The 217,367-nt window shown below is 41.1% G+C and overlaps 1 protein-coding gene across 5 annotated transcripts; it reads right to left on the reverse strand.

Annotated features, from left to right (window-relative positions):
• Positions 1–32,280: 32,280 nt before the first annotated feature.
• Positions 32,281–211,312, reverse strand: MAP3K20 (mitogen-activated protein kinase kinase kinase 20). Of its 5 annotated transcripts, none has more exons than XM_059167018.1 (20): positions 211,204–211,312; positions 198,013–198,205; positions 127,566–127,653; positions 112,580–112,681; positions 108,244–108,309; positions 103,512–103,540; positions 103,255–103,392; positions 96,614–96,700; positions 90,850–90,924; positions 85,879–85,985; positions 78,714–78,849; positions 66,733–66,777; positions 64,799–64,829; positions 64,565–64,704; positions 60,014–60,076; positions 58,925–59,017; positions 43,686–43,802; positions 40,912–40,986; positions 37,892–38,042; positions 32,281–33,812 (listed from the first exon to the last, which is right to left on the reverse strand). In XM_059167018.1, the coding sequence occupies exons 2-20, from the start codon at positions 198,169–198,171 to the stop codon at positions 33,112–33,114; spliced, it is 2,403 nt and encodes an 800-aa protein (XP_059023001.1). In that variant the 5' UTR covers positions 198,172–198,205; positions 211,204–211,312; the 3' UTR covers positions 32,281–33,111. The 5 variants fall into 5 exon arrangements, with proteins under 5 accessions (XP_059023001.1, XP_059022998.1, XP_059022999.1 ...); XM_059167015.1 differs by lacking the exon at positions 211,204–211,312 and adding an exon at positions 211,007–211,158; XM_059167016.1 differs by lacking the exon at positions 211,204–211,312 and adding an exon at positions 198,377–198,714.
• Positions 211,313–217,367: the final 6,055 nt, after the last annotated feature.

Here is a 217,367-nt window from a genome sequence, read left to right on the forward strand (position 1 = left end):
AGTCTTAGCTCCTTCCATGCTTGTGCTGCTGCCCTAATAACTCTGTAAGCCTTCTCTGGCAGCTGAGCATTGTTGTAAAACCTCATATGATGAAAAAAACAGACCTCATTTGATGGTGAGGACTGGTAGCATTCTGAAGTTATGATGTCTAGTTTAAGATGGCTTCTCAGTTCTACAGGTTAATACTTTATAGGGTGCCAGCTCAGTTCCTTCATTAAATGCCACTGAGGCTAACCCAGATCATTTATCCCTTTCATCACACTATTCATGCTACACTTACCTCCTTTTTTGGCTCAGGATTCTACCTCCTATTTCAGTCGGAAATAAAAGTGCTCTTTCTTGACTGGTTTCCACCTAACAAACACTGCTGCAATCTCATTTATTCTTAATTACTCTCCTTCTCTTGTTCAGGACTATTTTTCTCTGTTTACTTTTTAAAAGATTGATTGATTGATTTTAGTGGGAAAGAGGCAGAGAGACAGGAAGAGAAGCAGATTCCCTTCTGAGCATAGAACCCCATGCCGGGCTTGATGTGGGGCTCCATAACCCTGATATCATGACCTGAGCTGAAACTAAGAGTCATGTACCTATCTCACTGTGCCATCCAGGTGCCCTACTCTGTGGTTTAGATCAGTATTGTCCAGGTATGATTATAGCTTTAGCAAAGGTCTTGGAACTTAAGAATGAAAGTTTTCGGCCAACCCAGGCCTACTGAATCATTCCCTTTAGGGATGGCAGGGTATTTAACAAGCCCTGCAGGCTACTCTGAGGCAACCAAAGTTTGAGGATCATGGGTGCAGACTTCTGAGTATTTGCTTGTTCTTTCATCTATCTGCATTCTCTCTTTTTTCACATAATATCTCCCTTAATGGGAATTTATTCTAAGGAAGTAATCTGAAACAAGAACATGTCTGGGGCAGCTGGGTGGCTCAGTCAGTTAAGTAAGCTCTGTTCCTGATCCTGGGTCTTGGGATCTGAGCCCTAGAGTAGGCTCTCTGCTCAGGAGAGGGCCTGCTTCTTCCTTTCCCCCTCCTACTGCTGGTGCTTCTCGCTTTCTCTCAAATAAATAAATAAAATCTTTAAAAAAATGAGAACATGGTTTTATATACAAAGATGTTCATTATAGTATTATTTATAATTGGGAAATATTATAAATAAGCTGAATGTCCATGGTGGGGAAACTATTAAGAAAGGACAAAGGCATATTAGAATGCTGTTGACTAAGTTTTTAATCACAAGGAAATAATTGTTATAATTTTTTTTAATTTTTAAGAAAATATGATATAATAAACCCTGGCTTAAAATATTGGTTTTAATACCAATAATCAGCTATGCTTCTTTCCCAAACCCCACTAAACCCAGAGTAACAGGGGTGTCCTTTGTTGGTTGGTTGTTTTTAAAACAGAAAATCATAAGATCAAAGAGGTTAGGAGAGGAGACAAAAGCATCAACATTTTAGAAGCTGGAAAAGATAGAGTAGAATGGTAAGCAACTTAAGAAAATGGATTCCTTAGACAGCAATAAGGAATGCCAAGAAATAGACTGCCATTTATAGTATAGAATTCTTAAGACTCAGGAATTGGCAAGATTGTATACATTTCTAAATAGGGATACAGGTGAACTACAAAGGAGAGGAATGGCTAAAATTTATGGCCCAGGCATCTCCCCCAAGACCGGAGGTTTGTCATCTGCAGTGGGTAACACAAGGGGGCTCTGAAGTGAGGGAATCCACACCTGAAAACAGGTGTTTAATGACATTTCACATCTCAAAAATGGAGGCCCCCAGCTTCTATACCTATTCCCAAACTTCTGGCCACCTCTGAATTTCCCATGAAAGTTCCTTTTACATAGGAAAAAAGAAAAGTATTTTTTTAGGTACTTGCCTGGTAGGTCTAAGACAGAAGGTCTGACCAAGCGTTCCTCAAAAAAAAAAGCCCAGCGACATCACCTCTACCAGAGCTTTTAAATTATGGGGACATATCATGAAATCAATTTAGCTGGCTATGTCCATAAAATAGAAAAGAAAATATGAGACTATATCACATGCAATTAAAGAAAGTATCAATAAAGTATTCTGAAAATTTTAAGACACATTCACATATACAAGGTTATTATGTACAATGCATTTCTGTTTACTTGGTCAAAACTTTTTTTTAAATTTTAATTTTAATTTCTTTTAATTTCAATATGTAACTATATTGGAAATAACTATATTGGAATTAACATATAGTATATTAGTTTCAGGTATACAATATAGTGATTCAATAATACCATATATTACTTAGTGTTCATGAAGATAAATGTACTCTTAATCCCCTTCTCCTATTTTACCCATCATTCCACCCACCTCCCCTCTGGTTACCATCTCTTTGCTCTGGTCTCTTCTTCTTCTTTTTTTTTTTTTCCTTTTATTCGTTTGTTTTCTTTCTTAAATTGCACATATGGATGAAATCATATGGCATTTGTCTTTATCTTGACTCATTTCAGTTACCATCATACTCTCTAGATCCATCCATGTTGTTGCAAATGGCAAGGCTTCATTCTTTTTTATGGCTGAATAATGTTCCATTTTATATATACACCACATCTTCTTTATTCATTTATCATTGGACACTTGGACTGCTTCCATAATTTGGCTATTTTAAATAATGCTGCAATAAACACAGGGGTGCATATATCCTTCAAATTACTATTTTTGGGGTAAATATCCAGTAGTGCAATTATGGATTTATATGGTACTTATGTTTTTCATTTTTTAAGAAATCTCCATAATGTTTTCCACAGTAGTTGCACCAGTTGCATTTCTACCAACAGTGCACAAACCGTTCCTTTTTCTCCACATTCCCATCAACACTTGTTGTTTCTTGTGTTTTTGATGTTAGCCATTCTGACAAGTGTGAGGTGGTATCTTATTGTGGGTTTTTTTTTTTTAAGATTTTATTGATTTGAGAGAGAGAGGAAGAGAGAATAAAGGAGAGAGAGAAACAGCGAACAAGTGAGGAGGAAGGGCAGAGGGAAGAGGAAGAAATCCTGCATTGGGATCCTCAGTAAGGAGCCTGATGCAGGGCTTGATCCCAGAACACTGGAATCATGACCTGAGCCATCCAGGCACCCTTATTATGGTTTTGATTTGTATTTTCCTGATGATGAGTAATGCTGAGCATCTTTTCATGTTACATAGCCAGTTTCATTCTTTTGCATGTAGCTGTCTACTTTTCCCAGCACCCTTTGTTGAAGAGATTATCTTTTTCCCATTGCACATTCTTGCCTCCTTTGTTGAAGATTAATTGTGACCATACAATTGTGGGTCTATTTCTAGGCTTTCTATTCTGTCCCATTGATCTCTTGAACTCTGTGTCTGTTTTTGTGCCAGTACCATACTGTTTTGTTTGCAACAGCTTTGTAGTATATCTTGAAGTCTGGAATTATGATAACCTCCAGCTTTGTTTTTCTTTTCCAAGATTGCTTTGGCTATTTGGGGTTTTTTGTGGTTCCATACACATTTTAGGATTGTTTGATCTGGTTCTGTGAAAAATGATGTTGATATTTGGATAACAAGTACATTGGATCTGTAGATTGCTTTGGGTAGTATGGACAATTTAACAATATTTATTCTTTCAGTCCATGAACATGGGATGTCTTCCCATTTGTGTCATCTCCAGCTTCTTTCCTCAGTGTTTTAAAGTTTTCAGCAGACATGTGTTTCATCTCCTTGGCTGAGTTGATTCCTGGGTGTTTTATTATTTTTGGTTGCAATCATAAACGGGATTAGTAATTTCTCCTTCTGCTGCTTCATTAATAGGGTATAGATTTCTGTATGTTGATTTCATATCCTGAGACCTTAACTGAATTCATTTATCAGTTCTAGTAATTTTCCGGTGGAGTCTTCTGGTTTTTGATATATAGTATCATGTCATCTGCACATAATGAAAGTTTCACTTCTTCTTTGCCAATTTGGATGTCTTTGATTCCTTTTTCTTGCCTGATTGCTGTGGTGAGGATTTTGAGGACAATGTTGTATAAAGGTGATGAGAGTATAAAGGTCATTCCTGACCTTAGGGAAAAAGCTCTCGATTTTTCTGCATTGAGTATGGTGTTAGTTGTGGGTGTTTCATACATGACCTTTATTATGTTGAGGTATGTTTCCTCTAAATCTATTTTGTTGAGAGTTTTTATCATGAATGGATATTGTACTTTATCAAATGCTTTTTCTGCATCTACTGAAATGATTACATGGTTTTTATCCTTCCTCTTACTGATGCAATGTATCACATTGATTGGTTTGCAAATATTAAACCACCCTTGCATCCGGAAAATAAATCCCACTTGATGATGGTGGATGATTTTTTGAAGTGTTAGTATATTCACTTTGCTAGTATTTTGTTGAGGATTTTTGCATGTATGTTCATTAGAGCTAGTGGCATTAGTTTTCATTCTCCCTTTTTAAGATTTTATTTATTTATTTGACAGAGATCACAAGTAGGCAGAGAGGCAGGCAGAGAGAGGGAAGCAGGCTCCCTGAGGAGCAGAGAGCCCGATGTGGGGCTCAATCCCAGGACCCTGGGATCATGACCTGAGCCGAAAGCAGAGGCTTTAACCCACTGAGCCACCCAGGTGCCCCTCATTCTCCCTTTTTAAAGATTTATTTATTTATATGAGGGAGAGAAAGAGTGAGGAAAGGGGCAGAGGGAGAGAATCTTCAAGCAGACTCCCTACTTCTAAGTAGGGAACCTGACATGGGGATAGATCCTACAAACCATGAGATCATGACTTGAGCTGAAACCAAGAGTCAGATGCTTAACTGACTAAGCCATGCAGGCTCCTCTGTAGTTCTCTTTTTTTTTTTTTTTTTGTAGTGTTTTTATCTAGTTTTGGTATCAGGGTAATTCTGACCTTATATAATGAATTTGGAAGCTTTCCTTCCCCTTCTATTTTTTGGAATAGTTTGAGAATAGGTATTAACTCTTCTTTAGTGTTTAGTAGAAGGCATCTGTGAAGCCATCTGGTTCTGGACTTCTGTTTGTTGAGAATTTTTTGACTACTGATTCAGTTTCATTGCTAGTAAGCAATCTGTTTAAATTTGCTATTTCTTCCTGCTTCAGTTTTGGGAAGACAGATATTTCTAGAAATTTATCCATTTCTTCTAGGTTGCCCAATTTATTGGCATATAATTTCTCATAATATTATCTTAATATTATTTGTATTTCTGTGGTGGCAGTTATTTCTCCTTTTTCACTGATTATTTTTAATTGAGCCCTTACTCCTTCTCTCTGTATCTCTCTCTCTCTCTCTCTCTTTTTAATGAATTTTGGCTGTCTTTTCAAAGAACCAGCTCCTGGTTTCATTGGTCAGTTCTATTGTTTTTTAGTCTTTATATTGTTTATTTTGACTCTAATCTTCTTTTCTTTTCTTCTGCTGGCTTGGGGTTTTGTTTTTTCTTCTTTTTCTAGCTTCTTTAGGTGTAAGATTAAGTTGTTTATTTGAGATTTGTCTTAGTTCTTGAGGTAGGTCTCTGTTATTGCTATAAACTGTTAAAGATAAGATTTTTAAAGATTTTTAAAAATACTACTGTTCTGTTAAAGCTATAAACTGCTTTTTTAGAACCACTTTTGCTGCGTGCCAAAGATTCTGGACTGGTATGTTTTCGATTTCATCTGTCCCCATATATTATTTGATTTCTTCTTTGATTTCTTGGTTGACCCATTTATTATGCAGTAGCATATTATTTAACCTCCAGGTATTTGTGCTCTTTCCAGATTTTTTCTTGTTGGTCATTTCTAGTTTCTTAGCATTGTGGTCAGAAAAAAAGCATGGTATAACTTCAGTCTTTCCAAATTTTTTGAAACTTGTTTTCTGGCCTCATATATGACCTGTTCTGGAAAATGTTCCATGTGTACTTGCAAAAAAATATGTATTCTATTGTTTTAGAATGGAATTTTCTGAATATTTCTGGTAAGTCCATCTCACCCAATGAATCATTCAAAGTCAGTGTTTCTTACTGGATTTTATGTTTGGATGATATGTCCATTGATGTAAGTGGGGTGTTAAGATCCCCTATGTTATTGTATTACCATTGATTACTTTATTTTTATTATTTACTACTTTACGCTTTTGAGTTCTCCTATGTTGTGCACATAAATATTTATAATCTTTTTGTTGGATTATCCCTTTTCTGATTATTTTCTGTCTTTCTTTTTCTCTTGTTTTAAATTCTTTTACAGTCTTATTTTAAAGTCTATTTTGTCCAGTAAAAGGATGGCTACTCTACCTTTCTTTTCATACCCACTTACATGAGAAATGTTTTTCCATCACCTTGCTTTCAGTCTGCATGTGTCTTTAGGTCTGAAATGAGTCTTTTTTTGGTAACATATAAATGGGTTTTGTTTTTTTATTCATTCTATCACCCTATGTCTTGATTGGAGAATTTAGTCCATTTGCACTCAAAGTAATTATTGATAGGTATGTCCTTATTGTCATTTTGTTACTTGTTTTATGGTTGTATTTGTAGTACTTCTGTTTCTTTCTTCCCTTGCTCTCTTTTCTCATGATAACTTGACTTTCTTCAGTGAAATAATTGCATTCTTTTCTCTTTAGTTTTTGCATCTTAGTGGCTTTTGGTTTGGACTTCTCATTATATAACATCTTCTGCATGTCTATATTAAGGTGATGGTTACTTAAGCTTGACCCTACTCTTTGCAACCTCCCCGCTCCACCCCACTATGAGGATTTGGTTGCATATTTTACATCCTTTTATTTTGTGAGTCCCTTGATTGATTTTTAAAGATACACTTATGTTTACTTTTTTTGTGTTTACTTTTATTACTCTTACTTATGGTACCTCCTTTCCACTCAAGGAGTCCCCTTTAACATTTCTGGTAGGACTGGTTTAGCAGTCATGAATTCCTTTAACTTTCCTTTGGGAAACTTTTGATTTCTCCTTCTATTCTGAATGATAGCCTTGCTGGATAGAGTGTTCTTGGTTGTGGGTTTTTTCCTTTCAGCATTTTGAATATATCCTGCCACTCTTATGGCCTACAAAGTTTCTGCTGCAAAATCAGCTCTTATGCTTATGAGGATTCTTTTGTATGTAACTGTTTTCTATTACTACTTTTAAAATTGTCTTTTCACTACTTTTTGCCATTTTAATTTCTATGTGTCTTGGTACAGACTCCTTTTGGTTGATATTGTTGGGGGATCTCTGTCCTCCTGGATATGCATTTCTCTTTACTTCTCCAGATTTGGCAAGTTTCAGTTATTATTTCTTCAAATATATTTTCTGTCTCCCTTTCTTTTTTTTTTTTTTCCCCCATCTGGGATCCCTGTAATGTGAATGTAATTACACTTGATAGTGTCACTGAGTTCCCTAAGTCTGTTCTCATTTTGCATAATTTTTTTTTCTGTCACTGCTCAACTTGATTACTTTCCATTATTCCATCATCCTGGTTGCTGACTTGCTCTTCTGTTTCCTCTAGTCTGCCGTTTATTCCATCTAGTGTATTTTAAATTTCATTTCTTGTGTTTTTAATCTCTGATTTATTCTTTTTTCAGCTCTTCTTTAATGTTCTCACTAATGTCCTCTACTCTTTTCTCAAGTCCTGAGAATATCTTTACAATCATTACTTTAAGTTCTCTATCAGTCATATTGCTTATTTCTGTTTCTTGGGGATCTTTTGCTGTAGTTTTTCCCTATTCTTTCATCTGAACATATTCTTCTGTCTCATTTTATTGAAATGTCTCTGTCTGTTTCGGTGTGTTAGGAAAGTTAGCTATATTGCCTGCATGAAGAAAAGGTCCTATAGTGCCCTGCAGTACAGTGTCCTCTGTTTACCAGCACCTGGTGCTTCAGGGGTATCTCCTGTGTGTGTTGCATAGAACTTCCTGTTGTGGCCGAACTGTTTTTTCCTTCCATCCAGTTGTCTACAGAGTCTCGTGCCTATTATGGGCAAGGTTGGGACTGTGTGGTGTTACTGGACCACCCTGAGGGTGCCTTGGTCTTGAGTTGAGTCAGACCAGAGACCAGGTGTTTGCCAGAGATGTAGTAGCACCAAATTCCAGGGCATTTTCCCTGTGTTGTCCCCTGAGAAGCTTTCATTGGTGGTCAGGAGCTGCAATCGGACTAGATGTCTGCCCCCAGTGCAGTGCTGGAGCTGCATTCTGAGTGGTGTGTGTGTGGTTATTTTCCTCTCTTCCCAGGTCATGAGTCACTTTGGAGTGCTGCTGGCCCCTGTCTGGGCTGTTTGCACACTGCTGTTTTATGACCCTGTTTTGAATGGGCTCTGTCCAAGGGAATATTGGAGGGGGTGGATATGAAAAGTGTGTGGGGGTAGAACAGGCAGTTTTAGTATGGTTTGCACACTGATCCTTTGCAGGAGGGGACCTGCCATTTCCAGGACCAAGGCCCCATAAAGTACATGGGCCAGGAGACAATGTGTTAGCAAGATTTACAGTGGTCTTCTCGGAGAGAGGGACCCACAGCAGCTGAGGCAAGCCTGACTGGAAAGGACAGATCTATGAAGCCTGGGGCAGGGCTTGGTGTAAAGAAGTTAGGTGGTGCATATAGGTATAGGGCTAGTTCCCACAGGTGGCCACATTTTGTTTTGTTTTTCTTTTAAGATTTTATTTATTTATCAGTCAGAGATAGCACAAGCAGGGGGAAGCAGGTATAGGGAGAAGCAGGCTGCCCACTGAGCAAGGAGCCCAGTAAGGGACTTGATTCCTAGACCCTGAGATCATGACCTGAGCCAAAGGCAGCCGTTTAACCGACTGAGCTACTCAGGCATCCAGTGGCCTTGTTTTTATGCTGGGGTGTAGAGGAGGGAATTGGCACCTCCCTGCTCCTATGTTGCTGGAGGAGTCCCCCAGAGATCTCTGTAACTCCAGGACATATCTGAGATGGTAAATAACTCTCTCTACAATATATCCCAGACATTTTTCAAACTGCTGCTTCTATGGTGTAATTCTGCAGACAATTTGTTGTGCTCTCTTTAAGTTTAAGGACCTGTTTCCTCCTGCCCTTCCGACTGTCCCAGAACTAAGCCCACTGATTTCTAACATTCCAGGTTTTTAGTCCTGGTGGTTGTAAGAACTCAATAAATTTGGCCCCTCTGGTTTTTTAAGGCCAAATGTTATGGGAATTTATCCTCTCCTGTACAATAGTCTTTTTCTCTCCCTGAACCACATCAGCAGTTCCTCCCCCCCATGGACAGCCCCCTGGGTCTGCTTAGTTCTCCAGTAGGTCTCTACTCTCCCTACCCTATTCATGTGGCCTCTTCTCTACATCTACTTGTGGAGTTTTTCTGTCAGTCTTCGGGTCATCTTCTGGATCATTTATACTGATATGAGTGTTATCTAGTGGCGTCTGTGGGACCAGGTGAGGTAAGATTCCTTCTACTGTGTTTCTTCCCAGCAATCTCTGGTCAAAACATTTTGAAAGCTACTGCTCTATAGTGAGAACACAGTTGACAAGCTACACTCAGGTTTTCAGAGCTTTCTATCAGCTTTTCTTCCTCACTCTAAAAGATGGCTTTGGAGGAAAGCATGTAGAATGATAGAGACAAAAAAATAATAGAGGAAACTTGGCACAAACAGAGACTCTACATGGAAAAATAAACATTAACAGGAAAATATTACATTAATATTCTCAAAGGGATGAAAAGATATTAAACAAGGACAGAGTGCTATAAAGAGGGAACCCTCAGAACAAGAAAAGGAGAGCTTTCAGAATAAAAAACAAAATTGCAGATATGGAAACCTTAGTATAAGTGTTGGAAGATAGACTTGAGGAAGCCTTATTTACTTTTGTATCCCTTTCTAGCACCACATTCTGCATAAATCAAATGATAAAATTTTTTTGCATTATACAGTAATCTGAATTTGAAAAGGCAGTGAATACCTAAATATTTAAATGTATTTTGTTTTAGGGCAGCTGGCTGGCTCAGTCATTAGAGAGAGTGTGTGACTCCTCTTCTTGGGGCCACCAGTTCAAGCCACATGTTGGCTGTAGAGATTATAGAAAGAATTTAAAAAAAATTTTTTTAATATATTTTGTCTTATGAGACACAATGTTTGGTTTGCCTGTTGACCTATGGAAAGAAGGAGGAAACTGAGCTGGTGTGACATTTGAAACCTGGTGTTTTTAATATAGTCGAGATGAGAGTATCAGCTGCTGCGTGCCTATTACTTTTGTGGAGTTACTGGATGTTCAAAGGATATTATCAATGACCCTAATAAGGAGAAAGTTGAATAATGAGAAAAGACCAATCTACGGAAACAATTAGACCATTTTAACACTTTATTACATAGTCTCATTAAAGTCAAGTAATAGAATGTAAACATCAGGGGCGCCTGGGTGGCTCAGTGGGTTATGCCTCTGCCTTCGGTCATGGTCTCCTAGGATCGAGCCCTTCCATCAGCTCTCTGCTCAGTGGGGAGCCTGCTTCCCCCGTCTCTCTGCCCGCTGCTCTGGCTACTTGTGATCTCTCTCTCTGTGTCAAATAAATAAAATCTTAAAAAAAAAAAAAAAAAGAATGTAAACATCAGACTGTAAGTAGTATAGGATATTGAGAAAGGAAAACCAAACCCTTTGTGAGCATAGCTCCTCAGGGGAGGCCAGAAAATCACTTGGGAGGTATTTCCTGACTGCTAATCTCCTCTAGCAGAGAGCTGGTGGATACTGCGCTACCCCTGCTGTCTTTAGTTTAACCACTCTTGGGTCCCAACAGTAGACCCATTCTGTTTTTCCACACCCGAAGTTTACCCATTGTTAAATATAATCACCACAGACTGTCACTAACTTTAGACACCTTAAACTCCTCCATGACCTCTGACCCATCACAACCAACAGTGTGATTCTTAGAGCTCTGGACAATCATTAGAATAAAAAAAATTAGACAAAACTGCTTCCACGTCCCCTGTATGTGTTTTTCAGGGGAGTATGGTTAGTTTCTTCTAACTTATCGATATGAAATGTCAGGAGTTCTTTCTGGCTCAGGTTTTTTCCGTCTCAATTGCCAAGTAATGAAAATTGTCTTTTCTGACTCAGAGTAATAATAGTAATTCCGACAGAGGGCATTGCACCGTGGAAGTAAAAATTCAAATGAGTGTCTTTGAAGCACAACTTCAGTATCTTTGGGAGTTGGGTTTGTGGAAAACACAGGCTTAAAAGACAGAGGTTTTGATCCTCCACAGTATCACTTACATCGGTAACAGAATCATCGCTGGCGCTGGCGCACATGGAGAGCCTTGTTTTGAGTGATTGCGCCCAGTGGGGAGGGAAGAACAAAGAATGTCAGAGAAACTTTGTGCCCTTCAATCAGCTCAGCCAGTTTCTAGATAATGGTCAGGGAATAGTTTTGATGTGTCCCCTTGTGGGGTATGCTTCCGCTGGTCTTCCTCCAGTCCTTCCACCTGCATGGGGACATCTGCTGGGGGACACCGGGATAAAGGAGAGGAAACCGGGGATTAAACAAATAATAAGGAACTCAGCATTCAGACACATCTGAGATGACTGAACTTGACTGGTGGCAGAGCCAACTAGTTATTACTGTAGTTTATTGGAAACCCCCAAACCAGGTTTCTCCACAGGAGTGAATAATGTTCTGCCACTCAACTTCCAGTAACATCTGTCATGCAGAAATTGCTTTAGAGACTGTCTATGTATGTCATGCTCTCTTTGCTATGACAATTGTATGCACATTTAATGGTTTTCCAACAATGGTTATCATTTAAAAGAGAATCCTGCAGGTAGGCAGTTTGCCTTTCTGATGGAGTTGCAAATGTTCCTGGAGTATATTTCACTTTTATTTTATTTTATTTTATTTTATTTTAAGATTTTATTTATTTGAGAGAGAGTGAAAGAGTATGAGTAGGACAGGGAGGAGCAGAGGGAGAAGAATCAGGCTCCCTGCTGAGCAGGAAGCCCAATGCGGGGCTCCATCCCAAGACCCTGGGATCATGACCTGAGCCCCAAGATAGACAGTTAGCTGACTGAGCCACCCAGGTGCCCCTCTATTTCACTTTTTAAATATTGATCACATATAATAATAGCTACTTAACATAGCCTAGGCTTTCACTGTTCTAAGCACTTTACCTTATGAGATAGGATAGCTACTACGATTATCTTATTATACTGTGGAGGAATCTGAAACACAGTGGGGTTAAGTCACTTATCACATGGTTTGAAAATTGTGAGACGATTTGAGAGGCCTCTGGCTATAGCCTTGACAATTTTAGAGATACAGACTTAAAAGATAAATGTCAAAAAGCTAGGGGGAGAAAAGATTTAGAGATATTGAGTCTGAAAAATGAATCTTCTCTGTAAGTATTTTATCAGCGTAATGATTTAGAGAGCAAGAAGGTCTTTATGAATACAGGTGGTTCCTAAATTAGAAGGGTAAGCAGGACAAAAGCTTTGTTACTCTGGGATTAGCAGTAACACTTATGATTTGGTAGTCATTTGATCAGCTGCTAGATGAGCATAAATAAATCAGCTGATCTAGGTAGAGATTTTACATGTTTCACACAGAGATATAGAAAAAGTACTCTCTTGGGGCGCCTGGGTGGCTCAGTGGGTTAAAACCTCTGCTTTCAGCTCAGGTCATGATCCCAGGGTCCTGGGATCAAGCCCTACATTGGGCTCTCTGCTCAGCATGGAGCCTTCTTCCTCCTTTCTCTGCCTACTTGTGATCTCTGTCTGTCAAATAAATAAAATCTTAAAAAAAAAAAATATCTCTTAAGAGATCTATGCATCTTCATCATTTCAGCAGCAAAGAGAGCAGACTGGTTCCCTTTCACTGGCAAAGCCATATATGTCAGGAGCCCTGCCTTTTGGAGATGTTTTTACTTAGGGGGTGGTTGAAAGAATAAAGACCGTTTGCTGTTGTAGCTACAGAGACGAGTCATAAATACAGCTACTGCATGTTGAATGCTGGCTCAGGCCAGGTACAATGTTTGGAACTGTACGTGCATCCCTCATAGTCACAACTCTCCTGTGAAGTCAGGATTCTTGTACCCATTTTTGTAGGAGGGGAACGTGTGTCCGACACGATACAGCTCCTGAGGGACAAATTGAAATTTAGGGCTGTCTCAGTCTCAAAGACGAAATTCTCAGCTCCCATCTGATAGAGCAAGAACTTGGAGATCTTTCCAGTAGCAGTGATTTGTACTAGGGTGTGTTGGTCACCTTTCAAAAAGGTGTGGCTGGAATAGGGGTGTAGACAGCAAAGTGGGCACATTGTGGATAACTGGTATAATTTTTTCAGAGCCTGGTGAACAACAAAAAGGAGCCACCGGACAGAGGAGAGAAAATCTCTCCCTACTAAGTTTATCTAAAGACAGTGAGTTGTAATGTTTGCATAAGTACATTTTTAACTAAAAAAAAAACCCAAGTAATTCACCCTCATTTTTGAGGTATGAAATGAGCAGAACAAGGATAAAAGACAAAGTGCATATTATCCTACCACCCAGAGATAAATATTTTATTATATATCTTTCCAGATTTTCACACACACACACACACACACACACACTTCTTCTTCTTCTTCTTCTTTAAGATTTATTTATTTTAGAGAGAGGGAGAAGGGAGAATGCACACACTAGCAGGAGGGGCAAAGAGAGCGGGGGAGAGAAAATCTCAAGATGACTCCGCACTGAGTGTGGAGCCCAGTCTCACAACCCTGAGATCATGGACCTGAACCAAAACCAGGAGTCAGATGCTTAACCAAATGCGCCATCCAGGCACCTCATCGCATACACACCTTTAAACTTAGGTTTTTTGTGCAGTAATACCAGATTAGAATCTTGGAATCCATTAAAAATGTACAGAATTTTGCCATTTACCCAGCTACTGTAGTATTCAGTGTTTAGAAACATCAAAGTTGTACATCCGAGTCCATTAATATAGTCAAGAACAGGTGTTGTTTCTTCTGGGGAGAAAGCCCACTGGATTGTAAAATTTTAGGGAAATCAAAATTTGATCCACCACTACCACAGCACCCTTAGAGCAATATAAAAACAAATCATAACAAAGAAAAGGGCTGGGGACAACGGTGCAAGCAAAGATGAACAGACTAAAACAAATGTGTAAGTGCTCACCTGGGCGTTAGCTGGAGTAGGGCTTTGCTGTTTTAATCTCAGGCCTGGCCAGTTTGAGTTTTTAGATAGAATAGAATACTAATAACAACCATGATGGTAGCTATAATTTATTGAGCCGATAGTGGGAGCCAGGTGGGAACTGAACACTTTACATAGATACCCTCTATTTATTTATTTATTTATTTAGAAAGATTTTATTTGAGAGAGAGAGCATGGGCAGTGGGGAGGGCAGAGGCGGAGGGAGAAGCAGGCTCCCTGCTGATCTGGACTCTGGGATCATGACCTGAGTGGAAGGCAGAAGTTTAACTGTCTTTCTGTCTTTTATTTTTATTTATTTTTTTTTTTTAAAGATTTTATTTATTTATTTGACAGACAGAGATCACAAGTAGGCAGAGAGGCAGGCAGAGAGAGAGGAGGAAGCAGGCTCCCTGCTGAGCAGAGAGCCCGATGCGGGACTAAAGATAGTTATTAAAGGGGCAGCTGGGTGGCTCAGTCACTTAAGGGTCAGACTATTTATTCTGGCTCATGATTTCAGAGTCCTGGAGCTTCTCGCGTGCACACGCTCGCTCTCTCTCCCTCTCTCCCCCTCTGTCCCTACACTCGCCTTTCTCCCTCTCTCAAAAGAAAAAAATGCCTATCTTATTCTTATTTTGTAGTAATCCTAATAAAATAAGGGCTAAGGGCTTTGCTTTCAAGGTGATATAGGAGAAGAAAAATAATTTTCTCTTTAGCCTTATGAGTTCTTGGCTGAGACCTCCCCACCCTCATAATAGAAGACAGTTTAACAGGAGAAAAATAAAACCAGCTTAATTACATATATTCATACCGGAGTCTCACAAAAATTTGAGTTTCAAAAGGTGACTAGACAATTGAGATGTATATCGTCCTGAGCTAAGCATTGGGATAGAGGCTGGAGCTTCAAAGGGAGAAGCAATTCGGGGGCAGGTGAGAAGAGTATGTTTGGTAAAGAAAGATTGTCCTAGTGGGAAGTCCCTCAGGTGGAAAAGTTAAGGTAATAGCTCTCTTCCGGCTAATGTAAATTTCCTTTATAAATGTAGATTATGCTTACAAAAGGGTAATGTCTACTCTTTTAGAGCATCTTCTGCATCTGCAATTTCTTAAAAAATGATTTGCTCAAAATAGTCCTTATACAAAAGAGGCTTGTTTTGGGAGTGGCACATTTGGCTACCCTTCAAGGAAGGAGAAAAACATTATCTCTGGAGGAACCTTAAAACAAAAAAAGTCAGAGTTCTTTGTTTGGTTTTGGTCTTTTTTGACTTCCATAAAGGAGCCAGCACTCTCAGTGGCCGACAACCCAGTGAGCTCATGTGGGCTTCCTACCCTCAACCCAGCCTGACCGGCAAATGTATCAATTTTCCCAGGGTTAAAGGTCACACCCTATAAGTACAGAAGTGATGGGGATTTCTTTTCCTTCCTTGCCTGTTGATGGCATTGTGTTGTTTTCAAAAGGCTGCAATCAGCAAACTCCAGAGTGTGTACTGATAACCACTTCCTTATCTTTTAGGTTTTCATGTTCTTAATAATTTGTTTTTAAACTAGAATCAACATTAAAACATTCTTTGCAGTTTTGATTTAACTTCAACGCTGGGAAGTGACAGGGAGCAGAATATGTGACTCCAAAATGTGCCACTTTGGCATGTGGATATGTTGAGCTGAAGGCAATCAAGACCTAACAAATTCAGTTTTCTTTACCTCTCCCTTTACTGCCAACGAGAATTTAGATAGCAGAACAGAGTAGCAATAGTGCTATTACCAGAGATAACTTTTTACATTAGAAAGACTGATCCACTCCCCGAACATTTGTTTACCAAATGCCTGCTTTTCCCACCTTCCTGTGAATTGTCTTCCTTACCTTTGAAGTCGACCTCTGCCTGCTTCTGTTTCTCCTTAGCTGACAATCCGATATAGACCTCAGTTGCCGGACTGTCTGGGAGACTCATATCTTTGGGATTCCTGTGCATATGGAATTAAATTTGTTTTTCTCCTGTCAACCTGTCCAATGTGCATTTAATTATTAGATCCGTCAAAGAAACTAGAAGGGGCAAAAGGAAAAGTGTTCTCCCCTATGGGAACTGCAGAAAAAATATACCTTATAGATATGCCTAGACTTTATTTAGTACAATTTGTTAACAAAAATAACTTGCTAACAAAGTTTGAGATCGCCATCCTATGTGACCCCCATCCTATGTAACAGATTTGCAGTAGGGATGGGGGAATAGTGATCTTCTGGGAAATTCTCTTTTAAGATATATATAAAGTTAGGGAAATTTTTCTGTTATTATAAATTGTATGCTTTTCTCCTGTTAATCGGTTTTTGTCCGTTTAATTTTCAGACCCAGCCAGAGACTGTAAGAGGGATGAGAAAAACTTTTTCCTCGCCTACAGCACTCATTCTATTTTTTCTGTAGTTAGCATTGGAATCAGTCTTGTAATGACATGGCTGTGAACGGAACAATAGTGATTTATTTGAATTAAAGATTAAACGTAAATTCTCCCATATTCCAATTTAGACAACTCTAGATATTTCTAATACCACAGGGACATCTTTTCTCCTCTGTAGAACAGAGATAAGGGTTTTCTACACAGTGGTGGTCCTGGATATGGGGCCCAGCATTTGTGGCATGGCCATAAAGCACTGCAGAAAGGAAGAACATTGTTACATTTAGTACTTTGCCTGTCTGTGCTTGAAAAACTTGTCCATGAAAAATGATGGATTGAGAGAAGAGGAGGGATGTTTTCTTTCAGGGAACTGGACTGCGGAAAGCAGCTCACAGCAAAACACTCTACAGTTCAGAGGTTTCCACTAGCATGCAAGCTGGCTTGTATTAAGCACCAAATCATCACAGCTCTATCCCAAGCAAAATGAACTATCTCTGTTTAAAGACAACGAAAAGCTCTTCAGGGGGCGCCTGGATGGTTCAGTGGGTTAAAGCCTCTGTCTTTGGCTCAGGTCAGGATCCCAGGGTCCTGGGATCCTGGGCTCTCTGCTCAGCAGGGAGCCTGCTTCCTCCTCTCTCTCTGCCTGCCTCTCTGCCTACTTGTGATTGCTCTGTCAAATAAATAAATAATTTTTTTTTTTTAAAAGCTCTTCAGGTAATGACTGGACAGGTATTAATTCAGGAGACAAGTATCATTAATTCAGTAGACACAGCAGCGTGATTCAGGTTGAAAATGCCAGCCTTCAGGAACATGAAGCAGCCATTCATCTTGAAAAGCTGCTGAGCTAAAGCAAAACAAAACAAAAAACTTCTAAGAGGCAAAGACCTGGGAAAAACAAAATGGTAAACAAAACAAAATTGAAGACAGTTTAAGATTTGAGAAGTCTAGTTAAACCTTAAACAGGGTAATGTTTATAAAGCACCAGGCAGGCACACATGGTAAGCTATAGTTAAGATTTTATTTATTTCTTTGAGAGAGAAAGAGTACAAGTCGGGTGAGGGGCAGAGGGGGAAACAGACTCCTCACTGAGCAGGATCCTGAGATCATGACCTGAGCAGAATCCAAGGCCGACGGGGTAACCCGAGTAAGCAAGCTATGGTTAAATTGTAGTTACAATTATTGCTACTACTCAGAATAAGAGAGAGAGAAAAGGCAGGAAAAGGATGTTGGAAAACTAATGAACAACAGTATGCAGTTCCTCAAGAAATTAAAAATTGATATACCTTAAAATCAGCAATCCTAATTCTGGGTGGATATCCAAAGAAAATAAAAATAGGATTTTGAAGACATATCTGCAGTCCTATGTTCATTGCAGTGCTATTCACAATAACAAAAACATGGAGACAGCCTAAGTGCTGGTGAGTGGGGGGCGCAGAAAAGATGTGGTGATGTGGTGTGTGTACAATGGGGTATTATTCAGCCACAGGAAAGAAGGAAATCCTGCCATTGCAATGATACGGATGGTCCTTGAGGAAATGGCGCTATGCGAAACAAGTTAGAGAAAGACAAATGTTGTATGACATCACTTATATGTTGAATCTAAAAAATCTAAAATATATGGTGCTTTATAAACATTACCCTGTTTAAGGTTTAACTAGACTTCTCAGGGCACCTTGGTGGCTCAGTCATTTAAGCATCTGACTCTTGGTTTTGGCTCAAGTCCCAATCTCCGGGTCATGAGAACAAGCCCAGTGCTGGGGGGCACCCCGCTCAGGAGGGAATCTGCTCAAAGATTCTCTCTCTCTCTCCCTCTGCTCCTACCTTATTCCTGTGCCTGCATGCGCTCTCTCTCAAATACACAAATACGTCTTTAAAAAAAAAAAAAAAAGTCAAACTCATAAAAATAGAGAATAAAATAATGGTTATGAGGGGCTGGGTGGTGGTGAGCAATAGAGATAGGAGAGATTTTGTTTAAGGGCCCAAACTTGCAACAAGTAGTAAGTTCTATAGATCTGATGTACAGTATAGTGAACATAGAGAACAATATTGTATTCTCGTCACCAAACTTGCTAAGAGACTTGATCTTGATTTTTCCAACCATTAAAAAGAAATGATGATTTTGTGATATGACAAAGGTGTTCATTATCATTACAGTGGCACTTGTAATATATAAATCTATCAAACCAACATGTTGTATGCTTCAAATTTACAATGTCATATGTCAAATATATTTAAATTAAAAAAAAAAAAAAAGACTCAGAAAGTCACAGGTGACCCAGCAGGTAGGCAAGGACTGACAAGCCTCCCAGGGTGGGGTCTAGGAAAGAAGATAGGTATGAAAATCTAATCCTGACTCTGTTACCATCTTGCCATGGTCCTGGGCACTTGAGTTTAATCATGGTTTACTGAGGATCTGTTATGCCCCAATAATGGGTCCGTGATTAAAGGAACAAGACTGATATAAAGCGAAGGTCAAGCAAAGCTTTATTTCGCGCCAAGCATGAAGAATCTAACTGAACGTTCGGGGACGCACCTCTTACAAGAGAGGGCAACCCTTCTCTGTTTCACAGGGCAAAGGCCATGCAGTCGGGCCTGGCCACACACAGGTGTCCAATGAGATTGTAAAACACACAGGAAACTCCACAGTGATGCTAGGTGACCAATTGAATTACAATTTACCCTAGTAGATATTTGAACCAGCCTATTACACCTTGATTAGATTGGCGCCAAAAAGGTTCCCAAAGGGCGGGGGCCCATACTCCTTGGTAGCTAGGGAGACAGTATGCAATCCCCCACTGATTGATGTCTCCACCTGCCCTGACATACCCTTGTATCTGTGCTTTGTTACCTGGAGCTGGTTTCCGGGACTTGTTTTTAAGTGAATCCCCTGGGGGAAGGGAAGCAGAAACAGTTTAAGGATTATAAAATAGGTCCGTACAGATCTAAGTTCTGGGCTCTTGGAATGAAAAGGTCATAGTGCCTATCTTAGGTAGTTCACAGGTTTCTTTATTTCAGGGCCTTGTGCCTTCCATCTGAAAATCAATAGTGTTATCCTAAATCAGTGTTCCTCAGACTTTAATAATATATGTTCTTCTTTTAAAAGAAAAAGAATTGGGATGCCTGGCTGCCTAGTCAGAGGAACATGTGACTCAGTAAGCAAGCTATAGGGTCATGAGTTTAGCCACACATTGGGTACAGAGATTACTTAAATGAATAAATAAATAAAAACTAAAAAAAAAAAAAAAGGAGAAGAATTATGACATTCTAAAAACTAAATTAATTCATTAAATTAAAAAGAAAATTAAGTTATTAAGAATTATTAAATTTAATAAATTATTTTGGTTATAATGTTACTTTAAAAAAACCACCACCCAAGAAAACATATACCCCTTGCCTTATACAGAATTGTCATTCAGCTGTACAACCCAAGTTAATTTATAAGCTGAAAATCAAGCTTGAGCACCTAAACTGGGTATAAAGAATGATGTTTTTTGAAGTAAAATTGTTCCCATCATCAATGTAGTGCCTTCACTTACTCAATTCTGTTACCATTTTTCTCTGTTCCAAACACCGGGAAATCAAAACCCTGTGTGCAGTGAATGTTGGCATAAATGTAGTTCCTGCATGTTGTCAAGTTTTCCTTTTATTATTTGCCCACCAAAATGATTTTTATGCTATTTAGAATCAACAAAAATGGACTCAATTACCAAAATTATGTGGCGGTATATAGATTTGAAGTGGCCATGCAGATGGTCCAAAATGTGCTCATGTATTGTTTAGATTATTGTTAGAATACAAACACCAATCTTAAGTTTTTTTTAAAGAATGTGTGACCTTTTGAATAAATCTGACCCCAGTCTGGGGACCCTTGGGAACCGTAAGTCCTTCCTAGCTCTCAAATCCTGCAAATTCTATTCTTAGTCTTAGGAAGTTAATCTTTGATGTTACTCGTAGTCAGTGCTCAATTAAATATTGGTTTGAATTGAAGTTATAAAGTTATAAAGATATAAAGTATAAAGTTATCCAGTCTGTGAAATAATAGAAATATATATATATATATATATATATATATATATATATATATATATATATTGGTCTTTGCCCTGGGTTGCTGCCACAGAGCTCCTAAAACCCTTGTAATTTCCTGAGTGAGAAGAGCACCTAGGAGCATCTTTTGTTCTAATATTTTGTTTTGATTCTGATTCCTGACACTAAGCTTCTCAATCCCTTGCAATTTACTGGGTGGTAGGAATGTCTGTTCTGATGAGGAGACTCTCTGTGCTCCTGAGTGGGGCTTGTCACAAGAAGGACCTACTCTGGATATAGAAACTTGGAATTTTCAGCCCCATCACCCATTCTCCAGAAAGCGGAGAGGGGCTGGAAGTGGAGTTAATAATTGATCATGCCTATGTAATTAAGCCTCCATAAAAATCCCAGTAGTATGGGTTTTGGAGAACTTGGTGTTGATGAACACAAGGAGGAGCAGGGAGCCATGGAAGTTCTGCACCCCTTCCCACATGCCTGTCCTCTGCATCTCTTCTATTTGGATGTTCATCTGTATCTTTATCATATCCTTTCATGATATAATAAGTCAACTGTTTTCCCATGTTCTGTGAGCTGCTCTAGAAAATTATTGAACTCAAGGATGTGGCCTGGGAGCCTCTGATTTATAGCTGGTCAGAAGCACAGGTGATAACCTGGACTTGTGATAGGCATCTGAAGTGGGAGGGGCAGTCTTGTGCGCTGAGTCCTTAACCTGTGATGTCTCTAGGAAGATAGTGTCAGAATTGAGTCAAATTGTAGGACACCCCACTGGATTTGCAGAATTACTCAGTGTGGGCAAAAAGCCCCACACAAATGGTGTCAGAAGTGTTATGAGTGTGGTAGTCATGTGAGAGTGAAGGAGAGACACGGGAGGAGGTGTAGGTTTCCTGCTCACAATCCAGTCTTGTTTACAAAGTGGAAATTTTTATCTGCATAATTTTCTTGGTATCGTTTATGAATGCCACAAAAAAAATGGTTATTAAACTCAACAAATTCCTTGGAATATGCCCTTCTAGTAAAGGGTGTAGACTAGGATAGCGGGAGGATGAGTGTGCTGGAGAAGTATGCCTAAACCCTGTTCTAAGAGAAATGACTGCAGCTACAAGACCTTACAGCCTCGATGGCCATACCTCCTATCCTCTGCTATCCTCATGCTCCTTTTGATAGGACCAGGGAGGGCACTCAGCCAGCCTAGGATCTGCTGAGCAACCCATGACTTCTCAGGTCTGTCTCAGTAACATGAGCTGGGCCAAGTTGAATCAATCTCTTTTGGGGACCGAACAAAGAATATGGAAGGAATTATTACCAGTTAAAGGTCAGAAGTGTAGCTGAACATTTATGAGGAGGCATCAGTGATGGGAAGCCTTATTGGTACAGACTGAAATACAGGAGAGCAGCAAACATCAGATGTTGGTGCCATGGGAAAGCAGCAGCCATATGGGCGTAGATGAGTCACGTTAATTGTACAGCATGGGGACAAGGATCCAGTGACTCAACCCAGGTTTTGAGAGCCACCTTGAATTCTGAGCAGCCCTCTAGCACCGGTCTTTGTGGGGTCATATCCTGTTGCAGGGCCACTTTTTGAATTACCTTGGGCAAACAGCTAACCTCTCTATTCCTCAATTTCTTCAATTATAATAGAGTCTACCTCATAAGGTTGATTGTGAAGATTAATGAGGGAAGGCCTTAGACTGAGACTGGGCACATAGTTGTCAGTCAATAAATGTTAACTCTAATCGTGATTATTTCTTCCATGATATATTTTATATTACTTAAAATAAATTTAATTGTTTGAACTAGGTAGGATCGGACTCTGTTTCTTATCATGAAATCTCAGTAAAAAACAGATGGGGAGAGGAGGGAGGCAAGATGGCATAGGAGTTGGGGACCTCATTTCAACTGGTTCCCTGAATTTAGCTGGATATCTACCAAACTGTCCTAAACACCCACAAAGTCAGCCTGAGATGTAAGAATACATATCTGAGTCTCTCCAAGCAGAAAAACTCCACTGGGTTTGAGTGGTGGCTTCTGACCACTCCAGATTTTCCTAAGGTGCATCTTGCCTGGCTCATCGTTGATATTTTTGATTCTGTACGTTCCCTCAACCATCCCTCAACAGAATGACTAGGAGGAGAAACTCCCAACAAAGAGAAGCAGGGACCTAATAGATATGGATATAAACAAGATGTTAGAGATAGAGTTCAGGGTTGCAATTATGAAGTCAATAGTTAGACTTGAAAAAACCATTAGCGGCAATATAGAATCTCTACACACTGAACTTAAAAATGCTATGAATGAGATGCAGTCTAAACTGGATATTCTAATAGCTAGGGTAAATGAGAAAGAAGAATGAATTAGTGATCTAGAAGATAAGCTGATAGAAAGGAAGGATGTCGAGGAGGATAGGAAGAAATAACTAGAAGCCCATGAGATCAATGACGCCATGCAACATTCCAAAGTCAGAATTATTGGGATGCCCGAGGGGTTGGAGACAGAGGACGAAAAGGTATACTTGAGTAAATCATAGCTGAGACCTACTCTAATCTGGGGGAACAAAACATGCATTTGTGTCCAAGAGGCAGAGAGGACCCCTCCCAAGATTAATAAAAATAGACCAACGCCCCAGTATATAATAGTAAAACCTGCTAATCTTAGAGCCAGTGCAGCTACCTTGAGAGCAGCTAGGGGAAGAGATTTCTTACCTATGGAGGAAGAACCTCAGATTAATGTCAGACCTGTTCACAGAGACTTGGCAAACCAGAAAGGGCTGCCAAGACATACTAAAGGTACTAAAGGAGAAGAACATGAAACCAAGAATACTTTATCCAGTAAGGCTCTCATTCAGAATGGCTAGAGACAAAGAGTTTCCAGGGCAGGCAGAAACTGAAAGAATATGTGACCACCAAACCAGCCCTGCAAGAAATAATAAAGGAGGGTTCTCTAAAAGAAGAAAGACCCCAAGAAGAAAGACCCCAAGACCCCATGTTACCCCAAGAGTAACATGGACCAGAAATTTATAGAGACAGTCTATAGAAACAGTCTAGGGGCTTTACAGGCAATATGATACCACTAAATTCATATCTTTCAGTAGTTACTCTCAACATGAGTGGCCTAAATGCTCCCCTGAAAAGAAGGAACACATGCACTCCAGTGTTCACAGCAGCAATGTCCACAATAGCCAAACTGTGGAAGGAGGCAAGATGCCCTTCAACAAATGAATGGATAAAGATGTAATTCATATATACAATGGACTATTATTATTACTCAGCCATCAGAAAGGATGAATACCCACCATTTGCATTGACATGGATGGAATTGTAGGGGATTATGCTAAATGAAATAAGTCAAGCAGAGAAAGACAATTATCATATGGTTTCACTCATATGTGGAACATAAGGAATAGCACAGAGAACCATAGGGGAAGGGATGGAAATCTGAAGGGGAAGAAATCACAGAGGGAGATGAACCAGGAAAGACTGTGGACTCTGAGAAACAAAATGAAGGTGTCAAAGGGGAGAGGGGTAGGGGGATGTGGTCGCTGGGTGATGGGTATTGAGGAGGGCATGCATTGTAATGAGCACTAGGGGTTATAAGCAACTAATGAATTATTGAAGACTACATCAAAAATTTAATGATGTACAATACAGTGGCTAACTGAACACAATTTTAAAAAAATGAAAACAAATACAAAACAACAAAAAATCCCCCAAGCAGATGGTATTGTTTTCCTTTGAGTTTGCCCAGAACTTCATCTGTAAGTTGGTAAGAAGTATGAGATTTCTGAAAGTTGACCACCTAGCATTGGATCTCTTATTTCCAGTCAACTCATTTTGATTTTTTGATAAAATAAGGCAGTGATTTGCTATAATGGCTCAAATTTAAAGATGGGTCGTTATTGAGTTTTTTATATTACATGCAGGAACTAAGAATTTTTAGGCATTCTTTTAAGACACAAAGAATAATTGTGTAAGCTAAATCCTGAGAATTTGGATGTTCAGAGGTACAGGTGCCCTAGGCTGGGATGAAATGCAGGGAGAGGGAGAGGCAAGGGGCTGGTGGGCAGAAAGGGTCAAAGAAGCGGGGAAGGAGTTACTCCTGGTCCACAAAATAAGTGATTTCTCTTTCCTATTTTATCTTTATAATTTAGTCTCTAGGAAAATAAATCCCCTACCTGAGATTTGTTTCTGAATATACAATGGAAACCATGGAGAATGCAGACCAGTGTTGAAGACATAGTAGGACGTTGGCAAATGTTTGCTTGACCAAATTGAGCATTAAAATGTACTCTGTAGACAACTTTATTAGGAATACTTATTCCGTAAAACAGATGCTTTCTCTAAAGCACCAGAAATACAGAGGAAACAAAAAGTCCTGATGAAAGAAAGAGGAAATGTTTTTGCCTTTGGTTTTTAGAAGCATTTAGTCATACCTACCAATCCACAAAGACTCCCCCAGTTTCTATGGAGACTTAAGAAGGTTCAACTGTACCAAAATAAAGTAAGTGTTAACTGTACCAAAATAAAGACCTCAGCAACACCAATTTCACATACCATCAAACATTTTTGCAAAGCACAGGCTTCCATGAGAACAGTGTAGAGGAGAGCCTTAAGGGCTGGCCTTGAGCTCTGCCTTTGCCTGTGACTGGCCGAGCTGCTGGGTCCGTGCGTTGCTCTGACAGGCTTTGGTTTCTCCATCTGTAGTGAGGGCACTGAACTTCTGACAGTTTTTGTGATGCCTTCCTGCTCAGGTTCAAATTTTGGATTCTAGGAAAATGGAAAAGAAGCTGAAAAAGCAAAGCCCAGAGAGCAAGACCTCAAACTGCAGTTGAGGGGAGTGGGTAACAGAGATTTTCATGGTGTCTGTGGTAGCCAGCCTACAAGGTGACTCACTGACGCCCAGCCGTTGGTAGTCACACTGTTGGGTAGTCCCCTCCCATGCTGATAGGGCTGACCTGTGTGAACAAGAGGATATTATGGGAAGTGACTGTGTGTGACTTTGGAGGCTAACTCATAACAGACATTGTGGCTTTTACCCCACTTTCTTGGCTTACTCTGTCTGGGGGTAACCAGCCACCATGTTACAAGGATACTTAAGCCTGTGGAAATACCCACATGAAGAGGACCCGATGCCTCCTGCCAACAGCCAACACCATGTGAGAGAACTGTCTTGGTGGCTTTCAGGCGAAGTCAGCTCTGGTGAACACCTTGACTAACGCTTCCTTAGAAACCCGGGCCAGAATCAGCCGGCTCAGCCATTCCCGAATTTCTGAACCACAGAAACTCTATGAGATTGAAGCCACTGAAAGCTGAGGGGTGATTTATGACACAGCACTACACAGCTGTCACAATGCCTGTAAGAAAAACGCAATTCATGTAGATGGTGTATATAACATATGCTGGTTAGTTCACCTTCATTCCTTAACTTATGCACTCATCAGAAACTTTACTGAGAACATATTCTGTCCCAGTCACTCTGCCTGGTGGTGAAATTCAGGAAAAAATGAAGTTTCCTGTGATGGAGAAGCTCGTAATCTGGGAAGCAGGGGGGCTGGGTGGGTGGTCACAAACCGTAAATGCGTCTCACAGATGCCACTTTAATACCCCTGCTTTGATACTGCATGTTCCATTCCTGCCGGTGTTTTGAGTGTATCAACTTTGGCTGTGACTTCAGTGGTTGAAGAGAATGCTCATCAGTTACTGCCGAATGACTGTTTTTGGTTTTAATAAGAGTGATCAATACCATCAGCTCCCCCTTTAAATGCTAATGAATGCTTTAACACAGCAGATGTAGACATACAGTACACTGCAGATTAAAATTAGGCACAAAATTAAATTGCTTACACATAGCAAAGGAGCCAGTTTGGACATCTTGATAATCAGCCGCAACCAGCTGACAGATCTTGAATTGTCCCCGCACCAACGTCAAGCCTCCCCCAGTCCCAGCCGGAACAGACATCATCTGGCATCAGGAACGCGCCTGGTACCTTTGGGTACAAGAAAGGAAAACTGCCAGGTCAGACTTTCCGTAAAGCTTTATGTGCTTTTAGAAGCAGTCACAGCTGCACTGGAAAGGGTGCTAGGATTAGGAACAATTGCTAGTCATTAGAAAGACAGAACTTGGGCTGCCTGGGTGGTTCAGTGGTTGCGCGTCTGCCTTCGGCTCAGGTCATGATCCGAGCATCCTGGGATCGAGCCCCACCTTGGGCTCCCTGCTCAGCAGGAAGCCTGCTTTTCCCTCTCTCACTCTACCTGCTTGTGTTCCCTCTCTCACTGTGTCTTTCTCTGTTAAATAAATAAATAATCTTAAAAAAAAAAAAAAAAAAGAACTTTGGGCCTCTGGAAAGGATAAGCCTTGTTGTGAGACTCTAAATGTCTAAAAGGACAAGGACAATGTCTATGTTTGAATTTCTTTAACATGCATAGTATCTCTGTTTTGTTTCGTTTTGTTTTTTATACTTGTGACTAGTCTTTATTGAGAACTTGTGTATATAGTGCTATACTCTAAAAATTCAAAATGGAAAGTATGGGAAGTTCACTACGATAAAAAGAGCTGCTTCTTGAGAACTGACCTTTTCCTTGGGTGACTTGGCATATCCACAGTCTGCTGTCAGTGATAAGCCCCCAATTTAATCAGTGTCACAGAGTTATTCTTGGGGGCCAACTCACACTGGCAAAGCTCACAAAAGACTGATGTATAAAGTCAGAATGGCAATTATTTTAATACCAGAAATACAATTCCAAAGTGGACTGGAGACTCCTGTTAAGGTCACTCAATGAACGTAGGATTAGAACAAGAATTTAGATGATATAATAGTTTGTTAGCCTGATTAAGAGACTAATCAATTAATGCATTCATTCAGCAAATAGACTGAGTACCAACTACATGTTGGAGATAGACTGGTAATCAAGATAGGAACAGTCCCTACCTTCATAGAGCTGATAGTCTAGTAAGGAATACAGATAACCAAATTTGGGGACAATTATAACAGTGGGGGATCCATATAATTGAGTAACCAAAAGGTTCTCATAGGGAAGGGCCTTACCCAGACCTGCGGATCTGAGGTTTCCTCGAGGCAGTGATGTCTTAGCAGGGAGCGAAAGGATGACATTGCCACGCAGTGTGGGGGAAGCTGGATGGAGGGATTAAACATTTTGAAGACAAGAGGGAACGTGGGAGCAGTTCATTGTGGCTGTGGCATAGTATTTGATGGCTGCGGGGAGAGGAAGTTGGTGATGCAGAAGAGGTAAGCAGGAGTGGGACCATATGACCATCTCCACAGCCAAGTTCAGATTTCTCCAACTGAGTGGACTCTCAATGTCAGTTTGGAAGGGGCTCTGCTGGATGATATTGTCCTGCTTAAGGGGTCTCCACAATCTGGACACATTGTGCCCCGCATGAAGGCCTGGCATGGCTAGCTTTTTCCTTTGTGGGTCACCTTCTTCTGGCCTTCCAAGACTGACCACCCCTAGCTATCTCCACACCTATCACCTAACCTTCCCACCACTTCTGAAAGACTCCATGTTCTCATCAGATTACTGCTACTTCCAGTCTGATTTGTGGCCATGTGTTTCAGGCCTGAGGGATATTACACCATTTGTGGCCATTCCATTGGTTAAACCTGGGAGGTTAGTGTTGCTTCCTTAGCAACTCATTCTTAAGCAGTACTGCACTGTTCTCACAGAGGACCTTCAGGGGAGAGGGTTTGAAGGGTTAAGTCATGGTGCAAGGGAGTGAGTGATAAAAGGGCCGCAAGAGGGGTACAGAATGGGGAAAATGGCTGGAACTGTGGAGGGAGAAGCAAGACGTCTCCTGGATCTTGAGGCCTGTGTGAGATTCCTGGAGGTGGGAAGGAAAACATTTTGGGGGCACTGCTGAGGATATGGATCATTGGTTCTGGAGATAAATCTTGATTTTAGTTTTGAATGAATGAACTATGAGGTCATAAGTCGTCTTCATTCTGTGACCCTCTTGATTCGGCCATGCATTCTTTGGCCAGCTCAGTAGACAAAGGGAAAGGGCAATTGAGCAAACAGTCACTGGGGCCTGCTACACTAAAGTCTTGGCAAGATGGACCATGGGTCTGGCACTTCTTCCACCTCTGGAATCTTACAAACCCGTTTCAGTAGTAGCAGATAGACAGAGATGGTAGACCCCGGTCTTATGTTCAGACTTCCCCAGGGCAGCCTGGCCTATGTGTAGCTTCTCAAAGCTTCTCAAAGCCAATCTCTTGCCAGTGGTGCCAAGAGATTTTACAAGCCTCCTAACGACAGTATCTATAATTTAAAATTTCAACGAGGCTCCATCCTGAACAAGTTAGCACCACCCACTCATGGCACCCTATAACTGAGTGGTTTCTGACAGCCCAATTTCAGAAGCATGCCATATCTGTACCAACTTGTTGAGGCGAACTGATAAATTATGAAGAATGTACTTACAAGACTTATAAAATAGTTCGTACTTCTGAAATGGAAAAGTTTCCATGAAGTCAGAATGCCCGAAGCTGCGTCCAAGATGTTTTGATTCTGCCACTCGGAATGACTGGACGTTTTGATTGCTGTTTTAACCCTAGGACATTTGACTCTATATGGATAAAATATTTTTATCAGAACTATACAACTAATGAGAAATTTTTTTTCCAAGAATTTCATGAGGTGAATTGTCAATTTAATTTCCTGATTTTTCTATCTAACATAATAAAATTGTTTCTCATTTTTATATTAAATTTTTTATTGTATTGATTTTTCCCCCCCACGGGACTAGTTCTTTTCAATTTAAATTTTATACTGAAGAATTTATATATGAAAGTTTGCCTTGTTCATGCCAAATTTTACCAATTATCACTGTGCCACTGCAAGGATTCTTTTGTGGCCTTTTTTTCTTAATCTTATTTCCCCCCAGGTCAGATCTTACTGTTCTCAGTTTTACCATGAGTAATATTAAATATTGTAGTTAAATTTTTATTATATTATGAACTAAATGATTATTGGTTGAAAGCAGTTGCTAATTCATATTTATTTCTAAAGTAGTCCTCGATAATCTCCAGTTTTCCTTTACAGATTTGGGATTACTTGATTATTCTGACTTATTTCTATAGAGGAGGTGCCTGGGTAGCTCAGTTGGTTAAGTATCTGACTCTTGATCTCAGCTCAGGTCATGATCTCAGGATCCTGAATTCAAGCCCCATCCCCCACCCCCACTGGGATCCACACATAGTGGAGAGCCTACTTAAAAAATAAAGAAAGGACTCAGACTATTTCTAGAATTGCTAATTCTATAGAATTGCTAATTCAGTGACTTTGCAAAGCATCTTGCTCTGTTTGGGCTATGCCTGGAATAATGACTATCTCTATGGTAGCAACCAACATAGATTTAGTAGTTCAAGATTCTATCAGAAGTGTACTTAAGGGGGCGCCTGTGTGGCTCTGTGGGTTAAGCCTCTGCCTTGGGCTCAGGTCATGGTCTCAGGGTCCTGGGATGGAGTGTCCGTGTCCCCCCCCCCCCCCCCCCCCCCCCCCGCCATAGGGCTCTCTGCTCAGCGGGGAGCCTGCTTCCCCTCTCTCTCTGCCTGTCTCTCTGCCTACTTGTGATCTCTCTCACTCTCTGTCAAATAAATAAATAAAATCTTAAAAAAAAAAAAAGTCTAGGGACGCCTGGGTGGCTCAGTGGGTTAAGCCGCTGCCTTCGGCTCAGGTCATGATCTCAGGGTCCTGGGATCGAGTCCCGCATCGGGCTCTCTGCTCAGCCAGGAGCCTGCTTCCCTCTCTCTCTGCCTGCCTCTCCGACTACTTGTGATTTCTCTCTGTCAAATAAATAAATAAAATCTTTAAAAAAAAAAAAAAAAAAAGTCTACTTAAGGACCACTGAATCCCCACATTTAGAGATGCCGAAGTCAAGACAGACTTTCTTAATTTGTTTCTACTGTAATTTTTCTCTTAAAATATCCTTTTTAATGTTATTTTATAAAGGTTTTATTTATCTGAGAGAGAGAGAGAAAGAAAGCATGAGTGGGGGGAGGGGTAGAGGGATAGGGAAAAGCAGGCTCCCCACTGAGCAGGGAGCCTAATGCAGGATTTGATCCCAAGATCCTGGGATCATGACCAGAGCCAAGAGAAATGCCTAACCAACTGAGCCACCCAGGCACAGTTCCCACCACACCCCCCCTTTTTTTTTTAATTAACTTCAGTCTCCTCAAAGTTCCATAGTTTGTCATTGTTGGCAACTTGATTTAGTTGGATGGAAAAAAAAATCCTATTAACCCTTGCTCTGTTCTTGACTTATATTTATCTTTTTACCTGGTAAGCAACTTTTGGTGAACAAACATCATTAGAAAAAAAAAAAAAAAAGAACAACTCTTATTTTTGCTTTACAACTAAGAAACAGATTCCTGATGTTCTTATTCTGGTTTTGACTGGGAGCACTGATGCTGACAAGTATTTTTTCAATAGATATCACAAAGTGGTCAGTTTTGTGGGCTGTTGGAATAACCATTGTGGGATCAGCTACTACACTAACTAGGCAGAGGTCATTAGGTCATTTCACTACCAGCCTGGATCCTCTAGCCCATAGCCCAAGAAACCTAGAAGAGGAGAAAACAGCCTGTAACAAGCAATCATTTGCATAACACTTTTTACACTAGATTCTAAAATGCCCATTTTGTTTAATAATTAAAGCCATAACTTTGTGTTCCTTTTAAAGTGATTCAGTTAAGACTCTGTTCTGTGTTCAGGCACCTAACCAAAAATTCTAATCACTGAAAATATTTTATTGCCTATTTGGAAGGAGCATGCTATTAAGATAGCATACTTTATATTAGTCCATTTGCTTTTAAATATAAACTCAAAGGACAAGAAAATAATTGAAAACAGACTGTAGTGAGTACCTCACCCTGATTTTACCACTCCCCACCATTTTTGCTTATGAATGCAGATGGCAAACATGTACTACAACTTACAAAACCGAGTTGTCGAACCAGAGCTAAGGTCACACATCTTCCCTTGTAAATAAAGGTCATTTTCTATCACCTTGACTTTAATGCTTCCCAAAGACGGTTTTCCCCACCAGGCACCATATCACAGCTCCGCAGCTCCTCTGGGAACATGCGCTCAAGTCTGATGACTGGGTTCTATTGAAGAGAACTTAACCCCATGGAAATTACCAATGTGTCATTCGAATTTCTCCAGAGCATTGAGAATCCTGTGCAGGGCAGGGTTAGTGAATATTGAACAGAATCTCAGAATATATTAAAAGTAACATTTATTTATTTTATGTATAAGTTTCTGACCTCCTGACTTTTTGATTTGTAAAATAGGAAGAATTTCATAAGTTGGGTCTCACACTTCCTGCCCTAAGCTGCAGGCAGGTGCCCTTCGCGCCCGCCCCCACCCCCCACCCCGGCCCTCACCCCGGCCCTCACCCCCAGCTACTTGGAGCTTTTTTGCTGCGAGGATGGTATTTACTCTCTTGCTCTAACAAGGATGTTGGTAATTTTAAATTTCTTTGGCTTGTGGCTTGTGACATTCTTATCCTGCTCTGTGTCTGTTTTAAGATTTTAGATTTCTAACATTCCGGGAGGTCTTTACGGACTGTGTTTCCCTCTTTGCTTTTCCTTTGGTAAAATGTAGAAAATAATATTCAAAAGCAGTCCCTGGGAGCTTTGGGGAAGCAGTAACCACAAATTTCCTAGGCAATTTTAGATCTTTGTTTTCTGATAAGTCTTAATGAATGAGATAAGCATCATAATCAACATTAAGTTCAAAAACTTTTTTATTGCCTAAAAATGACAAGCCAAATCACTTCAGCTCTGACCATGATAAAAATCCAAATACCTTACTAAAATAAATACCAACCAGCAGTGTCAAGACTAGGGTAAGGCAAGTGAGGTAATTGCCTCAGGCACAAGATTTAAGGCGGCCTCAAGAAAAACAAGAAACCCCAACACCTCAGTAATCAAGATAAATGATATTTTAATGCAATATTTTGAAAATTAATGCAAAAATTCATGATGAACAAAATACCAAAATTTTAAATAGACAGGATCAGTAACAGCGCCTTGCCAAGCCATACTGGAGCCTGAGACAAGAGGAAAAATCAGTAATACTGATCCTGTATTTATGGAGAATTCTGATTTTTTGTTTATCACAGAATTTTTTGCATTAATTTTCATTTATTTAAATATTGCATTAGAATATTATGTATCTTGATCACTGAGCTTTCTGGTGTCCCCTATAAATTCTGCATCCAAGACAAGGACCCTCACTTAACCCCCCTAGTCCAGGCCCTGCTAATCAGAATGGCAGTGGTTTCGGAAATAAAGTGACGTATCCCCTCCTCTCAAAATGTTGATTTGGGGGTGAGGAGGGATATTCACAGTTATGTTTACATCTTGTTATCATCCCTGGGCAACATTTTGGCTCTGGTTTGGCTGTAGTCTCAATTAGAAGGCATTTTCTAAATCCCAAAATGGAAAAGTTGTCTTTTTGTTAATTCTGTCTGAAGGTATCATATTATCAAAATCCATTACGTCTTAAAGAAAAAAAGAAAAGAGCCTAGTTAGGAAAACTCATCTAGTTCAATTCATCAAAAGTTTCTCCTTCCACGGTAGTTTCCTCTGCTTCTTTCCCTATTAGTCTTGGCAGGAGAGGGCCTGTGAGGTTTCTTCCGGTATTCCACCTTTGTCCATCCTCCCTCACTGACTTTGGTTTCCTCTTCATTGGCTCTTAAGTCAGTCTCAGGGTGTAAAGGCATCCCGGGTATGGTCCTGGGTCGATGGCAGTCATTTGGGCTTCTCTTGAAGTCAGGTGACTGCTGAGCATTGAGCGCCGACTGAGAAACACTGTAGAATTTTCCAGAATATCTTTCTCGCGAAGGTGTGGAATGAGGACTCTTCCCACTGTACCTTCCCCTAGGAGAAGAATTGAGTGATACGCTCCCACGATCATATTTGTTCTTGTTTCTACCTGAGTATCGACCCCTCTCTAAAGAGCGGTCGGTTGGAAGACTGGAAAAGCCACTGTCTCTAGAGTTGAGATGTAGAGAAGAGAAGTTTTTGGTCAGTCCATACTGAGTAGGAGAGGAGCTTCTGGATTGGTTTATGGGTGTAATCTGTTGATACTTAATGGGCACCTGGGTCCGTCTTACAGCAGCAGCATAGGAATCCTGGTCATTGAAATAGGGGAAGAATTGTGACGCCAGAATGGGATTGCTCTGGGAACGCTGCAATGAAGTATTGGATGCAATCTGCCGCAGCCTCAGAGTGTCCAGCCACTGGCGATCAGCACCTGCAGAGGAAATGGAAATGAGCCTCTTTTAAGCCACAGCAAAGCTGCCTGCCTAATTCATAATCCTGTCTCAAGATAATTCAGGCCTCCTTGGGATGCTCTCAGCTTTTACCATTCATAGAAATTCTAGGCTAGGTATAAGGACATTTCCTTTATTATTATAAATACTTCTTAAAAAAATAAGGCATTTGTGCTAAATGAGTATGTGCTATATGCTTGGCCTCATTCCAGAGGCCTTTACTTACATGATCTCATTCACTCGTCCCCAAGGTCTCAGGATAAGTACAAATGATCCAACTCTGTAAACTAGGAGACTGAAGCTTGGGAAGTCTGGTAACTTGCCCAAGGTCATTCAACTAATAATTCCAGGTCCTTCTGCATCTAAATCCCACCTTCTTCGCACTTAGCCATGTCATCACTTCTAGAAATTGCTGTTTGCATGTGTTTGGATGGTAGGGGCATGTTCAGTAAACGAAAGGTTTTTTTGCCAGCAGGCACTTTCATAAATTCTCAAGAACCCTAAATGCAGATGAAAGAAATTGGGTTCCAGTTTGAGACAGCTGGGGACTGTCTGGAAGAAAGACAGCTCACATCTCCAGAGGAGAAATTCTGAGGTTCAGGAATAAGAAATGGGTTTTTTGTTTGTTTCTTTGATTTTTGTTTTTCTTTCCCCTGTGAAAAATGAAGCTCCGTGGCCAACAGGAAGAGAAGGTGAAAGAAAGTGGTCAATAAACAGGAACCATTTAGTAAGCTCTATTTCCCTGAATAAGCAAGTCACACCTGGGATCTCTTCTGCCTTCTGCAGGACCTAAGTCATCTTGCCCACATCCTGAGTTCCCTCCTGGTCTTCCCTGAGCAACGCTTGCCATGCTTGTCACACGGAGCTTCTGGAGGGGAACAGAGCGTGCCCACTTCTCGCTCCAGCAAGCAGCCCCCCTCACTGCCCTGCACAGGTGACCACACCTCAGAGGTGAGTGACTTATCCCGATACCGGTGACCTGTGTCCAGACACTCCTCACAGCCTCACTCAACCACAGGGCCTTCTTGCCTTCCCCTTGACTCCTCTGAATTTGTAGCTTCTAACAGAGCCCTGATTTTGTTCAGTGTTCAACCCCCTCATGGAGCCATGTGCACTGGCTGAACACATTCTGGCTCTAGTGGCAGACTTTGATTGACCTGAGCCAGATACAGTGATGTTGTGGGGGAGGAGTGGACACACAGCTCAGTTTCTGGCCAGAGCAACTTGAGAGATCATCTGCTGGGAGTGTGTAGGCAAGTCCTTGTCACCCGTCAGTGTGAGAGCAGGAAAGGCATTGGCCCCTTGTGTCTTCTGCCCATTGCCATATCTTATATGATGGCTATGAATGCGGAGGAGCTGGACTGCAGAAAGGCGACAGACTGTGAAGGGCTGAGTGGAAAGAAGCAAAGGTTTGTTCCTTGTCCTTAATGTGGGTGAACCAGCCGCTTTTACTGCGTCTGAGCCCAGCCTTCTTCTGCAGAAGATAGCACATTTTATTAGAGTTAAAACCCATGGTTTCAGCACATTAGAATGCCTACATGGCTGGTCCCTACCCGAGTAGGGACTCATGGGGTCTGGGGTTGGGCTTGAGAATTTGCATTTCCTTTTGTTTTTATAGTTTTTAAAAATTATTTATTTGACAGACAGAGATCACAAGTAGGCAGAGAGGCAGGCAGAGAGAGAGGAAGGGAAGCAGGCTCCCCGCCGAGCAGAGACCCTGGTGTGGGGCTTGATCTCAGAACCCTGAGATCATGCTGAGCTGAAGACAGAGGTCTTAACCCATTGAGCCACCCAGGCACCCCACGAGAATTTGCATTTCTAACAAGTTCCTATTGGTCCTGAGACGGCTGTTCCTGGGATTACACTTTGGTCCATTTGGGAGGAAGTCGGTGGAAGTTGGATTTTCTGTTAAGAAATAATACCTGAACTGATCCAGGTGGTATCCTTGGAGTTTGCATGTCAAAAGGGAAAAAGATATAGGAGGGAGAAGGAAGGGAGGCAAACTAGCTAAAACTAGGGAGCCAGATGGGGGATCCTTCCCAGAGGAAGGTCACTCTCTCCTTCTGTCCTGCAACCTCTCCTGTTAATCATAATCAGAGGGAAAGGTTGAGCCAAAGCCATTCCACTGGGAATTTGAAGGGTATTGACCATTCCTAATGCTCTTAGAGAAATAATTTGCTTTCTCCCAAAAGACTTAGATTACAGAGGGATCTAGGACACTTGTTAGACCTCTGTCCATTGTCCTCTTTGGGGAATGTCCCTAGTTTGTCTCCACCCACATGGCGACAGTTCAGTGTACCACCTACCCCCCCCCCCGCCCCGCCCCACCTCGCCACGGGATACCCCACCTACCGCCACCTCCCACCACCTCCTTCTGCTGACAGTAAATTGGTCCAGAGGAGAAGGCTTGGACAAAAACAACAAACAGGTCTTACTCTGGGGAATCTGGAATTGGGACTGATAAACTATTTGGTGATTCTCAAAGTGGTAGAATTCAAACTCTATGAACTTGGAGGCAGAGGGCACCTACTTTGTGTCATGTGGGTTGGGAAACAAAAACAGCTTTTAGTAAAAGAGAAATACAGCAGAGATGGAGACAGAAGACCCCCCCCCCCCGCCCACAGATTTCACAAAAGTGTTGTAGAGATCCAATAGGATTGTGGCTAACAAAGCCCTACAGAAGTAAAATGTGCCCTACAAATATTACTTCACTGGGAGAGGAACATTAATTATAAAAAGAAGTCCTTTTAAGGCATGATAGGAAACATACGTGACAAGATGGTTGAATTAGCAAATAAAAGAACTTAGAAATGCAGTGTTCTGTGCTGGAGAGACTCAACACCTATTACATGGGTTAGTCATGTGTAGAAACAGCATGCCTTAAAGAGTGTGTGAAAATGTGTTTTGTGGCTGAGAAGGCTTGGTAGAAACTCCTGTTCAGTCATCGCGGCCAGAATGTCTTTTCACGATTCACTGAGAAAGAAAAGAACCAAGTCAACTGGGTTGACAAAGGCAGACAGGTCCAGCGTGCTGTCAGAAATTTATTGGTGAGCTATGGATACTGTCCAGGCTTCTGGGCCCCCGGCTGGTGGTCATAGAAGGTCCGGTGCGCTCGACAAGCTAGTCCTACAGTAGAGGACACTTTAGTTAGGTTCTCAAAACTCAGTGACCCTAGCCCTAGGGGCACTTTATTTTCCATGCCGCCAAAGAACCTTCTGATGTGGCTTTTCAAGTGTGTTTTCTTATTGGGAAAAACAATGCACTAATCAGAAAACACGTACTTCTGGTTCATTGGCAGGTGTGTTTCTCGTGATAAAAAATGAATTGCATGGGGGTTTATGCATCCAACTCTCACGCGTCTGTCAGCTTGTAGTCCCGCAGAGCCTATCTCTGGGTTGTACTGAGTTTCTGGACCTGCAAAGGTGAAGGTCAGGACCTCTTCCCTGAATCTACCAAATAATGACCAATTTAACAGCAAGTCCGCTGGCCTTCCCCTATGTAATTTCTAATCTGTTTCAGTATAGCATCTGTAATTAGTGTCACCACGCTCCACCATACACATTTCGCATTTTCTCTTTATCCTTCCTTACCTTTTTTTGTCCCTCTCCTCCTCCCCTTCCTTCCTCGCTCCCTTCCCCCATCATTCTTCTGCTCTGATGTATCCGTCCCGTTCAGGTCTCAAGAAATTGCCCCAATGATACCACTGGCTTCATAGGAATGTTTGCCGGACCCACAAGATTCATATCGCTGTCTACAGTTTTGGAAACTAAATTTATGCATGTGTATAAATATACATATATATTCTTATTTACCAATATAACATAATCATTAATTTTCATCTTTTATTATAGTCATCCAAATACTGAAATTTCTTGTGATATGCTCACTTATAAGTCCATAAATACTACTGTGCCTATCGTCTGTTTATAAAACCAATATTCTAAAAATAAAAGAAGGAAGTCTTATATTAGAAATCTATGTCTATTCACAGGCTGGCACTTATCCTGGGTATGAGAATTTGATATTCAAGTTTTTGGAGTCTAGCACACATCTAACTTACTTGAGTCAGACCTGCTTCTAGAGTTGCCCTCTGAGTTGGACAGTAATGTCTGAATGGCAAGTTGGACAGCTTTCACTTCATCCTGAGGTTTCGTTCGGCTCCACTGAATTGAGTGGACATGCTTTGTGCTCTTTGGAGCTCGGACATCACTCTGATAAATAAAAAAGAGAGAGAGAAACTCACGACCCAATGTTCTATGTTTATTTTATAGGAAGAAAAGAAAATCAGGTTATCATGCCATTTGAGTTCACTCCTTATAACACTATTATCACTCCTTAGAACACTATTATGCCCTACGTGAGGTATTTGTACAGTTGGCCTAAATATGGTACTATGATGTAACCACTTTAGTCCTTAGTGGATTACAGAGTAGTTCAAAACGCGGTTGTCTTCCCTCAGAATGTATTCTATTTGGCAAATCTCAGCTTACCTTTTTGTCTACCAAGAAACGAAAAGTGATTTCTTCTGTTAAAAGTACTTGAAGATAGGTCTGAAAACATAAACATCTGACCACTATTTTGCCCACAACTGCCTCAGATCATCCGGGTAACTGGGTGACTGTGGGCAGCATGGTGGACTAATTATCCCCATGGAGGGTGCAAAGTAACAGGTGCAAAAGTGAGACAGGATAGGGAATTAAGAATAGCACCTAGAAAAAGGAGAGGACACCAGATCCAAGACGTACCACCTTCTCATTCTGAAACCCTTCATCACCAGGTGTCATGAATCAGATTCAAGAGCCTCTCAGGCTTTATTATGGTTATGAAAATATATTTAAAAAAACTCTGAAGTGACCATTACAAACACAAGTAGCACATCATCATCACAGACCATGAGGAGGAGGAGGAAGGAGAAGAAAGAGAAAAGAAGAAAAGAATTGAGTGTGGTTTGTCTCTACAACTAAGGCAGGCAGAGATGAAATCTGGCTGTTAGAACTGTCCCGTTGCTAAAGAGAAGGCTTGTCCTGCGCAACGGGCATGGGTCAACAGATTCCAGAATAGCCTAGAGTCTAATCAACAGCTTTCATTAAGTTTTGTGTCCTACAGGCAACGTTTGGACAATTAATTCTGTTTCTCAGGCACCTCCTCCCTGACAAGCTCTGCTCGTCGACTGGTGAGGATAAGTAACTGCTGTAATGCTCCTCACTTTCCAGCATCAGGTCACCCCGGACAAGAGGAGTGTCCCGGCTTTGGATTTGTAATGCCGAATCCAAGCCAAGCTGGCAACTCAGAAGACCGTCACAGCGCAGCAGTGCGTGGAGTCCCATCTGAAAACGATTTCCTTCATCTTACTGCTGGGAAGGGAACAAGTAGGACAACCGGGGAAGAGCAGGAAATGCGTTCACAGTCCGAGGACCTGGCTGTGACGCCACTGATGGTCACTGACTACCCCAACCGCAGGACTTCTTCCATCTCTCTGAGCCAGTTTTCCCTAGCTGCCGAATGAAGCTAATGCTGCCTGTCTTTCAGTACTGATGCAAGGTTAATACAAGAAAACAGGTGTAAACTTCTGTTATAATGCCTAGGTCATGGTGAACCCTTACAAAATGTTTCCTGAATGAGTAATTGAGGGAAAGAATGAAACATACGTCCTTTGGAGGGCAGATACATGCTAATATATCCATGTGTGACAAGACTCTGTGCCTTACTGCTTCCCCTCCACCGTGTTTCTGCAGGGTTTCTACCTTGTAAAGTGGGTATCCCACCGGCCATGAAGATATTGCTAAAGTTAAAAATGTAATCACGTTACTTTAAGCAGTAGAGTGCTTAAAACACCCCATTGGCTTCCTGTTGTGTTTTTAGTAAATCCAGACTCTTCACTGTGACCCCGTGAAGCTCTCTGACTCTGCCTGCCTACCCTCTTGTCATTGTCCTCTGTGCCTCAGGACCTTGAGCTTGCCTTCCCCTGCTGCCTTCTTCTCCTCAGAGGAAAGGCCTACCCTAACCACCCAGTCTTATGTCCCAAGTCTCAACTATTTTCTGGTTACCACTTACCACTCACCACTCTCTACATATTTGTTACCTACTTATTATCAGTCTCCTCCCACTGGAATATAAACCTCAAGAGAGAATACAGATTTAGTCTATACTAATCCTAAAATAGTAACTGTCAGTAGATATTTGCTAAATGTATGAATTTTAATTTAATTTTTTAAAAGATTTTATTTATTTATTTGACAGAAAGAGATCATAAGTAGGCAGAGAGGCAGGCAGAGAGAGGGGGGGAAACAGGCTTCCCACCAAGCAGAGAGCCCGATGCAGGGCTCAATCCGAGGGCCCTGAAATCATGACCTGAGCCAAAGGCAGAGGCCCAACCCATTGAGCCACCCAGGTGCCCCTAATTTAATTTTTTGAAAAAATATTTTATTTATTTGGCATAGATAGAGGAAACACAATCAGGGGGATTGTGAAAAGGAAAAGCAAGTCACCCCCTGAGTAGGGAGCTCAATGCAGAGCTCTACCCCAAAACCCTGGGATCATGACCCGAGCTGAAGGCAAACAACTAACATCTGAGCCACCCAGGTGTCCCAAATTTTAATTTTAATAGCATATTTTCTTTAACTGTCAGTTTTTCTATTTTTCTATATATAAAATCTATGGAATCTGTTTTTGATGATCGATATCCTGCCTGCCAGGTGATGGTAGAAGTTGTGCTCCATCCTTGTGACGAATCATTGATCTATCCTCAACCCTAAACTCTAAGCACCAAGAAAGCAAAACACTGTTTTGGTCACTGTTTGGTTTCCCCCAGTTCCTAAAATGTTATTTCTCACGTAGAAGATGTTCAGTCATTAATTGACAAATGGATGAATTACTCCCGGAATCTTTATTGGGTGAGAATATCCTGTTCTCTTTGCCTACCAACATTTTGTTAGAGTAATTATGTTAATCTTCCCATATTCATGTTTCTTAAATAGTTTCTCTTCTAATTTTAAGCCCCGAGAGGAAGCAAATAAATTCCCACCGAGAAACTGATGGTAAAGCCACCAGTACCCTACCCCTCCCCAATGCCAAGCTTACCTCATAGGTGACAGTGCATTCTACAGTCTGATTTTCCATTATTCCTACAGTCCACTTCTCCATTACAAATGGGGGCTGAAAAACAAAAGTTAGGATGGTGTAGAGCCTGCCCTGCTACAGTATGTATCTTTGAGGCCAGCTGCGCCATATGCAATTGACAAATAGAGCATAATGACAGATTATCGTGAAAGTCCTACTGTTGGTTCACATGTGATGACTCACAACAGGCTAATGTTTTGGATGTTGGTTTTCATAAGACCTCTTTTTCTATAATTATAAACAGTCTTGTGCCACAGTCTTCCCTTCTCTGGTATATCACTCAATTCTATCATTAGGCCATTATTCCTGCTAATGTTTTACAATATCTGTAGAAAGCTTTCTCATGTTTAAGAGAAAGCCTTAACAATTGAGACCCCAATGTGCCTTACTTGAGTGCAAGCAGTAGCTGAGCTAGGGGCTTCAACAACTCCTCGGCTTTTCCCTGTTTCTGGCTATTCAGCTGCCAGGCTGTGTGTACAGATGAAACTGTGGCAACATTTCCTCCACTGTATTAAAACAAAGGATTCATGAGAAGCCTGTGCCTTTCAGGGGAGACTATGTCACTCCAAAACATGTCGCTGTGGCATATGTATTGTATTTTTAGCTAAAGGCCATCAAAACCCAGCAGCCTCAAGGAAAACTTTTACTTCTCCTGTAACTGCCTAGAAGAATTTAGATAGGGCACCTGGCCGAGAAAGAGAGCTATTATCAGAGATAACTTTTTATCTGAAAGACCTATCTGCATGGCTCGGCAAGCTTCTAATTATCAAACATCTGCTCTTCTTATCTTCCTGTGAATTGCCTTCCTCCCCTTTGAAGCCCCAGGCCCCTGGCTCATTCCTCAGTTCAGGATGGCACATAAGCCCCAACCCTGGCCTGCTCTTGAGTCTCCTATCTTTGGGGCTCCTGTGTGTACAAAATTAAATTCTTCTCCTGCTAATCTGTCTTAGGTCACTTTAATTAGCAGACCAGCCAAAGAATTTAGAAGGGTAGAAGGAAATATTTTCACCTTGACACCTTGGATCCTATTTTAGTTTTGATGAAAATGGTCTTTATTATAAGTGAATCTCCACTCTCTTAACCACCCTCCACCCCTTCATTCTAGCTTTAAGGTTACAAATGACCAACTGGGCTTGAGATGGGTACAAAGCACATGCAGTAGAGATTTAACAGGGCCTTTTTTTCTTCTTTTCTTCTTAAAATGAGGATTGTTAGGATGCTGTTGGTGTTAAAAAAAAGTTCTACAGATTTTGAATGGTCTGCCCCAATCCTATTTTTCCTACAACCCCGGTTAATATTGGTGTATGATGTTGCAGAAGATGTGTTTCTTTGGGAGTGCATATGTGGCATTATACCAGAAACACCTGTATTTGGGTTTACAACTCTACCCTGTCATTTTTGCTGTGAGCAGATTCCTTCTGTTAGCAGGCAAGGACTAGGATCTTGCTTTCAAATGGCATAGGTTGGGGGTTACAGAGCAAGCATCTGTCCGGTCTTCAAGACATCATAAAACGTCCCAACAAAATCAGGGAAAGTTAAAACCAGAGCATAACCTTTACAGATAAATAACACCACTGAAATAACTCCTAGTTACTCAGAAGATTCCAACAATGAATATCAATCGACTTGATGAATATACTTGTAAATTAAAAGGACTTGGATGCTTAGCAATCTTATGCTTAGGAAGGAACATATTTGCAAGTCTTTTTTTTTTTTTTTTTTTTATTTATTTGTTAGAGAGAGAGAGAGATACAGAGTGCAAGCACAGGCAGACAGAGTGGCAGGCTAGAGGCAGAGGGAGAAGCAGGCTCCCTGCCGAGCAAGGAGCCCGATGTGGGACTCGATCCCAGGACGCTGGGATCATGACCTGAGCCGAAGGCAGCTGCTTAACCAACTGAGCCACCCAGGCGTCCCCATATTTGCAAGTCTAATGCTGTGGCTTTGAAGACTCTTCACTTCCCCACTTGTGTTTGCACCCAGGTTCTTCTTTGCTACAAACCCCATTTTCTTCACTGAAACCAAATACACTGTTCATAGTATACTTAAGAATGGCTTATGTGAAGTTTTGAGTGAATGTCCAATGCATATCATGGTTATTTGCCTGAGTTGTTGACCTTCTACTATTGAAGTCTCATCTGTGTTTTTTCAGTATTAGTGAGAGAGAACTGGATTTTTTCCCCCCATTTTGAGGAGAAGCTAAGCATTTCTCTGAGTCTGTCTTCTCTGTTTTAATGCATGTACTTCTACCACTGACGTATTCTCTGGCCAGAGGTGTGAACTCAAAGAAGCCAAGAAGACGTCAACACAAGCCTCATGACTAACCTCCCCTTAGTCCTTCAAGAAATTGAAGACAACCAAGAAGGCTTTCCACCTTCCAAGTTTTTCAAAGTTTAAAATGACCCCAAAGTTGAGGTAAATATTTTCATGATGCCATTTTCTTTCCTTTAGTAAGTGATGGAGTAAGTGTAAAGAAATAAAGAAGAAAATTTTTTTTTTAAAAAATTAAAGGACACTTTTTTGGTAGTACTTTTTAGTTCACACAGCATAAGTGGAATTTTAACAAAAAACTATTATGATCTCAATCTGCTAAATAAAATGTGCCTTTCAACAGCCAGCTTGAGGCCGAGCTGATGTGAACGTTGACAAGCACAAAAGCACACTGCTGGGGGATTTTAATGTCTTTGTTTGATATCTGTGAATTCAAAAAAGCTTTTAAGCCGTAAATAGAACCCTACCTTTGTCATCTTTAAAATCTCTGCATCGGGTAGGTTAGTGTTGAATGTCACATCTTTGATATAGGTTATTGCAATTTCATCCCCATCCATCTCCATATACATTTTCCACTTACAATCCTGGAATTAAAAGCAAAATTACAGAAATTTCAGAAAGTGAAACCATTTGTTTTAGTCTCAGTCTCATTTATAACACATGAAGTTTTCTGAATGAAATGTTACAGAAGTTTTTTTCCCTTTTTTTTTGAGAAAAGGACATGAAATTACATCTCTTTATATATCTAAATAATTCCCAGTTAGTGCAGTCATGAGACATAATTCATCAGTGTAAATGTTCTATCATGTGAGTTACAAACTCAAAATCCTAAAGGAGCCAGGCAGATAATAAAAATGAGTAAAGCCAGGCAATTTCATTATAGAACCCTAAATTGCAATCTTTCAAAGTAGACCCACTTAATTTACATATTAAACATTGTTGGAATATTTTTTCATTCACACAAAGAAATGGGGACTTCCCATTTTGAAATATAAGACCCTCTTAGATCTAACTTTTACTTTTTAAGTATTGATAGTAATATGGGCTCAAGAAATAGTTCACTTTCCTCCTAACAGGAAGGAAAACTGCAAATATGATAGATAGTGACTGATAACTGGCCCATGTGTTGGGGAATTATGGAAGGGTTAGGATTCTGGGGGTCTAAAGGGCATCTGCCCTAAAGGGACAGCCACCACTCAGCTTCTGTTGACTGTCCCCACATGGGAATATGAGCTCAGTCTTGCTGGATACATTGAGGTTTCATGAAAAGCTGGACATCTGGATTTTTACATGAAGCCTCTAGGTTTTTTTAAATGATGTTAATTAAACTTTCAGTAAAACCATTCTATAGTGAAAAAGTGCCCTACATCATTAGTTGGGGAATGTGAATTAAAATGTCACCACAATGAGGGGCGCCTGGGTGGCTCAGTGGGTTAGGCCTCTGCCTTTGGCTCAGGTCATGATCTCAGGGTCCTGGGATCAAGCCCCACATCAGGGTCTCTGCTCAGCAGGGAGCGCGCTTCCCCCTCTCTCTCTGCCTGCCTCTCTGCCTGCTTGTGATCTCTGTCGGTCAAATAAATAAATAAAATCTTTAAAAAGAAAATAAAAGGTCACCAAAATGAGATGACACCAAATGGCTAAGATTGATAACATCAAATGTTGGCCAGGATTTGGAGCTACTGGATTGCTGGTGGAAGTGTAAATGATAAAATCATTTTGGGGAGAGTTTGGGCAATTTATTATAAACATATATCTGTATGTATAAATGTAACATCTATTTGACGACCATAAATTCAAGTCCTAGGTATTTATCCAAGAGGAATAAAAAAGTCTTAGTGTTGTTCTGAGCAGCTTTATCATAATCGCCACCGCCACTGCCCACCACCCCCCGCCCCAGCCCAGCAAAGTGTTGAAACAGAACAAGTGTTCATCCTTAGGAGAATGGATGAACCATGATGTATCCATAAAATGAAATGTTACTCAGCAATAAAAAGGAACAAGCCACTGATGCATGCAACAACACAGATCAGTCTCAGAAATGGGACAGTGAGTGAAAGAAGTCTCATACAAAAAAAAGAACATACTAAGGATTCTATTTAGATGACATTCTAGAACAGAGGAAACCAATCCATGTAGAAAACATTCAGAAAATGGGTTGCTTCTGCATATGGGGATTGACTGAGAAGGGACATGGCGAGACTTTCTGGGGGTGCTACTACTCTGTTTATAGGGGTTTGGGTTACAGAGACATACACACATGCCAAGACTCAGTGGATGTATACTTAAGATGTGTGTACTTATTGAACTCTAGCATCCTGAATTGTTTAGGGGGAGGTATACTGATGTCTGCAGATTACTCTAAAATGCATCAAAAATAAGGATTGATATACAGCTAGAGTGATAGATTGACAGATATGCAATAAGGCAAGCAGAATAAAATGTTAATGGCTGAATATAGGAGGTGGGTACAGGAAGATCCCTTATAAATACTTTTCTTTTTTTTTCTGTATGAATAATAATAAAAACGTGGGGGGACAAACTGTGTGTGCAATTCAAAGGAAACATAAGCTATGTCTTTGCACCAAACTGGACCCCTGGACCATAAATTCACCTTCGTTCATGTTATTTGAAGAATGAAGGATTGTGAGAGGTTAAGGACAATGTACTGAGCACCCTACATGCTGAAACTGGAAAACGCTCTGGTAGGAGTAGACCTGGAATGTCTCCTGAGCAAGCTCAGACAAAATTATTGCGGAAAAACACTAACAAAGAGGCTGTTGAAAAACCTGTTGGTTTCAACAGAGGGCTGGGGGAGCTCAGTGTTTTACGAAAGCTTCTAGACAAATTGCAGAACCAACCAGAGCCCATGCCTGAGGGGAGTGACCCTCTTTGCCCAGCCACTTTCACAAGATGGAGAGCCAATTAGTGAAGGAAAAAGGCTATTCAACAATGTGAAAACCGAGCTCTTGGCCAACATAAGTCAAATGAGTCGCTCAGAATGGACAAATCTCTCAGTATTGCTTTGTTTTGGAGCCACTGCTCCCCTGGCAACATGGGCCCCGAGATAAATGGGCAGGATAATGGCTGTTTGGAGTCATGATTGCTCTTCTCTGAAATGGCAAGAGCCTCCTCACACAGTGCTAGAATAAAAAGCCTTAGAAAAGAGGAATTTTACTGGTATCTTCTTCTTTTGCCTGTCCAGTTTTGGAATGAAGCGATTCAAATCAAACGAAAGACCCCAGGTTGTGTGGAAATGGCCAATTCCCTGTGCTCCACTCTCGTAGTCAGAGCCCAAGAACTCTCCTGACCTCAGGCCCGCCATCACTCCTCCTGCGCGCATGCTCAGAGCAGCTCTCTGTGGCGAAGGGGCTAACGGGTGGGAACTCCTATTTGCCGACTGCTTCATCTGCTCCAGCATGCTGCTGGATGCTTACCTGGCATTCTTTCGTGTGATACCCACAATAATCCTGCAAGTTAGGTTTGCTCTCCCGTTAGGGGAGGAAAAAGGAGGCTCAGATAAATAAGGAACTTTACTGGGGCTTCCTGGCCAGTAAGTGGTAGAGGTGGGATTATAATACTAACAGCACAAGGTTGCCTGGCTCCAAAGTTGGAGGAGTGGGTGGTAGGATGTACTCACTGGATGGTTCTCAGCGCTCCACCATGGGACCAGCCGTCAGCAACCGGCAAGTGGGAGAAGGACCAAGGAAGACTTTGCTAATAAAACCGAAAAAGCAAGTGGCGGCAACAGGTCCTCCCCTACGGCAACTGCTTCTCTGGTCCCCAGAGTCCAACTTGGAAAAACAAGGATCCCCCTAACAGGGCGACAGACCTTTTACTTTTCAAATGTTTCTCTTTTCCAAAAGAGAGGCTTTTACCTGAACCATAAAAGATAGTGCCGAAGCAATAAAACGATACTCAAAGGCATTATAAGCCAAGGTGGACGGGGCATTATCCATTTCATTAAATTACAAGGCTGGGTGGGAAAGGAAAAGAATATGCAGTGTTCACCTAAATTATTAACTTCATCTGTCAGTGCCCTCATATAATTGCTAGTTGTTTTTGTTTTTGTTTTTCCAGGGCATCTATGATTTCATCATTGCCTAGTTAAGAAAAGTAACCCACAAATAAAGTCATGGAATTCTTTGAATTCTGCTCCATTTCTTCTCAATCTCAGGTATCCCACTGGGTCATTAAGTTGTCAATGAGCGCTGCTCACAACTACCAGGATTTGAGCAAGGTACTGAGTTCCACAAGACCCAACTGAGACAGGACACCATGTAATGAGTTCTTGATCAGCCAATCACTGGAAATGTTTTAGTAACAGTAAAGTGAATTAAATCATCGGTAACATCAGTAAAAGTAAAAATTCCGCATATTTATGAGCCTAATATGCAATCTTACATGCAAAATTACTAGCTTTTCCATTTCTTGGTAGTGGGATGGACCAGGTCGTGGGAATGTGGGGTCGGATTTAAAAACCATTCACTTTTGCCAGGGTGAACTATCGATTTTGGTTGATGTGAGTGACAGAAATGTGGGTATTGATTTTGGAATCGGAAACATTCAAGAGTCACTGTGGACGTCTGGAGAACAACTCTCAATCCTGACAGACAATTCTGTATTCTCAGAGCCCATGGGGGCCTCAACGGACTCTTTTTCCAAAACCATTTCACCCCTGGCAGTCTGAAATGGCATTTGGAATTGGCCAGCACTTTAAATAGAATTTAAAGTGCTGCTGCTGATGGTTAGATAGAAATAATATAGAGAAGGAGTCCACAGTAAGCCATTACTAGGAGCGTAGCAGGGCATGAGGTGAAAGAGGACAGCTGGACGTCCAGCTCCCTGAACTGGAATCCCAGTTTCGTCACTCCCCACCCTGCAACCTTAGCCAATATACAACCTGTTTGAATATCAGTGGTTTTTTTTTACACACAAGCGGGTTGTTGTGTTGTGTGAGAGTAAAGCGAGGTAAAGTGAATAAAGTACTCAGCACAGGGCCAGGACCAAATGCGGAAGCTTGGGAAGGAGCAATAATTACTCTTGTTACCAATAGTAGTCCCCAACACAGCTCCAATATAGTTAATCAGACTAGCCGGCCCGCTGTCCAGCAACCGTCTAAGACTGAGACTAGGCCAAAGTCGAGTGCACTTTGATAGGCAGGGTGGCGCGGTGTGTTTAGAAAAGGGTTCTGGCCAGAGCAGGCAGGCTGGATCAGAGCATCTTATACTTGGGCAGGAGTTTGGGGATCCAGAGGGTACTGAAGAAATCTGGTGCCTGGGAATTACCAGTGTTGCAAAAAAGAAGAAGGTGTGGCCAGTGGCAAATTAACAAAGACCGTCCTATGAAATAAATAGAAGAGGGAAGAAACGTGTATCTTCTGACATAGATGGGTTATATAACACCAGTTCTGCCCTTTCCTGCTTCCACAGATCCAGATGCAGCCCTACCAGGAGGAACCAGGGGATATCTGGAGGAAAATGGCTATGACATGTGGTTGACAGCCCGAGAGCCCTGTCTTGTCGAGGAACCCGAAGCATAGAGAGAGAAGGTAATTTGAGCAAGATCGCATAGACAGCAAGGCCTGGTGTTCAGACTTGATCCTAAGTGTTCTCTTGCTGCTGTAATGAGCAGGTTTCCAAACCCTCAGTCTTTTCTGAACCTTGAACTTTCCCTTGTTATGGGTTAAGGGAAGTAAGAATCACGGTACAGATGAGCTCCACCTTCCAGAGTCAGCAAACAGTCAGTCCAGATTATCTTGGCGAATTCCTTTGTTAAGTGTCCATGGCAGAGGCCAAAATACCGATTCTCTGATAAGTCCAACATAGCTGATTTTTCCTCACTTATTGACAAAGATCCTTATTCAAAGCACAGATGCTGCCATTCCACTGTCTGCTCCTTTCCTTGATTGATCTGGCCAGTGTTTGGAGTCACCAATACTTTGCTCCAGCTCTGGCTTAGGCTGTGTGGCTAGGCACGACTTCCACTCTCCAAGCCAGAAACAACCCGCTCCCACCCAGTTGCACAAGCAGATGGTGGGGACAGGTCCGACTACTGTGGATTTTTATTTCATAGCTAGATTTCCACCTAAGAGAACATTCTCGCTATTCAAATCTGTACCTTGAGGCACATCTCGAGGAAATGCTACTAATCAGGAAAAAGGTACTGGGGCAGGAGCAGTGCTGGGCCCTGGGACAGCACTGGAACAGCAGAAAATGGTCATCCAAACTTTTCCACTAACTGGACTGTCTGCCTCTCAGTGCAGATCTATGAAAATTGAATGGAATTGTGTTGGGAAGAGCAGAGTTTTTGCATTTGAAACTGATGAAAAAAATGACAGTGCTGTTGGGTGCCCAGGATATGCACTATTTATCTGGGCAGCCACTGAAATACCTGGATAATTTTAGAAGCAAGTGTGGTTAATGGAGGAGCAGAAAGCATTCCATTTGTACCACTTCTGCATTGCCAATTATGTTAAAAAATTTTCTGAATTAAGATTACTGGCCAAGTAAAACAGAAACTCTTAACACTGTGAAGATGAAATCCTAAACAACACTCAGTTAATGCTAGATTAAGTATCTCTTTGTGAGAAATCACTATTACATTCTTTGCAAGCTGTTTAAAATTCTTTGGAGTTCCAAGCCAGTACAAGTGATGCCAAACATAGACATCCCTTCTCCCTCCCACGGGAAAAAAAAAAAAAAAAAGACGGGAGGGAGTACAAAGAAATGATCCATATAGAGGTAAATTTTAGATAGCAAAAGGGATTGAAGATAGCACAGAAACTAACTTTAAATATTGTTTCAAGTTCTAGGCAGTTCAGAGACAATAGTCAATAGTTTACAAATATGAGCGCTGTAGGTATCTCTTAAAAGAATCTAGGGCCAAGATTATTCAGGATATTTCAGAGGGAAATAGACCTCCTATTAGGCTTTCAGGCTCCTACAGATCCCTTCTACCTGAAGATTACAGACAAAACAATTCTGATGTATTTTTTTATTGAGGTGGTGTATACTTCGCAAACAAAAAATGCACTCATTTTTAAGTGCACCAGTCAATGAATTTGGACAGCTTGTGCACCAGCGTACCCATCCAAACAAACTAGATATTCCCACTGGCCTAGAAAGTCTCCTTATGTCCCTTCTCAGTGCAGGTTCCCCGCACAAGTGGCGGTGTCTCCTCCATCCCATTTCTATCACCATAGACTCATTTTGCCTGCTCTAGAACCTGACCAAGTTGGAACTTGACAGTTAAGCATCTCTGTTCATTTGGCTTCTTTCACTCGGCATGGTGGTTTTGAGATTTGTCCACATTCCTTAATCCTTGCAGCCTTACCTTGTTGTAGATAGCCCTATCTCCATTTTACATTAGTAGACTGAATCTCAGAAAAGTGCAGAGATTGGCGGCAAGGTCACTTAGCTGCGCAGGGCCGGAATTTAGGTCCTGGGCACGCCTAGTCTAATGGTAAAGACACTGAGTTTTAAAATCCCATCTCGGTCTCCCCCGACCCATCCCCAGACCCTTCCCCCGCCCGCTGCCCCACCCCGAATGGATGGAGAAAAAGCCAAATCACCAGAGATGGCTCAGGATTCGAGCAGAGAGGCTCCTCCACTTTAGAAAGGCCTGTACGGAGGAGACATTTTAAAAACATAAAATAGAGTTCAGAATAAACTTTTTAAGATTCAAGAGGGGGAGAACGGGAGACAGTTTCCTAGCAGGTGACTGTTGGACAACGTGAGAAGTACTGTAAGATGAAATAAAAATGCGGCACAACTGTTGGTCATGCTGGTATTAAAAGTAGTAAGATGTTGATGATTTAGGCCTCCGAAGGCTCCTTTACACGCGTCGCTATTATGCAGCTCAGCTGTGGGGACCTGCTGTTTGAAAGGCAGGAGAGTGGAACATCCCGTGAGAGCACCTGGGCTCTTTATCATTACGGATAAGCCCGCTACTCCCTATTTTATTATGCTGCCTTTAAAAAGGAGATAATGCAAGTACGGTTAATTTGCTTCTCTTCTTTATCTGTCCGGTGTCGTGACCCCTGGCGGCTTTGTCCCACGAGATTTGTTTTGCAACCCCAAAAGAAGCCCACAAGAAGCTCTCCCTAAAAATTCCATTAATAACCTCTTTCAGCGCGTATAGGTTGCAGGGTCTGGAACTAAGAATGTTTTAATCTGTTCGGCAAAACAATGTCTCATAATGATGTACAAGACTATTGCTGCACTGATGAAGAATCATACATAATTCAGCACCTTTCACTTGGCACCACTGTGATGTCCTCATTAGCCGTGGCTCACAGTGTCTGTCAGATGGTGTCCATGCGAACGCAGGCATTATATTGTCTTTGAGATGTGCAGCTGCTTCCATGACACTGCCAGTATATAAAAACATGACGCCGGTTTGTTTTATTTAGTGCTCAACCTTCCAGTTTGTAAAAACAAGGCTGACACAGAGCCTGACATGAGGCAGGGAAAATAATTAGCTCTCATTTTCTCAGCCTTCTATTTCCTTCTCCCCGCTGTGTTCTCTTTCCACTAAACCACCACATGTCAGTCGGAATGGGAGGCAATTAGCGGGCTCATTTCAGTCCCCACAACTGTGCTGAAAAGAAAGTATTTATGATGGCACAATGAACAGCTGAAAGATTAAATAACATTTGCCTTTTGAAAAGAAAATGACTTCTAGCTAAATGGGCAATTTTTGATTATTCTCAAACAAGCTTAGAGTAGTTGGTTTTTAAAATACAAGAAAGGAAAATGAGTCATTTTTAGGTGAAAGAATCAAATAAAACTTGACACAGTAATGCAAATAACTGATGTTTTATTGCAAAATATGTAAATGCGTTATACCCTTAACAATGGCTTGTGTCTAAGGTCAGGGCGGATTGGTGCCAACTAGACACCAGTAGAGATAAGGTTGTTATATTGCCTTTTGGGGGCTTGTTATTGGAGTGATGTACGAAAAAGGGACTTTAGGGATGATGTTAAAATAAAGTGAAGGAAATCAAGTGAGACATACTTTCATATGATGCATTCCATACTTGACTACCTGAAATGGTTCAGATGTTAGCTGACATGTTTGGAAAGGGCTTTTTCATTTTAGGGTTTGTTTGTTTGTTTCTCAATACAATTGGAAGGTACTAGGTATTCATCTTGGGGGAAAAAAATAAGTCTTGCTATTGATTTTTGACTAATTAATCTATTCTCAAGACTGGATTTCTTAACCAATATAGAAGGTGTTCTAGCTTACCTAATTACTGCGTAAGGTTTTTTAAATGCTGGTAAATGGGCTGCAAATTGACTTTTATCCAGGACACTCAAAATATAAAAACAGTTCTTCTGACTGCTAACTTCTCCCCCTTTTCCATGACTTCAGAGGTGATGCCCAAAAGTATGACTTTTGTAAAAAAACAAAACAAAACAAAAAACCAAAACAACAACACTGGTCTGGTTAGTAGGTGGCGTTTACCATTTGAGCTGTTCTCAGCCCAAATCCTGATGTCCAGGATTGATATGGTTGTCGTACATCTTTGCATTTCCAATGAAGTGCTTTCAATTTCATTTCAAATTATCAGTCCCTGTTATAGTTGATTATTTTCAAGACCTAATTTTTGGTTCAGAAAACACAAGCCATTGTGAGTTATCAAGGTCACCTCTCTGCAGTGATCCTCGATGGCTTTGCTTCTAAAAGCAAAGATGTCCTCTCTTAGGAACAACTGTGCCTGTCATCATGGAATCAACAACCATAACTGTTGGAACACTTGAAAAAGACAATCACAGACTTAAATTTTGTTTCTCTATCTCCATAAGCCTACTCTCACCCATTACAGACCCAAATCCTGATTTTTAGTCAGTGTATCCATATGAACCAATGGCCACCCAAGGAAATCTGAGCCAACTATGGATTCACTAGGAAATTGGAGCTCTCTGTGAGCTCATTACACATATTATTACAGCTGGAAACCGACAATAATGTGTTTGTTACCTGGTGAAACCCATGCTTTATCCCATATACTTCCTTGCTGTTTACTTTCTCAAAAGGAATCCGGGGTCTTGATTAAGAAGGCCACAAGTGATCCAGCTGTGTGCTGGAGCTCCCCTCATGAGCTGGTCACTCACACCTTCTTTCCAACTTCAAGTTCAGGGGCATCAGATCGGTAACTTGAAATTGGCCACGGTGAAAATATTTGTACCATAGAGATCTCCAAACACTACCAAGTCAGGGCTGTTTTCTCCCATTGGTAGACATTTTCTGCTGTGCCATTTCTACATGTGACTAACAGTCCATTGGCAAGTATGGACTAAGCGGTTCCGCTCTGGATCTATAGGCAGTGGCCTGACCCGTTTCAGGAAGTGTTGCCCCATGGCGATTAGAAACATGCAGCAAGTCACACAGCCCTATTCCGAGCTGCACTTGCTCCTTCGCAGTCAACTACAAGTTCTGTTTCTTATAGAACCCTGACCCTGCAGGCTGATACACTGAGGCACACCAAAACGTATGTCTACATGTCTATGTTTTTCCCTGGAAAAACAGTTGATCATGGGAAATAAACTTCCTTACACTGCATTTGTAATAAATGCAAGATATATCAAAGTAAAGCACTGCATGTAGAGGTTCTGAAATTTACAAAGAACGTTGGCTTTTTACTTCCTTACAAAATCCTTTTCTTTGTGCCCTGTTATTTTATTCATGTTTATCTATCCATTTAAAAAATTATACAATAGAGGAAAAAACCCTATTTGACAGTTTCTTGATATTTACAGTACTCTGAGAAAGGGCCTGGAGATTCAATTAAGTTTATTAAATGCAACATTTTATACATGATCCTAAAAAGCACAATAGTAGGTGGCAAGTATTTGTAAAAAGCAGGGCTTCTAACCTCCAGGTGAAACCACCAGAGAAGGAGAATTATTGACTGAATTGCTTCTGCTGAGGTGTGGGAGAAGGGGCCCACGTGCTGCCTGTGCTGTGTGCAGAAGGAGCCAAAGAGGCAGGGTGAACGGAAAAAGGCTTCTGCTCTGATGGGGACCTCTATTCCGCTTCCACACCTTCAGAATGTTTCTCTTATTTTCTCTTCTTCATTCACTTGCTCCTTCAGAATTCCGCTCCACAGAAAATCGGAAGTCATGGTCCTCTGGTAGGAAGACCCGGGGTCCAGAAGCCTGTCTCTCTCTCGGGGTCCGTGGGAGCCTGGGTGTGGCTTACCAGGCTCCTCCCCTGATTGTGGTGGTCGTCTACTCAGACCCACAGGTTTGTTTCTGTGCCTCGCTGGGGAGATGAGGGAATTAGGACTCGAGGGGCAAAGCCGGTGACTGTCCGGCATGCACAAGGAATGCGCAACTCTCTAGATAGTTCCTTCGTAACCCAGCTTTTGAATTTTTATGACACAGTCTCAGAAAGTTTCTTGGTGAGAAAACTGCTGGGTGATTTGATAGTTTATTCCTGGGCAATTTGAGAATCAATATCCTTGACTGGCGAGTTTATATGAGATATAATAATAAACTCCATGGAGCTTACTATGTCGTAAAAAAAAAGGGTGGTTGCCACCCTGGAGGGGGCGGCTCAGGGAGCTGTCTGAGATCCTGGAAGCCTTCTTCCTTTTGTGCCAAGTCAAAGGCCTTAGATTACAAAAATGCAAGGCATTTCTCACACAAAATAAAAAGTGGTAATTTAGTATTAGGTGATCCCCCCCCCCCAAATTATCTTTTTACCCATATGCCGATTTGAGGGGACAATGATACTTTCCAGAAAGGGGAGTATGACACAGTGGTTGAGTCCTCCGACTGGCCCGGCCCCTCACTAGGAGGGTCTCTGGGTAGGGAATTTTACCTTACTCGTCCTCAGTTCCTTCTGGACATGATCTAGGGATGACATTCCCTGGGATGGTGGCTTATAATAATTACATGAGAAAAATGTTCATAAAGCACTTACCACACTGTCTGGCAGAGGTGTGAAATAATCATTATCAAACATTTCCAGCCTGAGCACAGGAAAATTTTGAGCTGAGAAAGACCCTGTTTCCGCCAATTCCACTGTCATAACTTCAGCGTTGCCACAACATATAGCATTATTTAAATTACTAATTTACTTTTTAGAAATAGGTCAAAAACAGTAGGAAAACCCATTCTAACTTATTGTCAGTTTAAATTGCCAGTGAAACCTTTGGTCCGAGATCTTACCTTCCCTCCCATTTTACCTCACAAAGCAAAGAAAAAAGCCTATTTCATTTGTGTGCAGATTCTCAAAGTCTGTATGGGGCTTTTAGCTTGCCGAGGTCCTGCCCTTCAGAGGGTGTGGCAGGAAAGACGGACCACAGCAAGGCCTCACGCAGTGGCACTGGGCCACTCTCGCCGGCATACAGCCACTCAAATGTGAATGGCTTTCCTCAGTTGAGCAAATCAACCTCACTTTTGTGCCAGAATCCATCTGGTTGTAAAATGAAGCTAAAAAAAGAAAATGCGGCTAAAAAAAGGAATTGTATCTGAATCCTTAGAACAAAAGGCTGACAGGTCTTAAAACAAAAGGCTTTCTCCTCTACATGTATTTGTCTTTTTGTGTCCAAGGTCATATTTTCTTTCTCCCCTCCTAATAGGCCAGTTCCTGAAACAACATACCAATTTTAAGTGGTTGTTGAGCTGGTGGGGCTTCTTAGAGGCAATGGGAAAATGTAGCTACTATTTTCATGATAAAGTCACTGTCCTATGATTCCCAGTGGCTGTAGTTAGAATGCATCTTTTGCTTTGTTTGTAAAAGAAAAGGTGAAATGGTCAAGCAGATCCCCTGCTGTGCAAACGCAGGTTTGGACAGAACTCGCAGAATGCTTAGTGTCCTCTTGCAACCTATCCTAGTCATGGAAAGGCTTCACCTTTTCTGGGAGGATGGGTTTATGAGAACTCAGTTGACTGGGATTTTGAGGATGTCTTTTTTTTTTTGGCTTCTACCTTTAAAAGTCAAGGTAACAAACAAACAAACAAACAAAAACCAGTCTAGGTAACGGGGTTTTCATGTGGGGAACTGGAATTTCAATTCAAAGCACATTTTTGGGAAAACGTTTCATAATGCTGGGGTATAGACCAGATAGCATAACTGGGTAGCTTAGAACTGGACAGTAACTTATTCTAGGAGTATTTTATGAAAATTTACAGATGGTTTAACTCTCTTGCATCATGTATGAGAGCTAGCACATGTTTAAGAAGAAAGTAACAATGAAGATGTCATTCCTAGTCTGAGCTCTTTCCTCCCCTCACCTGAGGCGGCCCGCACATTTCCTCTTGCTCCCTGTTTCCTGATCGCTGATGATAATACTGTTCCTTATGCGTCTCACAGAAATGCCAGGAAGATACATGAGATGACATCTATGAAATAACCTGACCACTTTAGAATGAAGTACTCTCTCTAAAGCATAAGCTTTAAATACTATAGTCAGGAAATAATTTGCAAATGACCGTGAACCTCTTCAAGCCTTGTTTCAAAACTCACCCCTTCCAAAAAAGCTTTCCCTGGTTGACCTCACCCATTCCAGTCACTTCTTAATACTTTAGCACCATGGCACTACATCCACATCGTACGTCTCACTCTTGACTGATTACATCATAACCTTCTCTGACCAGCTCCCCACACCAGAAGCCTCGGCACTGTCCTGACTCCTCCCTGTCCCCCACCCCATTTCCAGCAGATGACCCAAGCTGATCAGTTCCATCTCAGAGTCCGTAGACTCTTGGCCCTTCCATGGCATGGCCATCGCCTCCTCTCCTCATCCCCTTTCACCTGGTTGTTTGCATCTGTCTCGCTCCTAGTCTTTCTCACGGTAGCCTGGTCCTCTCCCGTTCCTCCTCCCCTGTGCTTTCCAGAGAGCTTTTAAAAACAGAAATCTGATCCCATCTACTCCCTGCTTAAAACTCTTCAAACGCCTTGGTTTAGCACCTGGGATAGTTCTCACTGGTTGCCAGCCACTCTTCTGGCCTTCTCTGGCCCTCTTGCATAGAGCAGGTCCTCAGTAAATGTCTGCTGAATGCACAGTTGAACTTATTAGTCTGTAGGCATGATCAAGTATCAGCCGCCTGACAAAAACTGCAGTGACGTTAGGCCTTGTGAAAACCTCTGGCTCAAGAAGTCTGCACTCTTGAGGCCCAAAACAGACCAGTGGTGGTCTCCAGGATCATTTATACCATCCAAGTTTTTACAAAAAGATGGATTTTTTGTTTTCCACATTAACAAGTCATTTCTTTGTTAACCGAAAATGATTTTCTTGGTTGAGACGGCTTTGACAAGTCTCTCTCAAGAAAATTCTTCCCTCTTCTTTTACTATCTACAAGCCATAAGATGGTCTAAAGAAAGTCTTGAGTGCCTTGGAGTTGAGGATATCAAAGAAGGCAGGATAAAGTATGTAATTTGTGTACCATCAGATGGACTTGGGAGTGCCCACAGTTTACAGAATCTCTGGGTGAGAAGGGCTCCTGGTTGTTGGAGAGAGGATCTGCCTCTCCCAGCCTGCTTTCTGTAGCTGCTGCTAAGGACAGGAATGAACAGTGACCCACTCGCGGAAAGAAAGGAAAGTGTTTGCATACAAGAAACCTGGAGTCAGAGCAACTTTCACTCAGCCGGCTTCTGTGGCCAAACAACGGAGAAGAAGATTTCCATTCAGCAGAAGCATGAGTAGACCTGCAGGTACAGGCGGGACGCTCTGTCCAATGTCTAGCGAGTTTATCTTTGGAAGCCCTGGGTGACACTCATGCCCTCCCAACCATTTCCAGTCACTCCCAAATGCTGGTTTCAGGAATGGCCTGGTATAAGCGAGTTATGATCAGTGGCAGGCTGTGAGCCACCTGCACGAGCCCCACGAGGGCTGGGGTTGTAAGAAGCTGTACGCATAAGGTCTCCTGTCTGCCTCAAGGGAAAGGCACAGATGGCACAGGAGGTAAGAGCTTGGTTCTAGGGTCCCAGAGGTCTGTGTTCAAATCCTAATTCGCTGCTTGCTAGCCCGGGAATCCTGGGGTAAGTCATTGACCTTACAGAGCCTCAGGTCCCTCATTGGTAACATGGGGGGAAGCAGCATCTACACCACAGCATCTTCACCCCAGTACCATATGCCTGGAACACAGTAAGTGGTCAATGAGTAGCAGTTACCGTCATGACTGCCTCTGCACAGTAATCCAAAATACCTTAGACCTATGGTGATGCCAGTTCACCTGCCACCTGGGTCAAATAACTGTGCCACATTCTAAAATTAACATACAGGGAGAGAGCCTGACTGAATCAGAGTGCTGGCCAAATGCTCTGCTGTCCTATTTCCAGCTGATAACTTGGGTTTCCATATTGCTTATAGTTCGACTCCGGGTGTCGTCTCACTCTCAGCATTCTAAAACAGACGCAGGAAGATGGGATTCTCGAAGCCCAGCAGCATGAACAACCACTCGGATATGCCCCCACCCCCACCCCACCCCACCCCACGCTTTGCTGTGAGTTTCCTTGGTGGTTTCGGTGGCCTCACACAAGACTCTTCGCTGAACAAGGGTAAGATTCCCAGACTGGAATAGGTGGCTGGCAGCTTTTCAACCAAATTCCATTTTATGAAGCCTGTGAATTTACTCAGAATTGAGGTGTTGGCTGATTGGGGGCAGGTGAGAGGTGTATGAAATCATAGAGTTCCAAGAGGGAAAAAGAGTAGATTAGACTGAAATTCATCCAAAGGATTTAAAATATGATTTACCTGTGGGCCGGTTCCTGGTTTCAAGTGAAAACCAAAAACAAGTTCAAGGTTCACAATTTTTTCCTCATTTTCTTTAGGTTCATCTACTGAGTCCTAAAACAGAAAAACCCAGCACTATTTATTCCAGACGGATGCTGTGTTTTTACTTTTCCTTCTCATATAAAAGAGATGGTTTTTCAGCACTAGTGTTTCCATTTTAACCTTCTGATTCCCATTTGGTTATTTTGGATTAAGCTCCAAATTCCAATTACTTAAAGCAAGAAAAAAGACACCGTAAGCCTTTGAGAGCATTTCCACATGATTCATCTCACACGCCACAAATTGAATGTCACCATCTCACAAGGTTTTACAATGCCTCTTGCACTGTGCAGTTTTACCCTAGAAATGCACTTAACACCTGAAGGTACGCTAGGAGATGGAGAGTTTCTTAACACTCAAGATGTCTGGAAGCTATTCCCAGAGAGGGGCTATGTGCCTGCTGGAGCAGATGACAATGAAGGGCCAAGCGGAGGAATAGAATGAACCTCCAGGAGCTCAGAGATGGAAAACCACAGTGAGTGAGTGAGTGAGTGAGCGGAGTTCTGTGTATTAACTGCAAATACCTACTAATTGTATAACAAAATGGGCCATCCGCCTTTAGACTATATTCAAAATAATGTGTCAAAGATGCTAACATATCATTCAGACAATACCCCCCCACTATAACCTGCCCCCCCCCCCCAGGGCTAGCGATAATCTAGAGCCCCAGCGTGTGAATTCCTTTAGTGACTTACGTGTGGGACAAAGGTCTCCAGAGACAGGTGGGAGGCCACTGCACTAATCTATAGTGTTAATACTTACCTCCCCTTACCACTAAGGGATCATGTGTTGTTCTTATCATGAATATGTTGTTAATATTTCAACTTACAGGAATCAAGCCTGTTCAATTTATGCACATGCTACTCTTCACTCAAAGGGCCTTTTGTTGGACAGATAATGATTAAATTTCCCTTCAAACAACAGTTCCCGACATTGGCAAATCTAGGTGTGGATGTGGCAGGTGCATATATCAATAAAATAGCACATTCTCAGTAGAAAAAAAAATCTTACCTTAATTAGTGGTGGGAAGTGAAACAAGTTTAGGTAATCGTAGGTTAATTTCTCAATGGCTGACTGTAAAAAAACAAACAAACAAACAAACAAACAGAAAACAAAAAAGAAACACATGACTTTATTAATGATCCGATAGTGCCACAAGAGGATTAAAATTATTGTGCATCTATAAAGGCAATCTTTATTTATGTAGCCCATAAAATATCTTGGGGATGTTATTGCCCACCATCGATGGAGACTAAAAGTGATGGTTCAAAGTATTATAGGTAGTTTGTCATTATTTAATGGAACAGGAAGTTATTTTAAAGATGGGAAATCTCAGACCATTCTTCAAATCCTGGTAGAGAGTCTACTTGTGACAAGTTCATGTTCTGGTGTATGGAGTGCACTTGTCGCCCTCAGTAACTACGGGAAAAACGACAAAGAACATGAATATATAACCAGAGACTCCTCAAGGCTGAAATCTCACGGAAGGATTTACTGCATCGTAAGGGCTATGCTCTGGGTGTGTGTCTAGCACTCCTTCCCCCAATGAAGCACAAAGAACTCTTAAAGGAAAGGAGGACAATTTAAATCACGATTTTTTTTTTTTTTATACTCATCAGGTATAATCCAGCTCTTCTGTGAACTGAACGTATCACATAGAGAGTAAAAAAAAAAAGTGCCAATGTGAGAAAAATTAGATGCCTTTTTCAAAGCGAAGTGAAAGCTGTTGACACTTGACAATGTAATGAGCACTTAGGGATGTTCAGCCCTGTTCCTTCCACACAGCCCCTCCACGTGAAGGCTTCCGGGCACAGGGAGAAGGATGCTGAGCCGGGCTGAGAGGGACAACTGCGGGGCAAAAGGGTAGGCAGAAGAACCGTTCGCTTTCATGACCCACAATTTAAGGGCTGAGAGTCTCTCTGAGAAAGTACGCAGACCTGACTGTGCTTTCCTTAGTGAAAGAGCAGAGAGTGGCCAGCACAGAGTGAGTGAGTGTGTGTGTGTGTTTGTGTGTGTGTGTGTGTGTATAACACGTCTGACCGGTACCAGGAGGGCTCCTTTAGTCTGGAGGTAGTCACCTGGTGTCCTAGCCTCAGAGGCCCAGCTCAAAGCACTATTTAATCCTCGTATCTCCATGAGTGGATACCAGAGCACCCAGAGCAAGCTTCCAACATCCCTTCCCTTTAACCTTTCTCTGTCATAGAAGCTTATTTGTTAGACATACCCATGACCCCGCTGAGTTTAGTGGAGCGTCACATGTTGGCCGAGCCCCCCATGCATGGCCAGTAACACATCCATGCTTTGGGCATTTAGGCGGACTTCTGCGACTCCCCTCTCTGGAGAGTCTTCATGTCCATATGCCTTCTCATCCTTGAGTTCCACGGCGGTCTGGGGTATCCCCATGGATAACTGGCCTGCTCCTTTAGGAGCTCAAGGCAGACACTCTACTTCACGAGCCAGGTACACTGCCCTGACCCCCTCCTGACTTTTTCTCTCTGTGTGTGTTTCTTGGCTTCTCTGCAGCATTAGACTATGCTTTTATAAAGCTTTCGACCTTTGGTGTCTGTGACACCATTCTCTCCTCCTCTTCCTACTTCCTGGGTGGGCATCCCTCTTGTCCTCCTGCCCAGGTTCCTGTGACCTCTCCTTGCCACAGCCTTCCTTCCTGAAGGCACATGGACCATCAGACAGAGACAGCATCCCAGCCTAAGACTATGTGGTCGGGCGTGTACGTGCAGCTGTGCTTTCCTTTTTATTTATCAAGGTGAAATTCACTATCATTAAATTAACCATTTTGAAGTGTGCTCCATCAGCAGTGTTTTGTAGCTTCCCTGTGCTGTGCAGTCCTCCCTTCTGTCTAGTTCCAAAATGTCTGGGGACCCTGTGCTCATTCATAGTCACTCCCCATTCCCTCCTCCACCCAGTCCCTGGCAACCACTAGTCGATTTTCCGTCTCGATGAATTTACCTATTTTCTGGATATTTCACATAAATGGAATCCTACAACATGTGGCCTTTGGTGACCTTCACCCCACAGGGCAGTTTTGAGGTCATTCATTCCATGTCGCAGTGTGTGTTCACTATGCTCTGCTCCTCGAGCATGCAAACCGATCTCTTCCCCATGGAATCCTTCCTTTCTCTGTTCCCATTTTCATGACACCAGCTAGGCCTTATTATTTTGTGTCATAACCTCTGAACTGGTCTTTCAAAATCCAGCCTCTCCTTTCTAATCTACTCCACAACTTCCAGAAGCAAAGTTTTAAAACATGTCAGATCTCAAAACTTCCAGTACTCCCCAGAGCGGGTCAAACGCCAGACCCCTGGCCGGAAGCCCTGAGCTGTCTAGGGTCTGGGCTTGCCTCCCCCTGGCTTCTGGGGCCTGAGGCCTCCCCAACCAAGTGAGGCTTCCATCAGACAGAGTCCCCTCTTACTCTTTGCATCAGACCTGTTTTTTTCTGTTCCCTTATACTCTCTTCTGTATCTTTCTCTCTTAACTCCTTATTCTGTCTGGATTCTTGTTCTTGCCTTTCCTGCTCCTGTCTACATTTCAAATTCTGCCCTTCTCCAAGATCCAGCTCAAAGGTCCACCCCACTCCAGGTCCAGCCCACTCTCGCCGTCCCCCACCACCAACCGCACCCCCCAAGCAGAGGGAGAGAATAGCTCCTTTGCTCCCAACTTTCAAGGCTCTTCTGAGAAGTTGTATGTACATGTTTTCTCTCTTCTCTGGGACGCACAGTCCTTGAGGGCGGATTCTTCTCTGTATGTGCACAGGCCCAGACTTGCAGTGAGTACATGTTCCCAGATTTTGCTGAATAATAATAAGTTTGGACATCGCTTGCCCTAATGATACCAGCCAGCATGGAGGGGGCACTTTGTCCTAGGCCAGCTCGGGATATTTAAATCACTATGGTTTTGTGATGTACAGCTTCCCTACCCGCTTTCCTCGTGACAGCTCCTTAAGGAAATGTTGGGTTCTTTATCAAAGACAGCAGAGGGGAAGGGGATGTGGGAGCATCTTATCTGTCTTCTGCCAAATAGGACAAGATTTACCACATTGCTCTGTTGGAACCCTAAAATTTCTCTGCACCAGAGAAAATAATTTTTTCCTACTGCAGCCCACGTAAGCCAGCTCAGCTTTTCAAGATGGACGTGCCCACAGCTAGAGGTCAAGATTAAATTACTTGCCAGCCATTGCGATGTATGTTTAGGCATGAGGTTTCCTACCCATATCCTAAGGGGGAAAAGATAGTGAGGTTAAGGCTAAGGCATCACCCAGCCAGTGCTGAGGGGCTGTGAAGATATTCCTTGCATGGGTCCATGGCCCATGAACAGAGGTAGATGGGTTCTCCTTGGACCTCAGGGGGGATTTCTTTGAAAAGGCCACATTGGTGGCTCTAACTGAAGTAAAGGGAAAAGTAGTTATTTAGGTAGAGACTTGGCGAGATGTGGATTTGGCTAAGAAGCTGCTTTTATTTTTTTTTATTTTTATTTTTAAAAACATTTTCTTCTTTGATTTCTCTTCTTTCCAACCTGTGCCCACTCCTCCATCCGCCCACACTGGGATTGAGGAAGTTCAGGGAAAAAACTGATTTTATCCTGAGATCTCTCTTGAAACAGACCTCTGACTAATAACAATGTCCACACAGATGCCAGCAATTATCTGGTTTGAGTAACTAAAGAGCAAGACAAAACAGATCTGGTTGCTAAACTACAAAAAATAATAATAAAGGCAACAGCAACAGGAACAGGTTTAGCTTTGCAACTGTTCAAGACTACGGTGTGAGGGGACATGTTAGGATTTCCTGAGAAATTTCCCACGTGGTGGTGTCAGGTGCAGGTCAGAATTACAGACGCGGCGAACCAAAGGCCTGTCCCCACGACGTGAGGTGCTATGGTGGCTTCACCTTTGCCCAGTCTGTGGACAGATCCAGTGTCTTTAGGGACTCCCAGTGGGTACCTAGCCCTCCTGGGCTTAAATGAAGTCACCTCCTTGTCTGCTGGGTGGAGGGCCGTTCTGCAGGCACCCCACCGCCATGTGTCCAGTCCTGGCACACAGCATTCTCCCATTCTGCCTTTCCACCGGCGGTGCCTTACCCCCGGAACACCCCTCCCCCCCCCCCCCGCCTCCCCTTCACCACAGATTCACGCCTGCTTGTCCTTCAGCTCTCCTCCTTAACTTCTCTGCAGCTGACTTCCCTCAGCCAACCTCACGCCTCCTTTGTGGCATTTCCTACAGCTGTCATTTGATCTTTCTTGCATGATTAACACCTACCTATCTTTTCTAGTAGACTGGAGATTTCTGGAGGCCCTGGAGTGATATGTGGGTGTATCTAGGGGACTTCTGCTGTGCCCAGTGTTAAGCCTTTTTTTGCTGTTGGACTATGAGGAGGGGGTAGGGGGTCCCATGGGGACGGCAGCTAGTTATCAGCTGGCGTGTAAGTATTTCAGTACTGCTAGAGCCCGTGCGTTCGTGGGTGTATCCTCAGCCCCTGACACAGGGTCTGCTACGGGGTGGGGGCTCAGTAAGCATCATTGACCAACTGTCCTCCCTCTCTGAGGTACCTTCAGGTGAATGATGTGCCCCTTGGAGACAATGCCCATGTCTTTCAAGTCTTCTTCCTCCAGGAGCAGCAGTCGCTTTCCTGTGATGTTGTTTTCCTTGAACAGGCTTGCATATATGCTCATCTCCGCTGAAGAGTCCCCTGAAGGGATCAGAAGGCAGAACAGCATTAGATGAAGTCCTGTCCAGAGCAAAGTTAACTGCATGAATTAAGAAGGGTAAGTTATTCCACTTGCCTTTTCTGACGAGCTGCTGAACCCAAAAATACTGTGAAAGAGAGGACATACATGGTTTTCAAGATTCACAAGTGCTCAGTGGCAAGCCGTCACAGTAAAACACACTTTCAGTCGATTAAAATAACTAATTTTGTACCGTAATTTTCTGACTCACCCACAAAGGGAGAACAAAAGACATTTGTTTTATGGTTTTAAAACTTTAAGCTTTCAAGGAGGAGAAAGCCCTCCTCGTGGAAGCCTTCGGACACTTAAGGGAATGTTGGTTTTCCTCCTTATTTGGGAAATTTTAAAAAAATTCTTTAAAAAGGCTCTTACTTATAATGATTTTTCTCTTCCCCTGCTGGTGGTCCCTGGGGTTGCCAAGGGGTACTGGTGTACCCGGGAACTGTATGAGGAACAGGGACTGCACAGCAGTGGACAGAAGGACTGGGCAGAATGTGCCCTTTGTTCTAGGCCTGGTCAGGAAGTAGCTGCGTGGCCCAAGACAAGTTACAGCTGGGAGCTTCCTGTGTAGAAAGAAGTTGGACCCAGTGACCCTCAGTCCTTAAATTTCCCTTGGCACGTGTTTACTGGTAGCCTCTCACATAGATGGAAGGGAGGCCAGACCCAGTCCCAGCAATTCTCTGGGGAGCCCTTGACCCTGGGATTTTATTTACATGGCTTGAAAACCATTCGACCTCAGAGCAAAGACTAAAAATAACTGTTAGAGCTTACTGCTTTTTTCCCCCCTCTCTCGCTGTGTCTCTCTCTGTCAAATAAGATCTATCTATCTTATCTACCTATCTATATATAAAATAAAAACTGGCCCATCTCAAATGAGATGGGCCAGCTTTGCAGCTGGAGATAAAGAGATTCTATCCAGGCCCATGAATAAAGGAGATCCTAAGTTGTTTTTCCTTGTTAAGCAGGGCCGGTGGGAACTTTACAGTCGATGAGGCCCGAGGAATGGGAAGAAGTAGAGGCAAGTGGCGCCAGGTTTTCTCACCCTGTACTATAAGCCAAAGAAGTTAGCTTGTATCAAAAGCAGTTTTACTTCACCAGAATGCCATAGGCAGGAAGGAGAACGCCCCAGTCCAGGAACCAGGTTGAGTTAAGTAAACAGACCTTCCCAAGAGTTTCTGGTAGTGAGCTTGCACGCTGTGGCCTCGGGTCTATTCCCTGGGCCGGGGACTTGCTAAGGCTGGCATTACCGCTGCTTTTCATATGCGGATACCTGAAGCATATACAGGGGACCTGGACGGACATAAGCCCCTGGGGTCTCTGATCAAGAATCCTCTGGACCTTTCACTAAAGAAACAGCGAGATGCAACAGCCTAAGAAGGATTGCCCCTCAGGGTTTCTACCCACATGTAAGGTCTAGAACTTCCTTTGGACTGAAATAATCTGTCCTTGTCCTCTGGCTCCAGCTGCAGAGAATGTCTGGGCGCTCATGGCCATTCCTCCTTGGGAAGGCCAGAGTAAAGATGGACCTGTCACTTCCAAACAGGCCTGAGGTAGGAAGGAAACCCAGTTCAGCAGAATCCCAGCTAGCACTGCCTTTACCAGATCTTTCTCAGCTGTGGTTCAAGTCCATCCCTGGTATTTTAGGAAAACTTAAGATCGATTTTTTTTTTTTTTTTCACATATGTTCACTTGGTATCCTGGATCACTCCTGTAACGTTGTCATTGGTATTCACGATCGTATTCTGGAATACCTTTCAGAGCAAATAGGGAGGTGGAATCCTCTTGTAAGATTTGAAGAGATACTTGCTTTGCTCTTGAGGCCTTATTTTAAATCATTACTGCATTAAAAATAGAAAAACAAGGAATTTGTCAACTTCTCCTAGTGCGACTTTCCTAAGGCCCAGACCCCTCTGGCTGCATTTGTGACTTGTGGACGAATGTCTGAACCACCTGCCCGGGGCCAAACTAGGCGTTAACAGAAGCCAGCTTACCACGTCGTCTTCAGTCCATGAGCCAATCTCAAAGGAGGGCAGCAGCTGCATGGGAAATATGAATGCAGTGAAAAACAAAAGCAATATTATCCTTGTCCTTTTGGTTTATCCCTTGTCTTCCCATCTTAGCTTTTGGCCGCTGCTCTGGCTGGGTTCCTCCTGCAGGTTACGTTCAATGGGAAGCCCCTTTCCTGACTTTATGGGGAATTTCGCAGTGCTTCAAGCATCGTGCCCACAGAAGCCAACCGCGGGCACCAGCTTCTTCTCTGTAACAACTCCTTGCCCTTGGTGAGCTGTGGCAGTGGGACCGTAGATCTTGAGAGTGTCCTCTCTTGGTACTTGGCACACACACCTCCCGCAACAGGCCTTGGCAGTTAAGGAGTTTCTGACGTTTGCCAGATACCAGAGCCTCCTTTGAAATTCCTAGTCAACATGGGGATCATATGATCATTAAGGAAAATTCCAAAGCAACCAACCCCTTGGTGATCAGATGACTTGCATGCTTCTTCTTACAGGAGAATTTCTAAGTGGTTAAGCAAATGACTTGCATTAACCAAATATTAGGACCCATGGATGAAAAAGGACAAGTGAGATGGGACTCTGTCCCAAGAAACCCAGGGTGCAGAGTTTGCTGTAATGAAAACTCAACTAACCTCCCTGTTAAGTGTAGACACGAAAGGCATCTCTGCAAAAGAACTTTAGCCTGCATCATTTTCAAAGCTAGAGAGCTTTTTGCTTGAATAGATGCCCATGGCCACAGCCTAAATGAGACATGCCTACATGATCTGAAAAAAACTGGTGTGTCCTGTGTCTTGCATGAAAAAATCTGCCACAGCCATTAGCCTTAACTAACTTACCTTACCAGAATGGTTGGATTTCTCATAACATGGCAGTGTCTTGCAACCTTTGTTAAAATATTTTTTTGTGAATGAGTTGAAAAAAGTTGAATTTGATTGCTTTTACTATTACTCTAAAAATCAGAGGGTGGGTGAGTTAATCCTTCTAATCTGCAAATATTTTGAACTCACATGCTCTAATCCCAGCTAGGAACAGTATGCCCCTCCCTCCCAGCAGCTTTTAATTTAATGGGGGTGAAACAAATATGGATTATAGATGGAGGAGTTCAAGGCTGCCTTCGTGCCGGTTCACTTGGTGCCCGGCAGTGCCTGCCATACGATCCTGGGTACATTTTTGTTGAACCATGTTGCTGAATGAATACGACTGCGAGGTACAGTAACTAAAATGCTCAATTCTCTGGTACAGAATTCAGTGCCTGTGGATTTACCAGGGAAAAGCGAGGGTTTCACAGACTAAAGTGGGGGGAACGGAAGGCAGGGTGGGTTGAGCTGGGTACTACAGGGCAAGGAACAGAGAAGTTACTCTGGGTGAGGAGAAGCAAGAAGTCGAAACAGTGGTGTAGGGGACAGGAAGGGAGGAAGGAAGGTGGGCACATTTGCCTTACCGGAGCACTGGATGTGATGGAGGATAAAGGAAAATACTTAACAGCTTTGCTTAAAATGCTTAAAATTCTCTCTGGCAGTGGTCAAAATCTCTAGGGAGCTAAGTAGATTATAAAAAAAAAAGAAAAAAGAAAAAGAACCCAAACCCGAAAGTTATAATATATTTGAATGCGTAGGGTTTGAATATTACGCTAAGTGGCAAGCATAGAAATCACTGCTATTCTGTATGTACCCAGGTGCCCTCGCTCCCTCAGGATTGCCCCTCTCCTCCTCTGAAATACTTGACATATGTTGGAATCGTCACAGGCACTCACCTGCTTCAAGGATGCAGAAAGGAAAATGACTTGAAGAAAATCTAAAACTGAATTTGATCACAGAAAATATATGACAGGTCTTACATCTTCACAGGGCAGCTGAATACAGCTGCAGAAACGTGTCATTCCCTTTGCCTATCACGGAAACCGATGTGAAATAAGGAACTTCTCTGAAGAGTTCGAGGACCAACAGACTGAGTTACAGAACTATTTCCCTGCATCAAGGTTAGCCGCTCTGGGGAGTGGGGGGATGTGTCGTGTTTTGTTTGTATACAGTCCCTGAATGGTGTGCTAAACAAAATAGGTAAATAAGTATTTCTTAAATAAAAGTTGTATGTCACTACTAATCAAAACTAATATATTTGGTTTTAGGGTCCAAAGGAGAAGGGAAGAGTTCTGAGAGTGGCTGAAGATGACTCCAAGAGGGAAAGGCATAGATTCGGTTTGCTAACCCCTCCGGCAGGACTCCTGCCCCAGGCTGGCAGAAATCAGTGAGGGGAAGGCAGGAGCCAGGCACTGCTTCAAGACGGTTTGAATTTGGGAAAACCAGGGGTAAGAGTTAATGATCTCCAGCCACATCGTGGTTTACCATTTCCTTTATGCTCTCTGTACCTTCTTAGCATGTGAGTGTCTGCTGTAGGGTGAGCTTTAAGATTTTCATTCTTTGGGGATTTTAAAAAAAAAAAAAACACCTCGTGACTGTCCCGTCACTCCACCGATTCGTTACTTACACCCAACTGATTTCAGGAGAGAAAATCTCATATTTGTGTGCATGTGTGTGACAGTGATGCCTTCCAAGGATGTTGGGAATCCAATCTAACAAAGATCGGATATACACAGCAACACATAACAAAGGGATTTACTGTCAAAACGTTTATTGCAAAATGGAGTCTTAAAACAAAGAAAAGCAGAGAAAAGTTCACATCAAAATGAAATGTATGACACCAACTTAGATTTCCGAATACATTGTGGACTCCGTGCTGGAATATCAAATTCCAACTACGAAATCAATATCTGAGTCGTCTTACCACACATGAGTGAAACGGAATCTTCCATACAAACATTATACACGATATTTGGCATAGGATTTGCTCAGAATAACATTGTAATTGAATAGTTGAGGAAAAAAGATTTTGTTAAAAAAAAAAAGTGATAATGCCATCCTCTATTCAAAGCGCACACTCAGTATAAATATTTTCTATTATTTAGTACAAAATTTGTTCAAAGAGTGCAAAAGCAGTTTGTGCAGTGTACTGTACCTGACGTTAAAAGATAAACTATTCTGCACATTATATAAAATAATTAAGGTAGGTGCTGAAAATGCTAGTTGTAAAGTCAGTAATCACATGCCCAAAAGCTCCCCGCCCCTCCTCAGGTCACAGAATGCAATTCGGCTGAGCCCGAGGGGAACCCTGCTAGCTCTCGGCTTCCCTGGTGCACACTCGTTTTCCATGGCAGAAATGCTACTATTTGCAGGCTATGCCACAATCTAGAGAACAGACCAGATTCTTCTCTCTGGCCAGGCTTAAAGCCAGAACAGGTAAACAGCCTGACTCCAAAGCCGCAAAAGGTGCCTGATTATAGAAAAATGATGCCCTATTACGAACGTGGTGTGGTGAGACACTGCTGGTTGTTAACAGGCCCGCAACGAGTCTAGTGTTAGCAAAAACCCAAAAAAGTATCAATGTTGAACTCCGAATAGCTTTTCTAATGAGCTTGTACGAAACGCTCCCTACTCCAGAGAGCGCGCCGAGGACTGAAGTTCTGTACATCCCAGAGAAGTCACGCCAGCTCTCTGCCGCACCTCTCCTCCCATTCCTTGACTTTAATGGGGATCCGTTTTGAATAGCTCAGCGGTTGCTTAGGTCTAACAAATCTGCTGCCTGTTAGAAATCACTGGCTGAACGCTGGCCCTCAGCCTTTCCAGAGCATCCCAAACAAGGGTACTCTATGCCTTCAACCCCTTCCCCTGGGTTAAGTATAAAATATTAAAATGTGATTTTCCTTCAACAGAAGGCCCTTTTAAATTAACCTGACTGCTCTGCAGGACTGAAGCTTCCTCAGGGATGTGTTTCTGTTTTATTTATTTTGGGTTAGTGTGATAGAGGAGAGTGAGCCCCTCCCCTAGGTACATTTTGCTGTTTTATGACGTTTCCACCAGGGGAAAGAAACCATTTTTCCACAAGTGGGGATTTAAGATAAATGTCGCCAACCTATATAATTCAGATTGTACAGTAGCTGTCATTTTGAAACTGCGTCTTTTGAGTCGAGCAAGTTTGTTTAGGGGCAGGGTGGGGGGGGGATGAGTTGGAGAACTGAAACTCAGGGTTAGCAAGTTTCTCAGTGGGGGGAGGGGCACTGCTGTTGGTACTGTGGGTGGAGTCCTTCACTGGGTGGAGCTGCCCAGGGGTGCTGGGCACTCAACCACACCCCTGGTCCCTGTGAGGACCCAAACTCTGCCCCAGCACTTGCAAACACCATTAGGGGTCCCAGATGAGAGTGGCCGGCAGGATGTTCTCAAATTCTGTATGATCGGCTTTCTGAATACAGAAAAAAAGACTAGTTATATTCTCAGTTGTAGGACTCTGACGATATTACCACAGAGTTTCAATTATTATTTTGAATCTCTCAATTTCTTAGGGTTTCTTTATTCTCTTTATAAATGTACGTTCTTGTAAGTCAGGTAATTGGAAATACATCCAGCAGCAAGAATTTGCCATTTCAAAAACTGATCTGAAAAGTGAATTAGAGGCAGCACAATTAACATCGTCTTTAGAAATTCTATGTAATAAACAGTTCTTTTAAGAAGTGATAAAACTAATAATAGAGTCTAAAGATCTTCTAAATCATCTTTACAGATAGAGTGAGACCACTTTAAAATTCTGTTTATAGGATTCAGATTTTAGGGATGTTCAAACCCACAGAAAGACACTGATTTGGAACAAGAGAGTAAAATAATGCCATGTGGTAGTTACAGTAGAATTCCAAGTGGAGAACAATTTTAAGCTTCTCACTGAAGCTTTCAATTCTGCTGTATCCTAAACCAATGAGGTTTCTTTTTGGTAGAGTACTGAGCTACAGCCATCCTGGGGGATACTGGTGAGGAAAGTGACAGCACTTGAGAGATTTTACTCTCAAGTTTTTACTTCAAGGTTTTACTGTGAGTAAGTATTGAAAATTAAGTATTGAAAATTCGTGGCATTTCGGTACTTCTGAAGAAGTATTTGTTATAGTCTTCTTTCATCTCAATTTTTTTATTGTTAAAAAAATTTTTTTATTGGGAACTATTACCTCATTAATGGTAAAACCTTAGTCTGAGTATAGCATCCTATTACCTTTCTCTTTTGCCCTAATTGGCTACTTTCATGAAGGCACCGAAATTTTATGTGTAATTATAATAGGCTTATATGTAAATGAAGAAAAATGTCAGTTTCCTTCTATTCCTATCTATTTATGTGTTCTAATTTTGTTGACGATGATTCTTAACTGAGAGGGTTTACATTCTTACGTGAAGTGCACAGATCCCAAAATTCACAGAGATCCTCTTACCAGTGCAGCCTTCTCTGCCCACACTGTCCACTCTGTGGCACTCCCCCATGTGTCATCCTCTTTCCCCGCTCCCCTTCTCAGCATGCACTTGTCAACCGTTTACGTACTAATAAGGCATTTGTTTTGTTTATGTCAGGCTCTGCGGACATGGATGTCCTGTAGTGCAAGCATGGCCCCCTTGCTGTGCCCTGGAACTTGTTCCAGGCACAGACAGGGGCCTCAGTGAGTATCCGTGGAACAGATGACTTTCTCTTTACCCCAAAAGATGGGCAAGAGGCTTTTAAACTGCTTCCTCTTTGGTTCTCTCCTTCAGGTTGCTGGACCACAGTGACTCCGATGTGCCCTGAAGTCAAGAGTTGAAAACCAGCCCTCTGCCCTGCTTCCAGAGGTTCTGCTTGAGGGCCTCAGCTTGAGGGAGGGAGCACTGCTCTGCTGAGCATAGCCAGGATGCCTTTACGTGTTCGTGCCTGGGCACCGCCAGCACCGCTCGTGGTGCTACCATGTAGGCTCCTAGGGCACCCATCTTCTAGGGGAAAGGTCTGCCTATCCGTTGTTTTTACCTAGTCTGTGGGTGGTGGAAGAGTCTGCCGATTCCTCAGCTGCGTAGTCTTCAAAGAGCAACAGATTAAATTTGTTTATATGGTTTACATTCTAGGAGTGTTCTCTTCTACCTTTCCTGCAAGCCATTCACTTTAACTTCCATTTCCTGTGACTCAACAAGCATGACTTGAGATTGATGTTTAGTTCTCCAGGTTACTGTAACTACTTATTTTTTTTTTAGCAACTTTTCGCTGGCTAACACTGACTGACCACTTGCTATGGGCCTGGTACTGTGTTCATAAAACACACACACTGTGTTACATACATTATTTCACTTAATCCTCACAACAGTCCTTTGAAGTGGGTCCTGTTATTATTCCCATGTCAAAAATGAACAGACACACAGAGGCTAAATAATTTTTAACAGATTGCACAGCCGTTTTAAATCCTAATTTGACTCCAGATTCTTCTCTTTATCACTCTGGTATATAGGCTATGCTACATTTCACACCCAGAACATTTTAATGGTTATTTTTCTCCAAACAAAGCTGGCACAGCGTACTGATCATTCTGTGATATTTTTCAGCTGTTAATAGGGATTAGAAGCATGTCATGTTTCAAATTTTGAGAAGCTTTTTATGACTGAATATACTTGGAAATAGTATTAGATAATATCTGTGATGATATACTTTCTTAAATTTCCCATAAAAAGAACCATCAGAAGTATTTTAGTGTAATAGTCAAATGAATGGCACTTTTTTCCAATACAGGCTGAAAAAAAAGTTTTTGTGCCTTGGCCTTTCTGTGTGTGTGTGTGTGTGTGTGTGTGTGTACACACACACACACAGTGTTTTGTAGTTTTTTTTTTAATCAGTGTTTTATAGTTTAAACAAACTTTGACAAATATAACATTCTGAGACTATTACTCTGGCGAACTAGGTTTTCGGAGAGACACCTACATTTACTTCTGTTTAACACTGGCATGGCTGAGTCAGGGTTAAAAGAAAAAAAAAAAAAAAGACCACTCTGGAAGGCTGGATTTGATATAAAAAGGACCCTTCATCCTATACTTCTGACTCAGTAAGTATAACTTATCCTTGCCATTGCTTTCATAATCTTTAGTTCCCTCTTTAAAACCTCTCTACATATATCTAGAACCCACGATGCTCCTTTCCCACTGGGGGTGCAGAGCGGGTCTGTGTCCCCACTTGATATCAGCTTGCAAGCAGCCCTTTAAGACCATCTCTTTCTCCTTTTAGAAACTAAGCCTCAGATGACAGTGTTGTTCAGAAGCTTCCAGGGCTAGCACTGGTATGAAAGCCTGCAACATCTGCTGTTGGCTTCAAATGAGAGTATTTCTTCTTCCAGTGTATTACTGAGAACATTTCTCAGGTTTTACTGTGAGTAGTTGTGCCATTAAGTATTGAAAATTCGTGGCATTTCGGTATTTCTGAAGAAGTATTTGTTATAGTCTTCTTTCATCTCAATTTTTTTAATTGTTAGATTTTGTAGTCATTATCAATTATTTCTGACAGTGCAGTGTATTGCCATAAGAAAAAAAAATTGTAGTGTGTTACAGGAAAATCAGTGTCAGAGAAGAATTAGGAGGTAAGAGTGCTTTTTCAAAATGTAAGTCTTCTTAAGCAATTAAATAAATGAAATCAAATCAAATACAAACATTAAAGTATTTGTTTAAAAAAAAGCTACAATGTAATTAGTTAAAACTACTATATTGTAATAAAATCACAGATTTCTATAATCAGGCACCACATTTGCTGACTCATTAAATATACCTTTCTGCTTTAATTCCCCCACTAACCCCCCATTTTTCTGTAAGCAGGGGAAAAAAAAAAAAGTAAAATCATTCAAGAAATGACTGTCATAGAAATGTGATTGGCCTAAAAATTCAGTGCTCAGTTTTCTACTTCCTTACTGGTTTTTGTACAGGCTGAGATAGCAAGTTTCTTTCATTTTCCCACACATTTTCCATTTTATTATTTTGCTTTCTGCTTTCATTCACTATTATTATCCATGTCATTATCCTCATCACCGTCATCATCATCATCATCGTCACCTTCTGACAAGTCAAAATCACTGAACCCCAGGGCCATGTTGACCTTCTTCCCCCTTCTCTTAGATGTGGTTTTGGAAGAATTCTGCTTGGCTTGCATGTTTATCTGCATCCCAGAATGCAGCACAGCTCCTGCTTTGTTCATTGAGAAGATATCCCCAAAGCCCATCAGCATCATGGCCTGCAGACTTTGGTTCATGCCATGGCCCTCCCCGTTACTTGCTGCTGTGATCTGACATGACATCTCTGCACTGTTTGACTCCTCTGTCTTAGATTCAAAGTAAGACTCCTCAGACATTCTTGCAGCAAGAGGCAAGAGAAGCTATCATGAGGGAAGAAAGGACAGAAGTAAAAAGAGAAATTAGGACCAATTTAAATAAAGCAAACAGATACCACAAAATTAGTGGGTGCTGCACAGAAGGTAAATGATTAGTGAAACAAATGAATGTAGGGAATTACTAGAGAATTTATTTAATGGCACGTTTGGCTTCAGCGTATTTGCCGTAATTTATAAATGACAGAGTAAATCACAACCAAAAGTTTGCAAAGCATCACAACAGGCCAAATTTCACATGGGAAGGAAGTTCCGAGTTTTAAGCTCTCATTTCACTTGAAAGTAGTTTTGAGGACTGCGCTTAATTTTTCCCAATTTCACTTTCACGGAGACATTTAGCTAACTATTAAATTAAAAAAGAAATTAAGTAGAGATTAAATCTCAAGTAAAAAAAAAAAAAAAATCAAGAAACCTTGTACCAAAGAATAAAGCTTAGAGGAAGCATGAGAACAGTTCGGTAGTCAATACCCTTCTACGGAAATCTAGGCCATTAATCTCCCTTTTTATCTAGATTACTATCTGAATCTAAACTAAAAACAAGTCTAGAATTCACTGGTTTCCATTATAATTTATTACAGCCAGATGTAATACTGGTTATTCAACTTATGACATAGTTCATTTGTGAACAAATTCTAGATGTCTCTAATACTTAAGTATAAATAAGTATGTAAATACAGATGACAACTGGGAGGAGAGGAAATTAGTATTAATTTAAACTGTTACCTTTTGCTTTATTCTCTAAGCGTCCTTTTAGCAGAATTTGTTTTCTAGGAATTGCCCCTCTCACATCTATTTTCTACCTTATATAATTATTTTGAACAGCTAACCTGTTCCCATAAGTGTTGATCATATTTCAGAGCTAGAACTGGCATGATCTAAAAAGGGTTACTACCTCTTCTTTTGAGGAATAAGCAATTGAGGCTTATATTTTTGGTGTTGCTTAAATATTGGTAACTTTATGATTAAAAATGTACAAGTAACATATGGGGTAAGTAACCGTAACATCCTGGATGTAAGTACACATTTTAAGGCCAATTTCCTAATTTTTAAACTGGAGTTTTCAGGGGGGGGGGTTGTTTTTGTTTTTGTTTTTTGAAGTGATCTCTACACCGACTGTGGGGCTTGAACTCATGACCCCGAGATCAAGAGTGGCATCCTCCTCCAACTGCGCCAACCAGGCGCCCCCTGGAGTTGAGCTTTTAAAAAAAGTTATCTTACTCTATTAGGAAAAGATTGCCAGAGTTGTTAGCTCATGAAGAATTTCACATGCTTCAGCTAAAAAGTACCAGTTATATGGAAGAAAAGAATTGCTTTAGCTCCTTTAACACCGGAAACAGGATATTACTTTCCTTGCAGTCAAACTTCCCAGCTTTTCAGATTTGTTTTCAATTGTTAGATTTTCTTAGGGAGCACTTTCTTCCTGATTTATTTTATTATTTCATGGGTCCTTCCTCACATTATGTTAAGTTCTCAACACAGATGTCTCTCAAATAAGTTTTTATTTTGAATAGCAATAAAATTTCTACATCAAGCTATAACAATCATTAAAAAAAAACCACTGTCCGAAATTTTGTAGGGAGAATTCATCTGCCCAGATGATTTCAACTAGTTTTTTAATTTCAGGAAGGAAAACAGCATCCTTCCTTGAAATAAATCCAATAATTCCATCTTTTATGAAGTTACATAAATGTTAAACTTTCATAATTAAGATGAGGCTACATATATACAGGAAGACTAAGCCTCCAGCTACTTCCTTTTAAAAAGGCTTATTTTATCTTTCTCTCAGAAACCTCATTTAAAGTCAACTAGAAACTGATGTAAGGATGAAAGAAAATACCTACTTAGAAAACACCTGAGCACAAACTTTCTTTCCTTCAGAAATACCAGCTCTAAGCAGAAGAGACATTAAAAGCAAATACTGTAAGAAAGAAAACTTAGCCCTCAAAGGTTAAAAAAAAAAAGTGGGGAAGAAAATCTCTGAGATCATGCTTCATGCTGTCCATTGTTAGATGGTAGCCTTCGGAGCAGTTCCTTTACAGAAAGTTTTCTGGAGTTAAAATGCAAGCATACAACCTACTGAGCACTCCTATGGTTTCATTATTTATTACACAACTATGTTACTAAGAGCAATAGTGTGTGCAAGGCAGCCCATGATTTCTTAGCAAAACTAATGCCAATAAACCAAAGAAAGATTCTAAGGCAGACTGTAATAGGTAGTTTAGAGTATTTTTCTGACAATGCTACATTTAGAAGGAGTCAAGACATGCAGTGCTTTAGAGCTTAAGATTTCAATGTACTTAAAAAAAAAAAAAAAAAAAAAAAAAAACCACCTCTGAGCCTTGAGAAGACCACCACAGTCCTGCCTCTCCTCAGCTGGGGAAGAAACTTGGGGGAGAAGCCGTGCTCCTCACAGACCCTGAGGGCGATGCTTTCTGAGTCCGCCAGTTGGGACCAATTCAACCAGAACAGGAGACTTCCCTCCACTTCCTTCTTGAGAGGCAAGTTAAATTCACTGAACTTATAAATTGTGATACCTTTTAATGTCCCATGGCAGTTTTGTGTAGCAATTCAGTCCTTACTTTGGAAATCCCTGCACAGCCAAAGTCATTTTGGGAAAAAGTTAAATCTGATAATAAACAGTTAACTTCACTGTGTTTTCGTTTTGTGGATATCAGGTTGCTTCTCCACATGAATTGGAAAAGGAGGCAAAACTATTTTATTCTTTAGACACTGGAAAATACTTTGCAACTGGGCACTGGCTGCTTAATGAAGATTAAGGCTTTTAAAAATAGGAAAGCTTTTTAAAGATCACCAAGTGAAGGGCATTTAAGTATCTTTTTTGTGTGACCGCCACAGCAACTATCAAAAATGAATTTAAAATACATAACAAGTTTACCTCTAATCTCACCATTACTTGTGATTTGAAAGTGGACAAAACTCCCCATTAAAAACCCTGAAAAAACCAATGATAAACTTAATTCCTAAAATGATAAATCATTCAAAATAGGGAAGAATCCTAAAAATTTGATTAGACTTTAATATATCATGGCAAGATGTAGGCACAAGCTCAATATATACCTAGTGAATTCCTTAAAAAGAATTTTTATTTTCCTTTCAGCAGAAGACTTGGAAGAAAACCAAGGTATTTCCTAAGTGTAGTAAATACTGGAGGCTTGTCTCAAGGGAAGTCTTTTTCCAATCTTTTGCTGCCATGATTAGAACACTAAATCAAGCAAGGAATATTAATGCTTGTCACTTATATGTCACTAAATTTGCTTTTTTTTAGGAGGAAGATTTGGTTAAGTTCTGCCACATCAAAACTCTTAGACAGCTAGCTGCCTCAGCGTTAAGTTTATTAATTACTGATGGACTCCATGGAGTTAATCAGCCTTTAGGCACACGCTCTGGGGATCTAACAGATGGTATGAAAATACACTGCATTTTATTTTTCTAATCCTATCGTACAAACACACGGACAATAACAGTTCTAACAGAAATGGGCTAAGCTTTTCTTTTACATTTCTGGCCTTTTGTTAATTGAAATTAGATCTGTGTGCTACTTGAGTGTAAATGCAGCCCCTTTCCCATGCAGGCAGGAGGCAGGAAGTGAGAAGGTGGCAGTGGGGAGGGGGCCAGGGGAGGGCGGCCATGCTGCCCCGCTAGGCTATAGCTTCTAAGTGGGGGGACTGAGCCACCCTGTTGGGAGCACTCACCGGGGTGTTGGACTGCTCTGTCAGCTTTTGCTCCCACATCCTCAGACGTCTTTCCCGTTCTTTGAGCTCCTGCTCTTTACAGCTGAGGTCCCGTTCGAGTTTCTTCAGCCTCTCGAGAGTTGCCTCAATTTCGCACCTGCATGGGGATGACTGGTTTAAGTCTCAGCTTTGCACCACGAGTTACTGAACACTTAGTGGCTCATCAGAATGCTTAATGTAAAACGTTAACATTTGCACTTTTATTTTTCACCAGTTTTGAGATGTAGTGGACCTCTGTCACTGCAGAAGTTTCAGGTGTAGAGCAGACTAGTTTGACTTACATATACTGTGAAACGATGACGCTGTAGATTCCGTGAGCGTCCATCATCTCATACAGAGAAAGCAAAAAAAGAAAAATATTCTTGTGACCAGACTCTTAAGATTGACTCTCTAAACAACTGTCACGTGTATACTATATAAGACTGCAGTCATCATGCTGTACGTTACATTCCTTGGACTTAACGGATCTCGTGACTAGAAGTCACAAGACCACCTTCCTCCTATATGCTCCCCCTTCAATGGCTGGTGACTGGAAATCTGATCCTTTTTCTCTGTGAGGTTGGGAAAACTCGAGCTTCGAAACCAAACTTCTCTTCTTCAGAGAAGAAGAGATCTGTGGCATCCTGCAAAAACAGGGGATTTCTAGTTTGGGAAAAGAAGTTCAAGAGACTTCCTTACCGAAGCACCGAAGACCCACCCACCGTAGAGCCTGAGCTGCAGGGCTGCACCTGGTTTAGCTACTCAGTGAACGCTGACATTCACATAGCCCTTTGCAGCTTGGAAAGCACTATCACACAGCATCTCATCTTATTCTTGTAACAACCCCGAGAAACAGGCACTAACAGAGATGGGGAAAATGATACTCAGGTTAGGCGACCCTCATCACTTCGCCAGTAAATGCACGTTCGCCGGTTCCCTGGCTGGGCACCTCAGTCGGCAGATTAACTGACCCAGTTTCCTCAGCCGTAGGGGGTGATGATTATCTTACATCAGGGTTCCCCACTTGCCTGATCCTACCTGGGCAGCTTGTTAATAAATATACAACAAAAAACACAGATTCCAAGGACCACTTCTTTAGAGCTCAGGATTCAATCGGGCTGGGTGGGGCCCCAGGAATTTCCATTACTTAATAAAAGACTGAGGTAACTTTTATAACCAGGCAAGTGTGGGCCAAATGAACTCTAAGAGCCTTTCGAAGTCTAATCATTTTTTTTTGGAAGTTCCCTCTTTAGTCTCTATAGGCCGACCACGCTCACCCCTTAGAGCATGTCCAGTTCTAGGAACCCTCCTTTGTAGGAAGTGAACTGTTGACCTCGCTGAGCACAAGCTGTCTTCTTCCTTCAGAGCTGTCACAGTGTGTAAGTCTCAGTTACGCTCTGAGAGCTGGAAGTTCCTTCCCTTGGCTTTCCGAAAGGCCTGGAAGCAGCTGACGGCTGGAGGGCAGCTGGTGCCATGGAGACAGACCCACTGCTCCAGGGCATGAGGCTGGGGGGACCCTGACTGGAAGGTACCGCGCCAGACCGAAGTTAGTGGGTACATGTAACCCAAATCTGCTTTTTTAGCTCCAGGGAAGATTAGAATATATGGCCATCTTATTCCAACGCCCTTGTGGATGGGAACTAAATGGAAACCAAAAAGCTGTGGGCATTAACTGGCAAGATCCAACACAGGGAACAGCTACTGAGGGGGGTCTGACCTGGGCCTGGCACTTTGCCTCCCTGATTGTCTGAAAGGCACACCTCAGAGCCAGGGAGGTAGCAGTGAGCGTAAAAGCATCGGCTGTCAACACCCAGCCCTTTCCCTGGTGCCATTTGAAAACAACAGAACTACAGAAGTAGAGTCACACTACATACCCTGAAGAAAGGCACTAAATCAGCAATCTTTCAGAACCGTGACTGTCCTAAAATCCACATTTTATACTTCTGGGTATTTCTGACAAGAATATTATGCACATTCACAGATGAGTTTCTGTTTATTTTCCAAATGGAGGACTGAGAGAGAAGAATCACTGTGGAAAACCTTAGGTAAAACTTCTGTAACAAAGGAAGGAAGGATGAGCCCCCTGGCCGAGAAAAGGAGAGGGTCAGAGGGTGACAGGAGGAGGCAGCAGAGCCTGGTGCACTCCGGGGCAGAGGGCCAGGCAGGGTCTTCTGTCTGCAGTGCTCTGCCTGGCCACCCGCACCCCTGCCAGAGAGACGGAGCGTGCTCAGGCTCTGTTTGATCAGGGTCCTCGGCCAACACATTTGAGTTCACTCGGAATTTAAGCCAAGTTTCAGCTCTGGGAGCCGACTGTGATTTTGAGCCCTTCTGGAAAACAACTGTTAAGTAAGCTGAAAGCTGGGACAGGAAAAACCAAACACTGACTAAAATGTGCTTCCTCAACCCTCTCTTCAGGCTCAGCGCCTCCAGCACCAGCTCCCCTGGGCAGCCTGCATCGGCAGGGAGTGTTGGATGCCAAGCAAACCTCAGGAGGGCAATGTGACAGCTGTCCCCTTATGGTTCCCTGGTTGCCCAGGCATTGTTTTGCGTCAAATGCATCTGTTGATGTACCTATATTGCCTTCTATAAGTAAGTAAAAGCATTTTAGTTGATAAAAAATATTTTTTCTTAACCCAGATTCAACTGAGGTTGACTTCCTCTAGTATCAGTTTTCCATATGCCAAAAGCAGGGAACGAACTGCAATTACCTTTAGAGGTCAATTTGTAAAAACAGCCATATTAGATAGGACGATAAATAGATAATATGTATAGTAGTGTTATATATAAAATGATTTGTGCAGTTATCCAAATCGTAGATTACATTTTTGGATCTGTTTTTTGTTTTTAAGGCATGCCACAGTGAGAATGTTCTGATCACCAAGGAGGAATACAACCAGCAAATACTCTGCCAAGAGCCCCAGCTCTGAATGCGCCGTCCCAGCACCACATAGCTCGCTTAGTACGGATTACCACAGGTCTGTCGACAGTCACATGAGGCCATGAAAATTGCAAACATGACCAACAGGGTGACACACTTCCTGTTCATAATACTCACCGCTGTTATTGCTAATAAGTCAGTAAAAGGAGCAAGAAGCTAAAAGGTAAGATGAAGAGATGACTTTCCTAGCATCTGTTAGGTCAAAAGAGAAAACATAGCTTAGGTGGCTTTTAATAACCTAGTTTAAAAAACAGCTTTAAGAAGAATAATTTAATTCTCTAGACAGGGTATCTCATTGGGTCTATGTGTGAGGAAACTGTACCAGAAAGCGAGCGTTTGCCAGAAACACCAGATTTCCTACACAAGCTTTTGACTCTAGTCACATGGTTTCTGACACCAGACAAAAGTCAGGGGAAAGAGAACAGTCTGGATGTGTCATTCCTAGAAGTATCCAGTTGATCTGACAAAGCATTTAATTCTTTCCGGTATGTGGCACAGAGTGGGATAGATGGTTTGCCTTAATCATGACCTAAACAGTCATGCTCTGTCGTATTTCTCTTCATTCAAAGGAGTCGAGTCAAGTGAACTCTTCGTGCTAATGAGTGGAAAGCTTGGCCCTGGCCACAGGTCCGGGAACAGCGCTGCACAGACTGTGTGCCACGGCGGGCCTATGGGACCATACCAAATGGGTACCAGCCCCGGCTCTGTCTTACATGGAGTGTTTTGAGACAGGTGACCCAACCTGTCCAGACCCTAGATTGTGCATCTGTGATAAAAGTTCGGATTGCCATGTGGATTATACAGGATGATCCAGATAACAGTACAAGTGTCTGGTAAGAGTATAATGAATGACAGCTGTGTGTGTTGTTATTCTAATTAATGTTAGTATTATTATCTCCTATGTTTTTAACCAGTTGCCAGGTTCACTTAGAACAGCCCTGTGACTTCTCAGACTGGTTTAATGGTTCAAGTAAAGAGAGGTGTTCCCTCACCAGCTCTCAGGATTAACTAGTTCCTAAGAGATGGCCAAGGAGGAAGCCAGCGAGGCAACTGTTGGCTTTTTTCTAAAATACATTAATGTTATTTTCCTCAGCTTTTCATTGTGAAGCATTTAAAAAATGTATTATTCAACTTCCAGGTTTGTAGGACAGAAAGCTATCCAAAGAGAAACCACTCTCTTGTAATTTCATTATCCAGTGGGAACACTGGCCTTTTGATACTGTCCTCTACGTGCACATACCATATACACGTAACATGTTTATTTTACCAAAAAAATGGAATCATTCCAGTCATACTGGACCCTCGTCTCTATTTTTAAATCATCTGTCAGGTCCGTATTATCACGAATGGCTCCACCTATTCTGTATATGGAGCTATCATCAGTTTTTAAAACCATAAAACCCACAAAAACCCAAAAATCTTTTATTGCACTTTATGCCATTTTCATTTGCATTTCTAGATGGCGCCGGGCTAGTAAGCGGGTGTCCATACATTCTTGTACAACCTTTCCATTTATTTTCCTAGGAATAAAATGGTAGTGCTGGTGGGGTCTGAAAGGTAGTATTTTCACCAGCAACATATTAGAAAGCGTATAATGCTGGATATTTTCATAATGTATATCTTTGCCAGTCTGAGAAATGAATTATGTTCTCTTACAGTTACTGGACTAGTGAGTGAGGTTAACTGTTTTTCCTATGTTTATTGGCCATTTGATTCCACCTTTTGTGAAATGCCTTTCATGTCCTTTAGAATGAGATTATAATTAAAATGTTATTTTAAAGACAGCAACTCTGTCTACTATAGTGGTTTTCAAAGTGTGATCTGGGGACCCATGAGAGCTTTTCAAAGGATTCAAAAGGTTAAACTGGTTTTCAGAATAACATTAAGACATGATGTGCCTTTTCTACTCTCATTCTCTCACAAGTATACAGACTTCCAGAGGCATGATAAGTGGCAAAGCCGCTGGCTGAACGTAGAGGCAGGATGTATTGTTTCTTAAATGAATCAATAACTACATATTTATGCTTTTTTCCCCATTCTCATTTTGAGTGTGGTAAATGTTGACAGATATAATTTATTGAAACAAAAGCTCTGTGTAGCTCTCACTAATTTTTCAGACTGTGATGGAGTCCTGAGACCAAAAACTTTTAGACCTGCTGAGCTACTTACTGTACAGGGGGAAATAGATTGTACAGCAGTTTATGGTGGGTATTGCTTTTGACCATATGCAGCTTCTACATTTTTATATAGAAAACTCCTCCCTATATTCTGATACACAGTATCTGAGACACTGTACCTCAAGGATATCAATAGTAAGGTTAAAATCCCACCGGTCTTTTGGAGAACAGACCAAACAGCATCTCCTCAGGAAATCCTTTTATTACCTTGTCTGACTAGATGAGATTTCATGGTTGTATAGTCTCAGATATCCAGTACTTCTCTGTCATCACACATATCAAAATAGTCATGAAATGTCACTTGTATATTTATATATCATAGTTTACATTAGACACTCAGATCCGTGCTGGGCTGTTCTGCTCATCGCCACAGCACAGCCCAAGAACCTGGTGCTCCAGCAGAGGTTCCGGGACCACCTGAGTGAATGAACGTCAGAAGCACACTTGGCATAGTCAACAGATTAGCTTACATATTTCTATTCCCTTGTGTGATACCATAATGTCTTTTAGTATTATTATCACTGTACTGTTTCCTGCCCCTAGTATTTATTGAGCCACTGCTGTGTTCAAGGCACATTCTAGATGCTGCGGGTGTAGTAACGAGCATAAGAAAGAGAAATTATCTGACCTTTTTACATTTCAGCCAGCAAGACACAGATTAAACAACCAACTACGGTTGCTCATTCACTCCAACAGTAGTTGCGGCTCTGAAGGAGATGGTCCCAGGGCACATAAAGTGGAACCTCATCCATCTCGGGGCGGAAACACTTCCTTAAAGACATGTTATTTCAGTGGCTATCTGATGAATAGGAGCCCGGTTGGATGTGGGTGTCAGGAGTGGTATGCCGCTGAAAGGGATGACTTTTATATAGAAGAAAATGCATTTGCAAGGACTCTGATCGAGGAAGAAATACACAACTGTTGAGGGACCAGAAGCCAGAGATTAAGAGGCAGAACTATATGATCTTAAGGTAAGATTGCTGAGGTCAGAATACAGAGGGTCTCCTGAGTCTCGTGAAGGGTTGGCCTTTGTATAGAGTAATCCCTGACACGGATTTAAAAGAGGAGTCATGTGTTAGACTTGCACTGGCCTCTTCCTGCAGGAAACAGTATTATTACATGCTTTGTTAATTATTTAAGTCCAGAACAAAACCCATCATACCTACACTCAAGCAGACAGTATGACTTTTGTTTCCCTAAAAAAAAAAAATTCATTTAACTCACTGGTCCTGGATAGAGATTTCAAAAGTATAAAAATAAATCAGATTATTGTGAAACGCAAACAGAAAGCCCAAGGAAATGTCTAGTAACAGGAGTAACCACCACCATCATTTCCAGAGTGCATGCAGTATTCACCGGGCAACAGCAGGTGGCGTAAGGCGTCGTGTTACCGCTGTGGCTCTCCGGAGCAGAGATAAGTTACTTAAATCTCTGCTGAGTCAGGGAGGAATAATGTCAGCTCCCAAACATGCTATTTATATTCCTGCAGCACGTGACCTGGCTCAACGGTCGCATCCCAGGCTTGCTTCTTCCACTCACACAATACAATTCTCTCATTACTGAGTTTGTTTTACACTTGACAAAATTTAATAGGATTTATAGCATCAAAAGTTTTCTTTTAAAAGTGTTTTTATAGTCTGCCTACCCCCTCCATCAACAGATACAGCCCTCTGCAAATCCCTGGGCAAACAGTATTTTTATTTCCACTGGAGAGACGCCAAGACTGCCTAACACAGAGCGTGTGGTACAGAGAAATGTCTGGTGACTGTCTTTTGTCTCAGAAGATGTGATTTCAATATTCTTTCCAAATACTGAGATGTATGATAAAGCAACAAGCTTTGAAGATTGCTGTTTTGTTTACATATGAATGGGAGGCCTTATTAGATGTCCAAAAAAATTGAGCATAAAAAGCAAACAAAACTCTGTGCTTAGAAGTCAGTACTGTCCTCAAGTTCACTGGTTCTCTTCTGCAGTGAAGCTGGTCACAGTCCTTCAAAGCCGGAGACCATGACTCAGAACGGGGCTTACTCACCTCCACTCTGCCTTGTTGTGCAGGAATGAGTTACACTGGTCGGGAAGGTTCGTGTCATTTGACATGGACTCCAGAATCGAAATGATTTGCTTAAAAGATGGCCGTTTCTGAGGAAGAGAAAAGAATCACTCGTTGGGACTTAAAGTAAGTCTTTTTTTTTTTTTTTTTTTTTTTTTTAAGATTTTATTTATTTATTTATTTGACAGAGAGAGAGATCACAAGTAGGCGGAGAGTCAGGCAGAGAGAGAGAGAGAGAGAAGCAGGCTCCCGCTGAGCAAAGAGCCCGATGCGGGGCTCGATCCCAGGACCCTGAGATCATGACCTGAGCCGAAGGCAGCGGCTTAATCCACTGAGCCACCCAGGCGCCCCTAAAGTAAGTCTTGAAGAGAAAATCCATAAACACAACAATAAGCTGGACGCACAACAAATAAAATGGCACGCAGTGTCCTGAGTCAGAGTACGGCTGTCAGACCACTCAGACTGAAGGGGACCATATTCCTAATTTTCAATAAATTATTTCTAAGAACAGAGGCAGATATCATTTTTCTATTGTGTGGCCTAATGGTGGAATAAGTACAGGTTTTCTCCAGGTGAGGAAAGTAGGAGTTCTCTCTTGGGTATGATGAAGGACTCCTAAAAGGGAAAGGCAAGTCCTTTAAAAACCCAGGGATACAGCAAGTTTAGTAAAAGTTAACGGCGGAGTCTGGGTGGGAGGTATTCATTATAAAATTCTTTCAACTTTTCTGTAGGTTTCAATTTCTTAGAATGAAATGATGGAGAAAACCCTAGTTAATGTTATGAGAACTAACAAAATTGCCTCAACCACTTGCTCAGAGAGAAATTCCCCAGTTTTCAAGCCATGTTTAACTTCACTGTTCTCAGTGTTTATTCCATGTCATGACTTGTTCTGGGGCTGGGAAACTCTAAGGCACGGTTTACCCGAAACAGAGAAAGCAGCGGTTAGGTGCATTTCTTTAGCTAGCAGTACCTCCACTTGTCTTTTCTTTAGACTCCAGCTAAGGTTGAGACAGAAGGTTAAAACAAAAATGGAAGAAAGATAATAAAAGGATGATGCACATTCTCTCTTCATCACGCCTCATAATTACACCATTTCTGAGAAAATTAAAGTTGCAGCAATTAAAACATGCATTTTAATTTAGGAGCACAAAACAAGAAGGAAGTGTTGAGGTAGCTTGCTCTCAGGACTTGAGTGCTTCCTACATTAAGAGAGACAATTTGTCCATTTTTTAGGAATATAAAACTGGGATACATATTCTGAGTTCTGCCTGCATTGCACTCTTTTAAGGGAATGTGTGCCTGTGTGTGTGTGTGTGTGTGTGTGTGTAAGTAGAGGGCATAAGTAGCTAAATGTCACCGATCCACATAAAAGCATTCTAATAAGAAAAGTAGTAAATGCCTGAAGTAGGAAATTTGAAAACTGTTTTGTCCTCTTTTAGCTTTATCCCCATTTTAATTCCTCCTACTATGTGTCAGTGTATGAAAGGAAAAGTGAGCTGTTTGCTCAGGAATTAATTATAAATACAGGATTTTCATTTTGCACGGAAAAGCAGCAGGAGGGGTTAATGAATTTTTAAAGAATATTTCCCCCCACATTTAATCATTCTTGGAATAAAGTAAAAACTCTTTTGAAATCAGATGATAAGTGTCCCTAGAAAAATCTTTTATTTTATAGGTAGAATATATTCTCAGATGGAAATTATCAAAGTGAACATTTTAAAAACACAACAATGTAGAAATTTGTGCTAATTGTATTTTATGAATACTCTGGTTGCAGAATACAATACCTGGTCCAGGCTTAGGTTCCTTTTAGTGTTATGTAGATTTTGCTCACATTAAAAAAAATATATAACTAGGACCATCTATTAAGCATCTATATACATTACTTTTTATCTTCATTATATAGATAAGGAAAATCCATCTTAGAAAAGTATGGACTGCCTAGCATCACACTGGAAGCAAGTTTCTGAATCCGGGGCAATGCTCTTAAACCCTTCAATGCTTTATCACATGAGGGTAAGATGTTACTTCCTATCAAACTCAGGGCTTTTTTTTTTTTTTTTTCCTATTTAGAAATGCCATTTTAGAACTGGAAATGATACGCACCTTTAGTTCCTCCTTCTCTTTGATAAAACACTTTGAGCACCTGGTATAAGCCATTGGCATGACCTGACATTCACCCAATACTAGCTTTCTCTTGTATTCCCTTCACCGTCCTCATTGCAAAAGAACATTTTTCTACAGGTGAGCTGAATATTTTCATCTATGTCTTTAAAGCACAAGGGCTAGGGGGAAGAAAGGAAATAAAAGTTTTTAGCCAGTGATAGCTCTCTCTGTATGCACAGGAGTGGCAAGCACTAGTGGCTGAATTACTACATACTTAAAGCCAGAGAACTAGAAGGTGCCTTGGTCTGGCTGCTTTAGTCAACACAGGGGCCTCCACTTACTGAGTGCGTGTGATGTGCTGAAGGCAGCCCTGTTCCCTCGAGGGGACTGCAGTCCGTGTAGGAAGAAGAGACATTTAAAAAATACAACAACACAGGGTAAGGCAGTAGCCCGGACTTGGTTTAGGAAAAGGAGGACGAAGGAAGGGCGGGGATAAACAGAACAGCCAGGGAAGGCTGGCCAAGAAAGTCCTCAGGGGAGGAAAGAAAAGAAGAGGGCATGCGCAGGGAAAGGAGGTGTGTAAGACAGTCTGGAGATCAGCCACGAGAGTGCTGGAAGTGGAGACTGCAGTTTGGGGCATACTTAAATACTGGGGGGATATATTAATTGTATCAGAATAAAATGCCCTGAATTTAGAAAGTAAAAATAAATCTTAAACTTTCTTTATGCTTCACGTAGTTAGAACACAAGACTCAACTGGACCCAAGAAGGGTGAGCTTGCTACATGTTAAAGACATGCCAGCTTCATAGCATTACCACCAGGTCTAAGGTCCTTCCTGTGTTATGTGTTTACACTATTAATTAATGCACCTTAAGTATATATTCTCAGAATTTTAATCAATGAAGTACAGAGTTTCCGATTAAGAAATTTAAAACCTGCTTTGCATACTGAAATATAATTGCAATTACAGAGAATCTAGTTGCATTAAACTAATTCAATGCAAATAATTCTAGGTGAAATTTTTATTTAAGTAGCAGAAAAATATTGCAGAAAGGACTACATATGCTGCAACAGACAGAGAACTTGTAGAAGAGTATAGAGAAGGTAGTATGGCAGCATTTAAAAAATACAAATGTTCTAGAGCAAGCCTGCAAACAGCGGAGTGTATTTTCCGCTGGATTAGCTGCAAAGTGCAGGCATTTCTCTTACTGCTTAAAACCCCCACATTCTGCAAACCACACACTAAAATAATAGGACCTAAACACAGGTAGGGCAGACCATGCCATACATATGCAACTTTGTCATGGAATGCTAATAAAAACAGTAGTACTAAATAAAAACACTAACGGAATTTAAAAATGTTAAAATTCTTGAATAAAAAACAGTACTAATAAGAGACTCTCCTTTAAAGAAAAAAAGGGTGAAGGTAGTTTGATGAAGAGGAGTGAAAGCAAAGATGAAGGCTGCTGTTCTTGAGGCAGAGGTGAAATGTGCAAATCTGGGAAGCACCCGCCCCACAAACTCCTCAGAAACAAAGCACAGGCAGGCCAGAGCCAACAGAGAGCGCACGGGGCTGAGAAGCTCCACAGATCTGCGCACCCGGCTGCTCTGTGGGCCCCACTACTGTACAAGCTCCTGTACTTGGTGTTGAGCTGTTCTCACGAGGTGGTGTGGACCCAGGTGCTAGGTAACGGGTGGGATCTGGCAGGTGAGAACTCAAACTCACTGGTTGTGCATCCTTCCCACTAGAGAAAGATGCTGTGTGTTACTGGCACACATTCTTCCTGGGGGCCAGATTGGAATTGGGTTTAAACTAAGGAAGAAATTCCACTCCTGAGTCTTTGTTTTTAGATCTCTATTTTAAGAAGTCAATTTGCAATATATCTACTTCCATGAAAAAGTGGACAAATTTGAACTATAAAATTACAGTTCATCTCTTGGGCCTGTCTCTTCTTCCAGTGTTTTATCTGTAAGGATCTTACTTTCTAACTTTTTATTATGAAAAATTTCGAACATACCCAAATGTGGAGAGAACAATGTAACAAGCCTCCATATACCTATGACCTGGCTTCAAAATCTATCCTGGCCAATCCTGTTTAATCTATACCGCCACCTATTTCCTTTCAGTTTTATTTTGAAGCAAATCCAAGACTCGCCTATTATTTTATCCTTAAATATTTCCGTATGTGTGTGAGAGTCTTTTAAAATGATCTTTGCAGGGAAAGGAAGTCGGCCTTCATGCTCAAATGTGATAACCACATGAAAGTCTAAATTTTGGAGTGTCTCCAACTCTATTGTGATAGCTTCAAAACATCATCAATCTGGGCAAGGAGTATGTATCAGGTTTCTCTAGAAGGGCTACTGTGGCCAGGTCTTTGGTTCAGACCGCTTGGGTTCATTCTCCAGTCTCATCATGTACTAGCTGAGGCCTTGAGCATGACTTAACTTCTGTGTGCCTTGACCCTTCATCTGTAAAATGGGTGGAAAAACACAACTTATGTCACAGAGCTATTGTGAGGAATCAATGAGCGAATGTACATGAAGTACTTGGAGCAGTGCCTGGCCCAGAATAAGCACTGTGTGCTGGCCATTTTTAGACCACGAAGGTCCAACAGTGCTTCTTAAAGATTAAAAACAAAGGAATGCAATTCTCTCTACTGAATCAAGAGTGCCAGGCGGCTGTAAGAAAGAGCCAGTCATGAAGTTCTAAGGATAAGGGAGGCAACCAGCAGCTTTGCTTTGTAATGACTCTTATTACCTCAAGTGTTAAAAACCTCAAAGTCAAATAAGTGGAATTTCAGAATCCTGAGCAATGACCAAAAAACAAACAAAAAATTGATATATACCTTGGCATCAGCTTCCCAACACTGACGTAACAGCTCAGCAAAACTCCTGGGGCAGCTGCTTGGAATGGTTAATCTCTACCACAGAGAGAGGAAAAGACAAAGCAAGGATTTACTCATGGAGGTAAGCAAATACTCACTGAAAGTTCTTAAAAGAGTTACATGAAGAGCACAAACAAGTCATTAAATATTAAGCTTCCACAGACTGATAGATGACTGGTGAGAATTTATGTTTAGATTCATCATATCTCATCACTAAAGACACGTTTAATCCTGTTCTTCCAAAAAGACCAGTTAGGCCGTGGGTGCTGCATCTCTGAAAACGTCTTCAGCACAGACCCGCACAGAGATCATTTGAGAGAAGTGGGCCTCTTCTGATTGGCCAGTAAGAGATTCTGGACACAGGACTCATTAGTGCAAGGGCTGGACACAACAAGGATTACACTGTGAGCATCGCTCCTATGCCAACATGTTACCGAAGTGCTTCTCTAGGACTTGCCATGCTCCTGGAGGCTCTTTAGGGAGCTACGGAGGCATTTTTGTTTATTTTTAAAACTGGAGACTTGCCCCTGGAGCGGGTCAAGAATGCTGGACATCTTTCACTACGTTGTAAATCCCCGACCAAGTACTCCCTTGCACTCCACCAAACTTCAAATGCCCCACGTGCAATCAAACGAGGTTTAATCATTTTCTGGCTCTAGACCCGCTCTTTGATTTACAAGAAACACAAAAGTATATTTTGAGCAGATTTCAGATGCAATGAACTAAGAATGCAACTACCAAATAAATCAAGGGCAGATTGATGTCTGCATTATTCATAACCTTCCCGAGATTTTTGGAAAATGTCACCTACAAGAGCATTGCTCATGCTGCTGGCATTGTGGAGACCACTCGACTCCAGTCTGCACTTGTAGATGTTGAATCCTATCTTTCCATAGGTACGAGCTCTAAAATGTTCCATTTTCTCCTCTACTGTGGCCAGGCCTGCGCATTTATACACAGTAATACGTATTTATTTCTTCGGTATATTACAATGAGGACATTATGTTGACTTCAAAATACAATGTGTGTGGGTAGGCTGTACTACATCCGAATTTCATTTCCGGAAAGTAGAGGGAGCATGAACAGAGTTGTTCTCCAGAGAGGACTGGGTGTGACAGTTGAGAACCACAACACTAAGAAGTACCAAGATGAGTTACTCTGCAGTTTTCTTGTTTACCAAAGAAGGTTTGCAAATAAAAAACTGAAACTGGGGCGCCTGGGTGGCTCAGTGGGTTAAGCCGCTGCCTTCGGCTCAGGTCATGATCTCGGGGTCCTGGGATCAAGTCCCGCATCGGGCTCTCTGCTCGGCATGGAGTCTGCTTCCTCCTCTCTCTCTCTCTCTGCCTGCCTCTCTGCCTACTTGTGATCTCTCTCTGTCAAATAAATAAATAAAATCTTTAAAAAAAAAAAAAAAACTGAAACTGAACTTAGTTGGATTTGGGGGAGGGCTACGTACAAAACTAGAAAAAGAGTTGCCCTGGCAAGAAAACAGGTGATCTGCATTTAGAATTACAGATAACCTTAAAATCAAAATAAATCAAAATAAATACAACCCCAAAGTTTATAAACAAATGGCCCTCGCTAAGTTAAAGGCTATGCTAAACATTTTTTTTTTTTTTAACTGATTCCATAGAGTAGAGAAGACTTGGTCAGCTGTACTCTCATTTTACTGTAATGTGAACTGGAAACCTTTTGATGAAGACCAAAAGGAAAATCAGGCGTTTACTTTTTAAAAATATTTATATACAATGGTTGGTTAGGAGTGGCAACTAAGAGAAACAAAGTGACTGCAATTATTCAGCTGAATGCACTCCATGGGAAAGTAATTTCTCATTTTCAATAGAACTTTTTCACATTTTTCTAAGAACTGAAATGGGACCTGGATGAATATGGATGGATGTTAATCTTTTCTTACTGAGAAACTTTTTAGCTACTGCATCTGAGACATTATGAAAGAAGACAAAATTATTTTAAATTATCTCATATGGGCAAATGTCAGTTAAATCTAGACTCAGACACTAATGTAAGGGTTTGTTTTGGTGCACTAAAAAAGTACTTTAAGAGAAAATCCAAAGTATTTGAGTCCTGATTACAGAACGATGGGCATTCCTAATGCATTAAAACATCCTGAAATAATCAGATTATCAGCCACAGATTAGCCACACTACTTAAAACTTAAATATTTTACAAGTTCCAAATTTAAAATGAAAATACTTTCCAACCACTAAATTAGGCAAGACATTTTTGAAAGAGCATATTCTTTTTCTGCATTGTTTTCTACATAAGATGAAAAAAATTACTTTTTGTCAATTATATTTTATTATCTTTTTTCCAAAGAGTAGTCATCAGTGGATTAAGTTTTTTGAGGATTTCTGTCAACAGTATGGGGTGCCTATTAACAATAGTTTGGTTAAGTGACCGAAAATTCTCGGGTCATGATCTCAGGGCCAAGAGATCGAGCCCAGTGTCAGTCTCTCTAGAAGAAAAAAATAGTTTTTTACTTAGAACAAAACATATTTTATAAGAATCTAAGAACTTGTAAAGATGGAAATTATGCTATCAGAATACTTTGAATGACCTCTGAGTTTTAGAGAAATTACGAAGACAAATACACATGTCTATAAGAATTATAAAATTTACTAGTAATATCCCCTAATTTCATGACTTCTGTAAAGGTTCAGTCTTTGCTTTAACAGTGCTTTATGTATCTAGTTTTAATAGGACTTAATATTAGGAAAAATTATTGTTTGAAGGCCTTATTTCATTATTAAGCAGTCAGAAGCAAAAACCTTCAAATATTTTGAGAAAGTATTGATTTTCTTATAGATCCAAAGAGCAATCTAAATGGTGAAACTGAATAAGGTCCAGAGTCTAGTTAAGATTAGTAATGTATCAGTGACAACTTTCTGGTTTTGGTATTGGCCAATACCTGTATTTCACCAGTGGGGGAAGCTGGATGAAGGACACACAGAATTCCTTTTACTATTTTTGCAACTTCTGTAAGCCTATAATTATTTCAAAATAAAAAGTTAAAAAGAAAAAGTAACTCTAATATTTGGATATAGGTGTATTCTAGGGTGGCTGGCTTACATTTAAAATGTCTCTCTAAGTTTAAACACATTATTCTTTATTTAAAGGAGGTCTGTTAAAAAAAAATACATACATATACATATATATATATATATATATATATATATATATATATATATATATATATATATATATGGCTCGCTCTTTTCAACTCAAGAACCCAAGGTATTCCAAAGTAAAAATAAATGAAATAATTAGAAGTTGAAAGGATCTGTAAATTATTTTTAAATCAAAGTCTCAATTTTATCATGAAGTGAAATAAGTCCTTGGCCTTTTTTTTCCCCAAGTTTTTATTTAAATTCCACTTAGTTAACATACAGTGTAATATTAGTTTCGGGTGCAGAATTGAGTGATTCATCACTTACGTACAACAGCCAGTGCCCTCCTTAGTTCCCATCACCCCTTTAGGCCCCCCCCCCACCTCCCCTCTATCAACCCCTTCAGTTTGTTCTGTATAGTTGAGACTTGGCAATCGTTGTAATTTTACGTCAACAGAATCTGTTTTGGCAACACGTGTCTATACTTTCGAGATGAAATGAAGACTCCTTTGTGAATGGTGACAATGGAAAGTACAATTAGACTTAATTTCAATATTTTTGACAAATACTGAACAGAGTGAGAGTAGACAGGTAAGTAGCCTTATAATACCCAGTTTTCCTTAAGTTCAGTCCAAAGTTGAGAAAACTCTCATCGCCACCTGGGGTTTCTTGAACTTGCTATTCTGTGCCCAGAAGGGGAGGTACCTGAGTACCTCCGGGGGTTTTCAGCCGACTATTAGGTCACACATGGATGAGACAGCAACATTGGACTCTCAGGAATCCCTGAGGGAAAGGACAGCTAACAGCCTCCTCCTGTACAAGCTGACGAAGTTCTCGAGGTTACAGATGGGTGATTCCTGGCCCGCGAGCCAGCTACCCAAAGGCAGTGTCTAAATCCATTTTTCTTGTCCGATTTAAACATCCTCAATAGATACTCATGTTCTGAAAGTGCTTTAGATGCACACCTCCTCTGCCACCCTTTAGAGGAAAGATTATTTTAAAATACTGTTTTTTTCTTACACATCTTTGGAGGATCCAGTCAGCTTTTAAAAAACTTTCTTCTAATTTTCTTGGAACAACACAGAGGGAAAAAAGTTACATTGAGTGTTCCGCTCCAAAGTCAACATTAGGTCAATCGCTTTCTTCACCCTCATGTGTAAACCCAGAACCAAACATCTAATCACCTCACTGGCAAAAGAAAATGGAGCAGAAGCAAGCCGGTTCTCATGTCATGAAAATATCAGTTATCCTGCGTACGAAGGTCTGATTTAATAGCACACCAGGAATAAGCAGGACATTTAATTAAAACAGAACAGCTCCTGTGAAACACTGAGCAAGACACATTCTTGAATATAACGCCTTTTGCTTTTTCTTAAATTGGCAGCTCTCTCCCATCAAGTTCAGCCATCGTGAACATTTCATCTGTTCTCAATAGCTCGGGAGGACAAATTAATAAGGGTTAGGGTTATGTGATCTAAACTATGGAAACTTGGTCTCTCTTAGTCAATTGCAGCTGTTTGGTTAACGTAGTCTGTCCCTGCGCTCACATGGGGAGCAGATCAATCTAATTCTTTCATAGCGTTAAAAAGGGCATATCTCCACGTAGTCACCTTTTTGCAAATTATTTGATCCTCGGGTTGCGCGCTTACCTTCTGTGGAGGGCACTGATCAGCTCTGGCAATGAAGCTCTGTGAAATCAGGTTGTTTTGCATTGCAAAGACAACTGCGGGCTTCCAGTACGGGATCTAAGTTCTCCTAGTACCTTTACTGGATGCTTCGTCCTTATGCTGAGGATTTCCATGCCTGTGCATTTCAGTCACAATTTTAAACCTTTCAAAATGTAGTTGCTCTCTTTGATATGAATGTACCACGTTCTCTGATGTAGGCTCATAGGTCCAACTAACTGAAAGCCTCAATTTGTGGGAAGAAGAAAAGCGAGGCTGGGGACACAGCACAAACGGTGTTTACGCCACTGAAGTTCTTTTGAAATGGAAAGGCTCTGCATGAAGAAGGGAACAGTTATGCCACTGCCTCGCCAATTCCAGTGAGGAGCTCATCTTCAATGTAGTGTTCAACGTAGGTGGCAAAACTGTAATTTTTCCCTTTTTTGAAACTATTTTTTCTTCTTTTATTTTTGAAATTCTCATCTAAGCGACAGTTTCTTGTACTATAGTGACTCCTGCTGGGAGAGGTAAGTTGAAGTAGCTGAAGGTCTCTTACAGATAGATCAACTCCCGGCCAGTAAAAAAGATGTCCTAAACGCAGGAGATGGAGTTAAACTGTTCCCCTACCTTGGACGCAATGGCTTCTTTCATCACTAAGAACAAACCCCTAGGTTTTACAATTGAGACTGAGAAACTAGTACAGTACTTGTACAATTTTTGATCTACAGCATCACGACGTGAAGCTGCAACAATTAGATGTAAAGGGTCCATTCATGAGGAATAACATCACTTTGACCCTTTGTGTTAGCTCCTACTGCTAATCTTTCCATAAGCGTGAACTTACTTTCAATTTGAAGAAGATGAAAAAGTCTTTTGCAAAACCCCAATACTGTTTTCTGATCTATGTACCTGAATGGAGAATCGTAGTCTTACCTCGTTTTTTTCCACTACAAGCCAAGCTACTTGTAATCCTTCCAAACCTTTAAAGGGGACCTCCCTTGTTAGCATCTCCCAGAGAACCTGGAACAAAAAGAAAATGAAATTTTTATTCCTGTACTTTATATTTTTGGTGTATTACTGAAACTTATCTAACACTTAACTGTATCCAATTACCAGACAAAACCAACCCCACCTGTAGAAGCCTGGACAAAACATATATATTCACGCAGAGGACTTCTTCTAAATATAATATACCTACACACACATATTTTATATATACATATACACACATGAGCACACACACACACATTCATTTTTTGTTCATTTTTATAAAGAAAAAAAACTAGTTTAGAAATCAGAACATTCAGAGCCAGACTTATGAAACCAATGGGCCTACATAATTTATCTTGTAAGTTTCTAGAATTCTCACAGATTCCCACAAATTAGGTTTTGTTTTGTTAGTCCAACACTTTTTACCTTCAATCACCAATAAACTTCTCTATAAGATAATAACTGGGAATTCAACTGTATTTTTAAAGGTTCAGTAATGGTCTGATAAAAAATACTCAGCCCTAAATCCAAACCACTGGCTAAACCATTCCCCCCGTAATGGTAGATACTTGCAGAACTGTAACATGAAATTGTGTGTTTTGGAGGAAGATCTCTCAAAATGAGTTGATCTAAGGGAGTCATTTTCTTCCACCTCTAACATAATTATATGTTTTAAAATATAATAAACATTTTATTTATATGTTATGCTCATATATATGTTATGTTCATATATATAGGCTAGGGGTCTGTGTGTGTGTGTGTGTGTGTGAAATTTATGTGTGTGTTCATATCTCTGCAATCCTTAAGATGAGCATGATTAATAAATTTGCACTGGAATGCCCAAAGAAACCAAACCGATGTTAGGAACACTGAAAACACCCAATGATTTGGGTTTCATTTAAAATACTAAGTAATGGAGATTTTTACATTTGGGTAACTTTCTCAATTTATACAAAAGGGCATCAAAAACTAAGTCTACCAATATATTCTTGAAGTGATAAAACAATTATAATTTTATCAGTAATCCTAATAACAACGACTGTCATTTACTGAGTGATTACGTTTCAGATACTTTGCTAAACTCTTTAGGGGTGTTACCATGATTCCGACCAATACAGCGAATACATATGATCCTCATTTTATAGATGAGGAAACTAAGGCTTCAGAAAGTTAGACAAACTTGCCCACAGACACTCCGTTATCAAGTGGCAGAGCTAGAATGTGAACTTGTTGCCTCACCCCAACTGTCAAGCTCTTAACGTGAGGTAACTCTAGAGAAGTGAGGCTGCAGTGCAAGAGAGAAGCCATATTTCAGGGGTGGAGCCGTGGTAGAGGTGAGAAGCAGATGAGTTCAGCAGTTTTGAGTTAGACTGCTCTTGTTCTAAAAACAAAACTAAAAAGCCCACTTCTAAATAATGTAGATTGAGAACACGTATCCATTCAAGAAGGTCCCATGGACCTTTCACTCTATAGAGCCACTGTTTCCTCAGCCAGCGTTCAGTCATATTTGAATCAGGACATGCTAAGTGAACTCTGGCTAATACGAAGATAATTAGCAGGAAAATCAGGGAAATTGGCAGATGCTGTTCAAGCAGGAGAAAAAAAAATTCACTGAAGCCTCTTTGGCTTTTAATCAAGTGTGTAAGGTACTTCTCTAGAAGAGCTACTGAATAATTCTATTTGAGTCCCAGAAGTGATTAAGAAAAAGTAAGGGGCATCCCAGAAGGGGACGATTCTAGCAAGCACTGTAAGTAAAGGACCAGAACAGGTATGCAGGCTGCACAGAGGAGGGGGACGCAGCATCGAGGGGGCTGGGCAGGAAATGAAGCCCCTTCATTCCCTGCAATTACCACTCCCCCGGTATGGAGGTTGGGAAGGGGGAGGGGAAGGCAAAGCAGGCAAATGGATGAATTTGGCCTTCCTAAGGAGAAAGGGAACAGTGAATCAAATAAATCAAATGCTCCAGACCCCAAAATATCCAAGTAGGTGGCCCCCTGCCCCCTGTTTTCTGATCCCAGCCTACAGGCACAACCCACTGTATGGGAGTACACATAAAGGCTGACTGGGTTGAGGTAAAATGCAAAACCAAGAGCTTGGGAAGAGAAACACAAAAGGACTTATGTCATTCTTCACTCCCAAATGTTCAGGTGGAAAATATCCGAAATCTACCGAGGTCTGAGTTCTGTTTCTCCACAAGTTCTAACCCCAGAAAATTAAGAGTTTCACTTCAGTCTGTGCATGTGCGCATGTGTGTGTGTGCAGAGCTCTGACGGCTGAGGGGCTATGGGACAGCTGCTCACAGGAAGGTATGGACATGGCTGTGAAGGTTTTAGTGGGAGTCCAGCCCCAGCCCCCACCGAGGTCCCTTTACTGATCCCTCAGGTGTAGGAATGTACCAAAAAGCAGGTGGTGTGAGATGGGACAAGAGCTGTTTCTGCACTAAACACAATGACACTCGGCACAAAACACTCCTTTGTGGAGGAAGTCATGCAGAGGTCTAAAAATATATTAAACTAGGCCTGAAAATATCAGTGATGGGGATGCAGGCCAAACATGATTGTGATCTTTCCTCTTAAAAATACTTTCCAACTCCTTCTATCTTGAGACGTATTTACGTTTAAACTGTGCTCACAAGGAAAAATTTCTATTTTCAGTTTGCAGAGAAACTTGGACAAGGCTGTGTACTTTTCCTGACCTTTCCTGCCAGACAATGGCAGGCCATTACCTGAGCCCAGCTTGTTCCGGAATGGGGCTCACAGACAAGTGACACAGGATGCTCACTCTGAAGCTACGCTGTCGTGGTTCTAGGCTCAGAAGCTGCTGAGAAAGGAATCCTTTCTGCACTGTCATTAGGACAGCTTTGTTTTTAAAGAGTGGCAAAGCCTTGTGTTTGCGGAAGGCTTATTCTTTCAATGATGTTTGCTTTCTTTAAGTCTTTTCTTTTCTGTGGACAACATACTAAACCCTCCTCTCACTCCATCCTTCAACAGAGAGCATCACCAGGGGGTAGCACAATCTCCTCTCTTGTAAGATGGAGAGAGAAACCGCTCCATGGCTCGCGAGGTTTATCGGCTTTGAAGCAGGGATCACCAGATCCACTTCTGGCATTTGCAGCACATTTCTTCTGAAACTGGCCAGGGCTGGTTAGTCTGGCCATGTGTTAAGAAGCAACCCACGTTTATCAAGCTGCAATGGCAAGGGACTTTGATAATACTAGGGTCTAAATTCTTACCACAAGTCTGAAAAAACAAAAAAATGAAAAGCAAAAATATTTTAGGTGTTTTGGGGTTTTTTTTAGGTTGGTTTTAGAAAAGGGCAACTCTTTTAGGGTCTTGTTCATCTGTCCGAGACTGTGTGCATGCGTGCATGTGTGCGTGTGTATAGGCACAATGAACAGAACAGACACTTCATGAACTATGGGATGCTTTATGCCAAGAGATCCTTTACTGACAAATGGTCCTGGTCACTTGCCTACTTTTGAAAGGACATCAAACATTCTAAATAATTTTTAGTTATTTATTTAGAACATATTTAGAACATTGCTTTCCTAGATAGGCAACATTTTCGGTCTATGGACTACAAAGTTCTAAAACTAACATGCCCTACCTTACTAACCAATCCCTCCTGCTTTTTTAGTTAATACCTACTTTGACCGTGCAATGCTTTCTTCATTTTTAAAAAATCTGTGATTGTGGGATGCCTGGGTGGCTCAGTGGGTTAAAGCCTCTGTCTTCAGCTCAGGTCATAATCCCAGGGTCCTGGGATCGAGCCCCACATTGGGCTCTCTGCTCAGTAAGGAGCCTGCCGCCGCCTCCTCTCTCTCTGCCTGCCTCTCTGCCTACTTGTGTGATTTGTCTGTCGAATAAATAAATAAAATCTTTAAAAAAAATTTTTTTAATCTGTGATTGTTTCAACAAAAAGCTCTGGAAAGCATGCCTCATACTATTTCTTTCACCAAATGGTGTTTATCTAGAACATAATGGGAAGGGGTCAGAAGTAAATAAGATGTTGAATTCCTGTTTATAATGAAACTGGTTTATGTGCAACTTTCTGAGCGGAATTCTGCTGGGTTGAGCGTAATCAGAATTCCAAGTAAACCTCTCTCTTTAAGATACTGTTTTCGAACAGAGTCACTGAAAAGGCATTTTCTGTTTCCACCAGTCAAAAGAAGACTCTAACATGAACACCGAGTTGATATTCAGAAACAGGTGACGGGGACTGAGATTCTACTCTGGCTCAGGAAAGCCAGCGGGTGCACTGCACACAAAAGCCGCTGGCAACTGTAAGGTCCTGGAAGGAGGCGGTGTGAGGTTTGTCTTCGTAAGTGAGATAACACTGAAACCAAAAGTTCACTCTAGCTGGAACCCACAGTTGTCTTTCAGATCTAACGTTTCTGGGATAGGGAAAGTCCAAGACTTGGGGAGAATTTTCAAAGTAAAAGCATTATACCAGAGCTAGTTCATATGCAAAATAATTGAAAAACTATAACCGCCTAAATGTGTATCTATATGACAGGCGAGTGAGAGTGTGAGAAGCGTGGTCTCCTGTTGACTCACTGTGACCCACTCTAGCCCAGAGGCCTCCCCACTCCCTCTGGCTCCACACAACCTGCTCTGGGAACTGAGGCCTGCTGAGGAACGCACAGTGGTTTTAACACTTGCAGAGGGCTGTAGGAACAAAAGAATACACAACAGGACAGAAAAAGTTTGCTGGTTCCTGTTCCACAGGACAGACAGTGGGCCCAAAGAGCAGGTAAAGGACAATTTAAAATACCCTAAGTTGGTGTCTAATACGGTAAGTGCATTATTGCTTAAAATGAAGGGACGTAACTTCTGAAGAGAAAATGATCTCACTAAAGTCTGAAATGACAACATCAGAACTCCCCATGGGTGATCTGTAGGATGGTTAGAATGCAGTAACTTTTGACATAGGGAACCAGTTTTAGAATCGAGTCTCTTCAGGAACTTGTGTTTTTTTTCCCATCTTTCAATGAGACTTACTTGATCACTATCTATAGTTCACAGCCTTCATTCTTAGAAAGACCCAGAATTAAGGGAAATGAGGTACTTCACCTGAAGCTATTGCTTTCTTTCAACCTTTAAAATTTTAGCCTTTTGCCGAAAACACATATCTCATTCCTATAATGACTTTTTCCAATAGCCAACAAAACTCATCTCTATTATATTAAATTAATTTGGTAAGGTGCCTGGGTGGCTCAGTCAGTTAAGTGTCTGCCTTCGGCTCAGGTCATGATCCCAGGGTCCCAGGATGGAGCCCTGTATGGGGCTCTTTGCTCAACGGGGAACCTGCTACTCCCTCCGCCTGCCACTCTCTCCTGCTTGTGATCCCTCTCTCTCCAATAAGTAATATCTTAAAAAAAAAAAAAAAAGATGTATTGTAATTTAGAAGCAGCTTGCTAACAAAAACAAGCCCAAGACTTCAGTAATGAAGCCAAAAGTAACTCCTGAGAGGCTGATGGCCTCTAGAGAATCAGGAACACACATGACAATGCAGGTCTCCTCTTGGGCCATCAGCAGTCACTTTTGGTAGAAACCAGAGAAGTCCAGGAAGTGGAGGTATGGTAGTTTGGGCCAAAATCTGTCTCCTCCTTTACCTGTCACTATGAAAATGTCCTTTTGAGAGTCATAATACAAATATAGAGGCAGTATGACGGGGAGATGAGACCTGAAGAGAAGGAGCATCAAATACTATTTCGCACTCTTTAAAAGATACACAGTATTTTAAGGATAAAAGAACTCCTCAGAAAGGGGCAACAAATAAATTCCTTCTACCACCAAAGAACCACCCTGCCCCTCTACCCCGCCCCCCTACCATTCCCCTATTCCACTTACTTCTTTCCTTCTGCTATTCCTCAAGAATGGTTCACCTCAAAACCCCTCCTCCAGAAGCTTCTGCTCCTTCAGGGAGTCTTTCCTGTGCTCTCCATTCCCTGAGCAACCCCCAAACCCACATTATCCTGTTCTCTGTGCTGCTCTGTTGTGACTTTTTCATGATTCCTTCGAGTCATGCCTCAGAGAGTCACACTGCTTTATAAGACCTGCAGCAGGCATGGGCAAGGCCATAAAAGCTACGTGCACTTCCTTCTGTACTCTCTGGAAACTCACCAATCATTTTCATAGTTGACGATCAAAAATCTGTAATTCACTCATGTGGCAGACCTACTGGTGTGGTTTGAGCAACTTATCACAGTGAAGTCCTGTTCCAGATGGCCCACACTTCCAACTGACTTACACGGATGTTCCACGGTCGTGTGTCCAGGAAAGCGCTCTCCACGGGACTGCTTCGGGCCCCGCATTATTTCAGGTTTCATCTAATTGTTCTTTGGAAGTAGCATTGGTTTCTTCTTGACATAGGACGAAATAACTCAGATGCATAAAAGTCATCCAAGTCAACATTATGGCAATTAGGAAAGTGTCCTCTCTGAGGCCGCTGCTCTAAGCATTCCACCAAACACAGCATTATTGTCTTAAATCTGTGTTAAATTGCTGTATCCCACTTCTGGAGGTGTTTGATTTTTTAGATTTCCTTGAGCAACAACAAAAAAAAATGAGAAATGAACTCACCACACCATAGGAATATGTGTCACAAGTTTCAGACACAGGGAGACTTTGGATAACTTCCGGGGCCATCCATGGGAAAGTTCCAACCAAGGACATGTGTGTCGTATGGTTATGGAACCGAGAGGCACCAAAATCACATATCTGAGAAAAGAGAAACAAGTATCAACCTTCTACTACCGATTAATGAAAGAATTATCCATCACAAAAACTTACACATGAAGTTAACAAATACTTCTAAAAAAAATTAAAAGGAGTCCTACCTTCAATACCCCATCAGCAGCTATAACAACTAAAAAAAAAAAAAAAGAAAAAATTATGACAATCCTATTTATATATGATTTATGATTTATGACCCTAATTTATTTGAGTCATCTTATGTTGAAAAACCCTGTAAACTTCTATCTTCCATATGGCATACGAAAGGTAAAACTGAAGTATTTACTGCACTGAAGATTTTGCAAAAAGGAGCTGACATTAAAAAAGGAATAAAAAAAGTAATTCCATGAGGTGCTGACTAAAACGTTTCTGAACATTTGTTTAAATCAAATGTAGTACTACCCAGTAAAAGCAGCATATGTTGGTAGTAGTAAAGAGAACCAAACTTTTTAATACAGATTTTATTGACTTATTGGAGAGAGAGCATGAGAGTGGGGAAGGAACAGAGGGAGAGGGAGAAGTAGACTCCTCAGCGAGCAGGATGCCAGCCTTGGGACTTGATCCCAGGACTCCATGATCATGACCTAAGCCAGACACTGATGCTTAACAGACTGAGCCACCCAGATGCCCAAGAACCAAATTTTTTTTTTTTAGATTTTATTTATTTCTTTGGCAGAGACAGATCACAAGTAGGCAGAGAGAGAAGGAAGCAGGCTCCCTGCCAAGCAGAGAGCTCGATGCGGGGCTCGATCCCAGGACCCTGAGATCATGACCTGAGCCAAAAGCAGAGGCTTTAACCCACTAAGCCACCCAGGTGCCCCAAGAACCAAAATTTTTACTTGTGTTCTGCCACTAGACTACCAGCATGATGTTGAGGAGGTCTTCAACTTCATGGTATATATTTTTTCTCCCAATTGAGTAATTTTCTTGTAGGCAAGGACAACATTCATTCATTCACTTACTCATACATTCACTCACTTAACAAATATTTGCCAAGCACCTGGTATGGGTAAGCCCATGTACTATACTCTGGAAGAGGAAGGTGAGCAAGACTGTCTCTGGCTCCTGTGTATAGTTTCCTGGGAGAGACGTGAAACCAATGTCTGTAATCATGTGGGATAACACCTGAACCTAATATAATACTGTATGTTTATACTGGAATCAACATTTAAAAATTTTAAAAATTTTCTTTAAATATGTAAGCAAGTGGGACAAATTCTATGAGAGACACAGAGATTGCCTTGGAATCAAAGAGCAGGGGTATCTAAGTCTAAGGAGGTCAGGAGTTTGCAGAAGAAATGCTCACACTAAGACCAGAAGAACAAGGTGGGACTAACTAGACAGAGGAGTGCTATGGGAGGGAAGCATTTTTTTTTTTTTTTTTTTTTTTTTTTGGTAGAGAAGAGAGCCTTGCAGAAAGTCAGGAACAGAAGGGAAAAAAGGGCAATTTTGGAAGGCAGGGGCCTGGGCTGGAAGAAATGGAAATCCAATGAACCATTTTAAGCAGACAAATGACAAGGTCAAATGTGCAGAGGGGAGAGCATAGGAGAGAAGAGAACTGGAGGCAAGGAGATCACTATGCACCCAAGCGGGTGCAGTCCAAGAGAGACTTAAGGATGTCCATACAAAGGCTGTGGCAGAGAAGAGAAGCAGATGGAGTCAGGGAACATTTAGGAGGCCAGATCAGGGGGTTCGGGTGGCTCCCTTGGTGAGTGCTGGATACTTGGTTTTGACTCAGGTCACGATCTCATGGGTTGTGGGTCATGGGATTAAGCCCTGCATCAGGCTCTGTACTCCATGGGGAGTCTGCTTCCCTTTCCCTTTGCTCCTCCCCCTGCTCACACACTGTCTCTAAAATAAATAAAATGAAATCGTTTTTAAAAATTCGGGAGTAGGGGCGCTTGGGTGGCTCAACTGGTTAAACGGCTGCCTTCAGTTCAGGTCAGGATCTCAATCAGGGTCCTGAGACCAAGCCCCACATCTGGCTCCCTGCTCAGCGGGGAGTCTGCTTCTCCCTCTCCTGCTGCAGCACCCCCTGCTTGTGCTCTCTCACTCATGCTCTCTCTCAAATTTAAACAACAACAACAAAAACATCTTTTAAAAAAGAAGAAAGAAAAAGAAACTTTTAGGAGACCAAATCAACTGGCCTTGAGTAATGGGGCAGTGGGGATGGGGGTGGGGGGAGAGGGAGGACTCGAGGATGAAATCAAATAAAGAGGCAATCCGGCACAATGGTTAGAACAAGAGCTCTGCAATCAAACTCTTCTTTTTTATCTCACTTCTGCCTCAGGGAACTGGTATTGCCATTCGTGGAGAAAAGTAGTACAGAAATAACTGGGGGGGAGGGGTGCGGAGAGGAAATGAAAAGATCAACAAGGACATAATATATCTTGGGGTCATACAAATACCTATGTGGCCTATCCCAAAAGCAGACAGCACGTGGTTCTGAAGCTGAACTCTGTCTGGGCGTGCTGACGGGGCTTTTGTGGGAGTGGGTGAACGAGAGCGGAAGAGGCAAGGAGGCCCAAGGTAGACCTCGAAGAACTGTTCGGGTTTTTTGTTTTGTTTTTTTAAATTAAATATTTTATTCATTTATTTTAGAGAGAGAGAGAGTGAGTGAATGAGCAGGGGGGGAGGGCAGAGGGAAAGAGAGAATCCCAAACAGTCTCTGCACTGAGCGGGGAGCCCAATGCTGGGCTGCATCTCATGACCCTGAGATCATGACCCCGAGATCATGACCCCAGCCGAAATCAAGAGTTGGAAGCAACCCACAGAGCCACCCAGGTGCCCCCTGGCATTTCTTTTGTAAACCACACAGTGCCCTGAACACAGTAGCAGAACTGTTCTTCCTCAGCTGTTACTAATGACCTTGATAAGTGGGGAGAATATACTCTTGGCAAGAAATAGCCTAAGAGTAAATGTGATACTATATATAAACTATCCATGTTTTCAAATAAAAATAAAAATAGTGTTAATATCATATTCAGTTACTTTTTAAAATACCTTTACCTTTTTTCTCATTATAAGATTATAAGTGCTTCATTTAAAAAAAAAAAAACAAAAACCTAACATAAAAACTTCTAACATAGAAAATAAGACTATTATTCCCTGTTTCAGAAAAAGAAAATTGCTAAAAGTTAGGTCAATATTTTTCAATATGTACATGTTTTCTCATCAAGTAACTGCACAAATTGTAATTTGTAAAAATCCAGACAGTCTCCGTTGTTAGTTTCCATAATGAGAGCATGGAAAAAATCTGTAACTTAATCATCCCCATCCTATGAGATATTTGGGATATACTGATAAAACAAATTTAAAAAAGTAAGTCAAATAAGCTGTGTATATTGAAATTCTGAGCACAAACTAAAAAACTAAAAATCTATACTTATAAGACTCTGAAACTTCCTACTAGATTCTAGATTATTTCCTAACAACTTCCTGTTCGCCAACTCGTTTCAATAGTGTTTAGCTTCAAGAAGTTTATGCCTGTGAGGAGCCAAAGGATAAGTGATGACATAGACAAAGGAGAGAAGAGTCAGCCACAGATGCCGGGCAGGGTGGAGGAGGTGGTCCCACCTGGATGACTGATGAGTGGCAGCTGCCAAGAACTTCCCTTTCCCCGCACCACTGCAGACCTCACAGACCCCGCAAGGGCCCCTGGCAGATCCCCAGCTTCTCTTCCTCTACTTACCAGGACTAACCACTGCAAGGATCACACACTTAGCATACACCCATTTTAACTGCAGTGATTTAAAGATTAAAAAAAAAAAAAAAAGTATTGCTCCTGCTCCTTACTTAGAAGAATAACTTAGAAAGCCTGTATATAAGTAAAGCATGTAAAGGGATTGACAGGAAGATTTTTTTCTTTTAAAGTAGCAAGCTCTAACGTTTCCTTGAGCTAGTGTGGGCCAGCTACATAATCCCACTCTCTGCCTTTGTCCACTAACTTCCAAATGACATAATAGGAGAAGCATTCTTGATACTTTCCTACTGAGAAGTAATACTGTCTAATCTGTGAGACATTTTAAAATGCTCACTTTCTAAATTAGAAAATACAGGATCATAAATAAACTTTAGAGAGTACAGAAGAAAAAGAAAGCATTTGCTTTCCAAACTCTGAAATGTGTTGATCATTTTGGGGCACTACGCCAGGTAAAATGACGGACATAAAAAGTTTACACCAAATAATTCAGAAGTAAAAAGAACAAAACTCAAAACTGCTGGTACAGAGAACCATCTAAAAATAGGAGACTACAAGTATAGGACTACATAATTTGATCTAGCAATACCTCCTATAGAGTGATTCTAGGGGCACCTCGGTGGCTCAGTGGGTTAAAGCCTCTGCCTTTGGTTCAGGTTGTGATCCCAGGGTCCTGGGATTGAGTCCCACATCGGGCTCTCTGCTAAGCAGGGAGATTGCTTCCCCCCCTCTCTCTCTGCTTGCCTCTCTGCCTACTTGGGATCTCTCTCTCTCTCTCTCTCTCTGTCACATGAACAAATAAAATCTTTAAAAAAAAAAAGTGATTCTAGAGAAATAACTAAGAATGTTTTAAAAATTTTTGCTGGGGGTATCAAGCTCAACATTTTTTATCACAGAAAAAAATGTAAACAACCCAAATATACATATTCTGTGCTGTTTATACAATGGAATACTATACAGCTTCTTGAAATAACAAAGAATTCTGATATTTATCAACATTGGAAAGATTTTTATGGTATCAATGATGAGTCAAAACATCAGGGTACAAAAGATATGAAAACCATGAGCCTATTTCTACAACAAGTGTATATATTTCATAATAAAATAGGCAACATAAAAACTTAGGACTACATTACCATTTCTTGACTTGAGATCTCTGTGAATCACCTTGACAGGAGCCTCCATATGTAAATAGTGCATTCCTTTTCATACAAAAAGGAAGAACAGCATTTAATGTCATTTTTTCAACATTGCACTGGTATTAACCTTCCATTTTAAAACATCAGTATTACCTTTCATATTTTTGCAAAGGATTCAATGGCAGAAACGAAATTCATGTGCTCTTTTCTTATATGATTGATAAAATAGAGACAGGATATGTCTACATTGGGAAAACTGGAAAATTCATGTGCTTTAATCTCTTTGAAGTTAGAACTTGATTGTGGGTAAAGCTATTACAATACCTAATAAGGACACCTTAATTTTCTGTAGTCTCCACAAAAATAGCACCGTTACAACTGGAAGAGGTGGTCCAATGACTAATCAGCCAAAGTTCCGACCAAGGTTTTTGGCTTTCATTTGGATGTCTGCAGCTACCCCGTTATTTTCTCAGTCCTCTTTCCAGTAAGACCCCGGGCGAGGTGAGGGTGTGGGGGAAACTGGTTGGATTCCTAAGTTGTGGTTGGTAAAGGACTCAGAAAAATTTACAGTAGTTACAAAATATTCTCTGTTATAGGGATGGATCTTCAGGATAATCTATTATTTAACTGTACTCCAAAATTTTCTCCAACATATTTAGAATGTATATCAAGTTAATTTGGTAAATTGAATGTATATACAAATAGTTTTATTATTTTGAATAAAATATTATATATCTCAAAATTATACTTTAAAAGACACATATTTCCTAGTGATTCTCTTGGTAGCATTTGACTCTCTCTTTATGGATCATATACCTCCTCAGAATAAAGAAAAAGAGTATTTTCTACTGAAATACATTTCCTTTCCCTTTACTTCTCAAGTTGTCTTTTCTAAATAATGGAAGAAAAAGCCTCCCCACTGCCACAACCACACAAGCTCTTGGTTAATGAACTATCCAGTACATGTCATAAATAGGTTTTGGTTCTTTTTTTTGAGTATATAGAAAATTTCATTTTTATAAAGGCTAATTTTTAAAATAATCTATTATTTTTCTACCATTCTGATTTTTAGATATTGAAGGTCATGTAAGAACAAAGAAAATTTAAAAATTTAAACTCCTGCAATACAAGAAAAATGACTGAAAAAGAGTCAAATTCACAAAAGTACCAGTAATTTTTAGCGATCTTAACCAAGATATAGCTAGAATACAGGAAAGCATTCTTCTAACACAAAATTCTCCACTCTACACACTGAAAATCCAAGAGCTACAACCTGGGTAACTTTTAATAACCTCTAGGATTTCAGAGTGACCTCTTTCTTGCTTAAGAACCAAATTCAGGTAGAATCTGCTTAATTACCATTAGAAGCAGGGCTCCATAGTGTGAACACTGGCTGACAGTGAAGATCTCCAAAAACAACATTCAGATACTAAAGCTTTAAACAGAGGCCTTTACTTCCTTATGGCAGATGTTATGAGAGAAAAATACCATAAGTTATATGTGTAGAATGTACAGTATGCATTTACAATTAGTGTGCATAAACACAGTAGTAATCACAATCACATAAAAATCTGTTTTTATAGAGCCCTCCACAACTCTGCCTTATTTTTATTGCAGTGAACAATGAAGAAGGCTAAAAAAAAAACCCACCATCATCAGTTTTGAGCTTCAGGGTTCCTAAAAAAGATTTGACTGGTATCATTTGAAGGGGGAGATGGGGAATCAGTGAGGACCCTTCTGAGACTGGGTCCCGGTTCACCCACTTGAATCATTCTGCTTACACACTGGGAGGGGCACGCGGCACTTTCAGATGTACCTGCCAGCGGCCCTCCACTTCCCTTCCTACCCAGAAAGGAGACAGGTTTTTTTTTTTTTTTTTCTTGGCTTTGAGGAGGTGTTCTCTCAGCAGTGATGTTAAGCAATGCCTACTTCAAAATGCATGAATCAACTCTAATTTGAAATGAATTATTCACTCTTTGATTTCTCAACATCATGTTGCTTCTGTGTCTTCCATCTTGGTCAGACTAAAAGGTGTACAGCTGAATGTGACAGAGAATCAACAAAAATCAAGGCTTCCTGCTTCATCTCCGAGTTCTGTGCCCTGTTCTACCAGAGAGAGGTGAAGTCATTCCGAAAGCGCGGATTTCCTCTTCCTTTTACAGACCATTTTAAATAATAAGTGTTACTTGTGACTGTCAATAAATAAGTCTCTTCTCTGCCCCCCTCTTCTCACCTGGGGCCAGACAGAGGAGAACCTGCCTCTCGGGGCAATTCACCAGCCATGAGAAAGGGATTTTCCTACGCTGCGATTTGGCACACAGTGTTGTGTGCCCCCACCCCCCCACCCGTCCTCTCTCATCTCATTCCCTCCACCCCTAGTCTTTACCTCCAGTTCCAGTCTGCTACTTCAGGAACCCTGCTCTTTCTCTTCTTTGTCCTTCTGATAGAAAGCCCAGAATAACTGAGCTGATCTGGAGCCAAGGGATTTGCCCCTTAGACAGGGACTGCACTGGGGAAGGGCCGGGAGGGACAAGGTTTTTATGGGACAAGGTTTACAGGCAGGCCTGGCAGAGGGGAGGGGAAGTAGTGGGGTTGGAGGGGTGGTGGAGGGAGGCAAAGAAGCATGTGTACAGCAGGAAGCAGAGCCACTGCTGTCAGTTGATTTGTTTGATGTCTATCCTAAATGCCAGTAAGTCATACCATGGGTGTAATTGGCTAAGCACCCTAAATGCAAAGGTCTGTAAGGTGAAGTGCATTCAGTCAAAGACTGCTCAGATATACAGACACATTTATGGAAGTGTATTTCCACAATGCTCCATGCAGCTCCCAGTGAACACACGTCCCTCGGCTTACAAACACGTGGTTCCTGTGAACTACTGATGCATACAGACATGACTATGATGTTACTTGAAAATGTCTTGAAGAACGCAAAAATTTAAGGCTGATTGGAAATGCCTGATGCATGAATACACAATTAAGTTAATTAACACAGCCAAAGCCTTAAGTACACCATCCTAAACATAGAGCTTATTATTCTTATAAGGTAATGAAGTATCGTTCAGCAGCAGCATTTTGCATGAAATTTAAAAAAAAAAATTTTCTTCACTTTCCCTATTTGAAGAATTTGGCAGGTGTTGATGAAACTTAAAACTGACAAGAAAATTCCCCAACGGGAAGACTGCTACTTTTGGAAATTACTGTATGACTTCCCGGTGAAAGCGGAGTGTGAGTTGCTCTCCTTACTGAGTGCTAAATATCCTTTTCCTTGCTTTGTAAAGAGAAACTTTTAGAGATTGGAGGAGCAAAATGCAAAGGAGTGAATTGCCCTGGTAAAATCTGGACACACTTGCTTTCTAGGGGTTGCTAGAATACAAATGTAACTATCAGTGTTCATTATTTAGATTAAGTTGTTTCCAAAGCAACTTTGACAGTTATAAATAAAACTCAGAAACCTTGAGTTAGGAAAATGGAAAAAAAAGAGATAAAAATAAATGGAATTTAAATTGCTTTAGAAAGCATTAGTCTAGGTCAGAATTTATGAGGGGAAAAGAACTGGGCACCTTGTTTAGGGGTTTTGTGTATTAAAAATATTTCATTTCCAGGGTGATTTCCAAGTTTACATTAAATAGAAAATAAAAATCCGAATTGCTTTCACATGGCAGGGCAAATAAAACTTTTTTTGAAAGTGGTTACGATTTTTAGCATATTATTATGTACACAAAATAAGTAGAACTAATCCTACAATAAATCACATTTTCTGGGTACTGAGTCTAAGAAGAGACTTGCGGAACAACAGAATTATGAGCTTTCCATTTAATGTGTTGAGCAGGCTGGTCAATTACAATGTCACAAAATGTGGCAAAAATGGCTGTCCTGAAGTCACGGATTATGTTGGAACATAGTTTTAGGGAAAGAAATAAAGTGAAGAGAGAAAAGGAATGCAGAAGTGGAAAGGCAGTGACTTAAAATATCTATTAACCCCTCCCTCCCCCAAGAGAGAGAGACAAACCAAGAAAAACTCTTAACTATAGAGAACAGATGGTTACCAGAGGGGAGGGGTGGAGGGTGGAACAGGTGAAGAGGATTAAGGAGTGCTCTTGTGATAAGGACTAATACACAGAATTGGGGATCACTATATTGTATACCTGAAGCAAATGTAACACTATATTACATACCTATACTGGAATTAAAAAGTTGCAAAATTCTTGCTACTTGCAGACTGAAAAGGGGACATCTAAAGACACAGAGTAACAAACCTTTGTCCTTAAATCACCATGTCACGATAGGAAAATGTGCCCCACCAATTCTCTAAGAATACAGGAAGTCTCATTACCTTTGGCTACATCAGTGGCCCAGGTCATAATGTGATCCATGTCCATCTCTTCACTTCTGTTACTATTAATGTAATCATAGAGTGATCCCAGAGAAGCATATTCTAGTTTCAAAGGAAAAGAGAAGCATACAATTAAAACCAAGGTGCCTTTCAGAAATAAGACTGAGTATACCTGAAACTAATATATGTCAATTCTACCCAAATAAAAAAGAACAACAAAAAAATTGAAAAATAAGACTAAATTCTCATTGAGAAAATGTGTTAAATAATTTACCAAATAACATTAAAAGCAAATAAAAACCGTTCCAGGCTGTGGTTTCTAAAAATTATTGTCTTCCTGAAAAGATATCTGTTAAAGACAAAACCACTGAAAGAATGAATGGTAAAACTTCAACTGAGGATGAACTCAAAAGCTTTCTGGATGGAACTGAGACACATAGGGAGGTGCTGGAAGAACACATCTGAAACAAAGGCAGGCACGTATATAGGTATTTCTTTAAAAACCGTCATTCTAATGAGATAGAGAAGATTAAAATACATAAGCAGAGTATTTATGTGACAGGGTAAACAAATCAAATCTTGTTGCATCAGGATTTAGAAGAGCCCTCAAAACATAAGCACATAAAAAACCCAAGAAAGTGAGAAAATTCCTTCAAAAGTGGTTTTGAGAGCCTCTGCCTTCAGCTCAGGTCATGATCCTGGGGTCCTGGGAAGCCTGCTTCTCCCTCTGCCTCTCTCCCTCCCTTCCTCTCTCTCTTAAATAAATAAATAAAATCTTCTGGGGTGCCTGGGTGGCTCAATCAGTTAAGTACCTGCCTTCACCTCAAGCCATGATCCTGGGGTCCTGGGATGGAGCCCTGCATCTGTTTTCCTGCCTGGTGGGGAGCCTGCTTCTCCCTGCTTATACGCTTTCTCCCTCTGTCAAATAAAGAAATAAAATCTTTTTTTTTTTTTTAATGGCTTTGAGATATAAATTACATACCATAAAATTCGCCTGTCAGTGTACAACTGGGTGATTTTCAGTAAATTGACAGAGCTGGAAACCACCACCACAACCCAATTTTAGAACCTTTCCAGCACTCCAAACGGTTCCCTTGTGCCCATCTGCAGTTAAGCCCCTCTCTAAACCCCAGCCCCGTCGTCTAATTTCTGGCTCTACAAAGGTATCTTTTCTGGATATTTCATATAAATGGAATCATGCAGTAAGTGGCCTTTTGTGTCCGACTTCTTTCTCTTCACAAGATGATTCCAAGGTTCACTCATGCTGTAGCTTGTATCAGTACTTCGGTCCTTTTTATTGCTGAATAATAGTCCATTGTGTGGATTTACAATTATTTTATTCACTCACCAGTCAATAGACATTTGGACTGTTCCTGGTTTTGGGCTATCAGGAATAATGTCCTACGAAACTGTGAAACTGCTTTCCAAAGAGGCTGTACCATTTCATACACCCGCTAGCACTCTCTGAGGGTTTCAGTTTCTTTACTTAGTACTGTCCGTGTCTTAATCACAGCCGTTTTGGTGAGTAGAATTCTAGTGGCATCTCATATTGTTAATTGCACTTTCCTAGTGACTAATGAAGTTGAACATCTTTTCACGTGGCTATGAGACCTGAGTATATATTCTCAGGCAAAATGTTTATTTCAATATTTTGCCCAATTGAAGATTTGGTTGTTTTATTAATCCCGAATTTCAGGAGTTCCTTGTTTATTCTGGAAGCAGGTCCTTTATCAGATTTAGGATCTGCAAGCATTTTCTCCCAGTCTGGAACTTGTCTTTTCATTTTCTTAACAGCATCTTTCAAAGACCAGAAATTCTTAATTCTGATGATGTCAACTTAATTGCTTTCTCTTTTATGGACTGTGCTTTGGTGTCATATTTAAGAACTCTCTGCCCAAGTCAAAGGTAAAAAGATTTTCTCCTATTTTTCTTCTGAGAGTTCTATACTTTAGCTCTTACACTTAGGTCTATGACCCATGTTGGGTCTATGACCTATTTTTTTGTGTGTGGTTTAAGGTAAGGATTTAATACCACTTTTTCACATGTGGATTTCTAATCGTCGCAGCACCATTTGTTGAAAATACTATCTTTTACCCATTGAATTGTCTTGGCACCTTTATTGCAAGTCAATTATCAATCAGTGCTAAGATTTTTTTCCCCTAAATTCTTAATTTTGTTCCTGTATCCTTGAGCACTATATCACTGATTCCTACAGATTTACAGTAAGTATTAAAATGAGGTAGTTTGAGTCTTCAACTTTGGTTCTTTTAAAATTCTAGGTCTTTTGCATTTCTCTGTGAATCTTAGAATCACCTTGCAGTTTCTTATTTTAAAAAATCTGCTGGAATTGAGATAGGAATTGTTTTGAATTTATCAATCAATTTGAGGAGAACTGCGATCTTGACAAAAATGAGTCTTCCAAACCACGAACATGTAATGTTTCTCAATATTATTTATATCTAGAGTTTCTCTCAGCAATTTTTTATACTTTTCAGGGTAAAAAGTCTTACACTTCTTTATTCAATTTATAATCAACTATTTTATTCTTTTTGATTCTACTTGTATCCAAGTAGAATAACTGTGAATAAAATTTTATTTTTTTAAGATTTTATTTTTAAGTAACTACTACATCCACAGTGGAGCTCGAGCTCACTACCCCAAGATCAAGAGTCATGCCCTATTGAGCCAGCCACATGTCCCAAAAGAAATTGTTTCTTAATTGATTAATCAATCAATCTGGGGATTCTTTGGGATTTTCTACACACAGGATGTCATATAAGACAGTTTTATTTCTTTCTTTCCAGTATGGAATCCTTTTATTTTTCTGGTCTAATTGCGCTGGCTAGAAATTTCAATATAAGTACATGTTGCTTAGATGTGGCAAGAGTGGAACCTCAGGAGCGCCTAGGTGGCTCAGTGGGTTAAAGCCTCTGCCTTCAGCTCAGGTCATGATCCTGGGGTCCTGGGATCGAGCCCTGCATCGGGCTCTCTGCTCCAAGGGGAGCCTGCTTTCTCCTCTCTCTCTGCCTGCCTCTCTGCCTGCTTGTGATCTCTGTCTGTCAAATAAATAAATAAAGTCTTACAAAAAAAAAAAAAAAAAAAAGAGTGGAACCTCACTCCCTTGTCCCCAATCTTAGGGGAAGAACATTCAATTTCACCATTAAGTATGACATTAGCTATGGGGTTTTGTAGATGCTATCCATCAGGTTGAGAAGATTCCCTTCTGTTCCTACTTTACTGAGATTTCTTATGATAAACAGATGTTGTATTATGCCAACAAGTTTTATCTTTTTATTCTATTATCTATTATAGTACCTTACATTAATTGATGACAGATGTTAACCCAACCTTGCATCTTTGAGATAAATTCCATTTGGTAATGGGATATAATCCTTTTTAGAGGTGGCTGGATTCAGTTTGCTGATACAGCTCTTCTTCGACTTACACTGGGGTTACATCTCAATAAGCCCATCATAGGATGAAGACTGAGTTAAGTTGAAAAATGCATGTAGGGCACCAGGATGGTGCAATCAGTTGGACATCCGACTCTTGGTCTCAACTCAGGTCATGGTCTCAGGGACAACTGTGGGATCGAGCCCTACGCTGGGCTCTGTGCTCAGTGGGGAGTCTAGTTGAGGATTCTCTCTCCCCCTCTGTCCCTTTCAAATAAATAAATAAAATCCTTTAAAAATTGCATTTAGTACCCCTAATCTATCAAACATCATAGCTTAGCCTAGCCTATCTTAAACTAAGTGCTCAGAACACTTAGATTTGCCTATAGTTGGCAAAATTATCTAAAACAAACCCCATTTTATAACGAAGTGTTGAATACCTCATGTGATTTACTGAATATTGTACTGAAAGTGAAAAACGGAATGGCTGTATGGGTACAGAATGGTTGTAAGCCTATCAGTTGTTGATCATATGGCTCACTGAGGGTTGTGGTTCATTACTGCTGCTGCCCAGCATTACAGAAGAACATGGTACCACATATTATGAACCCCAGGATAGATCAAAACTCAAAATTTGAAGCACTGAAGTATGGTTTCAACTGAATGCCTATTCCTTTTGCATCAACATAGTCAAAAAACTGTGAGTTGAACCATTGTAATTTGGGGACCTTCTGTCTGTAGTTAAGAATTTTTCCATCTATGTTTATGAGAGATATTGGTCTAAAGTTTTCTTTTCTTACTATGTTTTTGTCTGGCTTTAGCATTGGGATAATACTGGCCTTACACAATGAGTTAATAAGCATTCCTTCCTCCTTTATTTTCTGAAGGAATACAGGAAGGATTGGCATTTTTTTCGATAAACATTTGACAAAAAGCACCAATGCAATTATCTGGGTCTGGGCTTTTCATTATAGAAATGTTTTAAATTTCTGACTCAAATTTCTTTACTTATTATATGTCTATTCAGATTTTCTGTTTCTTCTTGAGTCAGTTTTAATAATTTGTATCTTTATAGGAATTAGTTTATTTCATCTAACTTGCCTAATTTGGTGGCATAAAATTGATGACACCATTCCTTTATAATCCCTTTATATTTCTGTAGAAGCCATAGTGCTGTCTTCTTCATTTTTGAGTTTGCTAATATATATCTTCTCTCTTTTCTCTTGGTCAATCTAGCTGAAGGTTTGTCAGTTTTATTTATCTTTTCAAAGATCAAATTTTTACCTTCACTGACTTTTCTCTATTATTTTTCTGCTATTTTATCATGTCCTGCTCTCATCTTTATTATTTCCTTTCTTTGCCTTGCTCTGGGTTTATATGTTGCTTTTTGGGGGGTTTCTTAAGGTGGAAGTTTGGATGATCAATGTCAGACCTTTCTTTTCTTTTTTTTTTTAGATTTTATTTATTTATTTGACAGAGAAAGACAGAACACAAGCAGGCAGAGAAGCAGGCAGAGAGAGAGGGGGAAACAGGCTCCCTGCTGAGCAGAGAGCCCAATGCAGGGCTCAATCCCAGGACCCTGAGATCATGACCTGAGCCCAAAGCAGAGGCTTAACCCACAGAGCCACCCAGGCACCCCAGACCTTTCTTTTTTTGACACAGATGTTTAAAGTTATAAATTTCCCTCTAAGTTTTACCTGTCTCTTATAATTGTGTAATGTTGCATTTTTCATTTTTCTTTCTGTCCAAAATATTTTAAAGTCTATGGTAATTTCTTCTTTGACTCACTGAATATTTAGAAGTATATTGTTTAATTTCCAAAATATTTGGAGGGATTTTTCAGATTTCCTTCTGGTGTTGCTTTTTTTTTTTTTTTTAAATAAACATATAATGTATTATTAATCCCAGGGGTACAGTCTGTGAATCGCCAGGTTTACACACTTCACAGCACTCTCTGGTGTTGATTTCTAACTGTTAAGTTAGAAATAGAGTTATCTATTGTAGTTGGAGAACCTACATTTCAGTATTCCAGTTCTTTTAGATGTATAAAGATTTATTTCATAGCCTAACTTATGTTATATTCTGGAGAATTTTGGATATGTGCTTGAAAAAAATATGTATTCTTCAATGGGCTGAATTCAAGTATTGCTGAATTGCCTATTTATTCTTTAAATTTTGTCAGTTTTAGTTTTATGTTTTTTGGCAACCTGCTGTTAGGTATGTATACCTTTACAATTGCTGTATCTTCCTAATGTACTGGTGTGGTTTTTTTTTAAGATATTATTTGTTTATTTGACAGACAGAGATCACAAGTAGGCAGAGAAGCAGGCAGAGAGAGAGGAGGAATCAGGCTCCCCGAGGAACAGAGAGTCCAATTCGGGGCTTGATCCCAGGACTCTGGGATCATGACCTGAGCCGAAGGCAGAGGCTTTAATCCACTGAGCCACCCAGGTGCCCCCGTACTGGTCTTTTTATCATTTATGAAATGACCTTTTTCATCTCTAATAATATTTTTTCTCTTAAGCCTATTTTGTCTGAAATAAATACAGTTACTCCAATTCCTCTCACTGTTATTGTTTCCATGGTAGGTCTTTTTCCATCTGCTTACTTTCAGCCTGTGTCTCTGAATCTAAAGTGGGTCTCTTGTACACAACACACAGTTGGAGCTTGCTTTTTTATCCATTGTATCAATCACTGTCTTTTAGCTGGGAAGTTTAGACCATTCACATTTAATGTAATTATTGATATGGTTGGATTTGATTTTGGATATTGTTTTTTATATGTATCCTGTCCTTCTCACTCATCTCTTCCTTTTTTACTGCCCTCTATGTTAATATTTTTTATTTATCATTTTAATTCCTAAGTCAATTTTTTTCTGTATTTCTTGAGTGGACGTTCTTTGTGATGGCTAAAGGGAATACAAAATGCATCTTAATTTAGTATGATCTACTTCAGCTTAACACTAACTTAATTCTAGTAAAATACAGAAAATGATACAGCTCCATTCCCTCCCCCATTTTTATGCTATTACTGTAAAATATACCTACATTTGTTAAAAATTTATTTATTTGAAGGGCTCCTGGGTGTCTTAGTCGTTAAGTGTCTGCCTTTGGCTCAGGTCATGATCCCAGGGTTCTGGGATCGAGCACCACGTCAGGCTCCCTGCTCCTCGGAAAGCCTGCTTCTCCCTCTCCTACTCCCCCACTAGTATTCCCTCTCTCACTGTGTCTCTCTCTGTCAAATAAATAAATAAAATCTATTAAAAATTATTTATTAGAGAGAGAGAGGAGGAGGAGAGTGAGGGGGACAAGCAGACTCCATGCTGAGTGCAGAGCATAATGTAGGGCCCAATGCAGGGCCCAATCTCAGGCCCCTGAGATCATGACTAACCCCCCCAGGTGCCCCATCTACATTTTGTAAGTAAGCAAAACAGTGTTCTAATTATTGCTTTATACAATCTTATGTTTTTAGCAATGTTAAGAGAAGAAATAAGAACAAATATACATACGGAGTATTTTATATTGACCCACATATTTATTATTCCAGTACCCTTTATTTTTCCTTAAATTATTATCTGCTGTCGTTTTCTTTCTGCCTAAAGAATCAACTGCCTTTAGTATTTCTTGTAAGTCAGAACTAATAGCAACAAATTCTCTCATCCTTTATTCAAGCACATCTTTGCTTTGTCTTCATTTTTAAAGGAAAATTTTTCTGGATATAGTTTTCTTCTTTCAGCATTTTAAATGTCTACTGCTTTTGGCCCTCCTTGTTATAGATAAGAAGTTAGCCATTAATCATATTGTTCCTTTATAGGTGAGAAATTGTTTTTATTTGCTATTTACAAGATTTTCACTTTGTCTTTAACAACACAGTTTGAGGGTGCCTGGGTGGTTCAGTAGGTTAAGCTTCTGTCTTGGATTTGGGTCAGGATCTCAGAGTCCTGGGATCGAGCCCCAACATTGTGCTCTCTGCGCAGCGAGGAGCCTGCTTCACCATCTCTCTCTGCCTACTTGTAATCTCTCTCTCTCTCTCTGTCAAATAAATAAAATCTTTAAAAACAAAAACACGGTTTGACTATGATGTGTCTAGGTGTGGGTTCTTTTCAATCTATCCTACTTAGAGTTCATCAAGCTTCTCCAGTATGTAGATAAATGCATTTTATCAAATTCAGGAAGTTTTTTTGGCCTTTATTTCTTCAAATACTTCCCTATTTTTTCCATTTTCTATTTTTTACTTTATCTATTTTTCTATTTTCTATTTTTCTACTCCTCTTCTCTCTCTGCTACTACACAATAATTGGTACACTTGATGTCATCCATAGGTCTTTAAGGTTCTGTTTCTCTTTCCTCAAGTTTTTTCCTCTTTTTCAGACTTGATAATTTCTATTGGCCCAATTTTAAGTTCACTGATTTTTTTCTCCTTGCTGTCTCAAATCTGCTGTTAAGTCACTCTAGAGAACTTTTTTTTTTAAAGATCTTATTTATTTGAGAGAAAGAGTGGGAGAGAGCATGAGAGGGTAGAAGGTCAGAGGGAGAAGCACTCCCCATGGAGCTTGGAGCCTCATGTTGAACCAAATGAGCCACCCAGGTGCCCTAGAGAATTTTTTAAAAAAAATTTTTAAAAAATTATTTCCTTTTCTACTCCAGAATTTCCATGGGGTCCTATTTCTTAAAAATTCTATTTGCTTGATTAGAGTCTCTATTGTTTGATTCACTTTTTTATTTTTGTATAATTTTTACTTTTACACCAAAGTTATTAATAGCTACCAAATAGCGTAAAATTACAATGATAATCTTAGATGAACAAAGGAAAGGCAAAGAGCTTTAAGTTTTACTATGAAATAGTCTGGTCGAACGTAACAATGGTGACCTTAGAAATCTATATTACCACATAATCTAGACAAGTAAACTGCCTTCTATAAATAAAAATATCCCTGGTGATACAGTATTTGAATAGTTTTTGGTTACTAAAATAGCATTTAGTAGAAGATTCAGCACCTTTAAGAGTTACTATAGATGCCAAATACAAAGTAATGTTCACCTCCACCACCAAAAAAAATTAATCCTCAGAAAAGAGGGAGTCACCTTTTACTAAGATAAATTCTAAAATCTCTCATAGGGTACTCTCTCAATTTATTTTGTACATCAAAACATATTTGGCGAAAAATATCTGAGCCTGAGATTACCTTAATCAAAGGTAAATTTTAAAGGCTAACCGAGTTATCCCTATGAGTGAGAAACCAAAAAAAAAAAAAAAAAAAAAGGCAACAAAACAAAATTTAACACAGACTAATCACTTCTGGACCTACAAACTCTCCATTACTGAAAACATGAGTGGTTCAGTCCTTAAGCATCTGCCATCGGCTCAGTTCATGATCCCTGACCTGACAAGTACAGTACTGGGAGTGGAGGAGATCCCAGAGTCCTGGGTTCCAGCCCTGCATGGGTTCCCTGCTCAGCGGGAAACCTGCTTCCCCCTTTCCCACTCCTGCTTGCGTTCCTGCTCTCACTGTCTCTCTCTCCCTCTGTCAAATAAATAAATAAAATCTTTTTTAAAAAATCACTTAAAAAAGCAATACAGTTATGGTTATAAATATGCCCTGTGGGACTAAAATATCCACCAACCCTGATGTTACGCCATTGGATACTTCAAGCTTGGGATGAGTATCCAGATAGCACACACAGAAATCTAAACTACTGTATTTTGAACATCTTAGACTACAGTGAAGTGGATTTTGTGACCCTGGGATTTATATTATGAAATATTTATCTGTCTTCTTCTTGTTTCTGAAACAAAGCTCTTAAAACCTGTGGAATTTTCTAAGCAGGAAGAGTAATGGGAGCATCTTCTGTTATAGTATTTGGTCACTGTCCTTGCTTCCCCCATTAGCTCCAGAGCCATCAAGGTGAAAGGAGTGTCATGTTATTCATAAAGCCCCTTTCAACCACATTTGAGTTTATGTTAATGAAGTGCCTTTTGGAAAGCCTCTTAGGATGGGAGCTATTCTACAGGAGAACCAACTAGAATTCCCTCTGGGGAGGGGAGAGGGCTGGAGTTGAAAATCACCAACCGCCAGTGCTTAATCAACCATGTCTATGTAACAAAAAATACAAAAATCCAAAAGGATGGGATTCAGAGAACTTCAAGATTGGTGGAGAAGAACATCCACATGCTGGGAGGGCGTACCCCAAACTCCAAAGGAACAGAAAACCCTGTGCTCAGGACTCTTCTGGACTTCATCCTATGTATCTCTTCATCTGATAACTTTTCATATATCCTTTGCAATAAACCAGTAATCTAGTAAGTAAGCTGTTTCCTGGAGTTCTATGGGCATCCTCCAAAGAGGGAATGTGGGAACCTCCTATTTATAGCCAGTAGTCAAAAGTATGGGTGACAACCTGAACTTGAAACTGGCATCTGCTGAGGGGAGGGGAACTCTTGCAGGACTGAACCCTAACCTGTGGTATCTGACTCTATCTCCAGGTAGATCATGTTAGAAGTGAAATAAACTGCAGAGCACCCAGATGGTCTCACAGACTCACTTGGTGTGGGAAAACTATCACACACTTGGTGACCAGAAGTGCCTGAAGTGAATGAAGTACAGTACTGAGAGTGGAGGAGACACACAGCGCGGTGTTTTCCCATTGAAGATGTACTTTGAAAACCATGTTAAGATAATTTAAAAATGGGTTCAGATAATGAAAAAAACATGGATGTTGAAGATACATTATGAAACGAAATTGCTTCACGAATGTGAGGGTGCAAGAAAGGCACTACGAGTATACTATTTCATGTAAAACATGATCTTTAAATATGTTGGTAGGTAAACCATTTTAAAAAGGCATATAATTATTTCATCCTTTTTGTCTTCTCATGGCAAATTAAGGACCCACCTTATGCACACATGATACATGCTTTAAAAACCACTTCACTTCCCCCTAGAACAGTTTATTGGACTTTGGAATAAAACATTTGTTTTAATTCATTTTAAAAAGGGTCATTAAGAACCATATTAAGGAAACATTTCCTTTTGATTTCTAAGTTAATTTTTCCTTTTTAGTTTTATGGCAACCATAGCTGGCTTTGAAAAATGTAAACATTAGGGACGCCTGGGTGGCTCAGTGGGTTAAGCCGCTGCCTTCAGCTCAGGTCATGATCTCAGGGTCCTGGGATCGAGTCCCACATCGGGCTCTCTGCTCAGCAGGGAGCCTGCTTCCCTCTCTCTCTCTCTGCCTGCCTCTCTGTCTACTTGTGATCTCCCTCTGTCAAATAACTAAATAAAATCTTTAAAAAAAAAAAAAAGAAAAATGTAAACATTAAAAAAGAAAAGAAAAAAGAAAAATGTAAACATATAGTCACAATCTTATTGAAACAAACGCCATTATCACAAAAATCTCTTTATAATATTACCAAGTAAACTTAATTTAGATTATAACTAATAGTACAAATGAATTTAAGTAAATATCTGGAATTTGTTTTAACAAAACGTGACACTTATTTCTAATTGGCTAATAAGATCAACACAACATCAAAACATGCAAATTAGATGTGTCTGTGACTGAAATACATCAAGACTGAGTTCAAGGAAATGAAATCAGGCGCTTAAAAATTAATGTTCTCCATGCTTGAGGTTTTTTTTTAAAGATTTTATTTATTTATTTGACAGAGAGAGAGAGAGAGAGATCACAAGTAGAGCAGCAGGCAGAGAGAGAAGGAGAAGCAGGCTCCCCGCCAAGCAGAGAGCCCGATGTGGGGCTCGATCCCAGGACCCTGGGATCATGACCCAAGCCAAAGGCAGAGGTTTAACCCACTGAGCCACCCAGGGGCCCCTCCATGCTTGAGTTTTAATGAGGATTTAGGTCTGTCAAAGAATCGCATAGAACTAGTATCCTTTCTGAGAGTAGTGGTAAGAGGTCATGTGGAATTAGTAACAAGTTTAAGAGGTGACAGCAGCCGTAGAGCACAAAGATGTAATTTCCCAGGTCCTGAGACCTTCAGCCACCTTCCTCTGGAGTCCTGGGACCCAGTCTGCCTCCAGGTACTTTCTGCAGTATTCCTCTCCAAACTGACTCCAAAAGAACCATGTGACCCAGTGTATAGCACCTTCCCTCCCAGGAATAATTACCATTACACTCCCAGCCATCAAGTATCTGTGAAAATACTTGTTAAAAAAAAAAAAAGAAGAAAAAGAAAAAGAAAAAAAAGATAAAAGAATGGGAGCAGTACAGAATTAAGAGGTTTCCAAAGACGAAAGAAAACTTGATCCATTATTGAATTGTTTCTTTTGACTTTGGAGTCTGAGGTTCTGGTCACTCCATTTCTTTGTAGATCTAGGGGAAAGATGCTCACTTCCCCTCCAAGGGAAACCAAGTGGCAGCTCCCTCTTGGACTCCTCCCTAGGTTCCCCTATAAGCAGGTTTTCTAAGTCTGTGATGGAAAGTTTTGGCACACATGCGCACACAGGGGCGCACACACACATACACATTCCCACCCTGGAATCATCTACTCTTGTCACTTCATTCACATAGGAGAAAATGAAGACACAGATCATCAGACCCATCTATGCAGCTTTGGCAGAATCAGGACAAGACACATCTCCCAATTCCCAGGGACATTCTATTCTGATTGATAAATTTTCCTCCAAGTCCCCCATCTGAGCACCAATAGCTTCTTCCTGCAACAACCTTTCCTAGGAACAAACTCAAGTGGAATGGATTCAAGTCATTCAAGTTGCCCCTCACAGAACCCCAAAATCTGAGGAAGATGACAGAGTTCAAAAGAGGGGGAGCTGGCTAAGCTGAGTGATCAAGGTCTCTCTGCCTGTTTGTCTCTCTTTTCTCCCTTAACATCCCCATATTAGACCTATTTGTGTCCATTTCAAGAGGCAGAAGAAGTACTGTCATCCTGAGCCCACGTGAGCTCCCAGACTAGGCTCAGTTTGCATGTATGCCCAGAACATGGCTGGATCTTTAAGCTGCAGGAAGTGGTCTGAAAAGCTCAGATATTTCTTTGGTAGATACTTGTAAACATACAATTAAAATTATTATCTCCAGAAACAAAATTAACCTTATCAAAATAATACATTTTAAAACACCAAAACTTGGCTAAGAAGTATCTTTAATAATCAACCTCACAGGTCAATAAGAGAGCTATGAATAAATAATTTACTATTTCCTGACAATTGTGAAACTTGTGTGGTTTTAAAGGAATGTTTAATGTTGGGGCATCTGGGTGGCTCAGCGGGTTAAGCCTCTGCCTTGGGCTCAGATCATGGTCTCAGGGTCCTGGGATTGAGCCCCGGGATCAAGCCCCCCATTGGGCTCTCTGCTCAGCAGAGAGCGTGCTTCCCCTCTCCCCCTCTGCCTGCCTCTCTGCCTACTTGTGATCTCTGTCAAATAAATAAATAAAATCTTAAAAAAAAGAAAAAAAGAAATGTTTAATGTTAACAGTTGCTTATTCTTGGCTCTATAGGGAAACAGTTATAGATCTAAAAAGAACTAATCAATTATAACCAAAGATTTGGGGAAGGTAAAGATGCATGAAACAAAGGACTGGCTAGTCCATAAAATAACTAAGTGAAATCAAACTTTCTCACCCAAGTCCTTGGATGCTTTCTTCATCTTTAGAATAAGAAGAACTGGGTTGAGTATGCTGGCTAACAGTGAGTGTCCCTCACAACCTCCCGGGACTCAGAAAAAACTCTTGGAAAAAGGAATTCATACCATGACTTCAGTTCCTTTTTCTACTCCTCAGCCTTACCTCTAGAAACTACAAGACTTCCTGAATAGTCCACGGAGTTCATTAAAGCTAAAGTCTTTCACTCAAAGGGTTTAATTTAGGCTAAAAGTACAAGACCAGAACCCCAGTTTCTAATCTCTTTGGAGCACCACACTTTCATCTACTAAATAGTAACTTAAGCCACAAACAAGGATCAGAAAACTCAATTCAGGGGCGCCTGGGCGGGGGGCTCAGTCCATTAAGCGTCTGCCTTGGACTCAGGTCGTGATCTCAGGGTCCTCAGATTGAGACCCCTTTTCCGGGCTCCCAGCTCAGGGGAGAGTCTGCTTCTCCCTCTCTCTCTGCTCCTCCCCCTACTGGTGCTCTCTAATAAATAAATAAAATCTTAAAAGAAAAAGAAAGAAAACTGGATTCAGATTTTTAAGGTAAACCTAACTAGTTAAAAGTAAATACAATGGACTAGGAAAGGCGAAGCAATATGGCAAGTGGGTCAGGGACAGAATTAAATTTTAAATCAGAAATAGGACTTAAAAGATTAAATGTGGTTTACACACTAAGAATATAACCCATTCTTAGATATCCAGGTTAACGGGAAATATACAGGCTCCAGACTGAAAGCTGCCGCATTACCCCGTTTTAAGGCATAGATCTAAACATAGCTAAATGGGGATAAAATTCCCTCCACTTAAGAATTTAGGTAAAAATGCTGTTTATCAGAATAAAAGCATGTTAAACTGCTCGCTGCTCGAAGGTGGAAGTAACAGCAACCATGTCCCTAGGCGGGTAAGAACCAGTGTACCCAGCCTTCTAAAACTAGCCCCGTCTAAAACTAGACAAGAAGCTTCTGTGTAAGATCAACCTGAGAAATTTTTACCAACGGTTCAACCGCTAGCTGGATGACCTTGGGAAAGGTCCTTAAGTTAGAGTTTTAGTTTCTTATTTATAAAAATTATTCATAGAAATTATTTTACCTATCTCATGGAGTCATTGTAAGTATCAGAAGAGATCATTTATAAAGAGTACCTAACTCACAGCTCTTTATGGACGACGTTTTGTTGTTATTCTCTGTAAAGACAATCCAAATAGTTAACACGACAGCAGAAGAAGAGGGGGTTAATCTTTGAAGGTTTTCTGGTTGGTTTTGCTTTAATCAAAGAACAGCCAGACTAAAGAACCTGACCAAAGTTACTTACTATGAATTGAACGTGATACTTATTATGAACCTAAAGCTGCTCATTGGATTGTATAAATACGAGTACAAAGTATTAAAAAGATGTGTCTGTCTTTATTTTTATATGGCAAAATTTTCTGTGTGCTCCTCTTTGGAAAGGGTATTCCCATCAGTTATAAAACCGCTGTTCCAAATGTGGTAATTTAGATCAAGGTCATTACCAACCCAGATGACCAAACCTGAAAAATACTGTTCTCACGTCAGAGACCTTGAAGAAAGAACGCTCTAATGGGATTAAAATACCTTGCAAAGAATTACAACATGAACAGCTCAAGAAATCTTAATTTGTAAAAGGTCACAGAGTTACAAAAAACATCGCTCATTTCAGCTAATTAAATGAAATTTTAGTTAAACGGCACCTTTAAATATTGGTATTGCAGCTGCGAGTGCATTTAAATAGCATTTACGCAGATATAATTAGCACAATTAAACATGGGTAGAAGTGGAAGCACCATTCTTAATTATATTGATATAATCAGTTTTATTAATGCTTTATAGCAACAAAAGTGACATCTGACAGTAGCGCACAATTCATGACTGAACCTCATATTAAGCGTTTTAGCATATTAAGGAATCAAAAGCTAGGTAACTGGGGAAAGAAAGAAGTCAAATGATGCGTGCCTACCTGTGACGATCCCATAGTTGGGAGGTTCGAGAATTACTCCATAAAACTGGATGATGTTTCTGTGACTGAGGACACTGAGTATTTCTGCCTGCACAAAAATCAAATACAAAGTTACAGATGAAAGTCTCCTAAAATAGGTTGCCCATTCAATTTCCTTTTACATACATTTACGAAGATAGATACGTGCTCAACAAGTATGTACTGCTGATAGAACTCTGTGTTTCGCAGCCTTCTTAAAAGTTTGAGAATTTCGATTGAAACTTTCCTACATTTAAGAAATGGGGTTGAAGGGGCAGAAGCAGGGGTGCGTCCGGGCAAGCCAGCATGACAGGTAGTGAAGAGGGTGGCGGCAAGGTGAGAGGTCCTATCTGTTTAAAGAAAAGCGCTCTTCCTAACAGATGAATGTGTTTTTACATTCTGCATCCTGTCTCTTGTAGGAGACCGAACTTCTACTGGTTGGATGAAGAGTCATCACCAAATTAACGGAGGATTTCTGAACTATTGCTAAAACAGGTTCAGGTAATACCCATTGATATTATTTATCTAATTATTCAAAATATATTTTTGCTCTTATACTATATAGAGCAAAGTCCTGAAAAGGATGTAAGGGTGGGTTCCTGACCTTCAGTGGTGACCTGGCAAGTAGGGAAGTCCTACTTTACATCTGAAATGAATTAAATACCAGAATACTCTACTGCAGAGTGACATCATAAAAAAATAATAAATTTAATTTTTTAAATGAAAAAACAGAGATACTGCAATGTATATCTGCTAATGTCTATAAGAAGGGCATTCTCTAAGTTAACGAAATCACATGTACTTATTACCTTTATGGAGACAAAATACAGATGAATCAAGAATTATAAATACAATTAGATACAAAATCACTTAGGTACAAAAAAATTCAATATTTTTAAATGAAAAGCATGTTATTGGCCGGAAGTAAATAGGAGGTTAATAATTCCCCGTTCCAGGTAAGCAATTAAAGAAGAATGAACAGGGCTTTGTTAGAAAGGTGACAGTGTAAATCAGTATTATTTGTTACAAATTTTTTGTCACAGGATAAGAATTGAGATTTCTTTAAAACACTCCAAACTTGTTTTTAAGGTGGTACAACTAGGTACAAAACAGAAGTTTAAGTGTTGGCATGGGGTCAATATGGAATCAAGAAAAAGGCAAATTATTGACTGGATGAGATATTTATCCAAGGTTTCTTTGCCTATGTTTTCCTTTTAATGACATAGGTGCTGAAGGGAGCGATCAAAACACCCCTCTCACACTCTCTGAGTGCCTACTGTGTACAGAGGTTTTGTGTTCCTCAAACAACCTTTTCCCCATAGTTTAGCTTTCCAAGCAGAAAGAAAATACATTAATTGAGCAAGACAATTATTCATCCATATGGCAAGTCTATTCTTTTTTTTTTTTTAAAGATTTTATTTATTTGACAGAGAGAGAGAGATCACAAATAGGCAGAGAGACAGACAGAGAGAGAGATGAGAAGCAGGCTCCCTGCTGAGCAGAGAGCCCTATGCGGGACTCGATCCCAGGCCCCTGGGATCATGACCTGAGCCGAAGGTAGAGGCTTAACCCACTGAGCCACCCAGGCGCCCCATGGCAAGTCTATTCTTATTAAGAAATAATAAATGAACTTTATTCTTAAGACAGAGTTCGCGTGAGGGCCACCTGGGTGGCTCAGTCGGTGAAGCATATATCTGCCTTCAGCTTGGGTCATGATCCTGGGGTCCTGGGATCGAGTCCCGAGTAGGGTTCCCTGTTTGGCGAGGAGTCTGCTTCTCCCTCTGCCTCTCACCCCTCTTGTGCTCTCTCTCTCCCCGTCCCTCTAACAATAAAATAAAAAAAAAAAAAGTTCATATGATGTGAAATTTGGAAAACAAAGCCCCCCTATTTTTAACACGACTCAACTCCTTGTCAGTAAAGCATTAGAATTTAATGCAAATCAAGCTCTAATGTTTGGACCAGTGTTTATCAAAACAGGGGAATGTTATCCCATGCTATGTTCTGGTGAATTCTTTGGGGTATCTAAATTCTGTGACCATTAAAAATCGCTGGCTCAGTCAATAGAGCATGTTACACTTGATATCAGGTTGTAATTTCGAGCCTACGTTGGGTGTAGAACTTAAAAAAAGAGAGAGAGAATTTCTAAATCTTCGGATGGCCATTTTATAATTCAGCACCACATGGGATTTTCATTGTTCCAACTAATTTTCATGTTTACATTTAAGATATTGCCAAGTAATGCCTTGGAGAGACAGAATTTATCTTTCAAGTACTGGTAAACATATGCAGATGTTAAAATAACAACCATTATTTTGTGTCCCATTGTTATGCTCATTTAAAATTTTTTTACAGTTATGAAAAACTAAATTTTTGTGGTATAACTTGTAAGTAAAAGACAATTTCACAGAGTAAGACTTTCAGTTCTAATTTAAGAAACTAAGAATTTGATTTAACATAAAAACAACATAAGACTTTATAGAGTGCTGTACTAGTTCCGTAGAAATGGTCTTATAATAATCAGAGAGAGGCTAAATAAGTAAGTGGTATTTCCAATAAAGGAAGATCAAGTAATATCATGATGTTACCTACTCTAGCAAGCTTCAACAGAAGTAACTGTGGGATTGCACAAGTGACTAAAATCTATGCTGTAGCAATCAGCACCTGACAGCAAGTGGGTCTGTTCTGTGGATTTGCCTTTACAAGCACCTGCTTGCCAACAGTTCGTTAATGCAACTGTTACAGTAACAAAAAGCTTTTCTTTAAATTGTTGTTTTCCAGATTTATATTTTGGAATACTCTAGCAAACAGACTGCCCATCAAAATAATGGATTAGTGGTTTAAAAAGTTCACATAAGGAAACATACTAGTGATGAAGGCTAACTATAACGGTCCGGTCCGTTGTGCCAAAAGAAAAAAGTAATTTTTTACACTATTGATATCAACAAAAGTGATTTTCAGTAAATGTAATTTGATGAAAATTGTTCATTTTAGTTATTTTGTCTTTATGCTTTTATTTTTACTTAACTGAAAATCTGGTTTTGATTTTACAGGAGCTATAAGCATAAGGAGTTCCGGGGAGGCTGGTTGGCTCAATCACCAGAGCATGGGACTCTTGATCTCGGGGTTGTGAGTTTGTGTCCCATGTTGGGTATAGAGATTACTTAAAAATAAAATCTTAAAAAAAAAAAAAAAGCATAAGTAGTTCTTCATTTTATATTGTATATACTTAAGTTACAATGAAATAATAATTTTAATCAACATCAGGAATATAGATAACTTAATATTTCTATATAAAGAATCTATATATTTCTCAGTTTGCAAAACGCCACTCTAGGAACACAAACAGAGACGTGTAGGCCAGTGCCCACTGCAGCATTATCCCCAATAACCAAAACGTAGAAGCAATCCGAGTGTTATCAACTGATGGGCAGATAAACAAAATGTGATATATGAATACAATGGAATATTAATTTAGCTATAAAAAGGGATTAAGTTCTGATACATGTTACAATACAGATGAACCTTGAAAACATTGTGCTAAGTGAATAAGCCAGGCACAAAATGACAAATACTGCATGACCCTTCTTTTATAACATATCTTGAATTGTCAAATTCAGAGATAAAGAATGCAGATTAGAGGTTACACCAGTGCTAGGGGAGGATGGAATGGGGAGCTGCCGCTTAATGTGCAGAGTTTGTTTGGGGTGATGAAAAAATTTGGAAATAGGTCATAGTGATGGTTGTCCAACACTGTGAATGCAATTAATGCCACCAAACTGTACACTTAAATATGGTTAAAATGGCAACTTTCATGCTATATATATTTTGCCACCCCAAAAAAATGTTTAAAACATACAGTCAGAGGGGCACTTGGGTGGCTCAGTGGGTTAAAGCCTCTGCCTTCGGCTCAGGTCATGGTCCCAGGATCCTGGGATCGAGTTCCACATTGGGCTCTCTGCTAGGCGGGGAGACTGCTCCCCACCGCACCCCTCCGCTATCCCTGCCCGCCTCTCTGCCTCCTTGTGATCTCTGTCTGTCAAATAAATAATAAAAAATCTTTAAAAAAATACAATCAGAATGGCTAAAATTAATAAGTCAGGAAATGACACATGTTGGCAAGGCTGTGGAGAAAGGGGAACCCTCTTACATTTCCCGTGGGAATGCAAGCTGGTGTAGCTGCTCTGAAAAACAATATGGAGGTTCCTTAAAAAGTTAAAACTAGAGCTACCCTATGACTCACTGCTGAGTATTTACCCCAAACATACAAATGTAGTAATCTGAAGGGACACATGCACCCCAATGTTCACAGCAGCAATGTCCACAACAGCCAAACTATGGAAAGAGCCCAGATGCCCATTGATGGATGAATGGATAAAGATGTGATGTGTGGCTATCTATCTATCTAACTAGCTGTACCTACAGCACAATGGAATACTATGCAGCCATCAAAAAAAGAAATCTTGCCATTTGCAATGACATGGATGGAATTAGAGGGTACTAATAAGTCAATCAGAGAAAGACAATTATCATATGATTTCACTCATATGTGGAATTTAAAATTTAAAAAACAAAACAGAGGAGCATGAAGAAAGGGAGAGAAAAATAAAACAAGACAAAATCAGAGAGGGAGACAAAGCAGAAGAGACCCTTATCCACAGGAAGCAAAAGGGGTTGCTGGTGGAGAGGGGGTGGAAGGATGGGGTGACTGGGCGATGGGCATCAAGGAGGGCACGTGATGTAATGAGCACTGGGTGTTTTATGCAATGATGAATCACTGAACTCTACCTCTCAAATTAATAACACACTACATGTTAATTAATTGAATTTAAATAACATTTTAAAAATAGAGCTCTCAAAAAAATAAAAATGCTATTCTAGACTTCTGTAGAGATGATCATATTCTCTCTACATATATTTATATACATACATACATACATACACACATACATACATAATCCTCTCAAAGTTACAGAACTCAAGGTCTAAATATCCATGGGTCAATAAGTACTTTTTCAGATCATGATTTAAGGAAGCAAGGAAAGTCTATGGCAGACAACAACAATTTTAACTCTGGCTCAAGGACTCTCCATAAAAAGTCCCAATCTGATATAGAAGAGAGATAACTACAGTCTATTCACAAAAATGTCTTTATCAGAGCACAAAAATGTCTACACAGAAACTGTGTTTACAGTTAGGTATGTGACTGCTCCTACTGTTTCCAGCTTGGCTGGTTTCTTCTTCTCTCCCTCCCCTGCCTTCCTCCTCCTTTTCTTCTTCCTTTATGGGAAGGCTTACAAGCATTTCAGCGAACAGATCCAGGCGGGAGGAGGTATTTTGTTAGCTTTATTCTATCTGGCCTTTCTACATGTATATATGGACCGATGAGCCGTTAGATCAGTTTGTTGTTTTCAGAAGTCATCCAGCATACAGATTCCAAACAGACGAATCAGAGAGATTAGGTTAAATATTATAATTTAAATTAAAGGAAATTTAATGGAATATCATAATTTAAATAAATTTAAAGAAATTTAAGTTTTAATCTGTTTCCTTTAAAGTCTTAAAGGTCTTAAACAGTCTTAAAAGAAGATTTTAAATCAATTAGTATCTTCAGAGCAACCCCTTTCCTTCAATTCAAAACTTATCTTCTATTTTGGCAAGATTGCCTTTTTGAAAAACATTTAGATGTAATTGACAACATTGTATTATTTTCTGATGTAAAACATGATGATTCAGTATTTATATATACTGCAAACTAATCACCCCGGTAAGTCGTTAACATCCATCACCACACACAGTGACAAGTTCTTTTTTCTTGTGATGAGAACTTTTAAGACCTACTGCCTTAGCAACTTTCGGCTATATACTACAGTATTATTAACTGTAGTCACCATGCTGTATATTTCATCTCCATGACTTATTATATAACTAGAAGTTTTTCAACCTAAACCCAAATTTAAATGTTTCCTATTGGAGAGCTACCATAAAATCCTTAAAGATTCTGTTTCTATGGCTTCTTTTAAACTTTCTACATTCCATTGACATAGCCTCTATATGTATTTTTTTGATAAATATATATATGTATATTTTTGTAAGAAGGCTTCATGACCAGCATGGAGCCCAACATGGGGCTTGAACTCCCGACCCTGAGATCAAGACCTGAGCTTAGATTAAGAGTTGGACACTTAACCCACTGAGACAACTCAAGTGCCCTGTGATAAACAGTTAATAAAAAGTGAGTTTACTTCCTTTTTGAAAGAAACTAAAGATACTGACAGCACTCTATTGATCTACAGACAACACTAGCAGAAGAAATCATCTCTGAAGACCCATGTCATTAGCAGGCTCTATTTACATCTTCTCTTAGGAACAGGTTTTTCTCCCAAGCTGTCAACAGCTATTATCCTCCATGTAACAGCAGGATTGTATCCTCCTGCCTGTGATATGATACTGACAACAAAGACAGTAGGTATAATAAAATCCAAGGTACACGTCTACTGTCCACAAGTGTCAACTGCTCCTTCTTGCCCTCTTTAAATGACATTTAAAACATTCCAGGGACCCTGATTTCTGAGGTCCTGACCAATCCAAGATTCTCTGATTCTATCAGAGTATGATAATAAAAAAAAGAAGTGGCTCATTCGACCATTCAAAGGAAGTAGTGTCTTTCACATTGTGCATCCAAGGTCAAAGGCTTTCTCCAAAGAGCTCTGTCTCCAAAATACAAATATGATCCAAGATCAGTATATTCTCTCAAAGTTTAAGAAGACAGGAGATGACCCCATGTTTTTGTTTTTTTAAAGATTTCATTTATTTTCTTGACAGAGAGAGAGATATCACAAGTAGACAGAGAGGCAGGCACAGAGAGGGGGAAGCAGGCTCCCCGCTGAGCAGAAAGCCCGATGTGGGGTTTGATCCCAGAACACTGAGACCATGACCTAAACCGAGGGCAGAAGCTTAACCCACTGAGCCACCCAGGTGCCCAATCCCATGTTTTTTTAAAAAAGAAATTATATATGTAAGAGAGGCTAAGAAAAAATAAAATATTAGAGGCGCCTGGGTGGCTCAGTGGGTTAAGTCTCTGCCTTCAGCTCAGGTCATGGTCTCAGGGTCCTGGGATCGAGCCCCGCATCAGGCTCTGTGCTCAGAGGGGAGCCTGCTTCCCCGTCTCTTTCTGCCTACTTGTGATCTCTGCCTGTCAAATAAATAAATAAATCTTAAAAAAAAAAAAAAGACAAAGTATTAATTATGGTCATCTCTAGGTAGCAGAAAGAATCATAAATGATTTTAAATTTTTATGTATTTCTAAAATTCTCTACAATAAACCTTATAGATTTTTATAATTTTTTTTTCAAGATTTATTTGAGAGAGAGCAGGAGCATACTCGAGCAGAGGAATGGAGCAGAGGGAGAGGGAGAAACAGGAAGCCCCACAGGGCTGAATCTCAAGACCCTGAGATCATGATGTAAGCCAAAGGCAGCGCTTAACCGACAAAGCCACCCAGATGCCCCTAAACCTATATAATTTTTTCATCAAAAAAAGCAATACATGAATGCAATATATATGACTGGAAAATACAAAGATAAATACAAAGATATTTATTTGCATGGAAATTCTGATTTTTCTCTTGGATTTGATCAGGAAGAAATAACACTCTTTCCTCACCTTCCCAGAACTACCCTAGGTATATAAAAACTAGTTAAGTTAAGCTCTGAGCTGTGAGTTTCTCCTGACCTGGGTCTGGAGCAAATTCATGTTCACCTAAGTTATTCTTGAAGAAGGCCACAGGTCCTGAGAGGCCACAAGACCACAGATGTGGGCGCTGCGAACTGACATCTAGATTGATTTCAACCTACTCAGTATCTGCAGTTTTATTAAATGATCTCGTCTCCCTTCTTATATTTGCTTCTGCGGCTTGCTGCCCTTTAGAGAAGCCTTTCCTACGCTGCTCATCTTGTAAAATGCCTAGTACAATACTGCATGAGGGAGAAAGGTCAAATCCTTTATACATAGGAAGCAGTCAATCTCATCCGCAGAATGAACATATGGCATTTGATGATAATGACATTTAGTCTGTTTAAATAACTGCTACACAGAGTCCATGTTAGTAAATGTTTGCTCTGAACAGCAAAGTGAGAAGAGTAAAATGCCAGAGGGTGCAGACTGGCTTCAGGACGCATTCTGTTCTTTCACGTAAGGGTTGCTTCTAAGGCTGGTATTTCCTAAGAAGGACCGTCAATCAATTACATAACCACAGTAGAAGCCCCAGCCGAAATGTATGCTCACTGGCTCATTGCTGATTTCAACTTTCAGAATGAAGACTTGAACTTTGCCTCTGCAGTCCAAGGCAATCACAGGAGCACAATTTCTTGAGAGTCCTTTCCTGCTTTGCTATTCTCTAAGCATGCCCTTGCTTTGACATTGCACACTTTCAGATTCACAATGCAGAACCTGCTGAATCTTCAACGTTCCATTTCCAATTTTCTACCCGATACGTCTAACCATATAAAGCTGACCAGATTTGAACTATGTGGGTCCAATTATAGGTGGATTTTTTAAACAAACACATTACAGTACTCTAAATGTATTTTCTCTGCTTTATGATTTTTCCTAATAACATTTTCTTTTCTCTAGCTTACTTTATTACAAGAATATGGTATGTAATCCATGTAACATACAAAATATGTGTTAATCAACTGTTTACATTATCTGTAAGGCTTTCAGTCAACAGTAGGCTATCAGTAGTTAAGGTCTGGGGGAGTCAAAAGTTTATAGAGTTCTGACTGTGCTTGGGGCAGAAGGCTCAACTCTGTTTCCAAAATCACCTCTGAAGATAAGGTAGCCTTTTGTCAAGTCCACACACTTTTCATACCTACTGTTCTCCCTGAACCCCGAGGCAGATGCTCCCTGCTGTACAGTGATGTTTGTATGCCCCCCAAAATTCAGATGCTGAAATCTAACTCCCAGGGTCACGATATCTGAAGGGGGACCCTTTGGGAGATGATCAGGTTATAAGAGTAGAGCCCTCAGGAATGAGACGGTGCCCTTACAGAAAGAGACCCCAGAGTTCCCTCACCTCTTCCACTAGCTGTGGACACGGCAAGGAGACGGCCGTCTAGGAACCAGGAAGCAGGCTCGCACCAGACACAGAAGCTGCTAATGCCTGGACCTCAGACCCCCCAGCCTCCACAACTCTGAAAACTAATGTTTGTTGTTCATAAGTCCCCCTGCCTTTAGTTTTCTGTTAAAGGAGCCAGCACAGGTCAGTCATCCTAAAAGTCCACAGCAATTCAACCAGGTCTCTTATCAACAGGACTGTTCGAAAAGACACGGCTACTGGTCTCAGTATAGCATACCTCTTCTCTTTATCACCACAGAGCTCAGAACTATTGTACTTAGCAGCAGAAGGTAGGGGACAAAGGGAAATTCTTGATTAAAAAGCCCTACAACAGTATTTACAAGTCTTAAAGTCAACCCCTAGCTTTCTCAGAACTGGCCTTCTGCTGCAGCCTCTGATGATACAGATAACCAAGCCAGAGTGCTATTTCAGTCATCAGAAGATTTACATGCATCATACCACAAAAACCAGGGTCAATGCCAAGAAAATACTGTGGTTTTTGTTTTGTTTTGTTTTTTAAGATTTTAGTTATTCATTTGACAGACAGAGGGATCACAAGTAGGCAGAGAGGCAGGCAGGGAGAGAGGAGGAAGCAGGCTCCCTGCTGAGCAGAGAGCCCGATGTGAGGCTCGATCCCAGAACCCTGGGATCATGACCTGAGCCAAAGGCAGAGGCTTTAACCCACTGAGCCACCCAGGCACCCCTGTGTTTTTTTTTTTTTTTTTTAAAGATACTATTTATTGAGAGTAAGCAGAGGGAGGGGCAGAGGGAGAGGGAGAATCTCAAGCCATGCTCCACACTCATCATCACAGAGCCCAATGCAGGGCTTGATCTCACCACCCCGAGATCATGACTGGAGCCAAAATCAAAGAGTCGAACACTAAACTGACTGAGACACCCAGGTGTCCCCAAAGTACTGTTTAATTAATTGCATTTTTACCCCAAGAGTATCATGGTTAAGAACATTTTCCTAAAATAAAAGCTTGTTTTCGTATTATGTATGGCAAGCTGGAAAACCAGCCCCTCTGCTCCTAAAAAATTCTATGCCACCAGAACAACTTATAAAGGTAGGCTTGGATGATTTTCAATCCCATATTTAATTGCCAGAATGTCAGACACAGGTCATGTTCCCCGAATCACTTTAAGTTTAATGAGACCCATTCAATAACAAGTCATGTGACAAGCAGCAACCCTCACAGTTCTGTAGATTCTCTTTTAAATGCTGTCCTTCAGGTATTCAGGGAAATAAAGAAGGGTAAATGAACTGAATTCAGGCTCTGTAATATTATACAGCCCATATTCCTAAGGATGTTTGACATCATGAAGACTTTTCTTTAGAAGGAAAATGGCAAGAGATACTAAGAAAAAATAAGCCAATCATTTTGCTCACTCCTCATCAACACCCAGGAAGGAGCCACGTGGGATTTACTGCAGACATCACCAGTGCCAGGAAGCCTGTTGCTCAATGGCTTTCCTGGTGGGTTGCAGCAGACTCCACATGCAGCCACTCGGGGCAGCAGCCTGGGCTCTCCTCCAGGAATCAGGCTGCTCTCTAGTTAAGGACAACCCTGACTCAGGGCAGGCTAACCTGGTAGGACGGAAGGATAGCTAAAACTGAATGAGACGAACAGTGAAGACTGAAGAATGGGGATTTTAAGAGATTGTTCCAAAGCACAGAAAGGCTAACATTCTTCATGTTCATAAGAGAGTATCACTGTCATGGCATGAGAAAGTCAAACACATTATAAACAACTTGCATTCCGTTTGGGGGACAAAAGTTGTGCATGGTGCACTTCTTCATTCTTCTGTCTACATACAGTCCTGCCTAATTTGATGAGCTGGGGTAAAAAGAAAAAAAAAAAAAAAAAAAAAAAAAGGCACACTGCTTTTCACAAAACAACTCCTGTAATGTAACTTGGTCACTGAGATCATTTGGTGCTAAAATTACATACAGTCTCCACTCCCCCATCCCAAAGAAAGCCCTTGAATAAGCCTTGAAGTATGAACTAATGAAGGATTAGGCTTTTAAAAGACTGAACAGCAATATAATTTAATCAAATACGGGACAGGGGGGTGGAATTTAAATTCTAATTCCAAAATGGATGGCCCCAAAACTTCCTGGTCACTGTGGACCTTGTTCTCTTTCTAGAAAATGACTCGACTGGACAGAATTATCTTTCAGACTCCTTCATGCTTTAAATTTCTATCCATTTCTATAAAAAACTGATGACTTCGGGATGCCTGGGTAGCTCAGTCAGTTAAGTATCTGCCTTTGGCTCAGGTCATGATCCCAGGGTCCTGGGATCCTGTCCCACATCAGGCTCCCTGCTTGGCGGGGAGTCTGCTTCTCCCTCTGCTTGCTGCTCCCCCTGCTTGTGCTCTCTTCCTCACTTGCTCTGTCTCTCACAAATAAATAAAAATTTAAAAAAAAAAAACTTGATGTCTTATTAATAGTACGTTATACAGATTGGATACTCAATAAATCTTTGATAAACTGAACAGAGGTAACGGACTGTAGCCTGTTAGGACATCCTCTACAGTGAAACAGACCTGAGCATGAGTGGTGTCTCTGCCGCTTACAAACGTGCTGACTCTGAGGAAGTTATTTAAGCTGTCTGGGCCTCAGTCTCCTCATCTGTAAGATGGGGGCAGTAATCCTACCCTGTGCCCAGTAAATGCCAGGTGTTTGACCAAGGCTACTTTCATTCTCTGTCAGCTTTCCCCTTTCTTGATAATCAATCTATTCTTCAGACTCAAGTCAAGCTCCTGAGAAAACTCAGATCTCTTCCAGTAGTGGATTCTACTGCCATAATCTGCTTGTTTTAATTAACTTCATTTATTTTACTCTATGTGCCTTTCCATGTTTAGATAAAAATATTTCCATGTTTCTCCCTAATTATAGCACTTTAACATTTTCAAAACACTTGTCTTATAGGACCCTCACAAGTAAGTTAGCTATTTTATCGTGTTCAAGAGTAAAGAAATCTGGGTCTTGGAGTTAAGTTCATTTTCTAGGAGCTGAGTTGAAGTCTAATAAAATTTGAGTCTAGATTTCCTACCTCTGCCTCTTTTTATGTACTGCTTCCCTCTCTCAAAAAAAAAAAAAAGCCCAATAAAAATATGAGTCCTTTTATCTAAACCTTTTTTTATTAGAAGCTGCCCTTTCACAAAGAGATGCCAATCTGCAGAGCCCTCCACAGTAACAACTACCATTTAGCGAGTGCCTACTACGAGCCAGGCCAAGCACATTACATAGATTGAGACTTCAAACCCTCACAGCCTACCTTGAGCCTAGGATCTACTACTATTGCTCTTACTCAGGGGAAGACATCTCCGCACACAGAAATCTTAAAACTTGCCCAAGGGCACAATAAATGGCAAAGCCAGATTTTCAATGTAGGTAGTCTGATGTCCTGCTTACAATCACTAAACCATCCCGTTTTACTGCATAAACCTTATTTGATTATGGGATGGAATGTTAGTTTATAGAACATCCAGAAATTACAACAGGCTTAGAAAATTCCGAAGCTCTCTTTAGGTAGTTACACAAGTGTGAGAAACAATTCCTCATCGACTTCCTCTTAGGGACTCAGGGGCGGCCCCCACTACAAATTCCCATGCCTTCCTGACACTTGACTGTGCAGTTTCAAGTCAAAAACCAAGATCCAATTCTCCACAGGCACCAGCCTGTCAGGCCAGCTAGCAACAACCAAATTTATAGCTAATAAAACCAGTTAATTGCACAGCATGAAGTACCCTCTCTCTATGCAAAAATTACATGGTTAGGAATTTTGAGCGACTCTCACAATCTGATTAGCTAAGTGCTTTATAATATTACTCTACAGTGCAACAGAGTTTGATTATTTACATCCCATAAGAGAAATGTTTGCCACATTTATTATGGAAATCTGCAAAATCATTTAGAAGAATTCAGGCAAATTTAATTTTAAAATAGTCTGAAAAGTCCTTTAATATCTTGTAGATGACACTTAGACAGTATCTTGAATACCTGGATTCTTCAGCTAAATTAATGATCTCAGTATTTCTGGGTTCTGTCAGCATACTCAAACAATACCGAATGACAAAGGTATGTGGGTGACACCTGCCAGACTACGGATTTTTTTTTTTTTTTTTTTTTTAAGTACCAAACCCTAACAAATCATGGTAAAAATAATCTGGAGTCATAAACTAAGGAATGGAAGGGATCTGAAGTCTTCCAGTCTTTTCTCTCACTGCCCCCAACGACAAGCCCCACCTTAAAGCAATTCCACTCTTAAAGGCAAAAGAGCATTCTCCCATAAAGGTTTAGTGAAAAGAGCTTCCAATAACTAATAATCATCAGCAGCAACCACAACAACCTTTCTTTTTACTCATCCTCATACTGAAATGCAAGTCTGTATTGGTGCTCAGTAGGAGACAGCGAGAGAACTCTTGAAGGCTAATGTCTACTTTCCAGGGTAGTTTCTCCTAAGCCTAACCATTCTGATTCTTACCAATTTTCTTGCCGTGTCTGAAAAATCTTTTGGTTATCTACCTATGTCTATGCAAAGACAACAGTCATTCCGAAAACATAGTCAGATAACTGGCATTCGGTAGAGCTGTCAACCCCCCAATGTCGGGGTACATTGTAAACTTATTTATGGTGGTTCTCCTAAAACCTGTCTTGATATTCTGCTCCCACCTAAAAGAAAACTTTCGATGTTATTATGTAACTCAATGATATAAAGTTAGAATTCAAGTAAAATAGTCTTAGTAAAAGAAATATGTCTAATTTTCCTGAACTGACTTGATTTTATCCCACTGCTCCCTCCTGTGATTACTGTAACAACCTATCATGTTACATTTTTCAAGCTGACTGCTGGAAAGCTTCTCCCCAAATCTGTTGCCTACTTCTAAAAATAGAGAAAAACTCATGGGTGTGTTCTTATCATATTAACTTCATTCCTGCTTCCATTTTGTTTTTTTTACATTTGCTCTCTCTCCCATTTTCCTATTTTTAATTTTTTTAACCCCACAACTAGAATCTTTACTACGTGTTTTAAATCATTTCAACAAGAAAGCCATACAATAAAATAATATTTTGATGTGCATCTCAAATTCGAATCATTAAGATTCCTGGTGTACAGAGAGATCCTTGGTGGCCCATGAAATCAAAATTCAAAGACACACTGGTCTAACTAAAGGGTTACTGCTTGGTTACCTGTGTATTCAAATACATTTCCTAGACTTTCTCTTCTCCAGGAAACTACAGCATTCTGCTTTAGCAATCTGTCACGATCCCTTAGACTCTTTTCTTACTCACCCATCTCAAACATAGAAACCCCTCTCTGACCTCAACCTCTTATCCTTACTCCCATTAAAACTGCTCTTCATTTGATCCACTGAGGTCTCTTACCCTTAATTCCTTTGAGCTTTTCCTTTCTAATCAACTGAGTTCTCCTGAAAGAAAAAGATCCAAAATAACAGCAGTTTAAACAAAATAGTTTCTATTGTCTCAAAATAAGAAGGTTGTAGGAAGTCCAATATGGCTACTCTTCCACCGTCTTTAGCCCTAGCTTGCCTTCAAGGTTACCTAATGGTCACAATACAATTCCTGGGGTTCCAAACCATTATATATCCACATCCCAGGAAGCAGGAGGGAGGAAAGTGCATAATGGTTTCCCTCCTAGGTCAGAAAAGCCTGGGGAATGTAGCTTTGAGCTACAGCAGCACATCTAACAATCCATGAATTTTTTTTTTTTTAAGATTTTCTTTATTTATTTGAGGGAGAATGAGTGAGAGAGAGAGCATGAGAAAGGAGGAGGTCAGAGGGAGAAGCAAACTCCCCAAGGAGCTGGGAGCCCGATGTGGGACTCGATCCTGGAAGTCCAGGATCATGACCTGAGCTGAAGGCAGTTGCTCAACCAACTGAGCCACACAGGCGCCCCACAATCCATGAATCTTAAGGAAGACAAGGAGAATATACATTGGGAAAACAACTAATAGTGAATGCCATATCCACAAGTTGCTGGTGATTAAGCTTCTGTCTAACAAAAGGGGCCTCAGGATACTACACATAACGTTACACTCCTTGGTCAAATATTGCCAGGGTTCTAATGCTCTAGTACTCCCAGTTTCTAAGTATGAAAAGATTCAGTAACTACCTTTCTATGTTTCTCAGTGTTTTTATACAAGCCTTTATGACAGAAATGTTCTGAGACAATTAACATGATATATTTAGAGTCTGTACATTTATTGAAAGCGAAAAGATGATAGCAATAATTTTGAGTATCTCCAACTGGCTCCCCTTTGTACTCTCCATTCACCCAACAAATACTGTCTATGTCACAGGCACAATTTTTTGGTGCTGAGGATAGTGATGAGCAAGATAGCAAAATCCTTGCCTTCAGGGAGCTTACAATCTACGGGGGCGGAGGGGAAGACAGACAATGATGATATCAAAAGCTAAATGAGATAATTTTAAAAAGTCAACTATAATAAACCTCAAGTCTTATGTCATTTGGCTATTCTAACCCCTGTCATCCTCAGATTACTAGGAATACTCTCACACTGGGGAAACAGACATAACTGCCTTCAGCTTTCCTACCTTATGTTCACAGTCTTCCTTTCTGCCTCAGACCTCACCCAGACACCTGTGTTATTTCTATCTCCCTTTCTTCCCTCAGGATATGATGCACTGTCAATTATGTTCCTTCTGGAATCTTTAATCTCTTTACAAGTCTATCCTCTGGGTTTAAAATATGCTTGAGTTTCACCTCTCCAAAAAACAAGCAACTTTTCCTTGACTGCCATCTCCTTCTCAAACTACTTTCCTAAGCATCAAAACTTCTTGAAATAATATTTCATCCTAAAGTCTATTTCCTCACGTTCTATTCACCCCTTAATCCCATTAAGCTTGGCTGGACTTTTATTCTATTGTTAAAATTTCCCTAATAACTGAATTCTGATCTTTTAAATATTCTACACAGTTTCTACTCCGAGTTTTCTAGTTAAATACAACCAAGCTTCTTCCCCTTAACATTCAGATATCGTCTTGAGCTCCCATGCTTGTGTTATATCCTGATATGAATGAAAACAAGGATGAGACAGGCATTGTAAGCAAATGAGAAGAAATAAACCACTACCGTCAAGGGCTTGCATAGTATCAAAGGGAAAAGAGAAGTGCAGAACACCCATTTGGAGAACAAAGTGCTGTGGGGGATCCACATGCAGATGGTGAATGCACGGGCTAACGGAAAGCTTCAACTGGACCATGTAGAATGGTTTAGATGTTGATGGATAGCAGGGGAAGGTCTACCATCCCTAGCAGAAGAAACAGCAAGAGCTTTGGTGGAGAGACAGCATGGGGCAGCAAGTCTGGGAACAGCAGCCCTTCCATTTGGTTATGGATGTGAAATACGTGCAGGGAAACAGAAGTAGGCAACGGAATTGCTAACACATGACAACACAACAACACATGCCAAGCTGATGTTCATGTTGCATTTCACTAGGAGTAACTCCTAAAAAGCGAAAAAATGCTTCAAATGTTCAAAGATCTCTTTCAAAGAGATCAGTGAGGTCTACAGAGGTTAAAGAGTTACTAATTTATGACATAAAGGTCATGTGCCCCAACTCTCCTCTTAATGAAGTTATCCCCTTAGGGATATTCCAAGAAACAGACACCCCGCCTCTGACTGGACACTCCCAATGACAGGTAAACACCGGGGATGTTTCACTGGGAACTGAGAAATGATTGATCTAAATGGGTGAAACTGGAGATGGACAAAGCCACCCTACAGCAAAAGATCTTTCCAGGACCAGAGGACAGGAGACAATTTGATTCAAAGTATTAACATATTTGCACGTGCACATATGTGCATATTTGGTAATGGTTAGAGATGGTCAGCCACCATGGCCTGGAAAACAGTTGAAGACATTAAACACTGGCAGGGAGAAGAGGTAGGGGGAAGGGGTTAAGGCATCATAACTTCCCCAGGGAGAAGGCGCCTCCTGGGAAGGGTAGACAAATCAGACTGCTAGCAGCACATAGTATTAGAATACATTAGCGTCCCAGCAGCACATAGTATTAGAATACATTCACGTCCCATTACTAACTCCTCTTGCTATGAATCCACACTCATAAAATAATGTCTTTGTAAGTTTGTTTCCCATAGAACTCACCAACAAATAGAAATTTTTAAATTAGCAAACTGATTTTATTCTAAAGTCAAAGTCAAATATGTTAGTATGATTTAACATTCTGAGTCCGCCGCCCTGAAGCTGAAATTTCTGAGCACATAAAGCAGAAGCTACCTTACTCGGGATCTATTTGGGTAGCTACCAGCTTTGCCTAGGAGGCATATTTATTATATCCTTGGGAGCCTTAAGATCTCCTACAGCAGGAAACTACTTTTCATGATAGCCTATTCTAATCACTTCAAATTCTTAGAGCTGACTCACGAAACTTGTGTTCTTGAACTGAACTTGCTTGCTAGATCCATTTCAGTTCAGATTTTTATCTCATTTCCAAACACTGCCTCACCCCAAATTCTGGTTTTTCTCTTTTCTTGAAGAGTCAGTGAGTGTCCTTAATCTGACTGTGACTCTACTTAATACCTTAATACCTCTGAGCAAAAAGGAAGAGAAAGAGCTCCTTTAAAGGCATCTGGTAAATGGTACTTAATGATACTGTAAAAGGATCCATTCTTCCACGCCAGTTGACTAAAGCAGTGTTTGCGGAACGGATTCCTTTTATGTCTTGCAACGATGCACAAGACCCCGGAGAGATCAGGGACAGGCCTCAGTTGATATGTGGAGTTCTCTAGGTGGAACTTTTCCCACGTACAAGACTTTAAGTCCAAGAGAAAATAATTCAAGATTTTCTGAATAAAACTATCAACTACACAGGACTCCCAAGAGACAAGATGCAATTGTTTTGCATATAAATAAATATAAAACCAGATACCAACCTACATCAATCAGAGCAAGCTCTGGCAGCCCACCGCATTTAACTAGACACAAAGAAAGTCATGGCTGAATATAGCTGGGATGTAACAGTGGGCCCAGAGATAAAGAAGAAAATATATCAGAACACCACCATGTTTTAGAAGACAGAACGGAGACTGTGAACTATAAAGTTTGAGTGTACAGACCCTGTTAAGGGTCTCCAGAAAGGTACACCTGTGTCTTTAAGGCTGAGAGAAAGGGATTTCATACAGATGACCCACGTCACAGAAATAGTATCATTATCATAATTCTTTTGTAGGCAACAGATGTAGTAACCATGGAGTTCCAGAAGCTATAAGCTGAGTAAACCTTTACTCATGCATTACTCTACCTGATGCTAATGGAAAGCTTCCTGCGCATCAACACTGTCTCATCACCTCCCACCCATGAGCTCACTTAATCCATGAAGTAAGCACTACTACTATCCCTGCTTTATTTCTAAGAAACCAAAGAACAGAGAGATTAAGTAACCTTCCCATAGTATAGGAAGTGATTAAACCAAAATTCAAACCAGGAGTTCAATCGTGATGCAATACTGCCTCCCTCACAAATGAATATCGATTTCCAAAACCACATGGCTGTGCATGGGTTGTACATGTACACATGTACATGCACACATATTTCTAAATGTTACATATGGATAAATAAACTCACCTATGACGATACATGTGCCTAGTATACAGACAGTACTGTGTACTCTGTACACAGCAAATACTCAAACATATTTATTTGACCTGAGTATGGAGAAAACTCCAGAATCACAATCAAGAGATCTGCATTCTAGTCTTTCTTCTGACACTAGGCAACCATGTGATCTGGGGTCAGCTTACCTTTGGATAAAATGTCAATATCTGTAGGTAAAAAGGACATAATGAATGCTCTACAGTCTTCTCAACACTAACATTTTGCCTTAAATCTGATGTATTTAGTACAGGGCGGGGGCCCAGGTGTGGCTGCTTCTTGGAAGCTTCTCAGGTGAGTCGAACGTGGCTCAAGGGAGCAGCCAGGATTTGGACTCAATCCCAGAGGGTGGTTCTGGGGCAAAGCTGAAGGGTCGTCCGGTTACCCTGGAGTCAGAAATTGCTGGGGCTAAATATCAGCGCTACCAGGTATGAACTCCATGATCCTGCAAGTCTCTTGATGTCACCGAGCTTGGTCTTTATCTGTAAAATGAAGAAAGCTGATACCTACTTAAACTAGCTGTGAGGACCAAATTTAAATGGAAAGTACATGCTAGGCACCTGGTTTTCCCCAATAAATGTGAGGTGCTAGGGGCGCCTGAGTGGCTCAAAGAGTTAAAAGCCTCTGCCTTCGGCTCAGGTCATGATCCCAGGGTCCTGGGGTCGAGCCTCACACATTGGGCTCTCTGCTCTACAGGGAGCCTGCTTCCTCCTCTCTCTCTGTCTGCCTCTCTGCCTACTACTTGTGATCTCTGTCTGTCAAAGAAATAAATAAAATCCTTTAAAAAGAAAAAAAAAAATGTTAGGTGCTAGGGATTGTATTGAGAGCACTTCAGAGAAAAAAACATTAAAAGATACACAGAACTGAACTTGGATATATAGAACACCAGCTAGGACTAAGAGTTGCTGGCAAACAGATCCAATCACTGACAGCAACGGCACAGTGAAGCTCGTAAAAGAAAGAGGCCAAAGCACAGGTTTGGGCAGGACAGAGCACAGACCAGAGAGTCTGGTGATGACAGCATCAGTAAAGAGAAAGGTGTAAGCCATCCAGCGCACTCCGGTCATCATCATATCCGGCAGAAGAACCTCTAATTCAAAGAACAAAACATACCAAGAAGACCATAGGTCTTAGGCCTGATTCTTCAAGCCTCAAAATAAATCTCAAGTCCCTTACTATTTTAAAACATCAAGTGCCAAGCTGAAAGACACTGAACATCACTTCTCTTTGCCACTCCCAGGGTAAGGAATCTGACCTTAGCCTCACTAGCCTCCCGATTACTGCACCTGTGGAACGGGTCGGAATTTGATGGGGCCATGCTCTTGTTTCTATTTTCTGCCCCTCCTCAGGTTTCTGAGTCAGAGGTCACAGAAGACCCCACCATGCCACCATGCTTTTTTGCCAAACACCTGTCATCATTCATCCTAGTGAGGTTTCTACTGTATTGGTTTAATCAAATATGTACTATATTCTCCATTCAAATGTGGAGGGGCCAGTGGCTCAATGTCAAAGGCAAACATGCTTTTTTTGGGTTATTTTTCCAGTAGAAAACACAGATCATAGTGATCTATTAGCTGTAAAATGAAGATACTACTCATGGGGAGGCTGCCGTGGGAAGCAGTGTGTTCCTACTGACGCAGGAGTGAATATAGGCACTGGGCTGGGAATGCATGGACTGGGGTCCCAGGGTCCGGTTTCCCCACATCCCCAGGTGTGACAGCAAGCTACCTAGCCTTTTTTTTTTTTTTTTAAAGATTTTATTTATTTATTTGACAGAGAGAAATCACAAGTAGATGGAGAGGCAGGCTGAGAGAGAGAGAGGGAAGCAGGCTCTCTGCTGAGCAGAGAGCCCGATGCGGGACTCGATCCCAGGACTCTGAGATCATGACCCGAGCCGAAGGCAGTGGCTTAACCCACTGAGCCACCCAGGCGCCCCAAAAAGGATACATAGCTACCTAGCCTTTTGAATGTTAGTATAAACCTCTGGACTAGGGGATAGGGAAAACTTCTAAAATAAAATTTTTAAAAATAAACTTAGTGTTCTGGAGTAATTTTTAGACTCAGAGGAAGGCTGGGTTTTAGACTGAGAGTGGATTGAGAGAGGCACAGACCTGAGGATGGCCCTCGCTCAGGTGACAGCTTCTGTTAGCACAGCACGTTACTGGAACTGAGTGACCTAGGAGTTCCCTTGGGTCTCCGTTACTGTCTTCCATGTGTTTGGGGACCCGCTCTGGGGCGCCATATCACATGAAGCTGTCCCGTTTCCCTAGTCTCCTCTGGCTGCATGTCACGGGTCTTTTTTTTTTTTTTTTAAGGTTTTATTTATTTGACAGAGAGGGAGAGATTACAAGTAGGCAGAGCAGCAGGCAGAGAGAGAGAGAGAGGGAAGCAGGCTCCCTGCTGAGCAGAGAGCCTAATGCAGAGCTTGATCCCAGGACCCTGAGATCATGACCTGAGCCGAAGGCAGAGGCTTAACCCACTGAGCCACCGAGGTGCCCCATGTCAAGAGGTTTTAATTTGTAAAATGTAAAATGAAAAGGAGCTTTAGAATAGAATTAACTATTGTTTATGCATTATATGAATTTATGCATTAAATGAATTCATGCATGTGAAGCACCAAGAGAGCTGCCTGGAATGTATTAAGCTCCAAATACTGGTTATGAGCATGATCATTACAAACATTTAGACTTATCCTACACTGTGATCAGTTCTAAGCGTCTTCAACATTTGCTTTGGATTCCAAATTCTACGGCTTCAGATTTTATTTTCTCTTTAACAAGTTAGCTTGACCACATCTTCATGAACATCTTGTTCTAACCAACTCAGTCAGCATGAACAGCTCAACTGAGGAGAGCAGGACAGGCAAGAAGAGACAGAGTGAAGGCAGAGGCACCTCCGGTTCACTTCATCACCAAACATCAATCTTGCGCCACAGAGAAACACAACCAAGGAACCCAAGAGGGGAAATTCAGGAGGGGACATTCCATAGAAACCAGCAAAGTCACAAATACTCATTTCCTGTTACATAGTCTGTACACAGCTTCCAAGCACCATTAGGAGGTAAGAAAAGATGATCTGTGGTGAAGGGGGGCAGGGAAGTGATGCCTAGCCTCATCCTCAGTGCACTGAGCTTGCTAAACGTGCCTGGGAGAAGGCTCCACCAGATCCGGGTTACTCATGCAACTCATCCTACTGATACCAGGAAATCATGAATCAATGCCAACTGCTTTAGAGAATAAAAGGAAGTAAAAGGCTCTAGGGTAGAGCCTGTACTGAAAGAGACAAAACCTCTTGCTTCTCACAGCATAACATTTGACTAAGAAGTGTTAAGAAGTTTCTATGACCCAAGAGCCAGGGAGAACAGTGGGTTGTTTTTTAGTAGAGGCCAAAGTGTCCACTTAACAGTACGTGTGTCAAACCCATTAAATATAATGTAAAGCTGGCAGACAAGAACTCCCATATGGGTGTGGGTGGGGGTTGGGCAGGGACAGGGCGGGGAAAGGGACAAAGAGAAAAAGAGAGATTAGGGGGACAAATAGCTGAGCAGAGGCACAAGAAAGAGTAAATTCTGTGTTTTTAATAAATAGCAATCTGTTTCAGCTTTCTGCATTATCTTCAGGAAAACCATATTAACAAATAAAATCCAGAAAACTCTATTAAGTCTTTTCTGAAGCCAGTTACAGAATGCTTCTTGATCAAATTGGTATTTCAGACAGGTTCGAATTATTCCTTCTAAGTCTGGTAGCATAGTCTTTTGAGTCAAAGGTGAAGACGGCACCTGCCATGACAACTGCTGCTGGCTGCCTTCTGCTTTGTTTCCAGTGGCCAGGCCCCAAGCATACCTGTCACCTCCCAACCAGCTCCTCGCTGTACATGATCATGGGAATAGAGTTCTGGCTAAAAGGGGTAAGAAGCTATTACGCACATACACAGAATAAAGTTGGACGTCCTTCCTCATACCATACACAAAAATTAACCCAAAATGGATCATAAACCCAACAATGCACTGAAACTACAAAACATTTTAGAAGAAAATATGAGATTAAGTCTTTGTGATCCTGGGTCAGGCAAAGCCTTCTTTGATCTGACACTGAAAGTACAAGCAACAAATGAATCAGTATATTGAACTTTATCAAAGTTAAAAAAAATCGGTGCTTCAACAGACACCGTGAAGAAAATGAAAAAGGAAACTCAGAGAATGAAAGAATACATTTGTAAATCATATATCTGATAAGGGACTTGTATTTAGAATATATAGAAATTCTCACAACTCAGTAATAAAAAGACAAATAACCCAGTTAAAAATAGGTAAAGAATCTGAATAGCAGTTTTCCAAAAAAGATATTCAAATGGCCAAGACGCACATGAAAAGATGCTCAACAACACCAGCATTCACGGGGAAACTACAAATCAAAACCACAATGAGATTCCATTTCACAGCCACTAGAATGGCTACAATAATTAATTTAAAAAAAAAAAAAAAAGAGGGGCGCCTGGGTGGCTCAGTGGGTTAAGCCTCTGCCTTTAGCTCAGGTCATGATCCCAGGGTCCTGGAGCCTGCTTCCCCCTCTCTCTCTGCCTGCCTCTCTGCCTACTTGTGATCTCTGTCTGTCAAATAAATAAATAAAATCTTTAAAAATATATATATATGTACATATGTATGTGTGTGTGTGTATATATATATATATATATATATAAAAGAGAGAGAGAGAGAGAATAACAAGTGTTGGTAATGATTTATCCAGAAATTAGAACCTTCATGCCCTTCTAGTATGAATATAAAACAGTACTGACGGTTACTCAAACAATAAACATAGAGCTACCGTGTGACTCAGCAATTCTACTCCAAGGAATAGTGGCATGAAAAGAAAAATCCTGTGTCCACACACAAATGTTCATATCAGCATTATTCTTAATAGCCAAAATGCAGAAAATGATCCAAATGTCTATCATCTGATAAACAGATAAATAAAATGTGGCATTTGAATGGTGTATTTGACAGGAAAAAGATAGACAGTACTTGATACCATGATTTATAATGAGTATATATGTTAGGTCTTCTTACCCATTTCTGGCGTAGAGCTCCTAAAACCCTCGGAATTTCCTTACTGAGGAGAGTGAATGAGAAAGGGGTCTTTGTTATGTTAATGAGGTGACTTTGGAAAGCAACTAAGGTTGGGGGCTGGCTGCCAAGGACAGGACATGATCACGTGAACAGAGGGTTAGAACTTTCACTCCCCTCCCTGCTGACCAAGGAAAGGGGCTGGAGGGTGAATCATTTGCCAGTGGCGAATGACTTAATCAATCAGGCCCCTGTACTGAAGCCTCCACGTAACACAGAAGGACGGGGTTAAGGACCTTCCAGGCTGGTGAACAGGGCTGGGAGAGCACAGGCCTGACGAGGGGAAGGAAGCCTCACAGGGCCTTGCCTTGTGCATCTCCTCCATCTAGCTGTTCCTGGCTGATACCCTTTTATAATAAACAGACGACCTAGGAAGTAAAAATGTTTTTCTGAGTTCTAGTGGCCGCTCTAGCAAATTAAATGAACCCAAGCAGGGGGTCACGGAAACCTCTGACTTGCAGTCCGTCAGTCAAACCTGGGCTTAGCCTGTGTTTGCTGCTCTCTCCAGGTAGACTGTGTCAGAACTGAGTTGAATGGGAGGACACCCTACTGGTGTCCACGAAGTGCATGCGGTATGTGTGGAAACAATCCCTCCGCACACTGGAATTAGGTCCAGGAACCCATTTAAGTAGAGATATGCTCACATGGATGAGCCCAGAAACATGCTAAGTCAAAGAAGCCAGTCACAAAAAGTCAAATATTATATAATTCTGTTTATATGAAATATCCAGAAAAGGCAAATCTATAGAAAAAGAAAGTACATTAGTGGTTGCTCAGGGCTCAGTTGTGGGGGAGCTGAGGGAACATGGGAAATTACTGCAAATGGCTTCGGATTTCTTTTTGGGTGAAAATACTCTAAAAGTGATTGTGGTAATAACTGCGTAAGTATGAATGTACTGAAATCCATTTAATTATACACTTTAAATGCATGGAGTACATGGTGTGCAGATTATAATTTCATATTCAGTTTTACATATATGAATATACACGCACATATTTATACATATGAAATTACTAATTGGTGATTTGGGAGAAGCCCTTTAAAAGGCAACAGACTTGCCTGGCTTATTCTTTTGCCTTTTTAAGAAACTGAACTTTGTTTTTTTAGCAAAGGTAAAATGCATGTATCATAAAATAAAGAGATCTTAAATGAATAATGTAAGTGCTTTGATACATGTAGGCATTTGTGTTTCATCCTAATTAGGATACAGACTATTTCTATCTTTCCATGTGCCCTTTTGTCAATTCCACCCCTCAAAGGCATTGTTTTCATTAAAAAAAAAAAAAAAAGATTTATTTTAGAGAGAGAGGGGGTACATGAGCAGGTGGGGGGCTGAGGGAGAGGGAAAGGATCTCAAGCAGACTCCCCGCACAGCCTGGACCCCCCATGCGGGGCTCCATCCACGACCCTGAGATCACGACCTGAGGTGAAATCAAGAGTGGGCTGCTCAACCAACTGAGCCACCCAGGTGCCCCAGAAATGTTGTTTTCTAGTGCCATTTTTTTTTTTTAAGAATTTTATTTATTTGACATAGAGAGAGAACATAAGCAGGGGGAGCAGCAGGCAGGAGAAGCAGAGGGAGAAAGAGGCTCCGTGCTGAGCAGAGAGCCGGATGCGGGACTCGATCCCAGGACCCTGGCTGGGATGAGATCATGACCTGAGCCGAAGGCAGACACTCAACTGACTAAGCCTCCCAGGCGCCCCATGTTTTCTAGCACCATTGATTAGTTTTGCCTTTTCTTAAAATTCACATAAGTGGAATCATACCACAGGTACGATTTTTTACTACACAGTATGTTTTTGAGATTCATCTATGTTGCTGCATTTATCAGTTCTTTCTTTTTATTGCTAATTAGAATTCCATTTTATCAATATTGTTTATTTATCCATCTTCCTGTTAATGAGTATGTGGGTTATTCCCAATTTTGAGCTATTATCACTAAAGATGCTGTAAATATTCTTATACTAGTCTTTTTTGAACATACGTTTTCATCCCACTTGGGTAAATATCTATAAGTTGAATCGCTAGATCATAGGGTAGGGTAGGTGAATTTTTGAAGAAACAGGCAAAAACCCCCCAAAGTGGTCATACCATTCCACACTCCCCTAAACAGTATGAGAAGGCGCTAATCTACATTCTCACCAATATTTGGTGTTGCTGGTTTTAAACATTTTAGCCATTCTAGTGGGTGTGAAATGAATCTCATTGTGGTCTTAGTTTGCATTTCCCTAATGACGAATACCATTGAGCACTTTCATGCATGCTTACTGATTGTCTATATTCAGCTGACTCTTGAATCATGCAGGGATTGGTGTACCCACTGTCTTTGTGTTGATAAATTTTTGACACCCCTCCCCCCAAATTTAACTACTAATAGCCTACAGTTGTCCAGAGACCTTACCATAACGTAGACAGTCGATTAACACATATTTTGTATATGTGTACTATATACACATTAAAAAATACAGTGCTGTATTTGGCTGTCATAAGATTATAAAATATTCCTTTTCTTATAGAAACTTTACCATTTTAACTTTTACATTATGGTTTATAAAGGATCTTAAAACAACTTCTGTGTATGGTGTAAAGTAGGAGTTAAGTTTTTAAAATATGTATGCCTACTGTTACAGAAATATTTACTAAAAATATTTCCTCTTCTGCATTTAATTGAATTGGCATGTTTATTAAAATTCAACTGACATCAATATTTGGGGGGCTAAATCTGAAATTGTTGCATCAATCTACGTTTCTGCCTGTACGCCAATACCACACCATCTGAATTACTGGGCCTTTGCAAGAAGTCTTGAAATCAAGTGTGAATCTTCCAACTATGTTCTTCTTACACAAATCAACTTTTAGGGGAAAGTGATAGCTGAACAATAGTGTATTTTACAATCCATGGACATGATTTCTGTCTTATTTAGATCATCTTTAATTTTTTTCAGCACTGTTTTATAGTTTTCAGCATGGAAACTTTTTCATACCTGCCATTAAATTTATTTCTCAGTATTTTTTGTTTCATGCTATTCTAAATAAACTGTTTTCTAAATTTTATTTTTTGAATGGTTTGCTCCTAGTATATAGCAATATAATCAACTTGTTTCCCGTAACTTTACTAAATTAACCCATCACTTCTAAGAGTTGAACACTTGAAATTTTCTATGTAAATAATGATTTCATCTGCAAGTGAAGGCAGATTTACTTCTTCCTTCCCAATCTTTAGCATTGCTTCTTTTTCTTATCCTACTGCTCTGACTAGGCCTTCCAGTACAATACCGAACACAAATGGTGAAAGCAGGCAAAACGATTTATCCTAAAATCAAAACGATTTTAGGACCTATATGTTTTAGACCAAAGCTGGGACACTTTATCATTTCTTCAATTTTTTTCTGTTCATATCTCTGTCCTTTCCTTCAGGGAGTCCAATTACATGTTTCAGACTGACTCATATTGTTTCACATTCCTGAGTTTTAAATTTTTAAGTCTTTTTTCCCCATGCTCTTCAGATTTGACCAATTCTATTAATTTGTTTTTATATATATATATTGACTCTTCCTTTTGCTTCCGTAATTTGCTATTAAGTCCCATCTAATAAAACATACACTTCAAAGACTGCAGTTTTTCATGCCTAGAATTTTTAGTTCCTTTCTTTCTGCTAAATTTCCCATTCTGTTCTTTCATTATGGCCATGTTTTCCTTTAAGGTCTTGAACCTGTTAATAAAAGTTGCTTTAGATTGTCTGCTAATTACAACATCTGGCTCATCTCAGAGTTTCCAGTAAAACATTTTCATGTTTCTCCACATCTCCAATAACTTTTTTATTGTACATGGGCCAAGAATATAATTTGCTATAATAAGTAAGAGTAAATAAATGCTATTTAAACACAAAATATAAAAGCTACAAAAAGAAATGAAAGAGCTCTATACATAGCCACATAGTGTCTCAATATACTAAGTTTAAAAATCCAAATTTCAAGACAGTATATACATATAACAGTGTGATCCAAGTTTTTAACTTTTTATTTTGAGGTAACTCTGCAGCTGTAAAATCCCATATATTCTTTACCCAGTTTATATCTTGCACACCTATAGCACAGTAGCATAATCAGGAAATTGACAATGATATACTCCACAGATCTTATTCCAATCTCACCAGTTTTATAGGCAGTTGTGTGTGTTTAAGTTCTAAACAATTTTATCATACCTATATTCAAGTGATCCCCACCACAGTCAAGATACAGACATTTCTATCACAAATTTCCCTCATGCTACCCTTCCTGGAAATATGATCCATTTTTATGAAGGGAAAAATATTAGAACAGCAGAGAAATGCAGAGAAAATAATCAATATGGAAAGTTATTCATACACTGATAAGTTTTAGAGCATAAGAATATAGGGAAGAGAAATGCTTTTCTTCTTTATGGGCTGCTATAATGTTTGATTTTTTTTTTTTTTTAGAACGAACATGCATCATTTTTAATATAAAAAATAAAATCTGGAAAATAAACATAACATGGAAATATCTGGTTATAAGCACAGCATAGTGAACAAACAGATAAAGATAGAAGCTGAAAGAAGAACCATGATACTGAAGTGCATCAAATAAGAGAAACTATTTAGAAATCTAGTTTCCTATTATTAGCATACTATCTCCAAATTATGTTCCTTTATTTAAGAAAGAACTGGTCACTTTTAATACTAGGAAAAGATTTCAAAAGAAAAAAAAAACTTCAAAAATTTTGCAGAAACCTTAAATGTCACAATAAATGGAATTACAGTACTTATTAATAAGATAAGGATTAGGGGACAATTAGACACTTAATAAATATCACTTAGTAAGAGTTTCCCGAGTATAATTTTAATATTCTTTCAAAAAAATCACATTACAGTATTACATTATTCCTTTAATGCTGGGCCAAAACTGTTAGCATGTGGTACAGACTCATAATAATTTAGAGAAGAGCTTTCTGATGGTCAGTTTTCCAAAGATGAAATGGATTGTCCCAGGAGGTTAATGAGTTCTCCATCATTAGTAATCAGAAGTCAAACAGAAGCAAAATGCTTATTTGTAACAGGAATGCTGCAGAGGAGATTTGGGCATCAGAAATATGGTTGAGTAAGCTCTTTTCCAAAGCTGAGGTTCCATCAAGGGTAAACAGAGCCAGAAAGCCCGAGATCAAGTTCTGTTCTCCTGTATAAATTTTGGGATAATTTATACTAAACCTGTCCCATCATTTGTAAAGGAAATGACATAAAAGTGCTTTCTAAATGGGAGAAGTACTAGTTGAGTAACACTATTATTCGAGGATAATGCAAAGGATACTGGGTTGAAACCCTAACAGAAGTTATTTATGTGGTGCTACTTCCCTAGTTGCTAGAAACACTATGAAGAAAAGCGAATGTTTTTTTTTTTTTTTAAGATTTTATTTATTTATTTGACAGAAATCACAAGTAGATGTGGGGCAGGCAGAGAGAGAGAGGGGGAAGCAGGCTCCCAGCTGAGCAGAGAGCCCGATGCGGGACTCGATCCCAGGACCCTGAGATCATGACCTGAGTCGAAGGCAGCGGCTTAAACCACTGAGCCACCTAGGCGCCCCAAGAAAAGCGAATGTTAAATGGGCTAATGTTAAAAAGCTATCAGATGCCTATTGTTGGAGCATATTTAACCTTCCTTCCTAGAACAAGCCTCAGGTAGGCAGCTGAATGTCATTTAAAATCCAGTACACACAGTAGGAACTTGACAGCGAGCTCCTGAGGGGATCTCCAAACCGACGAAGCAAAGACCCAGGCTCTGCAATAGGATTCATTGCTACCCAACATAACTATGCTGCACTTGCAATTCCTGATTTATTAAGGTTCTTCTAAAAGATTTATTTATTTATTTGAGAGGGGGTTGGCGAGCAAGCAAACCTGAGGGGGAAGGTCAGAGGGAGAAGCAGACTCCCCGCTGAGCAGGAAGCTTGATTCAGGACTCGATCCCAGAACCCTAGGATCATGATCTGAGCTGAAGGCAGACCCTTAACTGACTGAGCCACCCAGGCGCCTCAAATTCCTGATTTTTAGAATGGAGGTTTGGGACAGTCAGACTAAAATAGCTATTAAAAGTTCAGTTTGAGTGCTGTAATAGATTTCCAAGATAACAGACCTTACCGCAATTATGTGCAAATCTATCCACTGAGCAAAACCCTTAACCACAATATCAATCCTCCATCATTTTGCAAATCCCCTTTCTCTTACTTAAGCCATCCATAATTATGAGTTCAGAAGAAAAGAAGGAATCTCCTAGTTCAATCATGAACACTTTGAGATTTTTAAATATCCTAAAATTACAAATATTTATTAATTTACCTAAATAAATGAGAACTGTTAAAGTAGAAAGAAATGGCTGTGTAATTGTTCAAATAAATTTTTATAGGTTGACTGATGGAAGAGCACTTTTACTTTCTTTTACTTAATCCTTGCTGCCCAAGAGCCAGGAGTCTTAGTATTAGAAAATCTTATGTGGGTTATAGTTTAAGTCACTACTGTCCTTTAAACACTAGACTAAATCAAATTTCCTTCTGTTTCTGCTCATACACTCCCATTTGTTTCTTAGGACCCACAGATTTTTAACAGAATATAAAATACAGTAATAGCAACACACCTATTCACTGAAAGAGACAAAAAAACCCATACCCAGTTTTTACTGCTATATATGATTACTAGACAATCTCCTTTACACATAAAATTACTTGCCCAGAAAAAGATCTTTTCAAGCTGACATTTTAATTAAAATGGATGCTTATGTCTTCTTGAGCCTGCCTCCCCAAATAGAGAACTTGGGATATTTATAATTCTCTTCCTTACACACCTGCACCACACTGTATGCTTCAATAACAAGGTGACTATCAAAATACAAAAGATTTAATACAGTCATAATCACTATTATTCTTTAGGCCAAGTGTTTTGGCAGATCCTGACTCTAGATTCTGAGAATAAATGGGGAATTCTGCATATAAATTTTCTGGTAAATCATTATTGTATTTAAAATAGTTTTTTAAAAATGTAATGAAGAGCTTAATAAAATCCAGCAGTTTAACACTCCCTAGCAACAAACACAGGAAATTGTGTTTTCCCATGCAAAGTGCACAAACATGGCCAAGATCCTTTTCAGGTTAAGAGACAGAAATTGGGAAGACCAAGCTCCTGAATATTTTCATAGCTACTGCTCCTGAAAAGTGGTGCCTCTTGCAAGAAAAGGATAGAACAAAGATCTTAATGTTGCGGGTCTGAAAGATATCCACATCAAAACCAGGTATAGTGGTCCTAACCTAAGCAGCTGGCAAACCGCAGGACGGATGTGGGCACTCTTCTGCCTAATAAAATCTGAATCAAACACTTTGCATCTGATTCTCCATGTGAGCTTTTATGCAAACTTCTAAAGTGCAAGGAATCCTGGGGTGGAAGAGCTATTCTGAGAGATTTCACATAGTTCATGTAATTAGGGAAACCACTTCCTTTGATTGTAAGTGTTCAAAACAGCTGAATTTCTCCTATCAAAGGCACTCTGTGATTTGGGTCACCTCTTTTACTTTCTCTTTCATGTTTCTCAGGATGAGAGGTGAAGCTGGAGAGCACATTATTTAGGGGAAAAAGAGATCTTGCTTTTTGTTTTAGGGATTGAACTTACACTATTCAAAAGACTGTCATTTAGAATCTTCCTTTCTTTCTCACCCTCTCTTTCCTTCTCCACCAAGGCTCTTCCGTAGAACACAATCCAAAATGCCAATTTAAGGCTGATGGAAATGGTCATATTGTGTGTAGAAGAATTCTAAGTTTCATGTTTGGGTTTAAAACGTAATTAGGAAGAATGGTAGTCTCCAGGATCTTGATCTCCATATTATGATTTTTTGTTGTTATAATGGTGGAATAAGAGAGAAAGAGACAGGGACAGAGAGAGAGAACTGGAAAAAGGAGCCTTCTCTCCCCACTCCCCTTCCCCCCCATAAAAAGCACAAGTCACCAGCAGCAAAGATGGTAAAAGAAAATACCATCCTGTTCTTTTCCTGTATTGCTGCAGTATCCTTTTTCCCTAAAAGTGGAACACAAGCTTATTCAGTGAGGAGGTTCATGCTGCTTTGCTATAGATAATCTTAGCACTGACGCCGATAAGGTATTCAGTTCGACTTTGAAAATATCTTGGTCAGTTTAGCACAGTTAGGATTGTCAGTGAATATACAAACTAAAAGGTAGAAAATAATTCGCCACTTATCAACCACTTCGATGCCCATATTTCTACTGAATCTAAAGATGAACAATAATGTATGTACTACAATCTCTAAAATTTTATTTTATTTATTTATTTTTTTTAAAGATTTTATTCATTCATTTGACAGAGATAGATCACAAGTAGGCAGAGAGGCAGGCAGAGAGAGAGAGAGGGAAGCAGGCTCCCCGCTGAGCAGAGAGCCCGATGCGGGACTCGATCCCAGGACCCTGAGATCATGACCTGAGCTGAAGGCAGTGGCCCAACCCACTGAGCCACCCAGGTGCCCCGGCAATCTCTAAAATTTTAGTTAATTTAAATGTCAGTTATTTAAAACTCTGGATGGTTAATAAAAACTAGAGATGTTGTCAGTCACATCAAGGAAAAGGGTTTTGAGCCATATGAATTAAATACAACAAATTTCTCCAGAGTGACAGTAATACCACTTGCCTTCACTATATTTGATCCTTACAATTCAAGAGAAACATAACTAGGCAGGATTATCCCCATTTTATAGAGGAAGAAACTAAGTTCCAGAGTTAGCTAACTTACCCTACAGCCTAGTCAATAAGAGCAAAGTAGAAGAAGCTCTAAAAGTTTAAACAGAGAAGAACAGGGCATGGTCTGCATTGTTCAGGATCCTAAATTTCTCTTACCATAGTCTAAAAAAAAAAAAAAAATCACACCAGCTTCTCCAGCAAATACATCACTTTAATTCAGAGTAAGCCAAGTATAAAGTGTGCTCCTGGGAAGCCATAGTTTCCTCACTGTCTACTTAACACTTAGCTTTCCAGCGTCTGTGTCTAAGATGCTGCATTCCCATCGCCTGGCTCATCGCTGTCATCTGTGGAATTCTTTTCAGGTTCTTGATCTTATTGTGCCTTTCAACATCAATTATTTCTTCTACTATCATACTGAGTCAGGTGCTACCTAAATTATTAATGTAAGTGTTGAAGAGGACATGAATAAACGTATTTAATTCCATGAGGATTAGGCGTTCTCCACGTACTTGTTAGAGTGGGTACACATTCACCTAATCTGTACACGGAAACCTTATTTCGGTACTTTTACTACAGCACCAGACACACTCTGCCTTCCACATAGTGTTCCGTCCTCTTTGTTCCTATCACTGTTATAATCCTAAGCATGTCTCTGAGCCAGGATGTACTGAGCACTTGCTGTATGCCAAGCACTGCATCGAAAACCTAGACTTACCCGAAGGTACTCTGAGGTAGGTGCTGGTAGTGTCCTTCCAAGAGACCTGAGGACACAGGGCACAAAGAGCTCGTCTAAGGACTATGCTAGTCAAGTGGCTATGTGAGGGATTCCAGATTCTGACTCCGGAACCCACACCTCAGTCCACTGCCTGTGTGTGGAAGGTGTTTGTCGGCAAGTTTTCTCTCTCCAGGTTCCGCTGTAAGATCCCCCCAACATCTCGCACAGTTCTGGCACAGATTAATTCCTTAGTAAATGGCCTTTGAAGTAAGATGAAATCACAGCACAGTAAGGATGGAGAGGGCGCTACAGCCTAAATAAAAGGGCTGCCAGGTGGAAGATGTACCAGACCCAATCCACACAGCACAGGTGGTAAGACAGTACTAGAATCAGCGGACCAAGTTAAAGGGTAGCAAATTCTAACTGAAACTAGTTAAGGCCTTTAAAAGAGAACAACACTAAAGAAAAGGAAAGGAAAAAAAGGTGCCTTGGTCTAAGGTTCCTATTATCAGTGATATTTAAAGTGTCCAGATGACCAGGCAATGGAGAAAATAACCTCATCCTGAGACTCCTTGGTTAGGGTAGACCAGGGGTTCCTCAACACCAGTCCACTAACCTGCTGCATCAGGGCTAAACGTTTCTTACACACACACACACACACACACACACACACACACACACGCCCACTTAGGCTCTGCTGTGGAACTGCTAAATCAGAATCCTGCAAGCACGACCAAGCTACAAGCATGTTAACAAGCCCACCACGTCATCCTGCTGTGCGGCCAAAGTTAGGAAGACCGGACTTATGAGGTTCTTTTCAACCTTAAGCTCTAATTTTATGAAGATGTGCTTTCATTGGTCTCTTCACTGTATTATCACTGCAGTTACACTTCTGAAGCACCAAAGACATTACGGCCCCTGACTGACTCTCACGGTTTACACCAACTCTCCTTTCACTTTGTCCTTTCTGTGAACACGGACTGCGAGAGCTCTTTCCAGGAAGTCAGCATCCACTTGGACTTTCCCAATTGCTCAGCATCTTTCTACATGTGACCCAATCTGTTTTCAGATCCGAACTACTTTTGTGACCACGCACAAAAACAATGACCTCAGCTCTCTGGGTGAGGAACTCTGAGAAGTTTATATCATTTTGCGATGGCCTCCTAAAATTTAGAAGTTACATATAAAACATGTATTCTTCACCATACTTCCTCCTCTTAGAATACACAAATATTTAGGTAAAGCATTCAAAAATAATGTTCCCGGGGCGCCTGGGTGGCTCAGTCAGTTAAGTGTGAGGCTGTTGATGTGGCTCGGGTTAGGATCTCGGGGTTGTGAGATCTGCTGGAGTGGGGCTCTGCATTTAGTGAAATCTGCTTTTCTCCCTCTCTCTCTTTACCCGCCCTCACTGTCCTCTCTCTCAGATAAATAAATCTTTAAAATTATTATAATAATAATGTCCCTTAAATTTCATCACCTTCATACTAAAACCTTACTGAGGACTCTATTGAAATGAGCCACAGTTTCTCATCAATAAATATTTCTGAGTGCCTACTATGTGTAAAGTGCCACTGGGAGGTGGAAATGGAAGACATGAAAAGCAATTCACGGTGCATATTCCTAACATATGTCTAAAGCTTACTACGTGGGAGGCACTGTGCTAAATACTTCCTGGCCATGCTCCCTTTCAGTTCCTTTAACAAGCATATGAGATCTACCAATGTTCTCTCCAGCTTGCAAATGAAGAAAGTGAGACTTGGTGGGAAAGTCATGTGCCCTGGGTCACTAAGCGGGTAAGTGGAACAGCTGCGAGAGACTCTACCCCAGGATGACCACTTTCAAGCCTGAGTTTCTGGCCCCCGCACTACACAGAGTCCTCCTCCCAACCACACCACTCCACAGCCGGATGAGAGAAGGGGAAAGGCTCACAAAAGCAGCCCAAGACAAGGGCTCCCCTGAGGTGTAAAAAGAGTTCTGTGAAAACACAGAAGGAAAACTGAACTTTCCAGGGGGAGGCAATGGAGAACGTTCTGTCCTCTCCTGAAGCTGATGCACAACCTGCAGGAGGGGAAGGTAGCAGGAGAGGGTTAAAATTTTGTTAAAGGGCCTAATGTCACATTAAGGGGTTAGAATTTATTCTATGGGTAATGGAGAACTATCAAAAGCTTCTGTTGCAGAAATGACATGCTCTGATCTGTTTTTCTTTTTTTTTCTTTTATTTTAAATTTGGTATCCATATGGCAGATGGGTCAGAAAGGGAAGATAGCCAGATGCTGGAAGGAGATAATAATGACTTGAATTAAGAGAAGCAGAGATGGAGAGAAGAGAGCACCAATTCCCAAAACAAACAAAACCCTTTCCATTGTCAAGAAGATTTACAGGGTTGGGAATACAGCTGGACAAACCCATTTCCTCGGGAGCTCTGTCCTCCCATTGCAGGGACTTGGGTTTGGAATGCATTCATTGGAGAGAATTCCCCTGGGGAGGGCTGGGGGGTGACATGGGGCTGTCTCTAGGAAATGGAGGGTTTAGAATCGGTCTTGGTTGCAAACTACTCTCAGACACAGAGGAGGACATGAAACCACATCAGTCCAGTTAGCTGCCATCCTTACCACTGCTTCTATCAGTTCTTAAAACTTGCTCCTTTCCCAAACGGTTGCTTTGCAATAAATCCATAGGCCAGCCGAGGGTCCACAACACCGAGCAAATCCGAGCAGACCCTCAGGGGACCTGCCTCCCACTGTCCTACTGTCATCCTTCTGTCCGCTTGATTTTTTGAGATTTATTTATTTGTGGTTAAAATACCTTCTCTTATTAAGAATAAATATCTAAATGCCACATCACTTCCTAGCTGAAATGATGGATTCTGCCCGGCTACGGTTGTTAATTGATACTCATTTTGAAATGTGTTTTTCTTTTCATTGACAATTCTGAAAACAACAATTTGTATATGTGACTGGTTTAACGGTTCTCATCTCTAGACAGTTTATTTTTCACTCCACCTCAAAATGAAATTGTTGAATTCCTAAGCAACTCTTTCCCCATCTCCATCACACTGGGTATCCATGGCAACATGTCCTGAAGAACTGGTACACTGTGGCATTTCATTGTTTAATGGAGCACCTAATGTCAATTACTATACACGGAACTTTATATGTGTCTGTATTACTTAATCTCCTTCATATTCTATAAGGCACATAGGAGAGCCTCTGAATTCCCCGGAGACAATGCATTATCCCCTCTAGCGGGTAAAAGCCAGAGCAGAAAAACAGAGTGTATGCACAAGGATGATTTAAGATCTTTGGACTGCTGCTGCTCTGCTGTTTTCACCAAGTTAGAAGACACAGCCAAGGGTTTTATCCAAGCAGACAAAAAACTCTGCACAAATGCCGCTACTATGTGAAGTAATTATAATCCCTAAGAAATTATATGCACGTTGTTTTCAAAATTGCTCAGAGACGAGTCAAAATCTCAAACAGGATTCTTGTTTTAGTCATTACCACAGTTCAACAGAATTTGCGCAGATTCTAAAATCTTGTCAAACACTGTGGTTGAAGTTTTTGTCCTACACTGATATAATGATATTCTAGTGATGGTAACAATTGTCTGCCTGACTGTCCCTCTCACACCGCCGATCTCATTTCACCTACCAGACAGTCCAGGACAGAAATGCAAGGCCCACCCTGGGCAGAGCACTCTCCTGGCTGGGTGTTCAGAACCCGTCCCAGTCCCATCACCCCCTCACCGGGCACCACAACAGACTCGCACACTTTGGATGGGATCCAACACATTGTCCTGTCATATGCCGTTCTGCTCCTTAGTGAAGGTGTATTTAAATTTCCAACTGGAAAGATTCTCATCATTTTTACCATTCTATTTTTTTAACCCTCTCATCTTACAAAGGGGTAATAGATTGGTAAAGGGAGACCTTCCAGAATCTAGGACAAAACTGTGAATGCTACTTTCTAGTCAACAGCATAGAAATACGAGGCTCATGACGCTTTGTGTGTGTGTGTGTGTGTGTGTGTGTGTGTGTTTTATATATAGTAACAGAAATTAACTGGATAGCATCTCAGAACCGTTTTTCATGGGGGGATCTGGGGGGCTCAGTCGGTTGGGCATCTAGCTCTTGATTTTGGCTCGGGCCATGACCTCAGGGGTGCTGGGGTTGAGCCCCACATGCACTCCATGCTCAGCGGAGTATCTGCTTGAGATTCTCTCCATCTGCCCCTGCTCCCACTCACACTCTTTCTAAACTAAATAAATAAATCTTTTTTTAAAAACCCAGTTCTTCGTTAAGCAAATACATATTGTCTATAAGATGCTTTCTTGGGGGGAAAAAAACAGTGATATACTATGGACATTTTTCCATGTCAGTAAATATGGATCAGGATTGCTATTTTCCTTATCGGCTTAATTTTCATTAAATGAGAATACCAGAACTGATTTACCTGGTCCTCTGTTGAACATCTCAGTAGCATCTAATGTTTCATGGCTATAAAAACAACACTGTACATTTATACATTTATCAAAGGCACCTGTTTACCCATAACCTTTGGATATGCTCTTAGTTGTGAAATGCCTAGTCATAAAGTATGCACGTTTTGATACACAATGCAAAGAAGCACGTTAGAGTATATCAAGGTATCCTTCTACTTAAAATTTAAGAGACTATCCATTTCCCTAGACCTCACCAGTAGTGAGAATTTGCATTAGTTTTTATCTTTAGCAACAGTGAACAGTCTATCTTTTTGTGAAATGTCTCTTCATGTCCTTTTTATATTAGCATATTTGGCCCTAAGTTCTTGACTCCACTTATATAGGTTTCAAATCTAATTTCTAATTATGTATAAATTTGTAAGAGCAGTTTCAGCTTAATTTTAATAGGTCAAATACAGATAAATCATGTAATTAAAGTTTCACTTCAAAATACTCCCAGATCCCTTAAAGAAAGCATTTGTGAAAGTACAAATGTAACAGTTATGAACATAAAACCCACTGCAGAGACCTGGGCTCCAATCCCAGCTCTGCTACCCAGCACCAATGATTGGACACAAGTTATTTCATTCCCTATGTCTCAGTGTTATCATATGTAAATCTGGCAATAATGTTATTTCATGGATTCTAAGATGTACACTCCTTTCCTCAGGTATCACTAGCATTAAGGTTGTATTACAATACGTGTCCCCTTGTAACTTTCACAGGCAGCCTTTTTTCTTTCATCGTGGTGCATGGAGTAAGGGCTCATTTTAAATGAAAAGCATCGGGGCGCCTGGGTGGCTCAGTGGATTAGGCCGCTGCCTTCGGCTCGGGTCATGATCTCGGTGTCCTGGGATTGAGCCCCGCATCGGGCTCTCTGCTCAGCAGGGAGTCTGCTTCCCCCTCTGTCTGTGCCTGCCTCTCTGCCTACTTGTGATCTCTCTCTCTGTCAAATAAAATAAATAAAAATCTTTAAAAAAAAAAAAAAACACACGATAATAAAAAAAAATTAAAAAAAAAAAATAAATGAAAAGCATCTTAGATTTGATGAGACATGGTAGTACCAATCTTCAGGGCTCTGGTCAGGATGAAATGAAATGGGGCAGCTATGAGTTTAGCATAACAAACACTCCAGGAATGTCACTAATTATTGATACAATGTTACATATCCCTATAAGTTTGTTTTTCATGTTTAATATTTCTAAAATTGAGTTGAAGAATGTTTCTTAGTTCCTGGAGTCCCATTTTAAAGCAAAACAGTCAAAAGTTTTTCATTTCAAAATTATCACAGATAAAACCAGTGCTAGTGTAATAATGTACGTTAAAAGGAATTCTACTTGAGCAGGATGTGATCTATTATTTTGCTCTCTTAGGAAAGAATCAGCTCAATAATATTCCAAAATCATGATCTCAAACAGTGGCCAAAGAGTTATGGGAAAAACTACTGCAAAGAACAGTGTGGAAATTTTCCATTCAAGTCAGTGTAACCATAATGCTTCCCACCTGCAGCTCTGTCACAGGATCTTCTGCAGACATACCACCCCACACAAGGCTGCTTCTTGGGACTTTCAAGCAAGAAATGCTGGGCAGGGCCTCAAGCAGGAGGGTGAGACACACCAAGTACTAAGGGGAAACTAATGCTCTCTTGCTCTTTCAATAATTTTCATGAATTTTTTTTTGCCACAAGATGCACTCACTGAATCCCTCATAGGAGTCAACAGGAAATGTATAATCAGGGGTGGGAAGGTTTCCATGAGCTGAGAGCTTCAGCTCACAGAGAACCAAGAGGGCCTGGGTTCAAGTTCCAGACCTACCCCTCACGACATGTCTTTGGGCAGTAAGATCACTTCTCTGCATTTCTTCACCTGTGTGTAGGTCACAATACCTAATTCGCTAAGCTGTTACCTACTGGCAGAGTGCTGGTAAATGGGAAAAGTTTAACAAAGGATTTTGAGTATTACTACTAGTTGTTATGTGCAAATTGTGGGGCTTCTGATTTCATCTGTTACTTCTTTTGCCCTACCTAATTTGGGATAAATTTTGCTAACATTGCATTCCAAATCAATATATACATTTCTGGGATGAGAACCTTCCTCCCCGTCCCCGTCTCTTTTAGAAATTGGGCAATTTTTTAAAACAGGCTTCCCAAGAAAAAGGGTCTGGTTTGTTTACACAAAGTGTACATTTTAGCTTTTTCTCCTATTCATACAAGTTTTCATCATTTTTCTTCCCCATCAAGAACTCTTCAAAATAAAAACATGCTTACTTTCAGTTGGGGTATTAAATTTGAAAGACGCTAATTCTAAAGGTTATCTTTTTAATGGAATCCTCAAAAAAGCAAAATTCTGCTTTTAAGCAAATTATTTAAAAAATATTTTTCTTCTCTTTCCTCCATTTTGAATAGCAGAACAAGTCTTAAAAGAAAGGGTGAAAGAGTAGTAAATCGTTAAATTATTTAACTATGAAAAGAATATTTAAATGAGGTAGAAACAGATGCCTGGGTGGCTCAGTTGCTTAAGGTCTGCCTTCGGCTCAGATCATGGTCCCAGGGTTCTGGGATCAAGCCCTGCATCGGGCTCTCTGCTCAGCTGGGAGCCTTCTTCTCCCTCTCCATCCGTGATCTCTCTCACTTTCACTCTCCCTCAAATAAATAAATAAAATCTTAAAAAAATAATAGTAAAAGAAGTAGGAAATGGAATGCAGGAATAGGAGTTCATAATCAGTGTACATCCATCCATCTACCTTTTCATTCTTTCTTAGGCTCGCTGAGGACATCAGAGGGAAATGACTTCTGGGTGGCCCTCCTGCAATGGAAATTTGCTTTCTTACTCCTTATTTGTTGTGCAATCAAAATCCTGGTGTTTACTGAGTGGTCATAATGCTAGCCCCTACTTCTCTCTTGCTGTTAAAAAACAAAACAAAACAAAACAAAACAACAAACCACCACAAAACCAACCCAGAAAGGACTGTGGTTTGGCGAGAGAATAAGTGTCCATTTCGAAACCACATGGCTGTCACATAAGCGAACAATCCTGGCAGGCTCCACTACATTTTCTCAAACCCAGAAAACACAAACCTCCTACTTGTAGTGGTCAATGTCAGAGTTAAACGTATGGCTGCTGCCATACCGAATATTTACCCTGCTCCTCCAAGCACGCTTTACTGTCCGAAACAGTCTGCCACAGCTTTCTGCAACCAGAGTCCTCCCTCTCCTTCTAATCTGACCAGAGAAATAGGAAATGAATATTCTCTTTATTAAGAAGCCTACTTTGTTACTTTGGGCACCACCTTTCCTTCCGTGCCAGCACTGGGATATCACAGCACTGTCTCTGTCGTGTCCTAGGCCGGTCATTCTTTCCCCTACTATATAGTGTGAAATCCAAAACTCTATACTCTAATTTACATAAATCTTATTGAAGGGCTACAGGCAAAAACATGACACAAAGCGCTTTTAGAATATATATATTTAAAGACAATGTCTCATTCTTTGCATTAAATGTATTAAAAGTTCCACAAAGAAATGTAATTATATTGCTTCAAGGCATTTGTTTTTAATTATGCTTGTGGTATAATTTTCAGCTCACTTACAATGTACACTGTCCTGTATAATGTACTGTAAAACAGAATTCAAAGTGTACATCCTTCAATTTACAAAATTAAAAGAAAAGCCTTTTGAGAAAACTCCTCTCTGGAATGAAATGCATCTTCCCTTCTATTTCCAGTGTGTACTGATATTTTAAGTGTTAGACCAAAACATACTTGTACATTCAATGCCATGAAGTTCTATTTACAAGGAACATATCTGAAATTTGACTTGTTTTCTATTTTCAAACTGTGAGATAGAGGCTTCTAGGTAGAAAAACATGAGTAACTGAGGCTGCTGTCCGGGTAATCTGAGATCTTTGTTTTGCTGTGATGAGAGCTTGCACCTAGCCAAAACACCATAAAACAATATACATTCTTTAGCTACAGTACCAGGACTCATGGGGATATTAATGATCTGAAGACTGAAATACATGGGTAAGAATTTATTATGATGAGAATGTGCTTTTTTGTAGGAGGTAAGATGTGTGATATTGTACAAGGGATCTATTTAAAAGTGAAGGAAACATGCACATTGTCCACAAAATATATAAACAAACCGAACAGGCAGCTGATAGTCAATGTATGAAGGAAAAAAAAAGATACATCGTTTCTTCTCAAAATGATCTAGTACTTTATAAATACATGCCAGGTATAAACCGCCTGCCCCTCAGCTCTGTGCCCACACTTCCCTTTCCTTTGTACTGCTAGAGCTGGACCTGATAAACACTTCTCCTTGGTTGGCAGGTGTCATTTTTGGCCCTGGAGGGTCCCCACAAGGCAAGTCAGAAGAAGGGGCATCTCTTCCCTGCTCCTCAGCCCTCTCACACTCAAAGTGCAGCGACGGCAGCCAACGGGAGGATCCAGGGGGTGCTCGGCCTCCAGCACGCTTCTCTGGCGCCCTGGCGCCCTGGTGGCGGGCTTCTGAAGCCACAACCTACCAGGCCGCTGCCTGCTTGCCCACTGCCCCGCCCCCCAAGCAGAGGCTGTGTGTTCACCAGCGCCGGCCCAGGTAACGCAGAGAGGAGCTGCCGGGGAACCACTGGAACCCATGGCACCCCGTGGAACTCAAGCCGGTAGGCGGGAAGACTGGTGAAGTGGCTTCAGCCCGCGGAGCCACGGTGCGCTCGGACACCACCCACTCCAGCTACTGCCTCTCCAGCCCGGCTCCCGCATGGACATGCTTCTGAGTCTGTCGCATCCCTGAGTCGTTGCCCTTTACCGCCATGGGGGTTGGGGGGGAAGAGTTTAGTCGTCTACCATCTGTTACTAGTTAATAATTCTCTATATTAATTCTCCTGACTAATATAGAATTGGTACAGGGTGTGGTCCCAGGCTATCAACCTTCACAAATAGGATTTTAGAGTTTGCTCATGCGCTTAGGCAGGAATACAGGGCTCAGTTTCCTATCCATGGAAAATGGGATATTAATAATCCACAGACTAAAGTGGCATCAAGATCGGTCAGGCTATCACCTGTGAGTGGGAGTTCCAACTAAAAGGCCCGAAAGTCAGAGTGGCTGCTGTCCTTGACCGTTATGGCAGTAATGATGAACAGAAGGACTACGGGGACGAATGAAGTCTTCCGAGAGCAAGGAGGTATTGACCAAAAGAAAATGACAAGTTCAGGTCCTTTAATCCCCAGTCCAAGTCATAGTCTAAGGAGCACAAAGCTTCCATAACAGATCTAAAAGAACCTTTTTTAACTGTAGCCACAGGGCTGATATTTACAGAAGTCAAAAACAAACTTTATTGTGTGTATTGCTGAATGACGTCAGTTGAATCCACAGCCTCACCAAGTTCCTCCTGGGATATTTAGTGTACTGATCGAGGAAGAATGGGATGTGACACATGGAAAGGGGTACATCTTCTTGGATTCAAGACGAAACTGACAATTTCTAACCTTAAAGTCATCCCGAGGCTCCCTTACCTATGGAAATAGCTTGTCCTCTTGTGTCTCAAGAGACTAGCTTTCCTGGGATGCCTGGGTGGCTCAGTCGTTAAATATCTGCCTTTGGCTCAGATCATGATCCTAGAGTCCTGGGATCAAGCCCCACGTTGGGCTCCCTGCTTGGTGGGAAGCTGCTTCCCTTTCTCCCTCTCCCCCTCTCCCTGCTTGTGTTCCCTCTCTCTGTACATCTCTGTCCAATAAATAAATAAAATCTTTAAAAAATAATAAATAAATAAATAAATAAAAATAAAAAATAAGAAAGAGAGATATTAGCCTTCTTTTGCTGGACAACTTCTGCTGGATAGCCTCACCTGGAGAGGACACCTTGCAAAGGGATGCCCGTTCTCCTCGAGATCTGCCACAACCACCCACCCGTCCTCAAATTTTAAGATGCCTCAGAAGGTCAGGTACATAGTAACACCCAGAAGGAAATAATTTACAGCCAAAAAAACCACAAAGGTTTTGTTTATATTGGAACAACCCAGGGAATATGGGAGGAGTAAATATCAAAGGTATTAGAGGAGAGTGGGAACATTTAGATTGGATTGCTTTCATGGATATAGAGGCATTTCCTAGGGATTCTAGATTAATGCAGAAGCTCATGAAGCTCATGAAGCTTAATATCTTCCTTGCTTGGCTGACTGATACTTGAGCCCAGTGGTAGCCTACATGTAATAAGGCTGAGATGCCAGAACTTCCATGGCATGATATGAAGGAAGGAATCTAAAGGCTTAGGAAGAAAAGAAAATTGGAGTGGATTTATCCTATGCAACCTGCATCTCCACCCACCTATCCCAACTCCATCTGCTGAGAAGGAACAGAGACTCTCCTTTCGCTAAGACAGTGAAAAACACATTAAAAAGGAATATTGCATCTCTGAAAAACTCTGCGGCCATTCTCATTTGTAGACCAAGTATGACCACAGGTGATACTACCACTGACAGGGATGGAGACTCTGTGTGGGCCCAATAACACGGACTTTCCCCACATTGAAGTTGAACAGCAGTAATGACCGTCACTGCCGAAATCTTCACCAGCTGCCATGTGGTGCCTCCTTCACCATTACCGTATCCCGCACTGCACGGCTTCTGATGGAAGAAACCATTTCACAGCAAAGGAAGTGCAGCAACGGGCTCAAACCCCTGCGATTAATTTGTCTCACCACATTATCAATTCACTCAGAAGCAGCTAGCCTAACAGAAGTGTGGAACGGCTCAGGAAGTCTCGGTTACATCATCAAGTTGAGAGACAACATCCTAAAGGCACTTCTGAGTTAGAGGATGAGATGTATGCTTAGAATCAGAGGCCACTGGATCTGGGAATCCAGAGAGGCTAGTGGAGGGGCCCCTGGGTGGTTGGTTGGCCAAGCATCCAACTTTTGGTTTCTGCTCAGGTCATGATCTCAGAGTCATGAGACAGAGCCCAGCCTTGGGCTCTGCACTCAGTGGGGAGTATGCTTGAGATGCTCTCTCCCCCTCTGCCCCACTTGTGTTCGCATTTCTGCACTCTCTCCCTCTCAAATAAATAAATCTTAAAAAGAAAAAATAAAAGAAAGGGAAGTGAGACTGGTTCCTATCAGTATTAGATCTAATAATCTATTTACAGATTATTTGCTCCCCATCCTAACAACTCTGAACTCTGCTGGTTTGGAGGTCTTAGCCCCCAGTGATGGAAATTCTTCCACCAGGGGACGCAATAATGATCCCAGTGAACTGAAACAGGATACTGCCACTTGCCTATTTTAGCTTTTTTATGTCACTGAGACAACAAGCAAAAAAAAAAAAAAAAAAAAAAAAAAAAAAATTCCTCTACTGACCAAAGCAATGAATCCCAATTACCAAAGGAAAATTGGGTTATTGCCAAACAGTGGGGGCAAGGAAGTCTATATCTGTAACCCAGGGGATTCTATGGGGGGGACTCCTAGTACTTCTATGCCCAAGAATACAAGTTAACGAAACACTATGACAACCAATAATAGGTAGGACTATTGAGGACTCAGAACCTTTAGGAATGAAATTCAGGTCACCCCAGCAGGCGAAGACTCCCAGCCAGCTGAGGTTTTGGCTGAGGAGAAAATGAAATAGAAAATGAGCAGTGGAAAAAGAAAGCCAGAGACCATGATTAATCACAGAAATGAGAACTATAAATAGCGATGGTAGTAGATTTGTATATTTTTCCTTTTGCTTGGTATCTGTATATCCATATCTAAATATACACACTTATTTGTATACATCAACTATTTCTTCTTTTTCTTATCCTTATTTTTTTCCTAGCTCTAATGAGGTATGACTGACAAAAACTATATATATTTAAGATAAATATGATGGTTTGATATACATAGACATTGTGAAATTACAATAGTACTAATTAACACATAACTATTATCTCTCATAGTTACCTTTTGCAAGAAACCTCTTGAGATCAACTCTTAGTAAATTTCACATTAGTATTAACTATAGTCACCATGTTGTATATTACATCTCCAGGACTTATTTATCTTACAACTGAAAGTTTGTACCTTACATACCACATTTTCTTTATGTACTCATCCATCAACAACACATAGGTTGTTTCCGTATCTTAAGCTACTGTGAATAATGCTGCAATGCACATGGGAGTATGGATTTCTTTTCAAGATAGTGATTTTATTTCCTTTGGATATATACCCAGAGGTAGAATTGCTGGTTTATATGGTGGCTCTATTTTTAATTCTTTTGAGGAAACCCATACTGCTTCCCATAGTGGCTATACTAATTTACATTCCCACCAACAGTGTATAAAGGTTCCCCTTTCTCCACATCCTTGTCAACACCTTTGATCTTCCAACTTCTTGATAACAGCCAAACTAGCATATGTGAGGTGACACTGCACTGTGGTTTTGATTTGTATTTCCCTGATGATGCGTGACGCTGAGCATCTTTTCACATACCTATTGGCTAGCTGTATGTCTTCTTTGGAAGAAATGCTATTTCCTCCATATTTTACATACAAGTTGTTAAAAGTTAACTTTGTGATTTAGATTTTAGGTAAGAGTATTCAGTGGGACAATAATGGAATTCGAAGAGAAATTAATAAAGCCAGCAAAGGATACAATGAATATTGGCACTGTGTGTCTCCTTATTTGGGGGAGATGGTAAGAACTTCGTTTGGACGAAGGACAGCTGACATTAACTGATAAAAGCACAGAGCTGCTTCATTATTATATGGACACTCAAATATGTGTAAAGGGTATACACAGAAGCCAAGTGGCCAAGGGCAAGAACTGTGCCAGTTAATAATTTGCTGTCCCTCAGCACCCTATCTACTGTTTCTTGTTCTGCCTTGTGATACTGGAACCAACCCCCACAAACATTTTTTTCTTCGCCAGTTGGCACAAGGTCAGCTGTGTCTGTAAAGGGCACCAGAGGGACACTGCAAGGCACAGCCAAGGAGACTTTCAGTCCTGCTTCCTGTGTGACTTTTTTCCCACTGGCCCTGGTCGCCAGCAGCACGTGTAAGATCCGATTTACTCACCCTCGAATGTTTTACTAGCACCTCCGTGGGAAGATTCTGTGGACTGGCTTCAGCTGACCATGTCCCCAGGGGTGGCTTCCCGCACACCAGTCCGGCCCACGGCTCCCCAGAGAACTTGGCTAAAATCCCAGCGGACCGCTACTCAGCCAGCCCCAGCCTGGGACTGCTCAGCAAAGCCCTCCACAGTCACATCCTCTCCCCGGAGGTCCACGTTTCGGCCTCACCGAGCCGTTTCTAAGCCTGCTCCTGCCTGCGGTGTTCTCCCTCAGCCCGAGGCAGGTAGGCGCCCCCTGCGTTTGCCAGTCCTCGACCCTTTAGAGGCTTCTGATAGTTCATAGTAGTCGACGTTTTGCTAGTTAGCAATTTTAGTATTACATTTTCACTGTTCCAATTGCTGGTGTGCTTTCTGGCTCCTGACCGGATCCTGACGGACAGAATCTACTGTTTTGTACTGAAGACTGTTTCTTGTCATGGTATCACCCACTGGACTGGATTTACTAACTGTGCAAACAGTACTTTTTTTTTTTTTTTTTTTAATTTATTTGAGAGACAGAATGAGAGCATGAGAGGGGAAGTCAGAGGGGCAAGCAGACTCCCCAGCTGGAAGCCTGATGTAGGCTCGATCCCAGGACTCTGGGATCATGACCTGAGCTGAAGGCAGTTGCTTAACCAACGGAGCCACCCAGGCACCCACAAACTGTACTTTCATAAAACTTAATTACAATGGCTTTCAAACCATTATTTTGATCATATTTTCAGTAAATAACAGGGAGTTGTAATTTCTTGAATGAAAAAAGGCAGTGTGAATCAAGTTTCACAGACCATGATGACGCAAAGGCAAACAGACCGGCATAATGGCTACCAACTGCTAAGTCAAGCCTTGCCATTAAGGACTCTCTTGCCTTCCAAGAAGCCCGGAAAGTCTCTTTGTCGAACAGACTTCCCGTTCCACGCTTTACCCTGTAAGATCACTGCATCCAGAACAAAGTCTTGTAAACAGCTGAGGGGGGCAGTGTGTGGGTGTGCTGTGCGCGTGCCCGTGCCTGGCTCCTTGAGTGTTCGTGGCTATGAGGGTTGCATTCAGGTGCACAGGGAACCCAAGTCTCCAACATACAAGATATTTCTGTGTTACTTTTTTTATTTGCTTCTTTTCTAAACTGCCTCCCCACCACAAACCCATCACACAGGGACAGGGAGTCTGGAAGTAATTTCAAAAAATTAAGAGGTCCATAAAACTCTGCAGTAAGTTCTTGCTCCCCCAACTGGGCTCTTTACGTTACTAACCTCAGATCTTACCCTTTCAGGCACATCTATTTAAAGGAAGATTTTTATCTCCTTCAATGTAAACAGTACAATAAACTAAGAATTATTCTGACTTCAAGGAAAATAGAACTACAAAGAGAAAAGAAACAGAACCTAATTAATCTTACAGTCTGCGACATGGCTAGATATCTCCATTTGTAAAACATGGAAGCAAAAACAGCTGGCCTCCGAGTGTAGGCTTTCAGGTCCAACATTTTCTGATGGTAATTGTATAAAGAACAGAAAACCCCTTGAGGCAAATCTCCTGCCATCCCAGAGACTTAGATCTGTATTCTCGTCACATCTCTCTCCATTTATCACTCTCCCAAGCACCTGCCATCCATCCTCCCCTCCTTACCTTGACTAACGGCAGGCATATCACTCTAACTAAACAGAGAAGACCTTTATATAACTTAGGTGTTTTTCTAATATGCCTTAGGGGGAAAGAGGACAGTGTCTCATTATTAGGTGCCAGAAGAGATTAATAAAAATTTCTGTAGCCAAAAATGATTTATGTCTGTTTGCCTCATTCAGATGCAGTTTCTAGACAAGCACTCTTCTGGACTATCCTAATATTTGTTCTGAACTGTATATGCTGGGAAATCAGTTATCATTTCTTCTGTACAATTAAGGATATTTAGGTTATACTCTAAAAGGGGAAAGTTTATTAAGAAAATAAATAGCAAAACAGATGATGTGTGTGAGAGCCTTGGTATTGGTTTCATGTGAGGGTAAATCACTGAGGAGCCAATTCATATAAAATCTTATTATTATAAGCTTCATCATTTAAAAAAAAACTTCAATTAAACCAAAAGTTAAATATATTTAAATATACTTTTTTTAAACTAAATATATTAAATATTTTTGGAAAACAACAACAACAACAACAAAAACCTCCTAAAAGAGTTGCAGGTGGGAGAAGCCTTTCAATGGAATGAAAATGTCTGCTAATATAATATTCTACTATGTATAAGATATGATGTGTTTTCTATCTTTCGCTATCACAGAAGCAATAAAAGTAAAAACAAGAGGACTAGGTACAGCCTGAACATTCCAGAATTTTCAAAGTTTTTATTTATTTATTTATTTTTTAAAGAGTAGCTTTCCTCAGCAATAACAGAGAATCGAGGAGAGAGCTTCACATGGGAGGAGAAAACAGAAAAGAGACAGTGATCTTATCACTGTTCTTGGTTTTCATCTCATTCCTTCATTGCCACTGCAGGACTGGAACAAAAGAATCATTGCATTAATACTTCACCACATAAAAATAACTGCCATGGCTGTACCTCAGGAAAACGAACAGAGGTAAGGAATATACTGCCATCAAATCAGAAGTAATTCAACAAATGTGGATACAGTGTTTGCAGTTCTCAGAAAGCTGCTGCTTGCTTTAGTGTACATTTCAGCTCTTGTTTTTTATATTTTGCATGTTTGTATTGGTACGTGAACTTTTTTGTGCTACCATGAATTCTAAGACTAAATTTCACTATGTTTTATTAGGAAAAAAAAAAATTAGTGAGGAAGTTTGGAAGTTTACAAGAATGTATGCCTACTTCATAAAAGGAACTCTCTAAGGTATTCTTAAGAGATTCTGCTTAATACTCCCTAGTCTTTCAGATACGCTTAACAGATAAATACTTTCAAAAGACCAAGTCTTTCATTTTATTGATTGCATTGTTAAATGCTAAAGAAAACTGCATCTTATTATATGGGATTTAACTATAAAATTATAGTACTGAACTTCACTAATCCTTTAGAAATGGTACTTCCAGGGGTGCCTGGGTGGTTCAGTCAGTTGAGAGTCCGACTCGTGGTTTCGGCTTAGGTTGTGATCTCAGGATTATGAGATCAGACCCCGTGTTGGGCTCTGTACTCAGCGGAGAGTCTGCTCAAGATTCTCTCCCCATGCCCTTCCCCTGACATGCGCATGCTCTCTCTCTAGATAATAAACCAATCTGAAAGAAAAAAACAAAACCTGACACTTCCAAATGAGCCTTGCCCTCATCAAAGTCACCAGTGTTACCAGTCAAGGACACAGATCCAGTTTGCTTCTTTTTCAAGGAAGCTAATCTGGATTTGTACCTAAAATCATCCAACCTTTAAATGTTGACAACGAATTTTTTAAAAATTAGACTACCGGGGCGCCTGGGTGGCTCAGTGGGTTAAAGCCTCTGCCTTCGGCTCGGGTCATGATCCCGGGGTCCTGGGATCGAGCCCCACGTCGGGCTCTCTGCTCCGCGGGGAGCCTGCTTCCTCCTCTCTCTCACTCTCTGCCTGCCTCTCTGCCTACTTGTGATCTCTGTCAAATAAATAAATAAAATCTTAAAAAAAAAAAAAATTAGACTACCGTGTGGACCAAACAGAACAGACCCGCAGCACAGATGCCTCCATGAACTACCAATTTGGAATATGTTCTTAATAATGACAACCCTGGGGGGACTAGCACACAGCCAGCTGCCTCTCAGCATACCCCCGCTCCAGCACTTTCCACTGGGTGATGCCTGGCCCCCTTCAATGGCCTGTGTAGACTCTGGAGGGTGCAGCCCTGAAAGCACAGACCTTGCGGTTCTATTAGCTGGGTTCCTTGGCATTGTAAACATTTGTCCTCTGATGGTAGGTTTATTAGTTTTTGACACAGGCAAAAGTCATTAGAACTAAGTCTGTGGGGGCGCCTGGGTGGCTCAGTGTGTTAAGCCACTGCCTTCGGCTCGGGTCATGATCTCAGGGTCCTGGGATCGAGCCCCACATCAGGCTCTCTGCTCAGCAGGGAGCCTGCTTCCCTTCCTCTCTCTCTGCCTGCCTCTCTGCCTACTTGTGATCTCTCTCTGTCAAATAAATAAATAAAATCTTTAAAAAAAAAAAAAAAAGAACTAAGTCTGTGAACAGATATGTTAACGTGCATTTGTGTATTAAGAAAATACACACTGTTCAAGGTGATGCAAAAAGCCACCATCTTTGTTTTCAAGGAGTAGAAGGCCAAGGAAAAGAAAAGGGATTTCATAGGGTTACAAGGTGAGCACTGAAAGAAGTACACGATGGGAAACCTGCAGGCTTGGAGGCAAGTGAATCCAAATGGGGAAATCTAGTCAATAACATAGTACTGACTTTGTAGGTGACACATGGTGACTACACTAATCGTGGGAAGCATTTGGTAATGTATGTAACAGTCAAAGGACTATGCACAGTATCTGAAACCCATGTAATATTGTATGTCGACTCTCCTTCAATTACAAAAGTTTTTTTTAAAGGGAGTGCTGAGTTTGAAGAACAAAGGCCAGATGTCATGATAAAGATAAAGTAAAGCAGAGATGTTGGAAGACTGGGGTAAGATAAATTATGGGCAGAGAAGGAAGCCCAGGCTTGCTATTTTCCAGGTAGAGTAGTTCTAAGCTATGAGATGTTGAAGGTTTGACCCACAAGCAGCCACAGGGCAATGGGGCCAGGTGGTGAGAGAGTCTGCAGTTGGCTCAGAGGGCCGGCGAGTGAGTCCCGCATCACTCAGGGGACCGGTCAGAGACAGGGATAGAGACATTAACCCAGGCAGGCTCAAACCCAAGTAAGGTGGGAACAGACTCAGTGAGGAGACGTGGTAGCAGACGGAAGGGAAAACAGACTAATTTTCTTATATAGCTTATGAACGGATTCTATCAAAGAAAACACCACTTATTCTGATCTAGAAGTTGTATTAAAAAGGACTGCTTCTTAAAGTTAAAAAAGTATTAAATTATGTCTTACTTATTACAGAATTGAATTACTAATATCATAAAAAAAGATGATCAAATGTTCCTTTTTTTAAGATTTTATTTATTTATTTGACACAGAGACCCACAGCGAAAGGGAACAGAAGCAGAGAGAGAGGGAAAAGCAGGCTTCCCGCCGAACAGAGAGTCTGATGTGGGTCTCAATCCCAGGACCTTGGGATCATGACCTGAGCTGAAGGCAGATGCTTAACCCACTGAGCCACCCAGGAGCCCCTCAAACATTCCTTTAGAGGAGATAAATATATCACATCCCACCCTCCAGCAAGATTTCCAAAAATACTAGGATGAGAGAGATTTTTATGGTTTCAAATGGGGACCCAAACTGAGAGGTGATTTTCGTTAAACCAAAAAATTCTAAACCCCCAAGTCTATTTCTGAAAATGCATTACAGAAGTATCTTATGAACACAGACAATTCAGCTAGGTGAGCTGAAAGATGGGCTCAAAAAGAGAAATTTAGGGAAGGTCTTTGTGTATAGACACAAGTGGTGGGGGCCCCTCCATCTGGCTCTGAGTGCTCTTATCCAAAGCTGACAAGGTCATAGAATAATCTTTCTCTGTTCTAAACTCCTCTCTGAATGGAAGAGTTAACAGAGAATCTACCTCCCCCTCCCTTTTCTGCAGGCTCTGCTAAGATAAACAGGTGTGAAATGTTTTTCTCTGTTTATATACAGTTCTTAAAAAGGAAATTTCTTCCTAACTCATCCTGACAAATGGCTGTGGGTAAACATTCCAGAACCTTTATGAGTTTGCTAAAACAAAGAGAAAAAAAACCCTCCACTATAATAAAGGAAAAGACACATTTTGAATACCACCCAAGTACTGAGTTATATGTTCTTTATACACTTTCACCTACAGAGCAAAGATAGATTTCTCCCCTTTACAGTTACCAGATCTGGAGCGAGCTAGAAATACCAGTAAGGTTATAAACCCTTACTGGTTAGCAACCAACTGTTCCATTTGTATTCCTAAAGAATACTAAAAGGAAGGTGCCAAGTGCCCAGATAAATGCAAATTACATTTAACTTAAAGTGTCTGTAGTGTTTCTCCAGCTGTCAACTAAGACCTGGAGAAACTCTTAAGTAGAACTCATGTTTACTTATACAATATGTATGCAGAGTTTCGTGACAGCAAAGAAATTGGGGGAAAAAAGAAAGATAAGGAGATTAAAATTCTGGGTCATCAACCATGTTCTGGGAGAGGTGAAGCAGAAAATATCAAAAAAATACATAAGTAAACTTCAAAGTTTACTTTACAAAGGAGGTGCCTATGTGTACAGAAGCGACCAATTATATTTTCCCTGCCTCTGTGCCGTAAGTAAGATTCCACATATTTGGTCAGTTTTGTTTTATTATTATAAAAGTAGCACATGCTCATTGTTTCCCATTTTTCATGGCCATACACAACTCTGAATACATTCACATGTGCATCTTTTCCAGTTATTCCCTCAGAAAAAATTCTCACAAGTGAGGGTGGAGGGTCAAATGACATTTGATTTTAAGACTTTTGTGAATCCCCCAAAATGCCCTTCGGAAGGTCATGCCATTTTAGACTTCCACTAAAAGTCTAAATTTCTCTGAATTTTGACTCATCTTCTCTGACGGAAGCCAGGCTCTCCTCTGCAAACCTCTCTCTCAGCACCTAATCCACCGGGCCTAGAGGTGAGCAAGGTGTCCTCCTTGCTCAGTACCATTCTCAGACAGCTCTCCCCCTCCTCCCTGAAAGCTGAATTTTAGGTCATTAGAATGCATCATCCTTCACTGTTCATATGTTGCCAACATACACAAAGAGAGGAGCGTGCGCATGATCCCACATTCTCATCAGCACTAAGTGCCATCATTCCTTCCCACCTCCACCAAACTTGTATGGGGAGAAATATCTCCACATTGTTCTATGATGTCATCGGGAGGGTCCTATGTGACAGCAATTCTCCACTGGGGGCGGGGGAGATACCAACTTCTGGAGGAGAGGGAAAGGGAAGGGATTATATCTTTTGAAGGGTTAAAATATTCTACTTAATGACACAAATGCATGAGGTAAATGATGAAATACTATTGGCTGGTAAGAAAATGAAAAAAAAAAAATAGGATAAGAAAATACCACAGAAAACGTGGGTTTTCCAAGTTTGGGAAACACTGTACAATAGGATAATGTAAGCACCTAGTTACTGACCGCTCTTAAAAAAGAAAGCTATGCTGAAATGCACTCAACAAACCCTAGAGGAGAGTACAAACACTGGGTGTGTTCGGACTATAAGCTGCTGAACTAACTTAATAACAACAGTCACAAATGCTGAAAGCTGACTAGGTGCCGGGAAGCGTACTAAGTGAGATTACCTCATCCGGCCCCCGTAATAACCTTATGAAGCAGGCCCTATTATTATCTCCATTTTATAGAGGAGGAAACAAAGACCTGGTTAAGTAATGACCAGTGCGGCCAGGATTTGAATGTCCACGGCCTGACTCTGGAGTGCAGGCTCTTAAAACACTTAGCTCTGCGGCTTCCTAGGAATTAATGCCTCCATCTTCAACAAAAGATAGACGATTTGGCTTAAAACATGCCAATAAAAATTCATCCTATAGTCTTCATAAATATTTTGACTGCTATCTCAGCCAGTGGACAGAGTCCCCGTTAAGGACATGCTGCCGGAAAGAAGTTTTCTGGTTTCTCTAGAATGGCCTCGTTCTCAGTTATCTCCTCAGAGAGTCACCGACAAATTCCAGATGACACGTGTCACACAACCTGGAGTCAAGGAAAATCCCTTCTGTGGCTGAAGAGATTTTCGTAGTCTGCATGCTCCTCCTCAGGTCTCCTGTGTCCAAGGCCTGAGAAGCCCTAACCCCCACCGCGCCTGCCTCCACGACGGGGTCACCACTGTCTGACAGGACTACCCTGGGACTAATCTCACTGTGCCCGTCATCCCTGTTGATGTCTTCAGCACAAGACAGCCCGGGCCCCAGGCTACCCGGTCCCCATTTCCCACATGCTAACTCCTCTCTAACTGCACAGAGTGTCCAGCCAGACCCTCCTTCCCAGTCTTCCACAGCTCCTGAAACCCTCCCACGGTGCCCTCAGGCTCCACCTACAGCTACACCCCTCCATTCTGAACCTCCTCCCTAAACTCTGCCTCATCTTCTCTGAAAGAAGCCGGGCTCTCCTCTGCAGGCCTCGCTCTCAATGGCAGCTGGTCGGTCTCTCTCAGCACTAGCTCCACCAAGTCTGGAGGTGAGCAGGGTGTCCTCCCTGCTGCTCCCCAGTATGACTTCCAGACAGCTCTCCCCCTCCTCCCAGAGCTGAATCTTAGGTCATTAGATTGCATCATCTATCATCCTTCATTGTTGCCAACATACACACAACAATTCCAAATAGTTCCTCTTCATTTCTTGATGATTTTAGCTCCTGGCTCACTGTCATTTTCTCCAATTACTATTCTTGTCTCACAGTGTGGGAATGTTCACATGCACATAAATGAGGCTCTGGCACTTGTCCTCTCAAGTCCTTGAACTCCCCTGCAACTCCTCTGTCCCTGCGTTCCTTTGGCCACACCCATGGCCCAGCACTTTCAATACTGCACCCCTCCACAGTCCAAAACCCATCCGTCCCACCTCCTCTGTTCCCAGCTCCTCCTTTCAGTACCCGGGCTCCAACGCTCTCACGACCTAGAATCACCTGTTCCTGCACCTTTCGGTGCCATTTCCTTCCCAGAGGTCTTCCCTTCCTTACTTCGCTGAAATCCCTTGGCGAATCACAGAACCCTTCCTCTGCACCCAACCTCACCTCCCTTCTTGTGCTTTTAACTTCACCGTACTCAGGAAAACCACAACCCTGAAAAAACCCAATTCTCGGTCTATTCCACTTCTGTCCCCATGATGCTGAAAAGGGCTGAGAAAACACATGCCATCATCACCGCTCAGTGACCTTCCTCGGTTTCCTCAGTCCAGTAGGTTTTCAGGGTCCTGTGGATAGACACTAACTGTTTCAGCACCATTTGTTGAAAAGACTGTCCTTTCCTTCACTGGACTGCCTTCTTGGTTCCTTGGTCAAAGATCTATCAACCAAATATGTATCTACTTCTGAACTGTTCCATTGGTCGATCTAGGACATGAATCCCCCACAATCTTGGTAACCGGAGCTTTATGAAACTGGGCAGTATGTTGTGCAAGTCCTCCAACATTGTTCTACAGAAGTGCTGCAGTTATGCCAGGTCCTTTACATTTCCATACAGATTTTACAACCTGCTTCTCAATCTCTACCAAAAACTGGCTGGTGTTATAACAGGGATTGTCCTGAAGCTACAAATCAATCTCAGGAGACCTTATGTCTCAACAGCATCCATTCTGACCTATGGACAGTGCATCTCTCCATTTACCAAGGCCTGCGCTCATTTCTCTCAGCAGAGTTTGACAGTTTTTAGTGGGAAGATCTTGCACAGTTTTTTTTTGTTTGTTTGTTAAATTTACCCCTTAGTATTTCATATTTTTTAGAAATAGAACTTTAGAGTTTAGCTGTGGTATATAATATAAAACTTACAGTTTTGACCACTTTAAGTACACAATGCATCAAGTCCTTTCACATTGCTGTGCAACCAACCCCACTATCCTTTTCTAGAATTTGTTCATCATCCCAAATGGAAACTCTATACCAAATAAGTAACAAATCCCTATTTCCTCCAGCCCCTGGTAAGCACTGTTCTGCTTTCCACCTCTGAATCTGCCTATTCTAGGTAACTCATATAAGTAAAATCACACAGTAATTGTCCTTTTGTGTTTGGCTTCTTTTGCTTAGCACACCGTTCTCAAGGTTCATTCATGTTGTAGCATGTATCCAAAGGTCATTCCTTTTTAAGGGATGAATACTATTCCACTGCATCCATATACGGTATTTTGTTTATTCATTCACCTATTGGTGGGTATGTGGGATGTTTCCAACTATTTCATATTTTTGTTGTATTACAAATGGTATTTCTTTAGGCTGCTAATTTCAATTTTTCACTGCTTGTATCAAAAACGAACTCCTGATCTTCTCTCACAAATCTGTCTCCACTTCGCAAGATGGCAAATACCTCTTCCATCTCCTCAGAGTAAAGCCTCAAACCTTCCAAGACTCCACTCACACGGCAGGTCCCATCACTGAGCAGATCCGATTAGCTCTACCTTTAAAACATACCCCAGATGCAACCACCTCTTACTGCCTCCACTGTAACCTTCCTGGCCCCAGACACAAATACCTCTCATCTGAAAGGTAATCCTAACTTGTCTTTCTGCCTCTGCCTCTGTCCCATAAGGTCTTTTCTACAGAGAATCTAGAGTAGTCATACTAAAACATTCGGCAAAGCATTCACCTGCTCACTCTTTTCCCATTTAAATCAGAAGATCCTACAGTTGTCTGTCACGCCCTATACCATTCAGCCTTGTCACCTCTCTGGCCCCATTTCCTGTTTCTCCTCCCCTCATCCATGCCACTCCAGCCACAATGGCCTCCTTGTTATTTCTCCAAGGCAACAACGATGCTCCCACCTGGCATTTGCTTGTAACCCCTGCCTGGAAGCTTTGCCTGCATATAAGCATGGCGCTCCCTCTCTCACTTCCTTCAAGCGTTTACTCAAAAATCATCTTCTTAGTGAGGCTTCCCCTGCCAAAGCCATTTTTTTTTTAAGATTATTTACTTATTTGACAGCGAGAGAGAGAGATATCATAAGTAGGCAGAGAGGCAGACAGAGAGAGAGGGGGAAACAGGCTCCCCGTCAAGCAGAGAGCCCAATGCAGTGCTCAATCCCAGGACCCTGAGATCATGACCTGAGCCGAAGGCAGAGGCTTTAACCCACTGAGCCACCCAGGCACTCCCCTGGCCAGCCCATTTTCAGTTGCAACCTTGACCCCATGCTGGTACTCCTAATTTCCTTTATTCTGTGTTTTTACTTCTATTTTTATAAGCTTTTAATTTGTGAATAATTTCAGATGTATAGAAAACTTGAAAAGATAAGACAGACAGTCCCTCTCACCTTGTTTCCCCGAATTTTAACATGGTGCACTACTCAGATCTGTCAAAGCTAAGAAACCATCACTGGCACATTAACTAAACTCTGAACTTCATTTGCACATCACCATTTTCTCTACGAATGCCCCCCACCCCCACGCCCCATTCTAGAATCCAATTCGGGATACCAAATGTCTGGTCTCTATGCCTCCTTAACCTCTTCTGGATTGGGACAGTTTCTATTAACACCTTGAGAGGCAGTGGCCAGGTATTTTATAGAATGCCCATCAATTCAGGTTTATCTGATGTTCTCCTCACGACTAGACTGGGATTACAGGTTTTGGGGAAGAAGACCATAGAGATGGGGTGTGTTTCTCATCACGTCCCATCAGGGGTACATGCGTTGATGTGGCTTATCCCTAGCGACATTAACCCAAACCCCTTGCTTCAGGTGTCATCTGCCTGGTTTACCCTCTATAAAGTCACTAAGCCTAGTGTTTCCTTTGCTATACTCCAATCTTCGCAAGTGAGTCACTAAGTTCAGCCCATATTTAAGAGGGGTAGACATCTTTAAATTTTAACATACAATTTAACTAATTTTTTGGTTCCCACATTTGAAGGTAAGCTCTAAAAAGAGATGGATTTTTGTCTATTTTATTACTGATATGGCTCTTATGTCTAAAATAGCACCTAGCATGTAATAATATTTGTTGGATGACAGAATACCAAAAAGGAGATTTCCTAGGAATCTGTTCTGATCATAGTCTTCTACAGCAACAACTATATATCCCTCATCTAGAAAAGTGTGCTCAGGAAAAAAAAAACAAAAAACACGTGTCATTCATTCTAAGGTATTACTAACACACTGAGTACCTTTCTCAGTGGTATTTGTAGCTTTATTAGGAGAAACTATCTTAAAGAGTGAAATTACAATACCAAATCTGAGGCATTAGAAATAGGATTAAATAGAAAACAGAGGTCAACTGCTTAGAATAGTGGCTGTCAATAATGGGAACTCAAGAAATGTCCGCTTTACGACTTTACCCTACATTTGGGAGAGAGAGATTTTGGGGGGCTCCTAGGGTCTTCCCTGGAACCTCAGAAACAAACTTATTCTACCTGCTAACAATCTTAAAACATTTTTAAAACAAGGCAGCATTTACGTTTTTAACATTCCCCATTCCTGAATCCAGTTAATATTAATTTCTTAATCTCTTATGAAAAATCGGTTCTTGGCTTGCTTGTCACTTGAGGCAAGTCTATCTAGAATCGGAGTTGCCTACATATCCTTATTGTTCTGAGACATGTACTCTGGCCTTGCCCAGTTCCCAGGTTCTTCGGAGCATAAACTGTTTCCCAAAGAAGAATGCAGCTTACACATAGGGGCCTTGGTTTGTGGTTAAGAAACGGTCCCGAGATTTCAGGGGGAAAAGTTGTTTGTTTTCACAACATTAGAGATTTGCCCACAGTTGAACTGGTTTAGGAAAAGTCAGGTTAGATGTCAACTAAACTATGGGCTGTATTTAAAATACCCATCTGATGATGTAAAATGATCACCTGTTACTGAAGATGGACTCTCCAACTACAGCTCTAATAACAGGCCCAGTTCAGCTTCCCACTAAAGGAAGCGCTATTCGACATGTTCTAAAAATTTAGTGAGTTAAACTGATTTTGTTCATTAATTGCTTAATATCATCTCTATTTAAAAGCACAGCAGCCATACAGTTCCCTCCTTCTTGAACAGATCCTGCACGAACACTCACCAGACATTTTCATCCTTATCAGTGTAGCTGCTCTAATGGAGCTAATTTTACCAAGCACTATTTTCTGAAGAACAGCAACAGGGATAAAGTCGTATTCTCAAGTCATTAAGATTCCAGCAGTCTCATTTCATTTAGGACACCTTAATTTTTTTCTCAGGTCATCAATCAATGAATGTCTGATACTAACAGAGCTAAGAAAAAGGCATCTTGGATTCCTTTTTTTGGAAACATGTTAAAAAAAAAAAAAAAAGTAAGAACCATGGCCAGGAAAATCCTTCCTAGCTGCTATAGAACAGAACCTTTCTTTCAAAGACAAATGGATGCATTAAGAACTCAAAAACTCAGCCAAACATGGAGAAGGAAAGGGTACGAAGTAGAATACGAATGGCCAACTGTGTTCTTTTTTGTAGACTCAGGAATACAAAACCTTTCCATAAATCTTACAAAAGAAGAAAGCTGAGGTATGAATATCACATTGACTATTTATTTATGACCTATATATTGACTGCTTATAGTGAGCTCAGGAAATAAAAGATCAATAAGGTCTAGATCCTGTGCTCAAGAAGCTCATCTATAGAAGAGGGTAAGATTTGTTCTATGTGACCCCAGAGCCAGAGCCCATTATTGACATCTGGAAGTTATATTATAAAGAACTTTCTAAGAATTAAACTGTTCCAAAACTAAACAGTCTGCATCTCACAGGTCATCAAATGCAGTATCCAAATAGAAACTAGATGTCCTAACCAGAAACATGAATTAGGCATGAGTGGGGGAAAAAAAAATGACCAGATGGTCTCTATCTTGGTTAATTTCCTATGGCTTCCTGTCTTAGAAAACTCTAGGTATCTATTTATTTCTTTATCTTTAAAGATTTTATTTATTTGAGAGATAGACAAAGAGAGAGGACATGAGCAGGGGGAGGGGCAGAGAGACAAGCAGACTCAGGCAGAGCCAACCCCTGGGGCTCAATCCCAGGACACTGATAGCACCAACCAAGCCAAAGTCAGATGCTTAACAAACAGAGCCACCCAGGCACTCCAGGTACCTTTTTACTACCCAAGTGAGAGCATCCTATTCTGAAGACTGACGCCAATCATATCTGTTTTGAAGCTGTCTGAAATACTCATGGATGGCTCTTCCTCTCCTCCAATTTTGCAACTGTTCTCTATTAGGCTTTGAATTTCTCAGAAATTCAATTTGTGCTTCACGATATTTTTTTTAAAATATTTTATTTATTTATTTGACAGAGAGACAGCGAGAGAGGGAACACAAGCAGGGAGAGCGGGAGAGGGAGAAGCCGCTTCTGGCTGAGCGGGGAGCCTGATGTGGGACTTGATCCTAGGACCCAGGGATCATGACTTGAGCCAAAGGCAAGGGCTTAACTGACTGAGCCACCCAAGCGACCCAACACAATTTTTTTTTCTTAAAGATTTCATTCATTTGACAGACAGAGACAGCCAGAGAGGTAACACAAGTAGGGGGAGCAGGAGAGGTAGAAGCAGGCCTCCTGCAGAGCAGGGAGCGCCATGTGGGGCTCAATTCCAGGACCCTGGGATCATGACCCAAGCCAAAAGCAGACACTTAACTGACTGAGCCACCCAGGCACCTCCACAATATTTTTATGAAGCAAGAACCTAGCTTTGTATAACACCAGTCAGGATATAACATTTTTACTGGAACCAATATTCATTGGTTTGGTTCAGCACAATATTTAGAGCATGGCTGGGTATTAATTAACCGAATAATATTAAGTAACTGAAATGTTTATTGCTTAATATACTGAGATCAATAATACTTTAATGAAAAGCTGAAATAACAGCTGCAATAATGTTCCTCATATGGTCAATCAAAAATAACCTCTGTGTGCAAGGAAACATGTAATCTAATGAAGTTTTGGAAAGGATTTTAAAAATTTAAAACAGCTAAGTACCAAAAATAAGGATAGGGGCTTTCTCTTGCAAATAAAACATTTTTGCAGTCATATCGTTAATCTGAAAAATAGCAAAGAGTGATGTCTGTCTTAGTATAATTGCATTTCACATGCCATCATAAAAACATAATTCAGGTGATTTCCTAGACTCCTGATTCTAGGAGAAACAATGCCTGTGGTTTTTTTCTCACTCTAAGGTTACCTCTCCTGTAAGGTTTGTGCTGCCTTCAGAAAGATCAGTAACACACGCTTACTCATTTAACTTGTACATTTGTCAGTATGTGTCTCATTTCTTAATCTCTTTTTAAAGATTTTCTTTATTTATTTGACAGAGAAAAAGAGATCACAAGTAAGCAGAGAAGCAGGCAGAGAGAGAGGTGGGGGGGAAGCAGGCTCCCTGCTGAGCAGAGATCCTGATGAGGGGCTCAATCCCAGGACCCTGAGATCATGACTTGAGCCGAAAGCAGAGGTTTAATTTAACCCACTGAGCCACCCAGGCACCCTCTTAAATCTCTTGATAGCAGTTCACTTTGGGGTACCTTAAATTATAAGCTTCCACTAACAGAACTGCCTTGAGGAAAAGAGCTGATGGATAGCAGCTCAGTAGTTACTTCTGGATGGTGACTACATTAATTACCAAATAAAATGATTTATTTTCAATTGCTTATTCTCCAAGTGAGGATTTATATATGTAGCACAGAGTCAAAGTACGGCATAGTGAACTGTTTAAAATTCTTAAGCGGAAAAGGCAATGCCAGCTAAAAGGTAGCAAAGCACAGGCATCTGTCAAAATCCTACAGCAGATACCTCAGAGAAAAAGGAGGAACTAAGAGTTCTGTTACTGTGAAGCTGAGTGAAGTCACCACCGGCACATACGTAAAGACTGGTGGGTTCCATCTTCCCTTTCAGCTCAGGGAGTAAAGGAAGAAGATGTAGGCACACTGATATAGGATGAGAATGAAAGGAAAATCGACTACATCAGGATACCAAGTATCAAGGAACAGACACTTTACTGGGAACAAGGGGCCACAGCGCTGGGTGAGGAAAGGCAGGCAAGGAAAGGTGCTGTTTGGATTAGCCAGGTTACCTGACCTCTTTGAGCTGTCATTTCTGATCTATCAAATGGAGATTACAGTCTTCTAACATGACCGTGAAAAAGAAGAGGGCAGTAATGGAAAAGCCCTATCCAAGTGACCATGGTGGTCGTTGTACTGGGTACAGTAAAGACGGTGAGGATGGTGACAGCACCAGCGACCAAGGTAAAGCCAGCCCTTGCCCTCAGAGAGCGCCCAACAGGGTGGGGACTATGCCGTGTACATGCCCACCCTTCCACCTGTTTGCTGAGCCCTGCCGTGGCTGCCTGCAGACTGTCCACTTGGCCTCTGACTCCCCCACATAAGGTTCTAGAAGCCAACATGACACTGATCGGCCACCCTAAATTTAGAATACGGTTGTGAAGATACCATGGATCACTGACGGTTATCCAGGTTCTCCTATGTGCCAAAAACGCTTCGAGACATCTGACGTGAGTCCTCTCATCTAATCCTCTCACCAACAGTTAACAGGTACTGTTAGGAATAAGCTCCACTTTTCAATGAGGGGACCAGGCATGTTCACATGAAAAGTTAAGTGGCGGAGGTTCACAGTGACCTAGGGTTGCGAGGAAATGACCATCACAAGTCATGGAAGTGGTATGAGCGTTAATGAGTTCAGAATGAAAAGAAGAAGGATGCGTATAGGACCAGAGCCTGTTTCGCAGGGAAGGAAGAAGTCAAAGCCCGAGAGCAGGAAGGATCGGCCCAGGCAGGGAGGACAAGGGCATTATAGCAGCAGGAAAGAGGGAATACAGTCACAGAAATGGAAAGGGGAGACAGGAGTGAGAGTTCAGGTCAGAACGAAAGACATGGCAGGTGAGGAGCCCAGAGTGGAAGGTCTGGAATCAGAAGGCATTTGCCCAAGATTATATGCCTGAACATAAGCCGGGGGAGTGGGAGAGGGAGAAGCAGGCTTCCTACTCTGCGGGGAGCTTTCGTCTATCACACTCAGGGACACAGCCAGGCAGTGCCTGTGCACTGGGGGTCACCTGGACGTGGTAAATTTCAGGGTCTGAAAAGCCTCTAACAAGCACTACCAGCTTGACAAGGGACCTAAAATTCCAAACGAAAGTTAACAACCTGATCACACGCATGTGCCCTGTGATTGGCCAGGGACAACCTAAAGTTCTCAAATTCTAGTGGGCATCGGGAATATCTGGAAAACTTGCTACAACCCAGCCTGCCAGGCCCCACACACCAGAGTTCCTGAGTCAGTATAGGTGAGGCCCAAGAAGTTGCATTTCCAACAATTTCCCAGGTGGTGTTGATACTTCTGGTCCAAAGGGCACACTTTGAGAACCACTGACCTCAAAAAAAAAAAAAAAAAAAAAAAAAAATCCAGAATGGGTAAATTCTGACTGAGGACAGGAAAAACTGTGCACAAATTACCACAGAAACTATGTCAGAACTTGATGGCAGGTCTCAAGTATGCAAGATATTTTTGTTTACATTTATCAATGTATTTAAATACTGAGAGGATTTACAAAGAAAATAAATGCAGTTTTCTTCTTCTTTACTGTGTCCAAGACAGGAAAAAAATTAAAATGGCATTTCTACAGTTAAAGTAAATGCAAATAATTTCTTAGGAAAAAGCTACAGAACTGCAAAGAAAAGGAAAGGAAAATCAGTCCTCCAAAGAGCTACTAAAGTGATAAAAACATTTGCTAGCCTTCTGTGAAGCACCAAATGCTGTCATGTTGATAAAGTTTGTATGACGAAACCTTTTATTTTTAGTTCTGAGTTCTGTGTCAATTTCAAAACTGTATTTTCTACTTCATACAGGTATTTCCCCCTTTATACAAAAACTTCTTCGTAGTTCCTGTTCTTATGCCCTGTTTTGACATTTTGATCTTCTCTATTTATAAATATCTACAGTGTGGGACAGTTTTGAAACTTGAATTGATCTGGCTTTCAACACTTCTACAACAAATTTGGTAAGACTTTTTTTTTTTTTTTTTTTTTTTAAACAAAAGGAGTGATGCCTTGCAAAAAGCAAATGAAACTTCATCTTTCACCTCCTGAGCACTCTGCTTCCTTTCAGTTCTTTTGGGGAAACAAAAAGAATCATGTTTCCTATCCCATACTTAGGTCTGATTTCCTACAATCAGCTGGATATTCACAGATCCCAAGGTAACAAATACTTGCAGGTTTCCATCTGTTAGAAAAACATCATGGGTAGGCATGTCTGATTCAACATATCGTGAAATACACTGCAAGAGCAGAATGAAGCTGTTTTGAATAAGCCTTCCTAAAAGGGTTGTGAAGCTGAAGAACTCTTGGCCATGTGTGGTCTGTGGATGGAAAGAGGTCACTGACCCACAATGTCTTTCTCTGCGCTACCCACTCCTTGCTCCGATTTCTGCCTATGCACTATGGTTTGATCTCGACTCCTCCAGAATTTACCAAAAAGATACAATAATGGCTTCTTGTCTTACCTTTGGCATAGATACTTAAGATAGTATTTCTTTCCCTGTTGAGAACTTTTTTTTTTAACAAAAATAAACAGTGCAATATAAGTAAATCTGCAACTAACCAAATTACCACTGAAAAATTCTTCCACGCTGCTACAGAAAATTGATGGAACAGTAGACACTAAACATTTTAGAGGCACATATTGAGACTGGAAAATTAGTAATCTGTGGTATATTGAAGAGTTTTATAAAACTCAATTCACTTGAACATCCTGAGAAAGTGACATAGATTGTCAGAGCTATAATTTTTTTTTAAGTTTCTTCCAATTATAAAAGTAACTCTAAGGCTCACACGGTGTTCACATTAATCAGAATGGAGTGATTGGTGCTCCTCACTGTATGTAAATTTTACCTCAAAAGAAAAAGAGTAAACCATACTGAACTCTGGTAATAATATGCACACTGAAGTATTTAAGGGGAAAGATACTGATGCCTGCAACTTGTATCGAAATGCATCAAAACAGATTGATGGGTAGAAGGACACGTAGCTGAATATATATGTGATGAAGCAAGTATTTATGTTACTGACAGACCCTAGATGGTAGACCTATAGAAATTCACTAGGAAACTTCCAGCTCTTCTGTTTGAAATTTTTACAATAAAATGTTGGGGAAAAACATGAGACCATTATAGAAAAATCCGGAAAACAAAGGAAATATAAGAAAAATAAAAAAGCCATTCAAACACCAAGCAGGTATCCAAAATCTTACCATATATAATGCTTTGTAACTTGGTTTACCACATTAATGAGCATTTCCCTAGCTCTTTCAATATTCGTAAATATTCTTCCAAATGCAAAGGAATGCCATTGTACAGATGTAGAATAATTTTTTTCAGCTTTACTAAGGTATAATCAACAAATAAAATTGTAATATTTTAGAAGTATTAAACATGATGATTTTACTATATGCATATAGTGTGAAAGGATTCACATTAATGGAAATAACATATCCATCACCCCCCATATTTGCCTTTGTGTGTGTGTTTGAGAACCAAGAGGTGGATGCTTAACCAACTGTGCCACACAGGTAACCCCAAAGGCTCTTTTTTTAAAAAGATTTTATTTCTTTGATAGAGTGCAGTGAGAGAGGGAACATAAGCCAGAGGAGTGGGAGAGGGAGAAGCAGGCTTCCTACTGAGCAGGGAACCCGATGCAGGGCCGATCCCTGGACCCTAGGATCATGACCTGAGCCGAAGGCAGAGGTTTAACCAGACTGAGCCACCAAGACACCCCAGCTCTTTTTTAAAAGTAAGTCTACTTGGGGTGCTTTGGTAGCTCAGTGGGTTAAGCCTCTGCCTTCAGCTCAGGTCATGATCCCAGGATGCTCGGATCGAGCCCCATGGCGGAGTCCCTGCTCAGTGGGGAGCCTGCTTCCCCCTCTCTCTCTGCCTGCCTCTCTGCCTACTTGTGATCTTTCTCTGTCAAATAAATAAATAAAATCTTTAAAAAATAAAAGTCTACAATAAACAAAACTTGTATCCAAATCTTGGTTTCTAAATATCAGAGTCCCAAATCAGGCACCCAGAGCCAAGGCTTCTTGAAGAAATGACTGATACCGGCAATCAGGCAGGAACTAGATCAGCCTGGAACATCTTCTTGTGCAAGGAAGTAAGAAAATGCTAAAAAGTGATGGAGACACCAAAAGACATGGGAACTAACTTGAAGGGACTCTTGCATTGGGACATTTTCAGCATGAAAGTGAGAAACAACATAATACAATATAACATTTTGAATTTGAAAAAGAATCTATAAGTCGACAATAAGACAATTGGTGAAGGAGCAGGTAAATAAGTGAAGAAAAGAAGGCTCTCATTTATGCTAGAACTTTTTGCCGTCTACGCAGTTAACTGTCATAGTAACATCTGATTCAAACAAGAGTTGCCAACAGATGCTCAAAACATTGGGTAACTTTTGTTGAAAGAAGATATTTACATAACCTCAGAGTATCTTTCAAAGGCTTAATCATTAATTATAAAGGGAAAAAAGGTATTTTTTTTTTCTGTAGAGAATTTGGGTAAACCCCTCTTAGTCGAGGGTTCAAAATTAGCATCACCAGTAATGAGACAAACTGACATCGTAGTCTCCCATTAAAATATGCCAAGGGCATATGACCTCTAAAGTATTCCTACTAAAATCACATAACCTTAAACTAGGCAAGAGGAAGGGAAAATCAGATAAACCCAAAATAAGGGACATTCTACATAACTGTCCTGTACTCTTCAAAAATGTCAAATTTTAAAGGACAAAGAAGAGAAGAGAAACCGCCCAGTTAAAGCAGATTAAACAGGTATACCATTGAAGTGCAATATGTGATTCTGATTGGATCCTGGGTTGAAAAAAACTGCCATAAAAAGTCCTCACTGGGACAGTCCACAAAATTTGAATACAGACTGTAGGACAGGTAATATTGTTGCATTAGTATTAAATTTTCTAATTGGATAGTTGTGCTATGGTTACATTCTTGGGAGACGCTAAAGTGTTTAGGGATAAATGTACCTAGTATCTGTGATTTATCTCATGGTTCAATAAAATATAGATGAATATGGGGGCGCCTGGGTGACTTAGTCAGTTAAGTCTCCGATTCTTGGTCTCAGGGTCCTGAGAAGCTTTCTGCACCGGGCTCCACGGTCAGCAGGAGTCTGAAGAGTCTCTCCTTTTGCCCTCTTCCCATTCTTTCTCTTTCTCTTTCAATTTCTCTCAAAATAAATAAATATGTATGAATACATATAAATTAATATAATATTTAAAGAGAGAGCAAATGTTGAAAAATGTTAATAAGTGGTGATTCTAGGGGAATGCTAGAATTCACAGTACCATTCTTATAGTTATTCTGTAGGTGTAAAATCTTTTAAAAATTAAGTTTTAAAAAACTACACAGATTTTAAGTAAATTCAATTTTTCTTTTCTTCTAAATTAAAAAAGTAATAAATATTCACTAACACAGAGAAAAGTAACACATCCTAAATTAGAGGTCTACAAAAAAGTCAAAATAGAAGGTCTTCTTTCCTCCTACATATGTGAAGTTCAAGAGTTTGGTAAATATTTTCTCCACCTACCTTTCATCACTAAGTTCATAAAACATAATCCGATATCAGGTCCCTCTTAAGAGTTAGATGAGTGAGCTACAAACATGTTATTAAGCATCCTACTGCTTCTTGGCAAAAGTGATCAAGTAACATAAAACTGAATCTACACATTGGAAAAAAATCCAGAGCTGACTACTTTTACCTCACTTAGAAAACCTAAGCCAGCAAGCCTATCCACAGCCCAAAAAGCGTAACAAAAATCAACCTAAGAAATGCACATTGCCTTTCCCGATAACTGCCAAGCCCTGGCCAAAATGTTTTCTATCTCAAACCCATGTTGACTCAGTAAGTTTGAGGATGCTCTGCAGTAATTCACCCCGTCTCCTTTTCGCTGACAGTCACTGACAAACCAGCCCCCAAAGTTGTATTTGTATCACTGTAAATCAACTCAATTTCTGAATGATAACCCATCTAGGTTAAATACCTACATAAGAGCCGGACTTGGGTGTTTCCAATTCCTGCTTTCCCCCCACCCCGTGCTTTCCTATGTCATTTTCCTGCTTTCTTAAAGAGAGTAAAAAAATAAAATTATAAATAGTATTATGTATAAATGGGGGTGGAGTGAATATGCTGCAATTACTGTTTTCCTGGCAAAATCTGCTCTTGGACTCAAAGGTCTTTCTCACATTCCAACAATCATATAAGAACAAGCCTGTACAGAACCTGCATGACCTAATGCTTACAAACATTAGCAGGTTTAAATATTCTGAATATAAATTTGATGGACTTGGTTTATTTTCTATTTAATCTGGTCAACTACAGATTTCAGAGTTCAGAACTACAGAACAGGAGATCTGGTCTCCTGGATTTTACTTGCCCCTCCTGAGGTACCTTAATACATTTTCCAGATCTCTACTTCCCCATCTAGAAAATGGGTACAATAATGCATGCCTATAAAGGACATAAGAGTTCACTAGATAAAAGCAGCTAGGCTCTGTCCAGAGTAAGAAATGGTTTTACTATGTGGCTACTATTTTAAAACGTGTTGATGGAGAAATAAAGGGAAGGAAACTTTTCTACATAGCACCTGTCTCTTTTGTATACACACGGGTGTGAAAAGCTATCGCTCTTTAATGCTTTCCCCAACCTACAGGTACCCCCAGGCAGAAAGATCTTAGTCCTGCTCACCTGGCTTCAACAAATTGGAAGCCCAGCTGGTGACCAGTCATACAGCACTGCTGGGAGGAAACACCACAAAGGTTACCTTTCAGGTCCCCTTCTCTAATCAACTACTATGGTTCACTGACAGCAGTTAATGGGAAAAAACAAAAATGAAATCATTCATGGGAAATTAAAAGATATTTATGGCAAAGTTCCTTTTAAAAAGACACTGGGGGGAGAGAAAAAAAAAACAAAACATTAATTAGCCAAAACAGGACATAAATAGAAATGACCAAAACCAGCTCCAGAGGGTAAAAGCTGCGAGTGCCACTGAGACCCTGCAGGTCAGCTCCACAATTAGCTTTATTCTCCAGGTACTAAACTGGGGACCCGGGGACCACGCTGCGTGTTATTCCTAAGGAAGAGAAAGGGTCTTGGTAGGAGGTGCGTGCTCCCCTGGAACCAGCACAAGTGCCAGACTCGGGAAGCCAAGGCTTCTTTCTGATTTTACAAATAGGGCAGCTGTTTGTCTAGTACCTGTTAATTCTTTATTAAGATGAAGTCCAAGTAGAGGTGAAATTCAAGAAGCTAGTATTATTTATATTTCAGTAGAAAAATAACGCTTTTTATTTTTTAAAAGACAACTCCTGATGGCCACAAATTCACAAAACCCAAAATAGAAAGGGAGTAAAAATGTTCACACGTTACTCTTTACTGACCCCTCTCGGCTGACCTGGGAAAAGGCAAAGCCTGAAGCCTCAGAAGGTTTTTGAAACCTCACCTTCCCCTCAAGGAGAGCCTAGAGAACATTCGGTCTTTCATGCCGTGGAAACAAATCCTCTCAGTTCAAATGACCCCTAGGAGAGCTCAACCCTAAAGCACATGTGGCAAGGATTTCTATTTATGGGGCTCCCAGAATGGAACTGGGAAACAGCTTCGTGGATCAGCCCCAAAGGCCTGGCTTGAGAGGTCCTTGACAGCCCGTGACCTCTGACTGGGGTTGAACAGCTTACATAAGTGCAATCGCGACCACTCCTGACAGCAGAAGACCTTACCTCTTTCTCTATTTTGAGCAGCTTCTTCACAGCCACCTCCTTGTCCTGGGATATCCATCTGGCTCGATATACACTCCCAAAACTTCCTCCACCGCAGTTTTCAAAAAACTGCAAGTCATCAAATTTAATTTGCACAAAGGAGGCACCGAGAGACGACATCTCATAATGACAAAGGATTAGACTCCCACAAGATCTGTAGAGAGAAAGCGAAAGAAAAGTTGGATCATAAACATATTAGAACCAATCCTCTGAATCCCACTTTAGATAACGTGTAACAAGCGCTGCGAAACTTCCAGAAAGAGCCTTGATGACTTAGGAGAAAGGAAAGCAAGGCTATGAACAAATCAAAATGAAAAACCCTTACCCTGGCAGCCCGTACAAAAGTCAACGGCCACTTGTCCAGACTCTGAAACCCAGCTGTTCGCAGAGAAATGGCTCAGATTTCCCCCCTGACAAAACCCGTCACGGTACTTCCTGCACATCCCCAGGAGCTCTGGCGAAAGGCTACTGTGTCACCAGGTCTATCACAAAGCCCTGACAGACGGGAGGCATGCTTTCTGTAGCAAGCTTGCACAGCTCTCCCGGTATCCGAGGCACGCCGTCTCTCCACGTTGTGCTCACTTCACACAAAATATACATAACCTAAGCGGCCGGGCATCCCAGCATAGGGAGGGCCAAAATGCTGCAAACTCAACACATGTTCAGGGCGTCTATTCCGAAAGCAAACGTTCTGCGGAGGGATGATTGAAAAGCTGGCCGAGTGTTTGCCACAAGTGGCTCCCTGGACTGTATACTGTAGCAGAACTTAATTAAAGAGGAGAAAATTTGCCCTTGATTACAATATATTAAGTCATCCAAAGAATTCTGCCAAGAATGTTTAAAAAAAAAAATATTATGTTTGTCTCCAGAGGAACAGATTACCCCTCCCAGAGATTATTACAGTGATATTTTCTGCAGACTAAGGAGTTTTACTATTATCCAGGTAAGTGGTCATTCTTTACACCCCATGCCAAACCACAGATGAGCAGGGAAAACAAAACAACACCTACAAACAAGAGAACAATGGACTAAAATCTTGAACCTGCATAAGAAGCAGGTGGATGACAAAAGTCTGCATACATGTTCTTGCCAAATTGTAAACCAGATTCTCACAATGAGGGAGCAAAGAGACAAAAACATACACATGCAAAAACAACAAGCCTGGGTCCTCATCACAGTCAACAAGCCTGGGTCCTCATCACAGTCAATGTCAGGAAAGATTTAAAAAAAAAAAAAAGGGGCAGAAAAATTTCATGAGGAGACATAAATAAACATGAGGACCAAATGCAGTAACTGACCACTGACTGGATATTGGCATCAAAAAACAAAATCTACAGAAAGTATTATTGGGATTTGAGGAAAACTTGAATACTAACTATATACTAGGTACTATTATCTTATCCATGCATAATAATGGTATTCTGGTCTGGTAGGAGGATGTTCTTGTTCTTGGGAGACCTACTGGGAGGCATATTTAAGCATTATACCTACACCTTGATTTAAAATGGTACAACCCTCCCCCCAACCTTCAAAAACAGTGCATGGGTATAGAGAGAGAGGAAGCAAATGCGGCAAAATGTTAAGAACTCATGAATCTAGGCAAAAGTTATAGGAGTGCTTCACTACTCTTTCTATTCTCTGTGGGGTTTGATTATTTTCAAAACAAGAAGGTGGAGGGGGCAGTTTGTATCCATATAAATGGACAAATTTTCTTCATAAACAACTTGAAGCTCTGTTGAGTGCTGTACACAGTCGGCTCAGAGATCTTAACGTGCAGCTGACTAGCAGCCCCATTTTTGGAACATCATGTCACTGAGGAATGCTGATTTCTTTTTCCTTCTTTCTTTCTTCCCTTTTTTTTTTAAAGTAAGCTCTGTGGCTAATGTGGGGCTTGAACTCACAACCCTGAGATAGGAGTCACATGCTGTACCTACTGAGCCAACCAAATGTCCCACGAATGCTGATTCCCCACACAAAGTCAAACTTTGCTCTACCCTTTGGAGAAGACAAGAGAGAGGATTCCCCCCTTCCCCAACTTTAAGTTTAAAAGTTAGCTTACAGTCTACATAAAAATACAGGGCAAAAAATCCTACTGTATCCAGCTTTAGTCTATACACATGTGAGTCAACAATTTACCTTATTAACTTTTGCTTCAATTCATATCAGTTAATTATAGAAAGGAAGAAAGTTTGGATAAAATTTAGGAATGTGCTAAAGGTAGGTAAAAAGAACATGCAAGCTACAAAGGTGGTTCAACAAAATCTGAAGCACCACTTGCAAAATTCCCTGCGTGTTACTGATGCGAGGTCTATATTGTTATTTTAATGTTATCAAAGTATAAAAATAAAATAGGACTACAAAGCCTATAATAAAAAATAGAACGCTCCTCTACCCCTCCCCACACCCAATTCTCTCTCCAGAGGGAACTAATTTTGACTACTTTAGCATTTTCTTCTGCTATTTATCTCTGTATTTCTACAAAATGTGTTCATATTTCTATTTCTCGATTGTTCCATTTCAAATATTACCTATTAACTTCTCCCTGCGGAAGAAAAGGATTTAGTTTTCATAAATCCCCTTTATCCCTGCATAGAAATATATCACATTTGCCAATCCTCCCAACTTCCAAATATATTTTAACATTTAGTTAAATCAATAGTCAGTAGTCTGACTACTGTAGACAAAGTAAATATTCTCAGGACTCCTATGTGGGATTCAATGATTTTTTCCTTTCTTGGATAACTTTTTGTTTCTCCTAGAGTTATTAGTTGCTCTGTTTTTGTTGTTTGCTTAGCATGTATGCACTGCATCGAACTCTCCCAAGAACTGCAAACCTCTTCTAACAAAATGAAAATGTCTGGTAATTTGGCGGAGAATGTTCTATTGTTTTCTCAGAGACATTCCTCCTGTACTCTTCATCTGGATTCAATCTGGCTGAATGGTTGCTATATAGGCCTGACTTGGACTGAAACTTCCCTTCACCATCATCCCAAAATTTCCTTCACCTTCTCTGTGAGAACACCCATCCTTGAATCCCCTGCTTTTCCTTTTTTGGTTTATTCCCTTGTTTTAACAGTGTACATCTCCCATTAACAACCTAATAGAGTATCCAGAATGCAATTTTTTTTTTTTTTTTTTAATCTGTGTGCCTTTAAATGTCTTCATTGATACCCTGTCTGGCTTTGCAATTCCAGGTAGGAAATAACTTCAAAAGTATTCCTTCATAGTCTTCTAGTTTCTTCTTTTTTTTTTTTTTAATATTTTATTTATTTGACACACAGAAAGAAATCACAAGTAGGCAGAGAGGCAGGCAGAGAGAGGGGAGAAAGCAGGTTCCCTGCGGAGCAGAGAGCCCGACGTGGGGCTCGATCCCAGGACCCTGGGATCATGACCTGAGCTGAAGGCAGAGGCTTTAACCCACTGAGCCACCCAGGTGCCCCAGTCTTCTAGTTTCTAATGCAGCTGCAAAGCAGCCTGACTGTGCTCTGGTAACTAATCCTTTTTATACTATTACTTCTTCTCTGAAAGCTTTTAGGACCCTGTATTCACTTCTGAAAGCTGAAATTGACAGCACATGTGGAGGAGAGTCTTTCATTCACTGGTAGGACATTGAGTGAACTCTCTCAGCCTGTGCTCCCAGTGAACTCATGTCTTTCAGTTCTGGGAAATTTTCTTGTGTGCTCCTTTACCACCGACAACTTTTACTTCTTGTTTTCTCATACACACATGAGGAACTACATGCAGTTTCCAGTACTTGCTAACCTCTCTCACATCTCCATACCTTTGTATAACCTAATTCTACTTTGAATGTCCTTCTCTGCCCAGGAAACTCCTGTCCCCGACTACCTGCTTCAAGTCCTGTAAGCAGAATTAAGTTCTCCTTTTGTGCCGCAGCACCTTTCTTTACCTATTCAGCTTTCCTACTTACTTCCCACCAGACTGTAAATCCCTTAAAGGCAACACTCATTTCTATTTACATCTGGATCTTCAGCACCTAGTACACAGCCACACATGCTGCACATTTTCCATTCAAAAATTGCTGAATGGATGAACAAATGAACAAATGAATGAATGGTTTCTGGCTATTCTTCCCTTATACTTTTTGTAGCTAGAAAGATTCTAATCAGCCTAAGTAAAATCTGACATCTGTAGTGTTTACAAGTTCCCCCCAGAGGATTGTGAAGCGAATCCTGATTTGGAAACTGCTGCCTAGGCTTCTTGGGAAACTGAGGAGAATATATTTGGGACTCCAGAATTAGGTATCTATGAGTCCAAGGGAGAAGGAAGACAAGGAGGAGGAATAGGAGGAGGACAAAGAGGAAAGAAGCTATTTTCAAAACAAACCTAGAGGGGCGCCTGGGTGGCTCAGTGGGTTAAAGCCTCTGCCTTCAGCTCAGGTCATGATCCCAGGGTCCTCAGATCCAGTCCTGCATCTGGTTCCCTGCTCAGTGGGAAGCTTGCTTCACCCTTTTCACTCTGCTCCTCCCCTGCTTGCACTCTCCCTCAATCTGACAAATAAAATCTAAAAAAAAAAAAAAAAAAAAAAGCCTAGAGATCTAAACCAGGATGAGATCAATATGAATAAATCTAAACCTTTTGTACAGAGCAAGTCCAGGAAGTATGGATGAACCGAGGTAGGATCGCTTACATTTGAAACTGACCTGAGGAAGGCTGACCTCTGAGAAGTATTGTTCTCCAGGCCCTTCATTCCTTGAGATGACGCACCTAATCCTGTTCTTCCCAGAATCATTGTTACTCACTTTGTGATACATCTTGCTATGTATGAATGGAACTATGTAATTACTTGAATGTTTTATTGAGACCATAAAAAAATTAAGTCCCATCTTTATTACTGAAGAGACTAACAATTCTGGGGTGTACAAGTACAGATTTTAATTCCAGTGAGCTTGCAAAGCATCATGGACTTAGCTGAGAAACCCGACTGAAATCCCCACTGCCTTCTATAGAGTATCAGACCACGAACAGGTTTTCCCCACTATCCGAAAGTACAGCCTTCCTTTGAAATCTTTCATTAGAGAAAATGGCATAAAGCGAAAAAGCAACTGCCATTAATTTACAAGGAGAAAATTTTGAGTTATTTCCAGACTCCAAAATTAACCCCTCTTAGGCCTTTCGGATAGCTTATGACACATCTTGCTAATGGATGCAGTAAATAAATCAAGATAAAGAAAGTACAGATGCTCTCAGACAGTTCAAAGCTACAGTGGCTTGATGCTGAGTACTGTACCAGAGGTAGGGGGTTGGGGTGCGTCCCACCTCTATCAACAGCTCACTGCAAAATAAATGCTGAATGCAATTTTCCCTTTTTGTCTTTCTTTCCCTAAAAGTGAAAATCCTCTTCAGATTTCTTTCAGTTAGCAAAACCAGGTATTAACTTAGGTCTCTCGTAAGAGCAAAGTGGTATAAGACAAATTTTCAAAAAGCAGAAGATATTTATTTTTCCCCTTGAGCTATCCTCCCTTAATTTAAATCATTACTCAAAGAGGATCAAGTTATGATCAGAAGAACGGAAAATAGGAGTTGCTGATTAATCACACTTAGAGCATCTTGGGGAAGACTACTACCTGATCAAATTATGTCTGACTTCTCAGAGGTGTTCTCCAGTGAATACACCCAAATGTAATGAGTCACCCATACAAAGGTATTTACCTAGCACACCCAATCAAGTGATGTTTATATCCCACCATGTTAAAACAATTGCTTTTACACAGGAAAGGCAATTTTTCTCCATGCAACAATCCCCAGTCCTAATTTTGTAGCATTTTAACTTTTGTTTCATAAACTCTCACAACTGTTTTAAATATTAATAAGGATCTACCACACAGCACTGAAGGGTAAGCCAGAGTGGAGATATCACAAAAATCAAAGCATAATAGGGTGTCACAGCACTGAAAAGGCTGAAAATCACTAACAAGTGCTGGTGGAAGCCAATCACTTGAGTACTTGAATAGTAAAAAAAGAACTTGTTCAATTTTTTAAAATGTGAAAATCGAAATTTAGAAAAGATTTTTAACTATTAACTAAACTGCTAAAAGCACATATATTATCACCATCAGCAAACTGTCAAAACTGAAACCACATGGAGGCAGAAAACTTTAAATGGAGTATTATTTGACTTTAAGGTTTTCAGTTTTCTAGTCCAACAAAATGACTTTTGTCCTGAATTAAAAACAACAAAATAAAAGAAGAAAAGATCCTGCTAACATTCTAAAACTTAAAAAAAAAAAAAAAAAAAAACACAAAAAACAAGATCTAGGCTTAGATGGATAATAAGTTTGAACTCTGTCTCTAGCTCTTGGTAACCCTTGAACCAATCACCTTTTCTGACCATGACCTCTCTAGACTCAATAAGTTAAAAAAAAAATTGAAAGCTCTTCCATTCCTTCACCAAATGCTAGCTCAAAAGTTATCCAGTTTGCAGAATATTATTTGAGTTCTTTAAGGAGTGTCCTTTCCCAATAACAGCTATTTCAACACAAAAGCAGCATGGTCCAGGGAAAAGACCCCAGTTAGATCCAGTAGCATATGTGAACTTCCTAGCTGTTAGACCTTGGCCCAGTAGCAAATGTGAACTTACTACTGTACTTCCCAGATCTCAGTCTTCTCACAAGCAACAATACCCATCCTGCCTGGTGCTGGGAAGTGGGAGACGTGAAAGTGCTTTGTGCAGTGCTCAGCACCTAGTAAACAATACTCAACAAATGGAAAGGACCATTGTCAAGTTATGTTAATAAGTCTTATCATCATAGACTTCTGCTTTCATTGTTCAGTCTGCTCTCCTCCATAGTTCTCTTCCCTCTGTTTTCAGAATCGTTTTATATCTCCAGTAGCTTGGCAGAGCAATGATTAATAAATAAATGTACTATTGGTCCCTTCTTATCCGTGTATGTTTTAATTTTTTCCTCACTCCTCTGTTTGCTGCTTTTGGTCTGGACAGCTTTTGCAAGATCTTATTAGTGTGTAATCACAATTTTCTTTTGAACTTTTTCATAAGGAAAATAATTTATTAAACGGCGATACTTTTTTTTTTTTTTGCACTTTTTAGATAGAATTTCTAGGACCTACTTATTTCAATTATGGCATTCACTTTGGTAGTTTCCTTGAGTATTCCTACTTTCCGTGGTGGCCACTGTCTGCCTTTAGATCTTATCTACTGCATATCAAATGGATTCAAGAAACTGTAACCACCGTCATTAAATACCTGCAAATCATAACTCTCTCTTTAATTAAATCCACCTTCTAAAAGGACTAACTGTACTAGAAAATAGGTCTTTGGACTTTTTCTGGATTTTTCTACTTTTTACACGAGCCTGTAATTTCTGAATGCAGATTCTTCCTCTTTTTCTATCCTTAACTGACATTTTTCTTTTTCCCTTCCTCATAAAAATTACAAGTTTATTTTTGATGCAATATAGGAAGAAAACTAATTTATTTTAGAATGACCTGAATAGGACCAAAAGGGGGGGAAAAAAAACCCTTTTAGAGAACAGCCCTCAACAAAGTCTTCTGCCAACCTTGCTGCTCTAATATTTATTTATGCTAGCATTGTTTCAGCCTCCTCAACATAGATTAGTGAATAAGACAAAAATGTGCTTTACCTGCATGTGTATTAAAATAATGCCACTTGGTTTATGGCTCTACAGTGATTTTTCTCCTCCAAGTCTAATCTTCAAAACATGGGGAGAACTTGACTTGGTGTCTTTGTTCAGAACAGCAAGGGCAAAGATTCTAACATTCTGTTCTTGAGCAGGGCTGTTCGTTTACTGCTTTTGTTTTTAAACCACGCAAAGAAAGATCTGTAAGACTAACTAGAGGAGAGTAGGTATGCAAATAGAACCAACCAGTATCGTGGACCATGGACACTCCTTCCTCCCTTCAAGGCTGCCCCTGAAAAGCAGCTGATCTTGTGCAGAAGAGGTTGGGCTCAGTGAATAGGCTCTTTAGTCGTGACTATCAGAGAGAAATAGACTTTGAGACTCTTAAAAAATAGAACAGCTACGGTTTCATTTTTTTGTGAGTCTATGCTTGACCGTACAAGTGACAAATCCCTCTAATTAGAGCCAAAGTTAAAATACAGATGAGCCAGTTAAATGAAACATTCTGATTTGTCCTTTAATATTTCAATTAACGAAGACAGACTTCCATGACACATTTCCCTGTCAGAAATGTTGTCACTGGAGGCAAAACACTGGAGGAAGAGGAACGTAGGAGGCAGGGGGCACTGACGCCACAGAAATACCACGTGGAAATGTGTCTGTGCTCAAACAGAAGCCCAACTAGGCAACATGAGGCCGGTACGATGGGTGACCTGGGGTCCCTGCAGAGGAACCGTGTCCAAGGACTGGAGGCCCGGGAAGAGAGCTGGGCCAGAGTCTGGGAGGGGAGCAAAGGAGCATTGAGAGGGCACATTTCTACCAGTGGCTGGAAGAGGAATTCACAAATGTTTGGGGGTGGGAGGAGGGGTGGGGGAGAAAACAAGACTAAACAAGGCTTACTTCAGTCAGTGGGCCTAGCCATCCCTAATGCTGCTGCTACTTGGCTTTTGTTTCTACCCCTAACCACGTTCCATCAGACAGAAGCTATCTGACCCCTCCTGCCAGCTAACAAACAGGTGTGCTCTTGGACTAATTACCTAGAACAAATGTGCCCTGAGAAGGGTCAATAAGACAGTTAAAACCTGGTAACCTCGACATAAGATGAAAGCAAATGGGGACTGTTAAAACCAGAAGCGGCCACGGAAGACCCCACATTGTGCTTCACCGATCTAAAAATTCCAACAAAAATTCCTGGTTATTAGAGTCGCCTATGAAGCACTCTGCCACTCTGTCTAGTAGTGAGCTGCCTGTCCTGGAGAGGGTTCAATGGCACATGGGCACGCAGAACAGGAGATTCTTGCAACAGCCGGAACAGCGACCCTGTGAGTATTTTGTGACTAATCAACCTACTATAAAGGATGCATGGTCTCCCTTCCCAGGGATACATGAACCTGACCGGGGAGTCCCTGGCAAGGCAGAGGAGCAGTGATGGCTGTCAGCGATGGAGATGATGGAGATGACTGGGCCATTCTCCTCAATTTCTTCTCCCAAACAGGCTGGGAAGCCAAGAGTCATACTCCGGATTTCTATCCTACAACTAATCTTTCCCCTCATCCCTTCCTCTCCTCCGTTCCCAAAGCAAAGAACTTTGTGCACACTTAAAGACCCAGGATAACCACCGAAAATAAAAACTCTGGGTGATGATCTACTGCTATTCTTCTCTCCACAAAATGGAACGGTGTTACCCCATGCGGTGGGCGGGGCTGCAAAGCCTAATGGGGCAGGTCCATCCATCAGAGCCAGGCTCTCCCTCCCCCACACGCGGACTACGCCGCACCGCGCAGAAGGTGTATGAATAATCCACCACCTACAAGACTCCATTACCTACAAGACTCCATTTCACCTTAACATCTGGGGAAATAAACATGCCAAGTGTCTATCCGTCCTGGTTTGTCCAACAGTCAAACAGTACAGAAGAGAATGCAACATTCAGATGAATTTTTAAGATGAAATACAAGTTTAAAAAAGTGCTTGTTTACATGGGGTAGTATTTGTGGCTCTATTTACAGATCCCTGAAGAAATACATTCTTCTCCACAACAGGGTACTCTGGTAGAAAAGTTTCATCAGTGAAGATTCACTCCATGACCTTTAGATAGCGATTCTTGCCTTCTCTTTTCGGTTTTCTTCTACAGAGTCCAGAAAGAAGGATGTCAGCCCCTGAAGATAAGCTGTGCTCAAAGGCAGCTCTAAGAACGTTTCCAAGTAATTTTGGTTTTGGTCTTCCAGGTCATAACCTTCCCTTGCTCGTATAACTCCCAAGTTCTTCAAATTCCTCATATAGATATTTAAATGCAATAAGCTTCAGATTCTTTCCCCCCAAATATCACAAACCTGCTTTACAAACCCTTAAAGCAGGAGAGTTGCTACGAAAACCTCTAAGCCCTGTACACTCCCATGAAGTATGCTTTGGGAACGGGGCCAGCTACCTGGGTATAGATAGAACAAGCAACTTGCTCTGCCTCTAACTCGAGAATGTGGAAAAACACCTTTCTCTACCACTCAAATATGGTGGCTGAAGTTTCCGATGCTGCTTCAAGCATTTCCGCCTGTAGTCTCATAGGCTTATGCAGCAAGCAGGTAGCACTGTCCCCAGTTTACAGATGCAAAAACAGACAATGAAGGGAATGAAAACTGCCCAAGCCAACCACCTAACTTACAAGTGACATGACCAGGACTCAAACTCAGCTCTGACTTCAAAGTTGTATCTTTTTTTCCCCACCATATCGTAGGTCTTTTTTCCACTATATCATTCCGTCCCGTCCTTCAAATCTGTCTTTTTTTTTTTTCCTTTAAACAAGCTCTTTCTTTATGACAGTAATCACTAGATTGCTTATTATCCACCTAAAGTTCAATTTGAGGCTTTAATTTCCTATTAGCAACTGTAATGCGGGGTTAGAGTGTCAATGCATGGCTGCTTTGTTCCCGCAGAATCTTCTCCTGGGTTGGGATTATTTTAACTGCTACAGGGCATAATCGATGCTTCAGCAGTCCGTAGGATGGTCCCACACAAAAGCACCCATGTATCAGGCAAACCAATCTAAGCTCTCACATTTATAGCTCTCTTTCCTTAACAGGTACAGTTTTCTGGTCACAGCTGGAGCTCTGGCTTATTTGTGTGTAGTGGGGCAAGGTTAATAGGCCACAAAAGAAGTAGCCTAAATCTTCCCTGCAGTAAGGCCAAAAGATGCCTTCGCTACTCCTATTACATTTAGATAGATGAGACACCCTCCCTGTCAATCTGTCCTGGGTAGAATAAAATGGAAAACAAATGATCCAAATTGATTTTTATTTTCAGTATCTCTGGATACAGATACAAGGCTATCTCATTCCAAGAAGTACTGTATCACCGCAAACACCTTTTTCTAGGTTTAAAAAGAAAAAAAATCATTGATTCTCTCCTCTCTTTTCTCTGAATCCAACAATTTCTAAAAACTGTCCATTTTTCTCTTTGACTCCACACTAATAGCTTCATGTATGTCTGACCTCTTTTCACAAAACCTCACTGTAACCGCGTTTTCTCTGACTAGATTATTCCCTCCACACCCCTCATAACTCCTGTTTATAGTTTTGTAGCCCTGTCAAAGTCAGTTTCACTGCTCATTCCAGATAGGCACTCAGCCAATATATTGCCAATAACACTCACTCTTGTGCTAACTTAAAATACACAGTGCAGCTTGCCAAGTTTCCTTATTTGGCAAGAAGGTCCCTTAGTTCCCAAGATCTTTGACCATCCATTTTTAGATCCAAATCCTCCTGCTTAATATTTGGATATTTCTCTTTTTAATGTGTCTTATGTGTTCCCAAAAACAGTAAGAAGAGATCAGTCATCTATTTGCTTTCCTAGACAAGAAAAGTCTCCTTGCCATTGCACTGTGATCATTTCCTTTGGAATTATTACCACTCTAACTTCTGAATCAAACTATATTTTCCAGGTTAAAAAAAAAAAGGTATAATAGGAATTATGTTGTGAAAGACGAAAATAAACGGCACACATTGCTTTATGGGACCATCTTCCTTTATCTTAATTCACTCTTTCCAAACAAACCAAATTCATGTTCATTTGCAATCTCCCTAATCTCTCACTATTGTAGCTGGAACTTTAAACAAAGGCTCTACAAATGACCAAAACCATAATTAAAATGCATCCGTCATTTTTTTTTTTTTAATCAAAAAGCAACATGAAATTTCACTGTGGAGCTAGGCCCACTACAAAGAAGTCATTAACTGTCTTGAAGCACTTGTTTATTTTTGCCTTTCAATGTGTTTGTAGGTTCGGATCCGCAGAATCCCGACCGTTAGCGTCAAGTGAGGTCAAGAAAGCAAGAAGGCTCTCCTAAAACAGCTTCAGGGATAAAACAGAACATACTTTAGCAACCATCTTAGCTCAGATATCCTCGCATTAATTGTTAAGTGGATTCTAATACACCCTTATTAACAGAGAGCTGCTTATCGTCGTATCATTGGATCCGGCCACCAAATGATGTTGCTTTCGTTATTTAAGAAACTAACAGAAATACTAATTAAGTCCTCCATAAACGGCGCTTTTGCAAACATCTCGAGGCGCATCAGAAACACATGCTTACAGCAATCTAATAATGACCTGCCCCCTTTATTCTGGCAATTCGGAGCCATCTCTCCGGGTTTCTGGAAAAGTTGGTCTGCGAGCTGTCAGGAGCCAGCCAAGCGTCGCGGCGACCTCAGCTTGGCCCTCCCGGCTGGGGGCAAGTCTCAGAGCCCGGGGGGCCGAGGGCCGCCACCGGGTCGCGGAGCAGCACCCTCGCCCCGGTGGGAGGCAGAGGGGGCCGCTGGAGGGTGCGGACGGCGCGGGCCGCACGCTGTCCCGGGGAGGGTCGGGGAGGGCGGCTCGCGGTGGGAGAAAAGCAGAAGTTACTGGTCTCCCCTCGCACGCACAGCCCTCCGCTGCGAAGCGGCCCGCGCCCTGCCCTGATTTGGAAGACTCGCGTTTCGCCTCCCAGAGGGGCCGCGTCGCCCGCGCCCAGGCCGGCGCTCCGGCGCTCGGGCCCCGGCGTTCCGCGAGGGGAAGCGGCGGCCCCCGCTCCCGCGCCGCGCGCAGGGCCGGGAAAGCCCGACAGACTGCGCCCGCCCTTCCGGACGCCAACTTCTGCGTGGGACCCGCCCGAACTTCCCGGGGCCTCCGGGCCGCCGCGCGGAACTCCGGCAACGCTCGCTCGGGCCGCGGCCGCCCGCGCGGGCCCCGGGTCGGGGAGGGCGCGCGGCGGAGCCCCGCAGGCCGCCAGGGCCTCGGCCCCGAGACTCGCGAGCGCCGCGGGCCTCCCACCCAGCCTCGCCCTCCGCGGCCTCCCGCCGGCCCCTTACCTGGCTCCCGGGCCGGGCGCGAGTAGCAGCCGGGGGCGCCGAGGCCCCGCGCGCGCCGAGGGCAGGGGCGGCGACCGGGGGTCGAGAGGACGGCGGCCCTCGCGGCTCCCACGCTTCCGCCCGAGTCAGGAGTTGAACATTCCGCCTCTCCGCCCCGCGCCAATGAGGAAGACAGTCGCGGCAACAGCACCACCTACCTCCGAGCGCGGAACGGCCGGGCCTCTGGCCGCGGCTCCGACGTGCGGGCCGGCCTCCCGGGCCTGCGCCCCCCGAGGGCTCGGTGCGCCCCTGCGCCCAGGCAGCCGCCCGGCTTGGGGGATGGAGGAACTCGGTGGGAAGAGCACCGGCCCTGCAGCGCGGGGCGCCGGGAGAGGGAGGCGTGCCTCTGGGCCTCTCGGTGGCTTTCAGCTCATTTCAACAAGTTCCCACCACCTGTCGGGTCAACTCAGTCCTTATCAACCAACACTTAGCTTGTCAGAGGTGCTGGGAATACGAAGAGACGGGAGGATGCTTCAGGCCCCGCAGGAGTTAATTATCTGGTTGGGAAGGGCACAGACCTGGGAAGATATTTCTAGGAGATAGGGCTGAAGGCTGCGTGGGTGGGACCACCAGTAGATACTTACAGAGGCATTTCGAGGAGGGGTCACGGTCGGCTGCCCGGCTGCATGACTTAAACAAAACTGAGTTCAGATGAGGACACAAGAACTCATCCCAGGTGTTGAGCAAGAGGCAGCAGTAAATATTGGGAAGAAAAGTAATTGTTGATTGGGAAGGATGGCTCTGTTGGGGAAAGGCGAGGCAAGGTCGCAAAGGTACAGGCAGCATTATCCAGGGGTTTCGGTTCGTATTCTATCATCTATGGGCCCTGGGGAGCTGGGGGAAGTTAGAAGCAAAGGGTTTTGTGTTTGAACGGTGACTTAGCGAGCAGTCCAGGAGGTTGTGGGATGCGTTACTAGGGCAAGACTGGGAAGCAGCAAGAGCGGTAAATACTGTCCCGACCTGGTAATGGGATTGTGAGGACCTGGGCAGGAGGGTAGGAAATGGACCTGGAAAGGAGGAATGGAATTGAGGGACACGTTTCAGGAAGAGGCCACAGAAGCCGGGGGTGTGGAAGAGAAGAAGGAAAGAGCCAGAGATGATGCGAAGGTTTCAGGCCTGAGTGACTGGAAGGAGGGTGGTGCCATTGACAGGAACAGGGATCTGTGGGGGAGAAGTTGGCTTGAAAAACAGATAGAGATGCAGCCCCTGAACTATGAAACGGAGACTCAGAAAAGAGGTCAGGAGAGAAAGAATTGCAAATCGTCAGTCGAAAATATGAAAGCAGAGGGATAGGTGAAAATAAGCTAAAAACACACCACGTTCTCGTCTGTTTTTCAGATTATTGAATTTTCCCTTTGGTGAGAACTAGGAATTTCAGCACTGATGGATTCTATTTCAGTAACTGAGAAATGAGGATTGATGAAAACTATCACGCAAACCGAATTCCTGATGTAATCGAATAGATCTGAAAATCATCTGAACGTGAGAGTAAACTAAGACTCTTCAGGATAGATTCAGGTATCCCATCACTCCAGTCAGTCTACCTCACAAGGCACTACATTGTGATGGCAAAGACCCTAAGACTGGGCATGAGTGAGCCTGGCTTCTGGTTTTAGTCCTACCACTCATCAGCTGGGGAGCTTTGCTAGACAGGCCCGGTTTTCTGCTCTGCAAAATAAGAGGGCCTGGTGAGATGTTAGCCACAGGCTCCAGCTTTAAAACTATAACTGTATTACTGTAAACTTGAAGCACATGCCTTAAGTGTCAACATTTTCACCACATTCCCCTTCCTTCCCATCCATTTTTCCCTTCATCCTATTTCCCCTACCTAATTAGACAAGATAAGGAGCAGGAACAGTGAACGCTACAGCAGAGTTTCACAAATATGCTTACATGATAAACTGGGAAGCATTCTCTTATCTGCCCAACCAGGTTGCAAGTTCCTTGAGGTCGTGTCTTATTTCTGTTGTATCTGCCCATAGCTGAAATAAATGCATAAATGTGTGATAACCTGGACGCCTCAAGTCTGACTCTTCTTTGGTCAAGTTGCCTGTTTCCTTATGACTCTACTGATCTCTTTGAGCCCCAGACCTAATAAATATAGTCTAGTGCTTAGTCCCATGGCTGACTCTGCTTTTTCAAACTTCCCAATCTTTTCTGGAGCGCGTGTTGGTTGATTCTCACCTGCGTAGATTTACAAATGTGAAGAGCAATACCAAAAGCGACCTAGTCAAACCTCTCCTATCAAGCCTTCTTATCCCTTTGCTTCAAATGTCTCCGCACTAAAAATAGATGTACTGTCAGCAGCGGGGTGGATTGGGAGTCCTTAGCACCCTCTTATATCCAAGAACACCCTCCAAAATAAATATGCAATGTCAGGAAAAAAACAGTGTATTTGCTATGCAAATAGAGCTTAAAGAAAAAAGTCTTCTGGTCTCCCATTCAGATTTTTGTCCCTAAACTCCTCTGGAATAGAAATTCTGAAACTGCCATAAGCTATGGGAGGATCAGAGACATGCAGACATAAGTTTTACTAAAGATAGAAGGAAAGGCAGCTTACAAGGAAGAGAGCATTCTGATTATCCCTCCCACTCTGAGGCACATGGGGACCCAGGAGCATTTTCTCCAGCCATCTCTATCCTCCATGGCAGACTCTGAGCAGTCTGTGTCTAGATCCTAGCTAGGAATTACCAGCGTTTGCCCAAAGGCTGGTGCTCTCCCTCCTGCACCATGTTGAACCCCCAGGACATGAAGGCACACAGTCCTGCATCCTTTAAGATAAGCCACCATGACCTTAAAATCAGGCGTGAAGCCCAGGTCATTGTTGGAACTTAACTTTCACATCTAACTTAAAGACCGAAGAATTCAAAAGAATATCTCGGGTCCCAAATTTGCTTAAGCGTTCCAAGGCCTGAAAGGAACAGCAGAGCACGAAGAGAAATTGGGGACTTGGGCAAAACTGGTTCAGCAAGCATTTACTAAATCGCAGGCACTGTTCTGAGTGTGTGATGATAGCAGTGGCCAAGACGTGGTCTCTGTTCTCACAGAGTGTGCTGAGTGCAGCGGAAAAGCCAGAAAAGACACAAGTGATTGTACTGTGGTGTGCTCTTAAGAAGGCAAGGATATGGGATTACAGTAGGGCACATAACACGGGTTTGAGGGGTCATGGAACCTCCACGTCCATGGGAGAAGAATGGAGTGAATTTGCTGGACAGAAAGGTTGGAAAGGTATTACAGACAGAGGGAACAATAAGCACAAAGGCCCAAAAGCATTTAACAAGTTCAAGGAATAAATTATTTGGCTAAATGAGTAAAGGCGTTGCTGAGGGAGTAATCATCCTCATGATGGTGGTAATCGTAGCAGCAGGAGCAAGAAGAATACTGATCATGATAATCATACTAATGACGGCTACTATTTACTACATGCCCAGGTGCTATGCTCTGAACTAAGAGCTGTACATGGACTGTGCATCTGATCTTCACAACAACCCTATCAGGCAGTTGGAAACATCATCCCACGCTGTAGGGCAGGAAAAAGTGTTGGAAAACTTTAGCAACTTGTCTTCCTTTGCAGAGCAAGAGGTGGACTTCAGGGATTGCTCTTTTAGATAAGGCGATTTTCCAACTTTTTGGTCTCAGAACTCCTTTACACTCTAACGTGCTTGAGGGTGCCAAACGGTTTCTGTATCGATAAGTTGTATCTATCACTATTTACCATAGTAGAAATCAAAACAGAAATCTATTTAAAATTCACTTATACTAGCTTAAACATATTTTGATGAAAAACAAATATTGTGCAAAATTTTAAAAGTGAGAAGAATGTCATTGTTTTATATTTTTGCAAATCTTTATAATGTCTGGTTTAAAAGAAGACGATTGGATTCTCATATCTGCTTCTGCGTTTCATGTGGTGCAGCATCACACCACATGTACGCTTTGGGAGAGCCCACTGTTCATTCATAAGAGGGTACAGTGAAAATCACACCTCAGTATCTCTATGAGATGAGTTTTGACCTTTCAGACTCGCTGAAGGGGTTCCTGGAGCGAATTTGGAGAACTGCTATTTTAGAGAGTATGAGGTGGAGGGAATCATTGGCCATGTATCCCACGTGCCTCAAGATGCAGAGTCAAGGGGCACCTGGATAGCTCAGTGGGTTCAGCCTCTGCCTTTGGCTCAGGTCATGATCTCAGGGTCCTGGGATCGAGCCCCACATTGGGCTCTCTGCTCAGCAGGGACCCTGCTCCCCCCCGCCCACCCTCTGCCTGCTGCTCTGCCTGCTTGTGATCTCTCTGTGTCAAATAAATAAAATCTTAAAAAAAATTAAAAAAAAGAGAGAGAGAGAGAGAGAGAGATGCAGAGTCAAAGGACAGCTACCCAGAATAGGGAAGAGAGCAATTTGCTAGACCTCCAACAACGTGGGGTGCAGTGCCAGTCCTATCCTTCAGCAGCTATCACTTTGTTGGGTCCATACTGCCTGATGGCCATGTGACATGATGAAGGCCTACTTACCTTTGAGTCTTGAGTCCTAGGCACTGCTTCCTTTTGCTCTCATCTGCCATGCTATTCTTCTTGAATATCTTAGATCGAACATGTGACCAAATCATAGCTGAGTTTCTCATACCCTTTCAGCATTGAGCCTTGCCATCTCTCCTATTTGTTCTTACTCCTACTTTATTGCAAGGAATTCATAAGCTTCTTCCCCAAGTATATAACAGTTGGTATGCTTTTCTGGCAAGATCCTAGAGTTATTATTATTATTATCATTATTATTATTATTATTTTTAAAGATTTTATTTATTTATTTCAGAGAGAGATTACAAGTAGACGGAGAGGCAGGCAGAGAGAGAGAGAGAGGGAAGCAGGCTCCCTGCCGATCAGAGAGCCGGATGTGGGACTCGATCCCAGGACCCTGAGATCATGACCTGAGCCGAAGGCAGCGGCTTAACCCACTGAGCCACCCAGGCGCCCCAATCCTAGAGTTATTATTAAATTCCATGATTAAACAGAAAGCTAGTAAGTACTTTGAATGTGAGCACCAGGAACCAACACAGATTCATTGAAATCAAGATGTACCATACAAGCTTGGCTTTCTCTCGGGGAATCATAGAGGACAATGAAGACTTCCTCAGTGAAACATGACAAAGTTTCTCAAGACGACTTTATAAATCAGAAGGGGATTTTAATGAATGACAGTATAATACAATACATTGCTGTCAGTTTGAAAACACCTTCAAAGGTACACTCGCAAAAGGGCTGATGTCACTCAGGGTGCAATATTCCCTTACAAAGGGTTTCTAATGGTATGTTGCTGGGCCCTGTTCTCTATCCTGCCTAGTCAACATTTCTGCAATTTAGGTTAAGACCTATGTGGCTTGCCTGTCTGATTAGGGAATAACATGTATTTGGAAGCAATATCCAACACAGTACACAGAATTGTATCAAAATTCAAAAACCTTTACTCAAAGGTTTTACTGACATTTTGCTGCCTGCTAAATACACTCCAAGATCTTGAGGGCACACAGTCTAATCCAACTTTTCTTCACCAACATTATCCCCCATCTTCATTGGCCTGACGTTGCCTCCTTCCAGCACCTTCACCCCTTCCCTGGATCTTCCTCCATCAGTTCTCACCCTCAGCATCACACTGGGCCACCAGGAACGCTCTCTCCTCCCTCCATCACATGTGTGGCAGTGGCAGGTTCTACTCAAAGGGAGCATGAAATCTTAAGGGAAATAGAAAATGTCATGAAAATTGTCATATGTCTGAAACTGAGGGTTCTGCTTGAACAGAGACAATAAATAGACCCAAGCATTCGTCCCTAGATAACTGTATCTTAGCCCCAGATGAGCTGGTGGGACACTGGAGAAACATTACTTAGTTTCTTTTTTTTTTTTTTTTTTTAGACTTTAATTTTTTATTTTTTATAAACATATATCTTTATCCCCAGGGGTACAGGTCTGTGAATCACCAGGTTTACACACTTCACAGCACTCACCAAATCACATACCCTCCCCAATGTCCATAATCCCACCCCCTTCTCCCAAACCCCCTCCCCCCGGCAACCCTCAGTTTGTTTTGTGAGATGAAGAGTCACTTATGGTTTGTCTCCCTCCCAATCCCATCTTGTTTCATTTATTCTTCTTCTACCCACTTAAGCCTCCATGTTGTATCACCACTTCCTCATATCAGGGAGATCATATGATAGTTGTCTTTCTCTGCTTGACTTATTTCGCTAAGCATGATACGCTCTAGTTCCATCCATGTTGTTGCAAATGGCAAGATTTCATTTCTTTTGATGGCTGCATAGTATTCCATTGTGT

The sequence above is a fragment of the Mustela lutreola genome, chromosome 3, assembly GCF_030435805.1.
Source record: "Mustela lutreola isolate mMusLut2 chromosome 3, mMusLut2.pri, whole genome shotgun sequence".
Lineage (NCBI taxonomy): Eukaryota > Metazoa > Chordata > Mammalia > Carnivora > Mustelidae > Mustela > Mustela lutreola.

Coding starts and splice junctions, on each gene's coding strand:
- MAP3K20 (XM_059167018.1), bottom strand. CDS start 198,171: ATGTCGTCTCTCGGTGCCTCCTTTGTGCAAATTAAATTTGATGACTTG. Junction 85,986..90,849: donor GTTGGGAAGCTGATGCCAAG/GTATATATCAAT, acceptor TCTCTTCCTCAG/AAACGGCCATCTTTTAAGCA. Junction 43,803..58,924: donor AACCAGGAACCGGCCCACAG/GTAAATCATATT, acceptor TTTTAATTCCAG/GATTGTAAGTGGAAAATGTA.